The sequence below is a fragment of the Tiliqua scincoides genome, chromosome 5 (assembly GCF_035046505.1).
Source record: "Tiliqua scincoides isolate rTilSci1 chromosome 5, rTilSci1.hap2, whole genome shotgun sequence".
NCBI classification, from domain to species: Eukaryota; Metazoa; Chordata; class Lepidosauria; order Squamata; family Scincidae; genus Tiliqua; species Tiliqua scincoides.
The window spans coordinates 78,965,941-79,251,205 of record NC_089825.1 but is presented as its reverse complement, the minus strand read 5'-3'; the positions used below and the strand labels follow the sequence as shown (position 1 = coordinate 79,251,205).

Below are 285,265 nucleotides of genomic sequence, written 5' to 3'. Positions count from 1 at the left end.
TTGTCTGAAAAATCTCTCTGCTATTGGCCAAAGGGTGGGTGATGTCAGAGATTGAGCCTTTCCTTTGATTGGCCACAAGCTTAAACATCTGACTGGTTGTGCCATATATGGAACATGCATTTGATTTTCCTATCATCAATAGGTGGCACTGTTGATCCATTTATTCTAAGCTTAATTTTGAATTATTCTCTATTATTTAATCTGAACCTCTAAATAGCTGTTTAGGTTTTTTATGACCCTTTTTAGATTCTTAGCATTAATTAGATACCAAACAATCTATATTTTGCTTTTAAACAAGGTTTTTTAAGTGATTTCTAAATCTTTGTTTCTCTATTAACTTTAGAATGCAGGCTATGTTTTTTTTTTTTTTGGAATATTTTGTCAACCTGGGCCTCTTTTGCTATTCTCGAGATGTTCTGCTAATTGGTTCCTGTCAAGTTGATTTGTCTACTAAGTTTCATGTCTTGTTCTGTCATACAAAATTAACTGTTTTGGACCTACTATCTGCCTCTGGCACCTAGGAAAATCATTAATAGTCTGTTGCTTGAGTCTACAAAGTTCTTATCTACCATTATGGTTGGGAGCAGCTTTAATGGTCAAATTTTAATTGCTTTTGCTTAGAGCTGCAATTTTGAACTAAGCATCTTTTTAAATAATTATTTCTGTATATTTCTATAACTTTCAAACAGCTAAGGAGTCACTTCTGATACTACTAACATTGCTACTAATATCTTAAGCAATAACCATTAAAATATTAAAGAATACATGCTGACTCTATAACTTATTTGGCATTCCTATAAACTTTTAGTGTGTGGCTTTTACAAAAAGAGCCTGAAAACAGCTCTCTATTCAGTAGCAGGAATTCAAGTTTATTGTGTCCTGCTCTGGTCTGCCTACTTATCAAATTGCATTTGGTTCACAGGCAAACTTGAATGCAAAAATCTCCTTTGACTTTCTGTGTACCTTTGGTGTAAGACTGACAGCTTCTGTTTTTACAACCCTATTAGGCAACCCTCATTAGTGCCCAGTAGCTGTTGGTAGTAGTATCTGTAACACTATCCCAACTTTATTGTTTGGCTATTTCAGGGACCATAATTGCTCTATTTTGTTCTAAAACACTGCTACACATCCTATTCCTTGAATCATAAAGACAAATAACTGATTTAGCTATAACACCTATTAACTTTTGGTTCTTAAAGAAAACTTATTTGTTACACTTTAAAATACTGGATGTTCTTTGTTTAAATCCCCTTCCAAAAATATTTGCTCTCTCTGTGTTTTCCCTCTGCAAGCATTCCTGAATTCATCCATCAACTTGACAGTTCTTCTGAAGCTCGTTATCTAATCGCATGTCAATTAGGTAGTAAAGATTTATGACTTTTGCCTTCATACCATTTCTGCCTCAGAGAGAGAGGGTGAAATTAAGTTCATTTGATTTTACCTTATTTCTTAATCCCTATAAACCTTACATTTTGTTTTGAATTAAACTGATACATATGGTTAATTGAACTTTTAAGCCATAAACACCTTTAGCATAAACATATAACTATAATGGCATTACATTTGCTTTCATTGAACATTTGATCTGATACTTTAAGCACTCAATTTCAATAAAACAGCCAATGTGCTTATAAGCTCAGACTCAGAAGATGGATTTTAGCTGGCTTCTGAACCTGTGATGTGATACACTAAGCATTCATTTTCAATCATATGAACCAATAATTTGTTTTAAACCAATTCTCTCTTGACATAACATAACATTTGGTTCATTAACACTATTCAGCATGGCTATAGCTTGGCATTATTATACATTTGGTTAGCATAAGTTTGTTTTGGCTTTTCAAACATACATTTGAATTGATAGCACAAAATACTTTCTTATAATTCTTTCTGTGAAATGCTTTTGAACTGTCCTAAGCACAAACATATTGCTTTGTTTAAATGATCTGCTTTAACATGAATGCTTGGCTTTGGTCATGCTAAATACATATCCTTTTCCCTCTAACATAACATTATTAAGCTTATGAACTCTTGCATAAATGATTAGTTTTAGCTTGCTTTCTCAGCCTTGTCTCACTATTATGTATATTCGTTTTACAATGATAGTAAATGGAACTTACTCTTGGGTAAGTGTGGGAAGGATTGCAGCCTAGGGTTGTTAAAAAGGTTCCTGCTTGATGATGTCACTTCCGGTGGGTCCGGACAGATTCTCATTCTAAAGAAGTAGTAAGTGTGTGAGAACCACTGGCTTACACTATCTTTTCTCTCCCAGCTACTGATAAGATCTTTGCCCTGCTAAATCCCCTTTCAGAAAGGCTGGGGCAGGCAGAAAATGGAGGAGAGAGAGGCAGGACAAAGATGCCTCTTGTGAGGATGGATATGCACATGAAGAGAGACAGAAGTAAACATCTGTTGTCTCCACCCCCCAAAATGAGGAGCAACAAAGACACACCATGTTTCGGGTGTGTTTGGGCTTGGGCTTGGGAACAAGGTGTAGTATCTGCTTATCCTGGTTAGGCACTGACCTAGGCTCTACACACTTCAGAGGATCACTAAGACAAGCTAAACCAGGGGAGTCAAACATAAGGCCCATGGGCCAGGTGCGGCCCCCGGAATCTCTTTATCTAGCCCCTGTTATAATTGAGCTCTCCCAGAACCACCCTTTCAGCAGCACTGCCTCTGCCGAGGCTTCACTTCACCTCTCAGCTGCTGACCTATGATGCTGTGTCAGAAGTGGCACTGCTGAAAGGGCAGCCCGCATGATAACTGGGCTCTCCCAGCAGGTCTATTGGGCACTCATATCATGAAAATATGACCAAGATTTGTAGCTAATGAGTTTCTATGTGAGAACAAAGTGTTTTTCTAGCCATCATCCACTTAAAAACATCACTGCCTGCTTAATGATGTCATTTCCAGCCCTCTGCAAGTGCCATCAATGCTATTCAACCCACTTTATGAAATAAGTTTGACCCCTGGGCACTACTACTGGTGGTAGTAGTAGCACTCAATACACTGTCACAGAGGAGGCATCACAGTGGCAGCCTGGTGTACGACTTTGTCCTCTAGGACCTCAGGCAATCTGGCCTCAGCATTGATGGGAAGTATGCCTCTGTTAGACCACAAAGGCCCAAATCCTAACCCACTTTCTAGTGCCAGTGGGATGTGTGCTGCATCCTGCAGTTGGGTGGCACTCATGGAGGCCTCCTCAAAGTAAGGAAATGTTTGTTTCCTTACCTAGGAGCTGCATTGCTCTTATGTCTGTGCTGGAAAGTGGGTTAGGATTGTGTCCTTAGGCTGCAATCCTATTCACACTTTCCTGGGAATAAGCTTCATTGGACACAATGGGACTTATGAGTAGACATGCCTAGGATTTATACTGCTACGTCTTTCAGTGCCATTGGCCATGGTATCCTTCTGAACCATGTAACCAAGGTGAGGCTTTTGTAGTAGCTCCAGCTGTTCCTGGTGGGTACATTTCTGAAAATGGTGCTAGTGGACTTGATTTGCTGCTTGATTTCTTTGGTCTCTTATTTAAGAGATATCCGTCCCACTCTTCCACTTGCAAATGACCACTTACAGAAGATAGCAAAGTATAAAAATAGTACAAGCAAATTAAAATCAACCTATGCAAATAAGATACAATAATACATATAAACACTGAAAAAATCATAAAAATTTTGTTCTTTTCTCCTCAGCTTCCTCCTTTTAACAGGGCTGCTGGTGGCCATTGCAAAGAGGGAAATTTGTGCACAGTCCACAATTATGGTTATATGGAACAGGGGTCTCTATACTTTTCGGCTGAAGGGCCGCATCAAATATCTGGCACAGTGTTGAGGGCTGGGAAAAAAAATTATAAAATTTAAATAAATACATTAAAGATGAAACTTCGATGAATGAATAAATGAATGGACTCAAATGTCCAGGACTTCTCCAAGCACGAACACAGCCCAAGAAATACACTTAAATGGACCCCCGTCCCCCCATCCCACAAGCACAACTCTGGTTGTGTTTGGTCAACTGGGCCAGAGGCTCTTGGGATCAGAGGCTGGCCGCGGGCCAGATAGAGGCTCACCATAGGCAGCATCTGGCCCCCAGGCCGGGGTTTGAAGACCCCTGATATAGAACATCTGAATATTAGTTGTATAACCAGTATCTAGGTAAAGAGGCACCTTCCAAAGTGGTGGTTGTCTCGTATTTAGAAAGTGACGTAGGACCCAATCCTATCCAACTTTCAGCACTGGTGCATCTGCAGTGCAGCCATGAGATAAGAACACAAATGTTCCCATACCTTGAGGATGCCCCTGACTGCCTCCCCACCACAGGATGCAGTGTGTGCCCCATTGGCACAGTTGCACCGGCACTTGAAAATTGGATAGCATTGGGCCACCACTGGACACAATCCTAACCAGGTCTACTCAGAAGTAAGTCCTTTTTTGTTCAATGGGGCTTACTCTCAGGAAAGTGTGGTTAGGATTGCAGCTAGTGTTCCTATCATCCCAGCACAACTCTTGTTTCTAGAGTTTCACTGTTTTAGATTCTAACAGATGATCCTAGGCATGTCTACTCAGAAGTAATTCCTCTTGTGTTCAGTGGGTCTTACTGCCAAGAAAGTGTTGTAGGCTTGCAACCCAAGCCAACTCCCTTTCATTTTTCAAGTATTGCATAAATATTCTTAACAGCAAGCAATCTTATGAAGGTATTCAATCCTATTTGTAAATGTGTACTGTATACAGTACATTTTTCATAGAGTCAAATGCAAAGCAGTCTTCTCACTACCTAACTTCCCAGAGCTGTTGGGCAGATAAAAAATGAGAGAGCCTTAATTAGGGCCCACTCCTATCCAATTTTTCAGCACTGGTGCAGCCCCAGTGTAAGGGAACAAATGTTCCCATACCTTAAGGGACCTCTGTGACTGCTGCCCCACCACAAGATGCAGTGCATGCCCCATTGGCACAGCTGCACTGGCACTGAATAATTGGATAGGACTGGCCCCTTAGTTTTTTTATATACTGTACCATTTAAAAAAAAAAAATGCTACACATTCACAACACCCTGACAAAATTTTGACACAAAATGGAGACAGGAAGGAGTGAAGAGCAGCTAGAGAGAGCTAAACAGGATGGAAGAAGAGAAATGGTGTTAGGAATCTCAGAGCCCAATCTGATACTTTACCAGTATCCTGTGAGTTTGTCAGTGGCATGGAAAAGTTAGCGTTTTAACCCTTTCAAGATGTGTTGCATTGGGGAATAAGTTACTATCAAGCCCTAACCATCAGTTATTTGTTTTGGGAACAGAGCCATATAAATAAATGAAATAACTAAAGGCCCAATCCTATCCAATTTTCCAGTGCCGGTGCAGCCATGCCAATGGGGTGTGTGCTGCATCCTTTGGTAGGGAGGCAGTCACAGAGGCTTCCTCAAGGTAAGGTAACATTGGTTACCTTACCTTGAGCTACCACTGGTGCTGGTACCTTGAGCTACCACTGGTTACCACTGGTGCTGGAAAGTTGGATAGGACTGGGTCCTAAAACACCACATTTTCACTATCATTTTTTATACATTTAAGATTTCCAGTTCTGAGTACTCACAATTGAGTAGCAATGGTTAAAAAACAAATACACAAACAAAAATAGTGCAATAAATACAGGGTGACCCAAACAAAAAAACAGAACCCATAAAAATTTCATTAAATTCTACAAAGGTCCAGTAAATTTCAAGAAACTTACTGGACTCAAACTTATTGAGTTTGAGGAAGAGTATTGTTCCAATATTTCATGCACAAAGTCGACTTGTATACCCTGAAAGAAAAAAGAAGAAAAATTAAAATTAACAGTTTTATTCAAAGATTTGTGGGTTCTGTTTTTTGGGGTCACCCTGTAGTATCAGCAAAGTATAAAATAAGCAAGGTTACTATACTATACTTATTTTATGCTTCACTGATACTATGGTAAAATAAGTATGTGCACATCTGCTCAGAAGTAAGTTCTACTGACTATTGGGGCTTACTCCCAGGTAAGTTGTGTAGATTGCAGTTCCAATGTCCCTTATTTTTAAGAGAAAGGATGCTCCAGATCCTACAGCTTAAATGTATTCTTTCCAAGACAAACCCTGTGGTCCTCTTTTGAAGAGTAAAGAACTGAGTCATTTCCCACTGGACTCCAACTATGGTAGGAATTTAAAGATTTGTTGTTTGGACTTGTTAAACATTACCAAGCAATGACTGTCCGAATCCAAGCCGGAAAAGATCTTGATTTCCTTCCAATGCCAGTTGTTTTTAATTAAAAGCAACTTCAGCTGCCCTAACACAAAAATGCTCAAGGGTAGTTTTATGCACCTAAAAGAGTCAGGGAGGAATTAGTAACAGCTAAAACTGGAGTGTCTGGAATGCACTGAAATAATGAGTCTAGATTCTGCTCACAGAACAAATGATACAGGAAAAGGTATTTTTCTAAACATGCATTTTGTTTGGTTTTGAGCTTGTAACTTAAAACAGAGATGAACAGAGAAAACAGACAGTGCAATCCTATCCTAGCTTCCCCAGGAATAAGCCCCCATGAACATAGTGGGACTTACTTCTGAGTAAACATGCATAGGAATACACTGTATGAAACTTGTCAAATTTTGCATTTCTCTCAAAGAAATGGGGATTATGCTCATTGTGTCTAGGATTGCAGCCTAAACCCTATTGAAATTAATAGGACTTAAGCTAGTTATGATTAACCTCCTCTTCATTTATTTCGGTGGTGCTTAGTCAGGATTCACTTTCTTTGGGAACACCCCATTGTTGTCTTTCTCAAAGAAAGTGAATCATATTAACCAGTGTTCTAGTTCAGCATTCTCCTCATCTCCACCTTTCTTCTGCCCTTCTTCATTTTCCAATTCAGGGAGTGGAAGGAAAAGCTGTCAGATTCAGAGGGGGAATACCCCCCTCCTCCTGTTCAATTACCACCTACCTAAGGAAAACCTCCTGGTAGCTACCCCACTGCCACCAGCCCAAGAGCCAGGATCATTTGGGCTAAATTCCTTGGGCTAAATCTCTCTTTCTATAATATAGAGCAGGGGTGCCCAAACCCCAGCCCTGGGGCCACATGTGGCTCTCGAGGCCTCTCAATGTGGCCCTCAGGAAGCCCCCAGTCTCCAATGAGCCTCTGGCCCTCCAGAGATTTGTTGGAGCCCGCACTGGCCTGATGCAACTGCTCTCAGCGTGAGGGCGACTGCTTGACCTCTCCCGTGAGCTGTGGAATGAGGGCTCCTTCCACTGCTTGCTGTTTCACTCTGTGATGCAGTAGCGGCAGCAAAGGAAAGTTCAGCCTTGCTTTGTGCCAGGCCTTTTATAGGCCTTGAGCTATTGCAAGACCATTCATTCATTCATATAAGTTCATCTTTAATATTTTCATTTATGTAAACTTATGTAAATATATTCAAATTTTAAATGTAAATTAATTCTTTTTTCCCCCCAGCCCCGACACAGTGTCAGAGAAATGATGTGGCCCTCCTGCCAAAAACTTTGGACACCCCTGATATAGAGGTATTTAAGGATTTCTCTTTAATTTCTTCACAATAACCCCAAAGAGGGGAGGAATAATAAACTCTCAGATACCTCAGAAGAAACTCAGACAAGGAAGAATCCAGAAAACTAGAAAATTTATTAAGCTCCATTAATTGATGTAAAATGACAAAGAGAGGGGTATGTCCATAGTTTTTCATGACCAGTAGTATTCCAGCAATTTAACATATCCAGTTGAGATGACCATGAATGTGTCAAAGGATTAAAATCCATGTTGTTAAAAAGTTCGTTTCATTCTGTAACTTTTTCAGAACTTCATCAGGGAAATGAGCCTAGATAGGACACTTTCTACAAAGAAAAGAGCTTCTTTACAATAAAGGTATGCTGTCAAATAAGAGCACTAAAACTATAAGAGGCTCCCAATCCTTCTGGACTCCTCCAAGGCAAAATATTTTGTGAACTTGGTGATAAAAGTAACCAACAAAAGATAAAACTTAACACAATCTAGACAGCAACTGTTACCCTGCACATGCCCAATCTCGTCTGATCTTGGAAGCTAAGCAGGGTCAGGCCTCGTTAGTACTTGGATGGGAGACCGCCTGGGAATACCGGGTGCTGTAGGCTTATACCATAGTCTTTCAAGACTGAAGGTTGCCAACGAACACAATCTAACTAGTTCTGAATCATCTACTCACAGTACACACATGAGGCTACACACACACACCCCCACCTCAATCACCAGGAAGGCCAAGGAAGCTTCCGTTCTCTAAAGAATTTATCTTCCCACTAATGAGGCTGACCACTCTCAGCTAAAGCTTTTTACACATGAGGACCCCTGAAAAGCTCTGATACCAATGCAGGGAAAAAATAGAACCAACAAGAAACAACGGTTTCATGACAAGAGCAGAGAAGAGATAGGTAGGAGGACAGTGGTGGGTTCCCCCTGCCTGAGATGACCACTGCAGTTGACCTCATGATTGGAATGGCACTGTTTACCATAACATATCCCGAGAGCCATGGTCAGGTAGTATACTAGATGGGTCAGTCATCTGGACACAGTACAAACAGCAATACATAGGTTTTCAGACTGGGGTGTCACGACATCCCAGTCTGAGGGTCCTGGCCTCTTTCCCCTCAGCGGGCAGGTGCAGTGAGGAGGCAGTGGCATGACCACCAGGATCATGCCGCTCAGGGGGCTATAAAATAATAATAATAATAATTAATAAAACTTTATTTTATCCCACCCTTCTCCCTAACGGGACCCAGGGCAGCTAACAACATATTAAAAAAACAGATTTTAAAAACATTAATACATAGCAGATAAAAACATTTAAAAAAAAATACATTACAGAGGCCATAAAAACAGTAGTCAGATTAAAAGACAGAATAAAAGAGCAAGTCACCGAGGAATCAAGCCTGTAACAAACTAAAAGATGTATAAAAATGTTAAGAAGGCCAGAAATCAGAAGGCTTGTTTAAACAACAGTGTTTTCAGGCCTCGCCAAAAACTCTCAAGAGAGGGAGCCATTCTCAAATCAAGGGGAAGGGAGTTCCATAATGCTGGAGCTTGGCTGCACTTACCACAGCCTTCTGCAGCCTCCCAGGGGTGCAGGAGCCCTGCGCGAGTGTCTGCAGGGCTCCTTGATGCTTTAGAAGTGAAAGTGGAGCACTCGCACCCCGCCTCCAAAAAACCGGAAGTGGAGCGTGATCGCTCCACTTTCACTTCTAACGGGGCTACAGGGACTGGGATGCACTCACCAGTCCCTGCAGCAGCTGTCCTGGGGTTCGGGAAGCCCTGCGTGAGCCTCTGCAGGGCTCCCCAGGTCAGCAGAAGTGAAAGTGGAGCAATAGCGTTCCTCTTCCGGTTTTGCGAAGATGGAGTACAATCGCTCCGCTTTCACTTCTGCTGTCCTGGGGAGCCCTGCAGAGGCTCGCACAGGGTTCCCCTAACTCCAAGATGGCTGCTGCAGGGACTGGTGAGTGCATCCCAGTCCCTGCAGCCCCCCTGAGCTACATAATCCTGGGAATCACATCGCAGCCTTCCCCCTGTTGCAAGGTGTTGCAAGGTTCAAAAGCAAGACTCAGTAGTCAAGGGTGATCGTCTGCAAGCTTTTATTATGTTGCCAGCAACAGGCATCTCAAGGGACTCCTGTCCAAAGCATTGAGAGCATGTGTCAATCTTAACCAGATCCTTTATAACATTTTGGGTCCTATGTTTGAAGATTTGAACTTCCCATTGGCTGAAGTTTGACATCATAGATGGGGCTAACTCTTAATAGGCTGTAGATAGCCTTAGAGACATTTGATTGGTGAGCTTCAAGTTACAGGTTCCAAACAAGGCAAAATTTTACTATTAAACATATGGAATACAGAGTTTTCAAGAACCAGTAGAATGCACTGTAACCTTATTTCATTCAGAACTGGCCTTTTGGCAAGTCTTTAGACCTATTTCTTGGCATACATCTCCTTTAGGATGGCCTTGTCTGAGCCACCTGCCTTATCTCTTCTCCTGTTCTCAGCAAAACACTGTGGGGCTCTCTGCCAACCTCTGTTAAGCAAGGTCCTTTAATCTATCCTTTTACTCTATGTGCTTTGAGTACATTTAAGGGGCCTATAGTGATATACCTTTCATATACATTAACATAAAACAAGCCAAACATTCACTGTATATAGGATTTCACTTAAGAAATCCTTTTCTTATTTACCTTTAAATACATTACATGTTCTCCATTTCAGTTGCAACTCAAACAGAGGCTTTCTCAAGGAGGTTCTTGCTTATCTCATTAAATGTATTCTATTCTAAACTCGTCTCTGTAGGTGTCTGTGTCTTGCTAACTAAAAACCCTATTTCAGCCTGCCAACTAAAGCTTTCCTTACTACAATGTTGCAAGTATGTGTGTTTTCCCATCTTGGCTGGCCGTATATTGCTGCCAAAAAGGAGTTTTATCTTTGAGATGCAACTCTCTTTTCCAAATTCCAAAGTCTGTGAACCTAGCAAAATAACCTTCTAAGCAGTTTCTCTGTGAGACTGACAATGATTTTTAACTGGAAATGGCTTTCGCTATTCTTATGTGTTTCTATGTTTAATCAAACCTTTAATAAAATCAAGCAGTTAAAACTTACTTATAATAGCTACTATATGTTGGTTGCACTGTAAGGACAAAGACTATTTAAAGCTTTGAAGAATAACTGTCAGGCATACGTGGTGATATTCTTTGGCACTTCTGTGAGACTTCTGGGGAAATAGCAAACAGCTTCCAAAATAATTCTTCCAGTGTTTTAACGTAAGGCTTCTAGCTAAGACTGTCCTTTGCTCTGAAAAGCATGAAAGAATAATAATTTAAAACTGTAAATGCTAAGATGGGTATTCTTCTGCCAAATAATACCCATCTGCTCGTTGTTATCTGTTTTGCCATTCAAACAGGGAGCCTTCAAAGGCAGAAGCCTCCCTAGCTTTCTCCTCCTCCTCCTCCCTACTTTCAAAGGGAATAAGCCTTGTCTAAAATATGTGGTGTTCTTCTAAAGTTTTTATCTCTTGCTAGTGTCTAGCTAGACACCTTGAGCAACCTTGACATTTAGCCAATTCAGCAGAGCAGCCAGTTTTCAATTTTTAAGCTTCCCCCTAAATGAAAATGGGGTGGCTTTTAAGCTTTTTAAGCATTTGCCCTAATGATTTGCCTTAATGGCATATTACCCTGGTCATTCTGTATTACCCTCTATCACCCCCCCTGCTGCTTTCGCCCCCACCCCCGCAAGGACTTACTGTGGGTTTCAAACTCCCAGAGAATTTGAAAACTGCAGCTATAAACCAATGGTTCACAAACTGGGGCATCATGATGCCGCAGCCTGAGAGCCCTGGCCTCTGCCCCCTTAAGGGTTGGGGAGGGGAGAATGGAGTGACATGATCCCCAAGATCATGCCACTGTTGGGGGTGTCAGGGACTGTCTTTCACTCACAACAAGCTGCTGCAGGCTCCCAGAGGTGCATGGAGCTTCTGCAGGGCTCCCCAAGCTGCAGAAACTGTAAAAAGAACAATCAAGACCCATTTCCAGTTTTGTGACTGCAAACCAGAAGTGTGTTGCGATTGTTCTTTTCACAGTCTCCACAGCTTGGGGTGCCTTTCTGAGGTTTCTGTGGTGCTCCCGCACCTCAGGGAAACTGCTGCAGCTTGTTGTGAGTAAAAGACAGCCCCTGACAACCCCAGCAGTGGTGCGATCCTGGGGATCATGTTGCTCCATTCCGCCTTCTCCAGCAAGAACTTACTTTGGGAGATTTACTCCCATGAAGTTTGAGAACCCCTGCTATATACACTCATTTGGTAGTAAATCCCATTGAACTCAGTGGGCCTTACTTCTTAGTAGACATACCTATGCTTGCACTGTAAGGCTGCAATCCTAGCCACACTTTCCTGGGAGGAAGCTCCATTGACTATAATGGGACTTACTTCTGAGTAGACAAGCATAGCATTGGGTTCTAAGTCAGCTTGATATATTAATTTATGCACCATATATTTGGACAGTCATATATCTAGCCTTGAGTGTTCTTTTAATTTCTATTATATAGTATAACATTATAAATTAAATATGAAATATTGATGTATGGTTGAATCCTATCCCCCTCCCCCACTGGTATAACTAACATTATACTGGCGGAGGATGCTTTACGTCTGCCATAAAGCAGCCTCTGCTGTTGCATGCAGTAGGCCCGCTGGTGAGGAGGCCAGCGTGGGCTCCCATGCACTGGCCCACCAGAGCAGGTAGGTCTGTACAGGGCGTTGGAAGGAGACGGGGAGGGTGTCGAACGAAACAGGAGATGGGTGGAACAGGGCAGTGATGAAGGCGGGGAGGAGGGCGGACCAGGCCTGTGAGGGGTGTGGAATCAGTGGTGGTGGCGGTGCTCGCCAAATCTGTCTTCCTGGGTCAATGCAAACTTGTGCCAGTTCAATCACTGGCACAGATCCAAGTTGATCCATAGTGGTTACTGAGGCTTACCCCAGCGCAAGGGGACAAATGTCCTCTTATCCCCACAAGACCTCCAGCAGCTGAAAATCCCCCTCAGGATAAAGCGGCAGTCACGCTGGCACCACTACATCACCATCTGGGGATTTAGATAGGATTGGGCTGTTAATATTATTAAATGTATTAGAAATAAAATCAAGGCGTTTGTTTCTTTAAACATGTAATTCCCCCAGAAGTGGACTTTTTTGTTATTTTAGGACTCCAGGCCAGTGCTTCTAATTTACCATGAATCTAATCTAATCTAATCTACCATTTATCACCCTCTTGCTATCCTGTTCTGCCATATTGCTTGTTTCCAGCAACATTTAACCTGCTTGTTGTGTAAGTTTTATTTTTCAAAAGAAATGGTTCCTGGTCTCTGTTCCAGCAAAGGCGAAACCTCTTTGACATGCTGTGAGGCCGTTCTGCTTTCCGCCCACGCACGCTTCGCCTTTCAGAGTTGTAACGGGATGCCGTTCATTTGGCAGCTTGCCCAGAATTAGGGTGTAACTAGAAATCTCGATTTGACGCTGTGGATATCTGTGAAGTCCTGGAAAAGAAGACTGGAAGGCTGCTTCTGCCAAGCAGACAACAGTCATGTGCTTCTTCTTGTTTGGCTTTAGAGATTGAAAAACTTGTAAAATGCAGAAGCTTTCAAGTAAAGATTGAGTAATTAGGAGTAGAGACTTAACAATTGCATGTACGAAACAGAATCTACACTGCAGCTTGGGGAGTTTGCTTCAAAACTCTTTGATTTGCTGTGTAGAATCTGCTTAGGAAAGTGATGGTGAACGCTTTAGAGACCGAGTGCCCAAACTTTAACCCCAAACCCATTTATTTATTGCAAAGTCCTAACACAGCAATTTAATTTGAATACAGAGGTTTTAGTTTAGAAAAAACAACTCATACATTAACATCTTTTACCTACTATTACTTGTAACCCGTAATGAACTTTTCCTCTAGATCAGGGGTGCCCAAACCCCGGCCCTGGGGCCACTTGTGGCCTTTAAGGGCCCCCAGTCTCCAATAAGCCTCTGGCCCTCTGGAGACTTGCTGGAGCCCATGCTGGCCCGACACAACTGCTCTCAGCATGATGGCCAACTGTTCTACCTCTTGTGTAAGCTGTGGGACGAGGTCTCCCTCCACTGCTTGCCGTTTACGTCTGTGATGCAGCAGCGGCAGAGAAGGAAAGACCAGACTTGCTTTGTGCAAGGCCTTTTATAGGCCTTGAGTTATTGCAAGACCTTCATTCATTCATATAAGTTCCATCTCTAATATATTCATTTATGTAAATTTATTCAAATTTGAAATGTATATTAATTATTTTTTGCCCTGGCCCCTGACACAGTGTCAGAGAGATGATGTGGCTCTCCTGGCAAAACGTTTGGGCACCTCTACTCTAGAAATTTGTCCAATCCCTTCTTAAAGGCATCTAGGCAAGTTGTCATCACTGCTTCCTGTGGCAAAGAGTTCCACAGACTAATTACATGCTGGGTAAAGAAATATTGTCAGGGAGGGGGTGGCTGCAAGACCCTGCCACTGCTCATTTTCTCAAACAAGAAAAAAATTTTTTTTAAAGCCCCTCCCACAGAAGTGGGCTCTAAGTGCAATCCCAGCCACTCTTTCCTAGGAGTAGGCCTCATTGACTCTAATGGGGCTTACTTCTGAGTAGACACACACAGGAGTGTGTTATAAGGCTGCAATCCCAGCCACTCTTTCCTGGGAGTAAGCCTCATCAACTCTAATGGGGCTTACTTCTGAGTAGACATGCAGGACTTGTCTCAGCCTCTGCTGTGGAGGAAAGCCTCTCCTGGCACTCAATGGGGAGCTGTTCTCAGGAAAGGCAGGCAGCAAAGGCCCTGAGGTTTTTTCTTGCAATGGTTGAGGAGGTGAGGCTGCAGGAGGGCACTCAAGATTGGCTGGTGGTCAGCCAGTGAACTGCCCTGAGCTGTTTGGGAGAAAAGCACGGACCTTAGCCAAGCAGAGCGGGCAAAATCCAAAAGGAAAAGGAGCAGGTGGGGCGGCAACGGAGCAAGGGGAGAGGAGGGCAGTGAGCTCAGGGGGCGGAGGGAAGCAGCCTGCCCTTCCCAAACACGGGGAGGCTCAGGAAAAGCCTCCGTTTTATTTAAAGTGACACACGCAAGGGGGACACACTGCAGCTTCAGCGCCCCTCTCCAGTCTGCCTGGCTCAGTGCCTGGGGCTTTTGCCCCGTCTGCCAGCACTTTTTTGACCAAAAAGGTCATTCTGAAGCCTGCAGAGGCCATGGGCAGACACGCGCGGCCTCTGCATGTTTCAGAAAGCCCTCCAGAGGGAACCGGAACACAGCTCCCTTTGGAGGGCTTAAGGGTCAGAAGATCACAGATTTGATTATCCGTGATTTTTGGTATCCAAAGGGGCTCCAAAAACTGATCCACCTGTAATGAAACTGCTTGTGTTCGTTTCAAAAATTTAGGAAATGAAGGACTGAAGACTAACAGAGGCCTTCCGCACGTGGATCAGGACCCAGAAGTAGGTTGCAACCAAACCTTAGGTGGGTTACAGCAGCTGTGGGTCAGCACAAAACCAATTAGCAGCATTGCTGTTGCCATTTTGTTTTGAGACTCAGGCCTCCATAGTGTGAAGGCCACAGGAAGCCAGGGTTCCTAGAATTATGGCAAGGCACAATTTTCAGTATGCCCCTCCAGTCTCCCGCCAATTCTCCTGCTCTCCCCTGCCAAACCATTCTTGTTCTCTGCTTGGCCTCTGCCTAAGTTGCCTGGGTTCCTGTTTCTCCCACTCTGTCTTTCAAAATACTGCTGCCATCCTATTCTCTCCCCCTTTTCTCCTTCCTCTTGGCTCAGAAGAAAAAAAAAAAAGAGGCTGAACAACACAGTAGCAACGCATGCTAATTGTTACCATGGGGCAGGAAAAGAGGAGCAATCAAAGCCACTCGCTTGCCCACCCCCTTACTTGCTGGACTTTTGAGAGTAGGTCTCCTGTGACAGACTGGGTTCCAAAAAAGATCCCAGCTCTTGACAAGTTGAGGACCACTTGTCCAGAAGGAACTTTGGCCAAAAGAGGAGTATCTAGAATGTAGAAATCTAGGTCTTGCAATGCAGCATGTGGTCACCCCATTGTCAAGTTGGCTGAGGAAGTCACCCAACTGTAGGCGGTGAAAAGTGACATCACTTCCTGTGTGACTAACACAGACTGTGGCAAGCGGGCTTGATCCAATGAACCAGCAGAAGTCAGATACTCTGAGCAATACTGAAACCTGAACGCTAATAAGATCCTAGTTTTGTGTGTGTGTGGTTGAAAACATAGCTCTCTCCATGCCCACAGAGATTGGACACTGTTATATGAACAACCTCTCATTGTCATAGTTTATATGGTATTGGCTGAACCATTTCCATTCTTTTGTCTGGATGTGCCAATTGATTTGTTCACCCAGTAAAGTTCTTTCCCCACTCCTATTGCACTCCCCGCCCCCCCCCCCAAATAGTTTTTTTTTTTTTAAAGCTGCAAAAGCAGCCAACAAAACAAAGCATAACTTTTCATTGTTAATTTGTCTGGTACGGTTCAGATGGAGAACTTCTACAGTTTACATCCATGTTTGAGCAGTTGAAAGAACATTCAGAATAAGGCCGCAATCCTATCCATACTTACCTGCTTAGTCCAGAACCCACTGAGTGTCATAGGGTGCAGTCCTAACCCCTTATGTCAGTGCTTTCCAGCAGTGCAGCTCTGAGGTAACAAACCTTCCCTTTCTTTGAGAACACCTCCATGAGTGACACCCAACTGCAGGATGCAGCACATGTCCCATTGGCACCGCTATGCCAGTGCTGGAAAGCACTGACATAAGGGGTTAGGATTGCTCCCACAGAAACTTATAGCTCAATCCTATGCGTATCTACTCAGAAGTAAGTCCCATTATGGTCAATGGGGCTTTAAAATGTGTATAGGATTGAAGCCTGCCTCAGGCACCAGGAGGTCTTAGGTTTTGGCCAGCTCCATAAGGAAACAAGTTAAAGACTAAAGAGAGGGGAGGCAATTGAATTTGAATTTGCCTTTGCTCAGGCGTTCCTGAGAGATGCTTTAAAATATTTGCTGTGCATTGGCATATAGCTCAGAGAGAAAGCAATTTTACTTTCTCTGGGCTAAGGATGCCCACTTCCTTCAGACTCCTCTCTTGTGGCTGAAAGCTCTTCTCTCTAAGTATTTCACTGCTAACTTCTTAGGAGCCCAATGCAACCAGAGCTGAATTGCTGAGATGAGTGAAACAGCTGAATATTCAGGCAGATGGAACTCTGCTGAAAACTTCATCATTAACAGGTTTCACTTCCCAAATAGTGCTGGGCTAAACATAGCCCACAAGATGACATTTACTCCCCCGCTGGAGACACACAATCCTTCTTGTTAGCTAGCAGCAAGCGTTTATATTCCTGAGCAAGCTGCACCCTTCTATTGATGCACCTAGAAATGGGGAAAGTGGCAACTTTGTGGAGAAAGGAGAAGCCTCACACACACACATTAAGCTACGGTGTAATACATTATTTTCAAAAGGAGAAATGTCAGAACTCAAGTTTGTTTTGAAGCTGTGTCTTGTAATATCAGACACGTGTCTCCTAATCTCAGACATATTGTGATTATGCATTGGTGAGGGAAAGGTACTCTGCACATGGACAGAGGAACTCTCATTATTACTTTTATGTCTTTCAGATCTGACACTGAAAACAACTTCAAGGGGCTGACTAGCTGGCTTCTGTACAACCTTTTTCTCTTCTGATCAGATTACTCACTTGTCTGTAACTGCTTTCCTTTTGTCTTCAGATCATCATCAGGAAATCCATCAACACCTAAATAATGGTGCTGCTCTGTCTGAAATGGCCACAGCGAGCTTTTAAAAAATGTATTAAATAGGGACAGGGTTAGGGACAACTGAAGCAAATGTTTGCTCCTCTGTTCTTTTTATGAAGATTAATAGCACCAATTAAAGATTAGCAAACATAGCTCTCATAAGAACAAAGAAAAGTCCCACAGGATCAGGCCAAAGCCTCATTGAATCCAGCTTCCTTTATCTCACAGTGGCCCATCAGATGCCTCAGGATGCACACAAGACAACAAGATGCCTGCATCCTGGTGCCACTCCTTTTGTATCTGGCCTTTTGAGGCAGCCTACTTCTGAAATCAGGAGTTGCACATACCCATCATGGCTGGTAACCTGTGATGGACTTTTCTTCTAGAAAGCTGTCCAATTCCCTTTTAAAGAGGCATCTAGGTCAGACACCATCACCACATCCTTTGGCAAGGAGTTTCACAGATTAATTAATTAAAAGAAATATTTTCTTTTTTCTGTTCTAAGAAAATATTTCTTTACCCAGTAAAGATTACCCAGTGTAATTAATCTCTATGCAACACTATTGCGTGTTGGGCAAATCCACAGAGTCATTCTCTTTTTGCTAAAATCTGAGAGCCCAAGCCTATGCCTGTCTACTTAGAAGTAAGTCCCACTAGAGTCAACGGGGCTTACTCCCAGGAAAGTATGGATAGGATTGGGCTGTGAGGTGGCTATGTTGGTCCACTAGAAAATATTCACAATCCAAGGACAGGGGAATGTTGTATTGAGGACCAACCAAAACTGACAAAGCAAAACATTCAACTGTCAAATTCAACAGAATTCTTCATTAGGCAAATGGCAAGCACAAGGATCGGAGCATGCAGTAGAAACCCCAACAGTTTGCACTCTGAAAATCTAAGGATAGAGTTTAGGAGGTTTCCTGCAGACCTGAAACAGCCTCTGAAGTGTGTGAGAGAGTTTTCACACACACACACACACACAAAGCTGTTTAGAAAAGGAAGCTAAAAGTGGCTACATGTCTCATTTCTCTCTTTGCTGAGAGGTAAATATGTACTCGCTTTCATTTTCTTTTCCAAAAAGGACTGATGGGTCTCATATTAGGCCATTGAGATGCTGCATACCTAAGCTGACCTTTCATCCGTTCAATAAAAGCATAGGTTGAAATAAATAATTAGGTACTATAAGATACTTGATTGTTTAGACAGTAATGCTGACCGATCCCTCTCCTCACCAACATCAAATGAACTGCTTGATGAATGGAGACATTCTGAGGCATTAGGAAATCTTATATCAGTAGGAATATCGTATCTAGTGCTTATTTTGTCTATGTGGTATTTATCCCATATGGTAGAAAATCTTACATCAATGCCAAGTTACTGTTCAGGAAGGCTAGTTCCACCATCTGAACCTCTCACACTGGAACAACAACAGTTCGGTGCTTTTCCTACACTCAGTGCATGCCCCCTTCCCACTTAACAGGTTTCCTTATGCTAGTAATAATAAAACATGCAGCTAACACGTACAGGCACACTGCACTTATTGCATACAGATACTTGCAGTGCCTTGTACTGGGGTGCAGATGGGTGCCAGAGGACAACAGGAGAGGAAGCAGCCAGCAATCTGCACAGAGGGTCTCAACAGGAATGATGGGCCTTGGTCACTGCCTCAAAAGGCATTGATTCATAGTCACTCCAATCCTCTGTAGAGAACGAGCAATGTCTCAACCTAACAGGAGTGAGGGCCAGAGCTGGCCCAAGTCCGCTTGACGCCCGAGGCAGTATGCCAAATGCTGCCCCCCTTACCCAACAATGTGCCAGCCTTTGCTTCTCCCACTTTCCAAAATTCCAGCCCAGCACTCTCCTTCATATTTGCTTTTCCTCTCTGTCCCCCCCCCTTCCTTTTCCAATCCAGGAGCAGCAGAGGCAAAAGGAAGAAAAGAGATGGGCACCCCCTACCTGACCACTGCCTGAGAAGAAAAGAGATGGGCACCTCCTACCTGACCACTGCCTGAGATGTCCACTTCAGTTGGCTCCATATATCAGCTGGCCTCGGTGAGAGCTATGATTATCTATATTTTAAAAGTGGCATTTTAAAAAAGTTGTGCAGACACTGGTTAGAAACACTGTGCTGGGGTGAAGAGGGACAATTATTCTCCCCCTGCTAAATATAAGAGGAGCCCCACTTGAAAAAGTGTCTCTTTTCTCCATTAGCAGGGGTAACTGTATTATGATACATGGAAATGAGAGCTGACTCATATTAACACCTTATTCAATGCTGTACCATATTAACATCTCATTGGCTCTCAGAACAATCAGTCTCATGGATCGGTTTTGAGTTACAGAAATCCACTTTTTGTTCCATAAGGCAGTTGTGTTTTCATTTTCAGGTTAACTGGCCATAACTTTTGATAGAATACAGATATTCCAATGGGGTTTCTTGCATTGCATTCCTCATTAAATTACCTTTCCAATGATATATAACATGATGGTATTATTCGTACTTACCAATTTTTTTCACAATTTTGGCCACTAGTGTCAAGCTCAGCTTGTTGCCCCCCTAAAGCTTGTTGCCCCGTGCAACTGCTACGCCCTTAGCTATGCCACTGATGTGACTGCATTTGGGGAAATGTTACACATCTGTACTTTTAACAGGCTACTCTGTATATGTTTTAAGCAAATGATAGTCAATGGGACTTATTCCTAGGTAAGTGTGGGTAGGATTGCAGTCTAGGATTGTTGAAAATGTTCCTGCTTGATGATGTCATTTCCGGAAGAACCAGCTCTTCCGGTGGGTCCTGACAGATTCTCATTCTTAAAAGTGGGTCCTGGTGTTAAATGTGTGAGAACCACTGGACTAGTCTATTTGTAAGGTGATGATCCACCCCGCAAAAAAAAGAATAACCCTGGGAAAATTTCCCTTTTTCTCTCACCATTGAAACCATCAATTTGGAGATGCAAGGTCTTAAATGCCTGGCTGACTGGAGCCATCTAGTGGACATACACAGCTCCTATGTGAACCCCCTCCCCATCACCTTGATCATAATGAGTCAGAGAGATGGCTGTAGCTTTCATACAATTCTAAAACCTGAAGGGACCTCAGGAGTCATTGTTTAAATCTCCTGCCCCAGAGACATGAAACCTAGCAGGTAACTACTGCTTGCCTACCTGTCTCTTGAAAACCTCCAAGGAAGGAGATTCTACAACTTCTGTAGACATCATTGATTGGCAAGTGTTATAATTACTGTCCAAGTTCTTTTGAAGTATCACTGTATTCTCCCTCTTTATGTCAAGTCCTAACACCAGTGGATATTGTGATACAAATGTATATTGTGACCAAATGTCTCCTCTCCACCTGGGCTCTTTCAAATACCTAAAAATTATCCGCATATAAAACACCCTTTCGCTGGGTTTACAGCCTAAGCAACTTCTGAAGATCCCCTCTACAGTTTCTGGATTCTGACCAACCCTAACCAACAGTAGGTGTTAAATTAATGCTGAGATATCCATCAATTCAGTTCGCAGCAGTTTTTCCTAGGATGCATGAACCAGATAGCACAAATGGTTCTGGAGTGCAATAACTGTTTGTAACATTTGGGACAGCAATAATCACATAAAACCAGCATCCTTCATTTTCTCCTTCTCCAGACACATCACTGCAACTGGTCTTCTTAATGCTAACAGCAATTAAGATATAGATAGCAAACTAGATGTATCTCTGCTAGCTCTCTTCTGCTGGCATGCTACTTAAGGAACCTGCCCTGGCCAGATAAAGCCAGGACTGGCACAACGAATCTCCCCTTACTGGATTCCAATCCTGAGTGCTGACATCTCTATGTAGGGTTTACTCAGTCTTCCTCTTGCCTTCAAGCAGTGTTCTTCAGTCTATGGGTCATGACCCCAATGGGGTCACAAAGTCTCATTGGGGGGGTCACTGCAGCCTTTCAAAGCCTGTGCGAGAGAGGGCTTGGATCCAATCCAATAGTGGTACTACCTTATAAAAACTGAGTTCTTGATATAATCCTGAACCGCTTCTTCTCACTGTCTTCCTTCACAGCTCCCAAAGTTGGCCCTGCTCAGGCTACTACCTCACAGGGTTGTTGTAATGACAGAAGAGGTGGAGGAAACTGCATGGGTGGGCAAATTGGGTCCCAGGAGGGGGGCAGGTTCAGCAGTGGTTCCCCAGTCTCATACTTTATTTATGTATTTACTGGGGTCATGGCACAAACAGGTTGAAGAACACTGCCTTAGAGCTCCTGAAGATGAAAGAATATCCAAGACAGCTTTCTCTAATTGGTTGGGACAAAGGTTTTGTGTTGTCCTTCCCAACCTTTATCCAACCCCCTCCCCCATTATCAGAAGCTGCAATCCTATGTCCACACTTCCCTTGGAGTAAGCTCCATTGAATATAATGGGACTTACTTCTGAATAGACATGTGTAGGCTTGGGCTCAGTAACCTCTTAGGTTTTCAAATGTTTTATTGGTGAACATGCATCATTGCATCCTTTTGCTACACTCTAAATAAGGCACAACTTACACACACAAAGTTCCATTCCAGTGTGAAGATGTCTAAATACAACAACAGAAAGAACCAGATGGAGGAACTGTTGTTATACTTAATAACTTAAAAATTGCATTAATCATATTAAAGTTAATTGTATTAATCATATCCATTACACCACTTAGCTTAATCAAGGGTGCTTCTTACTCCCAAGAACAATTCTAGTCATCAAAAGCCTCATTCCTCACCATCCATCAAGGCTCAACTACTAATCAGTTTCAGTGTTAGGACTGGCCCAAGACCTTCTGCAGCCTGAGGCAGTATGCCAAATTCTGCCCACTTTGCCTGGTGATGTGCCAGCCTCTGCTCCTCTGACTCTGTAGTCCACTCCTCTCTCCCACCCCCCACCCCCTTTGCTTCCTCTTCCTTTTCCAGTCCAGGGAGTGGAAGGAGGAGGATCCATGAATTCAAGCTGGTGGATGAGAGCCCCCTGCCAGTCTACTGCCTGAGGCGACTGCTTCAGCTGGCCTTATGGGTTGGCTGGCCCTGCTTACAGCTCTACCTGAATCAAGAAACAAATTGAAGACAACCAGTAAGATTAACTTATCTGTTCTTCCATTTGATCCATAAACATGTCTATCATTAGGAGGGTCCTGTAGATGCAGCTGTGGTTTATGTCAATCAGGCTGTCTAAAAGTCTCTTTGCATTTTCATATTCCTATTTATTATCTCCCTATGTTGCCATTTATCATAATAGCTACCTTTTGCATTACACTGTTAATGGCTTTATTGAGACAAGAGTTTGCTATAGCAAAAGAGGCAGCTATCCTGATGTACAACAGCATATGGAAGAGGCTATTTAAACAAACTGATTAGAAAAACACAGCTGCACCAATGTTCAGAAGGAACTACCCACCTTTCTTTCTCCATATTGTTTGTTTCCCTTTTTGTTAGACTTTTAATAAACTAGTTGCATTTTGACCTTTTGTCTGCCTAGTTCATGTTCACAGATAATTCAGTGAAATGCCATGTCTGTTTGACCTGCAGATGTTACTGTGGGTTTGAATTTTCATATGAACCCCTGGGGTTCAGTGCTCTCCTCGGAGGATTTTCTCCCCCCAGATGGCCCTCCTCTGCCTGGACTCTGTAGACTAGGATGGTGGCAGGAGATACAAACTACCAAGGTATTTTTTTCCCCATTCGGTTGCTGGTCCAACAAAGGGAAAGTGGGGAGCAAAAAAGGGTGCACATATGCTAAACACTGCTCCCCCTTGGTCAGCCTGCCTTCTCCCAGGATGCACATTCTTCCATGAAGAGGGCATTTTGAAGATACTTGATGTAATAACTGCATTGCTCATAATAACAAAAGGAGGGGGTATATTGGAGGCAATGGGGGGAAGGCACTTTGCAGTTGGCTGACAGGTTTCATTTTTGCCTGGCCTTGACCAAAATTTCAGGTATGTAACTAGGCACACCCCACTGCTATGGGTACAATTTGTAATTAAGGGCCAGAGGTAAACAATGGCTCCCAGTAGAGTTTGACATCCACGCATCAATTGATCAAGTCCAACCACCTGACCATGGCTGAGGGGAAGTCCAGGAAGCTGTCCTAGGGTTTCCCATTCTGGAATCACCAATCTGGCTTCAGGACAGATGGCCTTGAGATGACCAAGAGATGGTCATGCTGATAGATCATCTGAACCAAACATAGATAGGGGAGTATGTTCCTGTTGGTCCTGCTGGACCTCTCAGTAGCTTTTGATTCCATTGCCCACGATCCTGCTGGAGCAGTTATTTGGGTTGGGGCTTGGGGACATTCTTTTACAGCGGTTCCAGTCCTTCCTGGCAAACAGATTCCAGAAGATGTAACTAGGTGACACTTGTTTGGCGCACTGGCTTTTGCCATGAGAAGTGCCTCAGAGTTTTATGTTGTCCCCTATGTCTACATGAAATGAATGGGAGAAATATACTGGAGTTTTAGAGTAGAGTGTCACCAGGATGCAGATGACACCCAGTTAACGTAAGCTAATCCCAGGGTGGTTGTAGAAACCCTGGAGTGGTTGGGGTTGGGGGTTGGGGACTGGGTACGGGTAAACAGACTAAAATTAAATCTGGACAAAACAGAGGTCCTCTTGGTTTAGAATCTGATGAGGTAGATGTTTGACTATCAATCTACCCTGAATAGGAGTCCAGGGCTTTGGAGTTTACCTTGAATGGAAGGAGGGGTGAAAGAGGGCACTATTCTCTTTCTTGTGATAGTAATACTAGCCAGTTTTGTTTAGAAGGGAAACTCAGAGGGTGCTTGGGAAGGTCATCTGCGAAATCTTGTTAGGTGAGCTGTCACAGCTGCCCTACTGGACCAGAGGCCTAAAAAAAAGTTTTCTGCCCTCACCTACATCCTGATGCAATGCTTTAATGCTTCATTCTGCTTCATATGATGACAAGGCCTGCCTTCAAAGTATACATGCTTAAGGTCTGCCTGGAGGATAGGTCTGTTGGCATTTCAGACCCAGAGGTGCTTAGTAATTACACACTGATTCTGTGTAAGAGTTGGTTCCTCTTTCATTTTCTAGTTTATTGGACTCAATGCCCTCTTTGATGCAAAGAGCAGTATTTTTCCCAACCTGTCTTTCCTCGTCCTTTCTATAGAGTTAATGTCAAGGAAATTGTATCCCACTGGTTTTCACCATTCTACTGGATTTCTGTAGATCCAGAAATTGATTTGTGATAGATTGGTGGTGTGGCCAAGGAGTTGATGGGATTGCCTTTGCTGGATAGGGGTGGGAGGCAGGTGGCAGAGATTATGTTGGGGAGGGAGAAATGGTCACCAGGATGTGCGTAGGGGAATAGATCGGGTCTCTCTCCAGTTCACTTTTTTGGGATTTTTTTGGTGTCTTGCTTAACTATAAGAAACATGTGTGTGGGAGGAGGAATGTTATGTAGCATAGCAGGATAACAAGCCCCTGGAGAAGCTGTGGTCCACATGAGGAATGGGGTCAAGAGTTGGGGGTGCACTTCTTTGTCGATTGGGGGGCAGGTGGCCGAGTTTTATTTCTGCTGTAGGTTTGTTCTTTTTCAGTACCCAATTTTCCAATTCCCCAGTTTAGCTTCTAGGCATATAAACATGCCTGTGTATATGGCAGTTTCTTTCACTAGCACTACAATCCTATGTATGTTTACTCAAAAGTAAATCCCACTGTACCCAGTGGGGCTTATTGCCAGGCAAAAGTGCACAGAATTGCAACCTAATGCACTGGTTCTAATTTCCTATTTCAAAATGAAAGTATATGAAAGTATATAGACTATCTTTTATGCTTTCTACCCAGCATCATCCAGACTCAGAACACATCTTAAAGTCTATAACTAGAGACCAGAGCATTTGCATAAACCCATAAATGCAACAGAGCTACAACCATGCCGCCATTCCCCTGTCCTCTATGCAAATGACATTGGAGCCATGTACTAATGTCATCAGGCAGATTCCTAGGACTGAGGGAGCACAAGTGGGCAGCTAATAAACAATTCAGATAACACCTCTTGTAACTCCTCTTGTCTTTGTGTTTTCCCAGGTCTTCTTTATAAATTGTGACTTGTACTTTCTGTCCCCAGGACACACCTCAAAGTCCATAACTATAGATGTGACCATTTTTTTAAACCCACAGAGGCATCAAGGCTGACCCCATTCCTCCTTCCTCTTTGCGATCCAAGTGGAGGCATGTGCTAATATCATCAGGCAGGATCCTAGGATGGAGCGGGTGGAAGAGGGCAGCTAATAACACAATTACCTCTTTTGTATTTCTCTTCCCAAGTCTTCTTTACCCATAGTCCTAAAAGGAGCTGATTCATAACTGATTCATACTGATGAGTGATGTCTAGTTTTAAGAGTAATGCTGGTAAATTCAACTGAAGTCCTGTTAGCATTCCATGAACAACTCTTTCTGAGTTTATCCACACTTTATTTGTTGTGTCTCCTCAGATTGGAAATGTTTGGGAATAACAACTACCTTTAATAATAATAATAATAATAATAATAATAATAATAATAATAATAATAATAATAATAATAATAAGTAAAATTAAAAGCAATAAGCAGCCTTATAAGGGCTTTGGATAAATGGAAGGACCTTAACTCATCTGGGATAAGCTAAACAAAAGCTATTTTAAAAGTTCTCCTGAGATTATTTGCAGGCTCTCCCACCATCTGAAGGGCTGGCAACACATCTTTAATAATGCCATTCAGGATAACCAAACCTAAAAACTGCCAGCACACTCACATGGTGCCAGCACAAACAATTCCTTATTATAGTGTCGTGAACAGACACCGTACTGTTAATGAGAGCCTCTTTGGGGTATATGAATGCTGACTGAGGAGTCCGCCTGTCACCTGCACTATTCTCCCAGAGTTCTGCTGCGTATACCAAAGGTATACCTTACCTAGGATGTTCCATGCATTGCCAAGTAAAAGAAAGAAAAGCCTTGACCAACCTCCACCTCTGGATCCCTGCTGAATTTAGTTCATACCTTGTCATTGGTCATTGGTAGAGAAGTGTTTTTCAGTGATAATGGAATAAAACCACATAATACAGCTTTCTGCACTTCTCATTTTAATAAACAAAAAGCACCCCCCCAAACACCCCCAAATCTGCAGAAAATAAACTGGCAAATCTGTGAAAAAATAAATAATAAATAATAGGCTGGTCGTGGGGGGTGCATGGGTAATGACTGCGGCTGCATCTGCTGACACTGAACCATCTATATCACCTACCTAGTACACTTTTAAAGCAATTATAATTTTTAATTATAATTTATAAAAATGCAGCCTTGAATAAAAACAGACATTACTTTCTGCACTTTTCCTCCTTGGGGAAAAAATGAAATCTGCAAAAAAATAAAAAATGTTTAAGAACTCCTCTAGTCCTTGGTCCAGATCAACCTACCTGACTTGGCAGCAGGGGGATGTGTCTGTTACAGCCTATCAGAGCGCAGGTCCCAGCCTGCCCAAAAAGGAAAACAAAGGAGCTGCCACTGCATTGCAAGCGCAACCCAGGCAGCGCTGGCAGCTCCTCAGGAGAAGGGGACTTTCATCCCCATCCCCCGGTAAGGCAAGTATTCCTGCAACGGGGCTACTCGATTCTATGGCGACTCAAGGGTCAGTGTAGAATTAAGAGCCTCTATGTCGGGCCAGCAATCTGACATGGAGGCTCAGGATCTGGTCGAGTAAAACTCCACAAGTCCTGCCACACTGCTCCTTCCCCCCTCGGCATGCTTCTTCCCCACCCTCTCCATACCTCCCCCCAACCTGGAACGTGTCCTCTCCACATCCTTCCATACTCCCAACTACCTCTCTGCCACCCAGAGCCCATGCAACTGTGGAATGGCGCAGCAGTAGTGGTCCACTAGCGCTAGCCCAGCGTCGGCCACTATTGAATGCTGCAGACGTGCCTTATGGCACATTTGTGATGTTGCGCACTGTATAGGATTGGGCCCTGAGTCATCATGATTTTAAGCCAGAACTTTTCAAACTACCTCAGGTGGCAGACAGGCACTCCCCCCTCCCCCAGTATGCTAGGGACTGGCAGTGTTCTTTTCCCAATGTGCCAGGGACTGGCACCATATTTGTGCCACATTATTACCATTACTGCTTTCTTTCCAGGAAATTTCCTAGAGACCAGTAGCCAGTGATCTGGCTAAGCAGGTCCATGGACCACACTTTGAGCAGCCCTGATCTATGTGAACTTGCAAGCTAAGCCTGAAACTATTTTCCTTTTGAACTTGCCTTCAATCTCAACCCCTAATATAGATTTGGGGAAAACATCAAGGCTTTTTTATTCAATAGGAAAGAGTTTGTGTGAACGATCCTGGTTTTCTTTTAGAAACGCTCAATGTTTATGCATGCAAGTTCTGAGCTTATTTTCAGATGTTCTTGTAAGACAATGAGTTGAGCAATTATGCCTTATTTAAGGAGACACTTCAACTCAGCACAGAATCCAGGCAGAGCATGTAAGGCCCAAATTCAAAGGCTTAAAGGGAAAAAAAACCAACAAAAAAATCTCATGAAGTATAGCCCAGTGTACTCCATACTTGAACAATCCTTTCTTTCAAGGCAGAAAGCAGAGTTTGCTACTCCATACCTCTATGGTCAAAGCTTTTTGGGTTTTCCAGGAAACCGAAAGTGATGTTTTAAGGCCCTCTGGAGTGCAGCTTCTCCGGCCCTCAGAAGGCCTCCAGATGGAGAGGCAGTGGAACCTTGGTGACCCTTGAGGCAGCACAGCTTGGGGGGCAGCACCCCCTCAGCCGTGCCACCTGGAAACACTTGCACATGTAGACCTAACCCCCAGGTACGCCGAGTCAATCACATCTTCCAGGTAAAGCAAGTTCACATAGCTCTCCTGGGGTAAGTCAATTCTCACAACAACTTGTCATGTGTCTGGGTGGAGAGATTTTGAACAGACCATAATATACTGGATGAGAACCTCTGTTCTCTTTTGAGTGATCCGTTAACATATTGTACTGGAGAAGTTATGTAGTGTTCTCTGATGCAAAGGTAGGAACCATCTAGTAAGACAACAAGCAATGAAAAAGTCACTATTTTTATTCAATAATTATATAATACAATAATTTCCATTTTTTTCCAGTGCACAGTTGTCCATTTTATCCACCAACACTGTTGCTAACTTTGATAGAAGGTCAACCTGAGAAGCAACAAAATTGTGTGATGCCACAACTGTTGTCCTTGCAGGAATACCCTGGGGTATTTGGTGGGCCGCTGTGAGATACAGGAAGCTGGACTAGATGTTCTTAACAAAGATTCTGGAGGAATATGCTGTTGAAAGTGTCCATTCAAATGCTGAACTGATTGCTGGTCAAATGGGAATGAATTCTATGATCCCTCCATGCCTTTCTTGGAGCAGATGAGCCAATGTAACCATAAGGATGTTGGTCACATAGACGTGCTGTAGATTTTCTCTCACTCGTCTTTTGTGCGTGGACCTTTCCAAGAGAGAGGTGAGGCTGGAAGCAGCCAGAGACTGCTTGAACTGCCCTCCTGGATGTCCCGCTGGAGCAACGGTGGCCACCCTATAAGAACGTTGTGTTGCAGGCAAGGGAGAGTTGGGTTCGCAAGGCAAGAATTAGGAAGGCTTGCAGGCCTGGCTGTGTTTGCCTCTGTCCAAGAAAAGTGCCAGAGTCTAAAGAGACACAAACCCCTCCCCACAACTGCAGCAAGGATTCCACGAAAACAGCAGCACCCCCTGTCTCCACATAGGAAGACGGAGGAAGTTATGAAAATGGGACACAAGATAATAGTTTTCATAGTTCTTGAAAACTGCATTTGTTTAGGACTTCTCTTTTCCACTTTAGTTTTTCTTTGGAAAGAGATGAAAATGTTGATTTGAAGATCTGTTAAGTTTCTCTGCATATAAAAATGTTCTCACTTTCTTTTCCTCCCCCTTTCACTCTCCTATCCCTTCCTCAGATTACAAGCAGATCTGAGTTTGTTATCCTTCTTCTGACCTCTGCCTCAGTTTCCCCTAAGACCCCTTCCTTGCTTCCTTCCTTGTGTCCTTGCTTCCTCAAGTTTCTCCTCTCATCCTCCCTTGCACAGTTTGTGACCATCTACCTCTGTCTGATTCCTTCCTTTCCATTTCCCACCATCTCTCTCTTATTCCCTCCTCCTTCCATGATGAAACCTGGACTCTTTTAGAGTCAAGTGTAGGTGCTTGTTGGGCTGGCACAAGTCCCTTGTAAGGGGACACAAGCCCCTTACTCCGAGTTGTGTCCCAGCCTGCACCTAAGCTGCGCTGGATACAGCACAGGTCGGTCTGCCTACCTGTTCCAGCACAGGTTGGGATTGTGCTGCCTTTCCCTTTCCCTCCTTCCCTTCCTCTCCCTTCCAGCATCCTCCCTAAATTCACTACCATCATCTTCTTTTATTCTTCCTTCTCTTAGTTTTGGTGAACTAAATTTGGCCACACTGAGTTCTCTTCTTTCAGCATTTTCTTTCTTACAATCCTTGGCTCAAAGTGCTACCACATACGTGTCCTTATTCCTTTTTTTCTAAACCACAGAGCTTTCCCCTTCTTTTTCCCCTACATTATTAGGCTCCAGCAGGCCACAGAGTTCTCTTTTATTATTTTCTTCAATCTCACAGTATCAGACTCAATCTGGTGCCACATGGCTCCATTTTCTGCCCTCTTCTGCCCTCCATTATCAGGCTTAATTTGGCCACTACTTATTTAATTTTTCTGACATTATCAGGGTCAAACTGGCCACAGTGAGCTCACTTTTCTTCCTTCTATTCTTATTACATTACCAGTCTCTATTTGGCCACTATTGATCTCTCCTTTATTCCTTTTTTCTCTCCCACCATTTAGCTCCTTTTAATTCTCTGTTTTCTTTCTTTCATTATCAAGCTTTCTTGGGCCACTGATCTGTGTCTCTTTCCCCTTTTCTGCTTCCCTCTGAGCTTACCTGATTCCCATTCGGCCCTCCCATGTTTGAGCCCCCCCCCCGCCTCAAATTTGCCACACTTGGCTCTCTTTTATTTCTCCTTTTCTTTCTTCCCTGATCAGGCTCAATTATGAGGCCACCACTGACCTGAGTCTTCTTTCTTTTATTTCCTATTGAGCTCTCCCTCATTCCATCTTTTTCCCTATATTATGAGGCTCCATTTCTCCACACTTCTGTCTCATTTATTCCTTCTCTTCTTCTTACATTATGAGGCTCTATTTGGCCACCACTTAGCTCTCCTTTTCCCTTTTGTTCTTTTTTCCTATGTACCTGATTAAAACGGGCTCTCGCTTACCTCTTTTGTATTCCTTCTTTCCTTTCTGTCATTGCCAGGCTAAGTTTGACCACACTTCCTTTTCTTATTCCTATCAGGCTCAGGAGGGCCAACACTTACCTCTGTCTCCTTCCACTTTCTTTCTTTACCACCAAGCTCTCCCCTATTCCTCCACTTTCTTTTATGTTATCAGGCTCAATCTGGCTACACTTAGCGCTACTGTACTCCTCATTTTCTTCCTTAAGTTTTCTGGGTCTATTTGGCCTCTGCTTACCTGTGTCGTGTTCCTTGTTTCTCTTTCCCACTGAACTCTCCTTCCTTTATTCTCCAATATCATCAAGCTCAAGCTGGCCACATTTAACTTATTCCTTCTTTTCTTTCTTACCATATCTTGCTCTTTTATTCCATTTTTTCTTTCTTAGATCATCAGGGTTAATTTGGTCCCCACTTACCTCTCATTTCATTTCTTTTTCTTTCTCACTTAGTTCCTAACAGGATCAATTTCCTCACATTTAATTCTCCTTTATTCCTTGTTTTCTTCCTTAAATTATTTTTTTCTTTCCCACTGAGCTCTCCCTTATTTCCCCCCCATTTTGTTTTTTTTGTTGTTGGTATCAGGCTCGATTTGATGACCACTCAGCTCTGTCTGTTCTACCTTACATTATCAGGCTGTATTTGACCTGTACATACCTATGGGTCATTACTTTTTTTCCTTCCCACTGACCTCTCCCTTATTCCAAGCTCTCCCTTACTCCAACTAGGTTATCAGGCTCGGTTTGGACACACTTTGCTCTCTTTTATTCCTCTTTTTTAAACATTACCAGGCTCAACTGTGCCACTACTTACCACTGTCATTTTCCCACTCAGCTCTTCCTTATTCCTCCTCTTTTTTTTGTATGTCAGCAGGCTAAATTTTGCCACCTCCAGCCCTCCTGTATTCTCAGTTTCTAAAATTCTCAGTTTCAGTCTGGCCACCAATTAGCTCTCTTTTATTCCTTCTCTTTCCCATTGAGGAAATGATCCATACACCCCCCCCCCGCTCTCTCCGATCCCCTGAAAATCAGCAAACAACACACCAGGGGTCCTGACCCCAGGTTGGGAACCGGAGGGAAATATTTCAGTACTTAATAACCTTTCAGTACTTCTGTACTATGATGACAACATAAGTTGGGAATATTTCATACTTTAACTGGTTCAGACAGGCCAACTCTTAACTCTTTTGTATTTCTTCTTTTCTCTTATGTTACCAGACTGAATGTGGCCAAACCTGCTTTCTTTTTATTCCTTCTGACATTATCAAGATCAGTTGGGCCAACACTTCCCTGTATATTATCCTTTTTTATAGTTATCACTGAGCTCTCCCTTATTCCAACATGTCTCCCCTATGCTGTCAAGCTCAATTTCTCCACTATTTAGTTGTGATTCCTTTTTTTCTTCTTTCTATTCTCAGGCTCAATTTGGCCACTGCTGAGTTCTCTTGTATGCCTCCCTTTCTTCCATACATTGGCAGGAATGGGAACTCAAGTCAAGTGACATGAATCCAAGCTGCAAAAATGCACGTTTTTTGCTGACTTATGTGAACTCAAGTCACACGTGTCAAGCACTCAGGCAACACTCGCATCCAGGGCTCCTAACTTGGGAGCTGCCATGAATTAGGGCAACTTGAGTCGTCCACAGGCAGCTTGGTGTGGCGCTGCCTCCGTCGCACCCAAAAGACCTCTTGCGTTGATCCCGAAGCTGGGATATGCACATGCAAGCTGCAACAACCAATGGGTTGTTAGAGATGGGTTGGGGGTGGTGGAAGGAAATGGTTAATTTTTTTGTTTGTTTTGGCTTTAAACTTGCAGGGTTGCTGGTTGCAGAAGTAACAATTTTAGCTGGGTGGGCATTCCCCGTGAGGGTCCTGCACATGTACAGAACACGGGAGACAGGGGGACTTCTTCATGTCCCCCAGGCTATCCATTGGATGGAGGATATGTGTCTCTGGGAGAGGGAGGGGAAAGGAGGAGCCATTTTTCGCCATAGGGATGAGTGGGTTTTTTAAGCCGGGGGGCTGGAGGAGGCAAGGGGAAGCTGTGGGGAGGCAGTTCCTGGAGGGGTAGAAAAACAGCCACCCACGGCTCGTGTGCTCATAGCATCGCTCGCTCCCACGCAGCAAGCAACAGTTCTCTCTCTCTCTCTCTCTCTCTCTCTCATGTTCTCAGCACAGCGGCCAACCAGGCAGGCAGGGATCCATAGTTTTTGGCTAGGCAGGCAGGAGGGGCATCGTTGGGATATTCTTTTGCTGCAGCAGCGCCTTTCTTTTCTTGGGGTGCTTCTTATACTACTCAGGGGTTGCTTTAATGGTACACACAGCAATGCACAGTGTTTCCCAAAAATATTTTCTTTTGCAGCCCGGAAGCTTCAGCTGTTGTGGGTTGGCTTCCTTGCATAGATTCTATCTCTCATCGTCAGCCAGCCTGGGCAACGATATACCACTTTCTTTTATAGACTGCATTAGGCAGCCAAAGTTGTAACAAGGAAAGACAGAAGATTAACATTTCTTAGTCTACTCTCAGCTCCAGCAGGCAGTGATCTGGTGCGCTTTTCTGCAGCATAGAAAAGTCAGGGCCTAGTCTCTCTCTCTCTCTCTCTCTGATTGTGGGTAAGGGGTGAAGAATCTCAAGCTCAGTTTCCCTCCACCAGCCAAGACAAGTGTTCTGTTTCTTGGGGGTGCAGGGAAGTCACAGGCTCTCACACCCCATGCTTATGATTAGTTTAGAATATTGATAGCTTTCTCTTTTCTTATCAGCCAGACTAGTAGGCAATACATACTCTGCCTCCAGAAGAAGGGGGACTTGCTAGAGCCACCAGTTGATAGGGTGCATCACATTATAGTATCTGGGGTTGAGCAGAGGCAGCCATCCACTGCCCCGCTGGATGACAATCTCAGAAGAATACTATTATTTGCCTGCTGAGACACTGGGATTCAGACTCGTTCTAGGTCTTCTAAAACTCACTCCTCTTCACTGCTATCTCTGATTCTGGGGAAATGGATCCTTCCTTTCTCCCAGGAATCTACTATATTTTGGCCAGTCCCCTCCACTGGTCCTGCCCAACACAAAGAGGCAGGCACCAGGCAGCCTGTTCCGGCAACAAATTAGAAACCTTCCAGAGAAACATGCACTTTTTCCTTCCCTTTCCTGGCTGACTCTCTTGAGATACTTAAGAAAAGTACAGTCAGTGTGTAGAGCTGGGCAGCGGTGCCTGATTTTTCCCAAGAGCTGCAGGCCTCTGATTAAGTCCAGCGGCCCATCAGCTGCTCTTCCAGACCTGTTGTCCTTCTCACCCTGCGTCCTGCCTGGTGAGCAATAGAGCATGTCTTTAGCTGCATTTCAACCGCCAACCCCCCCCCCCGCATTGAAGGTCAAGCAGATTAGACTGTGTACTGCCCACTCGGTCCTTGCTTTGAAGCAATGAGTTCTTGCAGGGGGAAGACACTGATTCTTTTGATGTTCACCAACCTGCAGAAACTTGTCAATGATCACACCTCTCCTTGGTGCATTTTCTGCTAGACCACCATCAGTGGCAAATTATCCTCCAACTTCCTCAGGCACCTCAAGGCCTGTCATCTAGCAAAGTTGGAGGAGTTTCAATGATCTGTATGAACACATGCCGTCTCCATGCTCTCCCAGACCACACTATCCAATTTCGTGTCCTCTCTTGCACAGAATGCGGATCAGCGCCCAGCCAACACTTATGTGACTACCAATTCAAAGCAAAAGAGAATCCTGTGGTCTGCTGTTCACTAATTAATTTTTGGGTGTTCCTTCCCTCTGTCATTGGTGGAAAGGCCACAATTTCTATGCTTCTCGTTGTTGAGAGATGAACCAAAACCTGGTTTGTGTTGAAACAGACATATGGTACTTGTGGCTAAAGCTGACATCTGCAGACCTCTGGCCCAGGCAGGCGATGTGGCTCTGACTCTCAACATTGGCTCAGACCGGAGAATGCACAGCTTCCTCGGGGTGATGGCGCATCCGATCATGGACTTTGAGCTGAAGACCAGATTGCTTGCTTGCCAACGATTTCGGATGAGGCATACTGGTGCAAACATCTACAAGGTCTTTGAGAGGGTGTGCACCTCTTTCTAGATCGAGGAGAAGGTGTGGTACGTGGCAACAAACAACACGGGCAACATGGTGAAAGCCTTCATGACAGACTTCCCTTATCAGGAGGACTGGCCCAGCAGCCAGGAGGACGAGAAGGACAAGGTTAGCCTTCCCAAGGCAGAGGGGGGTGCCACCGTGGAGAACACAGACCTCTGGCACTATACAGAGGACCACGGGACTTTTTCCCTCGTGCAGCTGGTGGCGTTAGCAGACACAAGCAGCCCTTTGATGAGAATGTTGTGCTTTGCGCACAGCCTACGGCTGTGTGTCAGTGACGGCGTGAAGGAGGCCAAAATCCAGACAGCCCTTGCCAAGGTGTAGAAGATGTGTGGTCTGCTTCACACAGGCACCATCTTCAAAGATACATTGAAAAGGAGCTTTCTGGTCAGTGCGAGTATTGTGCAAGAACAGCACCCTGCACTGCATCAATTCCTTCCTGGCTCTTAAGGAAGAGTAGCTGAGGTCAGTGCTGGACAAAGCGAGCCATTCCAACTTGAAACGTCTCATAGAGTACTTACAGCTGAAAGAACCGAGCGGGGTTCTGCAACCCTTTCTAGAGGTCACCCAGTTCGTGTAGTCAGAGAGGGACGTGACCATTTCCATAGTGGTGCCCTTCATGCTTGGACTCTATCATCGCCTGTGCAGTCTACAGCCTGTTTACCTGGAGCAGATGGTGGCGGCTCTGAAGAGGAGACTGGAAGCCCACTTTGGAGGCATTCTGGTGATTGCCGGTTTGATGCCCACATCACAGGGTCCAGGGGATACAGCGCACAAGTTCAACGAATACCTCCCAATACCAGCAGTTCTGTGGCCTGGTTCTTCAAAAATTTCTGAAGAAGTCTTATACAGTACACAATGACCAGCAAGGGAGGCCATGACACCGAGGTCCAGCTCCCCAAAGAAGAACCTGCATGTCCTCTTCTTCCTCTCTCTAGGAGTACCCAGAGGTTGACGACGCTGAGAATCCTGCTGCTGCCACCTCCGGCACAGTCAGTTTCAAGCGTGAGATGAGCCTCTACAGTGACCTGGTCAAGCAAAGCGCCAACTGCTGTCCCAGAGGTGTTACAGTTCTGGAGAAGTCACTGCAGGGAGCCCTGCCTGCTCAGCACTGCCACTCTGAGCCTGTTCCTGGTCCTGCCAGCCCTCCCCCTCCAGCAGGCATTCAGGCAAGGCGGCCTGGAGATGAGCCCTCACTGCAGCAGGCTGGGGGTCGGTCTCCTAGAGAAGATTGTCTTCCTGAAGTGCAAAGAAGCAGAGTTTGCCTGATGACCAGTCCGTGGTTCCGCTGCTCTTCAGTAAACGCAACTCTGTTCTGTTCTGGCAGGAGTGTCGCCCATGTCTGACTGCTTCCTGTCCATCACACTGTGGTAGTGACTTGAGGGAGGAGAAAGCGCCTCAGCTGTCTGCCCTTCTCCTCCATTGGGCTCCACTGTGGCTGACAAGCTGGTGCCAGCCACGGTCAGCGTCGTTCTCCCTGCCTGGCCTGCTGCACTCACTCGCTGCACTCCTGCGCTGAACTCTCTTACTGGGCCTAAGCCCCACATAGTGGGCATCTATCTAACCTGGCGATCACCATGTGGGCCAGGTTCACTGTGTCCAAGTCTGCATGATTGTGCAGGGGCAATTGGGGCCCCAGCCAAACTCAAGCTCAAGGCCTCTGGTACCGCTGGGCACAGCTGCCCCCTGGGATGGGAAGGGAATACAGGGCAGCCTTCCTGTCTTTCCAGAAAGAACATGCTGCTCCCTTTGTCTCTTGGATCAGGCTGAGCCCACCACCATTGCCTTGGTCTGACCCCTCCCTTGAGTTCCTTTGCAGGCAGTCAGCATCACACATCTCTCTCTTCCTTCAAGGGGTTTTGCACTTAAGGGTGTGTTGTTCAAGGGGTGTTGTTGTGTTCAAGGGGTTTGCACACAAGGGACACATGAGGTGTCCCATCCCAGGGTGGATCTATATCCACCTCCTCCAGGGACTTTTGGAGCAAACTGCACACACTGCCTGTATGGGCCCTCATCATGATAGTCTCCCCCCCATCAACCCTTCCCTTCCTATCGAGTCGTAGCACGCCCCTTCTATATCCCAGAAACACCAGACTGCCTGTATGTTGGACCTGGCCTGCTATGCCGTTTGCAACCCCCAGTGACTCAGTCGCATGCACATCAAGGCCATGTGCAAAGTAAGGCAGCCCCTTCTCATCCATATCGTGCAACCCTCAGACTGCTCTGTCCTATGTTGGCACATGCTCTCTGACTTGGGGCCTTGTCGTCATGGTCTGCCCACCTCATCGACCCTTCCCTTCCTATGGTATCGTGTCAAATTATAGCACTGTATTCCAGAAACTGCACACAGCCTATATGTAGGACCTCGCCTGCTGTTCCTCAGCTGCACACATACACAGGGTGTGTATGTGAAGCAAGACAGCCTCTTCAGGGTCGGGTCCATATCCTGCCACCCTTAGACTGCTCTGTGCTGTGGCATCACATGCCCTCTTACTTGGGGCCTCTTGGCCTGACCCAGGGTGTCTGTGTGCATGTTGGGAGGTTTATGTTGTGGGGGAGATTCTCTGGCTGGGTGCTGGCTCTTCTGTCTCCTCTAGGCCCACTCCATTGATTCTTGCTGGAGCTAGTGCCTGTTCACCCATGGTGACGTCGGTCTGCTAATGCATCAGCCCTGCCTGTCCTGGGCCCTCTGGAATGCCTGATTGACTGTCAGCCTCTATGGCTGGCCTCTGCCAGTTCTGCTTCCCCAGGGCAGTGCCCTCCCTTGGTGCCATTGGCTGTAGCGTGCCACACCCTCCGCATTTCCTTGGGAGGCGGCCAGCCCCAATGGAATGCAATGCAGTGTGGGACTGCATTCTTTGCAACTGACTGCAGGTCAGCATTTCCTTTTTGGGAGACCGAAGGCATGTCTTAGCCACACAACTGGGACATTGGCTCCCCGCCTCCAGACCACACGAAAGGTTAGCCCATCATTTTTGGAAGACGGGAGGCTTGTCTCTCAGTGGCACTGCTGGCACTTCTCCTACCTCCGCCTCTTCCTGGTGCCCAGCATCCACCCATGGTAAAAACGCTGCTGTATCAGCCCCGCCTCTCCTGGGCCCACCAGAGTGCTTGACTCTCTCTGCCTCTGGTCTGTGCCAGTTCCTGACCCCGGTGCAGCCCTTCCTTTGGGCCTGAGGCTTCTGCAGGAAGCAACACTATCTGCAGGCATTCAGAGTGGATCATGAAACTGAAAAACTTCAAAGATGACTTGCTGGTGGCAAGTGGCCTGAGCTCCCTTCCCACTCCTGCCCCCCCTCTACCATACGTATCAGAGTACACCCCTCCCGTCTTCCAGAAACAACAGGCTGCCTCCTGTGATTCCAAAAACAGTTGGCTTGCTGTCCTGGCCTAGGCCAGATGCCTGCCTGGTGTTCCCAGGCACTTACAGATGCTTTATTGTCCACAAATTCTTTGCAGGTTTCCTATGGCAGGTGGCCTCCCTGCTTATCATTGGAGTTAGTGCATCATCATCCTGCACTCCACAGGGTTTGTGTCTTTCCTTCCTTCCTGTGAAGGAGGACTGGGAGAGGCTGCACACTTCCCATCTCAGAGAACACCCCTCCTTTCTTCCAGAAATGCCTCTAACTGTGCTGCTGCATTTGCACAGGAGGAGGTCTGGGGCCCCACCTGTACCACTGGGCACTCTGCCTCAAAGGATGAGTGGAGCAGCACAGTAGCATCCATTCTGCTGCATCGATAGTTTTTTGAAACTATCTCAGAGAACACCCCTCCCCCATCTTGGAGAACACCCCCCTTTTCTTCCAAAAACTTCAGGCTGCCTGTAACTGTCAGTCACTGTGTATCTGAGCAGCATGTTTTCTCTAGTCTCTTTGGATTCGGCCTGCCTGATGGGGTCTACAGAGCTCTTCCTGGTGCTGCCAAGCACTATTTCATGCAGAAGCAGTGCCACCAGTGCCCTCTCCACCCCGGGGGTCTGGCCATACTGGTGGCAAGCAATCAAGAGCCCTCCCTGTTGCTGCTACTGCTGATTGTGTGGGTGGAGGAAACGGCTGGGGTGGGGTGGGTGCACCATGCATCATTGTTTCCTGCTCCCTCTCTATGTCCTCCTCCTCCTCCTCCCATTGGGTTTGTGATGGTCCTTCTTCTAGTCAGCCCACCACCACACCAGTGTGGGTGTGGGTAAAGGGGGAGTAGACTGACTGGTTCTCTCTCAGTCTCCTTTTGTTGCTACTGCTATTCTTCGCTCGAACACGCACTCAGACAACAGACTAGCCATCATCACTGTGATGAGGTCAGCCAGCCTGCCCGCTCCCAGACTGCCTGTGTACGTGCCCCTGTCCTATGCCTGTCTCATCCTGTGAGCCATAGGCTAGGCTGCAGTCAATGAATGAATACTGCAGTCCACTCCTGCCTCCACAGTCACTGAGAGGAGGAAGCCCCTGACTTTGAGTGGCGCAATGAGACTCTGGTTCTGAGTACTAGTAGAGCTGCAAAGGGGCAGTGGGTGGGTTGTAAGCTATCCTCCCAGCTGCTGCGGGTGAATGATGTATTCGACCCACCTGGCTGCGGCTGCTCCCGTGAGCCCTCGTTCACTTGCTTGCACTGCCCCTGTGTCCTCTGGATGCATCCTCCCTCCCGTCCTCCCTTTAGGTCCACCCATGCACATGATGTGAAAGGTGATGTTTTTGTCATGGCTGTGGTGGGATAGTATGGAGGAAACCGATTGGTGTGTTTTGCACTGCTGCCTTACAGCTGGGATGGATGGGGACAACAGGCGAATGTTTAAAGAGAACTCTGAAAAACATACACAGCGCTGCAGCAGCCCTGTTTTTTTTAAAGGGAAAGATTCATGACTTTTTGTAGGACTTGTTTTTGAGTCGAGTTACGGGGGGTGGAGACCCACAACTCGACTCGAGTCAAGCCACGCTGGACTCCCCCATCCCTCTACATGAGCAATTTGAATATGGCAACTACTTGCCTTGTCTTATTTCTTTTTCTTCTTTCCCACTATGCTGTCAGATTCCATTTTCAGGTTTGACACACTGAGCTCTCTAATATACCTTATTTTCATACCTTACATTACCAGGCTGTATATGGTCACATTTGCTTTTTTGTAGTCCTTTTCCTTTAGCTGTTTGTGGCCACTTCTTACCTGTTTCTCTTCCAACTCAGTTCTCCCTCATTTCTCCTCCTTTTCCCTACATCATCAGGCTCAGAGCCCAATTCTATGGGATAGAAGTGCCTATGTTGTGGCCACAGCGCCAGTTCTGGGTGTAAGAAAGGGCTATAAAGCCTGGCAGTTCTGGGACAGGGGTCAGGATGTGGCAGAGGCCTGCTTCACTGTCCCCTTCCCCTCTGGGGCATAAACTGCCCCCTCCCTGCCTTTCAAGCCCTGAACACCCATTTCCTGCTTCCTGAATGCCATTTCGTTACCCTAACCCCTGCCCGTCCACTGCCCAGTGCAACACTTACCTGGCTCTGTGGACTTCAGAGAGGATGTGGCATCTGTGGGACGGCGCAGGTTTTTCTTCCAGTGCTGCTTACTCTCTGGCTGTTGGAAAGCACTTTATGGAAAGCACCACCAGAGGACTGGGCTCTGAGTCTCCTTCCTTCCTTCCTTCCTTCCTTCCTTCCTACTTTATCCAGCTCAATTTGGACACGCTTAATTGTTTTTTATTCCTTTACATTTTTAGGCTCAGTTTGTCCACATAAAGTTCTTTTTTATTTCTTGTTTTCAGTCTTACATCAGACTCTATCAGACTCTATTTGGCCACTGCGGGCCACTTCCAGTACCTCTGTCAGACTCCTTTATATCCCACCTCTCATTCCTCCTCTTTCTCCCACATTATCACATTAATTCTGGGCACACTTACCTCTCTTTGTTCCTTCTTTCTTCTTACATTATGCGGGTCCTTTTGCCCATTTCTTCCCCATGTCTTATTCCATTATATTCTATTGAGCTTTCCAATATGGCTCCATTTTTCCCACCTTATCAGGCTCTAATTTACCCAAACTCAGCTCCCTTTTTTTCCTTTACCACCACTGAGCTCTTCCTAATTCCTCCTTGTTTTTCCTTTGTTGTCAATCTCAATTTGGCACAAGCAGTTCTCTTTTACCTTCTTTCTTGCATGATCAAGGTCTGTTTGCACACCACTTTCCTGGATCTTCTTCCTTTAGTTCCTTCCCATGGAGCTCTCCCTTATTCCTCCTTTTCCTCCCTATTTTATGAGACTTTGGAAGTCCAAATAAAGCCCTCTGTTTTACAGTCTTTTATTTCATACTTTACGAGCCTGGGTATGCCACACATGACTCTGTATTTTCCCACTTCTTCTCTCTCACTTTATGGGGCTCAATTTGGTCTCTGCTCACTTGTGTTATTCCTTTTTATAAAAAAAAGTTATTCCTGCTTTTCCTTTCCCACCAAGTTCTCTCTTACTCCCTCTTTTCCTCTCCTCTGTTTTTAGGTTCAATTTGGCCACACTGATCTCTCTTTTAATCCTTCTTTTCTTTTTCATATTATGAGGCTCTATTTGACAGGGATGGGTGAGTCCAGCATGGCTTGACTCGAATTGAGTTGCGAGTCTCCACCCCCCGCAACTCGACTCAAAAACAAGACTTAACAAGCGGACTTTCTGAGTCGCTCAGAGCGTTTTTGTGACTCGAAAAGACTGGAGTGAAGAGTTTTTCCCTTTCAAAACTCAGCTACAGTTCCACTGAAGAGCAGGGGCTGCTGCCAGGCTGTGTGTGTATTTCAGAGTTCTCTTTAAACATTCCCCTGTTGTCCCCGCCCATCCCATCTGAAAGGCAGCAGTGCAGAACACGCTGATCGGTTTCCTCTGTATTTTCCCACTCCAGCCATGACAAAACCCACCCCTTCACATCACAGGCACAGGTGGACATACAGGGAGGACAGGAGGGAGGATGCATCCCAGCATGGCAAGGCAGGAGGACACGGGGGCAGCACAAGCGAGCGAACAAGGGCTCACAGCAGCGGCCGCAGGGAGGTGGGCTGGATGCGTTTCTCACCCGCAGCAGCTGACAGTATAGCTTACAACCCACCCACTCCTCCTTTGCAGCTCTACTAGTACTCAGAACTCTGAGTGTCTCATTACGCCATTCAAAGTTGGGCTTCCTCCGCCCAGGTGACTGTGGAGGCAGGAGTGGACTGCAGTATTCATTCACTGATTGCAGCCTAGCCTATGGCACACAGGACGAGACAGGCAGAAGATAGGGGCACGCACACAGGCAGGGAGCAGGCAGGCAGGCAAGCCGGCTGACCTCATGAGAGTAATGATGGCTAGCGCATTGTCTGAGTGCATGTGCATGGAAAGAGTAGCAGTAGCAACAAAAGAAGACAGAGAAAGAACCAAACAGTCTACCCCCCCTTCATCCAAGCTGGAGTAGAAGAAGGACTGTCACAAACCCAATGGGAGGAGGAGGAGGAGGACAGAGAGAGGGAACAGACAACAATGATGCGCGGTGCACACACACACCTGAGCCCTCTCCTCCACCCACACAATCAGCAGCAGCAGTAGCAGTAGCAGCAGCAGCAGGGAGGGCACTTCATTGCTTGCCACCAGCGTGGCCGCAGCCCCAGGGGTAGAGAGGGCACTGGTGGCACTGCTACCGCATGAAATAGTGGTTGGCAGCACCAGGAAGAGCTCCGTAGACCCATCAGGCAGGCCGAATCAAGGGAGGCTAGAGACACAACGTTGTGCTCAGACACACAGTGACTGACAGTCACAGGCAGCCTGGTGGTTCAGGAAGAAAGGGGCGTGTTCCCCAAGATGGGGGCGGGGCATTCTCTGAGATTGTGTCAATAACCTATCCATGCAGCAGAATGGACGCAACTGTGCCTTTGAGGCAGAGTGCCCAGTGGTACAGGAGAGCCCCAGACCTCCTTCTTCTCACAAATGCAGCGCCACAGTTAGAGGCATTTCTGGGAGAAAGGAGGGGTGTTCTCTGAGATGGGAAGTGTGCAGCCTCTCCCAGTCCTCCTTCACAGGAAGGAAGGAAAGACACAAACCCTGTGGAGTGCAGGATGATGATGCACTAACTCCAGTGATAAGCAGGGAGGTCACCTGCCATGGGAAAGATGCAAAGAATTCGTGGACTATAAAGCATCTGTAAGTGCTGGGACCACCAGTCAGGCATCTGGCCTAGGCCAGGGCAGCAGGTCAACTGTTTTTGGAATCACAGGAGGCAGCCTGCTGTTTCTGGAAGACAGGAGGGGTATACTCTGATACATATGGTGGGGAGACAGAGGGAGGAGCGGGAAGGGAGCCCAGGCCACTTGCCACCAGCAAGTCATCTTAGAGGTTTTGGAATTTCATGATCCACTCTGAATGCCTGCAGGTAGTGTTGCTTCCTGCAGAAGCCTCAGCCGCAAAGGGAAGGCTGCGCCAGGATCAGGAACTGGCAAGGACCAGAGGCAGAGAGAGTCAAGCACTCTGGCGGGCCCAGGACAGGAGGGGTTGATACAGCAGCATTCGCCACTGTAGACACTGGGCACCAGCACCAAGAAAAGGCGAATTCAGGAGAAGTGCCAGCAGTGCCACTGAGAGACAAGCCTCCCATCTTTCAAAAATGCTGGGCTGACCCCGTCTGGAGGTGGGGAAGTCCTTGTCCCAGTTGTGTGACTCAGACATGCCTTCGGTCTCCCAAAAAAGACAGGCTATCCAGTAGTCTGGTGCAAAGAATGCGATTCCAAAGTGCATTGCATTCCAATGGGGCTTACTGCCTCCCAAGGAAGTGCGGAGGGTGTGGCACACTACAGCCCATGGCACCAAGGGAGGGCACTGCCCTGGGGAAGTAGAACTGGCAGGGGCCAGACATAGAGGCTGACAGTCAATCAGGCATTCCAGAGGGCCCAGGACAGGCAGGGCTGACGCATTAGCAGACCGATGTCACCATGGGTGAACAGGCACTAGCTCCAGCAAGAATCAATGGAGTGGGCCTAGAGGAGACAGAAGAGCCAGCACCCAGCCAGAGAATCCCCCCCCCCCAGCACTTAAACCTCCCAACATGCACACAGACACCCTGGGTCAGGCCAAGAGTCCCACCTCGACCAGCATTGCAGTGGCCCACCCAACGACTGGTGGCAGAGGCAGAGACAACAAAGTACTCAGATGGCCCAGTGGTTTGAGGCACTAGCAGCGACAGTTCCCACCCAGCAGGGTCCTACATACAGGCAGCCTCTCATTTCTGGAAAACAGGAGGGCTGTGCTACAATACGATACGATAGGAAGGGAAGGGTCGATGAGGTGGGCAGACCTTGATGACGAGGGCCCAAGGTTTGTGAGCCTGTGACGCCACAGCACAGGGCAGTCTAAGGGTGGCAGGATATGGACCCGACCCTGAAGAGGCTGTCTTGCTTCACACACACACCCTGTGTATGTGTGCAGCTGAGGAACAGCAGGCGAGGTCCTACATATAGGCTGTGTGCAGTTTCTGGAATACAGTGCTATAATTTGACACGATACCATAGGAAGGGAAGGGTCGATGAGGTGGGCAGACCATGACGACAAGGCCCCAAGTCAGAGAGCATGTGCCAACATAGGACAGAGCAGTCTGAGGGTTGCACGATATGGATGAGAAGGGGCTGCCTTACTTTGCACATGGCCTTGATGTGCATGCGACTGAGCCACTGGGGGTTGCAAACGGCATAGCAGGCCAGGTCCAACATACAGGCAGTCTGGTGTTTCTGGGATATAGAAGGGGCGTGCTACGACTCGATAGGAAGGGAAGGGTTGATGGGGGGGAGACTATCATGATGAGGGCCCATACAGGCAGTGTGTGCAGTTTGCTCCAAAAGTTCCTGGAGGAGGTGGATATAGATCCACCCTGGGATGGGACACCTCATGTGTCCCTTGTGTGCAAACCCCTTGAACACAACAACACCCCTTGAACAACACACCCTTGTGTGCAAACCCCTTGAAGGAAGAGAGAGATGTGTGATGCTGACTGCCTGAAAAGGAACTCAAGGGAGGGGTCAGACCAAGGCAATGGTGGTGGGCTCAGCCTGATCCAAGAGACAAAGGGAGCAGCATGTTCTTTCTGGAAAGACAGGAAGGCTGCCCTGTATTCCCTTCCCATCCCAGGGGGCAGCTGTGCCCAGCGGTACCAGAGGCCTTGAGCTTTGGTTCAGCTGGGGCCCCAATTGCCCCTACACAATCATGCAGTCATGCAGACCTGGACACAGTGAACCTGGCCCACATGGTGATCGCCAGGTTAGATAGATGCCCACTATGTGGGGCTTAGGCCCAGTAAGAGAGTTCAGCGCAGGAGTGCAGCGAGTGAGTGCAGCAGGCCAGGCAGGGAGAACGACGCTGACCGTGGCTGGCACCAGCTTGTCAGCCACAGTGGAGCCCAATGGAGGAGAAGGGCAGGCAGCTGAGGCGCTTTCTCCTCCCTCAAGTCACTACCACAGTGCGATGGACAGGAAGCAGTCAGACATGGGCGACACTCCTGCCAGAACAGAACAGAGTTGCATTTACTGAAGAGCAGCGGAACCACGGACTGGTCATCAGGCAAACTCTGCTTCTTTGCACTTCAGGAAGACAATCTTCTCTAGGAGACGGGCCCCCAGCCTGCTGCAGTGAGGGCTCATCTCCAGGCCGCCTTGCCTGAATGCCCGCTGGAGGGGGAGGGCTGGCAGGACCAGGAACAGGCTCAGAGTGGCAGTGCTGAGCAGGCAGGGCTCCCTGCACTGACTTCTCCAGAACTGTAACACCTCTGGGACAGCAGTTGGCGCTTTGCTTGACCAGGTCACTGTAGAGGCGCATCTCACGCTTGAAACTGACTGTGTCGGAGGTGGCAGCAGCAGGATTCTCAGCGTCGTCAACCTCTGGTTACTCCTAGAGAGAGGAAGAAGAGGACATGCAGGTTCTTCTTTGGGGAGCTGGACCTCAGTGTCATGGCCTCCCTTGCTGGTCGACATGCACTGTATAGACTTCTTCACAAAATTATGAAGAACCAGGCCACGGAACTGCTGGTGTTTGGAGGTACTCGTTGAATCTGAGTGGTGTATCCCCCGGAGCCTTCGGCACGGGCATCAATCCAGGAATCACCAGAATGCCGCCAAAGCAGGCTTCCAGTCTCCTCTTCAGAGCCGCCACCATCTGCACCAGGTGGAAGGGCTGCAGACTGCACAGGCGGCGATAGTGTCCAACCACGAAGGGCGGCAGCATGGAAATGGTCACATCCCTCTCTGACTGCACGAACTGGGTGACCTCTAGAAAGGGTTGCAGAACCCCGCTCGGTTCTTTCAGTTGTAAGTACTCTGTGAGAGAAGGTTTCAAGTTGGAGTGGCTCGCTTTGTCCAGCACCAACCTCAGTCACTCTTGCTCAAGGGCCAGGGAGGAATTGATGTGGTGTAGGGTGCTGTTCCAGTGCTGCTGGTGACTTGCGCAATACTCGCGCTGACCAGAAAGCTCCTTTTAAATGTATCTTTGAAGACAGTGCTGGTGTTAAGAAAACCACACACCTTTGACACCTTGGCAAGGGCTGTCTGGATCTTGGTCTCCTTCACGCCCTCATTGACACACAGTCAGAGGCTCTGCGCAAAGCACGACAGCCTCATCAAAGAGCTGCTTGTGTCTGCAACCTCTGCCTACTGCATGAGGGAAAAAACTACGTGGTCCTCTGTATAGTGCCAGAGGTCTGTGTTCCCCATGCTGGCGCCCACCTCTACCTCGGGAAGGCTGGCCTCCTCCTTGTCCACCTGGCTGCTTGGCCAGTCCTCCTGATAAGGGAAGTCTGTCATGAACGCTTTCATCATGTTGCCCACGTTGTCTGTTGTCACATACCATACCTTCTCTTTGATCTGGAAAGAGGTGCACATCCCTTCAAAGACCTTGTAGATGTTTGCACTGGTATGCCTCATCCGAAATCGTTGGCAAGCAAGCAATCTGGTCTGCAGCTCACAGTCAACGATCGGATGCACAGTCATCCCGAGGAAGCTGTGCATTCTCCAGTCCAAGCCAATGTTGAGGGTCAGAGCTACATTGCCTGCCTGGGCCAGAAGGCTGCAGTCGTCAGCCACAAGTACCATCTGTCTATTTCAACACAAACCAGCTTTTGGTTCATCTCTCAACAACGGAGGTCCAACTTCTTGGCAGAAGAATAGAAACTGTGGCCTTTCCACCAACGACAGAGGGAGGGAACACCCAATGCTTAATTTGTGGACAGCAGACCACAGTTCTGTTTTGCTTTGGGTTGGCAGCCACGTAAGTGCTGGTTGGGTCCTGATCCGCATTCTGTGCAGGAGAGGACATGAAACTGGACAATGTGGTCTGGGAGGGCATGGTGGCAGCATCTGCGCATACAGAACACTCAAACTCCTCCAACTTTGCCAGATGACAGGTCGTGAGGTGCCTGAGGAAGTTGGAGGACGATTTACCACTGATGGTGGTCTGGCAGAAAATGCACTGAGCAGAGATGAGATAGTTGGTAAGTTTCTGCAGGTTTGTGAACCCAAAAGAATCAGTTTCCTCCCCTGCAAGAACTGATTGCTTTGAAGCAAGGACCAAGTGGGCAGTATGCAGTCTAATCTGCCTGGTCTTCAAAGTGGGGGGTTTGGGGGTTGAGATGCAGCCAAAGACGGGCCCTAGTGCTCACCCAGGCAGGATGCCAGGTGAGAAGGACAACAGGTCTGGAACGGCAGCTGAAGTGCTGCTGGACTTAATCGGAGGCCTGCATGTCTTAGGAAAAATCAGGCACTGCTGCCCAGCTCTACACACTGACTGTACTTTTCTTAAGTATCTCAAGAGGGTCAGCCAGGAAAGGGAAGGAAAAAGTGCATGTTTCTCTGGAAGGTTTCCAATTTGTTGCTGGAACAGGCTGCCTGGTGCCTGCCTCTTTGTGTTGGGCAGGACCAGTGGAAGGGACCAGCCAAAATATAATCGATTCTTGTGAGGAAGGAAGGATCCATTTCCCCAGAATCAGAGTTAGCAGTGAGGAGTTCTAAGAGACCTAGAATGAGTCTGTATCCCAGTGTCTCAGCAGACACATAATAATGTTATGAACAATTTTTTCTGAGATTGGCATACACTGGTGAACGGTTGTCCCCTGGACAGTGGCTGGCTGAATCTGGTCAACCCCACATAGTATAATGTGACACACCCTATCAGCTGGGGGCTCTAGCAAGTCCCCCTCCTTCTGGAGGCTGGGTATGGATGATCCACTATTAGAGATAGAAAATAGATTTTAAAAACCCAGTGTCTGGCTGATAAGAACAGAGAAAGCTATCAATATTCTGAACTAATCATAAGCATGGGGTGTGAGAGCCTGTGACTTCACTTCTCTGCACCCCCAAAAAACAGAATGCTTGTCTTGGCTGTTGGAGGGAAGCTGAGTGTTTGCTTCTTCACCCCTTTCCCACAATCAGAGAGAGAGAGAGAGCGCGCAACTAGACCCTGACTTTTCTGTGCTGCAGAAAAGCACACCAGATCACTGCGTGCTGGAGCTGACAGGATACTAGTAAACTTGAACCTTCTGTCTTTCTTTCCTTGTTACATCTTTGGCTGCCTAATGCAGTCTCTAAAAGAAAGTGGTATAACATTGCCCAGGCTGGCTGATGATGAGAGATCAGACTCGACGCAAGGATCCCAGTCCACACAGCTGAAGCTTCTGAGCTGCTAATGAAAATATTTTTGGGAAACACTGTGCATTGCTGTGCGTACCATTAAAGCAACCCCTGAGCAGAAGAAAACAACCCTGCCCTGAGTAGTATAAGAAGCACCCCAAGAAAAGAAAGGCACTGCTGCAGCAGAAGGATATCCCAATGACGCCCCTCCAGCCTGCCTAGCCAAAAACTAAGGACGCTGCCTGCCTGGTTGGCCACTGTGCTGAGAACACGAGAGAGCGAGAGAGAGAGTGCACACAGACAAAACTGTTGCTTGCTGATGGGAGCGAGCGACACAATGAGCATGCAAGCCATTGGTGGTTGTTTTTCTACCCTTCCAGGAACTACTTCCCCGCAGCTTCCCCTCCGCTCCTCCAGCCCCCCTGCTTGTAAAACTCACTCGACCCTATGGCAAAAAATGGCTCCTCCTTTCCCTTCCCTTTCCCAGAGACACACATCCTCCGTCCAATATATGGCCTTGGGACATGAAGAAGCCCCTCCCTCCCCATGTTCTGTACATGTGCAGGACCCTCACGGGGAATGCCCACCCAGCTAAAATTGTTACTTCTGCAACCAGCAACCCTGCAAGTTTTAAGCCAAAACAAAACAAAAAAATGAACCATTTCCCTCCACTACCCCCAGCCCATCTCTCAACACAACATTCCCTGCTGTGCTTTTTTCTGCTCCCATGTGCGAATCCCAGCTTCCAAACCAACGCAAGAGGTCTTTTGGGCAAGATGGAGGCGGCGCAACCCCAAGCTGTTTGTGGGTGACCTGAGGTCGCCCAAATTCATGGTGACTCCTGAGTCAGGAACCTCAGACTCGAGTGTTGGCCCGAGTATTTGACACGCGTGACTCGAGTCTGCACAAGTCAGCAAAAAACGCTCATTTTCGCGACTCAGACTTGAGTCACTTGACTCAAGTTCCCATCCCTGCAATTGGAACACTCATGGCTCTCCCTTCTGCTTTCTTTCCTGTTTTGGGTTATCCATCTTTTTTTGGCCACTTCTTCCCTGTTTGTTTCCCACTCTCTTGCTCATTCCTTGTTTCCTTCCTACATTATCAGGCTCTGTTTGTCAAACTAAACTCTTTTATTCCTTCTATTCATTCTTACAAATACAGTCTAAAACTACCACTTATCGGTGACTTATTCCTTTTTTTCCTTTCTCATCAATGAGCTCTCCCATACTCCACCTTTTCCTCCCCATGTTATCAGGCTCAGTGTGGACACCCAGCTCTCTTTTGTTCCTTCATTTGTTTTTTTCAATTATGAGGCTCTGTTTGGCTAGTCCTAACATGAGTCCTTTCATTCTTACATTAACAGTCTAAGACTAAGTACCACTTACCTGTGTCATCAGTGAGCATTCCCATATTCCACCTTTTCCTCCCTGTGTTATCAGGCTCAGTGTGGACACCCAGCTCTCTTCTATGCCTTCATTTCTTTTTTCAATTATGAGGCTCTGTTTGGCTAGTCCTGACCTGAGTCCCTTCATTCTTACATTAACAGTCTGAGACTAACTACCACTTACCTGTGTCATCAGTAAGCATTCTCATATTCCACCTTTTCCTTCCTGTGTTATCAGGCTCAGTGTGGACACCCAGCTCTCTTCTATGCCTTCATTTATTTTTCAATTATGAGGCTCTGTTTGGCTAGTCCTGACCTCTTTCGTTCTTACATTAAGAGTCTAAGACTAAGTACCAATTACCTGGGTCATCAGTGAGCATTCCCATATTCCACCTTTTCCTCCCCGTGTTATCAGGCTCAGTGTGGACACCCAGCTCTCCTCTATGCCTTCATTTCTTTTTTTCAATTATGAGGCTCTGTTTGGCTAGTTCTGAACTGAGTCCCTTCATTCTTTCATTAACAGGCTCAGACTAACTACCACTTACCTGTGTCATCAGTGAGAATTCCCATATTCCACCTCCACCTGAAAACCTGAACTGGGGTTTTAGGATTTCCAGAGGCCTCTGAAGGCCTTCGGAGGGCTGGGGGAGGTTGTGCACAGCCTCCTCTGGCCTTCCAAAGGTCCCCCAGCTGCAATGGTGGGGGGCAGTGACACACTTGAGGGGCAACAATGGGGGTGGGGGGTCCCTGGTAGCACAGGGGCCAGAATCAAAAGTGCCCCTTATTCCACCTTTTTTCCTCTACATTAGCAGGCTCACACAATGCAGCTGAACTTGGATCTCTTTTCTTGCCTTTCTTACATTATCAGGCTCAGTTTAACCATGATATATATCCATGTACTCTTCTTTTCTTGCCACTGAGCTCTCCCCTTTCCTGCCTTTTCTCCCACATTTTTAGGCTCTGTTGGATACACTGAGCTGCACTTCATTCTTTCTTGCATTATATGCTTAGTACATCTGTGCTGAGCTCTCTTTTATTCCTTCTTTTCTTTCTTACATTATGAGGTTCATTTTGGCCACTTCTTATCCAAGTCTTATTCCTTTAGGCTCAGCTTGAGCACACTCAGCTCCCTTTTATTTCTCCCTTCATTCTTACATTACCAGGCTAAAACTGACTACTGCTTTCCTAGATCTTATTCTGTTTTTTCTTTCCCATCAATGAGCTCTTCTGCCTTTTTTGCCCTGCTACATTATCAGGCTCAGTGTGGACACACTTGGCTCTCTTTTATTACTTCATTTCTTTTTTTAAATTCCCTATGTGTTCTTCTTTCTCCCCCCTTCCCACTGAGTTCTTCTTTATTCCACTTTTTTCTTTCCTTAATTGCCAACAATTTGGCTACACTCAGCTTCCTTGTCTTCCTCCTTTTCTTTGTTACATTATCAGACCCATTTTGCCACCACTTCTGTGTGCCTTATTCCCTTCTTGGCCTTCCAACCAGGCTCCCCTTTATTCCACCTTTTGTTCTCTACATTAGTAGACTCACTCAATGTGGCTGCACTTAAGTCTCTTTTCATGTCTTTCTGACATTATCAGGCTCTGACTGACCACAACTATATCTACATGTGACTCTTTCTTTCTTCACACTGAGCTCTCCCTTTTCCCTCCATTCTCTCTCTCTGTTTTCAGGCTCAGTTGGCTACAATAGCTGTACTTTATTCTCTCTTGCATTATATGCTTAGTATGCCCATGCTGAGCTCTCTTTTATTCCTTCTTTTCTTTCTTACATTACTAGGCTCTAATTGACCACTGCTTACTTGTGTCTTATTCTTTTCTTCTTCCCACCCATTAGCTCACCTACATCCCTTCTTTTCTTATTTACATTCTCAGGCTCAGTTTGGCCACTGCTTCCTTCTCTCTCATTTCTCTTTTTGCCCCTTTCTTTCTTTTGTTTTGCTTCTGTTTCCCACTGCTTAGCTCTTTTTTATTCCTTCCCCCTTTCCTTCTTCTTTCTTGTTTCAACTTCCCACCATCTGTCTCTCTTTTATTCTTTCTCACGTGGACAGGTTCGAGTTGGCCACCGATTGCCTCTGTATCAATTCTGCTTCAATCTCCTACCATCTGCCTCCCTTTTATTTCTTCTTGTTATGTGTTCATTTAGTTGAAATCTTCCTACTATAGCCTTGCAGCCCCACAGGGGCCAGCAGGTGCCTTTCAGCAGATATTAAACACCACAGCAGTATTTTTGCCCATGTTTCATATGATCAGGGCCTTAGAACAGGAGAGGAATAGAATAGAAACTATCTATTCACCTCCTATCTCTGGCTTCCTTTCCATTCATTTCCATAGCCTCAATTTCCCACCACCTCCCTCTCTCTTCTGATTTATTTTGTCTTCCCTTCTTTCTTCCATCCTGCCTGAGTTTCCCACCCACTTGAATCAATTTTTTTTCTTCCTTGCAAGAAGAGAAAGAGGCTATGTCAAAACTTGCAGGAAAGTGTTTTGATATGTCCTCTTTCTTTCTCTCTTCTGCTTTTATTTCCAGAGCCCTGTGGGTTTTTCTGTCCACCTGTCTTTTTCTTTCAGTCTCTGTACTCTCTTTTGCTTTTCTTACTTCTTTCTGAATCCCCCCCCCCCACATTTTTATAGTTGTCCTTCAGTTCATTCAATGTTCTTTTTAGTTTTTTGCCTTACTTTTGGGGGAGAAGTTGGTTTCTTGGGCAGAGGGAGAACAACTCCTAAGCTTGCAATATCCAGGCTGTGGGAACCCACAATTTTTCCCTGGTTTCAGAAAAATCTTCATTGCCTACTTGCTGGTTGGCAGACTTAAAGTCTTCATATTACTCCAGCTGGGACATCTGAGGTACGGCAGTCAGGTTCTGGGTGTTGGCTCACATCTTCTTCTTGGCCATCAATATATTTATATAATGTCATCTGGAGAGAAGAGAATTGAAGAGAAGAGTTACTTATGTTTTTGATTTAGGAAAAGAGTTAGGAGGGCGAGTCACCAGATAAGTGGAGCAGGCTGGATGAGCCTGGGTTGGATGGGTCAGGGTTGTGCTGGGGTTCCTAGACCAAATGGTAATGGCTACTTCTGTACTTGCCTTTTGGCTCATCTTAGAATGAGCCATATTTGTTCTATGGCATAACTGGGATTTTGGAAGACAGAGACTTGGGATGTTAGTATCTGGACCCAATTAGACATGACTTTGATCATTTTATTGGTCCTTACATATTGGAATCATTTTCCCCTATAAATGCCATATGGCCTGAGGACAGCCCAGATCAGGGTTGCAGTGAAAGGCAAAAGAGGTTTCAAGCCTAATTTCTGTTGCCTTCTTTCAGTCAGGGCCCCTCTGTGCATGTTTTCTATGTCCTGGGAAAAAGCTTCTATTTTGGCTTCAATGGGTCAATGGCATGCATAGAGCTCCCTGGTTTCAATCTGGACAATGGTGGAAAGTAAAGGCTAAAGGCGGCTAGACCCCTCCACAGTCCCACTCAGGATCGGAAGACTAGAAGGTCAGGGTGAACTCTTCTCTTTGAGTATCTTAATAACCTGTGTCCAAGGATTTCCGTTTTAGGTCTTGCAATCTTCAGTTTTCTTTCTTTAGTCAAGCAATTCTTCATGGACCTGGAGATTGTGCTTACTGCCACTCAATAGTACAAGGCGAAAGATGTGGCATGATGGTGTTCCAGCATCGTTACCTGCCGAGACAGAGAGCCCCAGAAGAGCAAAGTGAATGATCCTGCTGTAGCTGAAGGTGGGGCCTCTAAGAGGAATTTTATCAGGGGGTACAAAGTTTCATTTGAGCCCCTTTGCAAAGGGGGGGGTGCAGCAGAACAGGGGAAGGTGGTGATGGGTGAGCAGAATGGGGCAGGGAGGGGCAAAACAGGGTGAGGGTGGAGACAACTGGAAAAGCCTTTGGAGCCCAGCTCTACCCACCCATGTGGCATTAGCAGCTACATACTGTAATATGGAAAACCAAACACACTCTTAAGTCTGTCTAAAATCTTTTAAATATAGAATATCATGCAGAAAATCAGCATCATGATATTTAGGCTCACACTAGAAAGGAAAGTGTCCTGTGCACACCAAAACTTGCATCTGTAGCAGCTGAGTCCCTGAGCTCCTATACATTCTTTCATGTGAAGCAGATCCACAAGCCAAAGAACTACAACAGCGGGCCAGTTTCCTCACTGATTTGACACTGTGTTGAGTGTCATGTATGCATTCCTCGGACCAGCATATGTGGCTTGCCAGTAGCTGCAGCTGCAAGCTCATGGTACTATCCCCAGCATTTCATGCAGGGAACAAGTCTGAGTAGACAGGAAAATATGAGATCCCAGGAAATTTCTGGGTCCCCTCTTTGGCTCCTGGGCCCCCTTTTTGACCCTGGGCTCCCTTTCTGATACAAACTACAAATTACTCCCTTAACCCCCATCTCTTAGGCCCTGGCTGAAGAGCAATTGTCCCTGGGCCAGCTTTCTCTATCCCTGCTTGAAATGGAAGGAGCATTGGCCACACCTTCTCCTCCATGTGTTTACCTTGTGAGTTCCCACAAGTTGTTGTGTCATTGGGTGCTGCCCAAGCCAGCCCTGCAGCAAGGTGCTGAATGTTCCAAAGAGGAAGCCATCATAAGGCTGCTTTCCTTAGTCTCTTCCTTCTCTGTCAGGGGCACATAATGTCACCTGGCCAGCAGGAGTTTTTATTGCAGCGTTGATAAGTGTTGTCCTGCTAAGTCACCCTCAGGTCTTGAAGACAGGAAAGAGCATCCTTAAAGTCAATCAGAAGAGTGCAAGCTGTGTTCCCATTTGAGGGAAAGCTGGATGGAAGGAAAAAGAGGACACTGTGTGAAGAGGGACAGCTATCCAGGCATTTGTGCATCTGGTAGTGGCAGCGGTGGACCTTCCCAGCCCCACACCTGGGGCAAAGGTCCACGAAGGAGCCCCCCCATGGGATGTCGGTGCCCCCCCCGGTGCAAAACTTTGCCCTCCCTACACACCTGAGGCTTACAGAGCCTCGTGCAACTGAAGCCCGCGTCAGAGAAGCCTCTCAGAGGTTCCCCCATGCTATAAACAGCTTCCAGGAAAGCGGAAGCACAATTTCCGACCCTCAGAGAGGCTTCTGCGGGGTTCCAGAGGCTCACACCTGAGGCATTTGCCCCATCGGACCTAATGGTAGGTCTGCAACTGGGTAGTGGGCAGGAGATCATGAAACCTCACCTGCAGGAAGGCTTCTCCTCGATTGAGAACTTTGGGCTCCAAACACCAATTGGTTAGATCCGCAGTGAAGTGAAGCTTCTTCCACAGCTGAGGATTCCCTGGTGCAGATGAAAAGGGAAGAAAGTTGGATTCTTAGATGCTCAGGGGTGGGGGAATTAAATGGTCCTCTCTTGCCCCTCTCGAAGTCAACATTTCCCAACTCTTTTCACTACTGCTACAGCTACTACTACTAGTTGTTGAACTGCCTGTGTAGAGACCAGGGCAATGAGATATCCCTTCCTTTCTTACAGAAAACCAACTTCCTCTGTGTCTTTTCCCAGGGCTTGAACGATTTTGTTTCCTTGCCTGCACAACGAAGCATTCCTACCCTGGTTCATCATTTCCCCACCCTGACAATGCCTTTTTACTGTGAAGAAATGTTCACTGGGGATTAAGGGCCCCTGAGAGGCTACACTCAGAGCCCCAGACAAACATCATGGTACAGGCCAGGTTAGCCGCCCCCTCCCACCATTGGCCAGAGAATGTTGCAGCTGGAGGCAGCTCACACACACATGCCACCGCCTGAAAAAAAAACCTCTGCTCTAACTTCTAGTTGCCCAGTGACTGGCAAGGGGGATGCAACAGAGCAACAAGCTCTGGCCTCTGTCACTGGTCAGAGGACTAAACATTCCTGGCTTGCTTTGTATTATTATGAGCTGCCAGGGGAATGATTTTGAGTGCAAGGCCTGGTGACAAGCTAAGAATTACCAATAACTCCCCATCCCCTTTGAAGGAGACATTTCACCTTTGTTCATATGTGATGGTCCTTGCAGCCAGGACGGCGGGTGCAGACTCCGATCTGAGCAGGGCATCTTTCACCACTGCCTGAGAGAGAGCAAGGGGCGAGACAGAGAAGAGGAGAGTTGGACTTCACCCAGTAGAGTCCAACAGGGTCGCTCCAGCCCCTCCCACATTTTCTTTCCTCCAGATGTCACAGTTCACTGGCTCTTTGTTAGTGACAACTCCTCAGAGCAGGAATTACCTCTCCACAGTATCTGTTTAATGTTCTTGAAATCAGATCTGGTAATTTTGTTACAAATGGCTGCATGCTCCCTCCCTACGGCCACAACTTCAAGCTTGGCTTCACTGGACTTTCTTTGATCTGATTCTGGGTCATCTCTCCTACCAGGTGGGTGCTGTGGATTATAAAATACAATCAATATCATCATCCTCTCCTTCAACGCCAACAATTTCTCCTTCTCTTCCTCCTCCACCACCACCTGATGGGAGACTCCAACCCACCTCTAAAAGTGGTCCCAGAGCCAAAAGGTTTCAGCATTTCCTTGTACAGATGGTTTCTACCAGCACCTTGCAAACATCCTCTTCTTTGGACTTCCTTCTAAGCCTTATTTCATCTTATGCTGGTTCTACAAGGACTTTATTCTTCTTAATTTCTAAACTGCTGTTCCCTGGATCCCTCTGAAAGAACGGGGTAGTTCCAACCTAGAATAGAGAACATAAGAACAGCCCCACTGGATCAGGCCATAGGCCCATCTAGTCCAGCTTCCTGTATCTCACAGCGGCCCACCAAATGCCCCAGGGAGCACACCAGATAACAAGAGACCTCATCCTGGTGCCCTCCCTTGCATCTGGCCTTCTGACATAGCCCATTTCTAAAATCAGGAGGTTGCACATACACATCATGGCTTGTAACCCATAATGGATTTTTCCTCCAATCCCCTTTTAAAGGCGTCCAGGCCAGTCGCCATCACCACATCCTGTGGCAAAGAGTTCCACAGACCGACCACACGCTGAGTAAAGAAATATTTTCTTTTGTCTGTTCTAACTCTCCCAACACTCAATTTTAGTGGATGTCCCCTGGTTCTGGTGTTATGTGATGGTTCCGGTGTTATGCACCAGCTTCCTGGCGCCTGCTGGAGCAGTGGTGCCAAAGTGGCTAGCGCTGCATCCAGTGGGCACCAGGAAGCTGCCAGAGGTCTTCTCGGGGAAGCCCCAAACCCTACTGTGGGGCTTCTCAAGTCTGCACCAGCTATTTTGCTGGTGCAGACTTGAGAGACTCCATCTCGAACCTTCTGGTCTGACATGGAGTTCAGGATCTGGCAGAGCAGAGCTCCACGGGTCCCACCCCCCTCCTGCCTCAGTTCCTCTCCCCACTGTCCCCCACCCCCAGAGGCCATACCACCATCCGACACCCTCACTTACTTCCACCAACGGCACGTCCTCCTTTTGCCCACACTGGACCTGGTGCCTCACTGACACAGGCCCAGAGCCAGAGCTCCTTACTTGCCGGATGCCACATATGAGCTATATGGCATGTTTATGGCACCCAGCACTGGCAATAGGTCTCAGTGCAAGTGCTGGTCAACTTTAGAACTGGGCACTTAGTCCCTTTATAATAGTAAAAAAAATTAGGGAGTAAACCAAGAAAGATTTACTGGTCCTTCTCGTCTAGTGAGGGCAGTGTTCTGACCAACTGACTGTTGAACCAAGGGATTATGATGTCAGAGTGTGATGTCACAATAAGACCATCACACTACCAAAAGCCCCCTGCATAATCAGAACATAGTGGTTGCCTTAGTCTAGCACCCTGTTTTGCACAGTAATTAGTCAAGGGTTTCTGGGGAGCCCAGAAGGAAGGTGTCAAGGCAACAGCAAGTGGCATTCAGTGGGCCTCTGAGAGGTTCCACTTGGCAATCATGTTTAGTAGCCACAGATAGGCCTCTTCTCCATGAAATTGTCTCCTCCCATTTTAAGCCATCAAACTGGTAGCCATCACCACTTTTTGTAGCAGCAAATTCCAGAAGTTAGTTTTGTTGTCTTTTATTTATTTTCTCTGCTTCTCTCCTTGCCTTGTATACTGACGTTTGGTGTAAATCATTAGGACATTTGGCAACATAGATACTGTACATTAAACACTTCTCCGAACAATAAGTCTGGGGGGATTATGAAGTCTCTGGCTGGTGCCAAGATGACATTGTATGTTGCAGGGATGGGCAAGTCAGGCACCACTTGACTTGAGTCAAGTCACGAGTCTTAGCCCCCCTTCCCCCGCAACACAACTCAAAAATAAGTAGGCGGACTTTCCAAGGCAGACTTTCCAAGTTGCCCAGTGGGGTTTCACAACTCAAAAAGACTTGAGTCACGAGTCTTTTTGATACGTGTCAGGCGCAAAAGAGACAGAACTGCTGCTGAGGTGTGTGTGTGTGTGTGAGTTCACTTTAAAGACTCTCCTGCTGACCCATCCCATCTGTAAACAGGGCAGGAGGGGGTGGGATGGACTGCATGCGAGCAGGACAGAAGTGGGAAGAGGGGTGAGGGTCACCTGCAGCAGCTGGGAGGTTTATCAGGATGACCCAATCCTTTGCAGCTGTACTCAGAAGTCATCCCATTTGTGCGTGTCATTCAATGGGGCTTCCTCCTCCCAAGTAACAACAGAGCTCCCAGAAGCCATGCAATTGGAAAGCATGATCTCTACGAACAGGAGCTCTGAGAAAATTTCATCAGGGGGTACAAAGTTTCTTTAGGCCCTTTGCAAAGGCAGAAGGTTGAAACAGAGTGGGGGAGGGTGGTGATGGGCAAGCAGAATGGGGGCAGGGAGGAGCAAAACAGGGTGGGGGGAGGGTGGAGACAACTGGAAAACTCTTGGGAGCCCAGGTATGCCCACCCATGTAGTATCAACAGCTAGATACGGTAATACAGAAAACCAAACACACTCCTAAGTCTCTCTAAAACCTTTTAAATATAGAAAGTCTGGCAGAAAATTAGCATCATCATATTTAGGCCCAGACTAGAATAGAAAGTGTCCTGTGCATACCAAAACTTGCTTCTGCAGCAGCCGTAGGCTTGCAGCTATGTCCCTGAGCTCCCATACACTCCTTTGTGGATCCACAAGCCAAGCAGCTACTGTAGCAGGCCAGTTTCCTCCCAGACCTGACACTGTATTGAGGAGTGTCACATATGTATTCCTCAGCTTGACATATATGGCTTGCCAACAGCTGCAGCCACAGGCTCGTGGTATTGTCCCAGCATCCCAAGTCTGAGCAGACTGGAAAATGTAAGACCCGAGGAAGTTTCTGGGTCCCCTCCTTTGGTTCCAAGACTCCCTTACTGAGCCTGGCCTGGGTAAAAATTACCCCCTTCACTCCCCTCTGCTAGGCCCTATCTATGAATCTACTCTCCCCCCCTTTCCTGCTTCCTTTTAACCCTTCCCTACCTCCTGGCCGGAATGTCCCTGCTGCTTGCCAGGGCTGAACAATGACCCCACGAGGTCATTCATGCCGCAAAATAAGTAAGCAAGCACACCCAGTCAGAGACAGACTTGAGTCTGTGTCGAGTCAGTGGCTTAGACTCAAGTCAATTCCTGAGTCATCAGCGCAGCTGACTCAAGTGTACAAAAGCCACTTTCTCCACAGTATGTGTGGTGAATCCCTGTGTCTCCCTGGGGTCCTCATTTCTTTTCTGTGCCTTTTTGTCTGTGTCCCTGTACCTTGGGCCAATTTAACTCACCAGCAGCTTCTGTGCACTCAGCTGCGGACAGCGTTGCAGTGCAGGTAGCTTTTGTCCCTGTCTTTTGTAAGCGCCATAAACTCCTTCTCTTCCATTTGGGTTCGAGTTCCTGCCAGTTCTACTCCAAGGGGAAGGGACCAGACAGGTAATTTGGGTGATCCCTTTCAACTTCACAGGTAAACTGGTGATAACCAAATCTTTAAACCTACAAGCCCACCAGGAACTGAGAGGTCTTAACTGCCAAACAGCCCACTCTGTAGGTCTTGGAAGAGAAGCACCCACTTGCAGGTCAGCAAGAGAAAGAAGGCTGGGAGTTCCATCTTTCAGGGACAGAGTCTAGCAGAGATCTGTCAGGCTCCGATTCATTTCGATTCAGTTTTCTCACTGGCTTACAAAACGTTTCTGAATGAGGCAAGCAGATTAGTACCGGAGCTCCTTCTGCTGGCCATTAGCAGTAACCTTCCATTACCCTTCTGATCACACATTTTTCTCTAGTTGCTTTGTTCTTTTTCTGCTTTATTTACTTCTCTCATTTAATCTTTGAATAAAATTGGTTACATTTTAACCCTTGGTCCTGGTCCCTGGTATGGGAAGTGCAGTGGATTGTCATATTTCCTTGCTCTGCAGAGACTGCTACAAGCGTGATAAGAACACCTGAGTTTCAGTATTCTCCTGGGGGGGGAGTATTGGCTAGACAGCCCCACCTTTGTCTGGTCTGATAGTCTGGGCTGGTGGCATCAGGTATATTAGGAAGGGAGTGAGCATGCTAACCACTAGGTCCTGCTTCCCCAGGTCAGCCTCAATCCCTTGGGGAGTCCCCTCTTCTTCCTTGACAGTAAATATAATTTTAAAGACTTCAGTCCCCTGCAGGTTCTCTTTTTTCTAGATTAAGAGGTCTTAAACACCTCAGTTTCCTCAGAGGCAGGAAAGAGGCCAGCCCCTTGATTATTCTATTTGCCCTTTTCTGCATCTTCTCCAAGTCTGCGATTATCCTTTGTGGGATGTGCAGACCAGAATACTACACAATATTCCAAATATGGCTGCACCATCATTTGTTTAAGGGTATTGCAATACTGGCAGTTTAGTTTTCAAGCCTTTTCCTACTAAATCCTTAGCATGGAACATGCCTTCTTCACAGCTTTCCTCGCACATGATCAAAACTGTCACAGAGATACCCACCTTGATCCCCAATTTTTTTTCTTCCAAAGTCATCACCAGTTAGGACCCCATCAGTGTACATTCAGAGTTTGGATTTCTTGCCCCAATGTGAGTCACTCTTTTTACTCACAATGAATCTCCTTTGCCATTTTGTTGACCAGTCACCCAGTTTGGAGAGGTTTGCCAGAGCCTGGTTGTGTGATTTCCCCTGGCTAACCATGGGCATTCCATCTGCCTCAAAGCACACACAGCTTATCACAGCTGATCCCAAGGTGAGGTCAAGACAGCCGGCCCACGCTGAAGGCTGCAGGGTAAACCTATTTAAGGCTGTAGCAGCCTATTTTGCCTTGGCCAGTCAATGGGCTTGCCAGCCAGCCTCCCCGAGCCAGATAGGAAATGGGTGAGTAGTTTGCTGTCTCAAGATGGATGCCAAATTTCCTCAACTGCTATTCAAATACCCACACAACACCTAGTACACAGGAGGGGTCAGCCTTGCGTTTGACCGCCACCGTCCCAGAATGGAGTAGCAAACTCCTCAGACCCTGCTGCAAATCAAAAAGAAATTCATCAGAACCAAAGGAGTTGGTTCTGAAACACTCAGGTTGGGCGTAATGTATGTTTGGGTGTGAAATAAATCCCGTCCTTATGAAAACCCTCCTCAGGTAAGTGTTAAGCCTCTGCTTGGTGGCATCCAATCTATCGGGATCCCTAAGCCCTGTCCAAACCCTTCTAGGGGGCAAACTGGACCAGAGGATAGAATCCCCAGGACCAGGACACTATCACATTGAAGTCCAGCCAGACATGCAGCCTCCAGGACAAAGATGTCCTCTGGCTGAGGTTGTTTTCACCTAGATGGAGCAATACCTGCAGGGGGAGGTGGATGGGAATTCAAATATTCAACAAATGCTTGTAGCAGCTGGCTCCATTTCATGCCCCTCTTTGCTACCCAGTCAATGCAGGTTGCCCGGGCCAAGCTGGGTGCCGAAGTCTCTCAAAATAGCTTGTTTCTGTGCCCCTCACAAGATGGAGTGTCTGCAAAGGAGCACCTGCACTGGATACGCCCAACCAGGACCTGCCAAAAGAAACAAGAGTGATAAACTGTCCTAGCAAATGAGGAGCAATTCACAAACAACCTCATTTAACTACCCCAAAATTGATCAATGAAGGCCCAAATTACCTAGGAACCCTTACAGCACCAGTGAAGGCAAAACAGACGCACCCGCAGCTACCCTGAGACAACCGGACCAATGAAGGTCAACTGGACCCACCAACAGGTGGACCAAGAAACTGTAAAAACCAGCACCAATGAAGGCGTGACAGGGCAATATCCCCCGAATTTTGACCAGCAAGAGCAAAAAAGAGGGGTCCCCTCAGGAACAAACAGCAAAACAAAGAAGGGGTAGGGGCGCTGCTCCTATTTTCTAAAGTAATACTTAAGCACCCTAGACCACCACCTGTCAATCCTCAGAATGGCCTCCCCTGAAAGCCCAAAACTGGCTGCCGTAGAGGCTGCTCTGATCTGTAGTGAATGGAGACCATAATCATCAGGGGGCAGACTCATAAAGCTAAGGGCCTGCTGCAAGAGGGCATGGAACTGAAAGAGGGTAAGAGGGGACCAATCTGCATGTTGAAAAAATGGGCCCTCAAGTAGCCGACAGATATTTGTATAGTCCAGCAACGGGGCTTTGGGGAGCCTGCTGGAGCAGAACTCTACATCCAACCCCCTCTGATCAGTCTTAAGACTTGCAGATTGTACTATTCAAACCACTAGGCACAAAGCTCAGGTCACCTACCTGCAGCGCCCGCCCTGGAGCATCAGATTTCGAAGGGCTCAGCACTTTGCCTGACCCCAAAGAATATTACCAGGCAGGCAGCTTTAAATAAAGTTACTCCCATGGTGAAGCACATAGGAAATGGAAAGCTCTATGCAGACCTGACAAAATCCGGGAAGGGGGGGGGTGATTGCAGGGAAGCAGACTGTATAAAGGTGCTCTCTCACCTGATACCAACTAACTCCACTTCTCCAACGATACTCCAAACTGCCTCAGAATGCTCTTGTCCATTGTCAAGATAATATAAGCAAATGAAAAGACCCTGTTCTAGCAAGTGCTCAGCTCTCTCACCTGATTCCAACTGACTCCACTTCTCCAACTGACACTCCAAACTGCCTCAGAATGCTCTTGTCCATCAGGCGCAGCTCCTCACCAACAGCTGAAGACAGGACAAGTTCCAGTTCCAATTCCAGTTCCACGATATCCTCCTTAAAAAATTCATTTTGCAGAAAAATGAACATACCAACAAGTATCCAGAGGGCATATGCAAAGTTCTGGTCCCAACTCCTGGCCAACCACTGGGGGATGCCTCGTTTATGACCTCAGCTCAGCTGTGAGATGTTCAGCTGCCTTTTGCCCTCTTGATTCTCCTGCCATCCTCATGTTCCAGTAGGAAGCCCTGATCACACCTTTCTATTACCCCACAGGAAAAGGGACCATGAAATCACAGAAACCCAATTCCCAGGTCTCCTAAAAAGGGAAGGTTGGCAGGGACTTTGTGTGAGCCTCAAGGTCTGGTCTTTCTGGTCTGGTGAGGGCAATGTTCTGACCAACTGACAGCTGAACCAAGGGACTATGATATCAGTATGTGATGTCACAAGAGGACCATCACACTACCAGGAAACTACGGAATACATTACATTACATTAGTCTAGCAGTTTCTTTTGCAGTGACTAGTCAAAGGCTTCTGGGGAACCCAGAAACAAGGTGCCCAAGCAAAAGCAAGTGGTATTCAGTGGCCTATGAAACGAGAGGTTCCACTTGGCTATCATGCTTAGTAGCCATTGATAGGCCTTTTCTCCATAAAATTGTCTCCTCTCATTTTTAAACCCATCAGACTGGTAGCCATCACCCTTTTGATCGCACATTTCTACCTAGTTGCCTTGATCTTTTTCTGCTTTATTTACTCCTCTTATTTAATTTTTTAATAAAGTGTTACTTTTTAACCCTTGGTCTGCTTGGTCCCTGGCTATGGGAAGTGCAGTGGATAGTCAGGTTCACTCACTCTGCAGGTACTGCTGCGAGAGTGATTGTGATAAGAACCCCTAGGGTTCGATATTCTCCTAGGAGGCCAGTATTGGCCAGATAGCCTCACCTCTGCCTTGTCTGATAGTTTGGGCTGGTGGCATCAGATACATTCTACATTTTCCCCATTCAGCCCCTTGATTATTTTATTTCTTCTCCAAGTCTACAATTATCCTTTGTGAGATGTGGAGACCAGAACAGTACAAAATATTCCCAATATGGCTTAAATCATTTGTTTAAGGGTATTGCAATACTGGTAGTTTTATTTTCAAATCTTTTCTAAATCCCTAGCATGGAACGAGCCTTCTTCACAGCATCCCTTGCACATGATCAAAATCGTCATTGAGATATCCACCTTGATCCCCAATTATTTATCTTCCATAGTTACCACCAGTTTGGACCCCATCAGTGCACATATAGAATTTGGATTTTTTGCCCAACGTCACTATATTTACTTACAATGAATCTCCTTTGCCATTTTGTTGACCATTCACCCAGTTTGGAGAGGTTCGTCACAGCTCTTTGCAGTCAGCTTGAGATTTCTGTGGGAAAAGTGACAGCATGTCAGAAGATGTACACCAGGGGATAGTTACAAAGGGTACAATTTGTTGCCTGTAAACTATCTTGTTGGTTGCTTCTCTTCCTATATCTATTTAACCTCCTTGTTAGCTTTGGGTTTCCTGTCCTGTAGTACAAGCTGTGTGACAACGCCTGAAGCTTTCTTGTTGTATTAGTCATCACAAACTCAACTTTGCTTTGTGTGGAGCTGATGAATTGAGTCAGCTCTAACAACTTCATCAGCCTGAATAATCTGAAGCATCCCTCACAATAACCTCTCTGAGTCCCTGTTAACAACTAACACAACATTCACTCACATCCGTAACAGTAAATCACAAGATAATATAAGCAAATGAAAAGTCCCTGTTCTAGCAAGTGCTCAGCTCTCTCACCTGAATCCAACGGACTCCACTTCTCCAACTGACACTCCAAACTGCCTCAGAATGCTCTTGTCCATCAGGCGCAGCTCCTCACCAACAGCTGAAGACAGGACCAGTTCCAATTCCAGTTCCATGATATCCTCCCAGCAGCCTTAAGAAATTCATTTTGCAGAAAACTAAACATACCCACAAGTATCCAGAGGGGCATATGCAAAGTTCTGGTCCCAACTCCTGGCCAACAACTGGGGATGCCTCGTTTAAGACTCAGCTCAGCTGTGAGTTGTTCAGCTGCCTTTTGATCCCTGTATTCCCCTGGCATCCTTGTGATCCAATTAGGAAGCCCCGATAGCAGCTTTCCATTGCCCCACAGGGAAAGGGACCATGCAATTCCAGAAACCCAGTTTCTCATAAAAAGGGAAGGTTGGTAAGGACTTTGTGTGAGCCTGTTGGAAAGAGGCGTGATGGATGGGGACACAGCAGTAACAACCAAAATGGTGTGTGCTTAAGTCTTCCCTACTGGAACCCAAGAGTGACTGCAAGGTAACTGCACCCACGGGCCATGTGTACACACTGGCAAATATCTTAAGGCATTTGGCCAGATGTTCTGGCCTCTCAGCTAGCTTGCAGTCTCCCAACTTAGCATCGGGTTCTCAATTCTTCCTGCAAATGACCTGCTGATGCACTTGTGTTCTTACCTGCTCACTGCTGTGCATTGTTTGCTGGGGTTTTTATTCACTCTTCTTTCCCTGCCTCAAATTGTGCAAAAGCAAATGAAAAAAGGTGTTGTTGTTTTTTTTTTGTTTTTTTTTTTAAATTGATCTTTGGTGTGAGAACAGGTGTCAAAAATAAAATATAGACCTGGCCTACTAGTCAGAGTCTGCCTTTTTGTCTGCAGAGCCAGGTCTACTTGTCTATGGGGCTCACTCCCACCCACGAGCACGGCAGCCATACTTATGGCTAAGGTGTCCCTCCCCTTCGCTGTCAGTTGCAGCAAAGGAGTTTCTGCAGCACTGGTGTACCAGCCTTCCCAAAGTGGGGTCCCGGTCTACCCGCCTGGCAGATCTGGCCTTCTGGTTGGCCTGGCTAGGAAATTTCAGACTCCCCTTCTTTCATGTCCCTCCATAGTGTCACCCAGTACAGTCCACACCCCCATAGTGACACTACTGGTCACAATACAGATTGTTGAGGATCCCCAGCTTCCTTCTTTCCATTGCAAGAACTGTCCCTTTTTCCCTACCTCCTTCTTCCTGATGAAGACCCATCCCATGATGGCTCCCTTCACTCAGAAGACTTTGCAACCTTAGTCCTGTTCAGTCATTCAGAAGCTACAAACATTTGACCCACCTGAGGAAGAAGTGACACTGTGAGGTGCACTCCATTGGCTTGGCTGAAACCAACAGTAGTTTGGCTCCTTCCCTTCAGAATTATCTTGAGTAGCAGCACTTCTTACCTGGCTGCATCTGAGAGAGGAAGGGAGCAAGTAGAAACCATCCACTGTCATTTGGCTCCTCCCCCTCGCAGAACTGCCATCCTCAGTGGACATTCCATCTGGGCATTGGAACAATTGCATCACATTATTTAAGACCTGAATTTGCCTGCTTCCACATCAGGAAGGCCGAGGAAGGCATATGAGACTCCTTAACACGGTGTCTGTTCAGTGTTAGGACATAACCCAGGTGAAATTTGCAGGCCTGAATAAGGTAGGGCCTAATGTATGTGAAGTGCTAAGTCACCAGGACTCAGGTGTAAAGTGAACTAGCTGATGCAATCAAAGAGATGAGTCATGCATCCTAAGACAGGGTGTGGCAGGAGGAGGAGACACCACCCATCCTGATTCGTGCACAGAGCTTTATAAGAAAGTGAGAGCCTCATTTGTGGATCATTGGTGAATTTGCTGTCTCCTCTTTGCTATGCTGTTGCCCTTGTAAATGTGTAAATACAGACTGAAGTGGTGATGGATTTCCTCATGTCTGTGTAATCTTTTAAGTTGTGGGCTGTGTCCTTGAAGCTGCATTCTGCTGACCAGCCAGATAAGGAGCTACTCCCTCCTCGATAGTGTCAATCTGGGAGGAAACTGGCCTGCTGCAGTAGCTCTTTGGCTTGTGGATCCACTTACCATGAAGGTGTGTACAGAAACTGAGGGACACAGCTGTGGGGCTACAGCAACTGCAGAAGTAAGTTTTTGGTACACATAGGACACTTTCCATACTAGACACTTTCCACATTCCATAAATCGTGATGCTAATTTTCTGCAATGATTTTGTATATGAGTACTTAAAAGATTTTAGAGAGGACTGTGTTTGATTTTCAATATTACTGTATCTAGCTGCCAATGCTGCATGGGCGGATAGACCTGGGCTCCAAAGACTTTTCTGGCTGTCATCACCTTCCCCCTGCCCACCCGTTACCACTCTCCCCCTTTGCACCAAAACCCAAAATAAACTTTGTACCCCTTGATAAAATTCCTCTTGGAGTCCCTGGTATGCCTGTAATGTTTGATTTGTGGATCAAGTATCCCAAGGTCCAAACTGTAGAGGACTAACAAAAGTTATATAACTGGAACAGTTTCTATTCAGGATTTCTGCAGATGTGACATGTCAGATGCTGGGCAAAGAACCCAATAGAAAACTGGGAGGTTGGCTGACCAGAATACATGAAGGATGGAGGAAATGCACAGGATGCACAGGATGGAGGAAATGCACAGGATGGAACCTGTTGTTTCTGTGCCACCTGAATCACCCCTCCACAGTTCTGTTGCCCCGTGTGCCCCCCACCTGCATGGAAGAGGACAGAAAGCATATGGGTGAGGAAGGTGTTACCAAAAGGGCTGTTTTGTTTAGGGGGAATTATTACACTACCCTCTTTGGAACCTCAGGATCGCAGGCTGGATAACAAGATGGCGTAATGCAGAGAAGTTCCCTTTAGCTTAAAAAGGAGACTGAGAGAAAGATAACTTTCACTAAAAGATTATAGTTTTATTACAGAAGCGCAAAGGTAAACATAATGCACATGGAAAAATGGTAAGTATATGTTTCTTGGTTCTAGTATTTGAATCCAGTGTACCTAGATTTCATGGTGGTTGCGTGTGGAGAGTATTTGGTGCATCCGAGGAAATTAGAAAAAGGGAAGGTTGTAGGGAAGGATTTTAGGGGTCCCTGGTCTGCCAAACCCAGTTGCGGACTAAAGATGGGGAGAGAAGGGGAGAAAAAAGGGGGGGAGAAGGGAAAGTTTCAGGTGCCAGATAGTTACCTGTCTGTAGAGCAGCTGGATGGGGGGGGAAGAGTCCTGGGAGGAGGACCCTCTGACACCACACAGATGTGTTGTGTCCTTGGGGGGGGGGCAGAGAGAGCGTGTGGCAGCCAGCCCTCTCTTTAAAAGGGTTGTTTTTTTTTAGAATGTGCTGAGCTGGATGGTAGCTTTTCTTACTACCACCCAGCAGGGTGCTTGGAATAAGTAAAACAATGAAAGGATCAGGAAGTCAGTTATCAGCAATGGCTGGCTTCCTCGGTGGGGGGAGCTTACACAATACAATGAATACAGTAACCCAGGAAGGCAGTTCAAATTTGCATAGAGTATTTAAACTGTGATTGAGTTAGGAGACACTTTTGCAAACAGTGATTGGGTTAAAACAATACAATGAATAGGAGATACTTAAACAATGATTTACTATGCCAGACTTCTTCCTAGAGAGGTGGAGGTTGTGTAGCTTGTGACTTGACCTGATTGTGACCTGTATGAGAAGTTTGGCCTGCATGATATTTTAGTCCATAGTAACATGTTGGCATCCTTCAGTCTCGGAAGACTATGGTGTCACGCTCTGAATGGTGGTTCTGGAACAGAGTGTCCTCTCCAGTGCGCGAAGCCTGGGTAAAGTAGGTATGGAGGATAGGCTGTTACCCATGCAGCAAATCCCCCCTCTCCACGTCGCTGAAATGGTCCAATGGAAAGGCAGAGGCCAATACGGTTGGTTCCAGCGGCGTCGCAGGAGTTGCCAGAACGTGACTGTGTTCAGCCATGAACTGCCTCAGGGACTCCGGCTCCGGATTTTGCCTCGAGGTTGACTCTTGAAGCCTTTTCCATAACTGGATGTAGCCACAAGGCAGTGGAGGTTTGGGATCAGAGTTTTCCTTCTCTCAGATGAGCTGCCTTCCCAGGCTGACGAGTCCCATCTACCCGGTTGCTGTTTAGTCGCCTCTTACGACAAGTACAGCCAAACTGAGGGCCTATTCTTATCCCCAGCCCCCAGGGGAAATAGTAACATAACCAGATATAAAATCACAACTAAAAGGAAAAAGGGGATTTTCACATAAAGGAAGCAGGAGGAGGACAGGTGAGTGGGCTCAAGCCATCCATGACCAAGCACCAATCAGTGGATGGGGGCAGGAGAGGTGCCGCCTTTTCTCTACTTATCAGGAGTGCAGTGTGCAGCATTCCTCTTCCGCACCACTTTTGTTTTCAGTGAAGAGAAGCGTGTGCTGCTGTACGCACTGGAAAAAGCAGCAGCATGGAGGTGGGAGGAGACCTCTCCCTGCCAACTTGGTGCTTTAGAAGCAAAGAGGCAAGGGAAAAAAACATTCCCAGCAACCTCATCACAACCACAATCCCAGCCTGAACTGATCCTTCCTTGGCACACGGCCCCGGGATGTAAGAAAAATCATGATGGTGGGGGAGTGCCATCTCTCATCCAGGCATGTCTAGTGCAGGGGTGGTCAAATTTGCTTAGTGTAAGAGCCACATATGGTAATCTTCAGATATTTGAGAGACACAATACTTAAGAAGCATCCGAGTTCTAAATATGTTTTCTCACCATGTATATTAAACTTATATTTTAATCCAGTGGACTCTCAGTTTATACCCACTAAATAATTATGAAGCTTGAAAATTTCTTATTAACCTTTTATATTAATTGTGATGCAGAAAGGAGCTCAGCCAACATATTTCCAAAAGCTGCACATTGTCAAAGAGCTGCATGTGGCTCATGAGCCACTGTTTGGCCACCCCTGGCCTAGTGCATCTCCACCAGTTTCTCTCAAAGAAGGTGGTGGAGCTATGAGTCATTGAAGCAGATCCCCACTCTTAGGGATGAGAGACCACCTAGACCTCCTCACTTCACTCCTGCCTTTAAATGGGGGTAGGTCCCACTGCACTGGGGTTTCTACACAGAAACAGGAGGGAAGTTGAATTGTACGCCAAGAAAACTTGGTGATGGAGTGTCACCCTGCGATTTCTGTATGAGGAATAAAAGTGGGAAATGAAATTTCACACTGTGCCAGCTAAACCCACATCCACAAATGAGACAAGTTTGTTCCTGAATAAAACCAATTTTATTGAAGCTACAGAATATCTGAAATATCATGTTTAGATTACTACAGTTCTGCTACGTTGCTCTAACTGGCTATATCAATCTGCTAACTAACCAGAATTTTTCAGCATTGCAAACTGTTTCAGCAAGGATGTCAGTTGTCAGCATTTGAAGGCAATCATCGGGCTTCAGAAACCACCCATATTCTTCACATTTTTCCTATTTTTTTCTCTCCTCTTTCCCTAGAGAAGGGACACAGCATTTGGTTGCTGGCCATGCACATGCTGCCATTGCATAGGGAAAGGGGACAAATGCTCAGAAAGGGGACAAATGTCCATTTAAATAGTGTTTTAATAGTTGGGGAACAGTTAGCTGAACCATTTGCTGAACAGAAAGTAGTGACTTAGTCCTCCTCGAATACTTACAAGGTCACCATATGAATATGAACCATTTTTTAGTAACCCATTGCCCTTACCACATTCAAACCATCTTCTTTCTTTCCTCTTCCCTGCCCTTCCTTTACAGGAGAATTACACGTCCCTAACATTACAATCGTTCTGTATATTTCTATACTTTTTCTCAAAATTAACCTGGGAGTCTGAAGGGCTAATTGAATATCTATTACAAAGAGTATAGAATGACAAGATTTTGCAGTTGTGTTTACATGTAGGGAGGAACAAAAAGAAAAACCAAAAGGCAGCACTGAAATTCTGAGACTGAGGTGTAAAAGAAGCAGTAGAACTACCCAGCAGAGAAAATTTTTTTAAATGTTATTTTACTCATTGATAGAATACCTATGCTTGTCAAAGGTCATCTGAAGATGTTCTATCTGCACCATCTTGAAAAGAGCTAGGATGGGGAGGACAATGTTATGCACAACATCTTTCAAAAACTCTTCAAATTTTGTAAAAGAATTATCAAATGGCACCACCTGAAGGAAATCGCTCACAGGGGATACAGCCTCAGCTCTTGCAGCATCCAGAACAGCCATGTTGAACTGCAGCTCAGATTCCACGTTATTCTTCAGCTTCCTAGCCCGTGTCAGATCGTTCTTATCCTGCAGGATCCTTAGAAGACCATACTTTGTGTCCCCTGGGAATCTGAATCGGATCACATCCTGTGCTACAAAACAGGCATATTTTCCATGCTCCCGAACACCAATGTAATCAAAAAGGCAGTTTTCTACCTTCCTCCTCTTACACCACTTCTTGATGGCCTCGTCACAAAGTCTGTTGTCCGCCTCAGGCACCTGACTTTCAGAGCTCTGGGACTCCCCAACACAAACTGGAATTTCACTAGATTGCAGGTCATCCTCATCAGTTTTCTCATACACCGGTTCAAGCGTCTTTTCTTCTCCATCTTTATCATGACAGTTGGCATTTGGCATTTTGGCATAGTTTTCATGCTCACCACCATCAAAGTGATCAAAATTGTCCTCTTCTTCCTTCTTACTACTGCATCGCTTCCCGACGGCCTCGTCATGGAGACCATTTTCTTCCTTGGGCACCTGACTTTCAATGCTCTGGGACTCCCCAACACAAACTGGAATTTCACTAGATTGCAGGTCATCCCCATCCGGTTTTTTATACACAAATTTGGGCATCTTTTTTTCTCCATCATGATCATTCAATCCCAGACAGCTGGCATTTAGGGGAACTAGTGTGTTCTCTTTTCCTTTGCTAGCTGGTAATTTGTTCCACTGATTCTTTGGTTCACTTTCAGCTGGGGAACCAGCAGGACTAGAAGTGGTGGGCTGGTTCTCTCTCTGTGGTCTCTCCTGCAGCAAATGCAAATTACTGTTGTCTTTACGCTGCTTTTGATCCATGGCCCTTCTTTTATTATTGCTTTTAATTGTGGAGAACAAGGTGGAAAGAATTATCTCAGGTATATTTTGTGATTTCTCAGCATTAGAGATCTTTTTCCGGAACTTTTTAAGCTTTTGATTGGTGTATAGTGCATAACATTGCTTAGCAGTGAACACAAAAGAATTTTTCAGCTGACTGTGGGCCAGCAGCTCCTTTAGTGTGCTCATTGTGTTGGGTTCCAAGTAGTCCTCTAGCTGTTTTATCAATTGGTCCTGATTTTTTGCAGCATAGTCCTCCAAATCAGAAAGCCCATATCTACCTAGAGAAGGAGAAATTATTTTCAAATGGCAGAATCAAGAACCAAGGTTGCAATCCTGTGTATACTTTTCTAGGAGTAAAGTTCTGAAGATTGCAGTAGAACTTACTTCCAAATAAACATATATACTAGTATTTGTACTAGTATGTAAGGCTCGTAGATATTTCTAGACTCTCACCTGCAAAGAGGATGACATTATGCAGGATGTGTGGAGACAAAGAACATTTATTCATGGCACAAATTTTATTTTACTTTTGCATTAACTCCCTTTCCCATTGGAGTAGGCAAATTATGTGGGGAAAGAAATATCAGAAACTACACATGTCTAATTCAGAAACTGACTAGATGACATCCAATAAACTGAGGTTTAATCCTGGCAAGGTGGAAATATCCGCCAGCACTGAGGGCTCACAAACGTGCTTTATGGCACATTTGCAACAATGCACGCTGGCAGTAAGCCAACGCACACTGTTTAGGATTGGGCCCTAAGACTGGCGTGCCAAATGCAACCCCTCCTTGAAAGAGGTAGCTTGGACAGTTACTCATGTTCTGGTAGACTTCAGGCTGAATTAATGTATTGTAGTGGTTCCCAAACTTTTCAGTGCTGGAACCCATCTCGCCCTATGCAGTGGGTCATGCCGTGATGTTCCTGATAATGCTGCAAAGCCTTAATAGGAGGCCCTGGAAACCTGGTGGAATGTGGAGAACCAGTGGGATACCACAATCCCGGGCTATAAACTCTACAGGAGGGACAGGGAGGGACGCGCTGGAGGAACTCTACAGGAGGGACAGGGAGGGACGCGCTGGAGGTGGGGTGGCCATTTACGTTAAGGGAGGGATAGAATCCAGCAAAGTAGAGATTGAAGGCAAGTCTGACTCCACCATAGAATCTATGTGGGTTAAATTACCAGGCCTGAGGAGCGATGTAATACTGGGGGCGTACACTATCTCCTCCAGACCAGAAATCGGAAGGGGACGCTGAAATGAGGAAACAGATCAGGGAGGTGACAAGGAGGGACAGGGTAGTAATCATGGGGGACTTCAATTATCCTCATATAGACTGGGTCAATTTGTGTTCTGGTCACAAAAAGGAGACCAGATTCCTTGACAAGTTAAATGACTGTGCCTTAGAGCAGCTAGTCATGGAGCCCACCAGAGGACAGGTGACTCTGGATTTAATATTGTGCGGTACTCAGGACCTGTTTAGAGATGTCAGTGTTACGGAGCCGTTGGGGAACAGTGATCATGCTGTGATCCATTTCGACATGCACATCAGGGGAAGAACACTGGGCAAATCTCTCACAAAAACCCTTGACTTCTGACGAGCGGACTTCCCTCAAATGAGAAGGCTGGTTAGAAGGAGATTGAAAGGGAAGGTAAAAAGAGTCCAATCTCTCCAGAGTGCATGGAGGCTGCTTAAAACAACAGTAATAGAGGCCCAGCAGAGGTGTATACCACAAAGAAAGAAGGGCTCCACTAAATCCAGGAGGGTGCCCTCATGGCTAACGAGCCAAGTTAGAGAGGCCGTAAAGGGCAAGGAAGCTTCCTTCCGTAAATGGAAGTCTTGCCCTAATGAAGAGAATAAAAAGGAACATAAACTGTGGCAAAAGAAATGTAAGAAGGTGATACAGGAGGCCAAGCGAGACTATGAGGAACGCATGGCCAGCAACATTAAGGGGAATAATAAAAGCTTCTTCAAATATGTTAGAAGCAGGAAACCCGCCAGAGAAGCGGTTGGCCCTCTGGATGGTGAGGGAGGGAAAGGGAGATAAAAGGAGACTTAGAGATGGCAGAGAAATTAAATGAGTTTTTTGCATCTGTCTTCACGGCAGAAGACCTCGGGCAGATACCGCTGCCCGAACGGCCCCTCCTTAAGTCAGATAGAGGTTGAAAGAGAAGATGTTTCAGACCTCATTGATAAATTAAAGATCAATAAGTCACCGGGCCCTGATGGCATCCACCCAAGAGTTATTTAGGAATTAAAGAATGAAGTTGCAGATCTCTTGACTAAGATATGCAACTTGTCCCTCAAAACGGCCACATGCCAGAGGATTGGAGGATAGCAAATGTCATACCAATCTTTAAAAAGGGAAAGAGGGGGGACCCGGGAAACTATAGGCCGGTCAGCCTAACATCTATACCAGGTAAGATGGTGGAATGCCTCATCAAAGTTAGAATCTCAAATCACGTAGACGAACGGGCCTTGCTGAGGGAGAATCAGTATGGCTTCTGTAAGGGTAAGTCTTGCCTCACAAACCTTTTAGAATTATTTGAAAAGGTCAACAGGCATGTGGATGCGGGAGAAACCGTGGACATTATATGTCTGGACTTTCAGAAGGAGTTCAACACGGTCCCTCACCAAAGGCTACTGAAAAAACTCCACAGTCAGGGAATTAGAGGACAGGTCCTCTCGTGGATTGAGACCTGGTTGAAGACCAGGAAACAGAGAGTGGGTGTCAATGGGCAATTTTCACAGTGGAGATAGAGGTGAAAAGCGGTGTGCCCCAAGGATCTGTCCTGGGACTGGTGCTTTTCAACCTCTTCATAAATGACCTGGAGACAGGGGTGAGCAGTGAGGTGGCTAAGTTTGCAGACGACACCAAACTTTTCCGAGTGGTGAAGACCAGAAATGATTGTGAGGAGCTTCAGAAGGATCTCTCCAAACTGGAAGAATGGGCAGCAAAATGGCAGATGCGTTTCAATGTAAGTAAGTGTAAAGTCATGCACATTGGGGCAAAAAATCAAAACTTCACATATAGGCTGATGGGTTCTGAGCTGTCTGTGACAGATCAGGAGAGAGATCTTGGGGTGGTGGTGGTGGACAGGTCGATGAAAGTGTCGACCCAATATGCGGCAGCAGTGAAGAATGCCAATTCTATGCTTGGGATCATTAGGAAGGGTATTGAGAACGAAATGACTAATATTATAATGCTGTTGTACAAATCTATGGTAAGGCCACCCCTGGAGTATTGTGTCCAGTTCTGGTCACCACATCTCAAAAAGGACATAGTGGAAATGGAAAAGGTGCAAAAGAGAGCGACTAAGATGATTACTGGGCTGGGGCACCTTCCTTATGAGGAAAGGCTATGGCGTTTGGGCCTCTTCAGCCTAGAAAAGAGATGCCTGAGGGGGGACATGATTGAGACATACAAAATTATGCAGGGGATGGACAGAGTGGATAGAGAGATGCTCTTTACACTCTCACATAACACCAGAACCAGTGGACATCCACTAAAATTGAGTGTTGGGAGAGTTAGAACAGACAAAAGAAAATATTTCTTTATTCAGTGTGTGGTTGGTCTGTGGAACTCCTTGCCACAGGATGTGGTGATGGCATCTGGCCTGGACGCCTTTAAAAGGGGATTGGACAAGTTTCTGGTGGAAAAATCCATTACGGGTTACAAGCCATGATGTGCATGCGCAACCTCCTGATTTTAGAAATGGGCTATGTCAGAATGCCAGATGCAAGGGAGGGCACAAGAATGAGGTCGCTTGTTATCTGGTGTGCTCCCTGGGGCATTTGGTGGGCCACTGTGAGATGCAGGAAGCTGGACTAGATGGGCCTATGGCCTGATGCAGTGGGGCTGTTCTTATGTTCTTATATTTATTCTAGACACAAATTTTCATTATATTTTTGCATTAAATCCTCCCACAAATTAGAACAGGAAAATCACACGGAGAAAGAAATATCAGGAAGTACACATTTCTAATTCAGTGATCCGTAACAGGCTAGATGAGGTCCAATAAACTGAGATTTAATTATGGCAAGGCGGCTGTACCATTGGTGGATGGTTCCTCTGATTTGGGAGCTGGTTTGCAGCCAGTTCTGAATATGGTTGCATTCTACATAAAGGATCTGTTTGCTGGTACCGATTGATCCAGTCATTATAGGCCCAAGGTTTGCCATATCACATAGCAGCATTCACCAGCTAAGACTGCTGTGCCAAATGCAACCCCTTCTTGACAGAGGTGACCTGACCCGTCACTCACATCCTGGTAAGTTTCAGGCTGGATTCTACATGAGGCTCCCTTTAAAGATTGTTTAGTTAGTTGTTTAGATCGTTCAGAGTACCACAGATATGCTGCTAACCAGGCTTGGTTGTAGGGAACTTATTATGCCAAAGCTGAAACAAGACCGCTGGTCTGTTACAAAGCACAATTTAAAAAGGCAAACACCAGCACTTTTAAGCCCTAAATGACTAGGAGCTGGCTACAGGAAGAATTCTCTTTTCCCACATGTACCTTCCTATTTGTGGTGACCATCACTGGAAACCCTTCTCTTGGTTCCCTTGTCTTCTGAAGCTGGTGGCAAGCAGCAAGATGGCCTCTTCTGCTTATGGTGCCTCATCTTTGTCATGCTCCCTGTCACGGTTCCAATCAGGCGCCCAACTTATTGGGGGCTTCCAGGGTGTTAGTGCTTCCTCTCCCTGCCAGCATCCTTGGCAGCCACCCAGCCGGGCTTCCAGTATTCAGGCTGCGGATCGCTGTGGGAGGAATGGAGGTGGCGGCACTGAGGGCCACAAAGGAGACAAATGTAGCAGCTACACTGCCGGCCCGGGAAGGTGGCCATCAGGGATCAGGTGTGGTGACTGTGCCACAGGATCTTCCAGGGCAGCTTCTGGTCCTGAAGTCAGAAGCCAGCAACTCACCCTTCTGCACAGACCTCGAGGCCTGTGATCCGGTGACACCTGGCCTGCTGACTTCACCGCACAGCTGGACTCAGGGGTTGATGAGCATGGCAGGAGGAGATGGGGTGATGGGCGCACCTGAGGGTGAGCAGGAACCCAGGCAGACCTTCTATGCCCTGACAGGGAGAAGGGGCAGACTTGTAAGAGGCAGGCTCACCTATAAACCCTGGGCAGGTATATGATGAGGCTTAGTGGTGGTGAGGCAGCAGACTAGTGAGAAAGCTAGCCTGCCTGTGGGCCCCTATCATACAGAGCTACAGTCAGGGAGGAGAGTGCCGAAACCCCCCTCCCTGAAGCCTGATTCAAGGTATTTGTCCCTGATCAACTGTGGGGTGGCAGGGAAGCACTCTCCCTGGCCCTCAGAATACTCTCCTGCAGCGCTGTCAAACCCAGCTGCCCCAGGCCAACACATAGCACGAGGGCGAGGGGCAGACACTCCTCACTGGGAGGCTTGCCTGGCACCTACCATACTACCTTCTTATTCTCCATTTTTATTCCTGACTAAAATTGAATCTGGGTCATATTCTCCTCTTGCCTGAAAGTGTTTACCTCTGTTTAATTTTTAGAACGTTGCTGTTTTATGGTTTTAATTGTTTTTCCCGTTCTCAAACATCATGATAGCATTTTGGTAAAGGATGTGGCATAAATGCTTTAATAAAATAAATATTTATTAAGGAAGGCTACACACCCACGTCTAGGTAATGAATAGGTTTGGCGGCAGGGAACACAAGACAGGCAGCACGTCTATATGGCAATCAGTATTTTCCCAAGGTACATTCAGTGAACTGACTGGAGCATGTAGACAAGCACAGGTTGAGACATCTTGCCAAACCTTTTGAATTTGCAGCTACATACCATGATACAGTGCTGGTCCATTGAGTCTTTGCTTCTTCCCTGGGGAACCATCTGTCTCAATCTGATCTTCGCTTTTCCTCTTTTCTGTGTATCATAACAAAATCATAGTGTTGTTTTTGTACTACATTTTGCACTATTCAATGCAATATTTACATATTTTCCAGCATTTAGCAATCGCAAATATGTACTCCTGCTCTTGGTTATATGACCTAAGCATTCCCAATTGTTAATGTTATTGTTAATGTCAATGTTAATTGTGGACCAGAAAATTTCTGAAATAGTAAACACACACACTGCTGCTGGTAGTACACATTTCTTTAGTACAATATATTTCCTGATACCCAAGAAACTCATTTGCACATTTTGGGCACAATTTGTGCTTTTTAATTGCATACAAGATAGTACTTCCCAAATTCTTAAATGTTATGTAGTGGTGCCTTGGCTTCTGCCGGGGTTCCATTCCTGCAGGTAATCAGATCCGCAGGTCTCCGCGGATTGTAACCCTCCAGAGGTGACCACAGCCCAGCTCCAGTCGCCTCCAGAGGGTGTTCTGAGGCCCAGGGAGACCGCATGTGGCCTCATTGGGCTTCAGAAGGTCTTAAAAAGGCCTAAAACATCATTTCCAGTTTTCCCCCCAAAAATGGAAGTGACCTTTTAATGCCTCCCGAAGGCCTCAGAATACCCTCTGGAGCACTCTAATCACCTCTGGAAGATCCAGTCCAGGTCAGGCCAACCGTGCAGGTTCAGGACCCGTGGATAGTCAAATTCACGGGTCCAGAATCTGCAGATAAAGAGGTCTGACTGTACTTTTCAAATTCAGCACATATGAGTAAAATAGCAGGATCCACATCACTAGATCTTGAAGATTCTGGACTATCCAGAAGAACTCCCAGACTTACTCTGCTTGTAGCACACACACTCTTTCTTTTTGACTTTGTGAGCTCTTCCAGTTTGACCTCCCTACTATAGGGCAATGCATTGCTTTTCTTTGCCACCACTGCACCAGACTTTTGTTCCTTCCTCTTACAAAACATGTGGTTGGAGCTTTTGGAATCTGACCCTTGGCCCTTGTGGCATAACAATTTTGGATTACCCTCTTGACCAGTCCTCCTTGGTGCATGTGGTGATCCACCAAGATCACCAAGGGCTATCGCCCAGTGGTGGAGGTAGAAGCAAGGCAAAGAGACTGTGCATGTTTTAAAATATTAAAAACATTCTGAAGAACAAAGCAACAAAAAAAGCATTTAGTGCTTATCTCATCATTGGACTGCTAAATTGATGAACAAAATCTACCAAAAACCTTTGAAATGCAATGATTTGGGGCCCAATCCTATCTTCTTTAGCATGACGATACGCGCGTATCACAGGCTCTGGGTGCCGTAAAGCATGTTTGCAGCAACCCAACAAGGAAGGAACGCTGCCATTGGGCCTCAGTGCCATGAGGACAATGTGGGGAGCAACCAGCTGTAAGTTTAACCAATGGCCTCTGGTGACATTTTGAGGCAAACGGAAGTCAGGGAAAAGTGGGGTAAGGCAGAACTGGGCGTGGGAGGGGAGGATCAGGCCTGGGGGGTGGAGATGGCGGCAGAGTCTGCCACCATATCCTGTGCTCCCTCCCTGGCCAGGAAGCCCAACATGGGCCTCTTCTAGTCTGCACCCGCTAAATAGTGAAGGAGACCCATTGGGACTGTGGCAGTGTTTCTTGGGGTAAGGGAGTGAATGCTCCTTTACCCCAAGGAGACTCCAGCAGCTGTTTCAGCACCCATTGGATACAGTGGCAGCCATTTTGGTGCCACTGTTCCTATGGGTGCTGAGCATTATAGGATTGGGCAGTTGGTCACATGTATTCTACATCTTCCCACAGTTACAGCCTCAAGTGGTACAAAGGCTACTCTAGCACATGATGGTTTAGCTCCAGGACCCACTTACTGATATTGAGACAATAGTGCCCATAACCCTTGACACTGGGCTTGCCCTCATTGTAGAGGCACCTAACTTCCCCACCACCACTACCACTGATTGAATGACCTAAGAACATGTAACTTACCAGTCTCAACTTTATTTCTGAGCTTCTCAGCAAGATCTTTTCTGTTTATAGCTTTTAGCACATCTATAAGCACCAGCACATGCTCTGGAAAATGGTAGCCAAGAAGTTTATCGACCACCATTATGGTATTGGCCTTCTCTAGCTCACCCAATGGAATTTTTATCCCATTTATAGGTTTTGTACTAAGCATGTACTTGAGGCTGCCAAATTCATCCTCTGATAAATTTTTCAGGGCTTCTATCATGGGTTCTTGCATGTCTGCCATGATGCTTCTGAAAATCCTGTTGGTGAGAAAGCTACACAATCTTTTAAGACAATAGCTGGAAAGGAGTCAAAACAAAAAGAGATGTTAATCACCATTAACACAATCAAGTGAGTTCACAAGCACGCCTGTTGCCATGGTTAAATGTGTCATAGATGGATAGAGCAGTGGTGCTCAAACTTGTGCCCACTTTGCGCCTGGAATGCTGTCCCCATCCAGACTGCATCTCAGTATTCCACTCAGGTGCCACACAACATCCTCCTCTTTTAGAGGACAAGGACATTCTGGGCAGTTGCAACATCTACCCGGCATCCCAGAAGGCCAAGTGACAGGACGTCCAGGCAGATGTGACTGCCCAGAGTGTCCCTGCCCTCCGAAAGAGGACGTCATACGGCACCCAAGCGGAACCAAAAGGTCTGCTCACCAGGTGGATGGATCTGTGCGAACACTGGATCCAGCCCCCAGGCCTGGGTTCACGTGGCCCTGGGATAGAGGAAACTCTTGGGAGGGGAGGCCCATTTTCCAGTTTTCATGAAACTACAGTGTATGAGGCAGATCTTCTCATAATTCACTGAAGCAAATTGTTCCAGACTTACTGTCACTGTAGGTCTGTCCTATCCTGGTTTCCTTTTTTAAACACAAGCATCAGGGTCAGCCTAAGATGTCCTGATGCCTGAGGCGGCATGCCAGTTGCTACCCCCCTTACCTTTTGATGTGCCAGCCCTTGCTCCCCCCCTCCACTGTTCTAGCTCAGCACTCTCCTCCCCTCTGCACTTCCTCTTCCTCCCTGTCCCCTTCTTCCTTTTCCAGTTCAGGGAATGGAAGGAGGAGCAGGGAAGGCAAGTAGGCAGACAGAGATGCCCTCCCACTCCCTCCACAAATTGGCTTTAATTAGAGTCTCTCTAGTATAGCAGAGACTGTACCCCTCACCTCAGTATTACACAGGTATCTTCTTGGATAAAGGATACCTCTTGCTATGGTGCTTGCAACAAGCACAGTGGCTGCAATCCTAACCACACTTTCCTGAGAGTAAGCCTCACCGAACAAAACAGGACTTACTTCTAAGAAGACCTGGTCACGATTGTGCCCAGTGTTTCTCAGACTGTGGGTTGGGACCCACTAGGTGGGTTGTGAGCCAATTTCAGGTGGGTTTCATTTCAATATTTTCATTTTTTATATATATTAGACTTGATGCTACCATGGTGTGTGACTGCATTTGGGGAAATGTTACAGGTGTGTACTTTTAACAAGCTACTATGTATATGCTTTTAACAGTGAGAGTCAATGGGGCTTACTCCTGGGTAAGTGTGGGTAGGACTGCACCCAGCAGAAAAATTTTCCTGCTTGATGATGTCACTTCCAGTGGGTCCTGACAGATTCTCATTCTAAAAAGTGGGTCCCGGTGCTAAATGTACGAGGACCACCGTTCTAAGACTTGGTTGCAAGGGTGGGTTAGGATAGCAAGAGCTACCCTAACCCACCCTCTAGAGATTGTCATCATTAAATGCGATCAAGCCCCAACGCGATGTTCTCTAAACCCCCATACCTGGCGGCGGTGCTGGCTGATGTGAAGATACAGGGTGCAGCTCCTGCCCGATTAGGCGCTTTGGGCTCCACACGAGGCGCAGAGCTCTCCAGATCCGAAGCAAGACACGGACCGCGCTTAAAAGGCTCCTTGTTCCCGTGCCAGGGCAGCCAATCGCTTCCTTGTCCCTCCTTTCTTTCCAATCGGAAGGGAAAAGAGGCAGCCGCGTTGGATGCTCACAGGGTGGGAAAACCAGGGGAGGAGGAGGAAAGGAGCCGCGCAAAGCGCCATTCGTTCGTCTGCTGGGCTTCCGAATAGTGAAGGTGCCCGATTCTCTCCTCCCAGCCCAGCCCAGCCCAGCCCCTTTCATCGGGCAAAAGGTCGAGGCGGGCTCAAAGGTTGGAAGGAGACAGATGCCATCATCTCTCAGTAGCTGCAGTCAGTGGACGCGTGCGCTCTGGTGAGCCTATGGCGCAATCCGAGGCTGGTCTACTCCGAAGGAAGTCCCCTTGAATTCAGCGGGCCTTACTCCCAGGAAAGTGCAGACAGGCTTGCAGCCTTAAGGCACAAGCCCAGGCAGGTCTACTCAGAAGTAAGTCCTATTGTGTTCAATGGGACTTGCTCCCAGGAAAGTGAGGATAGGATTGCAGCCTTGGAAACCTCCTTTTTTGTTTGAGAATAAGAAACTGCCCCACCATTGAAAACACAGACCTGGGAATGAGAGGTATCCACTTCCTCATTGTGACTGTAGAATGATTAACTAGGATCCCTGAAAGGGAGCTGGTCCACAGCGCTAATCACCCATTACTCTTCCAATACTATTGCAGAAAAGAAGAAAAGTTCAAACTTTGGACCACTTATCAACACTTACATTTACCCAAATAGAATATTATTCCTCATTATCTTACATAGTGCAGTGTTTCTCAAACTGTGGACCAGGACCCACGAGGTAGGTCACGAGCCCATTTCAGATGGGTCCCCATCCATTTCAATATTTTACTTTTGACAATTAGACTTGATGCTCCAATGGTATGTGACTGTATTTGGGCTGTGCTTTTAATAGGCTACTCTGTATATGCTTTTAACAATGATAGTTAACTGGACTCACAACCTAATCCTACCCACACTTTGCTGGGAGTAAGCCCCATTGACTCTAATGGGACTTCTGAGCAGACCTGCATAGGATTAGGCTGCTACGCCTGGGTAAGGGGGCAGGAGGTCTGGTCTAGAGGGTAGAGCCTCCGTTAACCCAAAGAGAACATCAGAAGGTAGCAGCTCCCTGAATGGCTGAGAATGGTGAGACCCTGAAACAGCTGACAGGCCCTGCTGAGTGATTCCACCTGCTCTTGGTGTGAGCAAGAAGCGTCTTGGCTGCCCTCCATGTGAGAGATGGAGCTGCTTGTCAGCCTGCGTGGGAGAACTGGAGGCCAGAAGTGAGACCAAACCAGGAAGATCCATTCTGAAATGTTGTTGGTTCTTGAAAGAGAGAACCTCTATGATTGTAAAAATCCCCTTAAGGGATTTAGAAATGCCTGCCTATGTAAACCGCCTTGAATAAAGTCAGAGGAGTAATCCGATGACCAGAAAGGTGGTATATAAACACCTAGTAAAGTAAGTGTGGATTGCAGCCTAGAATTCTTAAAAATTTTCCTGCGTGATATCACTTCTGGCCATGACATCACTTCCAGAGGGTCCTGACAGATTCGCTTTCTAAAAAGTGGGTCCTGGTGCTAAAAGTTTGAAAACCACTGAATAGTGTAATGGAATGGAAGTTGAAGTGACAAGAGAATGGAGAGCGGACACCAACTGCTTTCTTCCTATCTGTCTTAGGGTGCAGTCCTAACCCCTTATGTCAGTGCTTTCCAGCACTGGCATAGCTGTGCCAATGAGATGGGCTGCATCCTGCAGTTGGGTGTCACTCATGGAGGCCTCCTCAAAGTAAGGGAATGTTTGTTCCCTTAACTCAGAGCTGCATTGCCCTTATGTCGGTGCTGGAAAGCACCGACATAAGGGGTTAGGATTGCGCTCTTAGGACCCAATCCTATCCAGCACTGATGAAGTTGCAATTCAGCCTTGACAGAAGGATACAAATGTTCTCTCACACTCACCTCCCACATAGCAGGATGAAGCACGGCCCTGGTGGCACAGCTGCATCTCTGCTGGCAAGTTGGATAGGATCAGGCCCTTCCTGTGGGAGGGATGACCAAAGGAAGGTTAGCTCAGTCCAGCTCCAATCCTGTATTAGGCAGGAAAGTGGAGGACCAAGAACAGTACAGGCCAATTCAACTTATACAGGAAGCAATCTCACTATTGCAGTCAACTATTTCTGCTCAGGGGAATTATTATTATTATTAACTTTATTTTTACCCCGCGTTTCTCCCCAGAGGGACTCAAGGCAGCTTACAACAAAGGTTAAAACAAATTAAAAAGAAGGGACAAATTAAAAACAAAGGAACAAAGAAGGGTTCCACTAAATCTAGGAGGGTGCCCACATGGCTAACGAGCCAAGTTAGAGAGGCCGTAAAGGGCAAGGAAGCTTCCTTCTGTAAATGGAAGTCTTGCCCTAATGAGGAGAATAAAAAGGAACATAAACTGTGGCAAAAGAAATGTAAGAAGGTGATACGGGAGGCCAAGCGAGACTATGAGGAACGCATGGCCAGCAACATTAAGGGGAATAATAAAAGCTTCTTCAAATATGTTAGAAGCAGGAAACCTGCCAGAGAAGCGGTTGGCCCTCTGGATGATGAGGGAGGGAAAGGGGAGATAAAAGGAGACTTAGAGATGGCAGAGAAATTAAATGAGTTCTTTGCATCTGTTTTCACGGCAGAAGACCTCAGGCAGATACCGCTGCCTGAACGGCCCCTCCTGACCGAGGAGTTAAGTCAGATAGAGGTTAAAAGAGAAGATGTTTCAGACCTCATTGATAAATTAAAGATCAATAAGTCACCGGGCCCTGATGGCATCCACCCAAGAATTATTAAGAAATTGAAGAATGAAGTTGCTGATCTCTTGACTAAAATATGCAACTTGTCCCTTAAAACGGCCACAGTGCCAGAAGATTGGAGGATAGCAACTGTCACACCTATCTTTAAAAAGGGAAAGAGGGGGGACCCAGGAAACTATAGGCTGGTCAGCCTAACATCTATACCAGGTAAGATGGTGGAATGCCTCATCAAAGATAGGATCTCAAAACACATAGATGAACAGGCCTTGCTGAGGGAATGGATGAGAATGGATGATGGCCGGATCCCAAAGGATCTCCTCTATGGAGAACTCGTGCAAGGAAAGCACCCTACAGGTAGATCACAGCTGCGATACAAGGACATCTGCAAGAGAGATCTGAAGGCCTTAGGAGTGGACCTCAACAAGTGGGAAACCCTGGCCTCTGAGCGGCCCGCTTGGAGGCAGGCTGTGCAGCATGGCCTTTCCCAGTTTGAAGAGACACTTGGCCAACAGTCTGAGGCTAAGAGGCAAAGAAGGAAGGCCCATAGCCAGGGAGACAGGCCAGGGACAGACTGCACTTGCTCCCAGTGTGGAAGGGATTGTCACTCCCGAATCGGCCTTTTCAGCCACACTAGACGCTGTTCCAGAACCACCTTTCAGAGCGCGATACCATAGTCTTTCGAGACTGAAGGTTGCCAACTACTACTAGCTGAGGGAGAATCAGCATGGCTTCTGTAAGGGTAAGTCTTGCCTCACAAACCTTATAGAATTCTTTGAAAAGGTCAATAGGCATGTGGATGCAGGAGAAACCATGGACATTATATGTCTGGACTTTCAGAAGGTGTTCGACACGGTCCCTCACCAAAGGCTACTGAAAAAACTCCACAGTCAAGGAATTAGAGGACAGGTCTTCTTATGGATTGAGAACTGGTTGAAGACCAGGAAACAGAGAGTAGGTGTCAATGGGCAACTTTCACAATGGAGGGAGGTGAAAAGCAATGTGCCCCAAGGATCTGTCCTGGGATCAGTGCTTTTCAACCTCTTCATAAATGACCTGGAGACAGGGGTGAGCAGTGAGGTTGCAAAGTTTGCAGATGACACCAAACTTTTCTGAGTGGTGAAGACCAGAAGTGATTGTGAGGAGCTCCAGAAGGATCTCTCCAGACTGGCAGAATGGGCAGCAAAATGGTAGATGCGCTTCAATGTCAGTAAGTGTAAAGTCATGCACATTGGGGCAAAAAATCAAAACTTTAGATATAGGCTGATGGGTTCTGAGCTGTCTGTGACAGATCAGGAGAGAGATCTTGGGGTGGTGGTGGTGGTGGACAGGTCGATGAAAGTGTCGACCCAATATGCGGCAGCAGTGAAGGCCAATTCTATGCTTGGGATCATTAGGAAGGGTATTGAGAACGAAATGACTAATATTATAATGCTGTTGTACAAATCTATGGTAAGGCCACACCTGGAGTATTGTGTCCAGTTCTGGTTGCAGCATCTCAAAAAAGACATAGTGGAAATGGAAAAGGTGCAAAGAGAGCGCCTAAGATGATTACGGGACTGGGGCACCTTCCTTATGAGGAAAGGCTACGGCATTTGGGCCTCTTCAGCCTAGAAAAGAGACGCTTGAGGGGGGACATGATTGAGACATACAAAATGATGCAGGGGATGGACAGAGTGGATAGGGAGATGCTCTTTACACTCTCACATAACACCAGAACCAGGGGACATCCACTAAAATTGAGTGTTGGGAGAGTTAGAACAGACAAAAGAAAATATTTCTTTACTCAGCGTGTTGTCGGTCTGTGGAACTCCTTGCCACAGGATGTGGTGATGGCATCTGGCCTGGACGCCTTTAAAAGGGGATTGGACAAGTTTCTGGAGGAAAAATCCATTATGGGGTACAAGCCACGATGTGCATGCGCAACCTCCTGATTTTAGAAATGGGTTGTGTCAGAATGCCAGATGCAAGGGAGGGCACCAGGATGAGGTCTCTTGTTATCTGGTGTGCTCCCTGGGGCATTTGGTGGGCCGCTGTGAGATACAGGAAGCTGGACTAGATGGGCCTATGGCCTGATCCAGTGGGGCTGTTCTTATGTTCTTGTGTAAAAACATAATTTAAAAACAGATAAAAGCATATTAACAACACATCATAAAGACAGTAGTCAGATAAAAAAGTCAGATAAAAGAGCATAGAGCAGCAAATTATAAAAGGATCAGGCCTGTAACCAGGTGTTAAAAAAGGTATTAAAAGTTGTTAAGAAGATGTTAAAAAGGCCAGGAACTCAGAAGGCTTGTCTAAACAGAAGAGTCTGCAGGCCTTGCTGAAAAGTTTCAAGAGAGGGAGCAGTTCTTAAGTCAAGGGGAAGGGAATTCCATAGCATTGGTGCCATTACTGAGAAGGCCCTATTTCTTGCCGCCGCCCCACATACCTCCCTAGGCGGCAGCACTTGAAAAAAGTCCTTCTCTGATGACCTAAGAGGACGAGCCAGATTGTACGGGAGTAGGCAATCTCTAAGATACCTTGGCACAGAGCAGTATAGGGCTTTAAAGGTCAAAACCAGCACCTTGAATTGGGCCCCGAAACGAATGGGCAGCCAGTGCAGCCACTGGAGAAGCGGACTGACAGAGTCAAACCACCTACCTCCAGTAACTACACAGGCCACTGCTTTCTGCACTAGTTGCAGTTTCCGAACCATCTTCAAGGGCAGCCCCACATAGAGCGCGTTACAATAATCTAACCTCGATGTCACCGTGGCATGGATCACCATGGCCAGGTCTGCACGATCCAAGTACGGCCGCAGCTGGCGCACCAGCTGAAGCTGAGCAAAGGCCCTCCTAGCCACGGCTGCCACCTGGAAATCCAGGAGCAGCTGCTAGTCCAGGTGGACCCCCAAGCTGCAGACCTGCTCCTTCAGGGGGAGTGCAACCCCATTCAGTGCAAGCTATACTTCAGCACCTGCATCGAGGATTTCTGAACCAGGAGAGCCTCTGTCTTATCCAGATTTAATTTCAGCTTGTTAGCCCCCATCCAGATCTTCACTGCCTCCAGACAGCACTCCAGGACCTCAACCGCCACCCTGGAGGAAAGGAGAGATAGAGCTGGTGTCATCATCATATTGATGGCACCCCACTCCAAACCCCCGGATGACCTCTCCCAGTGGTTTCATATAGATACTAAATAGCATGGGGGACAGAATTGAACCCTGTGACACCCCACACCTCAAGGGCCAGGTTGTCGAACAGGCATCTTCCAGCACCACCATCTGGGACCGACCTTCCAAGTAGGAGCGGAACCACCGCAAAACAGTGCCTCCAACTCCCAATTAGCCCAGAAGGATACCATGGTCGATGGTATCAAAAGGCGCTGAGAGGTCCAGCAGGACCAACAGGGACACACTCCCCCTGTCCAGTCCCGGCGTAGGTCATCCACCAAGGCAGTGTGTTAAACATGCTACCTACTGATGTTACAAACACAAGGTCAGCACACCACCCAGTCAAGTCAGATATTTGCCTCTGAAAGCATGGGATGTTTCTACTTTTGTTGAGGATCAGTAAAGGTGCATTCTAGTATATCAGAACACAGTGGGAGATATCCTAAAGGTAGGAACTTTGGGAGACGGCACCTTGGCATTTCAGGGCTGGGAGCAGCATAGCTGGAAGGAGTGCCACTCCAGGACACTGGAGCCGTGTCCTTCCAGGGCTGTCTCCTGACATGGGCCACCCACTTACCTGTATGCCTCTGAATGTGACTGGAGAATATGATTGGTCACACACAACCTTCCTAGGCCTCAGAAGTTCTTCCAAGGCCTCAGCACAGTGGTTCCCAAATTTTTTAGCACTGGGACCCACTTTTTAAAATGACACTCTATTGGGACCCACTTAGCTTTATAAGACTTAAAAAAAAAGATATAGAAAGAAAAAATTTATTTATATGTAGGAAACTGCATAGAATATTAGGCTTTTAGTGAACATGGCAACAGTGCAGGCACACCTGCATTGGCATTCTGACACATCGGAAAGCCCCTGCCCTGTTCTTGTTAAGTAGAAGCTGCAGCCTTCTGATTCATTGCCTGGTACTGTAAACAGGATGGGAGGATAGGAGAATAGTGTTCTAAAGACTCGTTTTCTTATCTAAGGTATGTGTTGTCCGCTGAAGCTGTAGCTAGTGTGATCTTTCACCGACATTAACCTCGGCCTGTTTTGATCATCTTAAGAGTAAATAAAAGCCAGGGAAGGCTGATCTCAGCAGCCTTCCTCCTGGATCTATTTTCCACACCTGTCTGTCGTTTTCATTCTTCGCTCCGGCTTCTGCGCCACACCAAGCAGCCTTGACTCCTAGGGTCTTGGGCTGCTTCCCAAGTAGCATTGCACTGCTACATAAGTAACAACCAGAAAAACCCTTAATCCCCCTATATTTATACATGCTTGCAAACTGCAGAAGCTGAGTTCTTTGCAGGGTAATTCACAGCTACAGTTGATTTTTCAATAGCATCAGGGCTGGAGGCAGTTATCTAATCTTTCTATTACTCTTTGGCAACTCACCAAAAATCAGGTCATGATCCACAAGTGGGTCCAGACCCACAGTTTAGAAACCACTGACTTAGCATGTTAGTAACTGACTTAGTTACTTCTGGTTTCTCACACACAACACAATTTTACAGGCCTTCCAAGTCCCATGTAGGCTGCAAGCAGCATCCCCAGGCCTTAGAACACCCTCTGGACACGACCAGAGCACAGCTCTGGTCACATTCTGGGGGGCGGGGCAATTGCTACAGGAGCAGCATTACCATCCTGCCAAACTGCCACCCCCTTAGCTACAGAATCACAACAACCCCTGCGCCCCCCTTAGCTAGAGAAATAGCCTGTTTTCTTACATACAAGAGGGGTATTCAAGAGTAAGTGATTTAGGAAGAGGCTCCTTAGCCTGTCCTATAGAAAAGGGGCAGGAATGAGAGTGCCAAAATATTACAGCTTTGAACACGTAAAGGTTCAGGCAATTTAGTTACTGGCCTACCTAAGGTTGTGTTTTTGTGTTTTTTTTTTTGCAGCTAGCAAGGAAACATCTTTATCTCTTTGGACTCTTCTTTATCCCTAGGCTGCCTTAGGTTACTTGCACATAGACTCCAAGTGAGGTTTAACACTTTTCAGATACAGGGATTTCAAAGTGCAATTTTCTGGTTGGCCTGTATACATATATAGACACTCAAAACGTAAGGAGGCCTAGTCCCAGTGTAGGGTCTCCAGCAACATCTAGCACAGAATTCTACACTGAGCAACTGTCAAACACATCTTTATTACAAAAAAGTGACAACATGCATCAATATTTAAATCCAACTTGTAAAATTTTAAATAGACCTCTCTTCAGATGCATCTATGCATTTGTTCATAGCCAATATAGCGTCTTCCAAATTACTCTTAATTCCCTCCACCAGGAGCACCACCTTGGCTGCCGCATGAACTTCTGAGCTGGTGACAAGGAGCTTCTTCTTGTAGTAGGACAACCTGGCAGCCTCCAAGGCCACCTTCCCATACAGGTGAGGTTTGTTCAGCAAGTGAATGGCATCTACTGCCCAGCAAGATTTATTTGCTTCTTGAGGAATCTGTCATGCAAGAAGCACATGTATTAGCTGTCTGGGTAACAGTAATACCAAATAAGCGGCAGAATCAAGCCACAGGTGGCTGTTCCTCACAGTTTTTTATTAATCAAAGCACTGCTTTCTACAGAATGGGCCTCTCACACAAGATATCACATTTGCCTTCCACAGCATGGCAGGTCCCGCCTGATCAGAGGACAGGAAATTGAGAGATCTCATTCCTGCATCCATGCTTATCTAGGCTGCTCAGAATTACTATGTTGTCTCTCTAAGTACCAGATTATAATTGTTTTAGCCAACTGTTCTTCCTTTTCTTTCTGGAAAATTGATACAGTGTATCAGTGTGGGGGAGGGGAGCAGAAAAGGACAAAAATAGCAATCAAGTTTCATATATGGTGCAAGGAATCAAGGCCAGTGCTTGGCCATGAAACTTGTTTTCAGAGCCAACATATGGAATGTGGTTCCGAGCCTGTGCAGAGAGCTTTGTTGCATATCTAGGGTTAGGCAGAAGGACTCTCAGACCAGCAAGCATCAATAGCCAAGAGTCAAAGACTCAGCATTTCTGCTCCTGCCATGCCGGACAACCCTTCCTCCCAACATATAGACAAGGAAAAGCGCAGAGCTAGAGAATCAGAGAGTGGGAGGAGCTGAGGCTAGCATATCACCGATTAAGGAGGCAACAGCATTTGGCATGCCACCTCAGGAGGGCTAGCCACCATTGCACACCATCACACAGAAGTGCACGCAGAAGAAGATAAACAAGATGACATACAGTAGCATATGGGAGACAACCTTGACTCAGCCTCTTACTTTCAGTTCCCCTTATAATACATTTTTGTATGGAAAGAGAATAAAACTTCAGAACAGTTCTCCAATAAAGCGAACAGACAAGCAGGAGCACCCTTGTTCAGTTTGACACTTACCTGTTTGACGATTCTGTATAAGTGGCCTGAATAGATTACTTTCTTCTTTGTTCTGTGTAAGCGGATGCGACGGAGCACCACTGAAGTAGCTGGTTTGCACTGCTGGTGGAGAACTAAGGAAGTCTTCATCCTAGCTATTGTGGGAAAGGAAATTTCAAAAGTAGTCAGAGAACTACAAGCTGCTACAGAAACTCAGGGTTTCAAGATGGCTTCATCTAAGGCTGGGTTACTTAAGGGTTCTCATGATATCAAGACATTGGGAGATCTCATCAGTCACATGTAGCTTGCCCCTACAGATACGAAGGTTACACTACTTTTTAACCAACCTATGTACAGTACCCATTCACTACTACTTGATTTACAGGGGAGAATGCTCATTACCTGAAAAACCAATTCCTGTAGTTCAAGCATAAATTATTAATTATTAACAGTTTCACAAAGCGGTTTACAGAGAAAAAAATCAAATAACTAATGACTCCCTGTCCCAAAAGGGCTCACAATCTAAAAAGATGCAAAAGAACACCAGCAGACAGCCACGAGAATAGACACTGCTGGGGTGAGGTGGGCTAGTTACTCTCCCCCTGCTAAAAAGAGGAGCACCCACTTGAAAAAGTGCCTCTTACCCAGTTAGCAGGTAAATGTAGAGGATTAATTAGACATGGAACAGCTTAGAAGGTGAAGGTAGTTTGCTGGCAGGGAGAGAACAATAGTTTCATTAGCCTAGTTTTTAGCCACTGTTAAAAGGCACAGTAGTAAGGCCACTAAGAAAAAAATAGCACATCTAACATTATGACTCAGCTAAACAGTACTATCACTTTATTTCAATAATTTCAGGGCTTTTAAGAAGGATGGGATAAGAGCCTAGTTCACCAACTACATTTTCTGCACAACACAGAGAAGTGTCCCTCCTCCACAAATCCTTTTGCCATTATTACTAGGCTGCTAAATCATCCCACTCGCAACTTCAAATTATTCATAGAGCTCTCATTCCAGCCTCCTATCATGCTAAAAACTTTGTACAACTACTTTAACAGCTAGCATATAAGACACCAAATACAGAAAAGAAAACCCCACCACTCACAAAGAATCACACTATACTTTCAAATTTTACCCAACAACAAACATCAGCTAGGAGCTTATGAGAGAGGTTTATATAGCAGTTGTGCTCTTGTTTCCTCAGCCTCATTCATTACAGCTGCAACAATCTCCCCCCATCTGAACTCTTTAATTGACTAATATTGAAAAGATACCTCCATTTTTGGCCCTCATCCTACTGAGTATCCATGAACGTGCTTAATCTAAAGCAGTGGATTTTCAATGCTGTACTTAGGATGGTAAGCTTCCCTACTGAGAAAACGCCATGGAGTCTAGTAGAGGTGTTTGAAAACTGTTATTTACCTTACTCAGAAGTAAGCCCATTGTGTTCAGTTAGATTTAGGAGTGTAATCCTAATTTACTCACCAGAAACAAACACTTCTAACCATGGGTTAGAACCATGGGGTTTTAGGGTGTCCTTTGAGTTCACATGGCCTATTCAGCCTCCTTTCCCCAACTGATCAGAGATTGTAATCTAGAACACAAACATCATTGGCATCTGTCAGTCTCGGAAGACTGTGGTATCTTGCTCTGAAAAGTGGTTCTGGAATAGCGGCTAGTGTGGCTGAAGAGGCCAATTCGGGAGTGACAATCCCTTCCACACTGGGGGCAAATGTAGTCTGTCCCTGGTGTGTCTCCCTGGCTGTGGGCCTTCCTTCTTTGCCTCTTTGCCTCAGTCTGTTGAGCAAGTGTCTCTTCAAACTGGGAGAGGCCATGCTGCATAGCCTGCCTCCAAGCAGAACGCTCAGAGGCCAAGGTTTCCCATCTGTTGAAGTCCATTCCTAAGGCCTTCACATCCCTCTTGCAGATATCCTTGTATCGCAGCTGTGGTCTACCTGTAGGGCGCTTTCCCTGCACAAGTTCTCCATAGAGGAGATCCTTTGGGATCTGGCCATCGCCCATTCTCACGACATGACCAAACCAATGCAGGCGTTTCTCTTTCAGCAGTGCATACAAGCTAGGGATTCCAGCTTGTTCCAGGACTGTGTTGTTTGGAACTTTGTCCTGCCAGGTGATGCCGAGGATGCGTTGGAGACAGCGCATGTGGAAAGCGTTCAGTTTCTTCTCCTGTTGTGAGCGAAGAGTCCATGACTCGCTGCAGTACAGAAGTGTACTCAAGATACAAGCTCTGTAGACCTGGATTTTGGTATGTTCCGTCAGCTTCTCGTTGGACCAGACTCTCTTTGTGAGTCTGGAAAACGTGGTAGCTGCTTTACTGATGCATTTGTTTAGCTCGTTATCGAGAGAAAGAGTGTCGGAGATCGTTGAGCAAAGGTACACAAAGTCATGGACAACCTCCTGTTCATGCGCAGAGATTATAATGCAGGGAGGTGAGTCCACATCCTGAACCATGACCTGTGTTTTCTTCAGGCTGATCGTCAGTCCAAAGTCTTGGCAGGCCTTGCTAAAACGATTCATGAGCTGCTGAAGATCATTGGCAGAGTGGGCGGTGACAGCTGCATCGTCGGCAAAGAAGAAGTCATGCAGACATTTCAGCTGGACTTTGGACTTTGCTCTCAGTCTGGAGAGGTTGAAGAGCTTTCCGTTTGATCTGGTCCAGAGATAGGTGCCTTCTGTTGCAGTTCCAAAGGCATGCTTCAGCAGGACAGTGAAGAAAATCCCAAACAAGGTCGGCGCAAGAACACAGCCCTGCTTCACTCTGCTTGGATGTAAAGGGGTCTGATGTGGAGCCATCAAAGACTACAGTACCCTTCATGTCATCGTGGAAAGACCTGATGATGCTGAGGAGCCTGGGTGGACATCTGATCTTGGGGAGAATCTTGAAGAGGCCATCCCTGCTGACCAGGTTGAAAGCCTTTATGAGATCTATGAAGGTTATAAAGAGTGGCTGTTGTTGTTCCCTGCATTTCTCCTGCAGTTGTCTAAGGGAGAATACCATATCAGTGGTGGACCTGTTGGCTCAGAATCCGCACTGCGATTCTGGATAGACACTCTCTGTAAGTACCCGGAGCCTCTTTAGTGCAACTCGGGCAAACAGCTTTCCTGCAATGCTGAGAGAGATGCTACAATAGTTATTGCAGTTGCCCCTGTCACCTTTGTTCTTGTACAGTGTGACAATGTTTGCATCCCTCATGTCCTGTGGTACTCCACCTTCTCTCCAGCAGAGACAAAGGATTTCCTGCAGCTCAGTGGTGATGATCTCTTTGCAGCACTTTAGGACTTCAGGAGGGATGCTGTCTTTCCCAGGTGCCTTGCCAAAGCAAGGGAGTTCAGGGCCACGTGAAGTTCTTCCAGGGTTGGTTCACTGTCAAGCTCCTCCAACACAGGCAGACACTCAATGTTATTCAGTGCTTCTTCGGTAACTACATTTTATCTGGAATACAGCTCAGAGTAGTGCTGCACCCAGCATTCCATCTACTGCGCCCGGTCCTGGATGACCTTGCCTGTGGCAGACTTCAGAGGGGCAGTTCTCTTCTGTGTTGGACCTAGGGCCTGCTTGATACCATCATAAATCCCCTGTTGCCTGCGTCAGCTGCTATCTGTATCTGGAAACAGAATCGGAGCCAGTAGTCGTTAGCACATCTCCTGGCAGTCTGCTGGAATTTGCTGCGAGCAGCTCGGAGGACCTGCAGGTTGCGCTCACTGGGACAGGCTTTGTATGCTGCTAGAGCTCTCCTACACAACACAACACAACACAACACAAACAGAACAGAACACAAACACCACTCTCAGAAGTACATAGGAGCCCTCCTTGAATAATCCTATTGCAGAGGCTCCCAAACAGTGGGTGGATTACAATTTGGTTTTTGATTGCCAAAGGGCAATGGAAAGATCAGATAACTAGTTGCCTTGTCTCAAGCCCTGAAGCTGTTCAGAAATCAGATACTGTAGCTGCTAACTGCCCTGCAAGAAGCTGAGCTCCTGCAGTTTGCAAGCATGTATAAATATAGGGAGATGAAAGTTTAAGGTCTTTCTTTTTGGTTATTATTACTTAAATATTATTTCTTTTTAGGTCTCCTTTTTTAAAAGTCTGGTAAACCTAGGTGGGTCCCAATAGTGTAATTTTAAAGATGACAGTGACTGGCCTTCCCCTGGGGGCTGGGGATGAGAATAAGCCCTCAGTTTGGCTGTCCTTATCATAAGAGGCGACTAAACAGCCACCGGGTAGATGGGACTCCTTAGCCAGGGAAGGCAGCTCATCTGAGAGAAGGAAAACTCTGATCGCAAACCTCCACTGTCTTGTGGCTACATCCAGTTGTGGAAAAGGCTTCAGGAGTCAATCTTGAGGCAAAATCCAGAGCTGGATCCCTGAGGTAGTTCATGGCTGAACACAGTCACGTTCTGGCAACTCCTGCAATGCCGCTGGAACCAACCGTATTGGCTTCTGCCTTTCCATTGGACCATTTCAGCGACATGGAGAGGGGGGATTTGCTGCATGGGTAACAGCCTATCCTCCATACCTACTTTACCCAGGCTTTGCGCACTGGAGAGGACACTCTGTTCCAGAACCACTATTCAGAGTGCGATACCATAGTCTTCCGAGACTGAAGGATGCCAACAGAGTGACCGGCCTGGGAGGGGGGTAGGAACGGCGAAGGACTCTTCCACTGGATCCTATCCTCCTCCATATTGGGCTGCAAAGCCCAATATGGAGCTTCTCAAGTCTGCGACTGCAAAATAGCTGGCACAGACTTGAGAAGCCCCATTGTGGGTCATGGGGCTTTCCTCAGGGGGAAGGGGATGAAAGTCTCCTTCCCATGAGGAAACCTCCAGCAGCTTCCCTATGCCCACAGGATACAGCAGTAGCCATTTTGGCAGTGCTGTTTCTCTGGGTGCCAGGAAGCATAGAACTGGGTCACCTGTCTCAGGAAAGTGTGCATAGAATTGTAACCTGAGAGCCCAATCCTATCCAATTTTCCAGTGCCGGTGCAACTGTGCTAATGGGGCTTGCATGTAGTGGGACAGCAATCACAGAGGCCTCCTTAAGGTATGGGAACATTTGTTCCATTACCATGGAGCTGCATTGTAGTTGCACCAGGGCTGGAAAATTGGATAGGATTGGGCCCTGAATCTCTTAGTAGCTATACTGGCATACTGTGGAAGACCATTGTATCTTGATGAGTTAGTGGTGTACCACATGCCCCTTTCAATCCTTTCAGATCCTTCACAAGTTAAAAGCCTGTTGTAACAGCCTGCTGGAGTATCATTTCCTTAATTTGTAGAAACTTTTGAAGAGTACTTTTGAGCCCTTAATCGGGCACATATTCAAAGTCAAGCACTTCAAAGGCAAAGTGTTCCCAGACAAAAACTGAGAAGCTGGAAGGGTTTACCCCTGCCTTTTTGGAAAGCTCTGGGCACCATTTCAAGGTCAGACACCTGAGGGTGGGAAGCATGAGGGCTTAAGAACTAAATATGCCTTTTCCAGCTAATAAATTAGATTATAAACATCATTAAATGTAGCCACCTAATTAGCAGTAAACACATAGTTTCAGAGTATTTAAACCCCCTGAAATCTTTATCAGGTGGACATCTTGGTATAGACCTGGAGTAGATTGTAGATCTATTGGAATAAAATCAGGAAGCATGTAGAAAGGTATATTCAGTCCCTATCTTGTTTGTATCTTATTCATATCTTGCTTTAATTAATGGAACCTTTAGCTTGTAGCATGCCCATTGCCTCTGTACCAAAAAAGCATTGCCTTTATGGCTAGACAATAGCTTTTGGTGCTATTGAGCATATGATCCCTGGACATGCTTCCTAGATTTTTTTTATCTGTGTCTTGTACCCTTTTTCTCATTTGCCTATATGCCCTTTGTGTGCAATCTGATATACACTTAGCTGGGAGAAAGATTAAACAGAATGGACTGACTCCTAAGTAGACATGCATAAGCTTGTGTTGGAAGTCAGTTCAAATTCTGCAAGGGTAGTTTGACCCTAAACAATGCCATAATAGAGAGGAAGAATATACAAGAATTACATACAGCACAATCTTGTACATGTTTATTCAGAAGTAAGTTCTGTGTTCAATGGGGCTTACTCATTTGTGTATAGGCTGCAATCTTACACACACCTGAATAAGCCATTAAACACAGCATTACACACCATTAAACACAGCAGAACTAACTTCTGAATAAAGATGGCTAAATAAACTTCTGAAAAAATAAACACCTACAAGCTACTGTATGTTCATGTCCTGTGCTATGAGTAATGGGTAATGAGTATTACACCATCCATTCTCTGCACAAAGTGCAAGTCACAAGAATAGCAACCAGAACATCTAATTGGATACTGAGATAGCACCCCCTGGGCACTTGTAAATCTGATGGCTCTAATGATGTTAAGTGTTCTGCCTCTATTTTCTGACTGTGTGTAATCAAAGAAGTATGTTTTTATTATGGAATGATGTAACCATTATCCTTGATAAAACAGTTACTTGAACTGTAAGGGAATTGTATTTGGACAATTTCTGAAGACACTGAGAGTTGATGAATACCCCTGAATGTCCCTGCCAGGCAAGTGAATTCCGAGTGATTCACCAGCTGTTCCTTCTGTATGGAAGGAATCTGAAGGTGGTGCTGGAGGCTGATCTTCCACCCTTTCCTGGGACTAAGCTGCATTGAGCAGAGTGGGACTTACTTCTGAGTAATCATGTATAGAGTAGTAGCACCAGTTCTAAGGTATAATTGTGTGTTTGAGAAAAGGTACAGTGCAATCCCATGCATGTCTACTCAGAACCCCATTGTGTTCAATGGGACTACCTCCCAAGATGCTATAGATAGGATTTGCAGCCTTTGTCAGGATTGTAAACATGCATTTACACAGACAATGGGAGGATAGTTGCAGCAGTTACAGGTGACTACAATACTTTATGCTTTCCTTGCCTCCCAGGTTTTTCTCCCACTTCTGGTCATTCTTGGAGTTCTGAGAGTCTGGAGAAGGTGACACCCTGCCAGTTAAGGGGTGGGGCCAAAATAAGATTGTATGTGAGTAAAAGCAATTGTTCAAGATAACATGGCAGAGGCAGACAAAGAGGGAGAGTTTCTCATTGGAATTAACCAAAATTTGTAAATAGAACTGTGGTAGAACAGGCTGTATCAAGTTACTAGATCATATTGAGGAGAGTGTTCCCTTTTCATCTTATTTCCTCTGACAAAAGATTTGTACTTCCTAGCTGCTGCCACCAGATGTCATACAGGAAATCATTGGATGAGCAATCTGACAATTTACCCTACCTACTTTTTCCAGACTAATTCCAATGCTCCCTTGGGGATACACCCTGATCTTCTTAATCAGGTTATCCCATGGCAGAGATGTAGTATATACTGTAGTGTCCTCTGAGGTTATCAGCAAAACATGATCTTCCTTTTATCCTGCAAACCTGAATGCAAACTGGCCTGTTGAAGATTAGCAGAAAGAATACATTAAAGATTTTTAATAAGCTTTAATATTATGAGTACATGAATAATGGTGAGAAACAGATTTAATTGTTTCATATCTGAGCACAGACAAAATTAAAGGTGATATAATCACATCCTCACCCTAACTGCTACATTGCTTCCTGTAATGGTGACAACAGAAGTTTGGAGATATTTACATGCCCATAGGCATCTTCTTTGCTTTGGTTGAGATGCTGTCACCTAAGCAAACCCAACTGGAGAGGCTTTCCATGAGGCTTTTCCAAACGCTAAGCATGAACAGAGTGCAAAAACATTAGCACCCTGTAATGCAGAGTATAAATACAGTATGAATGTTTCCATAGATGTTCAGGGTGAAATGCATTTTAGCACAAATTTTTTAAAATGCAACTCAGGTTTCAAGTACTGTGTCATTCAAAAGGAAACTGAACTCTATAGACTCATCTTTGAAAACTACCACTTACAGAAATGGGAGACAAACTTTTCTAATTTGGGGTTTTTTAAATGTATGTATATATAGAAACAACTCTGCAAATGATTCTGGCACAATTCAGTGAAAGTCATGACAGGTTCCTACTGAAACCAGTGGATTAGGACATAATCATAACTACACTCACAATATGATTCTATACCAGTTACTCAGAAGTGAATCCTATTGTGTTCCACAGGGCTCACTACAAGGTAACAAATCCCAGAGGAGTGGCTGTGTTACGGTATAATCCTGTGGATATCTACTGAAAAGCAAAATCCACCAAGGTCAATGGGATTGACCCATGGGGGTCCAATGACCCAATGGGGCAGGAGGTCTGGTCTAGAGGGTAGAGCCTCCATTTGCCTGAAGATAACATCCACAAGGTCGCCAGTTTGAGGCCACCGGCACTGTACAACCTTGAAGCAGCTGACAAGCTGAGCCAGTTATTCCATCTGCTCTGAGCGTGGGAGGATGGAGGCCAGAATGTGAAACCAGATCAGAAAGAAACATCTGAATGTTGGGGTTCGTGAAATATAGAACCTTCTTTCAATTGTAAAAATCCCTACAGGGATTTAAATAGCCTGCCTATGTAAACCGTCTTGAATAAAGACCAAGAAAGGCGGTATATAAAATACCTGTATTATTATATTATTATTATTATTATTGACTTCTAGGTAATTCTGTGGAAGTCTGCAGCCTTACAGCATAATCCTAGGCATGTCTCCTAGGCAAATCCCATTATGTTCACTGGGGCTTACTCCCAGGAAAATATGCCTCATTGCCCAATTCTATGCAGCTGTACTGCATTCGTGTTCCTGCAGCAGTAGGTACTTCATTGCATCACAAATGCCAACCTGGAAGTGTAAGTAGCTGTGTGCTTCCAGACTGCTGCCACAGGTGGTGGGAAGGACCAGCGCATAGCAGTGGCAAAGAGGAGCCCCACTGATACTGGTAAGTTGGCAAAAGGAAATCAGAGAAAGGGACAGGTATTTTTCCCTCTAAGATGCACTGCCAAGCACACAGTTCAGCAACCCAGAAGTTCAGCAATGATGTGAGGCAGGGCCTAAGAGAGGGGGATAAAGGAGGTAATTTGTACCTGGGCCCAGAAAGTTCTTGGGATCTTACATTTTCCTATCTCACCCATACTGCCAGAAGCCACATGCACCAGGCCCAGGAATGCATACATTCTTTAATAGTGTCACATCTGGGAGGAAGCTGGCCTGCTCCAGGAGCTCTTTGGCTTGTGGATCTGCTTACCATGAAGGAGTGGATGGGAGCTCAGAGACACAACTACTGGGCTACAGCTGCTGCAGAAGTGCTGCCCACCCCCCACTTTTGTAGTCAGAGCCCCCTTTCTCAGCTGCATGAATTGAGGGTAACTTCATGCATCTGGCAAAAGAGAGCTCTGACCCACAGCACATTTGCTAGGATGCAAATCTTAAGTGTACCTGCAACTTACTCTCAGGCAAGGGTGCAAACTCTAAGCTTACCTGAAAGAAAATCCCTTGGAACTCAGTGGCCTTGTTTCAGAATGTTTTTAAACTTCCAAGAAAGTGTTTGTAGGATTGATGCTTTAGGACCCAGTCCTATCCAACTTTCCACCACTGATGCAGCTATGCCAAAGGAACATGCTGAGTGCTCTGCCCCCTCCAGCTATGCCACCACCTGGGTCGGGCACAAATAACCCCCTTTACACCCCCCCATGGGCCCTGGTAATGGGACCATATACTATAAGGCAGGTGTTCTCAAACTTTTAGCACCAAGTCCCACTTTTTCGAATGAGAATTTGTCAGGACCCACTGGAAGTGACCTCATCAAGCAGGAACATTTTTAACAACCCCAGGCTGCAATGCTGCCCACACTTCCCCAGGAGTAAGTCCCATTGACTGTCATTGTTCAAAGCATATATATAGCAGCCTGTTACTGGTGTGTACATTTCCCCAAATGCAGTCACATGCCATGGGAGTATCAAGTCTAAAATACTAAAGATAAAATATTGACACGAATGGGGACCCACCTAGTGGGTCCCGACCCACAGTCTGAGAAACACTGAAGGAGGGCACGGTACGTATCCTGCAATATCACCCCCATGGTTTCTTGCATGGCCATGCAGACCAACGTGAGCCACCACCAGGTGGCGCAGTCACTGTTAGGAGGGGAGTGGGCGTGGCTTTTCCCGACTGCGGGGAACTTAGCCCCGCCCGCTGCCGGCTCCCAGGCTTGACGCGCCTCCAGCCGCGAGCGGCCTCTCAGGTGAGGGGGCGTGGCTTCTCCGCAGACTCTCCCTCAGCCGGTGTCGGCGCTGGTCCTCCTCGGCTGCTGGTGGTGCCTGGTCCCTTCCCGGCGGCGCTATGGCGGAGCAGGAGAGCATGGAGTTCGGGAAGGCGGACTTCGTGCTCCTCGACGCCGTCTCCATGCCCGAGTTCATGGCCAACCTCCGGCTGAGGTAGGAGAGTGGCGGTTGAGTGGGCGGGGTCGCGGGTGGGAGGGGGTCCACCCCCCTTCCCCAGCCCCCCTTCGCGAGGCGAGCTCTGTGACTGGAGGAGGGGCGGCAGGAGTGCTGCTCACCTGGGGATGGAGAGGGCGGGGCTCTCTCTGCTTCTCCGTGATGGGAGGGGGTGCAACAGGTGTGCTTCTTCCCCCCTCACCCACCCACCCATAGTACAAGTGAAGTCGTGCTAGGTGGGGCCAAGTGGCTCACCTGCCCCAGTCCTTCTCAAGGCTTGCCCCCCACCCCCACTGCACCCCTTCCTCTGGTCAGGGGGACCAGATCCCATGGAGGACAGGGAGCCTCGACCTTTAACCAGGTATAGAAGGGGGAATTTCTTTTTTAACCCTTCCATGTTGGGCTGCACCTGCCCAAGTTCCCTCTTCTATACCATGGTTGAAGGTAGAGGCACCCTGTCCTCCACTGGATCTGGTCACCCTGCGCATGGTGAAAGTACCACCAGAAGTTACTGGTGATGACATCACTACCAGTTACTTCTGGGTCTGGAGGCCACATGCGATGTGATGGACACCAGTAGGAGGCTCAGGGTGGACAGGAGGGCTTTCTGCAGTGTGGACAAGCAGGATTTGGAGCTCTGCCTGCCAAGCCGAGCCTCCTACCACTGTGTTGCATGCCTGGTCTCGCTGCCAGGTGGCAGGGGTCCCACAAGTACTTCCAGACAAAATCTCAAGTACCTCTGGTGGTACCTGTACCACTAGTTGAGAAACACTGATCTAGACTGGTAACTTGTGTTCAGAGATAAACTACCTCTGAATGTGGAAGTTCAGTTCTTCACCATCATGCTTACTAGTCACTGATAGACTTATCCCCTGTCAATAGAGGTGTTTGAAAAGGGTGTTTACCTTACTCAGAAGGAAGCCTATTGTGTTCAGTAAGACTTGAGATGTAAATCAATCTTATTCACCAGGACCAAACACCTCTATCTATCAATTTATCTGAATTAGGGTGCAATCCTAAACACCTATGCACTAATCCTTATGTCAGGGCTTTCCAGCACTGTCATTGTTCAAAGCATATACATAGCAGACATATACATTTCCAGCACTGACATAAGGGCAACACAGCTCCGAGGTAAGGGAACAAACATTCCCTTACTTTGAGGAGGGAACAAACATTCCCTTACTTTGAGGAGGGAACAAACATTCCCTTACTTTGAGGAGTCCTCTGTGACTGCCACCCAACTGCAGGATGCAGCACATGTCCCATTGGCCCGGCTATGCCAGTGCTGGAAAACACTGACATTAGGGGTTAGGATTGTACCCTTAAAAAGAAAAAAACTACTGGATTAGAGCATAAGGCATAAAGACAACAGCACTTTCCTTAGTGCTCTAGCAGATGGTATTCAGAGGTATACTGCAGTTGTACGTGCAGGTTCCATTGAGAATTTGTATGTTTGTTTTAGCTGTAAATTGTAAGCTGTCTTGGGCATCTACTCTGGCAGAGGGAAGGCAGGGTAAAAATCTTTTAAATAAATAAATAAATTATGGTTAGCTGCTGGTAGACATGCCCCACTGTCTGTTATGAATTTATGTAAACTCATATGAGTTACGCTACCGGGTTAGACTGAAACTGCCTCAAGCCCACTATCCTGTCTTTATTCTCACCTCTATTTCCATCTCAAATATTTCTTTGGAACATCCCAAAGGCATTTCAGTACTTGGGGAGTTCTTGTGACTGTGTATTTCAGTGTCCATCCAGTGTGAGAGAGTGATTAGTCATCTTGCATTTGAAATTTTTTGTGTTTCTGTGATACCTCTGAATCATAGTATTCAGTTGTTGTCTGACAGTGTGCCATCCCCACCACACCTTCAGCCCACGCATACTATTCAGGCCATAAAATATGTCACAAGCAGAGAGTAGGTGCAGTGTAAAAATACAGAACTTAAGGTACCTAGCACCTAGTTACAACTGACTAAAGCAAGTAAGCTAAGCTGTGGATGAAAGGGAAGTCCACCCCCTTAAATAGTGAAGTTGGACTGAGTGAACTTGGGCAAAAAAATTCCACAGCCCCATGGTCCATCTTGCGAAGATTGCGCAGCCATAGCTACTTCTAATTGAATGCATTTATGTAGCAAACCTGGTAGCTACATCTAATTGAATGCAGAGATAGACTATTTGTTGCAGATCCATACTGTGCAGAGCTGTTGAGTCCAAAACCTATCTTACCATTCAGTAAATGGTAGGTGAGTCGGGTTTCCTAGCATATCTTGCTTTTCAGTAGCATGAAAGGTATATGCAGAGGTAGAATTGTAGCTCTTTGCTTCTGAGAAACCACATAATAGATTGCTTATTTCCTCTGAGGTTTGGAGAGCATATGCTGGCATGATAGAAACATCTGCCCTGGGGCAGTTGTGTATTGTTATGCTCAGGGCAACAGTACACACAGGAAACAGTATAATGTTCTGTATAATGAACAATACACCGAGGCAATATCTCCTAGTTTCAAACTGTCTTTCCCATCTGTCTCCCCATTTTGGTAAAGTAGCATTTCATTTAAGATCATGGAAGCAGTTAGTTAGAAATAGGTGTCTATTTGAACACAATTTACTTCCAGTTAGGCATGCTTCAGATTGTTGTGGGGTTGCACTTTGTACCTTTCCACAGAGGTACCTGAGCAATAGTCTGCTTTTTTGCAAAGAGGTTAAGGGTCCAGAGCCCAATCTTGAGCTTGGTGCGCTGGCTCACTGCTGGCATGCACTGTCGCAAACATGCTGTAAGACACATTTGCGGGCCCTAGTGCCAGGCGAGTGCTGGTGGTAGCCCAGCGCTGGTAGGCACCGGGCTACTGCCGGGCAGGCACCCTACCTCTGCTGCTCGGCGGTCACCTGGACTGCTGAGCAGTGAAGAGGAGCGTGTTAGCGTGGGGGGAGGCAGGGAGGAGGCATTCTGGGGAGGTGGGGGGAAGGTGGGGGGAGGGAGGGAGGGAGGGAGGCAGGACCTGTGGAACAACGCTCCACCAGATCCCAAGCCTCCACTTTGGGCTCACTGCCCGAAACGAAGGCACGATTCACTGCCAACCTTTTGGTTGGCGGTGAATTGGATAGCCCCATTGTGGGCTACAAAAGTCCCCTTCTCCCAAGGAGCCGGTGGCGGCTGCCCAAAGTGCACAGGATGCAGTGGCAGCCATTTTCGGCGCTACCGTAGCCCCACACCCAGAGCAGCTCAGGATTAGGCTGCCAGCCCTATCCAACTTTTCTGCACCAGTGCAGCCGCAGTTTAGCCCTGAGGAAAGGGAACAAATGTTCCCATACCTTGAGGAGGCGTCTGTGACTGCCTCCCCATCACAGGATACCATGTGCAGCCCACTGACACAGCTGCACTGATACTGGAAAACTGGATAGGATTGGACCCTAAGTTATATCTGAGTTTGCTGCAATGAAAATTGACTTCATCCTTTTTTTTTCTTTATAGATATTTGTGGAAAAATGTGGCTATTCTTATGAGTGGATGTGTGGTCTGTGTCTGTAGACATCCTCTCGCTATATTTAAACACATTTGAGACATTTGAGTATTTCTGAGTTGGTAAAGTTTATGCTTCATGTAAATGGACATGCTGAGCCTGAATGCATTTACTTGGAACTCAGTTCTGTTTTTTTCAAGGCAACTAGCTTTCAACTAAATGTGTTGAGAACCTTGGCTTAAATTCATTTAAAGGAGTGTGTTGTAGAATTCTGTTTTGAGATATATTTATGGATGAGCGTGATTTGTGCTTTGCTGCTTTAATTTTTTTATTTTTCACATTTTTATACTGCCCTTCCTCCAAAGAGCTCAGGGCAGTGTACACAGCTGCTCCCCTCCTTTGTCCTCAAAACAACCCTGTGAGGTAGGTGAGACTGAGAGAAAGTGACTGGTCCAAGGTCACCCAGGAAGCTTCATGGCTGAGGGGGGGATTTGAACCTGGATTTTCCAGGTCTAAGTCCACCTCCCAAACCACTACACCACCCTGGCTCTCAGGATTTGCTTTGTCCCTCATCTTTAACCATCCTGTTGCTTATTGCCTGGGATAGCTGCCGCTCCTCTTTTTTTCATTCAAATCTCACTTTGCCTTTCAAATCCCTCTCTTCCACAAAGTCCATAGTCTGGATGGGAGACCACCCTGGAGTCCCATGTATGCTGTTTGGAATTCCCTGAAGGAGATCCTGTTTTCGAGAGATGTTCACTGTCTCTCTGAATCTTTGAATCTGTCTGTATCAGGATCCCTATAATACCTGTGGTGCCATGCCTGTGGTGCCATGTTCAAGTGGTAAGATAAAATAGACAAGCTTGTTGCTTTTGTTTTGCTCTTGTGCTTTATGGTAGGGCATCCTAGGATACTCTGTTCGCCAGCTGCTGGTTTTGTCCCACAAACCAGAGGTTTTTTCCCCTCTCAAAATATGAGGCATCTAAAGAGGTAGAGGAGATGCAAAATTCTGGAGAAGAATATGCTTCTGAAAGCAGGCCTTGCTTTTTCTACCAACTAGCACCTTGGAGGACTGCTTGTACCCAGCATGGGGCCTTCACTGATCCACCTTGGATTTGTGGGGAGTGATCTTATCCCTATCGGAATGGCAAAGAAAGAAGGCCATTCTTGAGTTCCTGCTTTTAAAATTCCCTGAATATGGTATAGGAAAGAGATTAGAGGAAACCTGTACTATTCTTCTTCTAATACTAGTGTTGTGATTAGTATGTGAAACCATAGGTCCTTGTAGACTTGTATGTTTCTTTAGATAAGCACAAAGAACCAGTTCAGAAATCCTAAATGGCTGGAACTTCAAGTGATGACTTGGGGTCACAGGCAGAATTCTCATATCTTTTGATGTCGCTGTAATCGCAGTATATTCATTGAGGTATATTCGCCATCTGCAAGAGGGATCTGAAGGCCTTAGGAGTGGACCTCAACAAGTGGGAAACCCTGGCCTCTGAGCGGCCCGCTTGGAGGCAGGCTGTGCAACATGGCCTTTCCCAGTTTGAAGAGACACTTGGCCAACAGTCTGAAGCTAAGAGGCAAAGAAGGAAGGCCCATAGCCAGGAAGACAGGCCAGGGACAGACTGCACTTGCTCCCAGTGTGGAAGGGATTGTCACTCTCGAATCGGCCTTTTCAGCCACACTAGACGCTGTTCCAGAACCACCTTTCAGAGCGCGATACCATAGTCTTTCGAGACTGAAGGTTGCCAACTAGTAGTATGTTCACCACTACATCTGTGTAGTGCCATCCAACAGAGCTCTTTTGAGTAGTGTGGTTCCTGTGTCTCTTGCAATCTGGCTCTCCAGGTGATTCGAAAGAACACTTTGGAGGCATGTCGGTGGCATGTTCTCTGAAAATTATTCATATTTTTCTTGACTTAGTTGCCTAGGCTATGTGTGCACTCAGGACTCTGTTTTATTCTGGCTTTGTTGGACGAATGACCTGAGAGGGTGAATAAAATGTTTGAAGTGTGTCCTGTCACTAAGTGTGTCCCACCTGCTTAGCCTATAACATTGACAGGCTGGATCCTTGTGTGTGTATGTGTATGAGAGAGAGCGTTAACACAGACCTGCCTGCCTTCAAGGAAGTGTTGTGAGACTGTACCTGAAAAGACCTTTTGATTGCAACTGCTCTTGTCTGGTTGCCAAACTCACTTTCTGGGAAAGGTGCTCAGTTCATGGTTGCTATATAATTTCAGATATTCTTAAATGAAATCAATTACCTGTATCCATTCAGACTAATTTGAACACAGAAAGTGCTTTGGTCACCTTGGTGTGCTCTCCTGTGCTGGGAGAAGGGTAGGAAAAGTGTGCACCTGCTAATTCTTCTGGATCCTTCAGTAATTTTCTAATCTATATTATTGACCATGGGATGGGGGTTGGGGGCACTGCACTGTGGTGACTGTTCCTGCCTGGAGGGCTGATTGCAGAAGGTGGTGCTGGAGGACTACAGCTTGACCCAGTGACATTTGTGCTTCAGACGGCTTTGTTCTGTCTCCCAGCTTCTATATTCAGCTTCTATATGAAACTAGTGAGACAACCTGAGGGGCTTGAAACAAGGTGTTGTCATCGCTCTGTTTTTCCTTGACATCTGATTCAGGTGTGGCAGAGGAAGCATTAAATCCCTTTTGGGATCAGTAAAGGGTTTGATGCAGGTCACTAAACTGAACCTTGGTCCAGATATGAATTATTTTATTTAAAACAGTGTCTCTCAGTCTTGTAGCACTGGGACCCACTTTTTAGAATGCAAATCTTCCAGAGAAATCACCTCTGGAAGTGATGTCATGACTGGAAGTGACATCATCAAGCAGGAAAATTTTTTAACAATCCTAGGCTGTAATCCTACCCACCCTTACACAGGAGAACATAAGAACAGCCCCACTGGATCAGGCCATAGGCCCATCTAGTCCAGCTTCCTGTATCTCACAGCGGCCCACCAAATGCCCCAGGGAGCACACCAGATAACAAGAGACCTCATCCTGGTGCTCTCCCCTACATCTGGCATTCTGACTTAACCCATTCCTAAAATCAGGAGGTTGCGCATACACATCATGGCTTGTACCCCATAATGGATTTTTCCTCCAGAAACTCGTCCAATCCCCTTTTAAAGGCGTCTAGGCTAGACGCCAGCACCACATCCTGTGGCAAGGAGTTCCACAGGAGTAAGTACCATTTACTGTCATTGTTAAAAGCATATACATAGTAGCCTGTTAAAAATACAGAGCTATAACATTTTCCCAGATGCAATCACTGACCATGGTAGCATCAAGTCTAATATATTAAAAATAAAATATTGAAATGAATGGGAATGCTCCTGAAATTGGCTCACGATCTACATACTGGGTCCTGACCCACAGTTAGAGAAACGCTGATTTAAAAGATGCTTCCTTTCCTTTTGAAAGTCAGGGTTCCCAAGGTTGCTGTTTGTCTGTGATTGTCACCCCTCCTTAAGAATTAGGTTTATAGCATGTGCGTGTGTTCTAGATTCAGCTTTGCCTAGAGGTAACTGGCTTCCATGGCATAGAGCACTAGCAGCCCCCCCCCCCCCGCCTCCAAATTAGGAATTGCCTAGCCACTGTTATCTGTGACCTGGTAATCTCATTTTTGGCCAACATTTTTACGGGGGCTGCCATTGGAAACAGTTCAGAATCTGCAGATAGTTTAAAATATTGCTGCAAGGCTGCTAACTGGAATAGAGCAATGGAACATACCTTGCTAATGCTTAACAACTGCACTAACTGGACTCAATTTCAAATACAGTACAGGTACTAGGCCGTACCCACATAACCCCACATAGCTTGGGGCTTATATACCTGTCAGTTTGCCTTCCCCAGTAAGAACCTGAGGGAATGCCCTGAGGTCATTTCTGGATGCTTTCTTCTGGGTGTCCTCCATCAATCTGAGCTGAGGTGGGTAGCAGACAGGAAGAGGGCCACCCTATCAGTGGTATCCTGTTAAAGGTGCATCTCCAAGTAGGCTTCTCTAAGCTAGATGTCTTGTGGCATTAGGCAAGTTTGTCTTTTTATTTTTCCAGGTATATAACATTGGGGTGCATATATCTCTCAGCCTAACCCACCTCAAAGGGTTGTTGTGAGGTCAGAAGGAGTAGAAGAACCATATACACCACTCTGAGCTCCTTGGAGGAAGGGTGATATGAAAATCTGAAAAAAATAAATACAAGTATAACCTAATTATCCATGAATTTTTATCTCAATGTGATGACAAGGGCCCTTTAAATGAGAAAAGTTGTTTAACAATAGCCTCCTTAATGCGAGAGAGGGCAACCTGCTGACAATACATCAATCATTCTCTCTCCAGGCACTTAGAACAGCTTCACTCCAAAGCAAGTGATCCCTCTCTCCCCTGAGCACATGAAATAAAGATAATCACTGTGCATTCTTTACCAACCCTGTGGGTGAAGGGAGGGGTCACTGGCTTGGAGTGAAGCCTTTCTAAGCACCTGGAGGGAGACTGATTGATGGATTGTCTACCTAATGACACTGTCTTACATCACAAAGGTCAGCAAGGCTGGCAAAGGGACATTTTTAAAAATGGATTTGCTTAATGCAATTTTTGACATCCATGTGAGTTCTAGGAACAGAACCCTCGTGAATAACTAGACTCAAGCTGTACTGAACAGTTTTAGAGTTACTGCTTTCATTGTTTTATTGTTGGATTTTTTATTGTATTTTTTGTATTGTATTTTAACTATTAACCTCCCCCTGTTACATATACAATTAAAAAAAAGGTAAACCCAGTGACTGAACTAGCTGTCTGCACAGACAAGGCTTGAATGTATACAAAAAGTGAAGTAGGGTGTGTGTGTGTGTTTGTGTGTGAGATTTTCTGTGAATGTCTCACACTGAAGAGGATTGTGTGTGTTATAATGTTACTTAGGCAGCAATCCTATCCACACTTTCTTGGGAGAAAGCCCCATTGACTATAATGGGACTTACTTCTGAGTAGATATGCATAGGATTGGGCTCAGATATTTATTCACTTGAGTCCTACTTTGTCCTGGGTGCATTAACTAATGTCTGAGTAGCAGTGAGCTATGCTGGATATGTCTTTGAAAGAGTCAGAATTCCTACTAGTTTCACTAGCAACCCACCTGCACTCCTTGAGTAAGAGACATTAGCACATGTAATAAGCTTAGTACTTGAACCATGCTGTATAGTGTTTAACCCTGTGATTTTGGTGTTAGTGAAATGAACTACTAAAATTGGAACATATGTTAGGGAAAGATGAGATAAATTCATGGAGTTGCAACAGTTATTAATCATAACAGATAAATGGAGCCTCGATGTTGGGAAGCAGGACCCCCCCCCCCCAAATGACAAATGCTGCAGGAGAACCTCTGCGAGAGGTACGCTTTTCAGAGGTATCTGGCTAGCCACTGTTGGGAATAGGATGCTGGGCTAGGTGGTCACTTGATCTTGTATAGCAAGTTTGCTCTCAAGGATTGCTGGAGCAGTGCTGAAGGAGGTTAATTTTCAAAGGGGGTGCTCTGAGTGATAATTTCCTCTACTAATCTCCTGATAGACTTTATTTATAGGAAGATGAAGTGTTGCAACATGCTTGTTTTGTGTACTAGCTTTTGTAAACAACAGCTACTGACCTCATCAAATGCATGCAGGATCTAAAAAGAATGAGAGTAAAACCAATACAAAATGCACTCCAGTTGCAGGGCTGAATGTGGTTTAATTTGATGCAGTTACAGTGCCCACAATTTCAAATAGCATCTTCTTTTGGGCTTTTGAAGTAGTGTTTCACTTGAAGACAGTGGTTTTCAAACTTCTTCCTTTCAGGAACCATTTCCCACCCCAATTCATGGTGGCACAAAATGAATCTGCAGTGGAGGCCTTATTCATTTCAGAGGATGTGGATGTGTGTTTTGAGAAGCCAGAGGCCAATGAAGTCTTGCTGTTGCCTTGGAACACCATTCAGTCAGGTTGCCACCTTTAATCACCTTCAGCAGTAGGTTGATACATAGAAAATAAGTATGTGAAGTTTTCTTCCATCACATTATACCAAGATAAGCATTGCCATCTTAATTTCTGCATCTTATAGGGAAGCTGCTCTATCATGATTGATCTCCCTTTTTATCAAAGGAATCCTGATAAACTTCACTGTGCATGGTACTTTATGGAGTGAAAAGGCAGGTCTGTGCCCTGAGGGCCTTACAGTTTAGATATTGGCACAAGGGGGACAGAGAGAGGAAGGGGATGGAAGCAAAAGTAAACAGGTTGCTCTTGTTAGCATATATGATTCAACAGTGCGTGTGCCTTCTGTGAGTGGGTATACTGTATATTGATCTGATTTCAGTTTTCTTGGAGCTCTTCAAATGGACTCCAAATGAAAGCAATGTTAGCATTAAGAACATAAGAACAGCCCCACTGGATCAGGCCATAGGCCCATCTAGTCCAGCTTCCTGTATCTCACAGCAGCCCACCAAATGCCTCGGGGAGCACACCACATAACAATAGACCTGCATCCTGGTGCCCTCCCTTGCATCTGGCATTCTGACATAGCCCATTTCTAAAATCAGGAGGTTGCACATACACATCATGGCTTGTAACCCGTAATGGATTTTTCCACCAGAAACTTGTCCAATTCCCTTTTAAAGGCATCCAGGCCAGATGCCGTCACCACATCCTGTGGCAAGGAGTTCCACAGACCAACCACACGCTGAGTAAAGAAATATTTTCTTTTGTCTATTCTAACTCTCCCAACACTCAATTTTAGCGAATGTCCCCTGGTTCTGGTGTTATGTGAGAGTGTAGAGAGCATCTCTCTATCTACTCTGTCCATCCCCTGCATAATTTTGTATGTCTCAATCATGTTCTCCCTCAGGCGTCTCTTTTCTAGGCTGAAGAGGCCCAAACGCCACAGCCCTGTAATCATCTTAGTTGCTCTCTTTTGCTCCTTTTCCATTTCCACTATATCTTTTTTGAGATGTGGCGACCAGAACTGGACACAATACTCCAGGTGTGGCCTTACCATCGATTTGTACAATGGCATTATAATATTAGCAGTTTTGTTCTCAATACCTTTTCTAATGATGCCAAGCATAGATTTGGCCTTCTTCACTGCCGCTGCACACTGGGTCGACACCTTCATCGATTTGTCCACCACCACCCCAAGATCTCTCTCCTGATCTGTCACAGACAGCTCAGAACCCATCAGCCTATATGTGAAGTTTTGATTTTTTGCCTCAGTGTGGATGGCTTTACACTTACTGACATTGAAACACATCTGCCATTTTGCTGCCCATTCTGCCAGTCTGGAGAGATCTTTCTGGAGCTCCTCACAATCACTTCTGGTCTTCACCACTCGGAAAAGTTTGGTGTTGTCTGCAAACTTAGCCACCTCACTGCTCACCTCTGTCTCCAGGTCATTTATGAAGAGGTTGAAAAGCACCGATCCCAGGACAGATCCTTGGGGCACATCGCTTTTCACCTCTCTCCATTGTGAAAATTGCCCATTGACACCCACTCTCTGTTTCCTGGCCTCCAACCAGTTCTCAATCCAGGAGAGGACCTGCCCTCTAATTCCCTGACTGTGGAGTTTTCTCAGTAGCCTTTGGTGATGAACCATGTCGAACGCTTTCTGAAAGTCCAGAATATAATATAATGTCCACAGTTTCTCCTGCATCCACATGCCTGTTGACCTTTTCAAAGAATTCTATAAGGTTCGTGAGGCAAGACTTACCCTTTACAGAAGCCATGCTGATTCTCCCTCAGCAAGGCTTGTTCGTCTATGTGTTTTGAGATTCTGTCTTTGATGAGGCATTCCACCATCTTACCCGGTATAGATGTTAGGCTGACTGGCCTATAGTTTCCTGGGTCCCCCCTCCTTCCCTTTTAAAAAATCGTTGTGACATTTGCTGTCCTCCAATCCTCTGGCACCGTGGCCGTTTTGAGGGACAAGTTGCATATTTTAGTCAAGAGATCAGCAACTTCATTCTTCAATTCTTTAATAACTCTTGGGTGGATGCCGTCAGGGCCCGGTGACTTATTAATCTTTAATTTATCAATGAGGTCTGAAACATCTTCTCTTTCAACCTCTATCTGACTTAATTCCTTGGTCAGGAGGGGCCGTTCGGGCAGCGGTATCTGCCCGAGGTCTTCTGCCGTGAAGACAGATGCAAAGAACTCATTTAATTTCTCTGCCATCTCTAAGTCTCCTTTTATCTCCTCTTTCCCTCCCTCACCATCCAGAGGGCCAACTGCTTCTCTGGCGGGTTTGTTGCTTCTAATATATTTGATGAAGGTTTTATTCTTCCCCTTAGTGTTGCTGGCCATGTGTTCCTCATAGTGTCTCTTGGCCTCCCGTATCACCTTCTTACATTTCTTTTGCCACAGTTTATGCTCCTTTTTATTCTCCTCATTAGGGCAAGACTTCCATTTACGGAAGGAAGCTTCCTTGCCCTTTACGGCCTCTCTAACTTGGCTCGTTAGCCATGTGGGCACCCTCCTGGACTTAGTCAAGCCCTTCTTCCTATGCGGTATACACCTCTGCTGGGCCTCTATTACTGTGTTTTAAGCAGCCTCCATGCATTCTGGAGAGATTGGATTCTTTTTACCTTCCCTTTCAACCTCCTTCTAACCAGCCTCCTCATTTGAGGGAAGTCCACTTGTCGGAAGTCAAGGGTTTTTGTGAGAGATTTGCCCAGTATTCTTCCCCCGACGTGCATGTCAAAACAGATTGCAGCATGATCACTGTTCCCCAATGGCTCAGTAACATTGACATCTCTAACTAGGTCCTGAGTACTGCACAGTATTAAACCCAGAGTCACCTGTCCTCTGGTGAGCTCCATGACTAGCTGCTCTAAGGCACAGTCATTTAACATGTCAAGGAATCCGGTCTCCTTTTTGTGACCGGAACACAAATTGACCCAGTCTATATGAGGATAATTGAAGTCCCCCATGATTACAACCCTGTCCCTCCTTGTCACATCCCTGATCTGTTTCCTCATTTCAAGGTCCCTTTCCAGTTTCTGGTCTGGAGGACGATAGTACGCCCTCAGTATTACATCGCTCCTCAGGCCTGGTAATTTAACCCACAGAAATTCTATGGTGGAGTCGGACCTGCCTTCAATCTCTACTTTGCTGGATTCTATCCCTTCCTTAATGTAAATGGCCATCCCACCTCCAACGCATCCCTCCCTGTCCCTCCTGTAGAGTTTATAGCCCGGGATTGCGGTATCCCACTGGTTCGCCGCATTCCACCAGGTTTCCGTTATGCCCACTATGTCAATTTTTTCCCTTGTCACCAGACATTCCAGTTCTCCCATCTTTGCTCGGAGACTTCGGGCATTTGCATAAAAGCATTTGTACATGGAATGCCCCAGGATGGGCTGCTTATTCACTCCTTTGTCCCCGCATCCTCTCATTGTGCCAAACTGTCTATCACATCCCATCATGCTACCATTCCCATTTTCTTCTCCTACTCTGCCTTTACCTTGTTGTTCTCTAACCTCCCCATCCTCGTCCCATTGGGATGAGGAGTCCCGAACCGGATGCCCCTCAGCTACTGTCGGCTTTCCCCCAGGGATTAGTTTAAAAGCTGCTCTGCCACCTCTGGTTCAAGTGAAGCCTGTCTCTCTTGTACAGGCCCCGCTTGTCCCAAAATGTTCCCCAGTGCCTAACAAATCTAAACCCCTCCTCCCTATACCACCATCTCATTCACACATTGAGACCCCTGATCTCCGCCTGCCTAGCTGGCCCTGTGCGTGGAACAGGTAGCACTTCAGAGAACGCTACCTTTGAGGTCCTGGCTTTCAGCTTCCTACCTAATAGCCTAAATTTGGCCTCCAAGACCTCTCAACTACACTTGCCCACGTCGTTGTTGCCAACATGCACCACGACCACTACCTCCTGCCCAGCACTATCTACCAGCCTGTCTAGATGAGAAGTGATGTCCGCAACCTAAAAAAGCATTGTATTTTTAGTGCTTGATACAGCAATACCTTGCACTTTCAGCTGATTAGGGACCAGAGTATGAATAAAAGTAAAAATTGGATTAATGTCAAAGCAAAGTCTTATTTAGCTTGCAAGTTTATAACATAAACATAAATAACTATGTAACATAAACATATGTATGTAACTATGTAACATAAACATAAATAACTATGTAACATATATGAATGCATGGGAAACCTAAATAATCCAAAATAAAAGAAAAATAAACATTAGAACGTCATGGAAGCTTGGATGAAATTTGATGAAAGACGAAAGCACATGGACAAAATTTGAAATGTGGTTACATTGAAAATGCCTGAAAGAGCAAAGCAAAGAAAGTCAAGTAGATGAAAGTCAAAGTATTGCTGTATGCTCTGGACAAGAGCTTGTTACTTTCAGAGGAACAACAAGAAGATGGACTTCTTAAAGTTACGTTGTTCTTATGGCTCATTGTGCAGCTGTTGTTAAGAATATTTATATACTATTTTTCAACCAAAAAGTTCATCAAACAATTTACAAAGAAAATCAGATAATGGTTTCTTGTCCCAAAAGGGCTCACAGTTCAAAAAATACAGAAGACACACCAGCAAACAGCCACTAGAAAAAGTATTGTGCTGAGGTGAAGAGGGACAGTTGCTGTCCCCCTGCTAAACATAAGCACTGTTTGAAAATGTGCCTCTTTGCCTATGCTAGCAGTACAAATTATGATGTTTGCAAAGGGAGTTCCCCAGAGTCTCAAAATTTAGAGTGCTTCCTTATGTATTGGAAGACATATTTCTTAAACTCTGCTAGGGGTTAAGCTCCTCTACATTCTAGTCACAGATGGAAAGGAAAAATACAAAATTCTGCATTCTGTATAAATTCTGTAGAATTCTGTAGAAATTGCATAAATGGAGCAAACATAACCATTTTGTGCTTAATTTTGTTTCTGTTAACTATGCAAGTGCAATGAAAGACTTGCTGTAAACCTTACTGAGCTCCCATCCCTGTGAGCTTCTGGGATGTTGCCAGATGTTGCAAAAACAATTCATGCTGAGCAGTAATAAGGACTAGAACAGCCATTTTCAACCACTTTGTCATGGCACACTGGTGTGCTGCAAATGGTCTGCAAACCATAAAGACCTTTGGAGGAAGGTCATTTATGAGTAGAACCATTGGAGGATGTGAGCCTCCCACAAGAAGCATGGTGTGTCATGTCAATTGTCAAAAAACTAATGGTGTGTCTTGGCAATTTTAGTACCTTGTCAGTGTACCGCAAGACAAAAAAGGTTGAAAATTACTGGACTAGAAAGTTGCTGAGATTCTTACAATGCTGCAGTTCACACCAATATTACACGTTTGTACTCTTCCACTAGATACATATCGCCCTGTTTTTAGTTGAGACCTCTGCGTGTCTTCACAATACACATGCACCATCAGCTTAATAATACAGTACTAACACTAAAAACAAATACAGTATTTGGAACTGCAAATTCTGCATTAGCTTTTTTTCTATTTTTGAGTTGAGGGTTTGGCTATAAATAGTACTGAAATCACTAAAGAGGTATAAGATTGTTCTGAATGCAATTGTATTAACACAGGCATGGAAGTCTGAATGGGTGCACTGTAATAATGTCTGTTTTTTCCAATGGTTTATTTTAGATTACAATACAATTAAAATATTTGGAATAAGCGCCACTTTTGATGACCAGTTAAAATATTAGAGGAGAAAAATTATGTTCTTTAAAACAAACTGTAAACCTATCCTTGGAACAGTAGCCGTTAAATATTTTCTGAAAAATGCTTTTTTGCTAATGTGGAGAGAGACTTCTGTAGCAGAGTGTTTGCCTTTTTTTCCCCTCCTTCATTGACCAATGAAAAGCTAAACTCACCACAAGAATGTCCCTGTAACCCCTTGTAATTCAAAACATATTACTCCTTTTTCAAAAGCATGAGCAAATTAGACAGGGAAGCTTGCTAAAAACAGCTTGCTGGTTAGAAAGCGATTTTGTGGACTGTATGCTAGAAGAAGCAAGAGCACGAAAACAGCTTTCACTTCATAAGGCAAACATTCACATTAGTCTTTTGCTTACCCAAGTTCAAACTCTCTTTAACAACACTCAGTAGAATATGAACAAAAAGGTGGTAGGTATGAGAATCCTAGTATTTTGTTCCTCCAGCTTCTGTAGGTCCTCTATTATCTTCCCACCTCCCGTTTCTTCTGTCAGAGTGTGCTGGCCAATGTGAAATTACTTCAAAATAAATAAATACAATCTTGTTGCCAGGATTGAGAGCCCACCAGCTTAGGGCCCAATCCTATTCAATTTTCCAGTGCTAGTGCAGTTGTGCCAGTGGGGTGTGCACTACATCCTGTGGTGGAGGGGCAGTCACTGGGGCCTTCTTAAGGTTTGGGAACATATATTCCCTTACCATGAGGCTGCATTATGGCTAAACCAGAGCTGGAAAGTTGGATAAGACTGGGCCCTTAGTCGGTATAACTCTCTCCCCACATAATAGTCCAAGGTTTTATCAACATTTAACATACTTGCAAATTCTACTCACCTATGCCGAATAAAAATAATTCTCCAGGTGACAAAACAGAAAAGGTTTTTCCACTTTAAAGAGTTTGTGCTTCCCTTCCCCTACAGGTGTTCAGAATGGCTAACCTAGGTATGCGAAACCACATCATGCTGCATTTGTCATTGGAAGCCCTATTCAGAGTCCAATGACTAGACAAGGTATAACCAGCAGATGGAAGTTTTCAAAGACATTAGTTAACCGTGGGCAAAATCCTAACCCCTTATGTCAGTGCTTTTCAGCACTGACATATAAGGGCAATGCAGCTCTGAGGTAAGGGAACAAATTCCCTTACTTTGAGGAGGCCTCTGTGAATGCCCCCCAACTACAGGATATAGCACATGTTTCATTGGCACCGCTATGCCAGTACCGGAAAGCACTGACATAAGGGGTTAGGATTGTGCCCTGTGTGGTGTTGAATGGCTTTTGAGACTGGATAAGGCTGGCATTTACACCTTCTCTGTTGTCCTGAGTGTGGTGGCTCTTCTGCCCCTCTTTGCAGATAGTATAACTCAGAGACTGGAAGTTATTACAGTTCAGCATGAGGTTATGGCCCATAGACTATATGTTTGAGACACTCTGGATATCTTAACAGATAACTTGAAGCAAAATGTTAAGAGGCTTTGTGCATTTGTGCCCTTGATAACTTTTATGCTGCACCAGAAACTTGGCAGGGCTCCCCTTGAATAGTTTTAGAAATTTGACTGGGATGTCTTGCTTCAGATAACATGTTCCTTTTTCTAAATGTGAACACAATATATGTTTGCTAAGGCTGTAGTGCTGAAGCTTTCCACCCCTACAGAGCTCCTTCCACAATGACTTGTAGTGAGCAAGTTGTCTTTAAAGGAAGCTTGTCCACCATTACTGATGGTTCTCACTGAGGAACTCTGATAACACTGAGGAAACCCAGGATTCTCTGGAATATATACTGAAACCACTGTTTCAAGGCATGAATTCAATTTTCATATGCTGCTGGTACTGAGGCCTATTGGACTGAAGTGTAACTGTGCAGATTGAAACTGGTCCCAATACTCGACCTGGACAGCCATTGTATAGAAAGGAACAATAGGGCAGTCAAGCTATTATTAGTACTGTTTGTCTTTTATGTTGAGTCTTTTTTTAGATTATGAGCCCTTTTGGGACAGGGAACCCATTTATTTTGTAATAAAGCAACACCACTTTTTGAACTTTGTTTTGAAAAGCGGTGTATCAGTATTAATCTACTTGGCATCTGTACAGTGCCTTCTGACTGTGCAAAGGTCCTCATGTGTATTACCTTGATGTAATTCTTACAACAGCCCCATAATGTACAGTAAGTATTGTTTTATGCCCATGCTGCAACTGAGACTAAGAGGGAGTGGCTTCATAGTAGAGTTGTCCTTTGAACCAGAGATGTTCTTTTGCTGCTCAGCCATTCTATTACAGCAGCTCTTGTGTCTACTCAACCTGGTGCCTCCAACTCACACCTTAAGCTTCCAGAGTTCTGTTTTTCAGGGCAGAACTCTGTATGGCTTCAGTAAACATTTCCTAACTCTGTTTGCCTTGTAATGTTAATGGCAGGATCATTTCAGGAAATAATTGGCAGGTTAGGATTGCTTAACTCTTCCCTTCAAAATGCTGATTTTCCCTCCTTTGTTTCTGTTATTGAAGCTGGGGAGGGGAGGGGATGCAGGAAGGAACTGCTAGACCAGGGGTGGGCAGACTTTCAACTTTAGGGATCCAGGACATTTAACAATTGCATAGAAGAGGGAATTTCAGCAGGAGTTCTTTCCTGCTGGAGTTCTCTTTCCTACACAATTGTTAAAGGTCCGGGATCCCTAAAGTTGAAAATTTGCCCACCCCTGTGCTAGACCAAGGAAGAGTTGAGAACTGGTTAACATCTGCCAGATCTCCACTGCAAATTCTTCCTCAGGCCTCTCCCCAGGAACCCTCCTTACAGTTTGCCTTGTGACATGCCATTATGTCCTTTGATAAAAGATGTTTCTGCATGAAGTATTTTTGTGATTGCACATTTATTGATGTGAATGGGCCTAAGCAAGCTGCAGAGTAGAATGAGTTAAGTAAACACAAGAGTTAAGGTGGAGGTGGCAGCAGTAGGTAACTGCAGAAGTATTTCAGCCATGCCTCTGAAGAAAGAATAAAACATAGTTGGATGAAATGCTTTCCTAACTAATGACTAAGGCACGTATAACATCATCCTTGTTTCCAGATTTCTCAGGAAATGCCCAGTGGCTATTTTAGATGCTATCTAACATGGCCTTCTTGCTTTCAAAGCTGTTCCAGACCCAAATTTGACTTTTGGTGCACTTGATGTCAGAAATTCAAATGTTGCAACTAGTAGGACAAGGTACGCATGTGGTGTAGGGCCTGTTGGGCACTGTAATGTTGAGTCACGGATGATACCTTCAAGGGGATCTGTTTTGCAATATGTCAGAAGGGTACAGGCTTTTGGATTGTGTTGTCCTTGGTAAGTAACAGTATATGAAGGAGTCCTAAGAGGCAATGGACAGAATTGGCTTGTCGGCAGTATAAATCCCCCCTCCCCGCACTCAGTTGCTCAACTTGTTCCTGAAGCTTATGCTAGGTGGTAATGCAGTCCTCATGCTGTTGGAACTGTGTTCAAGGGTAAAATTAGTAAACTTTGAGGCTAAGGAGACATGAGAGAGTAACTGCATAGAGAAAACTAACATGAAGAATGGCAAAGTTCACACATTGGCATTGTTTCTCAGTTATACCTTGTTGCCAGCTGGGAATTTCACATGCTCAGGTTGCTGTAAGTCACTGCTTTGCAGTTTTTCAGCAACAGGAACCAAGGAAAGCATTAGCATGGTAAAGACTCTTTGTGTTATGGTCCTGTAGGATTGCAGCTCTACGTTAACTGTACTATTTTTATATAACCATTAGTATCCATAGTGCTTCTAATTGTTCCAGAAACTTTAAGAATGCCCCTGCTGGAATTGTTAGGTGTTCCAGCTAGCTAGCCTACTATCCTGTTTGCAACACTAGTTGGTCAGATATCTCCTGGACTCTAAAGTAGAATGTGAAAGCACCAACCTCTCACATTCTAGTTGTGCAATTTTAATGTACCTTTTTCAACAGTGGCTTGAGTTAAGTCATTCATGTTTTCTGTTTTACAGACAGAGTCTTGAAAGGAGTGCTTTCCAAGGCTACCCTTACAAATTCATGGTTCACTAAATATAACTGAGCCTTGAAGAGGTTAACAATTTCCAGAGGGTACTTGTGTTAGGCCTCAATCCAATCCAACTTTCCAGTGCTGATTCAGCCACAATGCAACCCTGAGATAAGGAAAGAAATGTTGCCTTACCTTGAGGAGGTCTCTGTGATTGCCCCTCAACTGCAGGATGCAGTGCATGCCCCATTGGCATGGCTGTACCAGCACTGGAAAATTGGATAGGTTTGAGCCACTTAGTCTGTTGCAGCAAAAACCTTAAAGACTGACCAGATTTTCAGCAAAGCCTTTGTGTACTACATCCACTCTCTCAGAAGCATGAAGGGAACTCCTCATTTTGAACTTATGTTGAGATGAACTAGTTAATCATTAAGGTGCTTCAAGACTCTGGGTCAATTGATGAATACTATAACATTTTTAAGCATGCTGCTGGAGGACCCCTGTAGCTCTGCACAGCCAAAGGAATTTGCTACTCTCCCTTCTTCAAACCCTGGAAATTTGTTCTCCTAGTATAACCCAGCGGTTTTCAAACTCCCTGGGAAAGTTTGAGCCATTCGTAAGTCCTGGCGGGGGGAAGGCAGCTCAGGGGGCTGCAGGGGCTTGGCTGGACTCACCAGAGCCTCCTGCAGCCTCCCAGGGGTCTAGGGAACCCTGTGCGGGCATCTGCAGGGCTCCTGGAAGCTTAAGAAGTGAAAGTGGAGTGATTGGTCCCACCTCCGCAAATCAATCCACTTTCACTTCTTAAGCTTTGGGGAGCCCTGCAGACAGTTGTGCAGGGCTCCCCGCATCCCCGGGAGGCTGGAGAGGCTCTGGTAAGTCTAGCCAAGCCCCTGCAGCCCCCTGAGTGACACAATCCTGGGGATCCTCCCTGACTCCTTGGTGCCCCTGCCTCTTAAGGGGGCAGAGATCAGGATCCTCAGGCTGGGTTTGAAAAGCCCTGATACAGCCCTGATACAGTTCAAGTCTGCAGCTATTCAAAGCAAACTAACAGCTATTGCTGCCTTTCCATGTTCTTGAAATATCCCTTCCATACCTTTTGGTTTTCTTGCCACCAGAGTAACAGATCCTCTCTCATTAAAGAATTCTACAAAACCCAGGTCTCTGTGTGTGGGTATGAAGGGGCAGTTGCTTCAGGAAATTCAGCTTACAGAAAATGGTTTTCCCTCTGCTCCCCCCACCCCAAAAAATCATATCTTGGCTTTATTTAGATGGCAGGGGCAAGAGTAGCCAGGTTTCAAGGCTCACTGATGACCTGGCAAGATCCCAGGTGGCTGAATCTAAGGTAGGTCTTTGCCTACATTTAAATTAACTGAGTTGATTCGCTTAACAATGGCTTTCATTTTTCTTAGCTCTATCCTATCTATGTTAAACTAGCATTACTCAGAAAGGAAAATGACCTTGGGTAGGGAGAAACATTTGTAACTTAATAATAGGCCTGTTTCTAGTTTCCAAAGTGGAAAGATGTAGCTTCTTATCCCTATGACCTTACTCACTAATCCCCACCCTTTTTACCATTGACCTTTGTTGGTGTGATGGTAATGAAGAATTGTAAGTTGGTTGTTACATAACTGTAGCATGCAGTGTACTAATTAGTTTCACTATAGTCAGTCACTTTGGACAGATACTGTAGTAAAGAGCAATAATTAACCTCTGAATAAGTTAAAGGACAATAAATCCTCTTTTGCAGGTGCATATGGCTTGGAAAAGCTTTCCTTGCTGTTCAGGTTTCATTTAGTTGTGACAAGCAGACTGCAACCCTTATTTCTAAAGGGGCCCTCCCTGGCTATATATTTTTAAGTGTGTGTGTGTGTGTGTGTGTGTGTGTGTGTGTGTGTTTAAAAAAGATTGTTCAGATTAAATGCCATCTGGGAAATGGCTTTTGCATTTTTATTATTTTACATGTGTCTGGTTCCCATGGGGAAGCATAAGCAGTTGTTGCATGAGTTGAAAGTTTCTTTTGTCAAGCTAATAGGCACCTCACCCAACAGGAATGGCTTCAAGACAATGAAAGAGAATTTTTTCCAAACTGTTTCCTGATTATCAGTGCATAGGATTGCTATAGTAAGTCTTTGTTAGGATTTTACAGTATTTTTGCCTCTGTTTGATTCTTTTTGGATCCATTCCCTATCTGTCCAAACAGTTTTTATGTGTGTACTTGGATATGGGACAATAAGCTGTGCTAGCTGCAACTTCTGTGTTTTGACTTTTTGATGTTGTCTCCTGTGTTCATGTGATTTTAAAGACGTGACTCTCTGGTACAGTTCTTTGAATCATAGAGTTGGAAGTAACACCACAATGTCATCTACTCCAACCCCCTGCATGTAGCAGGAAATCTTCTTAGAGCTGTCATTACCAAACGTTTTAGAGGTCATAGAGGCTCCTGCCTGATTTATAAATGCCAAGGCAGGGCCTAGGAGAGGGGGGTAACGGGGTTAATTTGTACTTGGGCCCAGGGCCAGAAGGGTGGCCCAGGAGCCAAAAGAGGGGGCCCAGAAATTTCTTACATTTTCCTATCTACTCAGACTTGTTGCCTGCATGGGGTGCTGGGAATACTATCACAAGCGTGCTACTGCAGCTACTAGCAAGCCAGGCTGAGGAATGCATACATGACAGTCCTTAACACAGTGTCAAATCTGGGAGGAAATTGGACTTCTATAGTAGCTCTTTGGCTAGTGGATCTGCTTATCAAGAAGGAGCATATAGGAGCTCAGGGACACAGCTGCAAGACTACAGCTGCTGCAGAAGCAAGTTTTGGTACACACAGGACAGTTTCCATTCTGCTGTGAGCCTAAATATGATGATGATGATTTTCTGCATGATTTTCTATATTTAAAAGATTTTAGAGAGACTTAGGAGTGTGTTTGGTTTTCTATATCTAACTGCTAATGCCACATGAGTTGGTAGACCTGGGCTCCTGAGACTTTTCTAGTTGTCTTTACCCTCCCCCCACTCTGTTTTGCCCCTCCCTGCCCCCAATTTGCTTGCCTGTCACCACCCTCCCCTGCTTTTTCACCCCTCCCCCTTTGCAAAGGGGCCCAAAAGAAACTTTGTGCCCCCTGATAAAATTCCTCTGAGAACCTGTGCCAAGGGGTGTGGATATAATGGTGATTAGGCAGCAGTGCTCCCTGCCCACAAGAAGCAGCTTGTTTAATCCTTGATGCACATAGCCTAATCTGCCCTGTCAGTTCTGTGATCCAACAAAAAGTGGGGGTGGGGGTGATGATGATGATGATGATGATAACTAGGTATTTATATACCTCCTTTCTGGTCATCGGATTACTCCTCTGACTTTATTCAAGGCAGTTTACATAGGCAGGCGTTTCTAAATCCCTCAAGGTGATTTTTACAATCATAGAGGTTCTCTCTTTCAAGAACCAACAATATTTCAGAATTCATCTTTCTGGTTTGGTCTCACTTCTGGCCTCCAGTTCTCCCATGCAGGCTGGCAAGCAGCTCCATCTCTCACATGGAGGGCAGCCAAGACGCTTCTTGCTCACAGCAAGAGCAGGTGGAATCACTCAGCAGGGCTTGTCAGCTGCTTCAAGGTCTCGCCATTCTCAGCCGTTCAGGGAGCTGGTGTCCTCGAACTGGTGACCTTCTGATGTTATCTTCAGGCTAACGGAGGCTCTACCCTCTAGACGAGACCTCCTGCCCTGATCCACTGGTGGGTTCTGAATCCACAGTTTGGAACCGCTGCCTTAGAGCAGGGCTTTCCAAACTCCTGATCTGGGGTTTGGGGAAAGCCCTCCCCTGCAAGAGCGAGTCTTCCACCTCCACACTGTGTGTATTTCCAGTAGATCTGGGCACTGGGACACTCTGGGCAGGTGTGTCTGCTCAGATGTCTTATTGCACAGCCTTCCAGGACACCGGGCAACAGATACGACTGCCCAGAGTGTCCCGGTGCCCAGAACTACTGGAAACACATGTTGCAGAGGTGGAATGGTAGGGTCTGGTCCAAACAGGTATGGTAAGGTCTGGTCTAAACATTGGACAGCAGTTGTGAATTTGGCAACTGCTGCCTTAGAGCATCTCCAGCAAGTATCTGTCAAACTTTTGCTTTAAACTCTCCCATAAGGGAGAATTCACCACCTCCCTTGGTAATTTCTCCACTACTGAACAGCCCTTACTATTAAGAATTTCTTGCTGATATCTAACTGGCATCTTCTCTCTTGCAGTTTGAACCAAATTGATCTAGTTATACCGTCAGAGGCAGTTGAGATCAAGTTTGTTCCTTCTTCCTTATGACAGCCCTTCATGTATTTTAAGAGCGGCTGGAATTGATAAATGTCGTCATAACATATCCCCTCTCATCCTTCTTCATGTTTAACATATTAAGGTCCCTCAACCTTCCCTTGCAGAACACATTCTCCAGACCTCTGTTTATCCTTATCAGTCTTCTCTGACCTGTTCCAGTTTGGCTTGCTCTACTGGACAGCATGGTAGCAACTTGAAATCTTGTTCTCTCATATTTGTCTAGAAAAATTGCAGGTTTATCAACACCTGTGTGAAGGAAATTTTCTATCTTCTGGAAACAAGTTGATTGCCAAACGTTTTCTCTGCTACTTAGTGGGAAGAGAGAAATCTCAGGCTTGCCAAACTGTTCATGTTCAGTAATGTCAAGTACAGTGATGCCTCGCAAGATTAATGCCTCGCGCAACGAAAAACTCGCAAGACGAAAGCGTTTTGCGATTTTTTTGGTGACTCACAAGATGAATTTTTCTATGGCCGTGCTTCGCAAGACAAATTTTTTTGCATTTTTTTTGGTTTGTTTTAAATCGCGCTTCGCAAGACAAAATTTTCGCAATACGAAACGACTCGCGGAACGAATTAATTTCATCTTGCGAGGCATCACTGTACAAGTCTTTGTTTCTGCTTTAATTTAATTTAGCTAAGGGTTTTTTCTTTGTTGGAGAGTTAAGTGAGCAGTGAAAGGAAGGTAGGTCCGGAGGTTGGAAAACCTTTTATGCGCAGCTTTGGTCATATAAATTTTGAATTGTTTGAAATTTGTCATCAGAGATATGCAGATACTGAAGTTCAGCTATGTGTTGCGAACTTTCTTTTTTTAAATTAAATAGGTAAATAAACCCTGATTTGATGCCCAAAATCTATTTTTACTATTTGCTGTTGGCTGCTCATTTCCTCCAGAGACCTACAAAGACAACTTGTTCTTTTCAAGTCCGCCTTTATTATGGTTATGGTTTGTCCAATGCCAACTGTGAAAGAGGAAATACCTAGTAACCCACTGTAGCACTGCAAATATGCTGTCTGGGACAGAGAATATCCAGCAAATGTTTCTTGTGGTTTCAGGTTTCAGTGATACCTTAATTTCACTATTGGAATAGGCTGTTACTAGTCAGTAATGAGAGAAGTGCAGGTGCTGTATTCTTAAAGCCATATTCTTCACTATCAAAGAATAGTTTGGTAGTGTTTCCCCGGCTTTGTTTACCATGGGCCTTCATCTTAATAAAAAACTGTCCCAAATCCATATCCCTTGTCAAAGCTGAGTGTTTACAATTTCCTTCTGGTATTGAAAACTACATCAGATGTTTTCTAGTTGTCTAATGCCCTTCTTAAAATATGGAAGCTGGTGCTTGAACACCAGAGGTGAACAGAGGTGAACACCAGAGGTAGCAGAGGTGAACAGAAGTGACCAAAGCATAGAACAGTGTGTAGAAAATCCATTTCTGATCTAGACCATTGTTGTACACCTGCCTAAGGCATTGAAGAGTGGTATGACTGAAGCAGGAGGGGAGGAATTCCAATCCTGGGGATGGATGACATGCCGACTCTAAAAATGTCTGGCTTTACAACAGCTCAAGTCTTTGGAATGTTTCTGAATAAGTCTGTGAGGAGATTGATTGGAAGACAGAAAGGAAGCCCTTTTAAGGTTTTATTGTTTGCTTGAGCTTGTAATCAGAAACATAGTGTTGATGATTACATCTTTGTCACCCATTTATTGACCTAACAGTTCTCCATTTCTTACCACAACTGACATACCAGAAATTATGCCCTGTTTCTTGGTCTTTGTTGGTATATTGTCTGCTTCAGCATTTGTCGCCTGTGCAGTTGGCAAGGAATGCAAATTGCAATAGGATTCTTTGTTTATCCATGTTGAAAATTTTTACACTGTGGGCATGTAAGTTGATTTTTACCATTTTAAATCTGTGTTTTTCTGAAAACTTAGACACAATATCAACATTTCCATTTCTTAAAATATTTACTCTCCCAATTAATATGTCTGAGCCTGGTGAAGTGGCGGTAGTAGTGATCAGCGACTGACAGAAACGGGGCCACACTTAGTACTTTTAGGAATTTCACTTGAGTGCTGCTTTTGTCATCCTGGAGGCAATAGTCACTGTTGCAATGCACCTGGCCAGCAAACTAGTAAGAAAAATGGCTTTCAGCCTGTTCTTCTGTCTGGAAACACTCCACATTTGAAAGTAAGGACACTATAAAGTAACAAAATATCAAATAGCAAGTTTTCAAGTTATGTAGAACTCTTCATCCTGTAAATGGTAAGCAAAGGACAGGGTGCGGGGGGGCATGTTTAAGAGCCCCAGTAGCCTGCAGCATGTACAATCCAAATACAGAGTTCAGAGTTGTTTGTTTTTCTTCATTTTTTTCCTTAAGATTTGAATCTACCTCGGAAAGTTGTATGCACAGAGCAGCTTAGACCAGTGTTTCTCAACCAGTGGTACAGGTACCACCAGCGGTATTTGAGATGGTATCTAGTGGTGCTCGCAGGACCCCTGAACCCCTGCCACCTGGCAGCGAGACAAGGAATGTGATGTAACAGTGGCAGGAAGCTTGGCTTGGCGGGCAGAGCTCCAAAGTATGCTTTTTCATGCTCAAAAAGCTCTTCCGTTCACCCTGAGTCAGATTGCTGCTGTGGAGAAGGTGCTCTCTGCCTTCCCTCCTACCCTCCAACCAGCAAATCCTCCCTTCGCGGTGGAATGAGGAATAGGACCTTCTTTGATGACCTATGCCTCTCCCTAGGCAAATAGAGCTGAAGTTCTTCTGTATGTAGTGCAGTGTGGGTTATAAAAGCATATTTATGCTGCAATAGAAGGATTCAGTCTAAAAATAATTCTGTAATCCTTAGGCATGTGCACCACTGTCTGTAACTAGCATTAGCCACTTTTCGAACCTGTGTAATACAAAAAAAAACACAACCTGCTCATAAAGTATTTGGTTTTTTAATCCCTGTTGGCCAGTGTTTCCCTCTTCTTACTCTTTGAAAAAGGCTCTAATAACTGTCACTGATTACTTGTTGACAAGAAGTTGTTACTTGTCAGGGCTTGCCAGCTAACACTTTGCACCTTGGTGTTTTTTCTAGCTGGAATTTTATCAGTTTTGTTTTAATTGGGAATGCTCTGTTTTGCATGATGTGTTCTCTCTCTCTCTCTCTCTCTTCTCCCCCCCCCCTTGCATGGCTTATTTTGATGCAGGACTTAATTCACATAACTTAGCTGTTGAATGTGCAGTGTGTGCCTCTGAACATAAGCAGAGTAAAAAAATATATTTATGAATACAATACTGTACTAGTACCAACAGAAACAAAGATATATCTGTTTTCAAGACGCTTGAAAACAAAATCTGTTTTCAGGATTTTACATCCACAGATCCCCTGGGACGCATATTGAGCCAGACTTGGCTCCACCTGAACCCTCCTAAGGGGACTGGAGCTCTGCTCTGGTCTCCTCTGGAGGGCTTTCTGAAGCCTGCACACGTCCTCACGCGTCCGGTACAGGCTTCAGAATGGCCCCGTAGTGCAAAGAAAATGCTACTTCTGGTTTTGGGGCAAAAACCAGAAGTAGCATTTTTTTTGCACTGCAAGGCTATTCTGAAGGCCGCAGAGGCCACAGGCAGATACACGTGGCTTATGCGGGCTTCAGAAAGGGGCTTCCGGAGGTGACCTGAGCACAGCTTAGGTCCCCTTTGGAGGACTTAAGGGACCAAAAACCTTATCTGCGGTTCTTGGTGTCTGGGTGAGGTCTGAGAATAGATCCCCCGCAGATACTGAGGCCCCACCTGTGCTGAAAGAATATCAGTGAAGGGGGTGTGTGCAGTTCCCAGACTTTGTTGACTTAAGTATGCAAATTAGCTTTGATATTTTACACTACACAGAGACTTTCTCTTCCTGGAATGGAAATATGAGCCAAGAATCAAATTTGGATTTGCGTTGCATTTTTCTGTATCATGTGTTAACCTCAATATGCAGAGGGAACTATTGGGAAGGTGGCAGCTTTTATTAGAAGTTACTAAAGAAGGAAGTTACCTAAGGGCCCAGTCCTATTCAACTTTTCAACATCTGTGCAGCTGTAATGCAGCCACAAGATAAGGGAACAAACACTCCCTTACCTTGAGAAGGCCTCCATGATTGCCACCCCACCACAGAATGCAGCGTAGGTCCCATTGATACAACTTCATCAATGCTGGAAAGTTGGATAAGATTGGGCCCTAAATGCCTGTATATTCTTGAACCAATAGAAATGGGTCTGAAGAAAGATTTCCTAGCCCAGAGGGTTTCATACTTTTCAGAGAACCCTTTCCATGTTGACTTCTCTGCTGAAGAACTCTTGCTCATTAGCAATGAAATTTTGAATACAGAGAATTTGGAGGGGGGGCGTGTTCTAGGGTGCACCCTTATTCACAGAGCATAGTGGTCAGATCTGTTGAACCTCATAGCACCAGGATATTTGAGAAACTGCCTTCTTTATGAACCAACCTGTCACCTGTAAGCAGAGGAGGCCCTGCTGCATGTGCCACCCTCTGGCGGAGACCATATTGATGGCAACAAGAAGCAGAGCCATCTCCATGGTGAAGCCTTTATTATGGAACTCCCTCCCAGTGGGATTGAAAACTGCCCCTGAAACAACAAACTGCACCTATTAGCCTTCTGGTGAAGGCTAAAGACTTTCCTTTTCCAGTTGGCCTTCTTTATTAGTTGTATTTTGTTTTAATGTTTTTTATTACACTATACGTTTATGTTTATTTTACTTTTACGTTTTGTCCTTATGTTCTGTTTTATTTTTTTGGCAGTATTGTATGCCAACTTGAGTGCTTCAGTTATTCAGAAGGTAAAGTGGGATATAAATTATAGTAAGGAGATGGAGGTATCTGTTTTTTTGAATCATGTCAATATTTCGGTCAACTCATGTGCTATGTTTGTAACCATGAGGTAGTGGGGTGTGTGGTAAAACCTTTCATCCCTATCTTAGGTAATGGTGGCAGCAAATTCTTGTTATGACTTTCTCCAAATTGGAGGGGTGTGTGTGGGAGAGGCACAAAAGACAAACTCTGGAAAAGCAAATGTTAGGAATGATTTTCTCTGGGCACGAATGATGCTAAGCAGTGCTTTTTAAAAAAAAAAAAAAGTGCAGGAACTCACAACTTGTTAATCATTTATTTATTTATTTTTAAACCATTTTTTATTGGAGAAATAAAATATTTTTTATGTGCTTCCCCCCTAAAGATGAACTTACTTCTGAGTAGACATGCATAGGATTGGGCTGTCAATCTCCACATCCCCTTCCCCCAAGCTATTTTTTCTACACATGGGGAAAAATACTGTACAGGTGCACTTGTAGCGTGTAGTATGTAGTGTGGCACTACTTCGAGGAGAGGAAGCAGTGAATGGATTCCGAAAAATGGCTTACGTGAGTTCCATGTAATAAAATTACTCTAAGCAAATGTGGGAGTAAGAACAAAAAAGGAATTCTTACACAAGAGGGGTCCTTAGGTGCACACAGAAACAGCTACGTTTGCAAACAAGCGATTAAATATGGTTTAATTCAGGTATCAGAATACTCTGTGTCTTTGGGAAGGTGCTTGGCATGCAACTGTATGTTCTCTGCTGCCCTGAGCAGCTGCTGTGCATTGCTGGAGAGGAGCTGCAAACGCTGGCTGGCGGAGGGCATGCTTGTGGGGGAAGGATGAGGAGGATCTCTGGCAAGGCTGGACAGCACGTTGTACACACGTAGAATCCCTTTTCACCTGCCCTTAGCATGTGAAAACGGGTGCAGATATATATCTCTGCCAGGATTAAGAGCCCAATCCTGGGTATGTCTACTCTGAAGTAAGTCTCGTTGTAGTCAATGGAGCTTACTCCCAGGAAAGTGCCTAGGATTGCAGCCTAAGAGCCCAATCCTATGCATGTCTACTCAGAAGTCCACTTTAGTGAATGGGGCTTACTGTGGATAGGATGGCAGCCTTAGAGTCCAATCCTGTGCCTGTCTACTCTGCCTCTGTTTTGCTCCCCCGCCCTCCTGGAATGCCTCCGAAGGGGAGGGGCCCCTGCAAAAAGGTGCCAGAACTCTATCCCCCCCCCCGCGTTCCATTAGAAAAAAAGCTCTGATGCTAAGACAAAGAAAAAAAAAATGTTCCCTGTATGCAAAAGTACATTTCCAACTGGTTTATCTACAGTTAAACAGTTGTCTTGAGTTCTAAGCAGCTTTGACAATAGCCTTGTATATAGCTGCCTTTCTAGCTGGGGCTGACAGGCTGTATGATTTCTTGAGCTGGTATCAGTTTCTTAAGTGTTGGTCCTGTCCAAAGCTTGATAAAGTCAACCAGGCACTTCGGATGAGTGATGCCCTCTTAGAAACAATCCTACATTATATTTGATACAGTTGACTATTTGGTAATTTTAAAACGGGTAAGTATAGTAAATGTGATTTTGTACTGAAAGAAGTTTTGAAGGAAGCTTTATTTTTATTTTGTCTAACATTTTAACTGTTCTTCCTCTCCCTGAATTTCTCATGCTTTCAAAATTCTTGGTAAATTTGCATCTCCAGGCTTGGATCACTCAGCAGGGTTTATTTCATACACATATTTCATGGATTATTCTGCAGGCCTTGTGTGTCAACCTGCCCCCCAATCTGGGCACATCTGTTTCAATCCAAGTCACTGTTGACTTGGCACAATTACCAAGTGTGCTTAGGTATCCACTTCCTACTTCCTTGTCCCCTATGCTGAGAATTTTTCAAGAAACACACACAACTAGAGAGTGAGAAGACAAACTGAACAACCCTACCTTGGAATTCTGATCCACCGAATAACTGTTCTCCTTTTTGCCATAGTTACAGGTTCTTCCAGGTGCTTCCTAGTCTTTGTTTTTCTCTTCCCCTCCCCTCCTGTATGCATAGGAAAACTACCTGAAGTCAGGCCAGCTGGTTAGTTAAAATCATTTAGACAGGGCATTGTAGCAGTCTGTTGTTGAGTTAATAATAATTTTCTGCCTTCCTGGAACAATTAGTTCTCACTTTCCTCTTCTTCCATAGTATCTACAGTTAAAACAGGCATCCCATGTTGGCTTGGACTCTGCAACCCTCGAATGTGGGGGAGGAATGGCTTGCAGTGCCTATTGACGCAAACAAAAATGAAACTTTTCATACACTCCTGCATTTAGTGGCTTGGCGTATTTGCTTTTATCCAAAGTTCTTGCTCTGTAATGTGCTTAAATTGCAGAGTCTTTCAAAAAGGGAGCCTTTGCAAAGCCCCAGATGGTGGGCTTGAACGGCAATCTGCAGTAGTTACCTTGTGGAGTGTTCAGTTTTCCTGTTGTCTTCAGTAATGAATGATCCATGTACTTAAGGAAGTTGAAACTATTCAGTAACTTTGTACATAGTCTGAACTGGCCTTTTAATTTGTACTTTTGCCTTGTGATAAAGGATGAGAATAGTGTGTCCTAATCTTCCTTCCTCTGATAATTGCCAACTTCTTATTTCTCAAATCTCCACATTCCTTAATGCATTTGTCTCTAAAACACTTGTATGTATCTCACTTAAACAGGCTCTTGGGGTATGTGATGAGTGAGTGCTGTTCTGGTTGGGCTAGTAAAATTCTGACTACTGGCAACCCTACAATTAGATGCATTTTATTGAGTTTCCTTCAAAGGAGAACTTATCCTGTTTCTTAAGAGCTGCATATGAACGAGTTGCTTATCCTTGCCCTGTCCTTGCTGCTTCATCCCATACAGGAAAGGAGGGGCGCCAAATGCACACTGAATGGCATTTCCTACTCTGTGAAATTGGCGGCTCTTAAAACTGAGTTGAAAATAGTGCAGGGTTTCTTCATTTTTACTTGTAGTAATGTGTATTGTGCATGTCTGCATACTTCATAAGCAACAATGGCAATGAGACTGACATATTGAGAAAGTGTATTCGGAGACAGTAACCTCCATCAAAACCTGAACTCTTTATTCTTGGAAGTCATTCAACAATATTGAATTATTCTACTTAGGTGCAAAGAATTTGCTTTAGTAAGGATGTTCTTGATAGCAAGCATTCCACAGTAGCTGAAACTGGAATTCCTCCTCCTCCTCCATCACAGTATCTGTGTTTCAGTGGGAGCAAAAAAAGTTCAGACAGGTCAAGAATTCATTAATCTGTTCATGGGAATGCAGTTTGTCATTTTCAGATTAGCAGTAGGTGGTGAACTCCGCATGTGGCTAAGGACTGTTGGGCTTTCCTATTGCATCTAAAGGGTCTGGGTTCAAAAGCTTTAACACATACAACTTAAATGCTTTGAAGCCTTGTAGAATCCTGTGCAGTGTGGCATGTAGTGAGCTCCCTTGGAAAACATAAGTAGCTCCATACTATCAGTGTTTTTCAGCAGTCCAGCTGAGCAGGGAGTGACCTGTGGTCATCACTGCACACTTGGTTTTGTGTTCCATTCTCAGATGGGAAAGGATTGGTCATATCCTGCTGTGTGGTTAAGGGCATGGCATGGTGCTTGAAAAATCCAGGACTGTGGCTCAGTCCTGGATTAAGTCCTGCACTGTAGTGTGTATTAGGAAGCATACTGGTTCCACCTAGTGGTGAAGAATCCTTAGTATGTTACAAGACCTGTGAAAGGGTGGAGGGGGGAGAGAAAAGGAGCGTGTACAGCAAATAGTGCCATTAGGAGGGCTCTCAAATCATAGAGGGCCATAATTCTTTTGACCTTCAAAAAGGGATGTATGATGCAAAAAGTTGGATAGGAAACATCAGGTCTTGATTTTGGGGGGATATTGACCATAGTTTTTGTTAAAACAAGGTCAAATGAAATTAGCATTGAATTCAGGTGAAAACAAAGTACCTTGGAGTGTGTTTGAATACTGAGGCTGCAATTCTAACTACACTTTCCTGAGAGCAAGCCCCATTGAACAAAATAGGACTTGCGTCTGAGCAGACCTGGTTAGGATTGTACCCTAAGATTGTGATTTACTGTGTCTTGTGTATCAAGCCATCAGTAATGTTGGGCACATCCAGGAGATTTTCCAGGAATGGTGGAGGATGGTGTTTTGTGCTTGAACAACAGTCATGTAGAGGGGCTGCCACAGAAAATTGTCACCCATGTATACTTTTAAGCTTTCTGTTAAGAGGATTAGAAACATTTTCAGTATAGTAAAAGCTGATTCTCTGAATAACCAGATTTTGTGTTTACATAGAGATATTGGAGGCCTATGCAGTGCACATAACCCTGTCTAACATACTGCATATGTTTTCCTAAAACAATTTTAAAATATTACTTTTTCTGTTAGCCTGTGAAATGCTTGGGTCAAGAAGCTGACTGGTAGGATCAAATATAGACTGGTATGATCAGATTACCGTATTTTTCGCTCCATAAGACGCACCTGACCATAAGACGCACCTAGTTTTTAGAGGAGAAAAACAAGGAAAAAATATTCTGAACCAAATAGTGTAATAAAATATTTAATAAACTATAACAGAATAACATTTGAACCATGTAAAGTGAACAGCAGTCAACAGTGGCATTAAGAACCATTATCACTGTCATTAACAAATGGAGAGACTTAAAGGTTTGAGTACTCTAGTTTTCTGGAAACCCCAAGAACTCATCATTGCTAGAGTAAGAATTTATGAAGCTCACAAAAGCAGGTGCACACAAATAGGGGATCACATTATCTTTCTGCTACAATGATGTTCTGCCAAATTCCAAACCTCTGGGCCTCATGCCCGCTTAAGGCTGATCAGTCCCCCTTGTGCAACTCACCAGTGCAGCAAGCAAAAGTGAGTCCAGTTCCAGTCCACAGATGCCAAGTAAATCAGTCCCATCAATCAGAGTTACCAAATCAGAGTCCAGAGCCAATAAGCCAAATTACAGTCCAAGGTCAGGTTCCAGGTAGGTCAGTCAAATCCATCAGGGTATCCAAGTCCAGTCACAATCCACAGTCAGATTCCAAATTCAATAAACCCAGTCAGTCTCCTCTCCTACCTCCAACCTGCACTCCTTCAAAACCCACAAACCCTTTCTGCCTCTGGTACTCCTTATATCCCTGAGGGCCCTATTGCCTTCCAGTGGCTGCAGCTGTGCAGCACACTCTGCTGGATGCCCAGGCCTTACCCTTAAAGGGGCCACTGCTGACACCACATCTACCTCCTCACCAGATCTTCCTGGATTCCAATACAAGGGGGGGGGAGCAGATCTCTATACAGACCAGTGCAAAAACAGGGGAAAGGTGTGGGAAGGGCAGATCTCTGTATAGACATCACAGCAAGACCAGTGCAAAACCCCTTGCACACAGAACCAACAGATGGAAGTGGGGGGGGGGGCGAAGATCTCCATACATACCAGTGCAAAAGCAGGGGAAAGGTGTGGGGGAGGGAAGATCTCTGTATAGACATCACAGCAAGACCAGTGCAAAACCCCTTGCACACAGAACCACACAGAACCGTCAGGTGCTCACTCCCTGGACTCCCTGGGCTCACTCCCTGGGCTCCCTCCCTGGGCTCACAAGCCTGCCAGGGGCTCACTCCTAGGGATGTTTGGATGGGAGAGAAGCCTGAGATTGACTCATTTCGCCTGGAGATCGACTGGTAGCTCTCAATCGACATAATGAGCACCCCTGCTCTAGGGGCTTGCTCAGCAAGACTGCCACCCCACCCACGCTTTCCTGGGAGTGAGCCCCAGTGACTCTGATACTTACTTCTGAGTAGACAGGAGGGCTTGCTCAGCAAGACTGCCATCCCACCCACACTTTCCTGGGAAGGCGAGCAGAGCAGAGCGGGCAGGGGGCGGGGCCGGGGGCGGAGTTTTTTTTTTTTTGCAGTATTCGCTCCATAAGACGCACACACTTTTCCCCCCACTTTTTGGGGGGGAAAAAGTGCGTCTTATGGAGCGAAAAATACGGTAAGTACAGAAACTCATATACGCTGTTCTGTGCTAACTGCCTTCCCATCTCTTTTCCACCTTCCTATTTTCCTGTTTTTTATCCTTGTCTTACATTGCCCTGCCTAGGTTTGAAAAGGGTCGAATATACACTTTTATTGGGGAAGTGGTGGTTTCTGTAAACCCTTACAAGAACTTGAACATCTACGGACGGGACATGATTGAACAGTACAAAGGACGTGAGCTGTACGAGAGGCCCCCTCATCTCTTCTCCATTGCAGATGCTGCATACAAAGCCATGAAGAGACGTTCAAAGGACACATGCATCGTAATATCGGGTGCGTTGGGGGGGGGGTGCTACAGCCACTGAGGGGCATTTTGTGTGAACCTTGAAGCAAAGAAAGTTAGCCTGGCAGCAGTTGCACTTAATTATTTGGCAAAAGGTTGTGCTCCCTCTATTGTTGTACATGAAGCAATTGGGCAACCTTCATTTTTTTTACCTTCATTTTTTTTTACTGTCAATGGCAGTATTCATTTTCTTCTTAACAGAGGAACACCTTATTACTTAACTGAGGAATGTAACATATAAGCAAGCATCTTGCAAGCTAAAGGGAGGAGATTCACCTAACTTTAACAGGAAGGAGGACAGTTCCTGCTTCCTTTTAATGTTCTGGCTATGTCCCCCTCACGTACAGACTGTTTGCCTTCATGTTGTGTTCCTCAGTTAAGCAAGAAGCTGTTCGTGTATTAAGCAAGAAAATGTGTGCTCCGGTGTTAGTAAAGAAAATGAAGGTACTTGGGGGGGGGGGGCTTGGAGAACTGCTGATAAGTGAAACTGCAGATATAGGGGGAGCGTGCTTGTACTTATCTGTCTTCAACCCTGTCAGTCCGACATTGTTTACTCTAATTGGCAGCAACTTTCTAGGAGCCCAGAAAGAGGTCTTGCCTTTGGTGCTCCTTTACCAGACACTAGGGAATTGAGCCTGAGGTGTTAAATGCATAAAGTATATAGTTAATATTGAGCTTGCTTTAAAAAGTTAGGAACCAAATTGCTGCAAATTGGGCAAAATTGTATAACATCATGCATAGTGGTTGCTCTGAATGCACACATCCTGTTTATAATGGCAGCAATTTGCTGGTGTTCTTCTTTTACCTTATGATGCCTCTCTGCTATTTGTGCCCTCAGGTGAGAGTGGAGCAGGAAAAACAGAAGCAAGTAAATACATTATGCAATACATAGCCGCCATTACTAATCCAAGTCAGAGAGCTGAGGTAGAAAGGTAAGAATCTACACTCAGCAGGGGAGGAGGGATGAGAGAGACCAATGCAAAACATGTTGCATGTAATGTAGTATATGTGGCCGTCTTTGAATAATGTTCAGAAAGCTTCAGCAACTACTTGTGTATTGATGTGTTGGGAACTGACTGAGATGCTGAGAGCACAGGATATGGTTGCCCTAAGTGGCTTAATGTTTTCTGAGCACAGTTCAAGATTCTGGGTTTAAATTCAGCCATTTAAGACAGTTTAAACCCTATGTAACTTGGATACTGCTGACTTTCCTATATCCCACTGCGTTCTTTTACCATTGGCTAGGGATGTCTTTCCACTCTTTTATTTATTTATAGAATTTATACTCTGCCTTTCTACACTGCTGTTTACCTCAAGGCAGCTTACAAAATAAAATGATAAAACAATACTAAAAACACTGAGACATGATAAACACAATTAAAAAGGTTAAAAAAATAAACTTGAATCATATTTAAAATACATTCATTAAAAATTTTTATCTTTTACCAGAGACAGTTTTTCAAATGGTACTTACTATTCATATTCCACATTTGAGTAGCTATGTATCCCTCTCCCATTGGAGATGTGCCAAGGCCCAAAAGTCAATTGGAAGTGCTATCTTTGGCTTCTGATTTCCAGTACTGGAGTTTTTCAGGTTTCTGTGGGTAACTTGGTGTGTAGCAAGTAACTTGGGGCACAATCGAAACCTGCGCTGGAGCAGGCAAGCCAGGAGGCTTGCGCTGCATCCAACGCTGGTTCGTTGGCTGCAGTGGCTCAGCCAGGGCCAAGGGAAAGCCCTTCCCCTTACCCCTGGGTAAGAGCTGTTGGCCCCAATGTGTCTCCTCGGACCTGCTCCACCTCTGGAGGTGGCGCAAGTTCGAGGAGAGCGGAGTGGCTTGAAGTCGCACCACTATCCCCGGGGACAGGGGTTGGGATCTGGCATAACTGCCGGGTCCCAGCCCCGCCCCCAGCTCCCCACATGACCGCCCCTGGGGCCACCCATCGCCCACCCTCCCCCCACCCAGAAACGCCCCCTCCTACCTCTTCCCCGCCCCCAACGCCTACCTTCACTGCTTGTGTTGGCGCGGATGCACTGGCACAAGCGGCAGGGAGGAAGCTGCCGTGGAGGCTTCCACCGGCCTCCATGCGTCGGTGCATCTGGATGCGCCGACGCAGCTTCCTCCCACGGAGGCGCAAACTTATTTTATGGCACGTTTGCGACCCACCAGGGGCTCCTATGCTGACATAACTGCCGGTTAGGATTGTGCCCTTGGTGTGTTTAATTTTCTTTTTAAAAAGCAAATCCCATGTTTATGGGATAGATTATTAGGAAAGGGATAGAATATAAAAATCCAGGATTGTTACGCCATTACGCAGTTTTATGATATGGCTACTTGTGGAATAGCGTATATTGTTCTGGTTGCCCTTTCTCAAAAAGGTTATTGTTGAATTGGAGAAAGTATAGAAAAGGGCTGCCGCTGTATTACGGGGCCACAGTGTCTTCTGTATGTGGAAATTGTTTGGGGCTTTATGGTAGAAGCTTCCAAAGTTATGTATGGTGTGGGTAAAATTGAACTTTTCTCCGTCCCATAACTAAAAATTGAACTCATCCGATGAAATTTATTGTCATTAGATTCAAGAAAGGCAAAAGAAAGTACTTCTCCACTCCATGCATAATTTATGGAATTTGCTATTAAGATGTGGTGACAGCTCTAGTTTAGATGCCTTTAAAGGGGGATTACAACAGTTCATGAGGAGGACTATCTATGGCTATTGGGTATGGTGGTTATATGAAACTTCCAGATTCAGAAGCAGTATGCCACTGAATACTATTAGTTAGGGAGCAGTTGCAGAGGAGGGCTATTGCCTTCATGCCCTTGTTGATGGGTTTCCTGTAAGCATCTGGTTAGCTATTGTGAGGGGAAAAGGATGCAGGACTCAAGTTTAGGTCTGCTTCAGCAGGGCTTATATGTTCTTATGAACAAACTTCCCCCTTTCTTCTAACATTTCTTCCCAAGTCTTTGGGATTTAGCAGGTTATAAATAGCAAACAGAGAGTAAGATGTCCAAATACAGGTTGAATTCTTGCAGGGGGGCAGGAGAGCCTTTCTACTGAGCCATGTTCTGAAACCTTGCACTGAGAGCCTCTCACATTAGCAGATCTTGAATCCCACAGTAGAACTAAAATGGTCATTCCGTTACTCATGCATAAAACACATTGTTATGAAAGTTTGGGAATATATGCTGTCTAGACCCGGTTTCCTGTTTCCTTGCATGTCTGCACTTTAAAGGGTGAAGAGCATGCTTCTGAAATCCAACTGTGTTCTGGAGGCCTTTGGAAATGCCAAAACCAACCGCAACGACAATTCCAGTCGGTTTGGGAAGTATATGGATATCAACTTTGATTTTAAAGGAGACCCAATAGGTGGACATATAAACAATTACTTGCTAGAAAAGGTAAGTTGCTTTTGCAAATATAGCCATCCTTTTACAGGTAAAAGTTTGTTTTAAACAAGTGAAAAGAATGACCATGTTGTGTGTGTATGAATTCATAATAGATGCCCTTAGGATAGCTCCTGGGGTAAGACTACAGATTCACAGGGTGATAAGTAAGGATCACAGGTAGATAAAAACAAGAGTTGATTTTTAACTCAATGAATTTTCCAGTAAATAAAATCAGAGTAAATTCCATTCTTTTAAAATAGAAGATCATGCAGAAGTAAAGAAACTTTCTCTTACGTGTATATTGGGTTGATGAAAGTTTCAGTTTAAAAATGAGCGAGATGTTTGGATGGTTTTCTTTGCGTGACTGTGTTTGCTTTCTGGCTTTCATGTATAGTTCTGTGACATCTGGTGTGTGTTTTTTGACATCTGCACTGGTTGCCCTGAAGCCCATTTGAAGGATAAATATATATTTTGTTTGTTGGGGGTTCTTATATGCTTGGTACTACTGTGTGCTGTGACATGTGTGGGGTAAACATTACAGCTGTGATGGCTTGCAAAGGAATTTTTGTGATGTTGTTTTTTCCAACCTCTGCTCCCTCAAATCTTAAACCATGGAAGAGTTCCTGTTGATTTGGCAAGCATGTTGTGCTTTTCGAATTGGCCTGGTGAGTTAATTTAGGACAGGCCCTGCATACTTGGGAGGAGGCCTGCAATTTCAGGTCATCTAAATGCCAATGAACATACCAGATCCTTGATTTGGCAACTTGCTTACTTTAAACTAGTTGCCTTGTTGTTCTTAAGTGCTTTGTAACTCTTGGGCAAGTTCATTGGGCATTCAACTCCATGTGACCATAAAGCTCCTATTTTATATGTGCAGAACAACTATCCTGTGCCTGGTCCTGTTGGGAGTACTTAAAGGTGTGAGCAGATCAGTCTCCACTTACAGAGGGAGTGCCAAATAGCTTTGGTTTAGATGTTTACAAATAAAACATCTTGTAATTAAGCCATTAATTCTCTTTGTGGGAGAAATGTTAATGTCATGGCTGATTAACTTGTGGAATTCGCAGTCTTGGGATGTGGTGATTGCTACTAGTTTAGATGGCTTTAAAGAACGAAGTCATGGAGGATAGGTATTGGAATATTAGCCATAATGGCTAAACCAAGTCTCCCAATTCAGAGGCAATTTTCTGATGAATACTACTTGCTGGGTGGAGTGCAGGTTGGGACACAAACAGTGGAGAGTGGTGGTTGTTCTCATGTCCTATTATGGGACCATTCAGAAAGCATCTGACTGGTTAGTGTGAGCCATTTAGTTATTTGATTTTTCTCTGTAAAACGCTTTGTGAACTTTTAGTTGAAAAGCAGTATATAAATACTGTTAATAATAATAATAATAAACAGAATGCTGAATGAGATAGATCATCTGGTTTCATTCATCAGAGCTTTCTTGCATTCTAATCCTCAATGTATGAAGTTTATGAAGTTCAGTTATACCCTGCTCAAAACAATAAAGGGAACACTTAAACAACACATCCGAGATCTGAATGAACGAAATATGCCTATTAAATACTTTGTTCCTGACATAGTTGAATGTGCTGACAACAAAATCACACAACAATCATCAATGGAAATCACATTTATCAACCCATGGAGGTCTGGGTTTGGTGTCATACTCAAAATTGAAGTGGAAAAACACACTACAGGCTGATCCAACTTCGATGTAATGTCCATAAAGCAAGTCAAAATGAGACTCAGTAGTGTGTGTGGCCTCCACGTGCCTGTATGATCTCCCTACAACGCCTGTGCATGCTCCTGATGAGGTGGCGGATAGTCTCCTGAGGGATCGCCTCCCAGACCTGGACTAAAGCATCCGCCAACTCCTGGACAGTCTGTGGTGCAACGTGGTGCTGGTGGATGGAGCGAGACATGATGTCCCAGATGTGCTCAATTGGATTCAGGTCTGAGGAACGGGCAGGCCAGTCCATAGCATCAATGCCTTCATCTTGCAGGAACTGCTGACACACTCCAGCCACATGAGGTCTAGCATTGTCCTGCATTAGGAGGAACCCAGGGCCAACCGTGCCAGCATATGGTCTCACAAGGGGTCTGAGGATCTCATCTCGGTACCTAATGGCAGTCAGGCTACCTCTGGCGAGCACATGGAGGGCTGTGCGGCCCTCCAAAGAAATGCCACCCCACACCATTACTGACCCACTGCCAAACCAGTCATGCTGGAGGATGTTGCAGGCAGCAGAACGTTCTCCCTGCCGTCTCCAGACTCTGTCACGTCTGTCACATGTGCTCAGTGTGAACCTGCTTTCATCTGTGAAGAGCACAGGGCGCCAGTAGCGAGGTTGCCAATCTTGATGTTCTCTGGCAAATGCCAAATATCCTGCACGGTGTTGGGCTGTCAGCATAACCCCCACCTGTGGACGTCGGGCCCTCATACCACCCTCATGGAGTCTGTTTCTGACCGTTTGAGCAGACACATGCACATTTGGCTTTGGCAGTGCTCCTCCTGTTCCTCCTGGCACGAAGGCGGAGGTAGCGGTCCTGATGCTGGGTTGTTGTCCTCCTACGGCCTCCTCCACGTCTACTGGTGTACTGGCCTGTTTCCTGGTAGCGCCTCCATGCTCTGGACACTACACTGACAGACACAGCAAACCTTCTTGCCACAGCTCGCATTGATGTGCCATCCTGGATGAGCTGCACTACCTGAGCCACTTGTGTGGGTTGCAGACTCTGCCTCATGCTGCCACTAGAGTGACAGCACCGCCAGCATTCAAAGGTCATCCAAACATCAGCCAGAAAGCATAGGGACTGCGAAGTGGTCTGTGGTCACCACCTGCAGAACCACTCCTTTATTGGGGGTGTCTTGTTACTTGCCTATAATTTCCACCTGTGTCTACTCCATTTGTGCAACAGCATGTGAACTTGATTGTCAATCGGTGTGGCTTCCTAGGTGGACAGTTTGATTTCACAGAAGTGTGATTGACTTGGAGTGACATTGTGTTGTTTAAGTGTTCCCTTTATTGTTTTGAGCAGTGTATTAATGGAGGATGACTACACTTCAGAAGTCATTGGCAAATAGTGCAGTTTTTGGTCTTTCATTTCTGAAAGAGAGAGAAAATATAGTTCCTGAAAACTTGTGGTAGCATCTGGGTAAAAACATTGGAAATGGAGAGGATACTATCTTCAACAGGTGGCTGTCAACATCTTGACATTGTGGTGATGTATATATTTTACCACTGCTCACCAGTAGTTCAGTCCTTTTCTCCTTTGTGTGGTAGCAGTAAACCATAGAAGAAGGTGCTAGACTCCCAACACCACTGTAGAGTTGTGTAGGGAGTTTCTTGGCAATGGGAGAAGTGCAGTGTCACATCCCTGGTGCTGATTTTGGGGTCCATTAAAACAAAGGGTTGATGCGTTACTATTGCATTGCAAGTTTCTGGTTATGCAGCAGCAGTATAGAGAATAGGATTGGGTTTTCAGTAAGCCTTCCAGTTCTTGAAAGGTTTTATGATTAAGATTAAATAAGACTCTGACACAGTATTTAAATTGCTGTCATCATATGAAGGGCCCCCCTACTCTGGAGTTCTGGCCTGAACTCCCCAAAACCTTGCTAGGGTATTGGCAGTACTGTAGAGGCTTAAATTACATTGACTGTCTTCCTCTTCTTTTACCCCTTGTCCTTTTTTTTTTCTTTTCTTCGTTCTCCAGTCACGGGTTATTGTACAGCAGCCAGGAGAGCGGAGTTTCCACTCCTTCTATCAGGTAAGCTGTTAGATTCTAAGTAAGATGCTGTGAATCAAAGAGCCTTGTGAACAATCATTTCTTAATTCAGAGAGATCCTTGGTTGCCCTTTGCAATGTGTCTCATTGTGTGTCTCATCATTATGTAAAGGTGCATCCTGCTTTGTCCCCTAATCCATGTGATGTGCTTGAGCCATATGTATGTTTAATAAATGACAGATATTTATACTGGACTTGGTTGTACAGCTGTTCTGCTGTATAATGCAGTGTCCAGATCGTTAAATTTCCAACCTCCTGCTCAAAAGCAGGTTCTCAAAGTCTACTTGATGCAAGTTTTGTGCTTTTGGAGAGGGGGGAAATGTGTGTGCTTGGGGAGGGTATCGTGCAGGTTCTAGAGTTCATTTGGAAATAATTTCCTCATACTTCAAGGTTTTGTCTTGAGTGCCAATCCCTGAAGGCAGAACCTTGATATAGAAATTGCCTATCGGTAGTTATCGGATGCCTTTTCTGGACTCCTCTGAAGCAGGGGATATCAGTAGTCCTAATCTATTTCTGTTTTTCAAAGTGGTAATGCTAGCTTCAGTTTGAGACTTATCAAGTAGGATCCTGTTATGGCTACCTGCCTTACAGCAACATATTTTATTTCTAAAGCAGTGCTTCCCAAACTCCTACAAGGGAGTTGGGAGCACTGTAAGTGTCCTCAGGGCAGGGGTTATGTTAGCAAAGGCAGCCCCAGGATCACATGGTTGCCAGAGTGGGGGGAGGGAGAGTTATTACACTTACCTGGGTCTGTGCCGGCCTCCAGGGGGTGTGGGAAACCCTGCAGATGCCTCTGCAGGGCTCCCCAAGCCTCTGTTACAGTTAAAAAAAGATTGAAAAGCACTTCCTGTTTTCGATTAGAAACCAGAAGTAGTTTTTGTTCATGTTTTTTACTATTGCAGAAGCTTGGGGAGTCCTGCAGAGGCATCTCCCCCTCCCCACAAGCAGCAGCACAATCCTAGGGATTACATTGCTGCCTTCCCCTTCACCTCTTAAAGGGGCAGAAACAAATGCTTTCCTGTCTGGTGGGTTGTGACCCATCAGTTTGGGAACCACTGGTCTGAATCATTCATCTCCAGCCTTTTTATTGAGGAAGTCTGAATGAGGAGATTCCTCAGCTTGTCTTTCCATTCTCGCTAGTGTAGCCTCACTGATTTTAAAGGCTGAGCAAATATCATTGAGGTCATTATTGAATAATAATTCCAGGATTGAAGGGATTGTAGTTAGCCAAAGAAGCAATTTATTGAAATAATCACCTTGTGTTTCTTTAGCTACTCCAAGGAGGTTCAGAGCAGCTTCTGCGTTCTTTACATCTACATAAAGATTTATCTTCATATAGCTATATTGGTGCTGGAGCACAACTAAAGGTGAGGGCTGTTTTTATGGATTATATTGGAGGCTAGCTTGATTTCCATGAGAAACAAGGCCTTTTCCTGTTGTAGCCCCAGAGCTGTGGATTGCCTACCACAGAAGTGTGTGGCTTCTGTCCTGTTATCCTTGCACTGACAAATTAAAGCATTTTACAGTTTGTAAAATGTCAAAGTGTGACTTTGCTGGGTGACAGTGTTTTATTCTACTGTTTCTGTGATTAATTTTTTTTGTTATAGTTTGTAACATGTCATTCTTCAGTAGATTCCTGCTTCAGTAGGGAAAGCATTCTTGTTTTCATTTTGGCTAATACTGTCAGCATCTGTGTTGAATATTCACAGTCCCATTTGCCGGCAAATGTCTCTTTGCTACTGTTTCTTCTTCTTCTTCTTCTTCTTTTTTAGTGTTCTATCAATGATGGTGTTGACTTCAAGGCAGTTGCTGATGCCATGAAAGTGATTGGATTTGAACCAGAGGAGATTCAGACAGTGTACAAAATTCTGGCTACCATTCTTCATTTGGTGAGTTGAAGAATGCTACTTAAACTCAAGGGTTCTCAAGGTTACTAGATGTGGGGAGACAGTGATATTGTCAGTCCAGCTCAAGGTTCTATGACAGTGGTTCCCAAACTGTGAGCTCTGGCTCCCTGGGGTGCTGTAGAAACCAGCCAGGGAAGCTGTGTAATCCTTGCAAAAAATCCACTGCCCTATACAATATATAAACTTGTAGCCCTAGTGGGACCAATTGCCCAGTTGGTCAAGGGAGCTGCTAGCCGAAAAAGTTAGGGAACCACTGTTCTATGGGCTTAGCAACAAAAACCTTGGGGTCCAAAATCAGCAACGAAAGTGTTGATTTGAGAGACATTTGGAAGAGAGACTTTCAAATAAAGAGTATAATCATAGAGCTGATTTTCTTTCTCCTGCACTACTCCCTATATTGGGTCTGAATACGGAACATTAGCAACAGTTGCTCAGATTGAGCATGTATAGGAAGGTAATTCCTATATTTTCAAGGGGTTAAATGCAAATGAGGGAACAAGAGTCTAGGATGTGGCCCCCAAAGGTCCTAAGGAGCTTTGCATCTAGCTTAATGTTAAATATCAGAGGCTTTCTGGGTCGAAGTTTTAAAGACGAGTGCCCTTGTTTGAAAATCATGAAAAATAAAGCCTGTGAATTGAGTTGCTAAATAAGAAGTATGGTCAGGTACAGCATATGCTATCCCAGCAAAAGGATTTTGAGCCTGAAATTTGCTGGTCATTCAAGAACTGAGGTTGTGAGAAAAGAGTCTGACAGAACAATGGCTCCCAACATCTTAAGAAGAAGCCCTTTTTGCCAGCGCAAGAAAATGAAAGCAGCACAGAAATAAAGGAACTTTCCAAAACACCCCACTATTCCAGCTGCAACAACTCATTGCAGTTGTTCTAAACATCTCTGCATGTTGAGGTTCTAGAAGGCACAAAGAAGTTATAGCTGTGTATGAGGTTTTGTGGGGATGGTGGGAAGAATTTCAGTAGCAGACATGCTAGGTATGATCCTTTTGGCAGTTAAAAATAGGCAGTTTTGTTTCCTAGATCCAAAAGGGCTTCCTATCCAGAAGTTGCTGCTGTGCAGTATATGGAGCAGGAGTAGTAGTTGGCAACCTTCAGTCTCGAAAGTCTATGGTATCGCGCTCTGAAAGGTGGTTCTGGAACAGCGTCTAGTGTGGCTGAAAAGGCCGATTCGGGAGTGACAATCCCTTCCACACTGGGAGCAAGTGCAGTCTGTCCCTGGCCTGTCTCCCTGGCTATGGGCCTTCCTTCTTTGCCTCTTTGCCTCAGACTGCTGGCAAAGTGTCTCTTCAAACTGGGAAAGGCCATGCTTGCACAGCCTGCCTCCAAGCGGGCCGCTCAGAGGCCAGGGTTTCCCACTTGTTGAGGTCCACTCCTAAGGCATAAGAACATAAGAACATAAGAACAGCCCCACTGGATCAGGCCATAGGCCAAAGGCCAAAGGCCTTCAGATCCCTCTTGCAGATGTCCTTGTATCGCAGCTGTGGTCTACCTGTAGGGCGCTTTCCTTGCACGAGTTCTCCATAGAGGAGATCCTTTGGGATCCGGCCATCATCCATTCTCACGACATGACCAAGCCAACGCAGGCGTCTCTGTTTCAGCAGTGCATACATGCTAGGGGTTCCAGCACGTTCCAGGACTGTGTTGTTTGGAACTTTGTCCTGCCAGGTGATGCCGAGAATACGTCGGAGGCAGCGCATGTGGAAAGCATTCAATTTCCTCTCCTGTTGTGAGTGAAGAGTCCATGGCTCGCTGCAGTACAGGAGCAGGAGCAGGAGCATCCCTCCTGATAAGAGAAGCTTTGGCAAAGATGGACATGGATTATTCCTCCTCTCAGTTTGAACTGCATGAAGGAAACTGCATCTTATTGAAAGTTGTGTCTATTTCCAAACCCTGTTTGCTGCCCAAGCTGAACAATGACTTCTGTCTTCATTCTTTCTGCAGGGCAACTTGAAGTTTTCTGTAGATGGTGACACACCAGTGATTGAAAACAACAAATTAGTGTCTGTCATCGCAGATCTACTGTCAACCAAGGCTGACATGGTTGAGAAGGCCCTGCTTTTTCGTACAGTTGCCACTGGCCGGGATGTCATTGATAAGCAGCATACAGAGCAAGAAGCCACCTATGGAAGAAATGCATTTGCAAAGGTAGATGTAGATCCTCTGTTGCTAACGTGGTCTGTGTGTTTGTCTTGCAGTGGTAACTTGGGATTCTGCCTTCATACTTTGCAGTGGAAGCTCTGTTACCACTGGCATGATTGCTTCATGACCTTTGAAGTTGGCCTTTTTGTAGCTTGCCTGCTACACATTTCCATATGTAGTCATTTGAAGCTTATGAGTAGCCTGCAAGGGGGCAGAGGGTGAGGAAGTGTTCTCCCAGTTAACAAACAGTTGTATTGCTTGTTCGCCTCAAGGTGACTTTTGCTACAGACAGCCAGGCAAGTGGCTATTTTGTACTTCGGAGATGTTTGAGAATAGCAGGTCAGTGGGGTTAATCCATTATTGGGGACTTATGGGAACCTTTAAGATTCTGGAGGTCTTTGAATGATATAACCCTACATATTTTGGGAAGGAACATCCACCAAGATGTGAGAGAGCAACTTAGTTTTTCTCAGTGGGAAGTCTCCACTGGGGATAGCATAGAAGGGAGAAATACTAGTAGTTGCAGCACAGTGAAGATACCCCAGATATATAAGCTTATTATAAATTGGATTTTCCAACTAAAAATTCAGAAGTAAGATACAGTATTCTGGTCTACTGCAGTTTGTTTGCTTAAACCTTGTTAGGATTTTGACAGCCGAAGCAGATGATATTTGGGTGTTGCCTACAGCTATGTTAGGGTAGTGCAGAGATGCACCATAAACATGCATGGTACTAAATGTGAGCGGTGAGATTAGAAAATAGAAATAACTCTAGTTCTTTGGTTTGTAGGCAATATATGAGCGACTTTTCTGCTGGATTGTGATGCACATCAATGATGTTATTGCAGTGAAGGACTATAACAGCACAGTTCACGGGAAAAACACAGTCATTGGGGTCCTGGATATATATGGTTTTGAGATCTTTGACAATAACAGGTGAGCTCTGTTGTAAAAGTTGAGCATACAGCTTAAATCTGTTTCTAGGTGAGGAATTAATCAGCTCTCTAAACTTCTAATTTTTTTAAATAGTTTTGAACAGTTCTGTATTAATTACTGCAATGAGAAGCTGCAGCAACTCTTCATTCAACTTGTATTAAAGCAGGAGCAGGAGGAATATCAGCGTGAGGGAATCCCCTGGAAACATGTGAGTAGATAAGCAGGTCTGTCAAAAGTCAGCATTGAATTAAGATTGCAGGGGATGGGATTCTACACCAGCGAGTAGCTGTGTTGAGTTGCTATGTGAAGCTCAAAACTTGGAATGAGCAAGTTCCTTGCTCCCTAGACTGCCGAGAGTCCAAAACAGACCTTTTGCATTCTGTAGTCTGTATGATTTTTCAGTCTGTTGTCTAAAACTGTGAAGGGGCTGTACAAAGTTTGCCTAAATCTACCTGAAGCATCAGTTCAGAAATGAAAACAAATGTTGCCAGTGAGTGCAAACTTATGCAGGGTATGTGCATTCACAGAAAATTTGAAATGACCCTTGTCCCTCCATTTCCTATTATTGATCCCATAACTGTGCATGCTCGTTTTTTTCATGCTGTTTCTCCCTTTCTGCTGGAGAGCCCTCATAAATATCTCTGTTTTCATGTCTCCAGATTGACTACTTCAACAACCAGATCATTGTTGATCTAGTGGAGCAGCAGCATAAAGGGATCATAGCCAACCTGGATGATGCCTGCATGAATGTTGGAAAAGTCACTGATGAGATGTTCTTAGAGGCTCTTAATAGCAAACTGGGCAAACATGCTCACTTCTCCAGTAGAAAGGTACTCCTTTTTGTCTGTACTGGCACAGTCTGTAATTCTGTCATCTATCTAACCTCAGCAAATTTAGATATTTGCTGAAAATTTTTGTGCAACTTATTCTGCTTCTGCTGGTCATGAGGGAGGGGCAAGGAATGTGTGGAGTGAGAGTACCAGTGCTTGTGATCACTGGCTGCCCTGCTTCAATCCCTCTCAATGGAGTATGAGATTTCAGCTGGCATTCCTCTTGCATTTCCAAACCTATTTTCATCTGCATGAGCTGGAAATGAAAGCAGAGATTCTCAGAATGCACATTTCAGATTTGCAAGGTAGAAGTGCAAGAAGCACAGGTAAAGCTTAAGTAAATGACCTGCTTCTCTTTAGGAGCATTTAGCTGTTGACACACAAAATCTGAGAGCAAGTAAGATCATGTGGCAAAGATCCTCTGTAGACCCAGCTCTTATGGTAATCCTGTTACTTGGCTGTACCACATGAGACTGCAGAAGCTCATATGGTGGTTTGCTTCTCCAGGCAAAAGAATCCCTCCACATAGAAAATTAGCACGTCTTCCTCATTTTCAGGGTTCTAGCTTGGTCTGGTTCCGAACATACTGCTGTTCTCTTTATAGAATGAGCAACCCAGTGCATGTCTACTCAGAAATAAATTCCACTGTGGAGCTTACTCCTAGGACAGTGTTAGAGAATTGCAGCCTTACTCGTAGAACCACCAACAAGTTAGGCTCTGCTTGTGTCTTCAGCACCGTACAGGTTTTGAAGAACTCTTGGCAAACAGATTAAGTCTGAGGCTGCCTGAATATTGTTGAAGACTTAGAAAGATATCTACTGAAAACTTCCTTTCCATCCCACCTTCTCCATTTGCCTCACCTTAATTTTTCCCCAGGCAGCTTTGGTACAATGGGGCTTCTTGCCCCAAAGGTTCTATGTGGTATATGTTTCTTCCCATGCAAAGCATGGCTGAGGTAGTTCAAGTAGTGGAAGCAACAAGAGACTTTGCAGTCATGTAGAGTCCAGGATTGTAGATCTGTGTGTACAAGGACTGTGGGCATTTTACTAGATATGAATGGGATTTGTGGGTATTTTGAGTGTATTGATATATGTGCTGCTGGCTTGTATGAGGCTTAGACTTGTTGCTGGATGAGGGAGCGCACTGGTCAGTGTTAAGTACATTATACTAATAGTGGCACTATTTGGTGGTGGGGAACAGGTGACATATGTAGAGGTTGTGGTTAAAGATGAGCATAGCCTCAAATGTTTGAGTGTCCCTAATCTCAAATACTGCTGTAGGCAAATTCTTAGATTTTGAATTGGAAGCATCAGTTTTGCTCTGATGCCCAGCAGAGGGAGCTATACTCTGTTAAATTGAACAAGGAAAAGCAGGCGCATGAATCTGGCTAAACAATCATGATGTCACTTGTAACCAATAGTGGCCCAGTTTAAATCCATGTGACCATTTCCTAAGCAATTAATTTTCTGTGGCAACAAGTATGGATCACATTGGCGTTTGATTGCAGTTAGGTGATCATTGTCCTCTGTAGCTACAGAATGCTGTCATTTTTTTAGAACTCAGTCAACAGCCTGAAGGATTTTAAACCATCACAATAATCATCTTTTAATCTGCTGTTGTCTTTCTAGCAAGAGAATTCTCGTTAATTCCTTTCAAATGAGGAGATAGCCCCTCCCTATGTAGAGCAAATGTTAACATGCAGGGAGAAAGGTACAGTTAATATTGCTTCCTGGAATTGCACAACGGAAGCTTTGAATTTGTGTTTTAGCTTTTTATAATAAAGCTAAATATACCACAGCATGGGAGTGGTAAGGGGGATCTCTCAATCAGTGATTTTATGCTTATGCCTGCTTGGCATGTGATCTGACTAGCTGTCACCTAGGTTTCTTAGTTTTATGATCTGCATATTTTTACTTGCAGGGATGGCCCAAGTAATGCATTATAGCTCAGTTCAGAGTACATCTGAAGAAGCTTTTAGTTAGAGCTGTAAGGGCTGATTTTCTAATTAATCATAGTGTATTCATTAATACATTTAAATGAACATACGTTTAAACCAGAAGTTCTAAAGACAAAAGCTATTTGGAAGCAAGTTCCATTCATTTCAGTTGGACTGGCTTCCTATGAGAACTGGAGAACTGCATCTTTGCAGTCTACTTAGAAGTGCTCAGTGCGATGTGTTGCCTTGCTGTTGATGAGGGCTAACTTCCTCCTCCAAGAATTGAGATGAGGACCAGCAGTGATGCTGACATGTGAAAGAGTTCAGGCTAACATTGAACTTTGTTCCCTATCCCATCACCTAGGGGATTTTTGAGGGTATTCTCCTTTAAAAGGGGGGAAGTGTCTTTAATCATTTGGAAGGTTTGTAGAGGATTGATTTTATTTGTTAAATGTTGCAGCCCTATTTCTGACTAGTGGGGCTCTGAAATTTTGGAAGCGTCTCCTTGAAACCGTTGTTGGAGCAGAATGCTTTCCTGGGTCTAGTTTTTGCTTACTCAGCTTCCTGGCTTCCATGATGGTGTGTTCTTCCCCACCATCACCACGCATACTCCACTGACTCTTAGAGGTGATGGCAGGAGAGAGCCCAATGTGGTTGTGTGACTGGAAAACTGGGAGAAGCTGACATGCAGAGGCAGTTTCAGAACATATTCTTTGCAGGAGTTGCATTATGCAGTATTCTGTTTTGTTTTATTTCTCTGTTGTTCCAATATATTATAAAATAAACAGTATAAAATGTTTTAATCTGCTTTCCCCTTGTTGCTGAAGTGGCTAACCAATAGTTAAAGACATTAGTGATGATGGTGATGGTGATGATGGAATGAGATCAATTTTGACCTAGAAGATCCAGGTTCGAATCCCCCCTCAGCCATGAAGCTTCCTGGGTGACCTTGGGCCAGTCACTTTCTCTCAGCCTCACCTACCTCACAGGTTTGTTGTGAGGACAAAGGGAGGGGAGCAGCTGTGTACACCGCCTGAGCTCTTTGGAGGAAGGGCAGTATAAAAATGTGAAAAATAAAGAAATAATATCCATGTACAGCAAATCCAACATAACAGTAAAGCAATTAATAAGCAGTGGGTACTAAACTGAGAAGGTGAAACAAACAAGTTTTTAACCCTTGCTGGGAGGTCAGTGAGGAGGAAGAAGGTCCCAATGATAGAGGGAGGGAATTCTATAACTGTGACACCACCATGGAAAAAGCCCTGCCCCTGTTGCTACTAACCAAGCTTCAGCCAGTGGTGGCACATGTTTGAGAGCCTCCCCAGATGACCTTCGGGACTGGCCATTTTTTACTGTTTGACCACTGAGAAATATTCAGTACTCTGGGGCACTTTTAATTTTATTGAGGAAGGACTCCTGCAGAACCCTCTCTCTGGTGAGAACCTTGATCATCTGAAGGCAGGCAACATGCAGCTGTTCTAAACCACTCTTGCCACATGTACTTGTGAACCTCAGATATGATGGTAATTTCCACCTCCTTCTCTGTATAGCCTCCTTTTCCCAATGGCTCCTCTGCATAGTGAGGCCATTTACACCAACTAAATAAACCTTTGGAATTTTCTCATAGTTGTAAAAAAGATAAAAATTCTTGAATTTGTTATCTTGAAGTGAGTGCCTAAGTAACACTGGTCATAGCTTCAATGGTACTAGTGTGAATGGTCACAACCTGACCATCTATATGAGGACAATCATGTTTCTACCTAGTATTGTGGTCAATATCTTTGGTCTCCTGTCTTAAGTTTTGGTTTTGAGAATTGTCTCTTCTTCTGACAGTACCAAAAGCAAACTTCAGTTGGCTACTGTTCGGAGTTGGGTGTGTGCTTTGTTTATGCAGTCCTCTGAGACAAGTGGGTCTGTATAGGGAGATTTCTAGACCAGAAGACAGATTGGAATCTGTGCTGAGTGGGCACATTCACTTCTGGACTTGAAGCAGTTGGCAAAAAATTGCTCATGTGGGTAGTTCAGCTTTTTCTTGGCAGGGCTGAGGGACAGAAACTTTGAGTGCTTGCTTCATTTTGTTTGTACATTAAAGGTGAGTTCCATGGATTCTCTGAGTGCTCTTGGATCCTCATTGTATATGTTTCATGGTGCCATCATAAACCATTGTTTCTAAACATTTTTTCCTACCATTATTTGGAATATTGATATTGTTGGCTGTAGAAACAAACAGAATGGAACACTAAGCTGCTCTCTCCTTAGGCTTATTAATCATAGTGCTCGGTGCCAAGTCAAGATGACATTGCATCTCCCAGGTATCTTGATGCCTTCCCAGAAGCAACAACAGAGACTGCAGATGTTAAACCTGGGTTTCTGAAGAGCATCAAGGACCATGTGCTGATAGACTGTGGAAATAGCCATCTCTGAGCTTTGCAGTTAATGCTTCACTGCTCCTCTATGAAGCGTGTTGGGTTCCGCATCAGGGAGGATAAGCTCTGAGGGGCTACTCTGCCCTACATACTAGTGTCCTAGTTTATAGATTGTCTATCCAGTATGCTGCTGTTGGCTTGGTTTTCTGTATGGCAAAATTCATACAGCATAGGAAAATCTTTATTCTGTACAAAATTGATTTAATTTGGATGATCAGAGGTTTCTTCTGTGTTGCCTGATGATGAATCCTGATGTCTGCATTACTCTGATCATGGTGGGCGGTGCATAATGTGCCTTTCTATTTTGAGTCCCCCCCCCCATATGAGTATAAGTACTGCATCACCCATTACAATTTTCCTACATCAATAATTTCTCTGTAGAGGTTAGAGTTCAGTTTACCATAGTTTTGTCAAGTGAGGCATGAGCATGTATTGTAGCACAAGTAAACTTGGCAGGCGACTGTGTGACTTACCGCAACATGTGGCATACCTGCATGTCTCTTCCCACATGGAGATAACCATGTCAATTTCATGTCGAGAAGAAGCAGGCTAGAAGGAAGCTCAGAACTCTTCTTCCACCTACCACTTTCCTTAACAGTCCTCCATCCCCCTTTCTGCTAGCCAGGGTAACTTCGTGTCTTGTAGCTTGACTGGGAGAAAGGGGAGGTAGAGAGGAAAGCGGATTGCAGGGAAAGGGTGGAGCAAACCCTTCCTCTTTGCTTCCCTACTGCCACTTCACAGCTGTTTGCTGCTGACCCAGGTCTGCAACTGAGTCTGTAGTTCAGACATGTTAGCTAGTTGCATTTGGCTAAATCAGCTGAGTACATCTCTGATACTAGCTATTGTGCATGAGAATGCTTAGAAAACTGGTGTTCAAGGAGACAAGACAAGAACACAGAAAATATGGTGGCCAGGAGGAAATTATGGGCCTGCTGCCTTCTTTTGCAAGGGGAAACACTGGATGAGCTAAAATTGCTTAAGAATATAAGAAGAGTGCTGTTGGATCAGGCCGAAGGTCCATCTAGTACAGCTTCCTGTATCTCACAGTGGCCCACCAAATGCCTCAGGGGCACACAAGAAAACAGAAGACCTGCAGTCTTTTGCTACTCGCTTGTACCTGGTGTTTATGCTTCTGTATAGCAACAGAAGAAAATGTAGAACACCAGCAGTCAGCATGGTTATGTCAAAAAAACAAAAAACACCAAACCAACACAGTTTTTTCGTATGATTAAGTAACATTTTTACTCAACATATTCACTCATTTCTAATTCACAACCATGGTCTTCTCACCCAAATATATGTCAAATTGTTGAATTATTGCAGGCCATGAAAACCTACGAACATATATAAGGGGACAATTGTTTGTTGAATACTTGAATTTCAGTTAAGGCTTTTGATGTTGTAGTGTTTTTCCACAAGTGCATTTCCTGAGATGGAAATACATAATGTCTTAATTGGACAAAGTGTATGGGAAGAATTCAATGCTCACTCCTTTTTACATCATATTTTAAGGATCTGTAGTAATGGGCATAGGAAAAGAGGCCTTAAATTATCACTAGCTGGAAGAGGAGACAGTAATGAACTTGGCAGATCCTAGGGGCCCTTCTGACTGTGCTGCCACCAGTAGAGGTGAGCAGAGTGGCGGCTAGAAGTAGGGCCTTCTTGGGTGGCTCCTCATCTGTAGAATTCCATTAAATTGGTGGGCCTTAATTCTGGTAGACTTGCCTAAGATTGCATAAATATGTCCCATGTGCTGTACTGTATTCTCACCCAAGTAACTTTTTGGCTCTGACTTTGGCTTTTCTTGTATCTACATGACCGTTGCAAGTTCCTGACATTGCTTAGCATGGGATATTGTCTAGCATGTGGTGAATGTTTGATACAAGCATTTTTCTTGGTTATTACGTCAGCTTTACAACTAGGAAGATTAAAATGTAGTTTTGCTTGGACTGAGCTGCTTTCCATGTCAGACATGTGAAATATTCTGTTCATGTTCACTTGGTTTTTCTCTTCCTATGAAAAAACTTGCTTGCAGTGCAATCGTATCTTGTGCTGAAACAGGCAGGCCAGGAGGCCTGTGCTGTATCCAGCGCAAGTTAGAGCCCCAAAGTGGGTCAGCCAAAGGTAAGGGGAAACTCTTCCACTTACCCCCAGGTAAGCCACTGCAGCCTCAATGGGTCTCCTTGGATTTGCACCACCTTTGGATGTGGCATTAAGTCGGAGGAGAGAGGAGCGACTTGGAACTGCTTTGCACTGCTCAGGAACAGGGGCTAGGATCCGGCATATCTGCCAGGTCCCAATTTCACCTCCCTTCTGCCTCCTCCCCAGAGCCTTGCATTGACCAAGCTTGGCCAACACAAGGCTCCCCCCGTGAAGTCAGTGCGGAGGCTGAATTCAGCCTCTGCGGACCGGTGTGTGTCCCTGTACCGTCCCAGCCAACTCCTGAGGAGTCGGCTGCTTTATGGCTTTATGGCATGTTTGCAACCCTCCTGGACCGGCTCAAGGGACTTGCACTAGCCCACGTGTACCTTAGCGTTTGATTATGACATTGTACAAAGGATTAATAAAAGGAACAGATGGCAGTCAAGAACTTTCTCTAATTTTTATTTTTTTGTAAAAACAAAACAAAACACTATTACTAAGTCTAAAAGAAAAGGTTGACTTGTTCTGTAGATTGTCTGACTGTTTATAAATACCTTACATAAGAATAGCATTATGAAAGAGATCCTACAGCCAAACCTGTAGATGCAATAATAGCTATAGAGCTCACCTAGGTCCATAACTTAAAAGCAGTTTTGCTTTTCAGTGACTGTTCTTTAACATTGACATCTTAACAATTTTTTTAAGCTCTGTGCCATGGACAAAAACCTGGAATTCGACAGAGACTTCCGGATTAAGCACTATGCTGGAGATGTTATGTAAGTATGTGGTTTCTGCACTTGCTGTTCTAGTACCTATTAATACACTCTCATACAAATTTTTTTCAACTGTACCACTTTTCCTTTGTGCCTGTTGAGTTATGGTCCAGAATAGTCTCCACCATATTTGCTTTCTGCAGAGTCCAGGGAGACAGCTGAAATGATGCCACTCTGATGTCATTTTAGTTAGCAGTGCTTGTAAATTGTACCATAGAATAAGGGAAGCAATGTGTGAATGTTTTCTCCCCATCAGTTGTTATTGTTCCATTGGTTTTCTTCCTTCTGAACCCAAATAAGGTATTACTAGCAGTTCATTGTAGTGTGTTTCCAGGTAGGAAGGAGTCATTGCTCAGTAGGAGAGCACATACTTTGCACACATAAAGTCCAAGAATTAAGCCCTGGCATTTTCAGTTCAAAGGAGCTTAGGTAGCAGGACTGGAAAAGATCTCTCCTGAGACCTTTGAAAGCTACTGCTACCACCAGTCAGCTTCGAGTCAGTCCTGTGCTAGATGGACCATTGATCTGACTCTGTCTAGGCAGCTTCCTATATTCATATGTCTTGCATAATCTGCTGCTAGAAATCACATGGGGGAGAGGCAGAATACTCCCCTTATCTTGTGATCTGTCATACTTTGTTCTTGTTTAATGCTCTGCTTCTAGGTTATCTTATGGAAAAGCTTGAATCTGATTAGAGAGTCACATACCTTCTCATAATTGATATGGGTGGAGGTCTTACACCATCCTACTGTCTAAAACAGAACTATCTCTAGATTTCCTTTATTGGAGTTTTGTTTTCCAAATAAATTATTAAATCTGTCTTACTGCACCAGTACACAGTTTATGTGGACCTCTTATTAACGTCTTTCCAAACAGAAGAGGAACCTTCCATAATCCCAGAAACCATTCATTCCACCATTCTGTCTCAAGAAACGGGGGGGGGGGGGGTGGTTTGGCATACTAGTGCATTGGAGAAGTAGTGTAGCTAAACTTGCAGCAAAAGATCACAAATTTCAAAGGAGGATGTGAATGTGATTGAGAAATGTATGAAGATAAATTCAGGATAAGAACAGAAAAAAGGAAAAAAACAATCTAGCAAGGGGACTCAACTGTCTCTTGTAATAACCGTCTCTGCTCTTGCAACCTGACACAAAGGCAGCCAAAACATAACCATCCATGGATAAAAAAAGGAACGTGCCTGAACATAGGTAATCACTCAGGTCTGCTGAGTTTAGAAGTTTTCTCAAAAACCTCAAGGGGGCAAACCACCCCAAAAATATGAGACTGACCCCCCCCCCTTTTCACTACTCTGAACTTTTCATTTGTTGGTTGGGAATGCATGGATGATAGGGAGAGAGACCTGATTGCTAGAGAGGCTTTATGGTGCTTATGTTATTTCCTACTTGGAAATGGGTGGGCCAGCAGAAGAACTCTTCCCTCCCCTGCTTTTGAGATGCATTGGAAAGCTGCAGGGAGAGGGAAAGGAGAAGGTTGTGGGGAAAGAGAGTGAAAGAGTCATAATGGAAACATGAGTACTACAACCATGGTGTATGCATTAAATAATTACTCTGAAGTAAGCTCCATAGAGTCCAGTACAACCTATTCCAAAGAAGATGTGTTTTGTGCAACATTTTGTTGTGGGACCCTCTTATATAAGCACAATAGCTAGCTGCATGTGATGGAATAATTCAGGGGTACCTGCCTAAGTGCACAAGTCTGGGCACACTGCTACCAAAGTGATAAGATTGGAATGCAAACTGAGTGCATTCCAGAATTATTTGCAATGCTACAGAAGGTTCTGAAACACACACATGAACTGTGCCAAGGACACACTTACCCTACCTACTGTAGGTACAGACTTGAATTTTACTCTGGATTCAAGAACTTTTCTGGGCAGGGATGGTCCAAGGTGATCTGCTGCCTGAGGCTGTGCCTGCCATGTGTGTGCACTCTCTCCAGAAAACCTGGGCAGAAGGTGGTAATCCAGCACCTTACCTCCTCATCTCACTCCTTCCTTGTGTGAAGCAAGGAAATAGACTGATGAAACTCCATCTCACAGTTAGTGCTCTTGTCCCTAATGGTGATCTTACTAACTGTTCATGGTGCACTTAGTAAATTCTGATTTAACCCACTAGTAGCACAGTAGTTTGTGTGCTTCTAATGATGAGAGTATTTCGGATGTTGTCCCTTGCTGCTTGGCAGTGTATGTAGAGTCATAGTTTTGAAACCACCTGCACAAGACTACTGGTTCCCTTGGTTCCAGACATGGAAATCTCTTCACGACCTGTACATTGGCCTGTTACGTTCCTGTTGTCATGGATAATTCAGTGCAGTTAACTTTGTGTGTGCTCTCTTTCATTTACTAGCTACTCAGTCACTGGCTTTATTGATAAAAACAAGGACACTTTATTTCAAGATTTCAAGCGCCTGATGTATAACAGGTAGGAACAAAGATTTAATGATCCAAGTAGTTCTTAATCTTCTGACCAAATAATACTGAGTTCTTAATTTATTTCTCTGGCTTCATAGCTCCAACCCTGTGCTGAAAAAGATGTGGCCAGAAGGCAAACTGAGCATCACAGAGGTGACGAAACGACCATTGACTGCTGCTACCCTTTTCAAGAATTCTATGATTGCTTTAGTGGATAACTTGGCATCTAAGGTAAAAAGATTTGTCTAAATGCCAGCTTTGCTATTTGTACATAACTTTACTATTAACAGAATGCTTCTAATCAATGTAGTTCTCAACTATCAAATGATAACACAGTGTAGAATTCCAAGACACATTTTGCATGCAAAATGTAGTAAAGGCATTAATCCTTCTGCCAGCACTGAAGCAAGTCATTATTATTCCCATTTCTGCTAATGGAGAAACCAAGGTTGAGGTGGTAAGTGCTCTGGGATCTGACCCTAAGATCCAGCAGCGAGTTTCAAAAATAGGGCAGCGTCAAATTTGCCTAGAAGCCTTGCCCCTTAATTGAAGATGTGGTGTGGTTGGTTGTTGTGACCTCAATAAGAATTAAATGTTCTCTGCACATGTTTGGGGCATTGCATTATTTGTTCTTTCATGTATTCTAAAACTTAAGTGTGACACCAAAACTGATTTCAGAGTGGAGCCCTGTTAGCAAAACCCTCTCAATTCGGCCATGCCATATTTCATTACTAGTCATTAATACTGGGAATTACCTCTGCTTTCTGATTACTGGCTAGCAGCATTTGCTATACACAAACACCGTAGTGTGAGCCTCTTAAAACCTTAGTGTCCACTAAATGTAATTCTCATAACCAGGTCTTAATAGGCTGCTTAGAGGTTAGTATCTGGCTAGAGAGATGCAGCTGTTGAGGAGAAATATAGGTCAGTGGGCTAAAAGGAAAATATTGCTGAGTAAGCTTTTTCAGCAGGAAATGGTTACATTTACTGGGATTATGGTACAGGAGCACTTAAACTGAACAATTTCTGAGCAGCAGCTTAGATCATATGGGCCATTTCATATTCACAAATCTCCTCTCAGGGTCACAAAACTGCTGACTTACACCAGACATAAGGCTTCACTACCCCCATTAAAGGGTTTTCCCCAAGAGTCAGTTAACCCCTGACCTTTGTTTTGGTAGGAAAAATTAGTTCCCAGACACCTGAATTAGATCTGCTCTTCCCCTGTGACCTCTGCAGAGATGTAGAAGATCTTGATTTGCTCATTTGCTGGTCTCTTGGTGAAATATTTTATGGATTGCTTTAGCTCTGCTTGCTACAGCATCTCATTGGAAGCTGGAATACAGGACTTTACATCTTGGTTTGATGTATTAGAACAGTGGTTCTCAAACTGGTAGATCATGACCCACCAGTTTGTGTAAAGCTTCCCCTGTCCCTTTAAGGGGCAGGGGAAGAGGGGAGGCAGCGATGCAATCCCCAGGATTGCATCAGTAAGGGGGGTGGGGGGGGTGCTTTCGCTTACTGTGGGCTTGGTCAAGCAGCAGGGGGTGCAGGGAGCCCTGCTCAGCAATCTACAGGACACCCCGAGGCTTGTTGTTGAGAAACAGCATGTACAAACCACCTCCTGGTTGCAATGCGAAACTGGAAGTGGCTTGCATGTACTGTTTCTGAACATTCCAAGACTTCCGGGAGCCTTGCAGGGGAGCCTTGCGTAGCCCTCCACAACTCCTGCTACTTGCCCAAGCCCACAGTAAGTGAAAGCACCCGCTCGCTCCCCTTAGGGATGCAATCCTGGGGAACATGTTGCTGCCCCAGCCCCTCCCCCGCAGACTTACTTAGTAAATCCCCCTAAAAGTTTGAGAACCACTGTTTTAGAAGATTGTTCGCAGGTTTCAATCTACATAACTGCAAGTCCCTTGCAAAGCAGAGGCTATAAACAAGCAGGGTGTTTTCAGAGCAAAATTTATAAGCATTGGCCTTGCCAAGAACCATCTGCTTCCAGAGGGGCTGCCATTTCATTGGTTTTCTTTCTCAGCTTAGATTCTACTTTGCTTTCCTAATCTGGAGACTTCAGGTGGCACTTTCCTTCCTCAAATCTCCATGTCTTTTAAAAAGAGAGAATAGAGTTTGAGTTTCATGCATAGTTTTTTAGTGCTTCAGGGACAATCATGTTTAAAGCTGACACAAGCAATTGCAGTTTACCTTATTCTCATGTAATGGGTGAGTTCATATTCCTGAGATTACTGCAGGGGTGTCCAAAGTTTTTGGCAGGAGGGCCATTGGGGGCCAGGAAAAAAAAATAATTTACATTTCAAAGTTGAATAAATTTACATAAATGAATATACTGGAGATGGAACTTGTATGAATGAATGAAGGTCTTGCAATAGTCCAAGGCCTATAAAAGGCCTTGCACAAAACAAGGCCGGCCTTTCCTTCACTGCTGCTGCTGCATCACAGACATGAAAAGGCAAGCAGTGGAGGGAGCCCTCATCCCACAGCTCACACAAGAGGTTGAACAGTTGCCGTCACACTGAGAGCAGTTGCGTTGGGCCAGCATGGGCTCCAGTAAGTCTTTGGAGGGCCAGAGGCTCATTGGATATTGGGGGCTCCCTGTGGGCCAGATTGGGAGTCCTTGAGGGCCGCAGATAGCCCCTGGGCTGGGATTTGGGCATCCCTGCTCTAGTGGTCCAATCCTTTGAGCCACTTATGGCAGCCAGACGTAGAGGTTGATTGCCATAAGTCAACTTGGAATGGTGCAAACATCACACTTCGGTAATGAGCTATGGAGCTGTTGGCAAAAATGACTGGCGGTTCTGTGCTTGTGCCATGACTACCTAGATGCTGTGCTGGTGCAGGTAAGGGAGCAATTGGTGGGCTGTTTGGGAAGGAACAGAGCATGGAGTTAGCTGACTAGGGAGAGGCGGTGGGAGGGAGTGGTTTTGGGCAGACGTTTTGCAAACAGGATTCTGTCTTTCTTCCCTGCCCAGATTTCCCGCCTTCCTCTCCTCAGACATATACCAGCAAAATAATTGGTATATGTCTGAGGAGACTGTTAGTGAACCTGCAGTCTACTAGAAGGTAAGTAAAAAATATTGTTACTTATCTCTCGCTGGTCGTCTGATTGTCCTCCCCCAACATTGCATGCAGTGGTGCTCCATCAGCATGGCTGCTTGGTGAAAGGTGGGGGGGTATAGAATTGGGCCAAGGTATTGTTCCCCGTATCCCATGGCTTGTTCTTAAATGACTTCATGGATTAGGCTAAATGTCAGGTAGCCTGTTGAAATGGCCATTTAAACACAAATGTAGTGTTTAATGAGTTATCTACTACTTCACCTCATTCTGGGATGGGGAGGTGGGGTTGGCTAGACCTTCCTGTAAAGCAACCATTTTCAACCACTGTGCCATGAATGGTCTGCAGGTGTGGCATGGGAGTTTGGTGGAGGGTCATTTATTAGTAGAGCCATTGGGGGATGTGACTCCCCACCAACAGCATGGTGTGCCTTGTCAACTGTCAAAAAACTGACAGTTTTAGTACCTTGTCAGTGTGCCATGAGATGAAAAAGGTTGAAAATCACTGCTGTAAAGGTTTGGGCAGCCCAATCCTAAAGCCAGTGGCTCCACTAGTGCCACAGTGCCAAAATGCCTACTGCTACATCCAGTGGCACTGCCAAGGCTGCCAGAGGTCTCCTTTTCCCGTGAGTAAAGCCTCAAGCCCTGCAATCAGACTTAGCAAGTCTGCTATTTTGCTGGTGCAAACTTGAGAGACTCGGTGTTGGGCCTTCCAGCAAGACATGGAGTTCAGGACCTGGTGGAGCAGGGCTCTGCCGGTCCTGCCCCCCTTCCACCTCAGTTCCTCCCCCCTCCTTCCCCCCACCCTAGAACACCTCTCCCTGCCCCTGAGGCTCCCACTGCCGCCCAGAGCTCTTGCCTAACTCCCGGTAGCATCTGGCTGGCGCTAGACTCAGTACCAGCACTGACTCCACACAGGGTGTTACAGACATGCTTTATGGCACACTCACGATACCCAGTGCTGGCGCTGGCCCAGGTTATGATTGGGCCTTGAGATGGAAAGCATTGGCAATATGTTCCTATCTGTTACGAAGCCATATTGGTTGTGCAAAGTCCCCACTTCTATGCAAGTTTCCTTAAGATGAGGCCAGAATGCTGTTTACTTGTTCTGTAATCTGGATTTTCCTGGCAGAGCCTGCTTATTAAGGTTATTATACTTTTAAAGAAAAGAGTTCTCAAAATGGTTTTATATACTGTTTGTGATATGCTATGTTTGAGTGCAGAATTAACCAGTATCCTGTTCTTCATTATGGAGGAGGGAACAGTCATCTTAGGTTCTCTGTTGGTGTCAATAGGTACAAATTTACTTATGAGGTCTCTTGTGCTGTCTTACATTTACATAGGGAAGTAGGACTTTAGAAGACTAATAGGATCTGGACTAAACTGACCCTTGATCCTCCCCCCCACAGCACTTATCTAGAACTACTTGTTCTGCCCCTTATGCCAGTTGAGTTAAAATAGTATTTAAACTGGCTTAGGCCCAAATCCTAACCAATTTTCCAGACCTGGCATAGCTGTGCCAATGGGGCATGTGCTGCATCCTGTAGTTGGGTGGAATGTTTGTTCCCTTACCTCGGAGCTCATTGCCCTTATGTTGTTGCTGGAAAGTGGGTTAGGATTGTGCCCTTAAAGTTTTGGTTTTTTTAATTGTAACTTTCCTATGCGGAGTTACATCTGTGTAAGGGATTTAGTAGCAATCTTATCCTTGTCCAGTTGATACTTAACAGAAAGGATAGGATTGCCTTGTAACCACTTAATCCCATGCACACCAAGACATGAGCAACGCTTTCAGCTGTTTCCCCACCCACCCTTGCAAGAACAGTGGTTCTGTCACAGAACACTTTTTATGCTTCAAACAAATGGAATTTAAAAGGTGAGGTGCTCTTCAGGAGAAGAAAATGACTACTATACACACACAGAGGGTTGGATTATCAAATCCATGCCACAAACCATGTGGCAGTGAGTGTGGGAGGAGTCTATGGTGATTTAACTTTGCTCACCTCAAAATATGACCTCTGTTAAAAATTACTTGCTGACTGTGGTTCTAGAGCTATTTTGTGTTGTGTGAGAGATCCCAAACCATATAAGCCAATGTGTTTGAGGAGGGAGTAAAAAGGAGAATGGGAAGTAAACTGACTTGAAGAGTCTACTATGCATTCCTAGCATTAATTGACTGCATTCGAGCAACTAATGCCTTGTAGGCAAATGCAAAATGCCCTGTAAAGCAGCAATAACAAGGGCCTAAAGTCTTGATTTGAAGGCCAAGGAGCAAAGATACCCAGGGAAAAATGACAAATACAAAACTTTAGGTAGTCCCAAGAGGGCTTCTTGCTGCGCAGCATGCAACAATGGTTCTATCTTGATCATGTGAGGTTTTCATGCTAGCCTTAATGAAGAAGGGTTGCTGAGTCCTTTGCACCAGCAATTTGCACAGTTGCACCTGATCCTTTGGAAACCTTTAGGAACTTTATGGTTATTAAGCTAGTATATTGAAGACCTGAGTTTCATTGGGGGATAGGTTGGGCTTTGGTTGCATTGAATGTTCTTGTATGAGGGAAACCTGGTATCATCTACTAAACCCTAATAAAAATGCCATTTTTTTAAAAAAAAGAGATGTGAAATAGCTTAACTTTTTCCTTTTTCTTTGTTATCAATATTGAAGGTTTTCTTTATGTCACGAACAGTTGCAAACAAATATATAAAGAATATGAAGTGAAGAATTAGGGATGAGAAGGAGGATAGGTACCAGTAGGCTTCCATTCTGTTGCACAGAAATGCTTCAAAAATAGATGGAAGTTTTCAGACCATGAAGAGAAAAAAAAGATGTTGAATAAAAACTTTTGGTTGATGCTGTTAGTGATTCAGTATTGTAGATTGCTGAGTGGATATTTTTCATTTAGTTTCTCCAACTGGTCTTTAGACTTGACTTCTCCTTTCTCCGTACAAATAACCAGGGCATGTATTCAGTCTAAGGTTTATAAGTTAATGGAAAATCAATTTCCATTGGAGCAGGTTCAGCCCAAGACCTCCTGGCGCGTGAGGTGGCATGGCAAATGCTGCCTCTTACTTGATGATCTGCCAGTCTCTGCTCCACTCACTCTCCAGTGTGCTAGCTCAGCACTCTCCTCCCCTCCACATTTCTTCTTCCTCTCTGCTCCCCTTCTTTTCTAATTCAGGGAGTGGAAGGAAGAGGAGGAGCAATGGAGACAAGAGAGATGGGTACTGGCTATCAGTCTGCCTGAGATAGCCACTTCAGTTAATCTAATGGATGGATTGACCCTGTAAGGAGCCAGCAACAGAGTTCACATGTTCAAACCACAGAGCAGTACTGATGTGGAAGCTTTTATAGGGTGTCTTAATGGGCCAATTCATGCTTAAGAGGGTTCTTTACTGGTTTGGCCGATTGCTAATTCTCGCCTGTTATGTCCATGGCGGGACCCTACCTTCCCCCTCCCCCCCCCGGTGTCTTAGTGCTAAATTTTGAGAGGCGTGCGCTATACTCAACTTACCCCTCTGGGGTAGAGACCACAGAGAGCGCTTGCTAGCCCAAGTCGATTTATTCTTGTGAGCACTTTAACATTCGGGTCCTTTTTGTGTCACAGGGCCTGGTACAGAGTCTAGTATTTCAACACAAGTTCTGCCATCCCATGGCTGGGCAGTGGTGCCATGATCTTATGGTCCTAGGCTGAAGTGGAAGTGGCAGTGGGAGGTCCTCATGGGGTTGGGTCCCTCATTGGAGGGATCTCTCCCCTTTTCCCCTTGGCTGGGCAGTGTCTGGACTGCTGGGGTCTCTCCCTTTGGAGGTCTGCCAAAGTGCCCCCTTGCTGGGGTGTCTTCTCAGGCTAGGGGAGGCTCCCTGACTGCCCCTGGGATCTCCTGCTTTCCTCAACTTCCCTCTCACAACGGGGGCAAAGCATTTGATGGAGGGGCAATTCCCACCCACCCCCAAGGTAAGAAACAGGTAGAGGCAAAGCCATGGGGTTGGCTGGAGCTTTCTCAGGCCACCTCCTGAGAAAGAGTGACCCCTTCCTACAACTGCCAGGCTCCTTATGAACCCAGCAGCCAGCCCAACTGGCCCCACCCCTTCTGGCCAGGCTCTACTCTCAGGGAGTAGAACAGAGATCTCAGGCTCTACTCTCAGGGAGACCCCCCACCAACCTGGGGGCTGGATCCAGGCAGTACTTGCTCAGCTCCCTACTCCCATGGAGCCCCTTGCACCCAAGAAAACTCACACCTCCAGTCCCAGGCGACACCATCCTAAGGCATATCTGGATGATGTTGTGTGCTTCAAATGGAATCTCTACCTAATATCTTTCTGGCTCCAGGTTCCAGGCCTGTTGTAGGTTTGACTTGTGACATAGTGCAGAAATGATTGTTCACTTCTCAGATTCTTCCTAATGCTTAACCTCAATCCATCTATTTCTAGTTTTTCTTTGCTTGTTGCAGTATCCTGTGTGTGGGTAATGTGGATGATTTGTTTCCTTTTTGTCTGCAGTTTTATTTTGTGGCTTGCCTATTTGGGAAGAATGAAACATGATGCCACCTAGCTGGCAGAGTAATAAGCCTGCATTAGAATGTTCATACCAAGATATCAATGAATTTGTAATCATAAAAAATATGTCCAAAACCTTCATTCAGAGGCCTTCCTCTTATTTTCAGTGTTTGCATAACCAATGCAGGGTCAGAACAATAGCATTTCTACACTTGGGCACAATAAGAGCTAAATCTACTCTTTCCCCTTTCTCTGTCATCTCTGGGGAATTTTGTGCCCCAGTTTCTCATTAAACAGAATGAGTGCTTCAGGAAATAAAAGATAAGAGGCAGTTCCCATACACCTTTCTAAATCATGTCTTTGGACTGATTTATATTCCTGCCATGTGTAATGGAGTGTGGCTGATAAATACTAAATCCTTATAGCTGCCTCTTGAGGCTTTGGTCTTGTCTCAAAAGATCACTGGGGATCTTTCATTTTCCTCCTTTTTAAAAATGTGTCTTTGGCTGACAGTGTAGTGAGTGATGAACCATTGTGAGACCGAGATTTTACTCCTTAGAGACCTTCCTTGTTTGTTTGTTCATCTTTCATGTGCTAGCTGAACATGCTCCCTTCCTCTCGTGGCTTCACTTGAATCTGTTGTAAATCAAGCTTTGTCAGAATGCTTAAATCCATCACTTAATAAACCCGATATCTAGTTGAATGTTTTCTTAATATGCTACCTCAGCTGGCATGAAGTACAGGGGTGCTTAAACACTGACATATCAAGATTCTCATGATAAAAAAAATGTTGACGCATCCCCAAATGCACATTGTTCTTTGTTCCATACATTGTTACCCACACATGACAATGTGCTCTCTTTCATTTTTCTAGAAGTCTATGCATAGTGCACCATGTGTCATGGCCAAAGCTGCCAAGAAATTGTTCAATAGAGAATATGGCATAACCCCTTAGAGCACCTAGGGACAAAAGCAGATTATAGGATTTGCAAGGAAACGCAGCATTCAAAGAGTGCAGGAGCAAGCATGTATAAAGCCTGTGAACATTTCAGTGAGCATCCCTTGCCCAAACACCATTATGGAAAATTGATCTGACCAACCAGGGTTTGTCCTGTGTTTAGAAAAAAAAGAGAGAGTAATTCTAGCAACTCAGTGAACACTGCCAATGAATTGTGAGCTGCCATCTTTCATTCCCTGAATTGTTTCCAGCTCTTGGTTCACAGAGATTTCCCCCCCACAAAATTTATGGGCTGCATGACATGTCTTGCATTGATTTCATCCTTTTGAAAAGACAAGATGCAAAATTGTGCGCATATAAACTTTGCAAACAGGAAGCTGGAAAGTTCAAAGTATACCTTATTCTATCTGTCCCACAAAATTAAGGGACTTGACCAGCTCCAGGTGGACTGGGTATACACAACTGGGTATAGCCTGAAGTCTGCCAAAACTGTTTTCTGGCTTTCCAATCTAATCCCATGTTGGCCAGATGACAGTGCAGACATCTTGTTGAGGAAGGGGAAGAGCTGCCATCCACCATCATAACAACAGCAGGATTGTTTTTACGCTGTAAAAGTCTTGTGGAAATCCTTAATCTTGATGTGTGTTGAGCTTTGGGCTCTTCCTTTAGACATCTGCAAAAGTACAAACAATTTGTGCAGAATTAAATGAGGTTGAATGTTATGCAAGGAGTCATGCATTCCATATAGTAGGTAGGTACCCATAAATTAACAATGCATCTAAAAATGTGATAGGACTTATAAACATACAAACCTATTATACAAAAACATGGATGTGAAAATGTAAGGAATGTTTTTGTATAATAGGTTTGTATGTTTATAAGTTCTGCCAGGATCCAAAGAGCTTCTTAGGGTCATGGGGCTTCTGCTAGCTCACTAAAATGTTCTGATTTTATTATTTTAACAGTTTCTATTCCTTACCCTCCCCAATTCATCATCACAAGCTCTTTTGAAACTGTTTCAAAAGCTTTTGACAACATGATATATAAGGCATAACCAGTGCTTTTTTTGTGTTAAAAAAAAAAAAAGGTGCAGGAACTCACAACTTGTTAATCTTTTATTTATTTATTTATTTATTTATTTACCATTTTTTAAGTAATAAGGTACAACTAGATGTAGTCAATGACCACGCACACACACACACGCGCACACACACACACACACACACACACACACACACACACACACACACGTCCATCCTGTGTGAGCTCCCTGATAGCAAAAGCACTCCTGCCACAGCTGGAGTGAAACACCCCATTTTTTTTTAGCTGGGGAGGTGCTCCATTGGGCTATAGGAAACTCTCTCCATTGGGCTATAGGAAAGCCTATAGTTAAAGTGTTCAGAACTAATATATAAGGTCTTGAGCCCAGCTGGTGGCCATCAGCGCCTCAAGTATTAGTTCCAAACACTTTGAGCCTAAGAGCTCTTATGGCTCAATTGCTAAACTGCAGGTCTGTGGAGCCAGAGGCTAGGGGTTCAAATCCCCATGAGGAATAATTTTTTTTTAGGTCGGGAGGTGCTCCATGGCTGCAAAAGACCTGGTTAGGATTGTTCCCTTAGTGTCACAGTTCTTTGAATCATGGCCAGTATATCAATAGAGTTTGGTTAGTTTCTTTACAAGTGAGTTATGATTGGCTTAGTGTTCTAGATCAAGTTGAGCTCTGGAGAACAAAAGGGAAAATAATGCTACAGTCTTATCCATTGCAATGATAATCTCTGCCAAACATTGCTTCACTCAGCACTTGCCTGTTCCTACAATATGACAGTCAACCTGAAGCAGAGTGGCAGTGTATCCCCCAGTGTCACTGGGTCTTGCTGGTCCCAGGGCATCATCTGAGCATACGGAAGAGCAGGGGAGAGCAGCTGTTCCTATTCACCCCAGCATTGTGTCTTTTCCAGTTGCTAGTGGAATTTTTATTCCACAATTTTTAACAATTGTGAGCCCTTTGGAGACAGGGAACCATTTATTGATTTTATTTTACTATGTAAACCACTTTGTGAACTACTCTTGTTCAAAAGCAATATATAAGTATTCATAATAATACTACACAATGCCGTCATCTCACAGAAGCGAAGCAGGACTAACTGTGATCTGTTCCTGGAAGAGATAATTCCTGGGAAGCCCCAGGTAAGCTGCCTTGAGTGCCATAAGGGAAGAAAGCAGAACACAAAACTAAAAATCCCAGCAAAATAATTTACAGCACAATCCTATGTCTACTCAGAAGTAAGCCCCATTGTGTTAAGTTGGGCCACTCCCCAGGACAGTGTGCATAGGATTGCAGCCTCAGTCAACTTATATGTTGAGTCTAGACAAGGACTTCATCTGGTATAACATGCTCCTTTGGTTGGAGAAGGGAAGTGAAAAAACTCTACCTTAGCTTTTTTCCCCCCCAAATGTAGTACATAGCTGTTTGTTCCTATCTTGTAGCAGTGAGGCCTTGACACTTGTTGAAATGGTGCCATGTTATGCTTGGGAGTATGTTCCAGAAGGAAGGAAACCTAGGGGACAGATCTCAGGGTTAGAGTAGTTGAAGAAAGGAGCAAAGTAACCAGGGGGGTATGATGCAGAAATGAAAGAAAGTGCAGGCAGAAAAAGTAGGAGTCGCAAGGAAACTGCTTGGGGATTGCATTTGAAAGCATAGTTGCTGAACCTGTATCTGGAGAGGGTTTCAGTGCTTGAAACTTAATTAGAAGGTACAATTCTGGAAGCTATGGCTTCTGCCACTGTGACCCAGCAGTCATAAAGGGACAGTGGTGGCTAAGGGGCAGTGGAAAGGGTTGACTTGAATGAACTAGCTAGTCCATTCTTTAGCTGCAAATGTCTAGTGAAGGTCGATAACTAGTTGAATGCACTCAGTCATTCTTTTAGCTCAGTGGTTTTCAACCGCTGTGATGCGGCACACTGGTATGTCGTGAGGCTACCTCAGGTGTGCTGCAGGTCCAAGGAGTCAGGCGGTGGTGGTGCGGCGGCGGCAGCAGCTGCACGCAGGGGAGAAGCAGTGGCTTGGAGCCTCGCACGGCAGCAGGAGAGAAAGGGGTAGCTGCGCAGGGGCTTGAACGCTCCTGCTGTTGCTGGTACCTGCCCCACGCACTGATTGGGCAGCCAGCCAGGCAGCTAGAGAAGCCTGGAAGAGCTCCCAGTGGGCATAACGTGGAGGGAGTGAGGGCGAGCAGCGAGAGGAAGGAGGGAGTGAGAGTGAGCATGAAGGTGGAAGCAGGTAGGAGCCAGAAGCAGCTGGCTGGCAAGGATCCTGGAGAGACCCTTTTCCTTGTCTGCAATGCCCCAAAGTGACCCTGCCTGCCTTGCCTACCCTGGCAAGGCTTTGGCAGGAAGGGCACTGGGCCACAATCCTATCCATACTTGCCTAGGAGTAAGCCCCATTGACTATAATGGGGCTTACTTCTGAGTTAGACATACAGAGGCTTGGTTGGATTCTTTCTTGAATAAATGAGCAGGCAAGTGATGCTTTTCTTCCCTCCTCCCTGCACACACACCCCCCCATCATAATTGCAGTTAACCCTTCTCTTTCTGCCCCTCTCCTCCCTCTTCACCACCTTCCAAAGTTCAGAAGGTGCCTCCCATTCCCTCTCTTTCTCTCTCTCTTTCTCCTCCCACCCCAGTGAATCCTGCACTTGTTTCAGCCACATCTCCTCACTGTCCCTCACAGCACATTTCTATTTCTCCAGTGTGCTCAGTCTCATCTCTCTTTGCCACTTCCTGGCATATCAGAGCACATCAGTTGATAACAGTTTGAACAGACCTGCTTCAAAACCTTTCCAGAAACCACATACACCTCCCTCTCCAAGCTTCTGGGGAATTTCTTTCATTGTCATGTAATGATCTAAGGCTGCCACCCTAACCACACTTTCCTGAGAGTAAGCCCCATTGAACAAAATAGGGCTTACTTCTGCATAGACCTGGTTAGGCTTGTGCCCTTAGTTATATTAATTAAATTAATTGTAACATAATAATGTAATTAAAAAGTAGTAGTGTGCCTTGACAACTATAGTGCCTTGTCAGTGTGCCATGAGCTGAAAAAGGTTGAAAATGGCTGTTTTAGCTCATGAAGGGGGAGGCAATGTATAAAGTGTGAAGGCTGATCCTGTCACCTTTTTAGAATAATTGTTACTATGGTAATAGACTGTGCAGAAATGTCTCCTTGATAATTGGGGAAATATAACTGCTATGCTTGAAGATAGAAAAGTTGCAGAGTTGGATCAATTGCCTACAATCTTGTGGACCATCTGGAAATTCCTTTGGTAAGCAGAACTGGTGGGAAGTTTTTAAATACAGTGACATAATGCCCTATTGAAAGAGGTTTTTTTCCCCCCTAAATCTTCACTCTTGGATGTTTTAGTTAATGAAGTGGCATGAGAAGCTGCAGGTTTTTTCTCTGAAGGAAAAACAGTTTTTTTTCATCATTGTTTGGTTTTGTAGAGAATTTTGGTGCAGAATACCCAAAATGGAAGGCCAATTTCATATACTGCTTATCTATCTTCTGGTGTATGCTCTGTTACCTTAAGAACCTTATTGCTTTGATTAGACGCTAAACAACTACCACACTCTCCTATAAGTCGATCTCACAGAAGACAAGGGTAGGCTTTGAGCCCAAAATCATGGAATTTGCTATGACCCTCGGATAAGTCGGGGGTTTAACTTAGGGAGGTGTCTGACTATAATTTTGTCTGATTTTACCCGAGGCCAGATCCTGAAAAATAACCTCCCAGTAATTGTTACCTAAGAACTGTACAGTCACTAATTTATTAAGAACACAGTGTATATACATAGTGTGTATACATCTATACATACATGTATACATACATAGTATGTATACATCCATAAGAACATAAGAACAGCCCCACTGGATCAGGCCATAGGCCCATCTAGTCCAGCTTCCTGTATCTCACAGCAGCCCACCAAATGCCCCAGGTTGCACACCAGATAACAAGAGACCTTATCCTGGTGCCCTCCCTTGCATCTGGCATTCTGACATAACCCATTTCTAAAATCAGGAGGTTGTGCATACACATCATGGCTTGTACCCCGTAATGGATTTTTCCTCCAGAAACTTGTCTAATCCCCTTTTAAAGGCGTCCAGGCTAGACGCCATCACCACATCCTGTGGCAAGGAGTTCCACAGACCAACCACACCATCCATGTTGGCAACCTTCAGTCTCGAAAGACTATGGTATCGTGCTCTGAATGGTGGTTCTGGAACAGCGTCTAGTGTGGCTGAAAAGGCCAATTCGGGAGTGACAATCCCTTCCACACTGGGAGCAAGTGCAGTCTGTCCCTGGTCTGTCTCCCTGGCTATGGGCCTTCCTTCTTTGCCTCTTAGCCTCAGACTGTTGGCCAAGTGTCTCTTCAAACTGGGAAAGGCCATGCTGCACAGTCTGCCTCCAAGCGGGACGCTCAGAGGCCAGGGTTTCCCACCTGTTGAGGTCCACTCCTAAGGCCTTCAGATCCCTCTTGCAGATGTCCTTGTATCGCAGCTGTGGTCTACCTGTAGGGCGCTTTCCTTGCACGAGTTCTCCATAGAGGAGATCCTTTGGGATCCGGCCATCATCCATTCTCATGACATGACCGAGCCAACGCAGGCGTCTCTGTTTCAGCAGTGCATACATGCTAGGGATTCCAGCTTGTTCCAGGACTGTGTTGTTTGGAACTTTGTCCTGCCAGGTGATGCCGAGGATGCATCGGAGGCAGCGCATGTGGAAAGTGTTCAGTTTCCTCTCCTGTTGTGAGCGAAGAGTCCATGACTCGCTGCAGTACAGAAGTGTACTCAGGTCGCAAGCTCTGTAGACCTGGATCTTGGTATGTTCCGTCAGCTTCTTGTTGGACCAGACTCTCTTTGTGAGTCTGGAAAACGTGGTAGCTGCTTTACCGATGCGTTTGTTTAGCTCGGTATTGAGAGAAAGAGTGTCGGAGATCTTTGAGCCAAGGTACGCAAAGTCATGGACAACCTCCAGTTCATGCGAAGAGATTGTAATGCAGGGAGGTGAGTCCACATCCTGAACCATGACCTGTGTTTTCTTAAGGCTGCAGCTGTCACTACCCACTCTGCCAAAGATCTCCAGCAGCTCATTGATCGTTTTAGCAAGGCCTGCCAAGATTTTGGACTGACAATCAGCCTTATGTATACATACATACACTATTTTTCAATACTGTTTTTATAGTATAGCAAAAACAGTATTAAAAATAGTCTCTAATTATAAAAACTATGATCTATCTCATAAGATACATTTTTATTCACTAATTTTTTAAATTGTTCTCTCAACAACCATTTGTAAACACTATCAGAGTAAGGCCACAATCCCATCACACTTTCCTGGGAGTAAGCCTCATTGACTTTAATGGGACTTACTTCTGAGTAGACAAGCCTAGGATTGGGCTCTGAGTATACTGGAAACAGCATACCAGTAGAACCATTAATGAAATCCTCCTTTAAAGTGCCTGTTGCCTTAAGCCAAAGGCTCTCTGTAGAACACGCAACTGGGAGTGTGCAGTTCAGTTCACAGTAGAGAGACAAACAACAAGGAGTGACTGAGCAAGTGCAGCTGCACATAGTTGCACCTGATTTACTTGGAAGTAGACCCTCTGTGGAGGAAGGGCAGCAGCGCCTCCTGGCAGGGGGAGGTCCTGGCAGGGGGATACTGCAGAAGCAAGCATGCTGTCCTAAAAGCTTACTATATAAGCAGCTGTTGCAAGTACTTCCTAGCTCCTGCCACCATGCAGCTAAGATCTCTGGCTAAAATACCTGTTGCTGCAGAATAATTCTACTTTAAATTCTACTCTCTGCTTTTCCTGTGTTTTGCATCTTTGCAAGGTCTCCAGGACTCCTCCAGTGAAAAGGACACACACACACAGGGCGATTGCTTATCTCTTTCTCACAGATGCTCCCCCCGCCCCACATGCACAAATGCAGGGACTTTTCCCCTCCAGTCCAACTTCATTGGTGAGGATAGGGGGAAATGAGGTTAGCAAGGAGGTTTGCAAAAAGTTTTGCAAAGGAGAGACTGAAGTGTGACTGTATACAGTAAGGGGAGAGGTGGAGAGGAAAGCAAGAGGAGGGAATAGACTGGGAGCCCAATCCTAGGCATGCCTACTCAGAAGCAAGTCCCTTAATAGTCAGTGGGGCTTACTCCCATGAAAGTGAGGCTAGGATTGTAGCCTTAACTGTTTTAAGTGCTCTCTCTCTCACACACACTCACACACACAAACTTTTCCTTTTATAAAAGTTAACTCTTCCTCTCCCCCCCCCCCAGTACAACTTCATCAGTGGTGAATGATTATGGGGAGAGGGGCAGGCTAGCAAGCCTCAGCTTTGCAACAGAGAGTTTAAAGTTTGGATTCAGTAAGGGGGAGGGGGCAAAAACAAGAAGGAAAGAGGAGATGGACTTGACCTTTTCAATGGCTTGAGAAACAAAGGTACAGCCTTCTGCAGACTGCCTCTCTCTCTCTCTCTCTTCTGCCTCCGTGGGCGCTGGTGCTGAGCGAGGGGGGCTGCTGATGGCTGCGGTGGCAATTGCCCTGCCCTGTGCTTGGAGCTTCTGCAGTTGGGCAACAGCCTGAAGGAGCACGTGGAGCACACCCGCACCACACCAGCAGGCAGCTGCAAACGCTCAGCAGCAGCCCCAGCCTGCACAGCCTCCTCTCAGCAGAAGATCACTTGCTCTCTCGCTCTCTCCCACCCTCCCACAATAGTGATTGGCTGGCTCACTTGCCTCCCCCCCACCCTTGCTGCTTGCCTGCCCTGGAGATAAGGCGGGGCAACTATTCAGGCTGCTTTTCTGGGAAGAAATTTTTCGCCTTATAGGCGAGTGTCTACAGTAATCTGCTTTCATCATAGGTTCACATATTACACTGATCATATTACGCTGAAATAAATCCTTTTGCAAAATCATTTTCTATATAGATTTCAATGCATTTCAGTACAGATCTGCTGTCCCCCTTGGAGTGGAGAAACAGATCTGCTGTCCCCCTTGGAGTGGAGAATGCTGTTTTCTGTGAATTCATCTATCAATGTGCACATAAATACTCTTACCATATCCATGCTTAATGAATTGACAACCTTTTGCAGGATCACATGGACCTTCTCTTTTACTCTCTACATCCCATGCTTTCCTCATCGGTCCTAACCTTGTTTAAAGATTGTTAGCACTGAGCTCAGACTCAGCTAGTGCTTGTGTGCTGCCTGAGGGCCCAATCCATACCTGTGTGCGCTGGCTTACTGCTGGCACATATTGTTGTAAACACCATTAGGCACATTTGCGAGCCTTACCATGGGCTCTATGCAAAGCCCACGCTGGGTCAGCTCCTGGCACTCCATGCGAACCCCTGCCTGGCACTCCATGCGAACACCAGGTGGCAGAGAGGTAAGACTGGGCAGGGAGGAGGTGGGGGCATTCCAAGGCAGGTGGAAGGCAGGAGGATGGAGGAAGGGAAGGTAGCAGGAGGGGGTGGGACCGGTGGAGCTTGGCTCTGTAAGAACATAAGAACAGCCCTGCTGGATCAGGCCATAGGCCCATCTAGTCCAGCTTCCTGTATCTCACAGTGGCCCACCAAATGCCCTAGGGAGCACACAAGACAACAAGAGACCCACATCCTGGTGCCCTCCCTTGCATCTGGCACTCTGACATAGCCCACTTCCAAATGTGGGACTTCTTGGTTCTGCGTTGGCTGAAGAGCAGCTGCAGAATAGAGTAGCCCCTTACCTAGGCTACGTCCCTTACCTAGGGAACGGGGGCAAATGTCCCCTTTCCCTGAGAAGCTGCCAGCAGCTGCCAGGCACGCTTAGGATGCTACAGCAGCCATTTTGGTGCTGCAGCAGCCCCACATGCATGGAAGCTCAGAATTGGGCTGTGAGTCAGCTCCAATGTTTATTCCCGCCCAAAAAATCTTGCATGTTTTCTTGCTCACGCCTTCACTCCCTAGCTTTGGCTGCTCTCCTTGCTCTGTATGAGTCCTGTTTCAAATGAACAGGAAGAGTGGAGCATGCTTTATTTTTCCTGTTCATTTGAAATGGGACCCATGCAGAGTAAGGAAACGACACTGAGTGCAGCTGAAACTGGGAAAGTGAGGAGGACAGAGGTTCTGCCTTCTCATTTCCCAGTCTTCTGACCTCTTTTCTTAAGCAGCTGGGGGTAGGGGGTGAAGGAAATGGAAATGTGGTTGAAGCAGGTCTCTTCCACACCCCGTCTTCCTTCATCAGCATTAGAGAAAGAAAAGGCCTGTCGCTGTCCTTATCCTGTTGCAAGTGGGAAGTGGATTAGAATGCTGACTTGAGCAACTTTCAGTCCATGTCATCAGTGGGCTACCTCTGACTGAGCTTAACCATGGTTTATGCTCATCAACTTAACTATTATCCAGAGTCTTGAAATTGACTTCAAAGGTCCTAGTAAACCTTTTTAGGCACTGATAACCACAAATTCTGTCTAACCTTCAGTATGATTATGGTCAATAGGGAATTCTGACTGAAAAGGCGAGTGACTATGGGAAACAAGCATGTGCTGGCTTGGCCTGCTTCCGTAACTATGGTTAAAGACTGAGAGGTGTGCACTGGTCCCCATTTACTTCCCTTCTACCCTTGAACCTTAGAGCACAATGTTAGGGTAAACATTGTTGAGTTCTTGCTTGCTTTCCTTTAGGAACCATACTACGTTCGTTGTATTAAGCCCAATGACAAGAAGTCTTCACATCTGTTTGATGAGGAACGTTGCAGGCATCAGGTGGAATACCTCGGACTCCTGGAGAATGTGAGGGTCCGACGAGCGGGATTTGCCTATCGCCAAACGTACGAGAAATTCCTTCACAGGTAACAAATTATAAGACTTATTCAGATTTCAGACAAGCTAGGTTATATAACCCTAACTCTTTGTGGCATGGTACTAATGTTGCTATAGAGATCATAAGGATTTCTGCTTTGCTTTGGAGAATAAAGCAATTTTTGTAACAGTTCTGTTTGTTGTATTCATGTGAATAACTAGTAGGCTCATTTATCGTCTTTTTTGTGCTTCTCTTGCTTAGTTTTGTGGAACCTGGTTTATTTCTCACCTCAATTCGTTTATAATCTCCTTAAAATCAATTCAGCATCCCTGTTTGCAAGTTTTGTGGACTCCCCCCCCCCCCATGTTTTATCCCCAAAAATTAGCACAAAAATGTTTTCCCAGTTGTCATTCACAAACAGGGAGCTGGAACCAAGTGAAAGGATTTTTGCTGTCTGAGCACATAAATATTTTATGTGCACCCTTTAGCTGAGTAGGAGCTTCTCGGCAGATCTACAGAATGTACACAGCTCCCTCCATTACAAAACCATACTTTTGGGCAAAGTTGCAACTTTCCAGTACCTTTCCACATAACTGAATCTGTGCATTGCACTTTCATTGACGTTTTGCAAAAATACTGTGGCCACATCCGACATTGTAGGTCACTATCTATGTAGATGTTGTGCTGTCAGTAGCTTGTGCAAAGAAATGAAGATGGATAGGCAGGATTGTCTTGCTTTGTTGATCCAACACTTCCATATGACACTGATAGAAATTTGTTCTGAGGAAGCTAAACACTATCTGTCCATTTGGCAAAGCCTTTGTCAGAGCCAGGATGGAGCTGTGGACAAATGTGTTTCTGAATCCAAATGTCCTCCTTCTTGTTTTTGCTTGTATGTATTTTTTGTTTTTTGGTGATGATTTTTTAAAATTGATCTAAAACAGTAAGTTGTTCTGTAACTGTGAGGAGGAGGATGGGGCATATAATCTTTTAAAAATAAACTGAAGTCCATAGTACAGCAAGCAGAAGATACTGCTGTGTTGACCAGTTAAGAACCTAGGGTCCTGATAGTCATATGAGGCTTCATGCTGCTTGACAACTGACATTGCGTTCCTGCCTACAAAAGGTGCCTAAATCATCTGAGCCCCACAGGTCTACCTAAATTGCTAGGTTAGTGGGATTCTTGGTTCAGTCTCTAGAGTCTCTGACATTGGTTTCTGTTGGAAGCGCTCTCACTTTGAAAGAAAAATAAAACAAAAGATTCTCTGTGTGTGTTTTATAAATTTATAAATTAACATCTTGCTTTTGTAACATATTTTCAGGATCCCCTAATCCTGTGTGGCACACTACATTTCCACCCTTTCTCTCCTATAAAAAATTGGTTTTGTGAGAACATGTGGGAATGGCTTAATGTACTCCTGTGCCATGGTTTGGTATGAGCAAGATGGCAATTCAACCAGCAATACTTTAAAAAATAATCTGTTATGAATGCAGGTACAAGATAATTCCTGAATTTACTTGGCCAAACCACAAGCTTCCATCAGACAAGGAAGCTGTGAAGAAACTGATTGAGCACTGTGGGTTTCAACACGACGTGGCATATGGAAAGACCAAGATTTTCATCCGTACACCTCGGACTCTCTTTACGTTGGAAGAACTGCATGCCAAGATGCTTGTGTGGGTTGTTCTCTTTCTACAGAAGGTGAGAGGCAGTAGTGAAAGATCCTTTAAAATAGTCTAGCCGTCACCAATACAAGCTCATTGTTTGTGGCCGTGGTATGCTTTTAGCTTAATCAGTTTGCTGAACTTGATTGGGAGTGAAAGAGGTAGGGGCAAGCAGCACATCTTGTTCCCAATTTAGTTAAAGCCATAGGTGCAAATCCATTTTCCCAATATAAATGAGACTGGCAGCTTAAACAATAACCTTAACAACTGTCCATCAGTGTTAAAGGGCTAAAAAACTTTGACTAGTATAATGGGGTTGTTGAATGGTCTATGGCAAAATCTAAATTCAACTCAAGGAAAGTGGTGTTTAGAACAAACTGAGCAAACTAAGGAAGTGTTGTGCTAACCTGCTTTGCAGAAATGAGCTGCTAATATGCTGGGTCTTGCCAACTTCTGTTTTGTTGTTAATCTAAGAAGTCTGCTGGTGGTAGTAGGGAAAGTATAGATGACAGCAAGAGCGGCATTTGGGAGCAGAACACATGCTTGGATACCCAGTGTCCCAACCCCACTGGAAGTGGAGATGGCAGGATGGTGGAGAACCAGGGAGCAAGATGTGACTATGCAGCCACTTGGCCCTTCAAAAGAGGCACCGTTTAGGGAAGGAAGGGCATGAGTGAAGCACCAACTGCAAAGCAGCCACGCACACCTATGTGCAGCTGCCATTCTGGTGACATTGGTGGTACTTGCCCAAGGTTGTACTTGGAAAAGTACTACAAGTACATTCAAAAACCATAAAGGTTGCAAAGTCTTTTTTTGTGAACTTAGCATTAGAATCTGTTTGGTTGGCATTTTCTAACAGCTAGAGATGGGGGCAACGAACTCCCAGTTCTGTAGATTAAATGCTAAGAACAAAAAAAGAGATAGTCATGATGTTTGGTTTATTTTTCAAAATCCTTTAATGCCATCATTATTACAAAATTGAAAACTTTTTAGAATAAGAGACAAAGTTGGAGATGAATTTTGCACCAGAAGACTGCAAAGATCAGTACCTTCTGTTTTTGTACATATCAATGCTAAGGAGGCATGGGTGGTTACTCTAGTTCAGTGTTTCTCAAACTGTGGGTTGGGACCCAGTAGGTGGGTCGCGAGCCAATTTCAGGTGGGTCCCCTTTCATTTCAATATTTTATTTTTAATATATTAGACTTGATGCTACCATGATATGTGACTGCATCTGGGGAAATATTACAGAACTATACTTTTAACAAGCTACTATGTATATTCTTTTAACGATAGTAAAGGAAACTTACTCCTGGGTAAGTGTGGGTAGGATTGCAGCCTAGGATTGTTAAAATTTTCCTGCTTGATGATGTCACTTCCAGTCATGACCTCACTTCCGATTGGTCCTGACAGATTCTCATTCTATAAAAGTGGGTCCCGGTGCTAAATGTATGAGAACCACTGCCCTAGTTTATTAGCTTATATGTATCCTCTCTGTAAATGACAAGGGACTGGGATGATTCCTCATAGATGCTGCCCTTTTGCTATTGCTTGTTGCTCTCTGACATTTTTTCCTGTTGTTGGGATGACCTAATTGGTACCTTCAGAAGCAAGTGATTGATGCTGTTTTGCAATAGCTGGCCCCATTTACAGTTGCTGCCAGCAGGAAGTGGGAAATTAATTTTTCATGTAGTGCTAGAATATTGATTCTGTACTATGGGCATTAAGTAAACATAAGAGGGCTTCTATGGAAGTGTGATGGCTCTTGAGATGCTACAGTTCTCTTTGATCCATATTTTGTGTGTGTGTGTAAAAAGGTAATTCAGTGCTTTTTGTCATTTTGAAAGAGTTTGGGTTTCTTAATCTAATTTTTAGTAATATAATTTAGCCTAGTTTTGGATCTCTGATTTGTATGCGTCTGATAGGATCTTGCTTACCAGCAGAGGGAGCTCTTGAAAGCTGTCACTGGGTGAAGAAATGAGGAATATGCTTGATATAAAAATTAGATTAAAAGCACAAGGAAGGGGGGAGGGGAAAAACCAGGGGCAATTTTGCTTCTGTGTTGCACATTTAGTGCTTCTCCATTAATTATTTTTAAACTGATGGCAACTCCTCTTTGAATTAAGGTGCTGCCTTCTGATTTGTTGGTGAACAGTCCTTTGTTACTCTCTGAATCTGAAGCATGTCTCTCTGATGCACTGTGTGGAGTTAAAGGAGGATAGTTGCTATAATGCTGAAGAATTTGGATGTCCTGGGGAGCAGGAAATTTTGGAGGATGTAGGAAAAAACTGGACTAGGAAATTTCATTTGGTGGTTGAAGTGCAGCTTTGGATCACAATGGTAGAACAGTCAGTGAAGCAAGATTTTTTGTTGTTGCCTTTTTTTGTTTTTAAGTTTGGTGGTCTTAATACTTGCCGCAAAATAATAGCTTTGCTTCCCCCCTCCACCCCCTGAATTCTCTATTCTCCACTTCCTGTGCTCACAGTGCAAGGAGGATTCTTGATCAAGCCAAGCCTGTTGTAATATGACTCCAGCGTAACTGAACCTGGGTAGCACATGTTTTTATTGCCATCATTTCAGTAAAGTGCTTGTGAATAATGGGATGTGAGAGGTGAGGCTAGTGGGGCAATAATGTAGCTGTTTCCTCCATTCTCTGAATTATGAATAATAGGTGATTTGTATTGCACAATTGTGTCAATATGTCTGTGAAAATAAATCCAGCCACATTTTGAAAATGGTTTCTTTCATTGCAAATACCCATGCAGCATTGCATCTCATAAGTCCAAGCAGGACTTAATGTTAATGGTGTATCTAAATCAGCCTTCTAATTTCCTTCTTCCCCCACACTTGGCTGTTTCCTTAATGCAGACTCAGGTGATTTAAAATATTGCCAGCTTAGCTTCTCGGAAACTGTTCTGCTTAGTTGCCCCAACCAGTTCCTCCATTTCTAAACTCATTAGCTTTGTTGCAACAATATGGCTTGCTGAGGATGGGCTGCTAGACACAATGTGGTTGTGGAAAAGGACAGGCTTATTAATGTTTCAGCCCAGCACACAGGAATGTCCCTTTCAAATGGCTTCATATCTGCCATCCTCTCCAGTGTTGAGAGCTGACAGTGTGTTTTCTCTCTTCCCTCTCCCCCCCCCCCCCACATCTCAGGGCATTCTCCTTTATCCAGACACTCCTCTCTGGAGACTTGTCAATCAAGACCCTGCAGCTGTTGTTGCCATAGCAACATTTCTGGCCTCTGTGGTGATGGGGAGGGGAGGTGGGAATAGGCGAATGGAGAAAAGAGATGAGAACAAAAGCCGTGGCTGACGTGTCATAATTTTATATTTTGCCTTTCTCTGTCCCAACATGCCCTTAAAGCTGTGCACGTTGGGGACCAATAGCCGCATAAAGGGAAGCCTCTGCTGTTGACAAAAGATAGCGTTTTCATGTTGGAGATCAGCAATTGTAATCTAAGAAATACTTCTCCATGGAGACTGAGGGGTTTGCCATCTATTTAGAAGACGTTCCCTGTCTTGTGAGATAGAATTTGAGACAATCGAGAGGAGTATACGTCATTTTGTGCTTGGCATAATGCATATTTGGGCTAGGTGTCCTCAAAGAAATTCTTCATCTTTTCCAAACGCCTACAATTCTTCATAAAGACTTGCTGCATTTAGCTGTAAAATGCCATCAAGTATAGTCACATCTCCCCCACTCCCTGAAATTGATCTTTGCTTGGCAGGCACCTTTTCTGTGCTGGTAGCACACAGAAATCTAGATTCTGAAGAACCCCAGATTGCTCTAAATAAGCCAAGGTCATGTGCCACAGGGTTAAGATACTGCCCCTTCCACAGGGCATCTTTCTAGGGAAAATGCATTTCTGGACCCAAATATGAATATCCATCAGCACCTGATAGAGTGACCCATTTATGGAGTCAAAATTACTTTGGTGCAGTACTGCTGCATTCAGAATTCTGGCTACTTTTGGACTGATGTCCATTTAAAATATTGGGATGGAGATTCCCTCTGACCCTGAAGCTGGTGAAGCATGGCAAGATAACCTTCATAATTTTATCTAACCCTTGAGTCCTGATTTGAAGGGTGTGTTTTTTTAATTCGGAGCAGCTGAGAGGCGTGAATACTGCTGCTGCAATATTGATAACAGCCTCTGAAATTCAGGTCCCATTTGAGATTCTTTGGAAGCCTTACAGCAAAGCTCATCCCTGTGTTGATTTTATTTTATTCATTTCAGTTTTGGTTCCTGGAGGATCAGCTGTGCTTTGACAGTTTGAAATGTTTCTCACAAAGCAGTTCAGGCAAGTGTGAAGGAGGCCTGGTAAGAGAGAGCACGTGTGTGTGTTTGCATGCAGGTGTAGCGAGCATGAAAATATTTTTCCAAGGTTCACACCACCATATCATGTCTCAGTGGTACAGTGTTGGCATTTAATTTAGGAAAGGGTGACTTGGTTCTGAAATGCATTTACTGTGCATCTGTGCACACTGGCTGGAGTTTAATTGGCTTCTGTCTTTCTGCAAGGGAGAATCTAATACAGGTGGTTGTTTTTATTTTTGTTTTTATGAAATTGGGGCTGTGAGATTTCTACTCAACATCTAAAATAGTCCATACAGGCAAACTCCTGCTTCTCTTCTGCTAATGCCACCTGGGATCCAAGGGCAATATAGAATGTGAAACATGTTTTGAGTTTGTTCTCCCCCCACCCCCCCGCAAAACCCCAACCTACTTAGCATTCTGTTCATAGTCACAATCTTGTCACTTGTTAATGTTGCTATTTTCACTCTGTTTAAAGTGCAAAGTAATAGAATAACCAACCAGTCACGTTCTTCAACACGAAGCCCCAACATAGAGTCTCTTGGAGACACCCAAGATCAAAGCACTGGCACCAGCTCGACCTGATTCTCACCAGATGCTCCAGCCTTCCCAGCATCAAGATCACATGCAGCTATCAGGGTGCTGCCTGCGACACTGACCACTCCCTGGTGTGCAGCAGAGTGAAACTGCAAACAAAGCCATTATATCACACGAAAAAGGAAGGAAGACCTCGCATTGATAATAGCAAGACCTGGGATCAGAGAAAAGTGGAGGAATTTGCACGAGTGCTTGAGGAATCTCTTCCAGGCCCAGCCAACGCAAACGCATCCAATAGATGGGAACATTTCAAGAATGCCATTTACAACAACACCTTGTCCATATTTGGCAAGAAGACCAACAAGACGGCAGACTGGTTTGAAGCCCACTCTGAGGAGTTGACACCAGTCATTGAGGAAAAGAAGAGAGCTCAAGCAGCATACAAGGCCTGTCCCAGTGAGCGCAACCTGCAGGTCCTCCGAGCTGCTCACAGCAAAGTCCAGCAGACTGCCAGGAGATGTGCTAACGACTACTGGCTCCAGCTCTGTTCCCAGATACAGATAGCAGCAAACACAGGCAACATCAAGGGGATGTATGATGGTATCAAGCAGGCCCTAGGTCCAACACAGAAGAAAATTGCCACTCTGAAGTCTGCCACAGGCGAGGTCATCCAGGATCGGGCGCAGCAGATGGAACGCTGGGTGCAGCACTACTCTGAGCTATATTCCAGAGAAAATGTAGTCACCGAAGAAGTGCTGAACAACATTGAGTGCCTGCCTGTTCTGGAGGAACTTGACAGTGAACCAACCCTAGAAGAACTTCACACAGCCCTGGACTCCCTTGCCTTTGGCAAGGCACCTGGGAAAGACAGCATCCCTCCTGAAGTCCTAAAGTGCTGCAAAGAGATCACTGAGCTGCATGAAATCCTCTGTCTCTGCTGGAGAGAAGGTGGAGTACCTCAAGATATGAGGGCTGCAAACATCACGCTGTACAAGAACAAAGGCGACAGGGGTGACTGCAACAACTACCGCAAGCATCTGTCTCCTTAGCATTGTAGGAAAGCTGTTTGCCCGAGTTGCACTAAAGAGGCTCCAAGTACTTGCAGAGAGCGTTTATCCAGAATTGCAGTGTGGATTCCGAGCAAACAGGTCCACCACTGATATGGTATTCTCCCTTAGACAACTGCAGGAGAAATGCAGGGAACAACGACGGCCACTCTTTATAGCCTTCATAGATCTCACAAAGGCTTTCGACCTGGTCAGCAGGGACGGCCTCTTCAAGATCCTCCCCAAGATTGGATGTCCACCCAGGCTCCTCAGCATCATCAGATCTTTCCACAAGGACATGAAGGGCACTGTTGTCTTTGATGGCTCCGCATCAGACCCCTTTGACATCCGAAGCGGTGTGAAGCAGGGCTGTGTTCTTGCGCCAACCTTGTTTGGGATTTTCTTCGCTGTCCTGCTGAAGCATGCCTTTGGAACTGCAACAGAAGGCATCTATCTCCAGACCAGATCAGATGGAAAGCTCTTCAACCTCTCCAGACTGAGAGCAAAATCCAAAGTCCAGCTGAAATGTCTGCGTGACTTCCTCTTTGCCGACGATGCTGCTGTCACTACCCACGCTGCCAAAGATCTCCAGCAGCTCATGGATCGTTTTAGCAAGGCCTGCCAAGATTTTGGACTGACGATCAGCCTGAAGAAAACACAGGTCATGGTTCAGGATGTGGACTCACCTCCCTGCATTACAATCTCTGCGCATGAACTGGAGGTTGTCCATGACTTTGTGTACCTTGGCTCAACGATCTCCGACACTCTTTCTCTCAATACCGAGCTAAACAAACGCATCGGTAAAGCAGCTACCACGTTTTCCAGACTCACAAAGAGAGTCTGGTCCAACAAGAAGCTGACGGAATATACCAAGATCCAGGTCTACAGAGCTTGCATCTACAGAGCTTGAGTACATTTCTGTACTGCAGCGAGTCATGGACTCTTCGCTCACAACAGGAGAGGAAACTGAACGCTTTCCATATGTGCTGCCTCCGGCGCATCCTCGGCATCACCTGGCAGGACAAAGTTCCAAACAACACAGTCCTGGAACGTGCTGAAATCCCTAGCATGTATGCACTGCTGAAACAGAGACACCTGCGTTGGCTTGGCCACGTCGTGAGAATGGATGATGGCCAGATCCCAAAGGATCTTCTCTATGGGGAACTTGTGCAAGGAAAGCGCCCTATAGGTAGACCACAGCTGTGATACAAGGACATCTGCAAGAGGGATCTGAAGGCCTTAGGAGTGGACCTCAACAGGTGGGAAACCTTGGCCTCTGAGCGGCCTGCTTGGAGGCAGGCTGTGCAGCATGGCCTTTCCCAGTTTGAAGAGACACTTGGCCAACAGACTGAGGCAAAGAAAGAAGGCCCATAACCAAGGAGACAGACCAGGGAGAGACTGCACTTGCTCCCAGTGTGGAAGGGATTGTCACTCTCGAATTGGCCTTTTCAGCCACACTAGACGCTGTTCCAGAACCACCATTCAGAGCGCGATACCATAGTCTTTCGAGACTGAAGGTTGCCAACACACACTCTAGAAAGCTTTACAATTTGATCTGTTCAACCTATAAGGTTGTCTACTCACTCTACTGATGAACTGTGTGAAACAGATCAATAAAGTTGGAAGGAATTGAATGTGTCATCTATTCCAGCTCTTGTTTCCTAAAAGAATTCTTTTATTGGTACCCATGCAAAGAAACATGGCATGCAGCAGGAAGCACCTCATTAGATGTATTTCCTGTTGTGAATGTTTGGAGCTAGTGTTTCAGCAGATCTTTCTCATGCATCCAACATTGCTAGTTCATGAAAACTTAACAGTCAGGAAAATGTTTCTTTCTTTTCCCTTCTGAGAATTTAGTGAGAGCACAATAGCAGCAGATATTAAAGTAGCCCAAAGTCGGTGTTTTGAGCACTGAATCACACTTAAGATATTTTCATGAGATTTAAACACTCCTTGGTTGCTTAGAGCTCGGACGTTCGGTTCAGTGTGCCTTGGAACTCCTGATATTTGTAGTCTCTATCTACATTTTCCACATTTTTCTCAGGTTAACAGTACTGTAAAAAACCTCTGGCCCCTTTATTGGAGACCTTAATGTCATTCCTTGCTCAGGACACTGGTTTAGGCCAGAATGGGGATGCCTGGTATTTTGTTTTTAAAAGCCATTTCTGCCCAACATTGCAACAGGGACCAATGTGTACACCTGTGGGCTGGGCAGAAGTGGGTTAAACAAGCTTTTAATTATACCTTATGGATGTTTTGAGTGGAAGCAACTTGAAATCTCAGAAAGTATCTTGTGCTGTTATTTAATCAATCATAGCTTTTTTTGCTAACCATATCTGGCAAAGTAGGAGCACTTGTCGTTGTCTTCTTCCACCTCCAGAGTCATATTTTCAGCTGTATTATGATGCATCTTAAGCATTTAAACAGATGGAATTATGTCTATATTTGCATATGTCAAGGTGGAACATATTGTCAGGAATACTATTTTATTTTATTTTTTTCCTTTTGGGCACAAGATAAGCTACCCTTGGTTGTTGCTAAGTGTGAATTAAAAATGAATATGCTTCCGTGTGCATGTGAGAGGGAATAGTTCAGAACTGGCACTTTTGTGGCTGCTGAGACCCTATCCAGAGACCTTGGTTTATGGTGCGTCAAGCTCCAAAATTCTGGTTTAGTGCAAAGCAAAATTCTATAAGCAGACTTTTAAAATGATGATGCAGTCTCTTTTAAATGAATTGTGACAGTCTGTTCAGCATCCAAAATAGTGGTTACAGTATAGTGCTATTGAATTAGTGCTACCTTTGTGAAAAACAGGAAGACATCCATGCTAGTCCTGTACTAGTTCTAACCCTGGTCCAAGGTCAAGCCCATGATAACCCTGTCTTAATATATGTGTTGACGGGTCAGGGAAGAATTTCTCCAGCAAAGGGGGGGGGGGGGAAGTAATAGCATTCCTGTGGAAAAGATCTGTTAGCTATTCCTCCCCATCCCTGTGGCTGTGGTTGTGTGGAAGGAAGACTAGCACTCAAGAATTGGCATCTTAGAGCCCAATCCTATGCATGTAGACTCAGACATAAGTCTCATTATAGTCAGTGGAGCCTACTCTCAGTTAAGTGTAGTTAAGATTGCAGACTAGATACAGATTGAGCCTCATTATTCGCATGGGTTCCGTTCCAAGCACTCACATGGCTGGCAAAAACGCACTATAGCAAATTAATTTAAAAAACAAAGTTTCTTTGCTCAGGTGATTTAAAAACGGCCTTGCTGACCTTTGTGATGTAAGATAAGAGTCATTAAGAAGACAATCCATCAATCAGCCATCCTGCAAGCACTTACAAAGGTCCTTCACTCAGTCTCTCCCTTCTCCAAAGCAAAGTGATCACCTTTCTTTCACGTGCTCAGTGAGAAGGGAGGGGTCGCCTGGAGAGAGAAGGATTGATGGATTGTCAGCCAACTGCCCTCTCTCTCACACACACATATTAAGGAGGCTGTTGTTAAAGGACTGTTCAGTTTTTAAAACTGATTTAAAGGGTTGCATTTTCCCCCTTCTCTAGGGATCAGCACATTCCTTCTCATTTGCAGGATGAGAAGGCAAATGAGTGGTTATGCTATTAGGACCATATCTGTGGTGGTTAGACCAGAACCACCACAGATATGGGGGCATGCCTGTACTCCGTAAATAAAGAGTGCCCTTGTATAGAAGACGGCAAAGACAGGTGGTTATGCTATTGTTGGCAGCATTGTCAACTTCTCAATTCTCATTCGTGTTGAGTCAAATCAATGTATAAAGAATCCGTGTATAAATAGGCTGAACCTGTATTCTTATTTTTCAGCAGAGTGAGATTTATGGTTTAACTTGCTAATTCATTATCTTGTCTGCCTATAATGTGAAAGCTCTGTAGAGCAGTGGTTCTCACACATTTAGCACCGGGACCCTCCAGGACAGAATGAGAATCTGTCGGGACCCACCAGAAGTGATGTCATGACCAGAAGTGACAGGAAAATTTTTAGCTATCCTAGGCTGCAATGGAAAAACAAGCAGGAAAATTTTTAGCTATCCTAGGCTGCAATGCAATGCAATCCTACCCACACTTACCCAGGAGTAAGTTTCCTTTACTATCATTGTTAAAAGAATATACATAGTAGTTTGTTAAAAGTACAGGTCTATAACATTTGCCCAAATGCAGTCACATTGCACGGGAGCATCAAGTCTAATATATTAAAAATAAAATTGTATGTTTAATAAAGGTTTTGTTGACTGTTGACTGACTGTAAAAATAAAATATTGAAATGAATGGGTTTATGTCAATAAAGGTGGAATGAATGAATGAATGAAATGAATGGGGACCCACCTGAAATTGGCTTGCAACCCACCTAGTGGGTCCCGACCCACAGTTTGAGAAACACTGCTGTGGAGCATTGCATGATCTGATGAAGTACACACATTAAGGACATTATTTTGCATTTTAGCAGTGGTTCTCAAACTTTTCCTTTCCCTGACCCACCTTCAGTGCAGAGCTCAGCAACCCAGAAGTGTTGGCAGTGATGCGATGATGTGATCCCATCACTGCTAATGCTTCCAGATTGCTGAGCATTTGCATTTTTAATGCAAAAAACCTGCCTACAGAGCATGTTTTCATCAGCAAGAATATAATATAGCCCACAGCAAGCCAGAGACCACCATGTAGAGCCTCCCAAGGGGTGGTTCCAGACAGCTACCATGATTCACCAGAAATCGGGTCACAACCCACGGTTTGAGAAACACTGAGCTATAGGCTTACCTCAACGCTTTGCACCCATTATCAGTGGTGGTGTTACATACAGAATAAGTTGTAATGTGACATCTGCACAGTATACTTCACTTACAGCCCAATCATATGCTTCCCCCCACTGATGCAGCAAAGCCAAAATGGTTACCCCACCTCTTCTGGGGGAGGGAATTGTGGGGGTCTTCTCCCTTACCAGTGGTAAGCCTCTGCAATGCGGGGTGGTCTACTTGGACCTGTGCTAGTGAATTTGCTGGTGAATTTGCATGCCACCTGATCAAGTCTGGGAAGGCAGCTAGGATTTGGCTGTGACTGCTACTGCTGAACCCGTTCCCTTTGTGAACCTGATTCACCCGCTCTCTGGCCCTGTTCCACCCTGCCTTATCACTGGCTTGTTCCATACTTCCCCCCTGCCCTGCCTCCCCTGCTGCCTTACCTCCATCAGTAGGTTCTTTTCACTGCTCTGGAGCCCACGGGAGGGCTCTGGCCTTCTTGCTGTCACTCCAGCAGCACATGCCTTCACATCTTGCCAGAATACTTTTGCAACTGTCATAAGGCAAATTGCCCAGCAGAAAAAGCCCATACAATTGGGCTCTTGATATAGAAGGTAAAAGCAGTGCTAGGGGAAGATGGGACAAAGGAGAAACATGATTAAAAGATTTATATGTGCATGTTGAGATATCTACTCTTGTATCTTTTGTTTGGTATTTTAATATATTTTTCCTCCTTCACTGTCCAAGTTGGTCTGCAATTTTACAAGGCCTCCTGAAAATGAGGTGTGTGTGTTGGATCTAAATGGAAGCCTTTAGGGATTTGGTGATGCTGATCTTTTGAGCAATCATAGGTCATCAGATAAGGGGGGGGGGTCTATCCATGGATCCCATATCTGCCGTTTCATTTATCCACAGATTAGGTCCAGCTCCCAGTGTGCACCCCCACTGGAGATGAGGGGAGCTCTAGGGAGAAGTCTACCCATGGCCTCTGCCAGGCTCAGACTAACTTGTAGAGTCAAGAAAAGCAACTTTCAGGTATTTTTTTTTTGGTTTGTTTTTTTTTTTAAACCAGAAGGGATGTTTTGAAAGCCTTATAGATATTAAGAGGCTCAGGGAAGCTCTCCAGGGCAATTTGCCTGGCAATTTCATAATGTGAAGTCTACGAAGGGTTATGGCAAACGTGTAATGGCCCACCCCACCTAAAGTGTTACAACAATTTGAAGAGGACTTGCAAGCAGTCCATCATAGGTAGCAGAGCTCCCCTCACCTCCAGGGGGTGGGGGGGGCATTTCCTGGTATCTGTGGTTTTGCTGAACCGTAGGGGGTTCCAGACCAGAACCACCACAGATATGGGGGCATGCCTGTACTCCGTAAATAAAGAGTGCCCTTGTATAGAAGACGGCAAAGACATGTGGTTATGCTATTGTTGGCAGCATTGTCAACATTTCCTCTTTATCTTATTTATTTTTTATCTGTCACTTTCTCTGACATGGAAGTCCAAGGTGGCAGATGAGAAATATCCAAAAGATTCATTTGTATTTATATGTTAAATATTTTCATAATTTTGTATTTGTGTGGTATGTGTGTTCATACACGCATGCACAATAAAATAGTTTGGCATTAAGAGCATGTCAAATTAAAATGGAGCTGCAATGAATCCTTGCTCTAATGGACCTTGATTTAACAGATTTTGAAAACAATGAATGTTTTCTGCTTCATTAAAAACATGTCATATATGTTAAGCATCTGTGTGTTTCCACTGACTTCAGTGCATATGAATTTAATGGGCTTTTGACATTAATGGTTACCCCTCCCCCCCTTAGTTCATTAAATCAAGGGTTCTCTGTATTATTGCTCACCGGGTCTCCTTAAGTTGCAACGCATACTGGGCTAAAGCTTGCTGAAAAAGAAATGTCTTCACCCTCCCACCCTCACAAAAGCTGTGAATTTGGGTGCTAGCATATCTCCACAAGGGGGGGGGGTTCAAAACTCCCAGGAAGGAAGACAACATCAGAGAAGGCCCTGCTCTGAAGCTGGACATACTTGTCTTCCTGAATAGACAGAATACAGAGTACAGTTCCACTTACTAGTCTTAATGGATAAGAAGGCTAACAGGAGAGATGCTCTTTAATGTATAGTTCGCTCTACTCCCGGCTATCTTGAACCTGTACTCCAGTTGACGAATTCTGTGTATGTCTTTCTTCCTCCTCTCCCAGAATGTGCCATTTTGACCTCTTAAAGGCCTTTAGTCAGGGGAAACTCTTGCAGCATGACAACTTTGCCCTGGGGACTCGCCCTTCATTAAGAACTCCTCTGTGAGTTGAGTCCCTGAGCACAGCTGAACTGGGTAATTGGACCAAGGGCAAGAAGAGCCTGCTGTTCATAATTCTTTTCACTCTTTTGCTCTGCAGTCCAGATCACTATACCTCTGTGTGGCAGCAGGAGCATCCCATTAGGGGTTGTTTGACCTTTTGTGCCTCTTAGACTATTAAGATAACTTTGAATGAAATTACTTTGGGAGACCTTTTTTGAGGGGAGGGGGCTAAAGTGTTAGTCAGAATCTCACTAGTGCCTTATTGGTTTTTAAACAAAAATATTCCTAGCGAGATTTGGACCTCTTTCATAACCTGGGCTAGTTTTGGCAATCAAATGAAACTCTTCAAATGCCAGCCATCTTGGCCCTTAGAGCTGACTCTTCTCCCAATTGTTTTACAGGAGAAATAGAAAGGGGCCTCCTGTTTTTGCTGAAAACTGGAAGTCACCTTTAAACCAGTCCGGGCTTCATTCTGAAGCCCGCAGAGGTTGTAGGTGGATGCTTGTGGAATAAGAAGAAATACGTGTGCCACCCTGAGCACATAGTTTGAAGAGAAGGTTCATATACCATACAGCTGCAATAAATAATAAAATTCTCACAGAAGGGAACATCTATACTGTGACTTGCAGGGACCCTGGTCTGTCTGTCAGCTGTGTGAATTGACCATTGCTTGTTAAATGGAATGAAAAAGGCAACAAAAGAGGTGGATTATTTTTGTGGTGGTGTGCTGGATACACGTGAGGGTATTGAAGTGAGATGATGAGAGAAGGTTGTAGCAATGAAGACTGATTGACAGGGTGTATCTCAGAGTGTTTGCTGATGAGATAGAGGGATTTTGTGAAGGGAGAAGCAGTGTGATTTAGCAATGGACTGAAATGTTGACTAGTATTGGCTATTCTGGGTTTTATGTAGAAGGAATAAATGGACTGTGGTTGTTTGTCCAAAAAGCACCTCTTCCTACTACAGAACTGGTACAGGTTGAAAATAATACTGAAAAATAAAATTTGCTTGCTTGTTCTGCAGCTAATGTCATTCCTCTTTCTCATTCTATCTTTTTATCTTTTTTGTTGTCATCATTCCTGAGTTGACATAATCTAGGGTTTAGTGAAAAATACAGGAAAGAGTGCATCTTGACATGAGCTTCATAAAACAAACAGTCATGTTGGCAATTGCCTTGGGTAATTAATTCATCCTGGTGTAAATGGAAGGATTGATGCACTTCTGTGGAAAATTTTGCAAAATACCAGCTCAAGAGCAGAATCATTTTCCACACCCAACCTTCTCAGTGAATTGCAAACTTCTCTGCTCACCTGCAAGTGAAGGAAATGCCCATTTTCAGTTGAACTCGGCAAGGAGACACAACTATTATTCTAGCATCAGGAATTTTGGAACAGAGTGCATCTGGTGAAGTGGATTTTCTGGGGATCACTCAGTCTTGTTGAACTGCAGTATGAGCTCTGCGAACAGAGTTCAGCATCCTCATTTGTAGTGGGGTAGAGACAAGTCCTCATAGTGAAACATTTTCCCTTGTCAAGAAAATGCCTGTTGCCAAATTAGAGTTTGCCCAGTGAATATGACAGCATGAGATTTAACATGGCAGACTCCTTCAGTGGTCTTAGTTTCATCCCACTCAGCCAGGCCTGCTCTGTCTCTGTCTCCCTTGCTGTCCAGTACAAAGTAACAACTGGGAACTCTCACAGAACACCTGCATGGTGCTACCTCTCCTTGGTGAGTTTTCCTTGGTGCCTTTGACTGTTCCCTTTAATCTTCCTCTTCAGCTGAAACAACTCCTAGTGCATGTAATTCCCTCATTACACTTGTTTCTCCTCCCTCTTCCACTGCTGAAATGTAGATTACTTGTGGCATGGCTTGGTTCCCTCGCTGCAGCATCATCTAACCACAGCTTAATTAACAGTGCAGTGCACCATGGCAAAGGAGCAATGGGCATGTGACTCTGCAGTGTGACCATCTTAGAATGCTGGGAGCTTGCCCACCTTAAGTAGCTGTCTTGCCGTGCTGGTTTGAGTGGGGAGGGGGGTAAGGGCAGTGGAGCTGAGCAAGCTTTTCCAAGGGTTCGCAGTCACCTTTGTCTGCAACAATTCTTTGTTTCTTCCCATAACTAGCAGGAGCAGAATAAATTGTGCGAATACATTTTAGTTTTGTGTAATTCACACAGGTTTCTTATGTTGGTTTCTTGTTGTTAAGTGTGACGTATACATGGTTCCTGGAATGGTGCTGCTTTCTCTCTGTATGTCTGACACTGTGTGTGCATGTATGCAAGCAGTCAAACAAGCAGAAGCTGGTGTGGGGGATAACAGAAATGTGTTGCCCCACATGTGTCCTCGAGTCTAGCTATGCTGAAGGGATGTGTGCAATCAAATTGTGGATCATTTTTTTTAATCAAAGCAAGTTCCCTCCGGTGGTTTATGTTGTTCCTTCTGCAGCCATAAGCAAGATCTTGAATAGAAACAAGGCAATCTCTCCCTGTCTTACCTTTCCATTTCTGCTAAATTAGCCGGCTTTTCCTTTGTCTTCCATAGGTTTGGAGAGGTACATTGGCTCGCCTCCGCTACAAGAGAACCATAGCAGCCCTAAAGATCATCAAGTTCTACCGTCGATACAAAGTAAAGTCTTACATCAATGAAGTTTCCCTGCGATTTCATAATGTAAAGTCCATGAAAGGTTATGGCAAACATGTGAAATGGCCCACCCCACCTAAAGTGTTACGACGATTTGAAGAAGCCTTGCAGGCAATCTATCACAGGTAACGAGGCAAACCTTTCACTGGGTAAGGCCTACAGAACCTCCTTGGCACCTCTTGATTGTAGGCCTCCAAATTTACTATGTATTGCATTAGAAAATATGTTACCAGGAACCCCCTTCAGGATGTAGCAGCCACAGGATAAAAGTTGTCTGTCAATAGTGAGATGGTTGGTGTGCATCCTTCCCATATATATGCAGGATTCAGTTTATGAAAATGCTTATGACACTGCATGGAGCAACCACATGTCCTCAGTTCCTTTTTCTAATCCCTGTGTTAGGCTGATGTACTTCCCATGTTTTTCAGATGGAGAGCAAATGAACTCATCAAAAGTATCCCACCCAAAGATTTGCCTGAGATCAGGGCAAAGGTGGCAGCAGTGGAGCTGCTAAAGGGCCATCGAGCTGATATTGGACTCCAAAGAACCTGGCATGGCAACTACATTGCATCAGTAAGTCTAGCGGAAAACATGAAACTTTTCCATCCCTGGGTCTCATAGCATGGTCAGAAGACATGCAACAGCCACTGTGCTAAAAAATAAGCACGTCTAGGTTTGGTCAGTGCCTGGAAAGATGACCATCCGAAATCCCCATGCTCACCTCTTGGGTTCCCTGATGGAAGGAGCGCAGGACAGAAATGCAATAAAAGAAAATAAAATCCTGTGATAACACAAGATTAGAAATGCAGTAGAAGGTGAAGAGTGAGAAACATGCTGATTATGGTTTGCAACTTCGTCATTTCTCCCAGAGCGAACTCCTTTCCTTTTGTGCTCTAATCCTGGCTGCTTGTTTGAACGCTAATCTGCTATTGTGGTTCTGTGACCAAATGTCAATCGTTCTGTGTCCTATTTCAAAAAGGTGCTTCTTCAGAGTCCTAGTTCACAACAGACCTCTAGAAAAGAGAATACTTGTAACTATTGCCCTTGCCAAAAGATGCTCTGTCAAAAAGTGTTTAGGCAACACATTTTGTAGTGGAGATAGGGGAGCACAGCCATCCTGTTTGCTCTGGATTAGAAATAAACAGCTATCACCCCCCATGGGGATCTATGGGGTAGATCTCCCCATAGCAGCTGGAAGCTGGGAGATCTACTCTCTCCTTTCTTCCCCTCTGCCATACTGCTAGTGTGTGACAGGAAGAAAGCCCCTGTGGCTCTTGGAAAATTTGTTTTCTTGTGGGTTATTGCCATTGCAGTAGCCCTTGGGAAAACCATATTTCCCTTTCTTCTTATCATGCATTAATACCATGCCAGCGGTGGGAAAAGGAAGAAATCTTCCTCCCTTTTTATTGTTCCTGCCTCCTCACCTTGCCCTGGTCCAATAAGTGCCACTAAGGAGCTTTTGAGAATCTAGGGGAAGTTGGGGTTACTGGGGTAGTAAGGGAAGGTAAAAATCTAGCTTCAATTTCGATGTTAATCTGAGCCAGAGAAGAATTTGACAAGAATCAGGCATGTTTATGGGCACCTGATGAAGAGTGTTTTTGCAGATTGACGTAATGTGGACAAAACAAACTTGTGTGTCTCCTTTGAATGTCCTGCTCATTACGTTTTTGTTAGGGCATTGGTCAGGTCTTTCAGGTGCCTTACCTACTTAGTTGGAAAACCCGTGCAAATTGGGCTCTAGATTTCAAAGTCTGGTGACCTTCACTTGATTCTTGCGCTAGTATATTTTGCCTTCCCTTCTCTATTTCAGAAACACCATTTTAAAATCAAGGAGAAACTAGCCTGAAATGTTTTGGTTGTAGAGAGCAGCAGCTAAAACCTTGTTGGAAGGAAGGGTATATATGAAACTCTCTTTGTCTAGAGTGGGTTCTGTGGCCCCTTCTCTTAATGATGAAGATAAACTACCTGTCTTCCTATTTGCTCCTCTAGAATCCAGATAACCCTCAGGCTGCAGGTGCGTTCATTCCTATCGCCAATGAGTTGAAACGAAAGGACAAGTTCATGAATGTTCTTTTCTCTTCTCACGTACTCAAGGTAAGCATAGCAAGCAGCTACAGAGGGATGAACAAAATCTCTAGCTTGGGAGGGGGGGCTTCAGAACAAAGATTTTCTATTACCAAAGTTTGAAAGAGGGAATTTTAAATGGGAGGAGGATTTCTTAAGAAAGGGGAAGAGGAGTTCCAAAACAGTTCCAGTTTCCAAAACAAATTGGAAATTGGGGAGTCAAACTTAAAGTTGGTTGTAAAAAGTCTTAAGATTGTTGTTTTTGTTTTTTTGTTTTTTTACTGATGTACAAAGATTTATACTGAGGTAGTGACAATTTGCACACATTCTGAGAAGGTCAACTTTTGCAGCAGTTCATAGGCTGAGCAATGTTAAAGTGGGCTGCCTTGAAGACATAGAATGGCTTTGCTTTCAAATGGTAAAAGTCAGGTCTATCTTTGACCTGATGCAGACACGTGGATAGCCCTAACCATGGTGGACCAGTCAGACATAATGTTGTTCAGCCTCTTAACTGTGAAGTCAGGAGCCATCCTTGTACCTGTGTGCCCGCCCCCTCCCCCAGTGTGTTAATATCCTCATTTCTTTCTCTTTTTGAAGTCAACATGGTTAGCTTCACTTATACACCAGTTTTAATTCTGACTGTAGTTAGAACTGGGTTTGCAAATGCTAGTTTCAGGTAATAAAGGTTAGCCATGGTTGACTTCTAAAAGGAAAGGAAGGGTTAGATCAGGGGTGGCCATACCCAGCCTGGGGGCCATTTGCGGCCCTCAGGGACTCCCAAACCAGCCCGTGGGGAGCCCTCAGTCTCCAATGAGCCTCTGGCCCTCCAGAGACTTGCTGGAGCCTATGCTGGCCTGACGCAACTGCTCTCAGTATGAAGGCAACTGTTTGACCTCTTGCATGAGCTGCGGACTGAAGGCTCCCTTCACTGCTTGCTGTTACATGCCTGTGATGCAGCAGCAGTAGTGAAGGAAAGAACGGTCTTGCTTTGTGAAGGGCCTTTTATAGGCCTTGAGCTATTGCAAGACCGTCATTCATTCATATAAGTTCCATCTCTAATATTCTACTAGTCATATAAATGTATTCAAATTTGAAATGTAAATTGATTATTTTTTTCCCAGCCCCCGACACAGTGTCAGAGAGATGATGTGGCCCTCCTGTCAAAAAGTTTGGACACCCCCAGGTTAGATGATGGGTGAACAGGAAGGCACACGAGCCTGTGGCACATCTCTGAGCTCTTAACTGCAGCTAGGTCCAATCCCACCTAACTCTTCCTGCACCAATCCATCCACACCAATGGAACAAACTCTGTATCCTGCAGGGGAGGGTCAAGCCCTGGAGGTCTTCTTTGTGTAAGAGAACCTTTGTTCCCTTGCCTGGTAAGCCTGTGCTGCCTGCATGGATCCACTTGGGCCTGTGTAAGCTACTTTACTTGTGCAAGTCCAAGTGGACCAGGGAAGCGGGATAGGATATCAGTAGCGCTGCTGCTGCCAGTGCAGCCCCCCTCCCTTCCCCCCAGTCCACTCCCTCCCTGCCCCATCGCATCTCTGTTCTACCCATTCCCCTCCCTGTTCCACACATCACTCACCCTGTCAGATTTACCTTCTTGGTTCTAGCAGTGGTCCTCCCACACTGCCACCAATTGCGGAAGTGTTCCTAAAATGACTGCCAGTGATGCTCTATGCACACTTCTATAAGCCATTTTACAACAGCAGAATTATATTCTGTGTCTTAAACCCTTCTGCATAACAGCTCAGTAATGGATAGCTTTGGGCCCTAGGTTTGATAGTGGTGGTGTTGGCTTGAAATTGTTTCTATAGATTACATAGGGATTGGCCAATGAAAATGGTTTTTCTTCTTGCAAGCCCAGAGGCTGGAGATGGAGGAAAATTGTGTGTATGGGACCTTTATTGGCATAAAACAACAACAACCCTGGCGAAAGATACATATACAGACAGAAACATTCTAACAACTTTAGAATGTTAACTCTAAGAACTTTAGACCTGTATCATCCGGGAATTTGATCCTGGATAAGAAAGCCGACCTGGCATGCATTACGGAGACCTGGCTGGACATGGAGGGAGGCGTTAGTCTCTCTGAACTTTGTCCACCAGGCTTCCAGGTATTGCAGCAGCCAAGATTGCAGGGACGGGGAGGGGGAGTTGCAATGGTCTATTGTGAGTCCATCTCCCTTACCAGGTGCCCTGTCCAGCAGTCTCCTGGGTTCAAGTGCCTGCATGTTGTGTTGAGAGGGCTGGACAGGATTAGGATTCTGTTGGTGTACCGCCCACCCTGCTGCCCAACAGTCTCCCTGCCTGAGCTGACTGGGGTGATCTCGGGGGTGGCATTGAAGGCCCCCCGCCTGTTAATGCTGGGGGACTTCAATGTTCATGCCGAGGCCCCTGCAGCAGGTGCAGCTCAGGATTTCATGGCCGCCATGACAACCATGGGTCTGTCCCAGAAGATCTTGGCCCCGACACATACTGCAGGACACGTATTTGACCTGGTGTTCACAGCTGGGCATGGGGGTCGTGATCTGGATGTAGAGGAGATCAAGATCACTCCGTTGTCATGGACAGATCACTTCCTGGTAAGATTTAGGCTGGTTGCAACTTCCTACCTCCACAGAGGCGGGGGACCGTTTTCTATGGTTCGCCCCCGGAGGCTAATGGATCCTGAGGGTTTCCTGAGGGCTTTGGGGGATTTTCCCACTGCCAAGACTGGTGCCTCATCTGAGGCCCTGGTTGACCTCTGGAACAGGGAAATGGCCAGGGCAGTGGATGAGATTGCTCCGGAGCGACCTCTGCCACGTCGCAGACTTGGAGCGGCTCCTTGGTTTACTGAGGAGCTGCGAATGATGAAGCGGCAGGGCAGATGTCTAGAGCGACGGTGGCAGAAAACTCGTGATGAATCCGATTGGACATGGAGTAGAGCTCATTACAGAGCCTACTCCATGGCGGTGGTAGCAGCGAAGAGGTCATTCTTCTCTGCTACCATTGCGTCGGCTGATAGCCGTCCAGCAGAGCTGTTCTGTGTGGTGCGGGCCTCCTCCATCAGGCCCCTCCAGTGGATCAGGAGGAATACACGGGCACTCGCTGTGACATGTTTGCGCAACATTTCGCAGATAAAATCGATCGTATTCGTCACGACTTGGATGCCACATTGACAATATCTGACGATGTCCCCTTGGCAACTGCTTGTCCAGTGTTGTGGGATTCTTTTCAGCTTGTGCAGCCTGTTGATGTGGACAGACTCCTTTGGAGTGTGAGACCGTCTGCCTGCCTGTTTGATCCTTGCCCGGATTGGCTGATAAGAGCGGCCCGGGGTGGACTGGCTGAGTGGACGGGGAGGGTGGTCAACTCTTCCTTGGTGGAGGGGACATTGCCGCTCGCTTTGAAGCGGGCGGTGGTTCGCCCCCTCCTGAAGAAGCCCTCCCTGGATTCTACTGTGCTGAATAACTACCGGCCAGTCTCCAACATCCCGTTTCTGGGCAAGGTAATCGAGCGGGTGGTGGCGGCCCAACTCCAGAGGGCCTTGGATGAAGCGGAATATCTGGACCCTTTTCAATCTGGTTTCAGGCCGGGCTTTAGGACGGAAACTGCCTTGGTCGCCTTGGTGGATGACCTACGCCGGGGACTGGACAGGGGGAGTGTGTCCCTGTTGGTCCTGCTGGACCTCTCGGCGGCTTTCGATACCATCGACCATGGTATCCTTCTGGGCCGATTGGCCGAGTTGGAGGCACCGTTTTGCGGTGGTTCCGCTCCTACTTGGAGGGTCGGTCCCAGATGGTGGTGCTGGGGGATGCCTGTTCGACACCCTGGCCCTTGAAGTGCGGGGTGCCACAGGGTTCAATTCTGTCCCCCATACTATTTAGTATCTACATGAAACCACTGGGAGAGGTCATCTGGGAGTTTGGAGTGGGGTTTCATCAATATGCTGATGACACCCAGCTCTATCTCTCCTTTCCTCCAGATTCCAGGGTGGCGGTTGAGGGCCTGGAGTGCTGTCTGGAAGCAGTGAGGATCTGGATGGGGGCTAACAAGCTGAAATTAAATCCGGATAAGACAGAGGCTCTCCTGGTTCGGAAATCCTCGATGCAGGTGCTGGATTATCGGCTTGCTCTGAATGGGGTTGCACTCCCTCTGAAGGAGCAGGTCCGCAGCTTGGGGGTCCACCTGGACTCGCAGCTGCTCCTGGAATCCCAGGTGGCGGCTGTGGCCAGGGGGGCCTTCGCGCAGCTTCAGCTGGTGCGCCAGCTGCGGCCGTACTTGGATCGTGCAGACCTGGCCATGGTGATCCATGCCACGGTAACATCAAGGTTAGATTATTGTAACGCGCTTTATGTGGGGCTGCCCCTGAAGACGGTTCGGAAACTGCAATTAGTGCAGAATGCGGCGGCCCGTGTGGTCACTGGAGCTAGGCGGTTTGACTCTGTCAGTCCGCTTCTCCGGGGGGCTACATTGGCTGCCCATTCGTTTCCGGGCCCAATTCAAGGTGCTGGTTTTGACCTTTAAAGCCCTATACTGCTCTGGGCCAGGCTATCTTAGAGATCGCCTACTCCCGTACAATCCGGCTCGTCCTCTCAGGTCATCAGAGAAGGCCTTTTTTCATGTGCCGCAGCCTAAAGAGGTACATGGGGCGGCGGCAAGAAATAGGGCCTTCTCAGTAGTGGCACCAACGTTATGGAACTCCCTTCCCCTTGACTTGAGAATGGCTCCCTCCCTCAAGACCTTTCGGCGAGGCCTGAAGACCTTGTTGTTTACACAAGCCTTCTGACTCTATGGCCTTTTTAACATCTTTTATACATCTTTTAGTTTCTTACAGGCGTGATTCCTCCTTGAACTGCTGTTTTATGCTCTTCTTATTCTGACTTTTATCTGATTACTGTTTTTATGTTTTTTCTTAATGTGTTTTTAATGTTTTTATCTGTTAAATTATGTTTTAATCTGTTGTTTTTTGTTTGTTTTTTTTAATATGTTGTAAGCTGCCCTGGGTCCCTTTGGGGAGAAGGGCGGGATAAAAATAAAGTTTTATTTATTATTATTATTATTAACTTTAGCAATTATGAAATAGCAAATAGTTAGATCAGACATATGAACATTCCCGGGCTACTCATCCGCAACTCATTCAGCATAATTATACTTTGAACTCACGTCCCTAGAGTTCAGCACTGTGAGAATAAAAAAGGTTATATTCTCAAGTGTCTTGCCCTCCTCTATCAATAGGAGGGTGTGTACATTTGCTGCATTGGTCCATCCCCTGAAGTTGGTAATCATGGAAACAAGAAACTTCCGGCATGAGGCTTGATGTAGAGGACAGAACAGAACCACAGGTTCAAGCCGTTTCCACATCCTTCATTCTACAGGGACAGAGTCTTTCTAGACTGGGTATACCATTATACCAACCTGTCAGCAGGGCTGAAGGAATGGCATTGCATCTTGCTAACATTAAAGTCTCTCCTTGTCTGTGGTTTATATAATTGATATAAATAGGATGCCATTCCTGGGAAGCTAATAGGTAGATGAAAGAGCAGCAGGGAGCACGTGGTATTTGACCCACTAAACAATTCTTGGTGTTCAATGTCTAAAGATCTATCTTGAATAATCCTAAGTGCTGTGGCATACCCTGGCATGCCTAACCCTGAAGTATCTAAACCCATCAATTTTAGCTTGGTGTAAAATTCAGAAACCACACAGAGGAGGAAAATTTCCTTAACAATGGTTTGCTTGGTTCACTTTTAATACTTAACCATGGGTAATGCAAACCATAATGTCAAATCCTGGTTTGGGCCCTGTTCTAATCCCATTCTTATTTAAATCATTAAATCAGCAGTTCTCAAACTCCAAGGGAATTTGAGCCCTGCAGTGAGTTCTTGGGGGCAGAGGGAAGCAGCAACATGATCACCAGGATCGCGTCACTGTGAAGGGGCGCAGGGGCTTGGCTGGACTTACCAGAGCCTCCTGCAGCCTCCTGGTGGTGTGGGGAACCCTGCACAACCCTCTGCAGGGCTCTCCACAGCTTAAAAAGTGAAAGTGGAGCTGGATCACGCTCCACTTCTGCAAAACTGGAAGTAGAGCACGATCACTCCACTTTTACTTTTTAAGCTTTGTGGACCTCTGCGGAGGGTCGTGCAGGGCTCCCTGCAACTCCTAGGATGCTGCTGCAGGGACTGATAAGTAAATGCAAGTCCATGCGCCCCCCTTAGCCTCCCCCATGCACATGTCCCTTAAGGGGGCAGAGGTCAGGGCCCATAGGCTGGGGCATTGCAGCACCCTAGTTTGAGAAGCTATGCATTAAATTGTTTGCCTATGCTGCTTTAATTATACTGGTAATTGTGTTGATTTTATACTATATTATTTTTATTGTATGCATGACATTTTGTAATCTGCTTTGAGTACTTTTTGGTAAAAGTCTGGTAAGAAATATTTAGAAAGAAATGAATCTTTCGTTATTGTTAAGGTCCTATACTCAACTGTAGTTAAGCAAGATGTCTGTATAAAGCCATTTTGGATGGTAATTATTTGTCATTAACCTGAGATGTTTTAGGGCTGGTGTCAGTAGCTGGCATCACTGGCCAGGCACTGAGGTTCCAAGGCTCTTGAATAGGGCTGCTGCTGATCCCTGAGGCTGCCTCAGTCAGTTAGCAAACCCTGAAACCATCTTCTTCCAGCAGGAACAGAGCAACTCTCTTAGCTGAGAGTATCACTCTGCCACCGCCTTCTCTCTCCTGTCTCATCTGCAAGTGGAAATTGTTGTAGTGATGGAGGGGCCTTCAGTAAAACTCTCTTTTGTGGATGAGGGGACACTGGAAGAGTTAGCAGCAGACAGTTACTTTTTTGTTCTCCTTTCAGCCTAGTTAGTGTTGTGGGGAGGGAGGAACACACACATGCTGATAATATCATGGGGAAGCCACCCAGGTAGGAGGGGGCTTGTAAGAGTCACTCAGACAAGGGCTTCCTGGAGCTGGCTCTGGGACGCTTCTGAGATTTGGCAGTATTTCCTTCAGTTGAGATGTATGAGGAATGTTGAACTGGATCCCACTGACTGAATTGCCCAGCTGACTAAGCATAATTAGATCTGAATATAATGTTCTGCCTTGGTGGCCTCAGTTCATTTAGCTTTAGGAAGGGTGTAGATTTGTGCAAACACTATAAAAGGGGAATTTCCTTCCAGTGTGATAAAAGCATGGCGAGAAAGGGAAAATGTTTGCTTCCTGACCTGGAGTGCCACTGAGGCTACAATCCTGCATGCACCTTACCTGGAAGTAAGCTCCATTAAACAATAGGACTTCTGAGCAGACATGTAGGACCTTGACAGTACAAGTCTATGCATGTACCTACTTTAAAGGATGCCCCAATTGGAATCTGTGGTAGAAGTGACAGCTTGTCTTGGCAAACAGCAAGTCTGCCATGGAGTTTTCTGGAATGTAATTTTGTTCTGTTATGTAATTTTAATCTCTTTAAATCTTTTCTCACATCCTTCCTAATTTAGATGGCTCAGGATAGTATAACAGGGCAAATCCTTTTTTCCTTCTTCAAACAGCAAAGATTTGTGACTTTTACTTTGTCTTGTTTTGTTTAAATTCTTAAAATGTACTTAGAATATTCTTGAGAACCATTTTATGAATAACCAAATATGTCTTGATACTGGAGTCCCTTAGGGATGTAGGTATGAATATATGGTGCTTTCTCTGACGCTTATGGGATGCATGTTTCCCAATTTTGCCTCAGGGAAACAGTAATGCTTTGTTCAAATTAAATTATGCAGATTTCATATATGAAAATTTGCCCCTTACTGAATTTGTTGTTTTTCCATTTTTCAAACTCTACATTTGAGTTTTTGCAGTAGAAGGTAAGTGAGGACCGAACTATATGTTCAAAAGAGTACATTTTAAAGACTGGAAGCACCTATTTTTTTCCCTTTTTTTCCTTTAAAAAGCAGCCGCAGGGGTGGGGACATGATTGTGATCCAAACTGCAATATGCAGGGGAGGAAAGACATTGTCTCTTTTGCTCGTTTTCTGTTTTCCTTCCAAATTTCCCCTCCTTGCCTCACAGCTATTTATTGCAAATAGCAACTGAGGATTTGTGATTTTACACAAGAAAAGGGCTCTGGGAGATGGGCTCCTCTCCCAAGTGCCATGGTCCTTATCAGGGTCCCCTCCACCATTACTGTTTTTCAGGGGCAGAAATGAGGCATTTCTAGCTGAAAGCACATCTCTTTACAACTCATTTCCACAAAATGTCTGTCTGAGTTGGCCCTAAGGGGATAAACTGGGGTAAATGGGTACAGGTTTATTGGCTATAAGGGAGAAGTTAGGAATGATATATAGAACACAGAAAGTTCTCATCCCCACCACCCCCACCACTCCATAAAACATACCAGAGGCTCCACTGAATTTTTTTTTTAGTTTATATTACAGGGAGCTAGAAACAATGCCTTTTTTAGTATGCTGTTTCTACCCCCACTCTGCACTATGTGCCAAATATTCTGAAGGATGAAGGTAAAGAAAATATGGCTTATGGTAGACTCTACCTGTGAACTTCCACTGGTACAGCAAACTACTGGTTTTTTTAGTCCGGATGATTTTGCTATGAAAACTATTGGTTGAGAAGTGTGGAGTGAATTCTTGCTGTCGTCGTCTTCTTCTTCTTAGTGTTCTGGTGGTCACTCTCCCCACCCATGCCTGCAGTCTAAATTGTCTCATTCTTCACAGTTGACCTATTACTGATGGATAGTGTCATGAAATATGTGCAGTTATAATTCTGCATCCACACTCCCAGCTAATATCAATCTTGGAGACTGAGCCATGGTCGTCGACATGGGTATTATATGAATTACTTGCCAGTGAAACCAATTATCTTCCATTGCTTTGTAACTGTTTCATTTCTAATATAAGCCAGTTTTTCTTTCTCTGAGAAGAAGATTGGAAAATATTCCTTGCAGTTTTATTGTATGTGAAAGAAAATGACTTTTTTTTTCTTGTAAATCAACAGTTACTGTATTTTATTTATCTGGTCTGCCATTCAACAATTATTTTTCCTTTTTCAGTTGACTCAGACTTTTGAACTTACATTTGCTTACACTGGATCCCTCTTATGCTCTGACTTTAACTGCTGAATACTAGAAGGGCATTGGGGTAGCCTGCTCTCTTAAGGCAGCCCCCAACCCACTGAGGCTACAGTGTATCACAAGCAATTCTGACTTGCATGTAAAGCTCATATCTTCTCTGCCTCCAATTTTTTTAAAACTCCCTTTGAATTCCCTTTGCACAAGCGCTTGTCGTCTACTTTGTTCCCTCCCACTTTTGTGTCACTGTTCTGTCTTCCCACTGCACCCTCCCCCACACCTTTCCTTAAGAGACATAGCTGCCAGTTTTCTTGCATTGTCCGCTCAGTCACTCTTTTCCTGTTCCATCCTTGCAATCCCTTTATCAGTATCAGATTTTTCTATCAAAGGGCTACTTCCCACTCTGCAATTGTGTAAAGTGCAGCAGGCAAGTGTGTGCTTCTAAATTCACCAAGGGCCTATATACCCCATTGCATCTCCTTGCTTATTTTTTTAGAGACCCAAATCTGCCTGCTGTACCAGGGATGTCAAACATAAGGCCCGCAGCCGAATGCAGGACCAGAAAGCAATTTCTCCATCCCCTGTGATAACTGGGCTCTCCCAGCATAATTGGGCTCTCTCATATCTTGAAATTATGAACAAGAATTGCACATTTTCTCTTCTGTCATTTGCAGCTAATGAGTTTCTAAGTGAGAACAAAGTGCTTATTTCTGACCACCATCTGTTTAATGATGTCACTTCCTGCTGAATGATGTCATTTCCGGCCCTCAGCAGGCACCAAGAATGCTGATCGGTCCACTATATGAAACAAGTCTGACACCCCTGCTCTGCGTTTCTATGACAAGGAGAATTGCTGCTTAAAGTGAGAAGTAGCTTTAACATGGTAGGGTAGTAGGGCTGCTTTTGTACAGAACACACTGAATTGTAGCACACACTGGTAACACAAAGTAAACACATTGTGGTTGAAGTAGTAGCTGCCAGCTCAGGAGGTGGTGAAGCAGAAGGCCAACTAATTTGGAATTCCATGCAGTCAAAAAAAATGGATTTCAGGAAATAGGATATCAAGTGCTTTACATCTGCAACTGTAGAGTTTGACGTACTCTTGGTGATGCTGGATGGCCTTGTGCTTGGTGTGTTTGGGGCCCTGCTATTTCCAGTTAAAAGATTCTAAACCATTAACTGGGTAAAGACCCCAACTTGGAATCCTGTACAAAGTCTAGACAGAGTTTGCATTACTAGGATGGATAGACTGTGATTCTGGCTGTGGCTCAGTATAAGTCCCATGGCCTCCTACCTTATAGGGAAAATGTCCCAGGTTGTTTTGAATTGAAACTGTATTGAAGTGGCTGAGTTGCTTCGTGAATGATCTACTCTGTGTGTTTTAATTTGTCATGTTGAATCTGTGGCTCAGCTTGCCCCATGAACTGTTGACATTTAATCAAATATTCTTGATATAATACCCTCTTCTAGCAAGCTCCTTGCTGCTGTTCAGCCCCTCCCATCAGGCTCCTGCAAACCAGCTGCCAGAATTAGTAACCCATGGTTTGGAAATCTTATTTAACATGCTCACTGGGAGTTTGCATTACCCAACCAAAAGCATGCTCTCATTTTGCCCTTATGGCTATCAGCTGATAACAAGGCAGACCTTCTTTGAAATGAGCACCCCACCAGTTCACCTCCTGCTTGTCTCTTCCAGCTGATGCATCTACTCTTACATACTGTATTTCCTAAACCAATCTCTCTACCCAATTAGTAACCAGCTTCCAAATCGAATCTGCCTTCTGGGCATGTCTAACTGAATGTGACGCGTCTCTCTTTAAATAGAAGGCTCATTGTCTAGTTGTATAACGGCAGAGGTAGCTATGGCAGAATTGTTAGAGGCATTAATATCAGAGCCACAATAATATTAACGTACTCTGTATCAAGTCGGCAATCTAATAAATTGAGAAAGTAAATGGCTTGAGGTAAGCTTCTAAGAGAAGGGAGAATGGGTGCACCTCAGTTTCCAGATTGTAGAGAGAACCTGTTTAGGGCCTTTAAAGCTTGTAATTTGAGACAATTACTAGTGTCAGATTGGATAACTGCAAAACATTGTAATGGTGGTGGCACAGAAGGGATTAATCTCATGGGAGATTAACCATGGATGGGGAGAAGTTTAGGAACTAGGATCCATGGGAAAGAATAGAGAGCTGTAAAGTTGTTGTCCTGGCCACTGGAAGCTCCTCTCAGGCTCCCTCTGATCTCAGTCTTTTAATCAACACTTCTTTCTCTTTGTTAAACTTTTGTCTGCGTTTATGAAAGCATGCCAGTCTTAATTTTTAAAAAATTAAAAAGCAATGGAATCTCTCAAGTCTGGAAGCACTGAGTTCACACTGGAAACCAGAATTTGAGTATAACTGAGTGTACAGAACACTTGGGGTCCTTGATAGTGATTTTGAAGTTGTTGTTGGATATCTGTTGCAGGTGTGGCAGGATTAAAATAATAATTTGGATATGTAACTGGTGCAAACAATACATTGTTTTCTTCTGCAGAACCTGAATCTGCAAAAGCCAGCAACAGTAGGAAGACACTTTTCACAGGGACTCTTGACTCCCCCTCACTTCATTTTGTGCATCTGTACTTCACAACCAACCTTTATAATGACTGGAATATAAATTTGATTTAATATAGGCTTAAGCTCCCCCCTCAAGCATGTGATATACCCTTAAAGGACATTTCTTAATGCCTTTTGTGAAATTACACAACATTTCTGATCCCTATTTAGAGTGCAGGTAGCTAGCACGTATCATGGAGAAATCTTCAGCTCAATGAGCTAAAAAGTATAACTGAATTTATAGGTTGTGATTGGAAGAGGGGGAAAGGGTATCAGTATTTCTTTGAAAACAAGAAACATCATGGCATGGCTCCAGCTAGCAGCTCTCTTTAGCTTTTCTAGGCTTAAGCTAAAGAGCATGATGTGAACACAGCAGGATGCTCTGGGTATACAGAAGGCCTTCCTTTCTCCCTCAGGCAACAATTCTGCAACATAAGATTATATACCCACATTGTTTTAGCTGTAAAATTTGGACTGGTGGCTGCTGGCTGTTTGCCAAATGCCTCCTATTCCTATCAAGGCTGCCATGTGGGCACACACTTGGCTAGACCCATCACCCTGCTGCAGGTAGTGTAACCATGCTTCCTTTTGCAGACACAGCATTCAAAAACCTCTTATATTGCCAGAGCAAGCACAAGTTAATGGTAGTCAGCAGCAGGTAGTCAGCACTCAAACCACTATTGTGTTTCAGAAGTATGCTTTCCCCCTTGGCCGCAGTGAGTGGGGGAAGAAAGCTGAATCCGTCTTCATGAATACGCTGAAACTGCGGGACCAGAGCATGTTAGGTATTGATTATGCATAGAAAAGGAAGGACTGTTAATTGAAGAGAATCAGAGCTTACCCTAGCTCTTTTATGCATTCCCACTGTTTTGTTTGCTGTAGCTGAGCTAAGCATTCCATATAAATGATCCTTGTATGTGGAAAGCATTGCACAGGCAGTTTATCTTGCTGCCCAAAATGAGAGCAAGTTTCTCATATATCTGTTCTTAGCTAGCTGGCTCTTCCAAAAAAAAATGCCTATTTTGTTGTGACACCCAAATCTCCTTTCTGATTTTGAATTATTGATACTGGTAATTAGCTGGGCTGGGCTGGGCTGGGCTAGGACTCCTACCTGTGTGCAATCTAATCTGTCAAACCCTGCCTCCTTAGAGCACAAATGCTGTTCTGAGCTCCTCAGAGGGCAGGTGAGAATAAAACAGGCGCTAATGATTCTTCGTTAGTGCCTCTAAAATGGTAGAATGCTGAACCTGACTAGGCTTTTAGTTGCTACTGTAAGATCCCTGGTTTTAGAGGGATTTCTTATTTCAATTGACTACTCTTATGTCTTTTTGCTATCTGTTTTAAATGTGTTCACTTTGGTTTGTTGATTGTCACTGGCTGCTGATACTTTAGTTCTTTTAATCATAAATCACCTTGAGCAGATCTTTTTTTTCCCCCTCCAAAGATAGGATTTTGTTTTTGTTTTTGTCTGAAAGCTTCCCCAAGGAAGGGAAACACCAGAGCCTTGCTAAGTAGCTTTTACTATCCTTAGAATTGCTCTTGGAGATGGACTTGTGATGTCTTGTGATGTTGTGATGTGATGTCTTGTGATGTGATCAGCTCTTGTGATGTTGATCCTCCCTGTACTTTAAACTCATTGTTGTTTGCCCTGTTCTCAGTAAATAAGATGAACAACATTTTCCTCTCTTCCACATTCTTAAACAATATTTGAAACCACCTTTCCTTCCTGGGAGAGAGAACACAACAGGCGACTCATTCTGCATTCAGTTCCATTCCTGAATTCACCTTGCTGGAATTCATAGGGGTCGTCTTTTGTTTTTCTTCTTCTTCTTGCTATGTGTAGCCATGTGGAAAAATTATAAAAGAGGGCCCAGTGTGGAAGGCAACATGCAGGAGGCAACCCATTTTCAAGATTGTGTTTTGAAATGTATTACTTTAATTCCCTCTGCTCAGCTGGATGTCTGTCAGCAGCAGGGGGAATGAAAAACCAAACCTGTGGTGCTTGTCTTGGCCAGAGAATCAATGGTGGTTTACTGTATCTCAGTGGCATCCATTGTTAGTTTCCTATTTGGAACTGCTGACTGTAACAACAGCAAAAAGTGGGGTTTCTTTTCCTGACAGAAATACTTTTAGGCTTGTTTTGGAAACTATTAGGAAGCATTGTATTTGCATATTGCTCATATTGAGCCACAGAATGAAAGTAAAGGTAATTTAGAGGTGGTACTATTCTGCTCTCCCCGTGCCCCTCCCCCACCGCCCTTTTTCTTGATATCTTCAGAATTCCCAGTTGAAACCAAGAATCTTCCCATTGTCAGAAGACAGCCAAAGGCTATAACTTTGGGGTATTTCCGGATGGCTCTAGATTAAACATTATTTTTAAAACATTATCCCATGTTTCTTTTCAGGCTGGGAAACCTGCAGAGTGAATAGTATAAAGCTGCAGTTATCAAACTCTCCGGGAGTTTGAAACCTGCAGTAAGTCTTTGCAGGGGTGGGGGGGGAGGCAGCAGGGGCAGAGGGAAGGCAGCAACGCGATCCCCAGGATGGCGTCGCTCAGGGGGCTGCAGGGACTGGGGTGTACCCTCCAGTCCCTGCAGCAGCCGTCCCTGTGTGCGGGGAGCCCTGCGCAAGTGCTTGCAGGGCGCCCCAGGTCAGGGAAAGGGAGAGTGGAGCGATCTGCTCTGCCTCCGCAAAAGCGGAAGCGGAGTGCAATCGCCCCACTCTCCATTTCCCTGACCTGGGGCACCCTGGAGGCACTCGCGCAGGGCTCCCTGCACACAGGGATGGCTGCTGCAGGGACTGGAGGGTGCACCCCAGTCCCTGCAGCACCGTCAGAAGGGAAAGCAGAGCAATTGTGCTCCGCTTCCTGTTCTGCGGAGCGGGGCACAATCGTTCCACTTTCACTTTTCCTGACCTGGGGAGCCCTGCCGTAGGTTGCACAGTGCTCCCCGCACCCCCGAGGGGCTGCAGGAGGCTTGGGCAAGTGCACCCAAGCCCCTACAGCCCCCCTGAGCGGTGCGATCCTGTGGATCGCGCCACTGCCTTTCCCCTGTCTCCTGGCTGCCCCCGCCCCTTAAGGGGGCAGAGGCCAGGACCCGCAGGCTGGGGCGTCATGACGCCCCAGTTTGAATACCACTGGTATAAGGGAAAACTCATCCCTCAATTACTTCCATTCCCATGCTATTTAGAAAGCAGTTTGTAGCATAAGACTATACTTGAACAGACCTGTCACTACAAATTTTAGGAAAACAAATTTAAAAAAAACACAGGAAAAAAGGACCTGAATCTCAGATGTTTTATATGTCATCTGCATCATGTTCCTATCAATGTAGAGCAGGGATGTCCAAACATTTTGGCAGGAGGGCCACATCATCTCTCTGACACTGTCAGGGGCCGGAAGGGGGATTAATTTACATTTCAAATTTGAATAAATTCACATAAATGAATATATGAGCAGTGGAACTTATATGAATGAATGAAGGTCTTGCAATAGTTCAAGGCCTATAAAAGGTCTTGCACAAAGCAAGGCCAGCCTTTCCATCAGTGCTACTGCTGCATCACAGACGTGAAGCAGCAAGCAGTGGAGGGAGCCCTCATCCCACAGCTCATGCGAGAGGTTGAACAAACTGAGGGCAGTTGTGTCGGGCCAGCATGTGCTCCAACAAGTCTCCGGAGGGCCAGAGGCTCACTAGAGTCTGGGGGCTCCCTGCTGGCTGGATTGGGAGTCCCTGAGTGCCGCAAGTGGCCCCTGGGCTGGGGTTTGGGCACCCCTGGTGTAGAGCAATCTATATTCTCATTGAGGTATTCAGAGGAAAGGTCTGCCTGAGACCTTGGAGAGCCATTACCTGTCAGAGCAGATTGTACTTGGCTAGATGCTTTGCGCCACTGGTTTGGCTCACTACAATAGGTTCATAGCTGTTTATAGGACAGCTGTTTTTATTCATTCACAATAATAGCTGCTTAGATGAGCCCAAAGCTGGTGTGATAAGAAGACGAAAATAAACTACTCGTTTTTATTAATTAAAAACAGTAAAACACTCAGTTTTTCACAGTACTTCTTGGGCTAGCATGCCCAGGGCACCACCCAGTGTTCCTTCAAGTTTGTGCCCCACACTAGAGACAGTGGGGCATATTATCAAAGAAGCATTCTTTATACTCTGTCCTATAGCTGTTGAAGAGTCCTGTCTGCTGACCAAAAACCTTGTTTGGTTTCTGGAATTGTTGAAAGTTTTTCTTCTTCTGACTCACTTATTTGAAACTAAAGTTCTGCTATTTGTTGTTGTTTGTTTTTAACCAAATTCTTGTAATACCATAATGTTAATTTGGCTTCAGAATGGACTATTTTTAAGTGCGTTGTGTTTTCATTTCCAGTATTGATTTAAAACTTGATGTGAACATGTATTACAGATCCATGTAGAACTTCAGAAGCCAAATTGAAACATTAGGGGTGCAATCATTGTGTTGTCGCACTCTTTCAGTGTGTATGGGTTTTTTGGGGTGTGTGTGTAATAAAAGGAATGGCTTTTAATATCTGTGTGGCTTTGAAATTGGCAGGTAAACCGCTTCAACAAAGTGGAAGATCGAGCAATTTTTATCACCGACAGGCATCTTTATAAGATGGACCCTACGAAGCACTACAAAGTGATGAAAACCATCCCACTGTACAATGTAAGTATTAGCACTGGAGTTCAGCACTGCAGAATCATCCAATTTTTTGTTGTTAAACTTAAGAAGACTTCTGGTCTGAATTTGGCAAAGTGTATAGGCTTATCCCACCTGCATAGTGCTTCACCCCCAGCTTCTGTCAGTGATCTTGCATAATGGGAGGATTGTCAGGCTGCTCCCTTTCCACCTTCCCTGAGGGGCTGAAGCACACACTCTTTTGGAAAATTTGTTCTGGTTCAGTTTCTGCCTCCACTGTGTGTGGCTCTATGAACAGACAGCCCTGCTGGCTCCCAACCGCATTCAGCAACAGGGTTAGCAATTCACTGCAACCAGCCTGAGGGCCAAACTAGATGTAACGTGGGGGGTCCATGATCTGGATCTCATGCATGTGTGTGTTTAACTCATTAGAAACCCTATGTGGCATGAAGATTGGGGAATTGGTGCTGGGTTGTGTTCTTGCTTTGCTTTTTCCCACCCACACTCTTTCTCTAACTTAAATCATCCACCTCCCGCAAACACATTATGAGTTCTGCAAGAGAAAACATGGGTCCCCGTGTTTGTTTCACACATATAGCTAATAGCTGCTTCTTTGGGGAGGTGAGGGTGCAATTTAAATCGCAGATATAATTAGATAGATGTATGCATGCATGCACACTCAATTGAGAGAAAGGGGTTGTGGTTTTTGTGTGTGTGTTTTTTTAAAAAGAGATTACAGATCTCTCGCATCATGCTTGATTTGACCCTGACTTGCAGTTGTGTCTGCTTCTGTGGGTTAACCTGCCCCTCAGTGAATGTTATGAAAAGCAAGTTTCTCAGCTGGAAGTTTCTGGGCCTCAAGGGCAGCAGAGGGTCATGTTGAAAAAGCAACAGATACAGCTTGACTTTCAAAGCTCCTTTTTTGATGACTTTTTAAAAATTCATTGGAACTCGCTCATTCTCTTTCAGTCCAAGTGACTACTTCTGGTACCTTGAAACTACAAGGCTGGGAACTCTGGGGAATTGTCAGCCAGTCAGTGAAGTGGCTGTTAGATGAGTGTTTTCTTTGTCCTAACCACTGGGGTCTTGTAGTATTCAGCTGCTAGCTGCCATTTGCAGTTGCCCCATGACTGTGCTGTGGCTTTAGAGACATGGTCTTTTGCACCTTAGGCCCCCTAATAAGATAGTGCTTGCTATCCCTGCTCCCTACAGTGGATCCTGAGCCTCTCTCCCTTCCTCCACCTTCTCCTCTTCCCACTGCCCCACTCATTGATCTACCACTTGCAGATTCTAGGGTACTTGAAAGTTCAATTTTTCACAGACCACATACGAAAGCATCTCTGTGATACAGGGATGGAGTAGAAATAGCTGTTGTCTTCATCTGAAGGTCTAATACATGATCCAGAAGTATCTGTGAATAAAACTATAAACCTGATTGAACAAAGGCTGCTGCTTGATGAGATAAAACATTTGGCTAGGATTTTCCTTTAACCTGTTACTGTTCTTGTGAATTATCACTTATCCTTTTGCTTATGTTGGAAATTTAAGAATATACTTCTTGCATTGGCATACTGACTGAGAGCGCAATCCTAACCCCTTATGTCAGTGCTTTCCAGCACTGACATATGGGCAATGCGGCTCCGAGGTAAGTGAACAAACATTCCCTTACTTTGAGGAGGCCTCCGTGAGTGACACCCAACTGCAGGATGCAACACATGTCCATTGGCACCGCTTTACCAGTGCTGGAAAGCACTGACATAAGGGGTTAGGATTTCGCCCTGAGAGGCTGAGTTGAAAATCAGGATCTCCACTTCAAACCTTGCCTCTGCCATAACTTCACTAAGTGACCTTAGGCAAGCTACGCTCTCTCAGCCTTAGGGTGCAATCCTAACCAACTTTCCAGCACTGGCATAGCTGTGCCAGTGGGGCATGTGCTGCATCATGCAGTTGGGGGCAGTCATGGAGGCCTTCTCAAGGTAAGGCAAAGTTAGTTTCCTTACCTTGGAGTTGCATTGCCCTTATGTCGGTGCTGGAAAGTTGGTTAGGATTGTGGCCTTAGTCTCCTTTATCTGGGGATAACAACTACTTACCTCACAGAGTTGTAGTCAGAATTTCATCAAGGCAATAGGCACACTCAAAATGCTATACAAGTGTTAAATAGTATTGCTTCATGGCTATCTGATATCACTATTTATCCTTATTTTCTCTTGGGGGGGGGAGGAGAGATGCATACACTTGCCAACACATAACACTTTGTGTAGCTGGTGATGTGGACTGTAGTCCATGGAAGTTTATGCTACAATAAATCTGTAAGTCTTTAAGGTGCCACAGGATTCTCTGTTTCTCAAAAAGAAACTATCAGTAGGCTGGTGTGTTGGATGGCCAACTTCCCCTCGCTTTTAATCTAGAAAACAGAGAGCATGTGCAAGACACTATTTTTTTTAAACAAGCAAGCTGTTGGGGGTCACCTTCACTAAATATGTTGGAATGACTGCGAAAGCCACATCCAACTGGAATTCCAGTTGGATCTATAATAAGCAACTGAGAGGAATAGCTCAAATACTTAGGGCAACCACGCCCTCCCTTTCTACCCCAATTGCTTTGGGAATAAGGCTGCCTTTGATCATATGACTGCTGAATTTAAAAGTAGAAATTGTGTATTGAGAGGAACTGTTGGATAAGGCATGAATTATTGTGCGATAATGTTCTATATATTGAATTAGAACCAGGAGTAGTGAATAGAAACTGGGGAGATATAGAGTTGAATCCATAGCTGTCCTGAAACTCACTGAGTGATCTTGGACCTCACACACTCACAATTTGTCACTTGCACTCTTTCTTTCAGCCTAATATAGCCCACATGAATGTTTTGAGGATAAAGTGGGGGAGGGGGGACATGTACACTGTCCTGAACTCCTTGGAGGAGGGTAACAGACAGTCCAATAAACAGTCTGACATGACAAGCAATATATTTTGTCAAACTGAAGGAAGTGACAAATCCTATGCTCAAGGGTTCAAACCTTGGATCCCTTCCATCTTGAAATATTACCTGTCCCACTCAGGTGTTTTTCATTCATTTTGTATTCCGTCTTTCTTCTTCTTTCTTTCATCTTTTTCTGTGAAAGTCGGTGCCTGCCCCCATGTTTCTGTATTGAACTGAACATATGCAGAAACTTTCACCCATTTAAAAGAATACTGGTGTTGTGTCCTACTAAATGGGCAAAGAGGCACTTTTCACTATTGTATTTCTTTAATATTTAGTGGGGGGGGGGGAGAGCAACCATCCCTATTCACCCCAGTATACCCTCTCTGCCAGTGGCTGTAGCTAGTGTCTTGATTGTCTCTTTTTAAAAAAAAGATTGTAAACCCTCTGGGCCAGGAAATCATTTTTTGTTTATTTTACTATGTAAGCTGCTTTGTGAGCACCTTTGTTGAAAAGCAGTATATTAATATTCTTAATAATAACTGCACTGTTTATGTAAGTGTAATGCCCACCTCTTAGCTCTTCACATGCACACATGGTGATATTGGGACTCTTGGCTGCTTGGGCCCAGGTGGCAGCTGTCAGGGCAACCATCTGGCCTTGCTTCATAGATCTGTGTGTACAAGATAGCTAAAAACAGTCATTGCAGGAAGGAATTCAGACCGTTCATCAAAAATACCAGTGCATGTGAACACCAAATACCTAGGGAAACAATGGAATGTGGTGCAGGCAAGGGACAGAATAGAAGCTGTCTAAATGGCACTGGTGTGCTGGAGATTTTATCACCTTTGCTTGCAAAGAAAGATTGTCAGGTAATAAGCAAATTGCTTTTGGTCTTCTGGAGGGACTGCACTTCTTATGTGGTTTTTCTTCTCCTTCATTGTTTAGTACTCCCCAAGGACCACTCTTTGCAGTAAATGTGCAGGTGACAGATGAGATGCTGTTTAGTGCCGAGAAATGCTGCCTGAATTTCAGACAAAGTTGAGTTGCAGCTGACAGGTTCCATCCAGCAAGGGGAGTGAAGATGAAGGGAAACAAATTTTCAAACAGCCACCCTTGCCCAAAGCTCTGTAGCTCATCCATGTGCCTCGCATGAGCAGGGGCTCTGTGTGAAGCTTTCCCAACTGTTGAAGAGAAGGGGGAAAGCTCCATGGGTACCTCGAGACTCACAGATGGAAATTAGTAGGTGAAATCTTTCTGGTCTCCCTAAGTTAGTCATTTTTAAACCACATCTGAGTGGCTATTCTGCTGCCAATGTTCTGCAGCCCAAGGTGGTTAACTGTTCACACTGGAATCTGCCCATCTCTGTCAAAGTTTCAATATGGGTGATCTCTGTGTGTATTTAATATTCAATTATGTAATAAAAACAAGAATGATTTGAACTTGATTATTCACATAGGTGATGGAATCCCCCTTCTTGCTTGGTGGAAAAACTATTATTTGGACTAGTGTTGAAAATGAGCCATTGTTGTTCATCCTTGGTGTTTAGTTCTTCGTTTGATACACTTCACTTGAAAAGATGCATTTCCCTTAACTCTATGAGAGAGATTGGCCTTTTAATGTGTGTAGGAGCCAGGCTTCCAAATTGCATCTGCCTGCCAGCAGCATTCACATTGCTGTCTCTGAAGCTACCCTGTCAACATAGCAACATACCTAGGGAAGGCGTTGCCATGGAGATCACAGGCAGTCAGCTGATGTCTGGTCCAGCTGCAGCTTGTTTTCTAGCTCAAGAAGCCATCCTGTCACTTCGAACCTTTAAAAAAAGACAGTTCCAGATGGGAAGGGATATCCCCTTGTTTCAACGTGACAGTAGAATCCCCAGTGACTTTAAGCTACTAATGTTTTTTGTGCCTGGTGTCGCCATGTCCATCCATGTTGTTTGGATATGCCATACACTGAAGAATAGTGGTTTTTAAAAAATTCATTCATTGGGGAGGGGTATTCATTCTCTCTCTCCCAAAAATCCTCTCTGTATGTATAAAAGATAAAAATCTCAATTAGCTAAAATGCATAAAAGAATCAGATTCTGAAAAATTGAACAAATTCTTCTTTTTTCAGGGCTGTTTTTTGTCCTGTATGTAGAAGCTACTACCTGCTCACATACTTGTTTAAATTATAGTGACTCTGGGCCAATTTCCATAAGGAAATGTGACGTAGGGCTGAGATTTTTCTTGCCTTCCATGAAGAACTAGCAACCAGGATAATCCAGTTATAACCATTCTCTGCAGCTAGGAATTCCCATCTGAATAATATTTTTTGTCAGTGTGAATAGTTTCAGTATTTTATTTTACTGTATTTTTCGCTCCATAAGACGCACTTTTTCCCCCCAAAAAAGTGGGGGGGAAAGTGTGTGCGTCTTATGGAGCAAATACTGCAAAAAAAAAAAAACAACTCCGCCCCAGCCCTGGCCCCGCCCCCTGCCCGCTTGCTCTGCTCTGCTTCCCCGGGCAGTCAGAGGCTACTCAGAAGTAAGTCTCAAGAGTCACTGGGGCTCACTCCCAGGAAAGCGTGGGTGGGGTGGCAGTCTCACTGCGCAAGCCCGCTTGTCTACTCAGAAGTAAGTCTCAGTCAGTGGGGCTCACTCCCAGGAAAGCGTGGGTGGGGTGGCAGTCTCACTGCCCAATCCTGTGCATGCCTACTCTGAAGTAAGTCCCATTAGAGTCAGGGGGGCTTACTCCCAGGAAAGCCTCTCTCTCCCCCCAAGCCTGGAGCATCACAGCCTCTTTTTCCCCCCCACCCCACCCCAAGCCTAGAGCATCACATCCTCTCTCCCCCCAAGCCTGGAGCATCACAGCCTCTCTTCCCCCCCCCCACCCCAAGCCTGGAGCATCGCATCCTCTCTCCCCCCAAGCCTGGAGCATCACAGCCTCTCTCCCCCCCCCCCCAAAGCCTGGAGCATCACAGCTTCTCTTTCCCCCCACCCCAAGCCTGGAGCATCACAACTTCTCTACAACACAAATACTTCCCCCCCTCTCTCACACACACAGGCTGCCCCCTTCTATTACACACACAGATGCTCTGCCCCCCCCCCACACACACACTCACACAGCAGGGGAGGGGCGCTTTCACTCACCTCATCCAGCATCTGAATGTAAGGCCCGCCCCCCCCATCACAAAGAAAAAACTGTCTCCTTGGTCAGAATGCCAGTGTTTGCTTATTGCACAAGCCCCAGGTAAGGCTGTGTTCTCACCATAATTCAAAAGGTTTGTTGTGTCTTGAGAATTCAAGTTGTGGTTGGACTTTCCACTTGTTCATTTGTATTGGAATCACGGAAGAACTGGCAAGGAGGTAGACGTGGTGTCAGCAGTGGCCGCTTTAAGGGTAAGGCCTGGGCATTCAGCAGAGTGTACTGCACAGCTGCAGCCACTGGAAGGCAATAGGGCCCTCAGGGATATAAGGAGTACCGGAGGCAGAAAGGGTTTGTGGGTTTTGAAGGAGTGCAGGTTGGAGGTAGGAGAGGAGACTGACTGACTGGGTTGGAATTTGGAATTTGACTGTGGATTGTGACTGGACTTGGATACCCTGATGGATTTGACTGACCTTGGACTGTAATTTGGCTTATTGGTTCTGGACTCTGATTTGGCAGCTCTGATTGATGGGACTGATTTACTTGGCATCTGTGGACTGGAACTGGACTCACTTTTGCTTGCTGCACTGGTGAGTTGCACAAGGGGGACTGATCAGCCTTAAGCGGGCACAAGGCCCAGTGGATCGGGATTTGGCAGAACATCATTGTAGCAGAAAGATAATGTGATCCCCTATTTGTGTGCACCTGCTTTTGTGAGTGTCATAATTTTGTGAGCTTCATAATTTTGTGAGCTGTAGCGATGATGAGTTCTTGGGGTTTCCAGAAAACTAGAATACTCAAACCTTTAAGTCTCTCCATTTGTTAATGACAGTGATAATGGTTCTTAATGCCACTGTTGACTGCTGTTCACTTTACATGGTTCAAATGTTATTCTGTTATAGTTTATTAAATATTTTATTACACTATTTGGTTCAGAATATTTTTTTCCTGTTTTCCTCCTCTAAAAACTAGGTGCGTCTTATGGTCAGGTGCATCTTATGGAGCGAAAAATACGGTAATTTGTTTCAGCCTGCAGCTGGCAAAGAGATTTTTATGTTGTTTTGCTATAGCTGAGTGGCTTTTTTTAAAAAAAAAAAGTTGGTTAACTAATTGGCCGCTTTTAAAAAATGAATTAATTTTGTTAACATCATCTTTAAGAACATAAGAACAACCCAACTGGATCAGGCCATAGCCCATCTAGTCCAGCTTTCTGTATCTCACAGTGGCCCCACCAAATGCCCCAGGGAGCACACCAGATAACAAAAGACCTGCATCCTGGTGCCCTCCCTTGCATCTGACAGCCCATTTTTAAAATCAGGAGGTTGCACGTACACATCATGGCTTTAACCCGTAATGGATTTTTTCTCCAGAAACTTGTTCAATCCCCTTTTAACGGCATCCAGGCTTCTTTAAAGTTTGTAGGGTAGCATTAATATGTGGAATCCTATTCGTAGTGAAATACCAGCATGCCAACTGTCTGCTGGGAGAATTGTGTGCTAAGAGTAGTTCTGATCTCACACACAAGGGCATGGTCATCTGTTCCTGGATTAGCCTGGGAGGAGGAGGGGCTTCCATGGAGGGCTTGCACTTTTTCCCCACTGCTCATGTCCAGTTAGCCAGTGGGAAGATCACTATCATCAAGGAGAGAAGATGGCAGTTCCATCAGGCCCCTCTCAGGATGGTGTCAAAGACTGACCATATTGGGTACCATCTGAGGGCTCATGCCCACCAGAGGGCCATTCGGCTAGGTCAACCCCAAAATTCTCAGCCCTGGTGGCATTAAGAAGTACTCAAATTGTGATAGGCAGTGGTGCCATGAGGGAACCAGTGCAGAGCTTTCTCTCAGCAGTCTGGTGCCGGCACTGCTGCCTTCTGAAAGGAGTTTTAATTGCCACTGAGCCAGGTGTCTGGAAAGAACTGCATGGAAGGAACAACTTAGACCTTGTTACCTGCTCTGCTGCCATATTGATCTGAGGTGAGATGGGTGCAAGTGCTTCCCAGGATAATTGCTTTTTGTGTTTCTAGTGAAAACTGAGGCATCACTGGGGGACAGCCCCAGTGGTGTGACCGTGGCCATCCAGTGTAGACATCAGAGGTAGAGTGAGGAAGTTTGTTACTTTGTTCTAAGGTAGAAGATCTAGATCTGCTAAGAGCATAATCAGCTTTATTCAAGCATATTTGTAAGTCATCTTGGAGACCTAAATAGTAGTAAGGTGAAATATAAATCTGTTAAAGAATGGAAACTAAGCCTGAACATCAATTTTGAGGGATTGCTTTACATTCTGGAAGCTAGCAGTTCCCATTTTTACATATGGTTTTCAATTAGGCTGCAGTGTTTAAGCAGTTTTAAAGGACAATTTCTATGTTTGTTCCTGAAGTATTTTTTTCTTTTTCTCTGCTGCCCTCCGTAGAGTGATCCAAACTGTATTCAAATGATTATTTTTAAAAGACCAGAGCTCAAGTCTGTCTGAATTCATACCTTCCAGTATGAAATTGTGAGATAGGCAACATGTACTCAACAGTGAAAGACATCACTTATGCCTAGAATCACTCTTGTTTGCTATAACTTCACGTATTCTAGAAGTGCTAGTAAAAATAATCTCTTGATTTAGGCAAAACCCTGGTTAACCTTTGCTTCATGTAATCTCTGTTTGTTAGAGATAAGACTGTTTAGGCTAAGCACAGTCCAGAACACCATAACATCTTGGCTTAGTCTACAGGCACAACTATATTGGCCCTGATTCAGCAAAAAGTCTGTAAGCAGAAACAAAGCCCTTTTACTAGGCCATTCTGGTGCCTGTTTATTTTGAAAATCTAGATTTTCTAGAGCAGGGATATATTTCATACTGCAGGCCAAATAGCATTCATGATACCTGCCGAGGGCTGGAAGTGATGTCATTAAGCAGGTGATGACCAGAAACAAGCACTTTCTTCTCACTTAGGAACTCGTTAGCTGCAAATGACAGAAGAGAAAATACGCAAATTTTATTTTCAAGATACAGGACAGACCAGTTATCACACAGGCCATCCTTTCAGCAGTGACACCTCAGCAAAGCTCAGCAGCTGAGAGCAGCCAATGGTGATGCTGGGAGAGCGCAAGGGCCAGATAATGAACTTCCTGGGGCCGCATCTGTCCTAGGCCTTATGTCTGACACCTCTGTTCTAGAGCGCTTTTGTATGATTGATTGCCTTCAAGGACAAGAAATGCTCAACTTTTTAACTTTTCCTGTCTTCACGGTTCAGTCCTAATGATTCCTAGTACCACTGAAACAAGTGTTCCGGTGGCACTAGGTGCTTTCTGGTAATTGCAAAGCACAACATACCAGATTGAGCAGGCTGGCCACTGCCAGAAGGAGCAGGTGGTTGGCTCTGCTTGGCAGTGGACCAAGAAAGCCTGCCACCCCAACTAGGATCTCAAGGGGCTGGGAAGGAGGCAGGGGTGGGGTTGTAGGAAGTGGGTTGTAGGAAGTGGTGTTGGCCAGATCCAAGCCTCCTCCCAGGCTCGATCTGCCTTCATGGGTCCATGTGGACTTGAGCTAGCAATATTGCTGGCGAGGATCTGAGTAGACCCACCAGCAGACACTTACCCAGGAGCAAGTGAACAGATGTTGCCTTGCCCCGAAGAGGCCTCCTGAGGTTGAAACTCCTCCACGGATTGCAGTAGACACCCCATAGGCCCTGGTGCATCGCTACCTGGGGAGTCACTTTGGATTGAGAGACCCTCTGGAAGTTCTATTTCTTCTTCAAAGTAACAAACATTTGCATATTTTCTTAAGCCTCAAATTAGAAAGATGGATTAGTGTATTACAGGCACAAAACGCCAGTAACTTCCTGTTTTTTTTGTGTGTGTGTTTTTGTTTTTTCTGTCATTCTGCAAAACTTCCTCTAAGATATGGAACAGTGTTAGCCTTAACAATCCCTTCCCACTTTGTGCAGTTGGCAGGACTGAGCATCTCCAATGGGAAAGACCAACTTGTGGTCTTCCACACAAAAGACAACAAGGACCTCATTGTCTGCCTCCTCAGTGCGCAACCAGTCAATGAGAGCAGAATTGGAGAGCTGATTGGCGTCCTGGCAAATCACTTCAAAAGGTAGGTGAATCAAAAGGTGAATCTAGATTTCTACATTTGAAACAGATGCAAGACACCAAGTCACTTGATGGCAGAATTCATTGTGGTCTCCTTTTGAACCTGCAAGTCATATCTAGGGAATGCAATATAGCATCTTTAACGGTTAAGCTTTCTGTTGCCTTTAAAAAAAAATCTAGTTTTGAAAGGTGCTAAACTTGAGATCTTGGTTTGGGATTTTTATATTTAATGCTTTGTATCCTCTTTGGGGATGTATATAACTTCTTCTTGCTAGCCAGTAGATGCTGGAACTCAGTGGCACCGCTAAGGGCTGGGGCAGACCACCCCAGGTGTCACATTTTGGGGCAGGAGATGACAGGCACACTGCCCAAGCCCCCACCAAGAGTAGCTGCACAGCTGCATTTGGCTGTGGAATGGGTTGTACAAAGTCCATTACTCTTTGGACTTAGAGGCCAGGAAAGAAGAGGGATATGAAACAGAGCTATAAAGAAATATTGGGGAATGTAGTAGAAACATGTACAGCATAAGAAGAAGGCAATATCAAGGCCTGGCTAGTGTGTGTGTGTGTGTGTGTGTGTGTGTGTGTGTGTGTCCATTCTCCTCTCTTCTTTCTGTTACATATTTTTGCTCATTTGAGTTTTTTTGTTGTTGGGTGTATGTATGGGGGCTGCATAGAACTTCTGTGGAAGGTTGAAATTGTCCATACAATGTTGAAGGGGAAGGAGAGAAGGAAGGTGAAAAAACATATGCATGATAAATTGTTTCTTTCTGGAAGGGAAGAACTTCTCACTTCTGGAGAGATTAGGGACAGAAATAAGCAGTTTCTTTTTCTACCATACTTAACCATAGAGTTGGGGGAGGGACAGCCAGTCTGTCGTTACTGTCCATCCCCCTCTTTAGTGCTGCCTTCCTCTCTCAGCAATGTGATGGTATGCACAGGAATTTTTTTTTCCCCTTTCCAGTACACACTGGAGGGAAGGGATGCTATGTGTGAGGCAGCCATTGGCACCTTTGGCTGCTTTTTAAAAAGTTCTTTTGCTGGAGAAGGATAGTTACATGGACACTGCTTCTGTGTCCAGGTAATAAAGGGCCTGCCTCAGTAGTCTTGCTGTGGGGAATTTTGAAGGAGCCCACTAGAGGGAGCTGATGAGGTGGCAGTAGTGATGGAAACTGGAGATCTGCTAACACTTGGCTCTTTGATTCCAGCCACCACCACCAACCCTAGCCTGCTGCAGTAAAATTCAAGGCATAGTTCAGTAACACAATCCAGATAGCTCCCTCACTTACTCCAGTGGAAAAGAGTATGTATTTTTGTCCTTGTTTTAGCCGATAGGTCTTAGCTGGCCTTGATCAGACAGTGCACCAGAGTCCTGGGTTTGTATTGCTGCTCAAATTGTACCCTCATTAGAAGTGATGAGAGTCTATAGCAGGGGTGTCAAACTTAAGGCCAGATGTGGTCCATGGAAGCTCTCAGTCTCTCCCAGGACCACCATCACCTGGTCTCAGCTGCTTTGCTGTGCTGAGATGTCACTGCAGAAAGGGCTCCCATATCTTGAAAATATGATCAAAATTTGTGTATTTTATTTTCAGCTAATGAGTTCCTAAGTGAGAAAAAAGTGCTTATTTCTGCTTAATGACATCACTTCCTGCTTAATCACAATGACCTGCTTAATGACATCACTTCCTGCTTGATTACATCACTTCTGGCCCTCAGCAGGCATCATGAATGCTATTTGGCCCTGTGTATAAAACGAGTTTACCTCTGGTCTATAGCAAAGATGGTATATTAATGTCAAATATGACCAAATATTAATATCTTTACCGTTTTGGAGTTTGTGTGTCCGAGTATAACTGCATCATGACATACAAAAAACAAAAGAGAGATGTTGGTTTATGTTGTAGAGTGTAGCTCTCCACCTTTCCAAGTTGCACTTTGTCTTACAAGTGTTACAAGACAAATCTTTTACCACACTGATTTAAAATTTAGTCAGGGTGCCAGGAATAAGATTTTTGTCCATGTTTAAGGTAAAAATGGTGTCCTTTCTCAAAAGAAGTGCCATTGGTGATACTTCTTCTTCAGTTGGAGAAGTTTTCCTGAAGTGAATCACCAGGCTGGGATTCTTCCATTAAAGCAGAAACTTGAAATTGGCAATGACAAAAATGAACTAGAACAGTCTTAGATGGCTTGGAGGTGGACATGTATGGGAAGGGGGAGCCTTTTAATCTTTCCAATATAAAGGTTTAACTGGCCCATTTATTGAAATCTCTTTTCAAGAAAGAGGTGTAAGGGCTTTTTGTTGAGATGGTATTATTACTGAGATGGTATTAGCTAGTCATCCTGCCATGACTGATGACTAGTGTCCAGTTTCATCAAGATGCCTTTGGAGGCAGCAGGGTCAGAGAAAGAGAGGGAGTAGAACAATTTAAAAAAACAAACAACTCCAATCCCAGCTTTGATGGAGTCATCTTCTGACAACCCTGGTAATACAGGCTTCTCAACAATGTGTACTTCTCAACACTTTATGCATGCCACACCTGTGGTTGTAGGGGCAGCAAAAAGATTGTTTTCACTGCAATGGCTTGAGAACCCCCTTTCCCTGCCCCCACACAGTCTAAAATGTGTTTTGTGACTTCCTTACTGGAAACATTGAAATGTTAACCCATTTTTTGAAAGGATCATGTTGCATAGCAACTTTAGATGTGAAACACATTTTCTTTCTTCTGTAGTCAGGTTTAATATGCCCTTCTGAACTAGCATCACAGTGTTTAATGTATGTATCACAGTTCTTAATTGCAACGTCCTGTTGTCTGCTTTGGGAATTTCTATGTGCCTGAACAAAGCACAATTAACATTCTTGTGATTTTGAGATCCCATTCAAGGGCTTGGGCTAGATAACTTTATCCCTGACTCATGTCCTCAAGGTTCACAAACCCAAGAGCTAACAAAGGAGAGGGATGGTCTGACAACTAAATGATAAAATTAAATGGCAGGCACACACATGTGTGCCTGTGGGGGGATGAGGAGGCAAGCAGGTTGTATTGGTCTGTGATATCTTGACATAAAACATCTGTTTGTGGATTTAAGTTCTGATAATTTCCATGGCATTGTAGTGGCTATGTCAGAAGGATGTTCTTTAGTTGAGAAATTTTTTTTTTGTCTTTGAGACTGTAGAAACTCTTTAAAAATATGCATCCAACAGGTGCTCCAGCAGGAGCAGCCTGCTTGACCCCCTGAGGGGCATATCATGGGTCTGTCTGAAGGTGGAGGACTGTCACTAATTTTGCCTATTGTTGCAGCACATTAAGACAAAACCTGTGTGTTGCTTTCCTGAATACCAAATTGTAACTTATTGGCATGCAGTTAATTTGGTGTTACCTTCAGCTGAGCAAAATGCAAAACTGTGCTCAAGAATTCTGATAATAGTTTTAAGAAACGAAGAGCATGTTATAAACAACTGGAATTGATCTCTACTTGCTGCCATGAGCAGGTGGCTGCTTTTTGGGACTCTAGTGTTCACAGGGGCTTTCTTCACTTCTGTTGGCTGATGCTCATTGCATAGAAAGGTCAGGCTGTATATTGACAGATAACCTTGGTATTATAGGTCAAGGAGTTTTGGGGGTGAAGGGAAGATAAATACAGAACTCTTGTACCTAGCAGAGGGCCCCCTCCTACTGCTTCATCTTCTTCCTTGCAAAGAAAGATCCCCAGATTTATTCAGCATAACTAATATGTTGCTTGCCAAGGTACTTAAGATTTGCTCTGTGCACTGCAGCTGGATTTCCTTGGTGCAGTGCAGCATACACATGCCCCTCCCATCCTTGTTTCCTTTTCATCATCTTCTTGTGAATGGGGTCAGTTTGCCAGGCTTTTTCATAAACAAGCAACACTCAGAATAACGTGAGCTGCCTGCACGTGTCACGCCGGCTGAGTCAACTGAAGCTGTTCCAGGGGAGCCAAGTCTTGGGTCACTGAACTGCCAGCAGGGAAAGATTGTAGGTTGAGGTGACAGGTGAGACTGGAAGGGTTGGTGTTGAGTGATGGATACTGAAGGTGCAGCAAAAGGAAATGGGTGAAGCAATCAGGGCGGAGAGACGACAGGAGCAGTCAGAAAGATTATCTGTGTTAGTTTTAACAGGCACATACACTGTGGTTTGTAGTCTGTGGCAGAGGGGTTGTTCTCCTTTACACATGGAGATATTATCTAATCTGGAACATTCTCACTTAAAAAATCCTTGAGGTACTTTGTGGGCATGGAAGCATTTGTGCTGAAAGGGGATTTCTTGAAATCTGTCTGCCCCCCCCCTTTTTAAAAAACCTTAAGATATCCTTTCTTTTCCTCCCTTAAATGCTGCCCTTAAGAACAGCTTGGATAACAAATAAGCCCAGCTTCAAAGACTTTCTTTTGCAATCAGTTAAACAATTAAGTGGTTCAAGGTTGATAATTTTGAATCCATGAAGTGGGAAGGAGGCCAAATGAAGAAGCAATATCTGTATTTGAGAAGTACTGCAGGAGGTGCTTCTGATGGGGAATCTGCAGAGTGCCTGTATGTCTCTGAAACGGGCAAAAAAAACCCTGTGGAAAGAGCTGCAGTTTCCTCTTAACAGGCATCACTCTGAGAAAACAGCTCTCTTTGTCACAGAACAGAAAGCCTCTGCTCTAAAGAGCCTCTCTGCCTGGTGTTGGATTTATCTTTCACTTAAGCCCTATGCACACAGTCAGAATGCTGTGTTCTGCTGAAAATGGGTGTTGGTAAAACAGACAGCCAAATGCTGGTTACTCACAGGACCTTGAATGCACTTAATAAAAATATTTGCTCTGTGGATCTGAGAATGTGGGGCAAAGCAGCTTTTCTAAGAAGGCCCTAGTTCTCCCTTTTAAAATATGTTCTTCATTTTAAATTTCCTTGCCACATTACCTATTTAGGCCGCTTACAAATAAAATATCATAAGATACTAACAAGAAATGTTACAATCCAGTCATAAAAATAACACTGAAGAGAATAAAAAGAGATTTAATTGGGGAGCCTATGAAAAGGTCTGATAGAATGAACTTTTCAAAATGTCTGTCAGGTTGGCTATTGATATGCTGTTGATAGGTTTGGTTGAGAAACCTGTTCCACAGTATTATCAAGGAGGCTTCTTGTAACCTAAGCAGATTAGAATTGTTCGTATTCTGTAGCGGTGATTTTCAACCAGTGTGCCACTAATGAACTGCAGGTGTGCCACAGGAGTTTGGGGGAGGGGTTCATTTATTAGTAGGGCCATTGGGGGATGGGAGCCCCCCACCAGCAGCGTTGTGTCAATTGTCAAAAAACTGATGGTGTGCCCTGAAAATTTTAGCACTTTGTCAGTGTGTGTGAGGTGAAACAGGTTGAAAATTGCTGTTCTCTAGCAACTCAAATTCAAATTTTGTTTGTTTTGCTGTAACAGATTAAGGGCCCAATTCTGAACTCTCTCAGTGCTAGCGCTGGGTGTCACAAATGTGTCATAAGTCATGTCTGTGGCACCCGGAGAAGAAGAGCCGCCGGCGTGGTGCCTCACCACTGTGTGGAGGACCAGCCGGCACTCCAGCAGTGCCAGCTGGCAGTAAGATGTTTTGAGGTGGGAGGGTGGTAAGGAGTGGGCGGAATGGGGTGGGGGAAGGCAGCATGGGGTGTGGCAGGAACTGGGGTGGGGTGGGACCCTCAGAGCTCTGCTCTGCTGGATCCTGAACTCTCTGTTGTGCGGGAAGCCCAACACAGAGTCTCTCAAGACTGCTCTGGCAAAATAGCTGGTGCATACTTGAGAAACCCCATTTTGGGACTTGGGGCTTTCCCCGGGGGAAGGGAACAGAAATCCTTTACCCCCAAGGAGACTCCCAGTAGCTTCCCATCACCCACTGTATAACTGCTTTGGTGCCGCTATTCCAGCAGGTGCAGGAAGCTAAGGATTAGGCTGTCAGTGTCTGGTTTTGCCTCTAAAAGCTAACAAGCTTATTGTGGAATGACCATTTGTGGACCAGAGCCCATTTGATCAGATGTATGGTCACTGAAGTGAGTAGATATACCCCTGAATGGAGGCAAAGAAAAATCTGGTGAAAATAGATGAGGCTAAGTGTGCGCACTTAGTACTGAATGGCTGTACGGGGTTATAGAAGCTGGCATACTCATACCTCATTCAGGGCATCTTAACTGGCTTGCTAGTGGCATGAAACCAGTGTCTGTGGAAACCATATTTTCCCACAAGGGGCTTGCACTCACAACCCCCTTCCTTTTATGAGCCAGAAAGTTTCTGAAGTAGCTATAGATGAAAGACTTTGCCCCTCTTCCCTACACCCTGCATAGATGACTTTTAGTAGTACCAGCAGGCTGTGCTGCTACTCTGCACAAAGAAGTTGTGTTGAAAACTGATGGCAGGCAGCAGCATGAACCCCAAGGACCGAAAGGTGACTGGTCTTGCTGTTGGTTTCCTTGAGCTACCTGCTGCTCCAAGAACTTTTGTGCGCATTCACAAGCAGATGGTCCCAAGTTGGCTGCCCTGGCCAGAGTTTAAATTCACCAACAAGCCAGCATTATGGAGCTGTCAAAAGATCCATCTGCCCCAAGCAGCTGTCCTGGCATTTGCCTGTCTGCTTACTTGGGAAATTGTGTGTTTTCCTTGTTGTCAGGCAGACAACTTTTGCTACTACTGCTGTTTTATTGGGAAGGGGATGAAACCAGGACCATCTGCCTAATAGCTTTAATTGGAAAGTGCTTTTTTTTCCTAAAAAGCCTTCACATATCTTTGTAGTAAATTCTTGATTAAGCACGCAGTCTTATGCAAACTTGCTTGGGAGTAAGCCTGACTGAATTCAAAGGGAGTTATTTTTGAATAGACATGCTTATGATTTCTTTAACTGATTCCAGGGGCAGTTCTGGGTCATTGAAAACTTGGACACAAGTCAGTTTGTGTCAGTTTGTGTCAGTGGGAGAACAAGAGCATGTTAGTATCTTTCTCCAAAGGTGTGACTTTGTGTTTGATCTTGAACACATCAATGATTAGTACTAGAAGACTGTGTTAATTAAATTGTACTTCATGTATTGTAACCACAGATTTAAAGGTGACTTTTAAATCAGTGCTGCTTCATATCCCAGGCTGTATGTTGGTTTGTTTCAGTGTTCACTTAGTAGGTGAGTATGAAAATTTGTAACTTTGAAACAAAGTATTGCTCCAAGTTGAGAAGTGATCCTATTTTTAACCAAGTGTATTTCACTCAGCGTTGATGAATTAATTTTAAATCAGGTTTTGCATACCCCCCTTTAAAATGTCTTTCAAAAAAATCAAAACTGTGCATGTATGATTCGTATTTTTAAATGATTGATTTTCCGTTTTCAATCAGTGAAGACTTGCTAGATGATTAGTATACAGTAGGTTGCTGAGCTTTTTTTTTTTTTTTTTTTAAAGCCCAAATTAAACTAGTTTACAGGCATTTCAGAGATTCTAATAATCCAGAATCCATAATCTTGGGTGGGTAGGGAGGTGGGTATTGTTTGTATAGTATGTGTTCTTGGATCAGACAGCAACAAAACTGACTGGTGTAGACACTATTTCAGCAGCATTAATTATGTAGCTACTGTTTTTCAAGATGGTGAGCATGTGAGTGAAGATATGTGATAACTTGTGAATGAATGTATGTAGGAAACTCATTTCGTTGACTCAATTTATGTGTTAAGTCAAGAAGACGAAAGCAACCATTACCATTTTAGATGTACTTAATTAAAATGGATGGTGGAAATAGGAACCATATAACTACTAATACTTTGATATTAATAGACCTTATTTAAGATACATTCTCATATTGCATTTCATTCTAGCTTAAACTGCAGCAAATCCTTGCAAACATCTTACCTTTGCACATTCTTCTGCCACGTGTTTTGCACCCACACAAAATACTGTAATCCGTTCTTCTGGTAAAGGTACAGACACTTGACTCATCACAGAACATGCTGCCCAGTCCTCCTCAGCTATAGTCCAGAGGTGTAATCAGAATAGTCATGGCGCAGGAAGTGAAGTGACTGATTGAAAGGAGTGCTCTTTGCATGTGGCCTATGATGGTGCTGGAGTTCAATGACAGTTCAACATGTTCATGTTTCTGTGTTGGGCAGTAAACCTCAGCTTGACAAAAGTGTTTTCTTATGCATATACTGTTTGCACTGACCAGACAGTAGTTTCAGTGTTGGGGCATCCCTGGACAAGGACGTTTTCTAGCTGTGCAATCAGTGTTGTGAATTTGGTTCCTGTTTTGCTCACAGCATCATTTGCAGTTAAAGCACTTACCAGAGTGCTGCAAAGTCCAGGTGCAAACTTGTCCAGAAGGCGATATAAAAAGTCTCTTTATCCCAGTTTCAAACTAAACCCATAACTCTGTTAGGACTTTAATGTAGAGGGTTTACACTGGAAAGTATTGCATCACACTGAGCAGCATCATACCTAGTTCAGATGTGGTATGATGCATTGATCAGCCATCAGTCCCTGCTACTGAGCTCTTCAACTTCCTGTTTATCTCCATTTCACACTGCTGTGTTCATTGGAAGTTCTGCTCAAGTGTGTGGAATCTGAATAATGAAAATGCATTTCTGTACTATGTTATGGAAACAGAGAAAAGAAGATTACAGACTAAATTGAATCCCGTTTAAATGTCAGTTCCTCTTCTCCCCCCTCCCCCACCTCCTACACAACCCATTTGCTGTAATATACAGACTTGAAACATACTAGAAGGTTTGGGGAAGTCTTTGTGGACTTTCAAGTAGGTTGAAAAACACCAGCCTAAGTTTTCATGTGTGAATTTTTTGAAACTTTACTGAAGCTTGTGTTTTGTATATAAGTAGCTTGGAAATTATGTCCCAGGAAACCCTGGGGTTCTTCTGTGAAAAGATCAGTTATTACAGATAAACTTCCCTAAAAAAAATTGCCATTCTTCCCCTTCAGTGTACAGCTACTGAGGAATGTTTGATGTGTTCTGGGTTAAACTGTCAGTTCATGTGGGGTGAAAATGGGACCTGGCCAGCATTCTCATGTGAACTTTGTATGTGTCTTAGGACCACTCTCCCACCTTCAGAATCCTCTGAAATAAGCAGCAATTCCATAGCAGACATTCAGGGGTTCCTTGAAAATAAAATGCTTGAAAACCACTAATCTGTACCTCAAAAATAAGGGCTGTATGTACTCCATACTTAAGGTAAGGATAGGTAAAAGAAGAAGCTAGTGTACGATAAGCAACTGGCATTGAAAAATATTGACTGTCTTTAAGTCATGTGATCCTGCCCAAAGCATCTGGCCCTGAGCCCTTGCTATGTCAGCTTCAAGTCTGGGATAATCTCTGACCTTGCCTATTGGGCAACGTTTGGAAGATTTCTAAGTGCCAAGCATTTATGAGAGCAAGCTAATGAGATCTTCTTCAGCTTCTCATACAGTGATTCATCCTTTGTACAGAAACTCTCTCCTATTTCTTCCCAGCCAAAAACAAAAACATACTTAATTGCCTGTCCCGCTGTGCCAAATTTGTGGAACAGCTTTCATTCATAAGCTGACTTTGCAGCCATAGTCAGCTTGGCATTGTTGCATTACAGAAGTTGGTTTTTATATATGATTCACTGGCCTTGTGAATATACTGTGTTTGTTTGAAATAATGACAGCTCCTGATCTTTTTATAGCCCACCCTATTCCCAGTTTAGGGCAACAGTTTCCTTCTTTAATTTTTATTCTTCTAACAGGCTCTTATGTTCATTTTACACATGGGAAACTGAGCAATAGTGATTTGCTGAAACCATCTGTTCTGAGTTGTGAATACCAATATACATTCCAGTCCACTGAACCCTATTAACTCCTTTTCAGAGGTTTATTTGAAAACAGTTCAACTTGCTCATGTAAGTCACCCAGAAATCAAGTGGTTGCTTAGAACCTTTAGTAAAATTAAAGGATCTTGGAATAAAGAAAAAATTAGGAATGTGCACCCCCCCCCCCCGAGGAATTCCTCACAAAATGTGCTTTCCCAGGCCAACCATCACCATGTCAGATTTCAGCCCATTCAGTTGTACTGCTGTGCTTCCTATAATTATAGTTATTAAGCCCCTGGACATTGCATATATAGTCTTTGCTCCGAATTACATTTGGTATATTATGACAAAACCCTTGATGTTGTGTAACTGTGACCCAAGTACATAGGCACAAAAATATCTGAAGCATTTGGTACAACCATGCAGCATTTGGGTTTCAGCATTGCGCATTTTTAAAAGACTGTGTCTGCAACAGTGTAGCGAAGAACAGTTTTGCTTTTCTGTTGCACATATTTTTGTCTAAAGGTCTGCCAAGCCTTTATTTCTTCTCCTGCCATCTCACTTCTCTGACACTTTCCCTTGCTGAGTCCCAAATCTCTCTGTCTATCTCTCCCTCAAGCTGTTCATTTTTGTGCTTTTGTAACTCTAAGGAGAAAAAAAAAGTATGTTTGTATCTTTGCTCTCATTCCTTGTTTGTGAGAGACTAGAGGGTGGTGTTGAAAACTGGATCAGGATCAAGTTATTCCAGGTCTGCTAGCTTTGCTCAGATTCTGTATCCAAAAGCTGTTTGTATGCAAAGTGAGTGTGGATATTTGTCAAAGTTGTTAATGGTGGTGTTTCAACTGGATTCTTAGCTGTTTCTCTTTCCTGCTTGACCTGGCTGCTATTTCACAGGCCTCTACTTCATGCGATGTGGATCATTCACTTGGTACATCATTAGGCCTGAACAGCAGAGTGGCTGTACTTTTTGTTTTGCTTGCAATATGGTGGATCCAGCTGCAGAACTTAAAGCCTTTTTGATGGAATGGTAAAACCTTGTTCTCCTTGACCTGTTTTGGATTCTGTATATATTTCATGCACTGGCAAGGAGAAGTTGTAGAGGACCAGTAGCTGAACGATTAAGTGCATCTGTGATGACTGGATGTGCATTGGATTACTCCCCTTCTCCCCTCCCCTCCAAAATGGGGCACAAGATATTCCACTATTGTTATTAAGAAGGGACTGGGTGCCATGCAAGTGCATCTGACATGTTTTGTCCATTTGTGCAGAAAAGCCCCAAATGAAACAAACAATAATCTGGAAAAATCCCCTTTCTTTTTCCTACTGCAGGGAGTATTATTTCAACTGTTTACTCATTTTGCGAGACAGAGTAACTGTGACTAATGAATTACTGTACAGGAAGTTTACTTTCTGTGTGTTTAGGAAGGTTAAAGGAAGAGCAAGTAGAGAGTAGCACCCTTGTGACATTGATAGAGAAATCCCCTTTTCCCACAGCTCAATAACAGCTTTGACTAAACATTTGGGTGAATTATCTTGGTGCCAAAGATTGACGTGTCTGAAACTCTCCTGTGATCAGCAGGTTTTTGTAACTTCCCTGTCTTAAGGTATTAAAAGAGCAAGTGACTGGACCTGCCTAGGCAGGCCTGCCTCCTCCAGCTGTCTCCTTAACAGAGAACCTGAAATTCTTGCTTTCTAGACATTCAAATGACTTATCAGAAATGTGACTGTTCAGATGATACCAGGTGAAAACTGGAGCAACCCCTAAGTAACAATAGTTTTATCCAACATATAAGTCATTAAAACCAGAAAACCGACCCAAAATGCAGTTTTTGTGCTAAGTAGGATATTCTGCGCTTGAAATAATGTGAACATATGCCATTCTTGTTTTGCATAAATAAATAAATACCACCAAAACAGCAACAACAGGGGACACAATGGTGGCAAACAGGAATTGAAAAGGGTTTCTGATAATTAGTATTTTCACAATTAAGGGATTTTTCAAAAGAGATTTCTAAACTTCCTGAATTTTGCACATAGATTTAAATAACCAGACAAATTTATGCAGCAGTCTACATATCTCTAGTACTAGTAACGTCTCCTTTCCTTGCATCTGTGAAAAACGTACAAGGCCTGATAAACCAGTATGTGATATTAGTGGGTGGGGGGAGGCTTGCTGATGGCTAAATATTTGCAAATTTTTTTAATAAGAAGAGAGATATTTCCTGTTCATTTGGCTGGGGTGCTTTAATAATTGGTTGCAGTTTAGAACAGGGAAACTGCTTGTTGTTTTGTCACAAGGACAAAACGAACAAGTTGCTGCCAGATTTCCCTCTGATGGAAAATCTGGAGTGCTTGCAGTTTGGCCAACCCAGGGAGCAAAGCAGTGTCTATAGTGCAGTAGTTTTTGAGGATAGATTCTACATATGTGGGCAGAGTCGAAGGAGTGAGTTGCTTTTCCCTGTAGCATAAGTCTTATGCTTGAGTCATTTAGGGCTTTTTGGTCTTGGACACCTTTTCTGCAATGCACCTTTTATCTACTTTTGGCTCACTGTGATGTAGGGCGTTCTGCTAAGTGTGGGGGCTGGTGGTTAAAGCAGCCTTCAGAGTGGGTGGAGTCTCGGTGCCCTTTTTATCTCCTTTAGTTCTATGGTTCTGAGTTGGGGAAGTGAGAATAAGTGGGTGCTGCTGGCTGCATGTGAAGGCTGCATGTGTCATGTCTCTTTTTATAAATCCTGTAATCTGTTTTTATCAGCCCTTTAGCATGCAGACAGATGTTCTCTGGGGTGCCTGTGGCAAGATTATAGCACAGTAGTAGACAATGTGCTTAGCATGCAGAAGGTCCCAAGTTCAGTCCCTAATGTTTCCCGTAAAAAGGATCTTAGATAGGAGAACTGGGAAAGACCCTTGCCTGAAACCCTGAAGAGCTATACCTGTCAAAGGAGGTACTGCTGGGCTCACTGGACCTGACTGTATTAAGGCAGCATATGATTTGGAAAAGTAGGTGGAAATACAGTTTGAAAGCAGGGAGTCAGATTTCACAACGCCCTAGGAAGTGCTGATGTGGGCAGCCCAAATATGGCTTATGCTACTTAATGCTGCACTTTGCTGATTCATGGGAGGTGGAGGCAGCACTATGGACTAGCTTCACCGTCTTCCATCCTGATTGTAGTATGGGAAGCAGGTTGGGTGGAGAGATGATGCTTATCTCTAACACACTGACCCATGTTAGTGGCACAACTAGGCTAATATTGCAAGCCCCATGGGAACTTATTAATTCTCACTTGGAGGAGCTGATATTGGTGCAACATCAAAGCAATTGCATGTTCTGTTGACAGTGTTATCAAAAGCCACAATTGGCCAATTTACACACTTTGATCGTAGTAAGGGTCCTGGCAGGCAACCTGCGAAATTGGTATATGCGGAGAGGGACTGAACATTCTTCAGGGAGCTGTCACTTCACTTTATCTCATCCCTTTCTTCACCCCCACCCCTAATAAAGATTTCAAAGCTCTAGATTTTGTAACTGGAGAAAGTTCATTTGGAGGAGTGAAGGATCAGATCTCACAGAATTGTTACTTTTTATAATGTGAATATGGGGTTTAGTAGCGTTAGCTGCTAGAGCCAAGAAATAACTTTTCTATGTATTAAAGCCTGAGCTAAGAATTGCTTACCACTTCAGCAGGTACTTAAGTGAGGAGAATGTTTCTCCATGCTGATAAGGTCAGGCTGTGGTCTGATGTTCTACATTAACAGAAAATGGAGAGTTTGTGGTTGAATTCATTGTCGTGGCTCCAAATCTTTATTGCTGCTCTGGGCCTGGCCTTATCCTTTCCATTTGTATAGTATTCCCAAAATCTCAAGTGATATGATCTATAGGGGATATTGAGCACCGAGAGCATGCAGGTAAAACTACTTTCTCATGCTATAGCACCAGCCACAAGTACAGGCAGAAATCCCCGAGGAACAGAAGTACCATTTCCCCCCCCCCCCCCCCCGCACAATAGTCCTGTGCTAAAAGGGAGAAATTGGCTATAGAGATTCTGGCCTGTAATCACAAGGGAGAGGGAGGTTACTTCTCTGCACACTTGGACTGCTGGTGTAATGAATATGCTCAGTTGTCTGAATATTTGTGAATTGACCCAGTCCAGTGTCTACAAAATCTGTGTATTTGAATGTATTGGAATCAATCTTTGCTTAATCATGAAACTCACAGGGTGAACTTGAGCAAGTCAAGTCTCCTTTTCTTCAGCTTTACCTACTTCACAGGTTTGTTGAGAATGAAAAGACAGCCAGCTATACTGTAACCTGCCCTTTGGATAGTGTGGAAAAAATGTAACAAGATAGGAATATTCAGGCAAGATGAATTGAATAAAGGAAAAAAATAGAAATGAAATGCATTGGAATGGCTGTGTTTCATGTTACTTGGTTATCTCAATATCAGCATGGCTTTGGGAAGCTAAAGACATAGGTTAGAATGGTCTGCAGAGGATTTTGTGGCCTGAGGAGTTGGAGAATTATGAATCAACCACTCGGCTTAGCCCACTGTCTGAACATCCAGCCGCCTGAACACTTGACTGCACAATGCTTACAATTTCATTATCTTTGTAATGATTTCCACACCTTATATTGCAGGAAGAAGCTCACAGGTCACAAATCTGTACAACTGGTTGACCATATAGATTCTCTTAGCATGTCAAGTTTATGGCATATGTGGACAGAAAGAGGACCCACAGTCCTTTCAAGGGCAGTCAAACCAGCTCTCCTGTATGCCTGTGCTGAACAGCACTGCTGCCTACATCAAGGCACCAGGAAGCTTTGGCACTGTCTCATATTGTAAACTTAAGAACATAAGAAGGGCCCCACTAGATCAGGCAAAAGACCCATCTAGTTCAGCTTTCTGTATCTCACAGTGGCCCCACCAGATGCCTCAGAGAGCACACAAGACAACAAGAGACCTGCAACTTGGTGTCTTCCTTTGCATCTAGCATTCTGAGGTAACCTACTTCTAAAATCTTCTAAGGGCTTGTTGGTCTGTGTGCTTTTTTTAATCTTTGAGGCATTCCACCATCTTATCTGCAACAGATGTTAGGCTGACCAACCTATAGTTTGCCAGGTCCCCTCTCCTTTTTTTAAAGATTGGTGTGACATTTGCTATCCTCTGGCACTGTGGCTGTTGTAAGGGGCAAGTTGCATATTTTAGTCAAGAGATCAGCAACTTCATTCTTCAGCTTCCTTAATAACTCTTGGGTGCATGCCATCTGGGCTTGGTGACTTACTGATCTTTAATTTGCCAATTAGGGCTGAAATGTCTTAACCTCTATCTGACTTAGGGCACAATCCTAACTTGTGCTGGAAGCAGGCAGGCCAGTGGGCCTGCGCTGCATCCAGCGCAAGTTTGGGGTCAAAAGCAGTGCAGCCTGAGGAAAGGGGAAACATTTCCCCTTCCCTTTGTTGCGCTGCAGCGGCCCCAATGGGTCTACTCGGATCAGGACCATCTGATGAGGTGGTGCAAATTCGAGCAGCCCGGGACTGCCCTGAACCACCCGGGGTCAGGATCTGGCATAACTGCTGGGTCCTGGGCTGGCCCCACCTCCCGCTCCCTACACTCCCCCCACCCGAAACCCCACGCTCCCCCCAGACCCATACGTCAGCCAAACTTGGCCGACGCAACTTACCTTGTCCCTGGGACATCCAGCGGCACAGGAGGGCAGCGCACTTCCGTGCACCACCCTAAAGTGTTTTATGGTACTTTTGTGACACTCCCAGGCCGGTGCGAAGGACTTGCGTCGTCCCAGTTACAGGTCTGGATTGGACCTTCAGTTCCTTAGTCGGGGCAGGCAGGCAGCAGTATCTGCCTCAGGTCTTTTGCCATGAAGACAGTGGAAAGATCTCATTTAATTTCTTTGCCATCTCCAAATCTCCTTTTATCTCCCCTTTCCCTCCTTCACCATCCAGTGGGCCAACCACTTCTCTGGCAGGTTTTCTGCTTCTAACACAGTGGTTCTCAAACTTCTCAGGCATTTTACTCCTGAGATAAGTCTTTGCACGGGAGAGGGCAAGGGCAGCGATGTGATCCACAGGATCGTGTTGCTAACGGGCATGTAAGGGGGGGGGTGCAAACTGAAAGTGCTTTACGATTGCTTTGTTTGAACATTCTAAGCTTTGGGAAGCCCTGTGGAGGGCTGCGCAGGGCTCCCTGCACCTCTTGCAGCTTGCAGCAGCCCTTCATGAATATAAGAACACCTCTTACACTCCTGTTAGTGACGCAATCCTGCGGATTGTTTCTCTGTCCTCATCCCCTCCCCCACCCTTAAAGGGACTGGGGGATCTTTACACAAGCTGGTGGATCACGACCCACCAGTTTGTGCCCCACCGTTCTAACATATTTGAAGAAGCTTTTATTATTTCGCTAAATGGTGCTGGCCATGTGTTCCTCAAAGTCTTTCTTGGCCTCCTGTATTCTTACATTTCTTTTGCCACAGTTTATGTTCCTTTTTATTCTCCTCTTTAGGGCAAGACTTTCATTTACAGAAGAAAGCTCTTGCCCTTTACAGCCTCTTTCTTTGCTCATTAGTCATGCTGGCATCCTCCTGAGGGCGCAATCCTATCCTGCGCTGGAACAGATAAACCAAGAGGATTGGGCCCAAAGTGATTCAGCCAGAGGTAAGGGGAAACTTTTCCCCTTACCTCCAGGTAAGGCACCCTGACCTCTTGAGATGGCACAAATCCGAGGCGAGCAGAGCAGCTTGAAGCCTCTCCGAACTCCCCGGGAATGGGAGTTGGGATCCGGCAGGTCCCATAACTGGCGGGTGCCAGTTCCACCTACCATTCCCCGCCCGCCTGCTCTCGGGGCCACCCACCGCCTGCCCTCCCCCTGCCTCCCTCCCGCCTTCTCCCCGCTTCCTCCCCACCCACCCACCCCAGAATCTAGCATCAGCCAAGCTCGACTAATGCAAGACTCTGTGCCTCCATAGGTGCAGAGGCTTGTGTCAGCCTCTGCAGGCCAGTGTGCCTCCACATGCCAGCCTTGCTGACTCATGAGGAGGCTCAAACATGCCTTATGGCACGTTTGTAACCCTCCTGGGCCAGCACAAGGGACTTGTGCAAGCCCAAGTACTTCTCTGGATTGTGCCCTTAATTGAGCCCTTCTTCCTTTGCAGTATACACTTCCACTGGGCCTTTGTTACCATTGTTTTAAACAGCCTCCATGCACTTCGGAGAGTTTAGACTCTTTTGTTCTTTCCCTTTCAACTTTTTCTAACTAGTTTCATTTGTGGGAAGTCAAGGTTTTTGTGTGAAAATTGCTTGGCACTCTTCCCCTGGCATGCATGGCAAAACAGATCACAGCATCCCCAATGGCTCAGTAACATTCGCATCTCTAACCAGGTCCTGAGTACCACACAATATTAAATCCAGAGTTGCTTGTTCTCTGGTTGACTCTATGACTAGCTGCTCTTAGACACAGTCATTTAGCATGTCAAGAAATCCAGTCTCACTTTCATGACCAGAGCACAAATTGACCCAGTTAATATGAGGATAATTGGACCCCATGATTATAACCCTGACTCTCTTCAACGCCTCCCTGATCTGTTTCCTCATTTCAAGATCCCCTTCAGTTTTTGGTCTGGACTCTTGCCCCCAGTATTACATCACTCCTCAAGCCTGGTGATTTTACCCACAGCAATTTTATGGTGGAGTTGGACCCACCTTCAATCTCTGCTGGATCCTACCCCTTCTTTGCTTAACTTATGGCATGCTTGCTGAATAGACTGACCACCACTGAAGCATCCCCATTTGTTTAATAAAGGATCACAAGAGAAGCCTTGTACTTTGAAAGCAGTTGGTGAACTTGATACTCATGAACAGGGCACAGAGTACAGACTTTTCCATGTGTGTGTGGCATGCTTGTGACTGTTTTGGGCAGAGTCATGAAAACAGGAACTTCAACTTGCTGACACCATGCCTGGACATTGCTGCTTTCCCATAACAGCAGCAAGAAAAATATGGTTGAGCCTTTAAATTGAGACCTAGAGGTAAACGTGGGCTTTGCCTTGTGTCTTAGATCCACTGTTTCACCACAAAAAAATACTCCAGTTTTGTCTTGAAGAACCTGTATTCTATAACAGGGACTTGTGGCCAGCAGCATGTGGCCCTTGAAGCTTTTTGATCTGCCCGTTGGAGGCCCTACCAAATTCTAATCAAGGATACTTTTAAAAAAAAAAAAGAATGCTTAGTTTTACTTTTAAGTAGAAAAAAATTGTTTTCAAAGGTTGCAAGGTATTGAAAGATTTTAGTGCTGCATTTTTGTCATGCCATGACTGATAGTTACTTGAAAACTTTATTATAAATCTTGCTCTCTCATCCTACTCCCATGAAAGGATGGATAGAATTAGATCATTCATCAAAATACATCCTTAGCCCAAACACCACTTTTTTGAATAGACTGTCCCTGAGATATTTGATTTGGCCCCAGCCAAAAGAAACACCCCCCCCCCCCCCCTGCCCCGTCCTATCTGAGTTCTCAACTTCTAGTCTCTGAGGAAACAAATTGCATTTCTCTTTTTTAAATGTTGATGTGGATTTTTCTGCTTTTTTTTTAGAGCAGATACTACTGGACCTTGATATATTTGCAAAGAGCCACCATTCTTGTCTGTAGCATTGGATATCCATAACTGCAAAAACAACCTTTCTGCACACTGCAGTTCTTGCAGAATCCGTAAAGTCTATGTACTACAGGTGATAAAGCATATCAAGCAGTTACCTAATCATTAGTTTAACCCAGTGGTTCTCAAACTTTGAGGGAGCTTTACTCCCTCAGTAAGTTCTTGTGGGGGGGAGGGCTTGGGCAGCGACACGATCCCCATGATCGCATCGCTAAGGGGGGCGAGGGGGGGTGCTTTGCACTTACTTTCAGAAGGCAGGGCTGCAGCAGGCTACAGGAGGTGCAGGGAGCCCTGCACAGCTCTGCACAGCGCTCCTGGAAGCTTGGAATGTTCGCTAAAAGCGGGCACAAAGCACCTCCTGCAAAACGGAAGTACTTTGCACCCACTTTTAGTGAAAGTTCCAAGCCTCCGGGGGAGCGCTGTGCAGGGCTCCTCGCACCTCCTGTAGCCTGCTGCAGCCCTGCCTTCTGAAAGTAAGTGCAAGGCACCCCCCTCGCCCCCCTTAGCGACGCGATCCCCAGGATCCCTTCCCTTCCCCAACCCATAAAGGGACGGGGGAAAGTGTTACACAAACTGGTGGGTCACGACTGGTGGGTTGAGAACCACTGGTTTAACCTATTTCTGCCCACAGGTATACACGTTTGGTCCCTGCTGGGTATATGCAATGTTGGGCAGAAATGGCTTAAAACCTAAACCTATAGAAACCAAGTGCTTTGAGTGAAAATGTGACAGATTCAAATTTTTGGAATGGTAGTTTTAAATTAAATCTTGAGATTTTGCTGAGAAGTTGTGCAGCTGAAAACACTTGTTTAAAAGAAATTGCAGAATGTCCTTCCTTGGAACTTTTCAATGACAGGTTCAGCAAGGCTCTATCAGGGATGTCTAAACAGCGGCTGTACTCTGAAACAGAGAGTTGCCAAATGACCTGTGTGATACTCTCCAGGCCAAAATTCATAAACAACTTTCATTCACTTGAATGAATGCAAATACAAGTGTCCCCCGTTCTTTGCTCTCTCCCCCCCCCCCACACACCATTACCTTTTTTAAGCTTCTTTACCCTGGCGCCAAGCAAGTTTGTGTCTTCCTTTTACTGAACACTTAAAAACAGGAACACAAAAGGCTGGCAGGCAGCCTGCACACTAGGTGGACACAGAACTTTAACAAGAAGCAGAACTATTCCTGCTTCCTGATAATGTCTCTCCTTCTAGCATGCAGGCTGCCTCCCTGCCTTTTGCATGTCTGCAAACAAAGCTAAAGCTAAATTGAAATGGTGGGCTGCAAAGAAGTTTAGTCTTCTCCATATAGGGTCCCCTTTTATCCATGGTTTTCATATCTGAAAGGGAGGATCCCCACCCCATAGTTACGGGGTGGGGATCCTGTGTCTCTTTTTTCCCCTCAATTATTTTTTAGTTACTGAAACTTTAGCACTAGAATAACTGTTACTGAATCTTGTCTGATATTTCCATGCTACTGTTGGTTTCACAGCTCATTATGAATTCCACTTCCCCTCTGCTTTTCATGCTGATCACACTGGATACTGGGAAGCTATCCCATATCACTTGGAAAATGGGAGACAATAGATATGTGCAAGGTTTTTTCATGAATTTGCGGTATGGTCCTTTATGTGCCAGTGCCAAAGCATTCCCAGAAAGGGAACAAGTGATAGTTCAGGATAATTTTCTGGGCTAGAGCATTTGAATTCTAAACACAGGGCTAAGTGGAGGCCAAAAGCCTTGTGTTTACACAAACCAATACAAGAAGTTTGTGACTTGAAAGAGGCATTGTGTCTAATTTTGAAAGTAAGTCAGGACAATGCAGATTTTGAGAGTCATAACTTCTTTGCTTGCAGCTTTCTGACCCAAATTCTTGTTATGCCCTTGGGGAATTCCTTCAGGCAGTCTTCTGAGCATGAATTGGCTCTGTGCTGATGCTGTTAATTGCTGCAGAGGTTCCTTAATCTTTGGCTGAGGTTTGATGCTACTATTCTTGCAGCTGAGTGGCACAGACTCAGACTTACTAATGTGGAATGGAAAGGTGGCTCACCCCTTTTCCATACCACACTGCAGCTTGGGTAGGAATAGGAATGTGCAGTATTGCACCAGAGCAGCAGATCCCTGAGACTGGATTCAAGACAGCGGCTGCAGCCACACTATGTTGTGCAATTGGGGAAGCACAAAAAATGGATAGAAAGGGAAGTTTTCACTTTTGTAGCACAGTGGCAGCCATCTGGCTCCTGGATTATGATTTGTCTGTGGTTACTGTAGCTCTAGGAGAGGCAGTACTACTCCAGAAAGGTCCAGATATGTGAAGAGACACAGAGCTGCTGCCACTCTAGGACTCTGCCCATTTACATGTGAAATAGACTATGGATTGTGCTATAGCATCTTTGTCCTGTGAGACTCCTCATCCACACCGCTGGTTTGAAGTGAGGGCAGGAAGGCATGCAGTTTGACCTCGCATTGTGTTGTAGTACTTTACCTGTAAGGGAAGGTGAGGAGAAGCTGCCGCAGCTCCATGTCTCATAAGCTGTCTCATCTAATGCCAGGTTCTGCCCAAAACTTCCCTTCCAGTCGCCTTCTTCCTGGTAACATCACACAGCAATCTTAAGCCCTTAGTGAGTTTCTTCACTAGTCACAGAGACATTCCAAGTCCCTTGCTGCAGCAAAACGTCAAGAGTCTAAGCCCAGTGTTCCCTTTCTGCAGGTAGAATCTTTGAACGTTCTGTAATGTCACAGCAGTTCTGAAATTGCCACTAACTAGAGAGAATTACAAGCAACTAGTTTCCAGTTTTAGCCCACCATATAAAATATTGCTGGCTAGAAAAAATATTTTAGCTGTGTTGAAAATTCTTCAAATTTATGGGTGTGGTTTAGGTCTGCCTACCAATGTAAACTGCATTGAGTAATATCTGAGGAGAAATCTGATGAGAAAGGGGGTATAGAAACACAGAAATAAATAAAATAGGTGGGCACTGTTCTGGTAAGACCTAACAATTCAGTGGCTTCTCAGGATGTTTTAATTTATTAATTTTCTGCAGAATGGCATAGTTTACTCACATTTTCTGATTTACTAATTGGTGGCTTTGGGAATCAGTTTGTTACTTGCCCAGAATCTCATAGGAATAGTTGGCTCTGCTTGATTCTGAGTTCAGGCCTAAGCCTTCCTTGACTCCATTGTGATGAGGGTAGATGATCATGTTTCCTACATAAATTATTGGCAGCCCAGCCCAAGCCAATACAGTGCCTAAGGCAGTGCCAAATTCTACATCACCAGCATGACCCCCTCCATCACCATTGTTGCTGCCTCATCTCTTCCACTGCTAATGCTTCTTCTAAACAGGCCTAGTGAACCAGCACTCTAAACAGGACTTGAGAACAGACCTTCTCTGTTCCCAGCATCCTGCCTACTCAGGCAATTGAGAAGAAGCAGTGAAGAAGGAAAGGAAGAGACAGCAGTGGTTACCTCCTCTTCAGGCTCCACCGCTACCATTTTTGGCAGCCCTGCTGGAAGAGGTGTAAAGTCATGCACCATCCTCTTCTTGCTCTCTGTCTAAGGAGAGTTTGGTGAGCTGAGGGAGGTGATGCATGAGTGCACGGTGTGGAACACCCCCTCCAGTTTGCTGTCTCCCCCAACCTGCTGCTTAAAACAGCCACTTCAGCCAGCCTCATTGGTAGACCATCTCTGGTTAGAGGGAATCTAACCTGGGAATCTTGAGGTTCTTCTTAGAACCACCTGCTAGTCTTTGATCATGCTGTCTGTTCTATAAATGTGTGGAGTTGGAGGATGACAGCAGAAGACATTACTTACATCCATTTAATATGGCACAGTGTAGACATTTCAAATGAGTTGAATTCACAGTAACTTGGCAAGCCAGGAACTACATCTTTGGGGAGATATTTCTTTTCCCCTTCCTCCCCTTTGGCAAATACATTTTACTTCTTTTGTAGAAGTTGAAAGCATACTTCAGGTAGTCCCTCCTTCCTCATCCTCTGGAAAGCATTTTGTATCTTCGGGAGCTACTTCCTTCCATGGGATGCCATGTCTGGCTGGGGTGAGAAAGCATTTAACTACAGTATTAGCTGCAGTTGCTAGGTTAATGGTTGCTAGGCAGCTGTTGAATCCTTCCTCCCTCCTTTCTTGTATTACTGGGGCGGAGGACTGAGGAGCCTTTGAAGTGTTACACAGGCTGCACAGAAGCTAATGTTTTGAGATCTTGCATGACTGGAATAACAGTCCAGTCCGATTCACATGGACAGGGACTGATTGCACAGGTCTTCTCCCTGTCTTGCACCTCTCTTTCTGGCAGCATGCTGATTTGATTTGGTTGCCAGGACTGCATAGGTAGCCCTACTCATAAGTCATTTCAGTGTTTTCCCAGCCATGTAGAACTTATACTCAAGAAGAAGTGCCTTCCATGTGTCTGGGATCAGGTTCAAAAGACCCCTGAGAGTGGACTGACTCTTGAGCTGGGCATTCTGGCACTGCTTCACAGCTCTGCTGTGTTGTTATTTTTTGGTGTTTTTTTTTCCTTTGCCATTTAAGGACACAGAGCATAGAAGCTTATTTTTGTTGGTGAAAAAAAGTGAAACTGCCTGACATTCTTTTAACATGAAAGTTCTTAATTGGGCCACAAAGGAAAAGAGGTTTGCATTCTAATGCGCAAACTTGAATGCCTTGCGGGCACAGTAAGAATAGATTGGGAGGAGGCTCTGACAATTCGCAGAGACACCGATGGAACCTTTAATTTCATCCAGTTTTATCATACAGGATCAGTAAATTCCCTTCAGGTACAGCCCTCACATGTCAAACACTCACGTGTTTGCTGTAGCTTAAACAAAAACCGACATTCTTCTATGTGAATGTATTGCTACTAGAAAACATCATAGGGGTGTGAAACTAGGGCAGCAGAGTAGCCAAATGCTGGCCTAGATTTTTATTTTTTTAACTTTGCAAAGTGAGTGATGCAGGTCAAATACATGTTGGCCTGGCAAGAATGATCCTTCAATGCTGTGATCCTCCAAATCTTTTTTTTCCTGCCTGTGTTCAGATGGAATGATGTATTTTTTTGTTTTTCTGTACAACTGAAACTGGCTGCCCAGCATACTCTGCTTGGACATCGTTTACTGTCTCCAAACTTCTCGGCCAGAGGGCTGCATCAAATATCTGGCACGATGTCAAAGGCCATAAAAATAAATAAATTTTGAATATAACATTTAAATAATTACATTAGAAGCATAACTTAGATGAATGAATAAATGGATGGGCTCTAAGTTCCAGGATTTCTCCAAGCACTAACAGACACCACAGAAATAAAGCACCCACTCAAATGGACTCTTATTCCCCCACCCCACAAGCAGCTTACTTACATGTACAGGAGTAAATAATTCAGAACAGCACATCACAGGAAATACCTGGAGCATATTCTGAGGGCCGTGGACACCTCCCCAACCCTCAGAAAGCCTAAGGCCTTCAGAAAACCCCAAAAAGTCACTTCTGGTTTTCAGGAAAACGAGGAAGTGATGTTTTCAGGCTTTTAGAAGGTGTTCTGAGGTGTGGCCTCCCCGGCTCTCAGAACACCCTGTCCACATCTGGCCGCCAGGCCGGGGTTTGGAGATCCCTGCTATAGGCTAAGATTGACAGTAGAGATGGCTGCTTTGAGTGTAGAATTTCAGGTGCTCCAGACTAATTGGGGAAACCTCCAAGATGGGGTCACAGATGCCCCACCCTCTTACCCCAGACATGTGATTTCCTGATTACTCTTTTACCTGATTGGTCTACCCCTCCCTTTATACAAGTGAATAGAAAAAAGTGTACATTCTCTGTGTACAGATAAGAAAAAAGGGCCAGCGCATCTACATTGCTAACAGAGATGGTGGATTGTAGGGGGTTCTCACTGCCTGCCTTCATCACCAATTCTCTGCTTCCCTAGATACAGAAAGGATGTAGTGGAGCACAGAGCCAAAAAGGGAGTGTGGAGCAGAGGGGTGGTCTAGAGATGCTCTAGTTCACAATTGTCTTCCCAATACCTCCTTGTCCATTCTGTTATCTTCCTTTCTGAATCTAGGAAGTATGGAGGGGAAAACAGTGATGGACTAGAGTGTCTCCAATGCCCACCACATACCTTTCCTCCTCATTTCCTCTTGCTCTGTTCCCTTCAAATCTTTTTAAATGGAGGCTAGAGGAGAAGGTGAAACATCTGATGTAAGGAGGTGTGGCATTTTCCTGCAGTGGTGCAATGCACCATCAAGGTGTTGGGATGTCTTGAATCAGCCTTGACTATCATGTAGCTCTTGAGAGGGGAGAAACACAGCACACACATCAGTGCCCCCTTTTCTCATGCACAGGATATTTGATAGGACCAGACTTAGGGAAGTAATGAAAAAGATGTATGAGGTAGTATGGCTTGTTTATCCTGTACTAGCCTTTGAATTCTGCCACCCTTATAGAACCTGCTAGAATTCTACTAGGATTCATGCTGTCACCTGGGAGATCAGCACAGTCTACATGTGCCTTATGGGTGATGGGCACTGAAAAAAAAATCCTGTCTGAAAACATCCAAAGATTTTCCCACAGTGATGTTTCATAATGGATATCCATTTTTCCACTGAAGTGGTTGTACTTGATTAGGGAAGGAGCTTCCCAGCTACAGCTGGCTTGAGGAGTTTGTGTTTCATCTCTATTGAAGGAAGATGCTTCTCTTTGCTGGGAGTGAGGGAACTGTAGAATCCTAAATCCCTCAGGTATTTCAGTTGCTCACAGGAGAACAAGTGCATTAAAAAATTTCAGCAAAGGCATGTGAAATATCCTGTGCTAAATCAGAAGCAACTGTGACTGAAAGCTCCAGGATTTTGCCAAAGAGCAGAGCTTTCAGTTGGAATGTCCAGGGTAGTGAATTGATTCTAGGAGGTTAATTTCATCCAGTCAGGGTCCTCCTCATGGGTGGGCCAAGTTGAGCACAAGTTTAAAGGTACTAGTCCACCATCTGCAATGGCGCAAGTCAGCCACCTTTCTCCTGCCATTTGCCAGATGTGCGGTGAAGGGAGAGAAGGAGGACCTGCCATGCAGGCTAAGATCTGTGAGGCATCTCCTCTTCCCAAACTTGCCATAGGCTGATGGTCTCTGAGAGAAAGGCCACTGACTTGTGAAAGAGGAGAAAGTCTTGGCAATTGAGTCCTTTTTTCATCTCATGGCACACTGATACTAAAATTGTCACGGCACGCAAGTTTTTTTTTTAACAAATAACAAGGCACACCGCACTGCCAGTGAGGGGCTCACATTCCCCAATGGCCGTACTAGTAAATAATCCTCCCCCCAAACTCCTGTGGCATACCTGCAGACCATTTGTGGCAGAGCAGCGTGGTCAAAGGTGGTAAAGGTAGAGTGTGGTAAAAGTGTGGTAAAAAGTTCTTTTCCCTCTTATACAACATCAGTACTGGGGCCATCCACTAAAATTCACTAGTAGGAGCGTTAGAACAGTCAAAAGAAAATGTTTCTTCACCCAGTGCATAATTAATTTGTGGGACTCATTGTCACAGGATGTTGTGATGGCCTAGATCCCTTTAAAAGGTCTAGATGCCTTTAAAAGGGAATTAGACAGATTTATAGAGGAAAAGTCCATCACAGGTTACAAGCCATGATGACAATATCCAACTTCCAGGTTTTAGAGGTAACCTATTTCTGAATGCCAGATGCAAGAGAGTGGCAATGGGATACAGATATCTTGTCGTATTTTGCACTTCTAGGGGCATCTGGTGGGCCACTATGAGATGCAGGAAGCTGGACTAGATGGGTACTTGGCCTGATCCAGCAAGGTGGTTCTTATGTAGGACCAGACTCTGTGATGATTTGGGAAATGGAAAGGCAAGGATAGTGTTCTCCCTCAGGAGGAGGACAAACCCTCTGGAGGACAAACCCCTTAGCCTGCTGTAGCCAGGAAGCCTGAAGTCCCTTTCCCTTGGGGTGGTAGTGGAACCTAGATGCTTGAGGAGGACTTGAACCCATTTGAGATGCAGAAAACAAGAGACTACCTTGCCAGAAGTGCCCCCAAAGAAACTCCTTGTGATTATCTGCAGAAGAACTTCACTGTAGACCCATTTAAGGGGACCTGTAATTGACAAGCTAAAGTGTCTTGAATAAATCTAGGGTTTCTTGGTCTCAGGTGGCTAGACTCTCCCAGAGTCCAGATCAAGGCATCCAATTCCATGCCATGTGGAACTGCCATCTTGAAATGACCCTGCGGGAACTGAGGGCACCACAGCTTGCCAGTATATAGGAAGCAATAACACATAGGCCAAGCACCCATGCTTTTAACTGGAGCTTTCAGATACTTGCTGTTTGACAGATACAATCTGTGTGTATGTGCTCGTACGCCCATTGCAAAAACCTCTCATCAGTGGGTGCTTTGTGAGACTCTTTGTGTCTGTCTGAATATTAGGCTCTCATCAGATATAGCCAGCAACACCACTCTCATTTATTTAGTCTGCTAGGGACTTTTTCTTGTTTGGAAAGGATATATCCATGTAGCATAATATGGGAGAAGATATAAAACTCCATCGCTGCTTACAGAAGTCTGCAGTATTTCGGTATCTTGATGACATTTTGATTTACGCCCACGACCAAGAATGAGACATCTAGGATGTGCACAATACTATATCACTTATCTCCAAGTGCATGGCTCCGTCATCAACATGATCAAGAGCTCACTAACACCTACCTACTCAGAACATTTAGGGTGAACCTGGACACACAAAAAACACTCAACCTCTCCACGAAAAGGCAATTTAAGGTTCACAGCCTGATTTCCAATGTCCAGACTGCTTACCTGGCATACTGAGTGAGCCCAGCTGTATGCTGATGTCATACCAGGATGCAATCTCTTGCGTTCAGTTTCATGTTTTACTCTTATAGCAACTACTGCTCCTACTTCCGGATCTTATCACCTGCAAGCACTGCAGATGGATGCATCTACCAGACTTGTAAGATCTACAGTGATAGCTGTCCCAAAGTCACCTAGGCTTCAGATTTCCTGTTATGAACCATCTTAATGTGATGTTTGTAAGCCACCTTGGACATTTGCTTTGGCATGGGAAATGCAAGATATATCTTAAATAAATAATAAATCTTGAATCCAGATCACCATGGATGCCAACCAGTGGCAGAGACTCATGGAAACATAGATCCCTCTATTTCTCCAGTGGTTCCCCTTCATAGTGCAGTCATCATCCTAGTTTGTCAACCCCTTGTGCTTCCAAGCTTTCACAGGAGTTGAAACCTGTTTTTGAAATATTGTTGCCATCTTTTGTGCTGCCAACATTTGCGAATCTCTTCTAGGAAGGTGTTGGAAATGAGCCAGGTTGGGGAAGGGAGTGCAGAGGACAAGGTGCATCAGCTAAAAATGCTATCAGTCATGAGATATTGTTCATTTGTGGGGAGGGGAGGGGGAGCCCAAGTGGGTGCTTCCTTGGCAGACCCGTCCTCTAAATGCTGCAAGATATTGCAGCTCTTTTCAGCTGGGAGTAGGAGATGGTGTTTGGGACTTGACAGTAATTATGGGTCCGGTATGGAAGGAAGATCTCTGAGCAATAGCACAGGTTTCCATAGCAACAACATCAGCAGCACTTCTGTCACACCAAGCTGGCGATTTAATGAGTTCATTACTGAATTCCAGAGGAAAACATGAAAGTCTGGGTGAACCATTGCTACCACAGTCCAGAAATGTGGCAATTGATTGTGTGTGTGTGTGCACGCGCGTGTGTAAAATTGTACCATGCTTAAAAGAAGGATTGCAGTGGAAGCAGACGCCAGCCATCCTCCCTGCTTGGAATGTTAATATTATAAATGTGCTCTGGTGTGCTGAATGATGATGATAGACTGGTTTGACTGTGGGCTGGAAAGAAGATGGGTCTTTTTTCTTAACACAACGGTTGGGGGGGGGGGAGAGTGATACACAGCTTTTTAAAGTGTGAATTTCTTGGTGCTCCAAAAGGGAGGGAGAAAACCCTTGACTTATGCAGCTACATCACCACAGTGGGTGGTGATAGGGATTTTCATGCTTAAAATACATGAGAAAACTATACCAAATGAAGGTTTGTGTTACTCCTCCTCTTCTGACGCATCCAGATGCTTCCCTGGAAGGCCCAACAGCAAATCTTGATGACAAAAAGCACTTGTGGGAGGGTTTTGGTACAACTGAAACAATAGCTGGTTTTCCCCACAAGTCCTCCACTCTCTGTCAAAGCAGCCCTTGAAGAAGCGGTATTCACAGCAGGCTCTCAGTAATGAATTCATTAATAATTCCAGGCAAGTTGAGACATGTAGACAAAAGGAAGCAGTCCATGAGAGGGAGGGGCTTGCTTCTCATTTATTTTACTGGTCAATAGTTGTTGAAGGAATATTTCAATATTTCAGTAGGTATAAATCAGAAAGAAGTAAACAGCCCTTATCCTAGTTTTGTAGCAAATCTGCATAGCCCATAAACCAATTGACTGTTCACCAGTCTGAACCAACTGAATTAAGATTCTGTTGAATAGAAGGGCAGCTGTTCCAGAGGAGGTCTGTGAGTGCCAGATACAGTACATGATATGTTGCAGAGGGCTGCAGTAGGCAAATGCACCATAGTAAAAATGTTTCCCTCTGTTTGCAGCTTTCCAAAGGTTTTGAATCTAGAAATAGTTCTGTCCTACTACTTATCTTGTGGTTAAGCAGATAAAACCGCTTCATGATCTGCTAGTCTTCCTGCAGCAAGGACTAGGGAAATGTGACTTGATAGCTCTTATGGCAATGCATTCCTTTAATGTCCATGTGTACCTATTGATAGCTTTATTGATTTTGCCACCCTTCTGTGTTGTATTCTCAACTTTTCACATAGCCTTTCAGCTGGGCCTTCACGCATGTGTTCCTCATACCCAGAAAAGCAAAGAGTCTGCCTACTTGTTTTATCTCCCTTCCCCCCCCCTCCGATTCTTTCGTGCCACAGTTCTCAAAATGGGAAGCTCGCCTTCCTAAGGAGGCCTGGACAATTGCTAAGAGAAACAAGAGCTCCTTTCTGATGGAGCTCAGAAAGAAATTTCCCATGTATGTCTGGATTGAGTCAAGAGGTGCAGGAAATTTTAGCTGTCTGTGGGGGACTTTGGTGAAGAGGTTCAGCCCCCTTGGGCAGAAGTGGTGGCAGATGCTTCATTCTTTTCATTTCACATGTTCTAGCGCAGGATCGGCTGTTTGGATAAGCTCTGGTGGGGGTGGATAAAGGCAGGCTCACTATGAGAATTTTTGCTTTATCCTGTTGACTGAGATGCATAATGGAGTATGATGATGGGTGATCAAGCTGAGCTCCAAGGTAGAGGCAGGCTGTAAAGAAGGGAAAGCCAAGTGTTTTGATGTTGCAACAAAGAGAAGGCACTGAACCTGTCACAGGAAGTGCTGTGTTTCCTATTGACATCATTCCTTTTGCTTTGCAAGCTTGTGGTCTGCTGTGCAGATAAGGTATGCACAGGTTCTGCTACACTGAGAACCCAGATAAGAGATGAAGTAATCTTTCTGATCTGCCTGTTCCAGGGTCTTTACCCTGCAGAACAGCAAATAAAGTGGCTTGAGGCAACTTGAGGCATGAGAAATTGCATGATTACAAACACCAGCTGCTTTGCATATTGTGCTTGTGATTTTTTCTTGCATTTTTTTCTATTCCCTCCCTCCCCCCGTCCCCAGCTCTCTCATGCCCATATTCAATTTTTGTGGCATTTACTCTGGAATAAATATCCAATCTAAGATAGCTGCCATTTTCCCCAACATTCCTTAGGCAATATGTTGCAATTTACCCCAGGTATTTCATAGCTCAAGGGACTTGCTCTTTCCACTTCACATTAAAGTTTGTTTGATCGACCACTTTTTCCCCTGTGAAGAACCCTGTTTAGAAGTACCTGTCTCCTATATCTCATGTTTCTGCTGTTGGGCCCAACTAGGAAAATGGGCAGTGCTTTCTGGATCTGGCATAACCTGTAGTAGCATGAGCTGAAATTACATACTGAGAGAGAGTCCCCATTCATACAACAAAATGTTTTGTGGGCCAATCCCTTTGTACACAATCTTCACAGCAAAATGTGAAGCCATGCCAAAAATGAAATATAGCAGTTCATATTTCTGTATGTAGAAGACAGCATTCTTTAGTGGAAAATTCAAAAGAATATATGTTCCTATTGAAGCAGGCCTTGGAAAGCCAAAGCAAGATTGCCTGGTTGAAGCCCTCAGCTGTTCAAGAGTAGGACAGCAGCCAGTGTCTGTCAACTCAGCCCATCTTGGGATGTTTAAAAACAAAAATCAAACGGCAGCTGGCAAACTTTTTTTTTCAACCTGGAAGCCTCCCCCATCTGGGAAATGTCTGTCTGAGCCAACAGAATGATCTAGTTAAATTAGGAAGTGGCTCTTGCTGGAATCTGTGGAATGGAAATCCCTTGAGAAATGGGTTTGGTTATATCCCTTTGGGAGAGAAGTTGACAGGAGGTGTCTGTTCATCCACAGCTCCCCGTTTTTCTTCCATATATAGGGATGTCAGGATTCCTTGACTGGATCAAAACAGAGATCCATCTCTGTTGTTACCCTTCAGTGGCTACTCTTGATTCCTTCAGGATATTCTGCTAAAACAGAATTACAAATAGGTCTGTGAAAGTTACTAACCCACAAAAGAACTAGCCTCTTGCTCATGTAATCCTATTCATGTAATCCTATAAATAAAATGACTTTTTAAAACCATCACAGTCAGATGACCCACTGACAGAGAACAAGTGATTGGCTATTTACGAAGAGAAAACAGTTTGGACATTTCTGTGTACTGAAAGCCATATCTGTGTCACTCCCTCAAATGAGAGAAATGGAAAATGAGATTATTCCTTTTTTTGGTGCCCACGTGGTGTCTTTTTAATTTCAGAACTATGTTCATGATTCAGACTCTGCATCTAAGCTTCCCATAAAAATGTCTAGATATGAATAAATGAGTTTTAGACATTAGAGATAATGTGCACTGACCAGAAAAACTATTTTAGAAAGTCAGCAAATCACTACAGAGGGATTGGTTGTTCCTTACATTACTGCTAACTAGGGTCGCAGCATTTAATCAATTCATTAGAATGATGGATTTAAAAAAAAATTTAATTTAAAAAGTGCCTCTAAGTGGCTGATTTTTTTAAAGTATATATTTTCAGTACAAGTTATTCTAAAAACTGCATATGACAAGCACAATCTTAAGAGGTGTACCTTTTACTCTCCCTTAGGAAGGAGTGCCTCTAAGATTATGCCTGCTGTGACACATGCATGCATCATACCCAAACAAGAATGCTTTTAGCTTCCACGTTATGGTGGGGGTTGACACCAGGTTGCTTGAGGCCCTGGGGCAAAGCCTTGTACTGGGCCCTGCCAACTGGTAGGTGTGGGTGTGGGTGCACTACCCTTGCAGTTGGAACTTGGCCAGGAAAGCTAACCAGGGAGTAGATGAATGCTCATCCTCCGCCCTCAGTCTGACTGCAGACAGCAGTGCTGAAAAATAGCATCTGCTTGTCTGTTGCTACTTGGTTAGCTTTTCTGGATAGCCACCACCAAGGAATGGGGACCCAGCACACACAGAAAACAGGTGCTCTTCACAGCACCAGCACTCACAGCTAGAATGGCAGCAGTGAAGCTGCTTGCAGTGTCTTGATCAATCTTCCTTTTGGATCCTGACAAGATGGTGAACAGCCATGGATGCTTCTCTTCAATAATGGCACCGTTTTAAGTTTATCACGTTCCATGCCCTGTTGCAGTTTGAGGGGGCTGGGGCTTCTGGGAAATTAAAATGGCACAGAAGAGTAACATCTGCTGCTGCCCCCATCACTTGGTCAGCTTTCCAGGGCCCAATACGGAGACTGACCAGGCAGCAGTGGTAGTAGCAGACATTCTTCCTAAGGACTGGGATCTTCAGGGGTTGACTTCTGATGGACATGGATGCTTGGTCTCCTGCCTAATCTGGCTGATGTTGCTGCTATTATTGTTCACACCCATATGCAAATTTAATCACCCTAAATCCATACAATTAATCAACAGATATTTCTTTGAATGGCAGCCCTTACAGACTGTGTATGCATGTACATCCATATTTGTATGCTCACATGGAAATGTAATAGAATGTTTACAGGAATTGAGGCAGAGAGTAATTTGCTTGAGGGTATATAGAAAGCATTGGATAAGTTGCATTAAGGATCCATTCTCACAAATCACCTTGCTGTTCCTTGCCACCAATTCTGTTGTATAAATTCTTACTTTGAAATGTTTACCAAGGGAAGCATGCTTTGGGTTATAAGAGGGCATCTTAAGGTTTTAACTAGAATGTAGCTGAGCCTAAGATTCACTTTTGCACAGCCCTATTGATCAGAGAGAAGGACAATGGATGGCATTTTGGTACAAGCTGTTTTGAACACCAAGTTGCTTATGGCAAGTGAAAAGTGAGAGGAATTTTAAATCCATCCCTATAGATGTATATTTATTTTTGTTTTTTTAGAGCAGCTCAAGAAAGGAGGACTCTTTGCTTTATGTTTGGGGATAGCATAGTCTCCCTTCCATTTGACCACAGTCTTATGGATCTACGGAGTGCCAGCCATGTAATGAGATTAGAGGTTCATTTATCTTTTGTCTGTGTGTAGGCATCTACCTCAAACAGTAGAGAGGAGGACTGTCCCTTAGGGAGTCCCCTACATCTTATCTTGTCACTACAGTTGCTCTTCACAAAATAAATAGCAATTTACAGGGAGTCTCTTGAAAAACTGTGATAGCCTCAGAACAAAGAATTCATTTGATATCCCAGTGACAGCATTTACATTGCAATACATTTTCCAATCTTTTGGCATAGGTCTTGTTTGGGTGGGGTATTTTTTTTGCTTGTTTTTGTTTTTGTTTTCATTTTTCTTTCAGTTTCATACAGAAATATGAAAGATTGGGTGTTGGTATGCTCACAGGAAGCCAATTAAAAGGAGGGAGGGAGGGAGGGAGGGAGGAGAATGGTTTGCATTGTAATGGTTGCAATAAAATCAATTAAAGCTAAAAGCTTGAAGTATTACGAATGTTTGATTTGGAGATTTGGGTTTCTTTCCCCCCCCCTTCTTAATCACTACCAGCCTTTTGGCTGTTATCCAGAAGTCTTCCAATATCACTTAGGTATAACAATTTTAATTCCTTTCTTGTAAATGCTTTGTTCCTATCTTACCCTTCTGTAAAAACATTTGTTTTGCTCTAGAGCAGTGGTTCTCACATATTTAGCACCAGGACCCACTTTTTGGAATAAAAATCTGTCAGGACCCACTTGAAGTGAGGTCAGGACTGGGAGTTACATCATCAAGCAGGAAAATTTTTAACAATCCTAGGCTGCAATCCTACTCACACTTACCCAGGAGTGGGTCTCATTTCCTAATATTGTTAAAAGAATATACATAGTAGCTTGTTAAAAGTACAGGTCTGTAACATTTCTCCAAATGCAGTCACATAGCATGGGAGCATCAAGTCTAATATATTAAAAATAAAATATTGAAATGAATGGGATCCCAGCTGAAATTGGCTTGTGACTCACCTAATGGATCCTGACCCACAGTTTGAGAAACACTGCTCTAGAGAAGGCACCTAAACACTTAATATATGCTATGTAAACATTAGTGGTATTCTTATTTCCTGCTTATGTTTACTAATGTTTAATGTTCCTTCCCCTTCTGACACCAGAATTTACAAATGATGGTCAGATCAGATGAATCTCTTAAACACGGTTTGGCAAATTTTGAACTCTTGCATTCACTACAGTACATTGATTTGACATGCATCCATACTGATTTCTCAGTTTAAGGGATGTTTCCCTTAGATTAGATCCCATTTTGATTCTAATTGTCTTCTACCCTAATTATTTTCTAGCTACCTACCATACTTCTATCTAGGGAGTATGATGAAAATTTATATAGTAACACAAAATTTATATAGTAACACATGAAAAATTCAACACAACTTCAATATTCGCTATATTAATTACATCAGTTTGTTTCCAAATTCCTGTCTATTTACCACAGCTTTGTGTTTGAATGGTAACATTCATATTGATTAACAAATCTTGTGAATGTATTTTGACCATTTCTTCTTACCATACTGTGACACACCCTGAGCTTTCAGGGAGGGGACAATTTCCTAATCCCAATATGCAAATAAATATAGTGACCGGGTTCTAAAACACCATGTGATATGCATATGTACACACGTTGGAGTCTCATGTTTTGAACTGAACACTTCCCCTCCCCTTCCTCAAGCTTAGGAGAGTTCCAAAGGCAGTTTTTGAGAGGCATGGGGAACTGCTACCATAAGGGTGCAATCCTAACCAACCTTGCAGCACTGAGGTAAGGGCAATGCAGCTCAAAGGTAAGGGAACAAACATTCCCATTACCTTGGGGAGGCCTCTGTAACTGCCACCCAGCTGCAGGATGCATCACATGCCCCATTGGCACAGCTATGTCAGTGCTGGCAAGCTGGTTAAGTTTGGGACCTAAGGCTTTTAAATTCCAGCCAGTATCATAAAAAATCTCCTTCCACCTTAGGTACAGGCAAGGAGAGAACACAGACTCTCATGTCTGAAAAGTGAGGTGGTTGAAAAAGCCTTTGAAAGATCTGTCTTTTAGTTTCGACTGTATTGTTCTAAGTTGTACTTCAATTTTTGGGAAGTGAGGGCTGGATGGGAAGATTTGGCAAGCATTCTGTTACTGTGACATACCAAGTTGCCTTCACGTGGGGAGAATTATTGAGACTGGGATGGTGGTGGTTGTAAGTGAAATCTGCTTGTGCCACCCAGAATGTGTAGGGACAGCATTATAGGATGTGGGTCACTGTGTTGTCTCTGGTGATCGGCAGTTAGATTTTTGGCAATCACCCCAGTCATTGTGAAAGAGAAGAGGATTTGCAGTCAGCTCAGTCCGAAACAGCGCTTAGCATGAATCTCTCTTTGCTCTTGTAAGGCTAAACTGGGAAAGGGAGGAGTGGTCATTTTTTTCTGTTACTGAAAATAGAGGAGGAATGTTAATGCCATGGTAGATAGTTAAATGCACTATGCTACTCTCATAAATGTCAGTTCTTTTCTCACCTTTTTAAATTTCTGGACCACAGGGTGACACGGAGTTTGACTTGCTGTTGTTTAGCAGTGTAGCATTTCCTATTTCTAACACATATGCAGACACAGTCTCTTAAAAAAGCAACACTGTGTATGGGACTGTGAGAACAAGTTGTTTGCAGGGGGCTGGAGGTCGTGAGCACACATGCATGCTACATGACTGATTGGCTAACAGCCTGAAAATTGGAGCCTATGTATACACAAGGCAACATCACAAATGGAAGCAGGTGAGAAGCAACCAAAATAGTGGACTAAACAGAGCACAGCTTGCTACAATCTACACAGAAACTGCATGCACATGTGGATATGTTGGGCATATCTGTATGCATCCAGTGGTACAGAGGTGTTGTCAGTTTGTGTCATATAATGCTGGTTGCTAGCATAGGCCAAACCTTGAGTATATGTGTTAAGCCTGAGCAGAGTCACATGGAAGTTCCCAGAAGCCTGACACAAAATTAACCTCAAGATTTAATGGCCTAGATGCAGCATAACCTAAGTAAAACCAACATCAGATTAAAAACAACCCAACAGCAAAAGCACCAGTAACCAGCAAAAACCTCACAAAACTCAGTACTCAATACACTATAAATCAATTCCAAAAACCCCTGAAGCAAATCTATGTGAAGTCACGATCTAAAGATTAGCAAGTACAGAGCAAGATGAGCTTCTCTGGAAAGAGAGTTCCACAATTTCAGAGCCACCACTGAAAAAGCTGCCTTTTGAACCTCTCATAGTGAAATAACATGGTTTATGGCCTCTGCCATTGTTACCTGAAAATTTAGCAAATTGGTCACATCAGGGCCCAAAGGAATTTCATAACTCTATGGGCCAAGACATACAAAAATTGGACCTCTAACAATTCAACTGGAAGACTCTTCATTGAAAAAGTGGTGGCAGAAAAATGTTCACCATAGAACAGGCTCTAAAATGAGCTCAAACCCATTAAAGATACATTTCATTTCCGGTCACTTACCACTGAGTATCATTTGTTCTGCTGGGCTCATTGGACACTTTATCAACATTTTATCACTGCCCAATCCTCAGAGAATCACAGAAATGAATGGGCAGCAACCAGCAGGAGAGGGCATTCAGGGAATTGACATGCTCATTTCTAGACTGTTACCCCATTTTAGAAGTGGACCAGGCCCCAAATAATTTGAGATAGATCCATAGGTGTCATGGAGATCATGTGACGGTGAGCCACACCAATTTACATGCTGAGGATCCCTTATTTGATGTCCTCCCAGGACAAATAGCCGGGGGAGGGGCTCCACACCACCCTGACACCAGCTCAAACAGCAGGGATATCATTAGGCTGCAGCATGGGCAGGGGGTGGGATACATCAACACACCCAGTCAATTCTGTTAGGAGAGCCTAAGTCTGATGGACAAGATGCCTGCTGTGATGCATCAGTTCCTGGTAGACCACCATGACAGCACATGCCTGTCAAGTCCAAACTGCTGCTATATCAAGAAGTCAAGCAGGCAAACTTGGCGTAGGCTAGCCCCACCTGCCTCATTCACCCAGGTCTCCGTGATGCGTGCCAGATCAAATCCTAGATACAGTAGTTGTTGTCTTCCCACTTACCAACCTGGCATTTAACAGGAACAGTTTGACTCAGTAGGTTGTTGGCATGGCAACCAGGATCCTCTTGGATGAGAGAGAGACCAGAAGGAGACTAGCTCAACAATGTATAATCTCTCTTCCCCCTATTTTGGCCTATCCTCCTCCCACCACCATATCGCCACGCATATGTCGACATTATCCATGGTGCGTGGATGGCAGAATCAAGAGGGTTGCTCTTGGCAGCCCTTAAAACATCACAGTGAGAGGAGTTGACTCCTAACATAGATCCATCAAATCCTGAGCAGCACACGGCATAGCTACTGTGAATCACTGTGTGCAAGGCCCAGGTTGGTCACATTGGTGGTTTACAAAGTGGATGTTGGAAATCAGATGTGAATTTTGTTCCCTGGTGTAGTTCTGCTATGAAAATGGAGTTCATGGCTACAAGGGTGGTGGTTTTTTTTTTTTTTTTTTTGAGAGCTGCTATTTTCTGTGAAATCAGTGTTCTCGCTGGGTAAGTTGGGAAGAGAGTGTGCAGTTTTAGATTTGCCAAGGAGCCTCCTCTGACTTTGGCTACAGGAGTTGCGTTTTTTTTCTCCGCTTCACTCCCTGTTCTCAAGAGTCCTTGTAAACAGCTCACTCCAACATGTCTGCCTGTAGAAAGATTCCAAAAGTGCATCACACTCATACAAAGATGGCAGGATTCTCTTTTTTTTTTCTCCCATAGTGTAAATTAGGAAAAGCAAGAGGAGAAATGGGTCATTGATTCAAAGGAGACTATGTCTCCTGCAGTAAGCTGCCCTTTTCAAACCTGTACAAATTGGGCAGGAGAGATCCAGACCGTCAGCTGAAGTAGAAAGGGCAGTAGGGCTTGTTCACAGATTGTAGCTTTGAATTTCATTCAGCATTACAATCTGGATTGTAATTACAATCTGAATTACATTCAGTCTGGGTTGCAGCAGGCACCATTTCAAATATGACATTTTTTAAATTGCAGTTACACAGCAGCCTGGATTTTTGAATATCCAGGCTGACGAATTCTTCCAATCCACTATCTCTGATTGGGATTAGGCAACTTTCTGCAGAATTCACTTTGGTTGAAGAAAAGCTCTGGCGGTGTTCAAGGTTCTGATCTCTTTCAAGTTGTTTAGATATCAGACAAGCAGGTTGGAGTGGGGCAGGAAGCAAGGCAGTACCCCAGCATTGTTCAGTGACCCCAGTACAAACTTGTAACTAGAGCTCTCCTTTCCCTTTGCACCTCATCAGTATGCAAAAATTGAAGGATTGGTGTCCCTTTTTGCTTCCATTGGTCCCTCAGTGTAAGCATCTTATGCATCAGGCTGCCTGATTTGTATGTATAACCAGATGTGGCAGCATAGCAAAATACTAATTATACATGAGTGCCAGGTGCTCTTTTTAGACACTGTTCCCTGTCGTTGAGTCTTGTGTCAGTTCTCTCTCTCTCCTCTTTAATGTATCTGTTCTGGTGCCTGTACATCACTGATTCCCACTGTCACTAGGATGTCAATGTGCTTGATTACAGACCTTCCTCCTGATGTTGATTGGCTGCCACACCCTGTTGGCTCCTCCTGCCCATGCATAGGACGTGCCAGCAGACACTAGGGAACCCTGGGACTGACAGTTCTTAAGAGAGTTACGAGGGAGTTCATTGTGTCTCAAATGACAAGCTCCAGAATTTCCTGCACAAGCACACACATGCATATGCTCTCTTTCTCTCTCTGGCTTGGGCTAGCAGCTCCCTGCTCAAAAAGCTGCTTATTCTGTCCTAACACTGCTTCTGATTGATTCCAGCAAATCTCACAAGATCTGGACATTCTACATAAATATAGTGCAGCTCGGTGCAGCTAAAGACCGTGACTAACAGGGAGAATAAAAAAGCACTGGAAGACCAGTTACAAAGGTGGTACAGGCAGCACAACAATATCAGAATGCCAAATCAGGACTCTGCCAACTCTGCACTTGAATAATTAAAAAAATCAGCCCTGTACCCTGTCTTCAGTCTATCATTAAGTAAATTTCTTGTAATTTATTTTATTTTGCTATCTCTAACCATATGGCCTACGTTTTTTAAAAATGCAAGCCATGATCCTCAGAAAGCTGAATTTGGTGTGGTCTGTGTACAGCCCTGAGCAAGGTAGTCTGCAATGACAAATACAGATTTTTTTTAGATAACCTCCTGCTTAAAAGCTGAGAATAGGACATCTCTAGAGCTCAGTCAGTTATGAAACTTGCTGCTTAAAAGTTATCTTCTTCCTGAGATCTGTTGGTTAATGCCAAACACCTGGAGAGCAAACTGTCATTTTGTTTTAGTGTTGTCTGCTTTGCCTTGCATCCCTCCTCCAGACTCTGTGAGGAGGTCAAATATAGATTTTCCCTATTCCCTTTGGCAGTCTGTGTCAATCTGGAACAATCTACAGTATTTCATAGCTTCCGACTCCTTGGTTCCAAATTTTCTTAACACTGAGTAACCTGGCTGGCAGGAGTCACTTCCTTGAATGTACAGGTGTGCCCCCATATCTGCGGGGGTTCCATTCTGGAACCCCTCCTCCCGCAGATACCTGAATCTGCGGATACAAGGGGATACCTACCCCCATCCTCTGCTCCTCACCTCCGGAGAGTCCTCTGAGCCCAGCAGGTCCATAGAAAAAACTGAAAGTGACATTTTTTACTTCTAAGGCTTAGTCTGCCTTAGATGACATCAGCAACCTCTGCTGGGCTCAGAGGATCAGAGCTCCCTTCGCCTCTGGAGGGGACACGGGGGGGATGCATGGACCCAATCCATGGATAAGTGAATCTGCGAATCCAGGGGCCCTCCCTGCATTGTGTTTGTCCTCCATCCCTGATGCCTTTACTTCCTACTGAAACACTAAAAAGTGTAAAAGAAGGTGTAAAGAAAAGACTGATAGGAATTCTAAGATGACTTCAGATCTTTCATTAGATAAACTGCATTGGCAGAAATGCAGGTTTTGGAGTTGCACAGAACTCTTTTGGAGGGAATTCTTCCTTTTTCACTAGTGGAAAGTTACATATACAATAAGTTTTTGGCAAGCTGCAACAAATCCAGTGGAGATGAAAGAAATTCATATGGTAGGGCTAGATACAAGAGAAAGGCTATAGGAAGTAATATGTTAGCATTTAATGAGTGCAATAGAGCATTGTGGTGATTTGTAGGTTGGTCAGTTCTCTTGGGACCCAGTCCTATCCAAATTTCCCATGCTGTTGCAGCCATGCCAGTGAGGCATGTGCTGCATCATGCAGTTACGGGTGCCTCCTCAAGATACAGCAACGTTTGTTCTCTTACCTGCGGGCTGCATCAGTACTGGAAAGTTGGATAGAATGGGGCCCTTATCTTCCCATATTGCAGCAGCAGACCTCCCATAGATGAGATGGGGCAATAGCCACTTACTGAGGTTATGGCAGTAGCAGAATTTGAACTGGGAACTTCCTGACTTATGTAGCTCAAGCTGTGTAAGCAATGGGCTACAGTAGCCCTCGAGCTGGATACAGCAACATTGGGTGCAGATGTCTCAGAATTTGAAAGCCTTTTCCAGCCATGGCCAAGTGGTAGGCCACAGGCGGAATCCGAGCCCTGCAAATCTGCCTGGAGAGACAGGTACAGAGGACAGTGTGAAGATCAGTAGACCTAAGCCTCCTCCCCCAGTTTCATAGCCTTTAGTCCAAGCCTATGCAAGAGCGACTGTGCCCAGAGGGGAGGCCAATGAGAAGACATGTTTCTTTGGAGGAAAATGCTGAGGCTGTCCCGCTCTTCCATTGTCCTCCTTCCACTTGGAGCCCCCAAAGGAAGTTATGGGTTGAGGAAGTCAGGCTCTCAAGTGGCTTGGCCAGGGATAGCCCAGGTCCCCAGGTTTTAGAAAGTTGACCTTTGCTGGCTTAGTTAAAAGAGAGTTTTGAATATATAAAAGGACCCAGCCTGGGTTTTGCCCTCTTTGCCTATATTAGAACAAGAAGCACCAGCAAAGGAGAGTGAACAAGCTGCTGACTTTGCTGTAACCACAATTCAACAAGGACATTACACAGTAACTTGGGCACTGTGCACTAAATGCTTCTGCAATGTCCTTGGCATATCAGGCTGGGGGAGGGGGACTACTTGTTTTTCTGTTAGATAGCAAGCTAAAGGCTGTTATTGGAGGCACATAGTTGAATTTCTGGAGAAGTGGAAAATGTCTGTAGTCTTGATCATCAGCAAAGAGACTTGCTCTGGCACCCCACACCCTCCAGTGCTTGGTTGTGATAAACGTTCATCTTTGGAACTCGGCCACAGCGTCTCTTTTGTGAAGGACCCAGACAGAGTCACCTTATATCTGTTGTTAGATGATGGCCAGCAAATGTGAGATCTCTATAGCCATTTTAAATATTTTTTTTGCTATGATTTTTTCCCCTCTCATCCCAAAAGCTTTGGGTCTGTGTGATAGTACTGTGACCCGAACATTTAGTAAAATTAAAGCCTCGTAATGCCATGTCTCATGTCTGTCTCTCCCCGGTTGTCTTTTTTCCTAGCCAATAAAAGGCAGCCCTGATGACTGTGTGTCTTTTGAATGGCTCTTGGGAGATGCCCAGGTGTTGGCATGGTGCCTGCAGAAAGGAGTTCCAAGGCTGTAAAGCAGCCAAAGAGGGCACTTAGTGACATGTTCTTCTCAAATGAATTTGATGAAGAGGTGGGGGAAGGAGAAAGATAGTTTGGGATTTGCAGGGTGAAAGCTTTATGGTGAAGGGGGAAAAAAAATGCCAGATATGTGGTTAGGTGGACAAAGCAGTCGGGCCTGATAGATAAACGTATGTTCAAATTCTGTATTTTATGATGCTTACGGAAGGAGGCCTTTGAGCGATGCCGAACTGGATGTACCCTTCAATGTATATGATGCCTTTAATTTTCCCGGGGATCTTCATGAGCTGATAGGTGCTCCTCCAGGCAGCTACTGTATGAATAGCACAGGAAAATAGAGCACAGCACAGATAGAGTGCTGGACTTGCCCTGCCAGGCCTCCCTGCTAGAAAGAAACCTCATATTTGAGGTGCTTCTTGTTCCTAATTTAAATACTGCAGTCACTGCAAAAAACAGCTGCCTGCAAACAGTCTCAGTCAAGGGCTTCGTTTGATAGCCACAGTGCCTCATCTTGGTTTCCCATCTGGGACATAGACGTGATAAAGCAGAAATGTTCTAAGTTGGTACATGAAACACCAGAGTATATACATTTTCCTAATAAATATTATAGCATTACAGGATTGTGGGAATGAAGAAGAATGTAAAATGCTGTGCATATTTCATAAGGCTGATGAGTGATTTATCCTTAATTCAATCATTATTTGGGTTGTAAACAACCATCCATAACAGAGGCAGTCGGCATAAACTTACCTAGATATGTTTATCGTGTTTTTCCCGAAGCCTAATAAGAGCACAGCATGTCAGTTTCATCTTCTGGTTGGCTGGCAGTGATGCAGCATCAGATTGAACTGCTAATATTCAGGTTACTATGGTGATCAAGACTGAGAGAGTCAGTGTTTGAAAGCAGCAATTTCTCCCTTCAGTTTTCATGGGCACTGCCCCTGCCCCCTCTTTTCTCCTGCAGTTTCTCTTACCTTGTTTCTTCGTTGGAACTGTGTGAATTGTACTCTAGCAAAAGTGATCCCCAGCTTGTCAAGTGTCTCCCATTTTAAAAATCTCCCCATTTCTCTGCCCTTCAATTCTAAATGATGCTGAAGCACTATGGAGTGCTGAACACAATGGACATGGCACCATTCACCCACATACTACACAACTCAGAATTCATTAAGCTTTTGCTTCTAGGTGCTGCTGATGTGGTGAATGGAAGTTCCCAACCCCTAGTGTGCAAGGTTCATAGTGTACAGTCTATGTCCATTCATCTCAGAGGAAAAAAGGACATTGTGATAATCAAAGACTGTATTAGCTTTCTTTCACAAACCTCTCTCTCAGGTATTTGGGCATTTTTTTCAGACCTATTGTCAGCCACACTCGATTTTTACAAAGGCCAGTTTGGCACCTCTTCCTACTTTGTGCCACAGTTAGTGGCACAAAGTTAATGCCCCTTTCTTGTAATCTGGAGTTGTAAGGTAGTTTCAAAAACAAAACCAGCAAGGGTGATACTATTTCCCAAACATGTCTAATAGTTACCTTACTGTTAGTGTACTGTTAGGAGACAGTTTTGAGGGAAACTGCACCAGAAGCTGTGGGACAGGGGAACTGTGGAATAACACAACAAATATTCTATCACCAACATTAGAAGGAAAAGTTCCTTTTGTGTGAAACTGCCTCACGAAATGCTAGCATGATGCCTTTCCAATTAGGCTGCAGTCCTGTGCACATTTACCTGGGAGTAATGCCCATTGAATTCAGTGTGACCTCCTTGTGAGTAGTCATGCATAGGATTGTCCTATTAGTTCCTTAACCTTGGGGCAGGGACCTGTCCTTTCAGTTTTTTGCAAGAGTTTTTTTGCATATAGTGTACATGGATGGCACTATATAAAAACATTATTATAATAGATATAGGAAAACACCAAGTATACTCTGCTGGGACTTTCTTGTGTCCTTTGTGCTGCTTCCATTCATGTCTTTGAGGTACTCAAGAGTCATTCCTAGTAAGCTATGCCGATTGCAGCAAGTGCTGAGGCACCTGGAATAGGCACAGTTTTCCTCTGGCTGATGTGGTATAACAAATCAAACATTGGGGTTGGATGTGGAAGAATTGGGTTGACAGATGATAGACAAGTACTAGCTTGGGGAGACCAAATTGTACCAAGACATCATCTGTGGCTTGTCTTGTCTTCTCCTGCACTCTTGTTAAAGGCATTCTGAGTAATCTGTCCTTGCTGTGCCTTTGCACAGGGCAGAGATAGCTTTCAGTTGCATTTTGCAATGTGCACACCGAAAGATCACTCCTAAAAAATGCAGTCATCTGTGAGAAGTGTGGATAGTACAAACAGATAGTGCACAGATAATCTTGAATAAACTCTTTGAGAACACTGGACTTGTGTCCCCGTCATTTGTGTCAGCGCAGGTCATCTCCAGTCTTTGGAATCCCCACCTGCCTTTTTTCTTCATTCTTGGATTTCAGTACTGAAAAATCCAATTTGTAGCTCCAGTTTGGAGGCTGAAGCAATGTTTTACCAGCCAGATTTTGAAAGCTCTCTGTGGCTAGGGTTATTGCTGCCACAGTCTGTGTGTATGTCTACTGCGTAAGCGGAACAACATGAATTGCAGCTCCAAAAATATATATAACCCCCTGGTTGATTTCAAAATGTATGGCAGGAGAGAGGTCTGTGACACAAACTAGAAAAAATAAATTTTTTTGTAGCAGTTGTGTTATTACCATTGGTCAGGCCCTCATCACTGTTTGTTTACATAAAGAAGGGGGAGCAACTTCGTCTCAGTCTAGTACTAGTGAGTGGAACAGAAGCCACTTCTCTCATGCTCACTGGATGAGATATTTATGCACACTCTCTAAGCCAGAGGTAGCTGAACTGGTCTGTGAACATAAAACTCTGCAACAGACTTCCTGTGTCTTTCTGATGAAATTGACAGTGTGTTGCTATTTCTGCTTTTTGTTCTGTTAGGGCTTTGTACTCTGTGGGTGTGCACACTGTTTGCAGCCCAGCAGCCCAGATTCTTTGTGTGTATAAATGTGCTTATTTTGCATAATTCTGCTTTTGCTATTTTTTTTTTATATAATAGTCATGAGAGGGGGGAGACATGCACAGCACTGAACATACTTCCTTTGCCATCTTGTTCAGTATCCTTCCTGGCTCCTGGGTTTTAAAAGAGAGTCTTCCTCCACCTTGCACGTGATACTTCCAAGTCTGTCTGTGCAACTATAAGGGCTAGGAATTTGTGGCTTATGTTGTTAAATGAAAGCATCGGTTTTCAGGCTGCTGAATTCTGCAATCAATGCAATGTCACATGTGTACTTACTTTTCTGTACTTACATAAAATTTCAGGTGATGTGAAATGGCTTTCCTGTAGTGTGTAATTCACAGTGTTTTGATGTTCATCAAGCACCATTGCTTTGTGCCTTGATGATCCATCCCCAGATTGAGAGGGGTACTCTCTGCCATTTTACACCCTGAGGAGGTGTAACAGGAAACTCCTTGATTGCTCTGAGGGCCTGGACTTCAATCAACATACAATCCCTATTTAATTTGCAATGACATTTGTGAATGAAGCTAAGTGGAAGGCACTTCTGTTGTGATCACTAATGACCCTGTTTACCTTGAAGGCAGGCAGCTCCCAGGATGTGGCCTTGCTTACAGATTTGAACTTGCTGACCAAGCCGTGGAATCTGTCAAAGGCAAGGCTTGATGGCTGTCCTGAGCCAGCCATCAATGGCCTGGGGTGCTATCTGATGAACCAGAGCTTGGTCTTTTCCCTAAAGACTTTGGGAAGTGATGCTTCCATTCAAGCAGAATGACACAAGGGTAGTCTGGGTTATGCTCACCTGGCATGCACTCAGCACCATGCACACACATATATAAATGTCAAGCGACGGTGTTTGAGAATGAGTGAGCAGCATCTAGGCAAGGCTGAGAAACCTGATGAAATCTGGGACTCCCAGTTGTCACAGGTGTGTTTGCTTGACATATCTTGTTATCCTATTGCAGTCTCATGGTTCTTCCCTTCCTGCTTGCTCACAGTTCTCGGCCATCCCCCTTTTGGGTGGCAGCAATGGAATTGATTGATAAAGTTTTGTCAGCGTGTGCATGTTTGTGGAGAACATTTGGGGCACAGGTTTTGAGTTTTGTTGGTTCGGAAAATAGACTCACAGATGTGGTCTTACACTTGCTGTGAAGTAACTTGCTGCTTCTTTCTCTTTTTACTTTAACTGAAACTTCTACATTGCTAGTGAAAGTAAAGGGTGCTTTGATCTCCATGGTAGAAGATAAAATCTGTTTTAAACCATGACACGCTGACTTGACAAGATCGGAGTTGACCCTCTGTCAAGCTGAAATAGAGAGGTGTCACTTGCTCCTAAGAACAGTTTTCCTTTCGGCACTCATATCCTTCACCTCCTGTGCTTAATGTCTGTTCTGCCATGCCAGGCTGAGTGGGGGCTAGCAGAGGAGAATCCTTCATTTTGGACCTGCATAGCAGCAACTTGGTTGGGACCAGTAGAACAATGGGATGTTAGGATTTTTAGCAGCCTCAGACAAGTGGAAATAAAAGACAGCTGTAAGGTCAAGAAAAGGTGACAGGAATTGTATAAGCCTTCCATAGATATGAAGAGCTGCTTTGTCGAATAATGAGGTGTGTGAGCTAATATACTTACTCAAGTCCAGAGAGATTATAGCAGTGATTCACCTGGGAGGCTTTGCCATTCTAAACTGATCTAAATTTCTTTACTTAAACTAGTAGTTTTCAGACTGTGTTGGGGGTACAGGGATGAGCCTTGGGGTTCCTCAGAAGCTTATTAGGAGGTCTGTGAGATCAGTGAAAAACGTCCCCTTGTACACCACTACCAAAGTCCCCAGTGCAGAGGAATGTGGGGAGTATGTCAGAGGACTGTGTTGAGACCTGACCTCTGCCCTTCTTTAAACTGAGAGTGGGCTTTAGCAGAGGCCTTCAGAATCTTCTACAGTGGACAGGGGTCTCATAGAGAGTTCCTTGGCAAGCAACGTAAGTGTGTAAAACACTCCCTAGAAGTCAAAAGTGTGAAAACCACTGATATGCACCACAGTGTGTGCATGATTGTGCATGATTCCTCAGAACTAAACCTGATTGCGCTCACTGGAGCTTACTTCCTGAAAAGTGTGCAAAGGATTTCAGCCTTAGACAAATAACATGTTCTTGAGGCTTTGAGTGGGTAATTTGCTACCTCTGTTGATTTTATCACTTTACAGATTGGGAACTGAAGCATAGGCCAGGGAGGTCTTCTCTGAGGCCAGCCTTTAGCTTCAGGATCAGGGACTCTATAGCAACCAAAAGAATGGATGTAAACTGTGTTAGAGATCCTCAACTCCTTACAAGAAAATCACAACTATGCTGACCTACAGATACATTTTTTTCTCCTTCCTGGTTTGCTCTTCGCTATTCCTTACTGTAGCATTATTCTAGTGTCTAATCTTGAATAGTAATTGGCAGAATGGAGTTAGGAGTCAGTTAGTGACCTTGGTTATGTAGCCACTGGTGATGGAGAAGGCAGAATCAGTGCCCAGTGTGCCCAGCAACTTGACTGGGAGGGTGAGCATATAGAATGCTGCAGAACTGTTTTCCAGGTGATTCACATTAAAACTGCCTCCCCAGGCACCTGTTGCCTGTGGCTGCCTGTAGCTTTCCCATGTGTTCAGCTGGGTCTGCTAAGGCACTGCAAAAATAGCAAATTAATCAGGGATTTTCGATGCAACTCACCATGGTGTAAGTAAAGAAGAATTAAATACCTGGAACAGAGCATGAGTTTTGTCTCATGTCCTAATGGCACCCTGATCGAGTCTTGGTTTTTTGTCTTTCTCTTTCTTGCTTTAAAATAAAAGATAGCTGACACAGTTTTGATGCTGCATATGATTATTCATGTGCTTGTTGGTTCCCTATCAGTTTCTGTCAAGCTTTCTTGAACTCTGGAGTGGGGGATAACATTAAATTTCTAATGGGTGAGCAATGAAAAAATAATACTAAATTAGTCATACAGGTTGGTTTGCCAAAAGAGAAGAAATCTGGCAATGTTTAGGAAAACTCTGCTTTTTAAATGTTTTATTGAGAGGGCCGGCTGTGTTTGGGACACTGTCTTAGTGTCAGCTGAGAAAAACTGCAAAATACTTGAATCCTAGAATTCTGTAGCAACACCTCTGTTAGAAACTAACCTGCTTCATGAGTGCAGGAACAGGGGTCAGCTAGACTTCAGCCCAAATGAGTCCTTCATTGATCTCATGTGGAGGAATGCTCAGGCCACCATAAACCAGTGTCTAAAGTTGTCAGCCCTTATTGCCTCCTCATTTACAGGACTGTAGCTCAAGGAGTGTTGGGTTTTTTCTGCTTTTCTTTTCTCCCTTTATCCACCTGATCTGTTCTAATCCCTCTTGTTAATCACAGCCTCCCAAGCTGCTAGGAAGTGGCAGAGGTGATCTTTCAAGTTCAAGGCAGCCCTTTGGTTAATGGAGAAGCTTGCTTAGCAGTGTCCTATGCAGACTCCTCCCCCCACTCTCCTTTCTAACCCCCTTTCTTTAATGTTTGTCTCACCCTGCAGTGAGAAACGCCGCCTGCAAGTGAGCGTCACCAACCCAGTTCAGTGCAGCATGCATGGTCGGAAATGCACCGTCTCCGTGGAAACCAGAATTAACCAATCGGAGCCAAACTTCACCAAGAATCGGACAGGCTTCATCCTCTGTGTGCCTGGGAATTAGCTTTGCTTCTGCTAGGGGAGAAAGAAGGAAAAGGCCTCCCCCGAAAGTAGCCTTCCATTCCTCTCATGTCTTGGATCTTTCAGGGGGGAAGGGGGCAGAGGAAATTGTAGAGGGTTGTGAAGATGTATGTCTGTGACACACATCTCTAAATCTAAGCTGGACAGCAGCTTAAAATACTCCCTCCATAATGCCAGCTAAGAATTAGAAATGGCTTCTATGCCATTTCATACCAAAGTGCCTTTTATCAATAGGCACTTTTTTATCCCCATGTTTTACCTCTCCTGTTCCTTCTCCAGTGTCCCTCTTCCCCCTCAATGTCTAAGAAAATGGATGTATAATTTAACAGTTGAGGTTCCACCAGGGGGAACCAAAATCTTGCTTGGGGGTGAAGGGGAGCGGAAAGGAGCCTCTTTGTAAAATCCAAAGACTAAACCTTAATTTTAAAATGGGCGATGTCATTTTTGGGGTGAGATGGACTTTCCGTAAACCAGGGGTAGTGGACTAGCAGCGTTTACCCAATGGGCTGCCCTAACCTCTTGAATCTGTTCCGGCAAGGAGCTTGGGCACAAGGGAACACTATGCTGAATGTAAACGATATCATCTTGGGTCAGGTAGCGTCTGGGCTGGTGGCTGTGGGCCATCTCCCAGCACTGTGCTGACCTTGCACTATTATATCCCATGTGAGTTATCTCTGCCTTTGAAATAGATTTGTAAAAATAACCCTTCTTTTAGTGTGTGACTTGGCATGGGTCCTTCTTAATGATTACCTGTCAGGTGCTGCTGCTTAGTGCAAGCATTTGAGCCCATTGATTGGGTCTGTGCAGAACATGCTTTATCCAAGCAGCTGACGCCTTGCATTTGCCTTTTGTGGGTCATATGGCTTTTTGCTGAGCAGTGACACAGCCTTGTTTAACAGGCTTTTGTTTCTTCTTATGCCAAAGTTAGCATGTTTTATTTGATGCTGATGGAGAGCGCTTCTTGAAATGTGGGAGGAGAAGTGCCATTCCTGAGCAGCTGGAAAAGCCCACACCAAATCAAACCTGACACTGCAGGTCAGGTCAGGATTCAGCTACCTTATAATTGCACATGCCCTGCTTGTCAGGCAGGGAAGATAGGTTACAATGGTTTTAATTGGGGGCTGGGCATTTTAAGCAGAAAAATTGAGTCCTTCCCAAATTCATGGATGTAGAAACAAACCGGCCCCTCCCATGGACAACACATTTTCCCTAATCCAGGTAAGTTAGGGAAGCCCTTATTATGAATGTGGGAACGTTCCCTTGTTTTGCATCACAGCTTAGGTAGGATGCTCCAAGATGTCTTATCCCTCCTCCTCTGTGGCCCAGCTTTCCAGTGACTGCCCTTGCTACTGCCAGCATGTTCCTTGCTTGCTTTTGTGGCTGATCTGGGCATTGTGAGAGCTGAACTGTCTCATCTCTAGAGTGCCTTTCAGCTGAGGAGTGTACAGTAGAGGGTGGAGGTGACTCCTGTTTGAATCATTTCACCAACCAGAAAATCACAGCAGATACAGCTTGTATGAAACTCGTTAGCTATCCCAGTGCTCATTTCCACACGTCCAGCACATCCATGCTGAAATGTCTTCAGGAAGGTCTTGACCCTTCATCCCTTTTGAAAGGAAAGTTGGCTCTTGACCAGTCTTGCCAACCAGGCCAAGTGTTTGCACTCCATTCCCTGTTGCCAGTAGTAAACTGGGTCACTCTCCACCCACTCTCACCCTGCTCTTTTTCTCTGCTTCTCTCCTAATTACCAGAGTGCCTTCCAGCTCTCACTTTCTTAGTGGCCAAATTAGCCAAAGAAGCTTTTTAATTAGCACTTTTATATGAATAATGACAGAAGTCAGTAAAATTGCGTGGTGAGGAAATCTCTCCAAATCTGTAAAATTGGCCATATTATATGTAATGAAGTATTTTGTCTTGATTAAAGAATTTACAGTATTTGTGCCTTTTCTATGTTATTTCAGAATATAATTTCCTTGGTTTTATCTATAAATTAACTATTTCTTAATTGTATGTTTGACTTTTAAGCCTGGGGCATATTGTAATGTTCATTTTAAAATGTAGTATATGTAGAATGTGGGCAAGAACTGTGCTTATAATTAAAATGTGTTTTTGTTTACATAATTAATTGCAATAAATACAAAGAATTCTCATTTATTCCTCAAACATCTTTTCTTTGTATTTGAAGAGTATATAGAAATCATTGGGGCCACAACACTATTTGCGGTCCGAATACTTTTTCTTTTTAAACATATATAAAAGTTTCTAGTCCTCAAGACTGCAAAATAAATTAAAGCATTTCTAGGCATTGGTGGACAGTGGAGGGAAAACCTGAAGAATATTTAACATGTTACTAATACAAATGTTTGGATATGGAGCAGGCAACTGGATGGTCACTCCAAAAGGCGAGGTCATTCAGCCCAACTTTCTCTAACTCCCAGCCCTTTGCTTTTTTTCTCATGTACAGCCTTAATGTGCCCTTACCTTGTGCCAGGCCTCTCTGACACACCCCAAGTCTTTTAGAGGAAGGTTATTGCAAATGAAGGAAATCTCTAAAGCATTTTTCTGAGTTGTTTTGGTTGCAGATGCATGGGTCATTGCTTAAAGCTCTAAAAATGTGATGGGACTTTGGGGCTAAGAATAAATGTGTGTGCCAAGGCCTAGAGTTGTTACAGCACAAATGGTTACATGCAGAATGTCTTAGGTTTGGTCTCTGAAAGTCTCTCTCTTTCAAAAAATCTCTGGTCACCAGATTGAGAAAGACTTCTGCCTAAAACAGGGGCTCCCAAACTATGGCCCAAAGGCCACATGCAGCCCCCCCAACACATTTTGAGTTACCTGCCAAATGTCTTCCCTCTCCACTTCTGTGCCCCCCTGCCACAATGCACCTTCTTCTCCTGCTGGATAAAGTGACTGCTAGACTGGGTTGTTATTACCCAGACATATTTTATTTTCTATAATTGCCCTGCTCCGACCCACCATAAGAACAAGACTGAGTGATGTGGCCCTGGCAGCTGATAGCTTTGGGACCACTATGGAGTACTGCTGCCAGTCAGAGGGGGCAAAGGAGACAATCTCTGCCCCCAAGAAGTTGCTTGTGTGTGTATCAATAGAGCATTTGATCTTGACTAACATGCATTTTTTGCAGCACTGGACCAGGGTTTGGATGTGGGCCAACAAGCTGGGATGAAAGCTGGACCAGACAGAGTCTCTCTAAGGTTAGGCAGTCTGCTGACTTGGAAATGATGTTCAGAACAACACTGCACTCCACTGAAAGATCAGGTTCTTAACATGGTAACTTCTACATCTAACTTTGCTCCTGGGTGCCCAGGTGCCAGCTGTGACCCAAGGTTAGGGCCAGCCAGCCCAAGATCTCTTGATGCCTGAGGCAGCATGCCAAATACTACCCCCCATACTTGATGATATGCTAGCCTCTGGTCCTTCCATTCTCCAATGTTCTAGCTCAGCACTCCCATTACCTCCATATTTCCTCTTCCACTCTGACCCCTCTTCCTTTTCCAATTCAGGGAGTGAAATGGGAAAGAGCAACAGGAGGTGAGCAGCGATGGGAGCCCCCTGCCAATCTGCTTCCTGAGGTGCCTATCTGAGTTGGTCTCATGGATGGGCCAGCCCATCCTAAGGTACTTCTACCTAGCTTTGGCTGGTGTGCTCCTTGAGCCTATTTCTGCTTCATTTAGACCTGGCTTCATTTATTCATGTCTTGGTCATCCCATTTGGGGTAATTCCAAGGCAGTTTATGTGGGGCTGTTCTTGAAGATGCTTTGGAATTTTCAGCTTGTACAGAAAGCAGCCATGAAAGTTCTGATGGGGGAGAAGAGATAATGATCATGTTCTGTCTTTGTCGTTTCGGCTGCAGTGGATGCCAGTTTACTTTGCAGTGTGATTCAAGGTGCTGTTATGACCTTTAAAATCATAAAAGGCTTGGGACTGAGGTACCTGATGGACTATACCTGTGAGTCTGACCATGCCAAAGATCTTCTGGAGAAGATATTCTTCTGTGTCCTGCCACATTGGGGGGGGGGGTACACGCAAGAGCCTTACAAGTGGCCCCCTCCCAGTGAAATTCCGTCTTTTAGGAAATTTGTTTTACTCCCTCCTCACTTTTTTCAGAGAAGATTAAAAACATTTTTCCCAGCTACAATTGTTTCTGATTGTGTAACATTTTTATAGTTTGCCTGCTGGTTTTTGTTTTTATGCTTTCTAATTGCATTTTAATACCATTGTGAGCCACTTTGAACCATCGAGAAAGGTGGAAAGTGAATTTAAAAAAAAACATAAATTACTCCTTGGCGGAGCAACCAAGAAGTAAGACATGCAGTGGGCATGATCCAGCCACATCTGAGCTCAATGAAAGTGATTTTAAACATGTGCTTCAACGCTCCTATTGAAATCAACGAGACTGGTGAGCTCTTTTGTTGGATCCTGCTCAGTGTGTTCCAAAGCACAACCCAAAACAAATTTCTGCTTCGAAATAAAACCTCTCTCAAGCAGACACAAGGAAACCATCCATTTGTCATATTGACTTCCTCTTCTCCCTTAGCTAATTTTCATGTCATCTTCAGTAAGACTTGCTTGGAGACAACTGCAAGTGTTTCAGTATTTGGGAACTGGTAGAGATGGAGAGCACATCCTATTGAGGAGTCCTGCCTTAACTGGGAGAACAAATGCACTTAGCCTTTGCATTGTTAGTGCAGAGACTGAAATTTTTTTTAAAAATGTGTCATTAGCAGGTTGAACAAAATGGACTTCCTCTTAGAGTCATCCTGTGGTTCAAGCACCATGTGACACTAGGAAGGCCATTCCTGAACTTTGCTTTTTTTGTCCTCTTTCCCAGTGGTAGGGCAGAGTGAGGGCAAGAGGACTTTTTCAACAAATCTGCTTTTCTCCACTAGAAACAATTCTTTCCTCCTCAGCTCCACAGCAGGGCTGGACCAATTTCCTTCTTAACATGATCTACTTTATTTGAAAACTTGAGTTCATCCTTGTCACCACTTCTCTGTGCTAAAGGTCCAAGAGTGCATACCAGTTGGCAAGGTATAGTTAATCTGTGTTGAGTGAATGAGGCTACAATCCTATCCAGACTTACCTGGCAGTAAGCTCCATTGACTCTAATGGGACTTCTGAGTAGACATGCCTAGGCTTCGGCTCTCAGTCTGTGTTATTTCTTGTTTAAAACATAATGTCTTAGTGGTTCTGTTGGAACCATTCCAGCCACTACTATGTAACTTGCTAAAAGCCGGCCAATGGTGAACTGAGCTCTGCCTTTTCCTTACCTGTTCTCAAGGCCAGCCCAAGACATCCTGGCACCTTGACGTAGCATGCCAAATGCTGCACTCCTTAGTTAGAGATGCGCCCTACTTCTCCCACTTCCTTAATTGAAAAAGGAAGAGGGGACAGAGAAGAGGTAATGAAGAGGAGAGTGCTGGGACAGACTGTAGATGTCTACAACTATATCAGTCTCCTCTTCACTTCCACTCCACCGCTACCTCCTTTTCCAATCCAGGGAATAGGCATTGGTGTAACAGTGGCACATGGACAGAAAGATCTGGGTACTCCTTGCCAGTGCTTTTTTTGTAAAAAAAAAAAATAGGAACTCACAACTTTTTATTTATTTATTTATTTTTAAACCATTTTTATACACGCGCGTGCGCACGCGCACACACACACACGCACACACGTCCATCCTGTGTGAGCTCCCTGATAGCAAAAGCACTCCTGCCACAGCTGGAGTGAAACACCCTATTTTTTTTAGGTGGGGAGGTGCTCCATTGGGCTATAGGAAACTCTCTCCATTGGGCTATAGGAAAGCCTATACAGTAGTTAAAGTGTTCAGAACAAATATATAAGGTCTTGAGCCCAGCTGGTGGCCATCAGTGCCTCAAGTGTTAGTTCCAAACATTTTGAGCCTAAGAGCTCTGGTGGCTCAATGGATAAACTGCAGGTCTGTGGAGCCAAAGGCTTGGGGTTCAAATCCCTATGAAGAATAATTTTTTTTAGGTGGGAAGGTGCTCCATGGCTGCAAAATATAAAGGTTGGTTGCTAGTTGCCAAAAGGGGGGGCCAGTTGAGGCTGCAAAACTCCTCAAAGTTCAGTCCTAGGCAGGCTCTTTTTTGACCTTTATTTTTTTTTAAGTTCCAGTTAGGACTTAACCCACATTTAAGCTCCTGGAGTGAGCCCCCTGCTGGAGGCTGGGGGCAGGCTGGGAGGAGGCAGGCAGGGAGGAGGCAGGCTGGAGGCAGGCAGGGGAAAAAAGGCAGGGGCAAGGAGGAGGGAAAAAAAGGGGGCGGGGTGGTGCAGGCAGGGGGGAAAAGGTGGGGGCAGAGAGGAGGGGGGGAAAAGGTGCCGGAACGCCGTTCCGGTGCGTTCCATTACAAAAAAAGCCCTGCTCCTTGCCAATTTGCTGTCTGCCTAAGTTGCCCTCCGCAGTAGATTGGCCGTGTCTGTTTTGTACCCGAGACCACAATCCTAAACAGGGTTACTCAGAAGTAAACCCAGTGAGACTTAATTCTAGAAAGTATGTTTAGGATTGCAGCCTGACAGCACAATCCTATTCACGCCTCCTCAGAGTCGGTCAGTGGGGCTTACCCCAGGAAAGCGTGTATAGGTTACAACTTAAGTGACTTCGCCTTGATTGCAGACCCTCGTGTTCAGCAGTGTTTTCACCAAGGTAAATCTAATGATATTCACATGCTTTCATGAAAGAAAAAAATGAGCATCCGGAAAGGATCTGAGTAATGGATGGTCAGTGCATTTTATTTTGAATCGGCACAGTACAAAAATAAATAAAAATAAAGGGGGGGGCGTTAAGTTACAGGCACACACAGCTCTATGACAGTATTGTCATATTTATAAACCTCACATACTTACAAACACACTATAATACACATACATACAAAAAAGAGACAATTTTATAAATTAATTTAAGTAACAATAATAAGCCATAATCATAATACCATAATTTTGGTCAACAAATATCTACAGAAAAGATTGCACGCTAAAAAGAAAAAAAAAACACAATCCCCAAAAACCAACATACACAGACATGTAGAATTAGCAGGGGTTTCAGTTGTCTCTTTTCCCCCTCCCAAAAATGTACAGTTATGAAGAATTTCAAGTGAAAAAAGAATGGCACACTTTTTACTTTTTTCCCTTTCTTTTGAAATTTTAACAACGGTTCAGGACAGAACTGAACCTTGTAAGAAATGTGTACAGTTGAGATTGGAAAAGATCTAGAAGTCTGGAGATGAAAATCTCTAATTGACTTGAAGGATCCTGGGAGCTAGGTGGTGGGGGAGGGGGGAGATGTGCTTGAAACTTGTGCATGGTGACTTATTTGAACTTAATTATTTTTTTTAAACAACCAACTGTTCTAAGGTTTTGTCCATTATCAAAGACACACAATGCTGCTTTCGGCATGCACAACATCACTGTAAAGCAATGATGAAAGAAGAAGGACCCTTTTTTCCCTTGTAGTTAGCATAGATTTTGTTCTCAGAGTATTGGTTTCATATAGCAGCATGTTAAAATCCCATTCATTGCTCTTGTGTACTCAAGTATATCAGTTTATCCTCCTTTTTCTATTAAAAAAATTTCCAAGCAGTACATGATCCAGGACCCTAAACACAAGTCAGGTTTTTCACCCAGATGTCCTCAACCAAATCACATTTGTTAACGCTTTCAGAACCACATAAATAAAACTTGATTTTCCCTTTGTATTAAAAATAGTGTATTGGAAAGGAGGGAGGGGGAGAGAGATGTTTGCTTGTTTCAAAAGGGGATGGGGGAATGACTTGTCCAGATACACAGACTAGAATGTCGTTTGAGCCTTTAAGATGTTCCAAGAATCAGCAGAGAAACTGAGCAAGGAACACTGAAGTCTATCAAGGGGACTGAAATGATAAATGTGCCATCCTTTTTGGAGCAGCAAATGGTCAGGCAATGGGGATCTGAACACCCCAATTTCCCCTGTCCACAATGGGTACCCCGTTAAGGTACGCTTCAGGCTCAGGCTCTCATCTTTTCATGGCTCAGATTTTTGGCCTAGCTTCGGAGGCGATGGCAGGGGACCCGCTTAGCAAATCCAGCAGCAGTTCAGTATTCACAAGACCTCTGTTCCTGTCTACCACAAACCTCTCAGCTTAGACCTTTTTACATTTCACAGCTTTTTTTTCTCCTGTTCCTATGTTTTAATAGTGCTTTGCTGCTTTGAAGTCAATTGCAAGCTACCCTATTTAACAACATTAAGTACAATAAAGCCCTCCCTCTGCCCTTCTGCTAGAATGCCAGCATCCGTAACACTGGGATAGGAAGAGCACCCAAGAAGATTTATCACTTGGCCGTTTGCTGGGCTAGCCAGTTCCGACAGCAGAACGTTTTTGTCGCCTTTTGTTCCCGCTAACGTTCAGCCTGGGAGAACTTAAAAAGAGAGACGATGACCTCCATGCCACGTGGAATGGATGTCTTCAGCAGAATTCTAGACCTGAAATATTGGCATTTAATACACAATGTCATAAAAGGAGCAAAATTCAGTGGATGCTTCCCATACCCCACTTTTATACACACCTGCCATCCCTGAAACTAACTCATCAGAAAGGTTTGAACATTTCCTTTGTGAAGAACAAGGGTGGGGGGAGGGATGCTGACATTTCTTAGGTTGACAATGTTTTAGGGCCCAAAAGAGAAATGCCTAAGGGGGGGTAGTATCTTAAGAATAGTGTGTGACTTGATAAATACTGTATATTAGTAATTTAAAACTACAGGATATTTGAATATACAGTATGTATATTTTGCATATGCTGCAGTTTGATATTACAAATAGTAATAGTTACCTTTCATCACAATACATTCTCAAGATTGTAGTGTGTTTATCCTTTTTCTCCAGTGGATTCCTTTATCCTTCTGCTTGCTCTTTTCTTGCTCATAAAATGTTTAGGTGGCTGACTGGCTTTCTACTTCTTGGGGTGGGGAAGCTGGGGAAAGTAGGGTCCCTCATAAAAAATATTGTTTCTATATTGGGGTTCAGCACCAAATCCCATGCATGCTAACCAGCTGGTACTAGCGTCGGTGTAACTGACGTTACCCTTACATTTCTAGTAAAATGAATTAGATAAGGGGATCATCATTCCAGGGGGCTTGTAAGGCCTCAACAGAATCATGGTCACCCTATTCTAAAACAGCCAAGTTATACAATGCAAAGAATAAATAAATGAACAGTAAACCCAGACCAATATCAAACACCCACCCAATTAATTTATCAGCAAAATGAATACCAACTGGGAACCATCCCCCAAGACCATCTTGATATCAACACCTGTTTTGTATAGGCGGCCTTGACTTATTTTAACTGGGGGTGTTTCAACAGGAAATGACCTCAAGTCTCACCTTTACCCTTTTGACACTGATGTTTAGGGAGCCCACTGACCCCGAGATGTTGTTGGCCCCCCTGTGATGTGGGTCGTAGCGGCAGACTGATAGAGGAGCTATACAGAAGGATGTGGGTGGATGTCGTAAGTGTCTGTCCTTTCCTCATTCACCTCTCCTGCTTCTCCATGTACTCACATATGCATACAAGAAGAGTCCAGTTTGGAATTTAAGATCATTTGGCTGCCATTTTGCTCAAATGGGTGTGCAAGGGAATTAAATGATTTTTTTAAAAAAACCCCACTCTACGATTCCATTTCTGAAATACCAGATGCTGAAACAACCACAGGATTGGATCTCTGTTTGTGTTGCCCCTTAAGGAGTCAGTGCTGTTCTCCTTCTCTGCAATCCACTGTGAGGAACTAAGATGAACAAACCAGCTCTTCCCCCCCCCCACCAAAGCCCTGTGGTTCACAGATCTTAATTTAGACAAGAGCAATGGGGGGGCAGGGATGTCAACGAGGTCTTGCATTGCTGTGCTCCACTCCTCCGCACCCTCTCATTGTTTACAATAAGTGGAGAGGAAGCCATGTCCACCACACGCACTGAAACAGAAAACCAACACAGCCCTCAGTTACAGCAAGCCTCCAGTCTCTTGCTTCCTTTCTCTCTCTCTCTCTCTCTCTCTCTCTCTCTCTCTTTGCAACCAAGGTGATAACGGTGTTCAGTGGAGACGCAACCACGGCTTGGTGTGTCCTCCCTTGGGCCCACGCAGCCTCCCTTTTGTGTCCTGATTTGTTTCCAAAAACAAAAGCAACAGAAAAGAAGGAAAAATGTACTGTTCCCCTTCATCCAGTCGGCAAGGGAGTGAAGCTCACCGGTCCAGGCCGATAAGCAGCCGGTTCTTCTCTTCTTGGCTGCTCTCATTCTTCAGGTCGGCAAAGACCTGCGTGAAATAGTGCGGGTCGGCATTGATCTGCAACATTTTGGGACTCATGAGGTTAATGATGGACAGGCAGCGATCCCAAAAGGCTTCTTTACAGCTCTCCACCAGGAAGGGCTTGAGAGGGTAGGAGATCTCATTGCCCATATAAGAATAGGAGAGATAGAGGCAGGTCAGTAAGACGGCTTGCAGTTCATGGTCCGTGGCTACTTCCGAGGAGATGACATCCCGGCAAAGCATGTATAGAAAGACCACGTTGGCTGGAGTGATGAAGCCTTGGTCTTGCCATCCTTGCAGCAGGAGGGACCGGTCCACGCTCCTGAGCCAGAGGACTGGGTCAGTGGGGGAGAGATGCTTCAGCCTGTAACAACGACGGCAAAGGAACTCGCCCAGGCAACGCAACAGCTCGCTCGTCGAGGCTTGAACAATGACTCTCTTGGGGGTGCCCGAAGCATTGGAGTTGGGGTGGGGGGTCTTCTTGATGGAGGAGAGAGTGCTCTTGGAGCCGGAGATCTGGTTGGGGGCTGGAGGCTGGGCACTCTGGGGCTGGGCAAATGTGGAAAGGTTGGCACAGGAGAGGGACTTCTTTAGGTTCTCGTTGTTGAGGTGGGTGACATTGTTCTGGTAACTGCTGTTGGGTTGCACTTTCTTGGAGTTCTTCTTCTTTGCTGACACGGCCACAATGCGTTTCCAGGGCAGCACGGAGATGATAGAGTGGCGCTTGAGGCTCTTGTCCTTGGCATTCTTGCTGTTCTGCACGGCCGTGTAGTGCCCCACCGTCGCTGAGCCGTCCTCAAAGAGGGTCGCTTTCCGGTAACTGGGAGACAAGGACAGCACGGTGCCCATGGCGCAGCCGGAGGGGGGAAGAGAGCCCGTGGAACAGAGCGGGGAGCTGTCAGCGTGGGGCCTTCAGTGCTGGGGCAGCCAGGGCTCTGCTTAACACCCCTTCCCCTCTTCTGCTGCTGGGATTCAAACCTGCAGGAGGCAAAATGGTTCTGATCAGCACATGCAGGGTCCATTTTCTCCTTTTGGCGCAGACTCCCTGTTCTGGGAGTGCACCAAAACGGCATTCTCTCTCCCCCTCCTCCCATCCTCAATACAGTCGGCAATCCCAGCCACAACTTCACTCACACACAGCACCCCCATGACAGTCTCTACGTGTGCATGTGCACATGTGTGTAAAGATGGGCACCCGTGTGACAGTCTGCTGCAGCAAAACCGACAGAGGATCTTACATCACCTTCAAGGCTGACGCACTGATTGCGCCCAAAGCTTTTGCGGGCCACAGCCTGCCATGCCAGGTGCAGAATCAAGTCGGTTCTGGCCCAGGGAAGCTTCAATCACCGGGTCGGCTTTGGAGGTGACATAAGACAGTCTCTCTCTCCCCCATCAGACGTATTTCCAGATGTGTCTCATGTACGTTCTATGCATTCACAGAGATATCAATCACGCATTTTCTATAATTGCAGGCTCATTACCTATACATTTTAAAACCCGCCCTTCCTCCAGCCTGGCAACCGCAACAGCTGCAAACCTGCTACTGTGTTTGTAGATTAAGGGCTCAATCCTATGCTGGTCTACTCAGAAGTCCCATTGCATCCAGTAGGGCTTACTCCCAGGAAAGCGTGGACAGGATTGGGCTCTAAAGCAATCCAGTTATGCCCACCTCCCCCCACCGTCCCCATCCTTCTTGATCCCCCTCCCCCATCTCCCCCCCCCCCCATGTTCTTCCTCCTCCAGTTCTGCTGCAATCCCCCCCCGGGGGGGGGAATGCGACGGCGCCTGGCTCTCCCCCAGCCCAGCCCCTGCTGCCACCGCTGGGTACCCACCGCAGTGCGCGCTCCCGGAGCAGGCTGGGCGGCGCGGCTTCTGTCCAAGGTCCTGCAGGACCGACCAGGCTCCGGGGGTCGGTGCGGGGGAAGGGGGCCGTCCTGCCGCCGCCCGGCTCGGCTCAGGCGAGGCGGCACATGGGGCGCTTCCACGGAGGGAGGAGCGCCGGCGAGCCCGGCTGCGGGAGGGATGGCTGGCTGGCTGGGCGCGGAAGGCTCCCCACCGCCCCACCTGTCCGCCCCTCCCACCCGGCAGCCCCCCACCCACCCCGCGGCCGGGGTGTCCCGGCCGGCCGGCAGGCTGGCGCACCACCTTTCCCGGCAGCGGCTCGGCTGCTGCGCCCGGCTGGCTCCCGCGTCCTGCTCGTCTCCACTCCGGCCAACACGGCGCTCGCTGCGCCCGGCTGGCTCCGCCTCTGCTCTGGCCGCGCCTCCCGCCTGCAGCAGCAGCCGCAGCGCCCTCCCGGACTGCCAAGCGGGGCGCCGCCTACTGGCCAGCATCCATGCAGCCGCATGGCCGGGAAGCCCCTGACCTAGAAGCGGGGCCAGCCCTTCTGCAGCCTCCCGGGGCGAGCCAAGACCTCTGGCCGCCCACAGCGCTCCATTGCTTTGCCACTTGGGACGAGGGTGCTCTTGTCCATGTGCAGAATGCTCCGCCTTCGCCTTACTATCGGATATTGCCTGAGCAGGGCGGAGCTGAAACCAAGGCTTGGCAGCGTTCGGAAACACGTACCTCGGACCATGTGCAGAGTACCCTGCACCTCTGAGCAAGGTTGGTAAACCAGACTCAGGGCCAAGCCCGGCGGAGTCAAATGGCTGAAAGAGCACTGCTTGGTTTATGTATACTGTAACAGTGGTTCTCACCTATTTAGCACCGGGACCCACTTTTTAGAATGAGAATCTCTCAGGACCCACCCGAAGTGATGTCATGACATCATCAAGCAGGACCATTTTTAACACTCCTAGGCTGCAATCCTACCCACACTTACCCAGGAATACTTGGTTCTGCATCTGCCACAAACATACAAGGCTGAGTCCTGATCCCGAAAGAAAGACCAGCCACCCAAATGGCCTCAGTCTTCTCAGTGGAAACAAGACTGAGATTCCCCCCAGTCCCATCCCATCCAGGGTGATCCCTCCCCCACAAACACACACAGTCCCATCCAATTCCCATTTAACTTTTTCTCCTGCCCGTATGCACATGGGCTAAGTCTTACAAAATAAAAGGAACATGTCTGTATATGTTTGAGAAGTCCCCCACCCCCAAGAAACTCTTGCTCCTTTTCTTTGGGACTGAAATTTCCAAGGAATGCATCCTGCAGGGGACAGAAGTCACTCCTTTTCAACTCACAAGTCCCATTTGTGGGTCATGACCCAACCAAATGAGTCATATCTACCAACCACCTTCTTTTCATTGCTGGGTCTTTGAGAGAGAGAGAGAGAGTCTCTTATTAATTCCAGGATTTAAATCCCACCTTTCCCCAACTCTAAGAGCCCAATCCTAAGCATGTCTACTCAGAAGTAAGTCCCATTACAGTTGATGTGGCTTACTCCCAGGAAAGTGTGGATAGGATTGGGCTGTAAGTTAACTAACAGTTAATATTAAACAAAACAATCATGTAACATTGAAAATACTGTACAACAACAACAACAAAAGAACTATGACACTGGCTCCATTGCACAAGTGACAGCACTAGAAACAACTACTTCTCCTCCAGCTGGTGAAAACAATAT

General features: G+C 44.9%; 3 protein-coding genes and 1 pseudogene across 4 annotated transcripts; 2 read left to right on the top strand and 2 right to left on the bottom strand.

Moving 5' to 3' along the window:
* Positions 1-8,013: 8,013 nt before the first annotated feature.
* LOC136655144 (5S ribosomal RNA) lies at positions 8,014-8,130 on the top strand (annotated as a pseudogene).
* Positions 8,131-70,717: 62,587 nt separating this feature from the next.
* Positions 70,718-91,029, bottom strand: LOC136652311 (uncharacterized). Its single transcript, XM_066629245.1, has 5 exons — positions 90,901-91,029; positions 89,739-89,983; positions 83,549-83,628; positions 77,607-77,690; positions 70,718-72,066 (listed from the first exon to the last, which is right to left on the bottom strand). Exons 1-5 carry the CDS (start codon positions 91,027-91,029, stop codon positions 70,718-70,720), a joined length of 1,887 nt encoding a protein of 628 aa, XP_066485342.1.
* A 10,119-nt stretch (positions 91,030-101,148) lies between these two features.
* MYO1D (myosin ID) lies at positions 101,149-273,454 on the top strand. Of its 2 annotated transcripts, XM_066631401.1 has the most exons (23): positions 101,149-101,291; positions 135,751-135,959; positions 136,808-136,901; positions 139,199-139,364; positions 143,073-143,126; positions 144,415-144,510; positions 144,916-145,032; positions 147,003-147,206; positions 147,990-148,135; positions 148,229-148,343; positions 148,795-148,965; positions 156,175-156,245; positions 158,609-158,683; positions 158,772-158,904; positions 176,900-177,066; positions 178,512-178,719; positions 190,259-190,378; positions 194,198-194,421; positions 194,725-194,869; positions 196,286-196,390; positions 212,577-212,690; positions 222,651-222,805; positions 271,208-273,454. In XM_066631401.1, exons 1-23 carry the CDS (start codon positions 101,197-101,199, stop codon positions 271,362-271,364), a joined length of 3,141 nt encoding a protein of 1,046 aa, XP_066487498.1. In that variant the 5' UTR covers positions 101,149-101,196; the 3' UTR covers positions 271,365-273,454. The 2 variants fall into 2 exon arrangements, with proteins under 2 accessions (XP_066487498.1, XP_066487499.1); XM_066631402.1 differs by lacking the exon at positions 190,259-190,378.
* Positions 273,455-281,439: 7,985 nt separating this feature from the next.
* On the bottom strand, positions 281,440-283,724 carry CDK5R1 (cyclin dependent kinase 5 regulatory subunit 1). The gene is made up of 2 exons (XM_066627967.1): positions 283,532-283,724; positions 281,440-282,677 (listed from the first exon to the last, which is right to left on the bottom strand). Exon 2 carries the CDS (start codon positions 282,546-282,548, stop codon positions 281,634-281,636), a length of 915 nt encoding a protein of 304 aa, XP_066484064.1. The 5' UTR covers positions 282,549-282,677; positions 283,532-283,724; the 3' UTR covers positions 281,440-281,633.
* Positions 283,725-285,265: the final 1,541 nt, after the last annotated feature.

What these genes read in the sequence shown, in the direction of transcription:
- CDK5R1 (XM_066627967.1), bottom strand. Translation starts at nt 282,548, where the DNA reads ATGGGCACCGTGCTGTCCTTGTCTCCCAGTTACCGGAAAGCGACCCTC.
- LOC136652311 (XM_066629245.1), bottom strand. Translation starts at nt 91,029, where the DNA reads ATGAAGACTTCCTTAGTTCTCCACCAGCAGTGCAAACCAGCTACTTCA. An exon ending in ATAGATGCATCTGAAGAGAG is followed by an intron (nt 83,629 to 89,738) that starts GTCTATTTAAAA and finishes TCCCTCCCACAG; the next exon opens with GAAGGGCCTGATCCTATCCA. An exon ending in TGGACCAGCACTGTATCATG is followed by an intron (nt 72,067 to 77,606) that starts GTATGTAGCTGC and finishes CTCCTTCTCTAG; the next exon opens with GTAGATATGGGCTTTCTGAT.
- MYO1D (XM_066631401.1), top strand. Translation starts at nt 101,197, where the DNA reads ATGGCGGAGCAGGAGAGCATGGAGTTCGGGAAGGCGGACTTCGTGCTC. An exon ending in TGGCTACCATTCTTCATTTG is followed by an intron (nt 145,033 to 147,002) that starts GTGAGTTGAAGA and finishes TTCTTTCTGCAG; the next exon opens with GGCAACTTGAAGTTTTCTGT. An exon ending in CACTATGCTGGAGATGTTAT is followed by an intron (nt 156,246 to 158,608) that starts GTAAGTATGTGG and finishes TTCATTTACTAG; the next exon opens with CTACTCAGTCACTGGCTTTA.